The following is a 287,743-nucleotide window of genomic DNA, read 5'->3' as shown; positions in this document are numbered from 1 at the left end:
GGCTTTAATTCACCAGCTGTGGGGCCCCAGGCAAGTAACTTAACCTCTCTGAGCTTGGGTGTCCCGGTGGATAAAGAGGGTATGATTGCACACACATACACACGCCACACTCATGCCCAAGATATAATGGGTGACAGTACTTTGTAATCCGAGGTAGAGTCCAGATACGGCCTTTTGGTTCTATTACTTACCAAAAACAAGTATTTTCACATTTTTGTTCGGGCCTGTGCGGCCTCTGGATTCCTGCCTCCTTAACAACGTCCTTGAGGAGACCAGTGTTACGACCAGTCATGGGAGGCGACAGGCTGCAGCAGTCTCATCTGAGGAACGGCATGTCCCAGGCTCAGAGCGAGGCCTCTCGTCGTGCCCATTTTAGAGCTGAGCACACTGAGGCCCAGAACAGTGGGAGAGCGCACCCAGGATCAGGCCGCTGCTAAGGAACAGGTGAAGGCGAGTTCAAGCTGGGATCTGCAGGGAGCCCGCTGGGAAGCAGGGAGCATGCATGGTACAGAGACTATAAGGTACCATATTTTATGAAAATTAAAAAAAAAAGCAGTTTAAAAAATTCAGCCTTAGAGAAGTCTCTATACCTTTTGGAAGACGTCTAACTTTTTCCCTCTGTGGTTTCCTACGAGGAAACCAACCCCTTCTGGGCTTGAATAGCATGAGTGAGTGAGTAATCGAGGGGACCCTGCTGTCAGTTTCCTCCCCTCCCCCCCCTCCCCCCTTCCTCCACCCCACCAGCCTGTTGAGCCGATGGTGAATCATCCTTTTGCGGATGGCTTTGAACTTGGCCTCTGGGGGGGTGGGGGGGGCGGGCAGCTCGTGTGGGAAAATGAGAGCCTCACTCAGATAGGGCTGCAGTTTTGTTCCTCTGCTGAATTCTTTTCTTATTTTCCTCCTCCCCGGTTCTTTGCCACAAACTACAAGCCTCTTATTTTTCCCCCGTTCTTTGCCTTAGTTGAATTAACTTAATTAGGGCACTTGCTTTTGACAATGCTGGGAGATTTTTAGATACTGAACACTCCTCAGGAGACTGGCAGAAAGTCCGACGCTCTCTGCCTGCAATCATGAGGCTAATCACTGGAAACACACTCACTTCTGCATCTATTCATATCTCGGAACCTAAACCTGCACTTCTACTTCCTTGAGCTCTGCCACGTGTGCCGGGCAGCGAGCTAGTTACCAGGGGCTCAAGACAAGCCCGAGTACTACAGAGCAGCTGGGAACAGAGACAGTAGCAAATAGTAACACGTAGAAACACAGGATTACAGGAGGGCCGAACGCCACCAAGAAACAACAAGATAGCCCCTTGTCTCTGGAGTTCTTTAGAAGACGGTGAATCGGAGCACACCTTAAAACCGGAAGTGATGCTCTTCAAAACAGTCTGTTTGAAATCAAATCCGTTCCCCACCGCGGTCAGTACAGGGCTCAAAGCCTCCTTTCCTTCACAGGCCGATTCCGGTGTTCCCCGACGCCCAGCCCTGAGCCGTCCCAGGACGCTCGGAAGAGGCCTATTCCAGCGAGGTCACTTCCAAAATTCACACCGAAGCCACCGTATCTGAACTCCCCGGGATCAGACATCTTTTCCGGCTTCTCCTCGGGTCACAGATGTGCTACTTTCCCCCTCAACTGATCAAAAAGACAAACCTTTCAGCGTCGGGGGGAAAAGTGCCGAGAGGAGAAAAGAAGAAAAAAGTAATCACAAGGTCAGAGTCTTCATTTTTTTCCCCAAGTTGTGAGAAACAAGCAGCATCCTTCCCAGCAGTGACCGGCAAGCACTCTGAAAACTTCATCAAATGATCACTTTTTCCTTTATTGAAAACAAAAAACAAACAAACAAACAAAAAAACAAGGGCATTTAGTTGTCATTAGTAACAACCGAATTTCTCTAAATATTCCAGTGGTTCTCAAAATACTACGTTGACAAACTGCAGTAATTTAAAAAACAAAAAATATTGTGGGAGTTTTGAAAAAAGTCCAGTTAGGGAAACACTAGGTTCCTTCTGCTGGAGTCCTCCTCGGGGGACGTGTTCATTCGGAAGATAAACTGTGCTGACCTTCAGGAACACTGTCTTCTCCGTCCATCCAGTGCCATCAAAACAGCAGTTCGTGGGGCGCTTGGGTGGCTCAGTGGGTTAAAACCTCTGCCTTCGGCTCAGGTCATGATCTCAGGGTCCTGGGATCGAGCCCCACATCGGGCTCTCTGCTCAGCGGGGAGCCTGCTTTCCTTCCTCTCTCTGCCTGCCTCTCTGCCTACTTGTGATGGCTGTCTGTCAAATGAATAAATAAATTCTTAAAAAAAAAAAAAAAAGCAGTTCTTGGAAGGGGACCGGTCACAAAAGAGAGGTCAGAGATGCTTGGAGAGGGGAAGGCGGCCTCACGCAGCGTGGAAAGGCACTGACAAAGTTACTCCTCTGTAATCCCCCTGATTCGACCAAGGAGCTTCTGCTCTGGGGGCTACCCTACTTTTGACCAATCCCTAAGACTGTCAGCCCTGTTTTTAATAAAGAGAGCCAGCGGCTACACCTTGCACTAGACCTTCACCCCTTGGTGTCTGCCTCTTGTACAACCACTTTCTACACACGGCAAATGGTACCGGTTTTCCATTTATGGCAAGGATTTAAAGTTTCCTTTTTAAATGAATGTATGCTTTTAAAAGTGTGTAAATGTAAAAGAAAAGATTAAGTAAATAATAACAAAGATGTGGGGAGGGGGATGCACATGACAGGTTTGGGGGAAAAGACCATCAACAGGAATAAAATCTAAGTGGGTTCTCCTGCTTTCCTTCTGCTGCAGCTCAGAAGAAAACTAAAATTAATTCCTTTTTTAGGGTGATGAAGAAGAAAGAGCGCCCAAAAGGAAATCCACCAAACCACTGAAAGCGATTCCCCCTGGGGAAGGGGCTTGAGAACCTGCAGGGAGGGGGAGTGAAACATTCACTCTTTACTTTACAAACCCATCTGGATTATTTAAATGTTTGTGTTGCACAGAAATTAACCCTTTGTCTGACATATAAGTTATAAATATTTTCCCTCCCTTAGTCGTGTGTTTACTGTCTTTGTGATATCTTTGGCATGGGAAAGTATTTTTATTTCACAGAGTAAAAAAAAAAACAAAAACAAAAACAAAAAACTTTTCTTTATGGTTTTTGGGTTTGCAATCCTGTTTAGGAAGTTCTCCTCAGCCCCTAGATTGTATGTGCAGTATCATAAATTTCTTGCAAGATTATTGCTATTGTTTTATTACTTTTGAGACTTTAATCCTTCCAGAATTTATTTCCGTATGTGGGGGATGATCGCTTCCATTTTTCTTGCTTTTGTCAATGGGTCCATCCTTCCTTCTCGAAACTAAACTGGTAGTTCATTGGCTGTGTGTAGAGACAGCTCCTGAGTTAAACCAGCACTTACCCCTGTACCCATCAAGGTCCCTACTCCCCCACCAGTACTGACCGGTTAACAGGGCCGTTGGAGCACGTGCCGGCATCTGGAGGGGTAAATCCCCATTGCTGTCCTTATTTTTCACATTTCCCTCGTGATCTTGACGTCATTTCCTCCTCCATATGAACTCTAAGATCATATTCTTATGCACTACTTTAAAAATTTTTCAAAATAAAATTTCTTTCCTTATTAAAATGGGGAAAGGAGACTCATAGTGTCTCCTTCTTATACACACAGAATGAAGATAGGTCAGCATTTGAAAGAGAAAGTGGCTTGGGGCACACCTGGCCCAAGGCCCTTGTCCCCCCCCTCCCCCCCCCTGCAGGGACGTTCCCTGAACTTCCTGCACAGGGAAGGCAGGGAACAGGAGGATGGAGCGCCTGACACCAGAAACCCCACATCTGGCACCCAGTTCCCTCCTGTGAAGTCGCCCTCAACAAGCTAACACATCGTAGGGGAACAGGATTGCGACCCAGAAAGTCCCAACCCCGTTCCTGGCTGGGAGCTGGGGACCCTTGCTAGAAGCCTGGGGACCCAGCCCTGGCTTGAACACAGATCAGCTCCGAGGATGAAGACTGTTCTCTCTCTCTGAGGGTCTGCAGGGGTCGGGAGGGCCCCCAGCCAACAACACGCAGGGACAGCGAGGAAAGCATCCATGCCACAAATAAAAATAGGGGCCAAGGACACTGGGCACTCGCTGGGCCACACAGTGTTCCCCAACAGATGCCACATGCTACCCACATCCCCCATTTCAAGAGAAGCCTCTAGAAAGTTTCATTCTCCTCCATATCCAGGAGGCTCCGGGACACATGGGCTGAACACTGCTCCACACCCGGCCCACGGCTCTGAACAGAACCAAAGCCACCAAGGCAGGCAGCACCCCAGAGGAAAACAATCAGTGTCCCCGGGCTCGCTAACAACGTGCACATTTATGAACAAAGGCAATCGAAGTTAGCTTATATATAAACAAGCCCGGCTGAGCCCAAACAGCCCTCAGAGAGCGAAGGAGATGCAATTGCCTTCATGCCAGGAGCCAGCAGCATTCAACAGACAAAACAGAATAATGAGACTCATTGTCCTGACATGTTCCCGCATCAAACATAGCTTCTGTTCACCCCATGACTATGTGAATTTGCCCAGCCTTAAACCCAAACAATAAACCTAATCCTAAACCCTAACTATAATGGTAACCCTTAATCCCAACCCTAAATCTAATCCCTAACCCTAAAGCCTAACCCTAATCCTAAACCTAAACCCTAACCTTAACTCTTAACCCTAAACTTTACCCTAAACCCAAACACTGACCCTGACTTTTACCCTAACCCCTAACCCTAATCCTAACCCCTGACCCTGACCCTGACCCTAACCGCTAACCCTGACCCTGACCCTACTGATGCACAGTGCGGTAAAGTCTTCATTATTTCTCCTTCCCCTTGTCGAAGCTCAGCGTCCTCGCGAGAGAACACGAAGAACGTGAAATGAATCAAGGGTTCTCTGGCTGCTGCTTTTTCCTGGACTTCTATGAAAGTTTGGTGTCCAAGTGACTCAGCACACCCAGACCCTGGCAACAATATTTTGTGCAGAGTTCTGGGATCAAAATACAATTTCAAAAATAATATATTTTCTGACATTCCCCAAGAAAAAAATTACCGGTTTCTTCCCTCTAAAAGGATTTAGATGGAGTAACATCTGTGTTGAGAATGTTGTGAGTATGTTAAACTGACAGGCAGTCTCCAAGGCTCTCTGCTCATTAATGTTCTGTGCATAAAATTAAAACTTGAAATATATTTTTAAATCCATTTTGAATCATTTAAGCAATTCTCCCGCAAAGAAACTATTGTGCTGAAATAATATATTTGGAGCGAGGAATATGAAAGCTATTAAAATGTCTTAGACCCCCTGCCTTTCACAGGAAGAAGGGGGGAGAATGTTCTCTCTCTTTGATTTGAAACATGCTCTGTATAAAATATATCTACCAAAAAAAAAAAAAAGTGGTTTGAAATTACACTAAGAGTTTGATTTAAACCCAAAGGAGCCAAAGAACTCAAAGTTTCTTCTTTTTACTTCTGCCTGAATGTGCACGGCCCAGCCAGCAGCGTTCAGGGAGGGGGGGCAGGCGGGGAGGGCCCAGCTGGGGGGTGCACATTCCCCCGGCCTTCAGCACATACCCCGGGGAGCAAGAAACCCCAAGGGAGGAAGACAGAGGTGGAAAGACAGTCTTGACCTGTTCCTGCCTTGTCCTGAGTTCTGCAAACACCCCTGCATTCATTCAGCACATGACCAGGAGCCAGTTGGCACGAATGTGTAGGAAGAAAAGCAGGCTGGGGGCACCCGGGGGCTCAGTGGGTGGAGTATCTGCCTTTGACTCACGTCATGATCCCGGGGTCGTGGGATGGAGCCCCACATGGGGCTCCCTGCTCAGCGGGGAGTCTCCTTCTCCACCTCCCTCTGCCCTCCCTCTCTGCTTGTCCTCTCTCTCTCTTTCTCTCGCAAAATAAATAAATAAAATATTTTCTTTTAGCAAAGCAGGCTGACATTCTCTGAACATTGCCTCATCCGTGCATTTAACAACTATTTACTGAGCGCCGACCAAGAGCCATCACTGTCCTGGACTCCTGAGAGTTCAGTGTTGAGCAAAATTCACCTGTGAAAATCCACCATGAAAACACACCATGAGGGAAAGAACATTCTTAGAAGCGCTACGAGACTGTGGGCGGGGCCTCTGGCTTGGTCTGGGAAGCCTTCCTGGAGCAAGTGACAACAGAGTTACTTTCTGAGGGAAGAGGAAGAAAAGCAACACGCATTCCCGGGCATAGAGAAGGCGAGTGCAAAGGCCCAGTGGCAGGAATTTGCCTGAAGTGATTCCTGGATGGAACCCGGCCAGTGTGGCAAGAGCTCAGACTATGGGAGGTTGGAGATGAGTGAGGTCAGGGTGAACAGGTCAGCACGGGCAGGGCCAATGCCGCCACGGGCAGCCGCCCCTTGACCCCAAGAGCGAACACTTTCGCTGGCTTTAACACGTGCCAGGGAGGGAGCTTTCTCATAGGGTAGTAAGTCATTTCACTCATGACAGCCGTCAAGGTGGGTATCACTATGATCCCCATTTTACAGACGAGGAAGGAATCTTCTCAGCTGAGCGTGGCTGGTAAACCAGGAAGGATTCGAACCCGGGGAGCCTGGCCCAGAGGCCCAGCGGCCCAGCATCCTACAGCATCACTCCCGAGAACAGGGAAGGACTGTTGCGGGGCGTTTAGGGAGGATACGCATTCCAGATCGTGACTGCCGAGCCCACCCTGGCCGCCCACGGGGAGCAGTGAACGGGGCTAGATGGGGGCTTATCAGGTGGGACAGGAGGCACACGAGCTCGGGGGCTACAGCAGAGCGTGGTGTCCTGAGTCTTAAGCTTCCGGAATTTATGACGGCAAGGATTTCCGACTCTTTTCTGGTTAAAAGTCAAGATCCTAGGAGACCGCCGAGTTGCGGGAGCCGCCCAAGACCCTCTGAGCCTCCCGCAGACCCATGGGTGTCCTTCTCTGGTCCCGGGTGCATCCGGGGAAGATCCAGAGCTGCTGCACAAACCACGTCACCAACGGCCAAGTCACTGCTGGTCTCGGGGGCAGACACGCTCCGCTGTGGGTGCACGCAAACGCGGCAGCATCTCCCCACAAATCCACGCAGATCAGGCACCGAGTTCCATAACCCCTGCTGGCTCCGAGGAAGGGCTCCCACCTGGGGCTCCTGGGTGGCTTTCGGGCGGTTTTCGTCAGAGCCCAGAGTCCAGGAGCGATGGCATCCGGGCATCCGTCGCTGCTTTTGCACCACAGACAGAAGAGGGAAGCGCTGAGAGCCGGGACTGACCACAAGCACAGGGACCTCGAGGACAAGTGGAGACCCTATGATCTCAAAGGACTGGATGTCATTTTTAAAGGATGAGGACCCTGTGATGGGAAGACACGTTTTTGTTAGAAGAGCCAGCAGAAGGCCGCAGGTGGGTGGGGAGGGCGCCTCACCATTTACCCAAATGACTTGAGCTGCCCCAGCACAACCAAACGCGTCCCTGGGCTCAGGCTCTGACGGTGGGTCCCCCACACAGCAAACTTACCAGCAAAACGTTTGCTTCATTGGGGGAAAAAAAAAGTTGTTTTCCTGTAAAACCCATCCTGATTATCGTCAGTGTGATAAGCCGATTGTCCCAGGAGATAAAAGGTAAAGTTGCTCCGGCTCATCCTTCTCCCCGAACGAGGAGCAGCGATCACACAGCAGTGTGACAAGATCTTACATAAGAGGTAAAGTGGAAATGACAGCTGAGTTATAGGCAAACAAAGGCCAGATCATCACAAATCTATGAATCAGGAACACTGATGGGGGGAGGGGGGCGTGGGGGGCAGAGCCAGACCGTTGTTATTCTGGTTTCATTTTGTCCAAATGTCATCGCCTCACACCCCCTTATAGGCAGGTTTGGCTCATGGCACCCAGCTCCAGTCCCTGGTCACATCCCAGAGTGACACTCAGAGGCACCTGTAATGTCCATTCCTCCCCCATGCCCGCCCCACGAGGTGGATCATTGCCAGGTTTGCCTGCCCACACCTTGACCTTCTCTCCTGAAACTAACACGGCTTCCTATCCACCCAGGTGTTGCAGTGGACACATGGCTCCAGCCCATCAATCAGCTCCTTCTGTCGCTGGCCATGGTGATCCTGTCACAGATGGCACATGACCTGTGACAGCCCAATCTAGTCAGAAAAAAATCCAGAGATTTGAGGGGAGCAATGGAGAAAGAAGACTCCCCATGCAACCTGGAGGCTGGGGCTGCTGCCCCCAGAGAGAATCTGCCTGAAATGGGCCAGCCGGGAGGTGCACAAAGCCAAGGGGCAGAGGACACCAGCCCTGAGGATGTCACTGGAACTCCTGGATACAGCCTTACCTGAAGCCTCAGAGTTTTCCACATACAGGAAATACACATCTCCGTTTTGTTATTCACGCTGATTTGAGGGGCATATCTAACACTTTCAAGGAAGAGTCCTGGCTAATTTCCCCCACACCCCACCATATCTCCTTCTCTCCACCCCAAATGCCACTCCTCTTGGCCCAGGCCCTGTTAACCACCTGTCCGGGAATCATTAACAGCTCCTCAGCTGGTCCCCTGGCTTCCAGTCACTTCGTAGTCCATTCTCCAGGTCAAAGCAACCTAAACAAAACGGGCCTGGTAACCCCACCCCCAGGAGGTCTGGTCACCCCTCTCCCCCAAACTTTCAAAGGTTCCCCAACGAGGACAAAGTGCAAGCTGGCATTTGGGGAGGGGGTCTTCTGGTTGTCAGCGGGACTTTGAAGTTTCCCTTTCTCCCCGGAGCCTCCAAGCTCCTTTCCATGCAGGAGGACCAGCAGCCTCCTGGCCAGTCTGGGAGCCCGGACCTCACCTCCACAGCATCAGCGGCAGGCGGATGTTTCCTGAACACAGCCTCAGCTGTCCCTCTCTTTCCCCCAGTCACGGGAAAGAAATGTGGCTGACCGCAGACAACAGTCCCCTTGGCAGAGTCCCGACAGGGCCCCCGGTGCCCGTCCACCACCCCCCTGGCAAGACTGTCCGACGACTGGGCAGACGGTCCGAGGCTGGGAACCGCTGCAGCCCTTCCTGGCTCTGAGCGGCGCGGCCCAGACGTGGCTCCCCGGTCATGGCAGCGCCGGCAAACCTCTGAAATGACACCCATTCCCCACTTAGCCTCCTGCATTTTGTCGAGCCCCCAAGATTTCATTTAAAATCCACTTGATATGAAGTCATCTGAAAGTGACGATAGGAGCCTCCAAGAGACGTCTCCCCGGACACCAACGCGAGGACACTGGAGATGAAGCCACAGGGTCAATTCGCCTCTTGGAACAAACAGGCAGATCCCAGCGGGTCCTGTCTCCATGTCCGCCACAGGGAGAGGCTTCTGCCTGACCCAGAGGTGGGGACCGTGTTTCTTAGCCCCCCGCGGGGCCGTGTCATGTCCTGGGTGAGGCGTCTAGCCGCAGGATGGCTAGAACAGCCTTCCTTCCATCAGACAAGCGTCTGCAGGGAGCCCACGCGCGCACGGCACCGACCGCTGGCTGGGGCTGGCTGGGGCTGGAGCACGGAAAGCACTTGGCCCCTAGACCACCCACGCCTGGGGCCCCGCACGCAGTCGGTCCTTCACACATACCAACAGATACCCACTCGAGCCTGCTCCCCTTGTAGCCATTCACGGTCACATAGGATTGTTCAGACCGGGACAGGAGACGTGCCATGCTGTGGCCAATTTCCCATCTCAGAGGCTTACGCGGACATCCCGGGGATTCTTCCCTTGCTGCTTGCCTCTCTGATGACTGAGTGCACCTGGAACTTGGCTTTCTAGCTCTAAAGCTGTGTGGCCACGGACCAGGGCCTTGACTTCTGATTCCACATCTGCCTCTGCAGACTAAGAATGTTCATCCCTCCCACATCGTGGGGCTGCTGTGCGGCTGAAAGGTAGCCGAGCTTGGGAAGCGCTTGCTACAGTAAATGCGGAACCCCACCTGGGCTACCAGTACGCACCTCGCATCAGGAGCCCAGCAGAGACAGCGAAACTCCCAAAGGGAACAGCCACAGAGCAGCTCTGGGTGCTGAGTCACGGGGAGCCCCGAGGGTGTCCCCAGAGCTCCGAGATTAACATTCTGTCTCCCCGCCGGGGAGGGGGCCTGGGGGTGTACCTGACCCACGGGGCGTCCCTAGGACCTAACACGGACCCCGGCACGCAGCAAGGGCTTGCTGCCCCAGACCCAGCAGCTGGGGCCACCGGGGGTGGGGGAGGTGCCATTCAGCAATGGAAGACAGAGAGGACGGGTGTTGGGGTACTCAGTTCCTTAGCCACGACTTCCCCCCAGGGCTGGAGAGTTCAGTGAGTTTCCAGAGTGAAACTGTCTGAAATGTGTTTCGTTGTAAGTGGTAGAAACCCATCACAAACACAATTGAAGTGGGCTTTAATTGGTTCAAGTAACTGGGAACCCGGGGAGCCGAGCTGGCCCCAGGGAGCGGCAGACATTCAAACCTTCACTAGATTCCGCCCCCCCCCCCCCCACCTTTCCCTCCCCTCTCCTCTCCACTCTCACTTCCCTGTGGCATTTAGACTTCTTCCGATCAAGCCACATGAGTACGGACGGAAGAGAGGGGATCGGCCATAGACGGCTCTAAACTTTCCAGAACCCAGCCCAGGGACAAAAAGAGACTTTTGTCATCCCAGCCTGGTGTCTGTGCATGAACTCCCAGGGAAAGGCTCCGATTGGCCCTGCTTCAGGCACACGTCCTCCTGTCTGGCCGGGAGAGTAACACATTTGATCCCCAAGCCAGGCTGGCGGACAGCATAATTCGAGGCTATCCCAGAATCACTCCAAGCTTGGAAGGGGATAGTCTTCAAAAGATTTCAGGACACAGCCTTCCTCCTCTCTCTCGTGCGGTCTCCGTCCTGAGCCAACCCTGAAAGCAGCCAGGAGAACCTCAGAGAACATTGTCTGGGGGACCGTGGGGATCCAGGGGGTCCGACACCACACACAAGGCCACAAATGCACTAAGCACCTCCCACCGAACTTGGAATAAAGTCTAAATGCCCCACGCCCACCTGCGAGGCCCACTGGAGGGCCCAGCCCCCACGGGCGTCCTACGCTATTTCCAAGGATGGCCTCCCCACATCGCTTGTGTCCCTGCTCAAATGCCACCTTCCCAAGCAATCCTACTGAGAAAACTCCCTCATCCCACATCACGCCTTATGTGTTTAACACGCATCCCCACTGGAAAGTCTCCCGGTTTATTTGCTTACCAACCTGGAAGGTTCCTGACGCTGGAACCAGTCCCGTCTTGCCCCTGATGGGTCCCCAGGACCTGCCCCGGAGCCCAGCACAGAGAAGAGACTCAGTAACTGTGTTGGTTGAATGAATGAGTGAATGAATGACCACTCAAAGCTGTACACTGCCTTAAGGCGTCAGCCAGTGGAGGACAGGGGAAGTCTGCCAGGTGCCCCCAGGTAACTAAACAGATGACTGCGTTATTCTGACGAAACAGAATATTGAAGACATCACCTGCCGTCCCTCCCCATCCAGTGCTCTAGTTTTCCTTCAAAACCTTCCGTCCAGCCCTCTGTTGGCAGAGCCCAGGGCAGCGGGTCCTCCCCAGACAGCAAAGCCCTCTCCACATTGCAAGACCAGCGGGATGAAATGTCCCTGGGAGAGCAGGTCGCAGGTGATGACCCCACGTGAGCTGAGTCAGTCCCTGGGACGTAAAGTCACTCGCGTGACACCTGAGTTCTCCAAGCAAACGTATCGCTAAGCAGACTCCTCCCGGAGCACACAGGGGCTTGGTGGGAAAGGCCGGGCCACGCTCACTCTCAATTCTGGCGGCCGCCCGAGGAGGACTCTTGGGCAACCTACCACCCTAACTTGCGGACACCATGCGCGTTAGCCACACCTGGGAATCCCAGCTGGCTCTTTCCCCTAGCATTCAAACCGATTTTTCACACAGGGTTTGGGCTTTTCTCACAGCCTAGGAGTTGGCACGAGAGAAGCTGGAAAGGAAGGGGCAGGACGGAGGGAAAGAGGGAAACAAAATGCACCCTCAGCCTGGGGGCGGGGAATGGGGGGAACCCCATAATCAGGCCCAACGCTGAACCAGCCCGTGGGGGAGGTGCGGCCAGTGGGAGGCCTCCAGCTTTGTTCTTCCTCAATAAAGCCCCACGGAATGATGTTAATTGTGACTCTAGGTGTGTGGGGTGTAGACAATCTGCAAGGTAGGCGAAGAGCCCTTTGGCTGTGGCCGGGGCTAACATAATGGGGTGTAAAGACTAGAACTTTTGAGTTCCTTAAACTCTGTGAAGCCATCAAATACCTTCCCAGCAAATTGGCACTTGAGTCTCCTTGTGGTGCAGTGGGGGTGATGATCACCCGTGCTGTGAGCGAGGCACACCAGCTGGCGGGGACACTGGCTGCACAAAGCATTCTTTGGTTAAAAAAAAAAAAAAATTAGGCAATAAAAAAGAAAACTGTTTAAGCTTAAAAACTAAAAAGAAGCAGTTGGCTCCAGTTGTTGGGATGTTTTATGAAGCAACAGCAAGATGAAAAAAAATAAAAAATAAAAAATAAACTATCCCAGAATGCTGAGAGAGGGCCAGAAATATTAATATGCAGGAACATGGCAAACCTTCTGCAAGATGTCAATATTTCCTTTGTCCCCCACGTACAGTCAGCAAGTACGCCAGTCCCTTCCCTCTCTCCACTCTTCCCGTGGGACCTCTATGCCAGATAACACTTTTTCCAGAAGAATAAGACTCAAGTACTAGGTAGAGAAACGGTGTCTGTCAGAGGTCCGTGAATGTCTTGTTTCAAATATCACAGGGAGGGAGGCCTCCAACCCCAGAACCGGGAGCGGAGTTTATATCTATAAAACAAGTTAAAGCCCAACCACCAGAAATAAAAAATACACAGGATCTCCTACATGCAAATGTGTGCATTTGCTGAATATGGTATACGTACCAGCGAAGAAATTCACTGAGGAAAGGATGGTCAGATATGACACAGGATGCCCAGCGAAATTTCATTTCAGATAAGCAACACATAATTCGACGTGTGGTCCGGTGTAAGTGTGCTTGGTGGAAATCAGACCTCACTGGGCCTGCAGTGCTTGCTGACCCGGGAAACCCTACTGACGTGGTGGGCCATGCTGATGGAAGACTGATCGACCACACCCTGGCAGGGTACCGAGCCCAGAAGTCCGGCTGAAGGGGGTCCCGGGCCCTTCAGGAGGGTCCCGGGCCCCTTGGAGGCCCCGAGGCTGGCGGCTGCTCGGGGCCTCACATGATCTGGGCCCTCCGTCGGCTTCGGCCTCCTGCCAGCAGTTTCAGGCTGAGGCACAGCAGGACCTGACTTCCTCACAAGACGCGCCCAAAGGGGATATGGCCCGGTCAGGTCTCACCTCTGAGAAGCCAGAGCTGGGTTCCTGCCTGGCTCTCATTTGCTGCTTAGATTTGGACCCCTACAGCCAAGCTCAGCCGCTGAAAATCATCCAGAGAGAGAAGGGCATCGTGACGGGTCCAAAGAGAGCAGGGGACGCCCCATCCTCCTGCAGGTCCTGTCCCTGGGGAGGAAGAGCTGCCCCCCAAACCCAGAGTTCATGCTCAGACGGGGGGTCGAAGTTTGCTTCAAAACCTTTCCCTCTCCTGACTGTTGGAGCCAATATTCCCTTCCGCAAATGGCCGCAAAGGAATCCCTCCTCCAAGAAACTAGAGGATGCTGGGGAGCACCCCGCCAGGGCCCGGCGAAGGCTGGCATCGTGACAGTTCCGAGGTCTCAGGACGGCCCAAGGAGCTACCGCAGCTGAGTGCTCTCTTGCCTCTCCGGAGAGAAGGAATCCTGCCCTCCAGGCCAGGCCAGCAGCCATCCCCAGCCTCTTCTTCCAAACTGACACCCTCAAGAAGCGAGCCCCAGTTCTGCTCGAAGCCCCGTTTCCATCTCCCCACACCGCCCCCCAAACCCTCTGTGTCTCGGGCTGAGACAACGGCTGACCTGCTCCTCAAGCAACACGTTCCATGTCTGGTGAGTGCCCACAGCTCTGGCACCCCATGGAGCCCTCTACATTTGCTCCCCCCACCCCTCCCCAGCCTCCTAAGATCCCTACAAGTTCATCTGACAGATGAGGACACGGGCTCAGAGACGTTAGCCAACTTGCCCGAGGTCACCCAGTTGGGACACAGCAGAGACAAGTCTTGAGGCCACATCCAGTCCCAAAGCCTGTGTTTTCAACCTCAAGATGCTCCCCATCTCTCCTCCTGACCCCATCCCCCAGGTGTCCCCTGTAGGTATCTCTGAGGGGAGTGCGCAGGACTAGCAAACTCTCACTCATCCTTCCGTGCCTTTCCCCTTGAGCCTCCTTCCTGCCGTCACCTCTGCGGCATGCATCTCTCCCTGACCTGAGTGTGTGTGCCTTTGTCCACTTGCTTCCTTGTCCGTCTTCCCTCCGGAGACATCGGCCCGTCCCCCAGGGCGGGGACAGTGACTTAGCAGGGTCTCGTCTCCTCTGAGATCCCCAGGTACATCAGAGGTGCTCAGCAAACATTTGGAATGAATGAATTCTCAGTGCCCAGCACATAGAGACAGTGGGTAAATGAATTTATTCTTAATTATTTTAACAGAATCATCTTGGAAGCTTCCCAAGGGGGAAGCGGACTTTGACCCTCCTACATGAGGGACCCTCCTCTCCCCGGCCACCCACTAGTCACATCTTTCCAGGTGACCGACCCCCTGTTGGAAGAATGGCAGCCTCACAGAAAAGGCCAGAAAGAAAACCCCAGGCCCACCGGGACATGTGTTCACCTTGTGCCAAACCGGCCGGCCCGCCAGCTTGCTTTGGCCATGGGCATAGCGTGTTACACATTCATGAATCAACCCATCCACTCTCCTCCCAGGCCCTCCCTGTCCCCTCACTATTTTGGCTGAGTGGGCAAAAACGATCACCCCAATTTGGGGCCTCTACCCAGCACCTCCAACAACCAAGAAAAGCATCACATGCCTTGAGTGTGGGGAGCATTGTTATACGAAAATACATCGTCCAAACAGCCCCATAAAGGCGCAAATCTGTTGACAAGGGAGGAAGGAGGTCAGAGAGAGGAAGGTTGTGAGACATGCGAGAGAATCACGGACATCCGTGCCCTCTCCTGGTGGCCGCGGTAATTCTCAGGGAGCGAACCCACAGGTCAGCAGAAGCATGCCGCCTCTGGTCGCTCAGTCCCAGGAGGCTCTGGGCACGAGCGGATCCCGTGCTTGCCCCCTGCCCCGTGCTGTCTGTCCACTCACTGACATTAGACCCATTTTCCAGTTCTAGACCTATGACAACGTGCAATGGTGGAAGCCTTTGGGTCAATAAGTCAGTCAACAAACGATTGAGCACCCCCATTTTGAGGGGTTGGTGTGGATGGGCAGGAAGGGGAGTGTGGCTGTGCGGTGGGCGGCCGTCTTATCTGAGTTTCACCGGGGGGTTGTTCTAAAGAGTGAATGCCGACACACAGGCATGCGTGTGTTCCCCCGAAGCCACGGACAGGGGTACTCAGAACAGCATCGCGGTGGTCAAAACCGCGGGCCCCAGACAGGCTGCGGCAGGATGGAGTCCTCCTCGGGAGTGGAACCGAACGGTGATCATTTCCTAACCCAGGCAGGGGTGGCAGGGGTGGCAGGGGTCGCAGGGGTCGCAGGGGTGTGTTCTCCAGGACAGAATGCAAGAAGCTTGGTACCCTTCGGATCGGTACACTTGTCCGTGTGCATACGTGCCTCACAGGTAGGCCTGAATTTTAAAGGGACCGGGCCGTTAGGTGTGGAGGTTTCCCCAGGGCTTCTCGCGCAGAAGGGAGGCTTCTGCCCCCAGGGCCAGCCAGATGGGCAGGGAGGAGGGCGAGGGGCTCAGAGGCGCAGAGGCTGGCAGCAGGCACGAGGACGCGGCCCCGCCCCGCGCCAGGTGCAGCGGCGCCTCCGCCTCCGCGTCCCGCGTTGCTGGGCAACCGGTCTCCCTGGCGACGAGAGACGCTGAGCCCCAGCCCCAGCCCCCATGGCGCAGAAACCTCTCAGCACCGCTGCGGCCGAGCGCATGAACCTCGTGGCCCAGGACGAGATCTGGTAAATGCCCAGGTGGGCTGGGCCGTTCCCACCTCAAGGGCACATACCTGGCGGCCTCAGTTTCCCCTCCGAGTCCTGGAGGTGGTCGACCTCCGGGCGGGGAGGACAGTGCGCTGGAGGTGGTCGGGGCGATGTTAGGGACGTGAGCGCGACCAGAAAGCCTTTCTCCCTCTTCTCCCAGGCGCACAGCTAAAGATGAAAGATAACTACATCTGGCTTTACAACCATCTGCAAAGCTTTGCTTGTTGAGAGCCGACTAAAATGTTATTTTTAAGATTTACCGAATTTTTTTATAAAAAGGAAAACAAAAATCTTAATATTTGTTCAATGTGAATGAGCGATAAATAAGCCTTTTACATTCTCTTGATTCTCCTGCTTTTTAAACTGGTAAGAAATTTTAACTTAAAAAATCCTTTTTCTAAAAGACTTATATTGAGCAGACATTTGTAATGGATGTTTTTATTTGACATTCTATTGAATTGCTAAATATACCATTTCTTTGAAGTTTTAACCAATATGGGAGGTTACTAATTTGGATGCAAGTAAGTAAAGTTTAGTAGCAGTAAAGCAGAGCTGTTTACTTCTTAAACTTGAGTTCTCTTATTTGCCATCTCTCTGATTTTTGCCATTTCCTTGTAAAACCTGTGTTAACCTCTTCATATTTTTCTTTAAACTGGCTTTGTTTCACTCAAATTTATTTTTGTAGGAAACTTTGTGTCACACTTGTCGATGGAAAGCCAGTATCATTTGGCATAAAATATACAACTATTAATCTTTTTAATCTTTGTCTTTATCCAAGTACCTCCTACTTGGATATGTACAAAATCACCATAGCAGGTATGTTCTGTCAGTGTAAAATGGTCCTTCCGCCCTTCTCCACCAGATGAACTCCTATGCATCCTTCAAGACCCAAAGAAGATGGCCCATCCCCTGTGAAGAGAGCTGGTTCAACCTTTAGACTATTTTTCAGTCCAATGTCCAAAGTGGCTATTGAGTCCTTAAAATGTGACTGGTCCAAATTGGAATGAACTGCAAATGTGAAATACACACTAGATTTCAAAGATTTCACACCCCCAAAAAGTAATAGTAAAAATGAACTTCATCTACTAACCTTCACTTTTTTTTTTTTTTTTGAAGTGTGGCTGCTAGAAAGTTGTTAATTATGTACACAGCTGGTGTTTGCGCTCACGTTACATCTCCGTTAGACTAGACTCTGGTTTAGATGCTCAGTGCCCAGGGCAAAAAGCTCATTGAGGGACCTCCAAAACTTTGAGACACTGGGAGATGGGGGTGGGGGGCAGATCCTGATTTCCGAAATGGGAAAAGAAACTTGACAATGAAAGAGTGAATGTTAAATTAGACGTTTGCAAAATGCGACACACCAGCTCTCAACGAGCAGGTCACTATATAGAAATAATATTGAATGTGGAGCAAAAGCAGGGTCAGGATTAGGGCGGGGCAAGTGGGGCCCCCTGGTGGGCAACATTTAAGGAGGGCTCATTCTCAAGGTCATGCAAGGGCCCGCTCAGCACTTGCAGGACCCTGGGAGGGTGCACCCCCTTAAATTTTACACCCCAGAAACCTCACTCACCCCGCCTCACTCACTTCACCAAAATGAGGAGTCTTGTCCCTAGACGGCCCCTCAGGCAGACCCAGCCCCCAGTGCCATCTTCTCCCCAGTGCGCCACCCAACCAGGACCTCCTCTTGACACCTGTCTCCCTCAAGGGACTCTTGCTCCCTCGCACTCAACTCCCTTCCTGGTGCAGAGTCATCATTCAGTCAATGGGCATTAAAAATACGTAAACTGTTCCCCAGGGGACAGTAGGGTTTGCTACTTTGACCTTTTTCGAATACCGTCCAGCACTTGGGAACTTTCTTTTTCAGGAAATACCGCCTGAAGTCTGAAACTGAAGCACGACAGAACTGGGCCCAGAACTGGGGATTTTTAACAACCCCTCTCGAGGAGGTAAATATAAATTTGATAAGCCCGGGGGTTATTGAATTGATTATTTCAAGGAATAAATGATAAGGAGGCATAGACTTCCCAAGAATAAAGTTAGTGTTGCATATGAAGACCGCGAACTGAAACCTACAGGCTCCGTCCTTTCACTAATTTATTGAGCACCTACTACGTGCCAGGCGTCCTCCCGGTACTTCATCGGAACCAGCTCATTTAATCTGCACGACGACCCTGGCACAGAGGAGGGGGCTGTTTGACGCTCGTTTTGTAGATTGGGAAATTGAGCTCAGAGAGTCGCAAAGTCATATAACTAACAAAGGCAGACACCAAAAGGAGAAGCGAGTCTGTCTGATTCCAGGGCCACTTGGCCTCGGGCTGCCCCATCTGTAAGAGGGATGAGAGTCCTCAGCTGCCTCCCTGGGCGACGGGGAAGTCCAGACCGGATGAGAAGTAGAAGCCAGGCGGATGTGTGAGGGATTCCTGGGAAGATGTTCTTGGTATTTTCCTAAGCCAGCTGGGTAACAAGAGCAGGAAAAAGACCAGGTGAAATGAACAGGGAGCCGTAGGGATGTCCACAAAGAATCCCCCAGCCCCACGCAGGGGGAGCCCCCATCAGCCCAGCCGAGGGCTGAGCTTGCAGAGAGGATAACTCCATATTCCCATTGTTCAAAAGAGTCCAGAAATCCCCATGTTTAAATGAAATCTGAGTCTAGAACAGTGGCTCAGTTGTATAAAACACCATGCAGATACCAAATGCCCATATGGGCTTCAGTGGGACGGCGGCCACCAGACTACAACCTTTCAAACCACCTCCGGGACATGACACCCAGAAGGCACATTTCCTTGGAAGGATGCAGAACACATAAGACTTGCATAATTCAAAACGTTCATGATTCAAGGCAGCATAACCCCATTTGTAATTCAACCCCATCCCCCCAACTTTGAAATTATGCCATTCTTAATGAGGTTTTTTTAATACTTACAGAGTTATACAACTTGAAATGTTATGCATAAAATGAGTCCTTATTAATATAAAATGCATAAAAAGAGTCTATATTAATATTCCTTATATGTAATTAAATTGGGATTTCAAAGAGTTCGAAATTGCTTTCAAAATTAAAAGGGGGGGTGGGAGCTCTCCTCTAATATTTTAAAGATTGGCCCTAAAACCTTGTTGGCAATTATTTATTTGAGTCCGTAACCTGTGAAATTTTCTCCAATTATGACTCAGGAGTGTAAATTAGCAGGTTCCCAAAGGTGGTAGAGGACACAGCGGTGGGTGGCTGTATGGGGAGCCTGAGCGAACCCACCAACCAGTCCCCGCTCAGCCCCTTTCTTACTGTGGGTTGCACCAAGCTACTGAACGTTTCTCAGCGCGGTTTAGGTCACCTGCAAAGTGCCGCGTTCAGGGGGGCGATGCAGGGAAGGCTCCCACGAACCTCAGTCTGACGCTGCCCGTCTCTGGGGTTATGTTGCAGCTGCTCAAAGGTGAAGAAGAACCCCCCACCCCAAAGCCCAAAATCGAGCTTCCGGAGCGGTTCCGCATCCGGCCCGTGACCCCGGTGGAGAAATACATCAAGGTTCGCAAAGTCATTTTGAATCCTTGTTTTCCTAAGTAAGAAATAAGGGTGTTCGCTCCAGGGGCACAAAGCCAACCGCCGAAGGTGAAAACAGAGTGGCAGCCGGCAGGGGGGAGGCCAGTTGGCACAGCCTTTCCGAGCCCTCCAGCGGGGAGCCCGTCGGGTTCCCGGTCTCCATACAGGCAGGAGTCCCGGCGTTCAGCTCTGCAGAAGCGGAAGGAAGCCAGGAGAATGACGGGGTCGGGCCAGTCGTTCAGCAGGTATTACCAGGGGCTGGGCTCTGGCTCAGACTCTCCAGACCCAAATCCTGCTTGGTGGCTCACCTTCCGTGTGGTCTTGCACGTGACTCAATGGCCCCATGTCCCCTTTTCCCGCGTACAGTGGGGGTTCACGAAAGTACCCACTTCGGCAAGTGGTGTCAGGGTTCTGTGGGATAATGCCTGTGAAGGATCTGGAACCATCTCTGGCACTTTTAGGAGCGATGGGGATGGCTGGCTGCTAGCAGGTGCCAGGGACTCGGTGGGGTAAACAGTGGCAAACAAGAAGACAAGACCCCAGCCCACAAGTCTGGGTTGGGGGCGGGGAAGTGGCAGGAGAGGCCACCATGATACAGGAAATTCAACAAAACTGGGGTTTTCTTTTAAGATCTCACTTATTTATTTTAGAGAGAGAGCACGTGCACGTGCACGAGAGAGAGAGCATGAGTGGGGGAGTCAGAGGGAGAGGGAGAAGCGGACTCCTTGCTGAGCAGGGGACCAGACATGGGGCTCAATCCCAGGACCCCAGGATCAGGATCCTGAACTGAAGGCAGACGCTTCACCGACTGAGCCACGAGGACCCCTGCCCCCAACAACAATATTGTCATTTGCTATGTTAGATGCCATGGAGGTGAGAGACAGCTGAGGTTTTGGAGGGCAACAGGGGAAGGGCTGGTGCCCACGGAGCTAGGACTGAAGGATGGTAAGGATCCAGCCCTGGAAAGGCTTTCCAGCCAAAGAGAAGAGCATGTGCAAAGACCCTGAGGCAGAACAGAGCTTGGTATATTTCAGGGGCAGCAAGGGATGCCATGAAGCTGGAGTTCAGTGAGCCGGGGGTGGGTCAGAGTGGGAAGGGAAGGGAGGCGGATGGAGACACGGGCAGGGCCAAATCCCGCTGGACCCTGGGGCCTGAGGAAGGAGTTGAGCCTAGTCTGCAATGGGAAATCAGTGCTGTGACATGGTGAGGACTGCCTTTCTGAAAGATCCCTGTGATTGCCGAGTGAGCGACCAGCAATCCCACAGGGGAGAAGACGTGATGGTCTTCCCACCTCTGACCAGTCAGCCATGGACATGGGTCAGATGTCTCCAGAAACTGCTGAGCTAGGTACATCCCCAGGCCTCCCTTCATGGGCCCGTGATTTTGGTCCTGGATTCTGTCCTCTGACAGGCTACAGACAAAGCAGTTCTGTGTCCTGATGGGAAGAAGGGATGAAAACTCACACCGAAGGTGGCCGGGGTTGGGAGGAGGTAGGCTCTACAAATGTTCTTTTCTTGATGCATTTGGGGTCTGACAGAGTGGCTGGCACACGTGAGTGCTCTGTGGAGAGTGCTTAGTGCTGAGTGCTCGGTGGTGAGTGCTCGGTGGAGAGTGCTCAGTGGGAGTTCTTGGTGGTGAGTGCTCAGTGGTGAGGGCTCAGTGGTGAGGGCTCAGTGGAGAGTTCTCAGTTGAGAGTGCTCGGTGGAGAGTGCTCGGCGGGTGCACGTCTGATGGCTGAATGAACGACTATGCTCCACTGAGATATGCTGAGAGTGTCTCCCCCACCGACTATCCAGCAGTACAGATTCGCTGATATTTTAGAAATACAGCAAAATGATAAATTAAAATAATATATGCCCTGACCGTGGTTAGCATCTTAGGGAGCTCCTTCTGGATGTCTCACAATGCCTCTATCTAGCACCCGCAAAAGATGCTGGTTCTCGTTACGGGGTCGTGGTTGCTCACCGTACTGAGTACTTTACATGGTCATCTTATTTCCACCGTGACCCTAGAAGTAGATGTAATCACCACCAAACCCCCTTTGTCCCAGGAAAACTGAAGCAGAGGGCCTCGGGGACAAGGACCTCGGTCCAGGTACTGAATGTCCTTCCTTCCTAAAGAAATGGTCCCCTTCTTCCTCCTCCCATCCCTTCTTTGGGGGGCTAGAGCCTTTAAAATCGATCTGTTTTAACAGGTGTCCTCTACCCCAAAAGGCATTTTCTGAAGAGCATCCCCCGCCCCACTCTCCGTTTCCAACACCCCCTTCCGGAGACGGGACACGCACAGGCAAGGTGTTGTGTGGACCTTTAGCCCTCTTTCCCTTGTTGCACTAATTATACCATATTTTGTGTATTTTATGCACCTTTTTTCTCTTAGCAGTTTCTGTTCAGCGTGTCCCATCTCAGAACACACTGACCTACCCCGCGTGTTAGACTCAGATACGAGGCTGTCTTAGCACCGGTGCCTGGGAGCTCCATTTCAGGTCAAAGGATGTTTGCATTTTCATTTTTGGTAGATAATTGCTCTAGTCGCCCTTCACAGACAACGAACCAGCCTGTTCTCCCACAAGGCCCTGGTCAACCGCGTGTTTTCCTCTCTCTGCTAACCCGGTGCATGAAAGCCGACATCCCAGGGCCGTTTTCCCCCGCATCTCCCTTACGGGCTGGAGGCAGACTTGGAAGTGAGTCTGTGTCCCAAGGGCCCATCCGGACAGTCAGGGAAGCACCAGCCCCTCCCGCATTTGTTGATGACCTTCCCTGAATGTGGCCTCTCGGGAGATTAATTTTAGCGGTTCATCGAAAACATATGTTTGGGGGCTTTGTGTGCCAGTGGCCGGGACGCCCCCCACGGCCGCCGCCGCTGCTGCCTCGCGCGCAGTCCCCTCGTGCTGAGGTTGTGCTCATAATCCCAAGTATCCGAAACCACCCCGTCTCAGTTCTCCTGTCGGAACAAATATTCCCCCGGTTGTCTTCATTCACATCGCCCTGTGAAAGCAGAACCGAGAACATCGTTTCGAACGGAAGGGGAGAGACAGCCTGAACATTTGCCCTCGTTTTCCAAGTATTTCAAGTCTGTCCAAGGAATTGACAAATGCAACTGTGTTTCTTTCATCTCAGGCAGAACCTCGTTTCCCTTTGGTTTTTAATTAAATTCCATTGCTTTTCATTCCTTGGTCCCTACCGTTTGGGGCGTGCGTGGGTGTGCACGTCCGCCTACCGTGAAGCCTTCCGAGCCAAACCTGCAGAGTCCGAAGCGTCGGGACGCCATCGGACGACGTTGCTCTGGCTTTTATGGAGGGCGGTGTGCACCGTAGTGTTTGATATTTCTACACCTCACTTCTTTCCCCCTTTCTACTCTTCTGTCAAATGTAAATTGTTTCACGGGAGGTCATGAATGAACGTGTTAAGCGTGACCAGATAAAGAAACACATTCGGCGATCGTGACTTTTGCGGGCAGAAGGGAGTCTCGGGATCCAGCTGATCGGAGCGCGCGTACCCTCGGCGCCCCTCAATTCGGGATATTTTCTTTCCTGTCTTTTCCCCATCAGGCCTCCCACGCCGATCCTGAGGCCTCATGGACAACCCTCATGTCACTGTGGCCCCGGGTGGCTAAACCCCCCGCCTTTCCATTCTAGGTGCTTCCGTCCCCCCCAGTCCCGAAGACGACCCAGGGCTTCATCGGCTGGAGATCACGGGTGCCAGGCCTGAACAAGTGTCTAGAGCATGATTATGAGATCAGAAGCTGCAAGGGGGCGTATGCCAGAGAGCTAGGCTGGCCCAAACAAGGCATCCACTGAGTCCAGACGGCCGGCGGGCCCTGGGCAAGAGCGGATCGACCACCAGGCACCCAGTGTCCACCACCAGGAAGAGGGGCTCCCCCCCCCCGGGGTCCCTCTGCAGACGGAGTTGCCCTCCACACTTGCTCAGCGGATGTTGCAAAGAATAGGAAATAACCCTTCAACCCTCCCTTCCAGAACATTCTCGTCATGCACTCATTCTTGGCTTATATAATGAATAAGGCAAAATAAATCTCTGATTTTTTTTATATGCTTTGGGAATTCTAAGTATGGTTTTTCAAAAGAATAACTTGATTTAATTTTAAAAACAAAATTTTGTCTAGGTCTTTTTCTACTTTTGATCCTATACCTCTCACCGCCTGTTTGTAACAAGATTGTTGATGGGGTCTCCGCACCCAGATGGTCCTGGACCTGCTTTTCAGGAGGAACAGAGCACTTGCTTAATGCCTCCATCCTCCTTTCCCAGGATATTTGCAATAAGCCAACAGCTTTAAAGGCAGAAATGAGCCCAAGATTTGCCACCGAGCTTAGATTTCCTGGAAAGGTTGGGTCTCCCGGGCTCTGTTAAAACCTACCCACTCCCCCTTACCTGTCCTGGCCACATTGTCACAGCACAGATGGCCGCTGAGCTGGCCAGCCAGGCCATCTTCCTTCCACCGTAGACATTTAACATTAACCTTGAGGCTTTGATCCAGGTGCTACAAATGAGGGACGGACACAGGGGTGGAAACGGAGGCATCCATTGGTGAGAGGGCCAGGAGGAAAAGCCCGCATGCCTACAGGCCCCTCCACCCAGACCCCAAGGAGCAAGAAAGGAGAGCGTTTGGTAGAAGCTTCTGGAAGCTGGTTTGTGTAGGTTTCTGAGTAGCAGAGCTCGATGCCTTCTTCAGAGCTGGAGTGGGCACAGGGTGGGTTCCTCCCTCTTTACTTCACTGGGGCCCAGGGGCACTTCTGTAGGGTGCAGTCCACCCATAAAACCCACCCACCCAAACTTCTCCTATTGACCTTCCTATCCCGGTGTGGATGGACGTGCTTTACCAACCCAAGAATCCCTCATCTAGAACCTTCCCCCGGCCCCAAGCACTGACCTCTCTAGCCGGTTTCTAGATGGATTCTAGATGGATTCTAGATTTCTAGATGGATTGAGGGCACCAGACAGCAGGGGGACGGAAGTCCTGCTGAATCTGGGCTGTCCCCTGCTAGGGGGGCTCAGAGCCTCTAAGTCCTAGAAGCCCCCGGCCGAAGAGCCTCTCGTGTTCGGAGACGTTTTTCTCTGAAAACCTCCGGAATGGGATTGCAGTGAGCAGCCTTCCTGCTCCACGGCACTGGCTACAGACCCCTTCCAAGCCAGCTACTCGAGTACTAAGAACAGAGCCACACAGCAAGACTTACCCCCAGCCACCTAGTTGGCTCTCTGTCCCCCCACAGCACTCCCCGAACTCAGGTTTCCCCCTGTAAAAGCCAGAAGGCAAGAGAAGCAGCCCCTTCAGGAAGCCTTGTTATCGGAGCGGGGTGCCCACACCAAGCTCCTGCCACGGGGGCCCCCACAGCCCCCAAGAAGTCCCGTAGTCACCATAGCTCACATCCCACCCGCCACCCCAGACCACACATCTGAAGGAGAAATGTCAGAGCTCTTTAAGTGTTGAGAAAAAGAGAAGCAAGGTGTTACAGGTGCAGCTGTGCCCCCTTACGCCCCCTTAAAAAGCTGTCAAAGTCCTAACCTCTCGTACCTGTGAATGTGACCCGAAATAGAAAACAGCGTCGTTGCAGATGTAATTAGTTGAACAGAGAGCGGTCATCCTGGAGGAGGGTAGGCCCTTAATCCGACAGGATGGGCGTCCTCGTAGCAAGAGGAGAAGGACGTGGGAAGAACAGACAGGCAGGGAGGAGGCCACAGGGTGACGGGGCAGGAAGCGGAGCAACGTGCCTACAACCCAAGGAAGGCCAGGGATTGCCAGCAAACCACGAGAAGCCAGGAAGAGACAAGGAAGGGCTCTATCCTGCAGGTGTCGGGCGGAGCACAGTCCCGCTGACCGTGACTGCGGACTTTCAGCCTCTTCCGTTCCTCTAGAGCCCCCAGGTGTGTGTGGGTGGGGGGGTCCTTCAGGGTGCAGACCAGGAGATGAGAACAGCACGGGGCACAGGGTGCCTCCTTCTCTCCTCCCCTGCCCAGAAAACACCCTCCCCCGAGCCCGTGTCTCTCACTGGTCTTGACGCAGGCCGTGTCTCCATGAGAACAGATCGCGCAGCCCATTCAACTCCCAAGATGTTTCCAATCGCCCTGGTGTAGACTAGACACGTGATGCGTGGCCAAGCCTGTCCCCTTGCGGACCTAATGTTTTGGCCTCTTGGTGATCCCTGCAAGCGAGGTCTCTGCTCTTGAAGAAACCCGGTGGGGTTATTGGGATCAGATGTCACCACCGGCCAAGCAGAGCAGCCGGGAAGGACGACGGTGCGGCGCCGATCATCGAGCCCACTAGGATCGCGGCTCCGTCTAACCGCCAGGTGTGGGGCAGCAGACACCTGCGGGCTGGGATGGGCTGCCGGGGGCAGGTGTTGTTTTTTGTTCTAATTCTAATTCCTCCTCATAAAACGAATCGGAGAGCCAGTGTCCATCGCGCGCACGCCCGTAACCGTTTGGCAGCAAAAAAAGACGGGCTCCCTTGACCTGTCTGGACTCCTGCAGGCATCCTGACCAAGCCGGGACAGGGATTCAACACGCCTGGTTCGACTCCTCTGAAACTTGCCGGTGTGACTTTAATTCTGATTTTAACTGACCGGTCTATGTGGACCGGCAGCCTGAGTTTAGCGAGACGGGTCAGTGGATACTGTCGACACAGATGCCCGGGGTGGGGCTGAGCAGGCCACCCCGCCACAAGGACAAGCCTCCAGAAAGACCACAAGCCAGGGCTGTAAAGGTTTTTGAGGCTGTCGTGCCTCTCACGTCTGCTGGGTACTGCTGGAGGCAATGGGCACTTCCAGAGTCGCGCCACGTCTGCTCAACTCTAGTTTCTCGAGAGAAGACACACCTGAGAGATCAGCCCTCGTGCACGGTGGCTGGGAATGCACACTGATCCAGCCGCTGAGGAAAACAGTGTGGAGGTGCTCAAAAAGTTCAGAACAGAACGGCCATGGAACCCAGCAAGCCTGCGTCTGGCTATATAGACCAAGGAAACAAAATCTCCATCTCGAAGAGCTACCTGCTCCCCCATGTCAATTGTAGCATTAATTATGAGAGCCAAGGTACGGAAATATGCTAAGTGGCCATCAAGAGATGAACAGATAAAGAAGATGCGAGCTGTGCTCGCATATGCCACTCACGACAGCGTGGATGGACCTTGAGGGCATCACGCTAAGCGATGGAGGCAGACAGAGAAAGACGAGCACTGTAGCATCTCCCTTCTCTGGAATCTAAAGGAACCACACTCGCTGAAACAGAACAGATTGGTGGTGGTCAGGGAGAGAAGGGGTGAAGGGAGTCAAAACGTATAAACGTCCCGTTAGAAAATAAATACATCACAGGGATGGCATGTACAGCACGGGGGCGGTAAGTTCTAAAAATTTAAAAGAGCGGGAGAGACTCCAGGTCGGACGGCGCACGTACCCTTTGGACAATGAGAACACAAAGACATTTACGTTTCTAGGAAACTATTTAATGCTTTTTGCTACTCCTTAATTTAAATGAAGCTTTACTGCAGGTTTGTGGACACGCGTTCAATCCCCTTAAATGACTCGTACTTAACTTGTGTCCAAGTACAAATTCTTCTTCACCCTTTTCACATGTCAATACGCAGGTTTTATGAACTAACCAACAGCTTGAAAACCTCAGTTGGTGGGGTTTTATCTGCCTCTAATAATTTATCTACCAAGTAACCACACGTGTGTTTTATTTTAAAAGTAAAAAGGAGGCAACACTTTGGTGGACGTCAGACTCCACTGCCCTGACCCTCCTCACGCCCACCGCATCCCCCTGGCCTCTGTCTGCCCGAAGGTGTCAGGGCTGCCCCTGGGGCTCATCGCATAGCCCAGACGTCCAGTCAACAGCCCCAGCTGAGAATCTAAGTGGACGACACTCTGCGATTCAATTACCCTGGATGGTTTCAAACTTGACATTTAATCTATGGAAATCAACCTCTTTGTGGGTGCCCAAATGGGTTCATAAATGTCACCACACACTGTAAAATACCACAACATTTCCAAGGTCGAGGCGAGGCTGGTGAACTTGTGTCCACAATGCTGGAATCCATCACAGCCACGAACGTCCAGATGGGCCTCGGTCTAACTGGGTGGCGTCTGAAACGATGCAAAGCATAATTGGGTTGGGGCCTCCGAATGGGATCTGTCACAAGCGTCTCTCCGTGCAAGACAAATTGGAAACTCCAGCGTTTGAATTACAAGAGAATTGCATGATCGAATGGAACAGGACTACGAGAAAACACAGCTCCTCTCGATGCACGTTCAAGTACTCCCGAGCATCGGGGCCCCAGTGGGCACAAGGTGTCCAGCGTCCAAAGCCTGGGACCACACCTGTTCGAGAATTTAGGACTTCGTGGATTTCAGATAGTGCATATACTCCCTGGCAAGGCCTGGGGCAGCCACACAAAATTAAATCCATTAATATTTTGTAGCCACACGTAAGAATATTCACATGGAGGGGCTCCCGTTGTGGCGCCGGCGGTTAAGCATCTAACTCTTGGTTTTCGGCTCCGGTCGTGCCCTCGGGGTCCTGGGATGGAGCCCCGCGGGCTCCACGCTCTTCGAGGGAGTCTGTTTGTCCCTCTCCCTCCGCTCCTCCCCATGCTCTATCTCTAAAGTACATAAATAAATAAAAATTAAAATTTAAAAAAAAAGGATATTCACATGGAATCAAGACCCTAAGGAGCTCTTTCTCAGTTAGGGTCCGGTTTTTGCCAGCAAGTTTGATAGCTTTGCTATCAAACTGCCACTAACGTTTCTTGTTTGGGGAGTGTTTTGGAGTTCGGGATTGATAAGAGAGTTTGGACTTAAAAGGTTGTCAGCACTCCCCAGGTTAGGTCAAAAGGGCCGTGACTTCCATCTCTCACCGCATTCTCCTCCCATCCCCCAACTTTCTCCCCCACACCGCCACCTCCGCCTCCCTCTCTGACAACGCAGGGGCCACTGCCCTGTGGTGTAATGTTCCCTGGAGGTGCCCACATGACAAGCATCTGAGGGAGACCACCGTCCAGCAGCTTGTGAGCCCCCGAGCGAGGCTCTCCTCCAATGGCCCCAGGAGACCAAATCCCGCCAACATCACTGATCCTTCTCACGAAGCCTTAAGATGGTGACACCATGGGAGAGACCGTGACCCAGATGACCCGACTGAGCTGCACCCGGATTCCTGACCCACAGAAGCTGTGACATCACAAATGATATTTTAAGCCACCAAATTTGTGGAACTGTCACACAGTAATAGATAACAAATACAGGCTATTTCTAAATAACAACACCCCCCCCCATTCCCATTATGTTCAGGAGAGCCCAAGGAATCCCCACAGACTCTGAAGAACTCCAGAATTCTGGAACATTCCCCTGAACCACACAGACTTCCCCTCAGGGAGCAGAGCCCTTCTGTAGAGCATCTCCCTCAGGAAGCCCTTCCTTAAAATCGCAGGAGCTGGCTCAGAATTCCAAGTGACACCTGTCCTTTTAAGTCAGGGGGACAGAGCCAGGAAAATAATTTGCAATCCCTCAACCTCAAGTTGCCGTTTGAAGACTGTCCTTAGCAGTCCACAAGGGCTGGGTATATCGTCTCTTGGGTCAGCGGAAAGGTGAGGACACGGGGCGTGGACTGGGTGAAGAGCAGGGTTCAGATCCAGACCCTCCCCCTTCAGACCACATGGCTTTGGGCAAGTGGTCCGTCTCCCCGAACCCCGCTTCTTCGACTGGGAAATGAGTGCACACAACTCACTCCCGTGGGGTGCTGTGAGCATCCAAGGGATGAGGATAGGAAGGGTTTGGCAGAGGATGTACACCTGCAGAAGACAGTAGTCCCATCCCTCGAAGCCAAGGGATAGGTTCTTTAGAAATGGGCCGAAGATAAAATGCGATGCTGGCGAGAAGGCGTCTGTTAAGATGTCTCGACTGGCCAAGGGATGCGGCCAAGGGTGGCTGGGGCCAAGCCTTTGCTGTCATCGTTGTGAACTACACGGGTCCCGCCTCCACAGAGTTCGGCTGTCCTCGGGTGTTATAAATCGGTGCTCCACATTCATTCACCACGTACCACGTGTAAGACCTGGTTGTTGCTAGGGCTCAAGGGAAATCCAGGTGCTCCTTCCAAAATCCTCAAATAAATTAAGCTCCCCCACACCCCCACGAAAAAATACATTTTAATATCTTTCTGGGCCATTCATTCCAACTTTAAAAGGGAGCCCCGAATCAATGTGGCTTTTACACTTGCTACGTGTAATTGCATTGCCTGCAGGAGACCTGACCGGGCTTTAGTCTGGGGAGTCGACCGTACGGTTAATAAGCTGTGTTCTGCATGGGTGGGTAATGGTTCTGGTTATTCGATGGTAACTCCTGGATAAGCCGTAGCCTTGGAATCCCGGGCCCCCGGAGAGAGCCGCTGGTTCCCCCGGAGAAATCAGGCACGGGAGTAATCACCTGTTGTCTCTGTGCTGGTGCGTGGGCATGATTGATTGATTTGCGGTGCGGGACGCTCTCGTTTAATTAGGAAATAAATCTTGCCTCTCGATGTCTGACTGTAACGTTCCGGCGAGGACACACAGGAATGTTGATCGGGGAACACCGGGCAAAGGAAAACCCGCTCGTGCCGCATGGTGAGCACAGAGCGGTGGAGGGGAGCCAGCCCCGGAGCCGGCGGCTGGGGTGCCGAGGGCCTTGGAGATGGGCTGCACGGGCAGGGCCGAGCCGGCTGCTGCCTCTCACAGGGAAAGGAAGGCTAGGCAGCCGCTGCGTGGGGGTAAAACAAAGCTAATGCTGACTGCATTCACTGGTGTCTGCTAAGTGTCGGTGTGATGATCCGACCTCATTGCCGAAGCTCACTCCTCTGCCCACATCTGGGCACGCTGGGAGGAAAAGGCTGTTTGCTCCATTCAAACAGTGTGGGGACCCTCAGCCCTGCCCCACCCTTGGCCACCACCTCGACCCCAGGAGTCTCCTCCGCCAGCACTCTCGAGCCACTTTAAGACCGGCCTGGGAAGCTGCCCTGCTCTCTCCAGGAATCCTCATGATGTAAGTAATAAACACGTTCCTTGCCTCTTAGTGCGTGCACCGCGACCAGCCTCTGCGTCAGACCGATGGGTGGGGTCCGTCCTGTCTGCCCGCCGATGGGCAGCGCTGAGGTCACTGCCTCTCACGAGCAGCTCTGCGCACTCAGTCCCGACCTGAGCCCCTCGCACAGGTACAGCAATGGGAGCTCCACCCGGCGAAGTGACTAGCCCACGGTCGCGCAGCCATGGGGCCAGATGGCAAGCCCCACTCTGCCTGACCCCAGAGGTGCCACAAAACCACTTGGGGAACATTCCGGGAGCTCACTGAGAGCTAACCACGTGCCGGACGCAGCTGTTCCCTCCACCCAGAGCACACGAGTGGGAGGATTCGAAAACTCCCCTCCCTGCCCCCAGGATTCCAGACGCTTCTCCCCAGAACCTGGCACTCGGAGGAGACAGAGGGGCCCGTTTCATGGCCCACCTTTGACCGGGAGATAGGAGGATTATCTGGGCTACTCTAGGGGGCCCAGCATAATCACCGGAGCCCTTGAAAGTGGAGAGAGTTCTCTGGCTGGAGGCAGAAGGGGAAGTCGGGGGATGTGAAGCACGAGGGAGGTTTAACACATTTTCGGTGCTTTCAGATGGCGGCCACGTGAGCAGGAAGGCAACCGTTCTAGAAGCTGCAAACACCTCCTGGCCAAAAACCAGCAAGAAAATGGGGACCCCAGTCTCCTAGTCACATGGAACAGTATTCTGCCAAAACTCTGAATTAGCTTAGAAGAGGACAGTTCCCCAGGACTCGAGAGAAGAGTTCGGACTGGCCAACACCGCGATGTTGGCCTCGTGAGACCCTGCAGAGAACAACAGTGCCCTTCTGGATTTCTGACCAGAGCTAGGAAACGATAAATGGGTGCTGTTTTAAACCCCTAAATGCGTGATGATTTATTACAGCAGCAATGAAAAGCTAAACGCTAAAAGCACTGGGTGCGCCGAGAACACCAGTCCCCGCGTGCTGTTTGCCAGGCCCTTTGTCTGGTCCCGTCCGCCAGAGAGGGATGCAGGACAGGTCCTGCAGATGCCCTGGCTCCCAAGCTCCATGTGTCCTAGCTGGGAGGGGCACCCACCACACTGGCCCCAGGGGACCCGAGGGCACATCGGCTGGTGTTCCTGCACTGAAACGCTTCATCTCTGACCCCGGAGACCCGAGTCTTCTGCCAGCATCCAGGCATCACAACATGCTAGATTTGTAGCCTCTGTGGAAACTCGAAGGAATCCCAGAGCTGACAAGACTTCCTTCCCCTTGTGCCCGTTGAACCTCAAACCATACTCAGCGATCAGCAGGTGGCCCTGCCTGAGAGCAGCCTTCACTCCGCTCTGTCCTCGACGCTATCGGAGCAACACACACGTACCAGCTCATCACGACACAATTCCCCACGGCTCCAAGCAACATTCCGACTCATATCTTACTCTCCTAATGGTTCGCTATTCCTGGTCAGCCAGGAATCACATCTGGCTTTTCTCCCGTTATACACAGCCTCCAGAGCAATTGGGCACACAGTAGGTGCTTAATACTTGTTGAAAGAAGGAAGGTACTGCTGGTGACCAAGTCAGAGCCACTCAGCCCTTGAGATATTCACAGTCCAATATAGTCTTTACGATGTAGCTTTATAATAAAATACAATCACCTCTGTTGTTCAACGGCAATTCTTTTCAAAAAAACATGCGTGAAAGTTTAGTGTTTAAAATCCTAGCTGTCAGGGGCGCCTGGGTGGCTCAGTTGGTTAAGCATCTACCTTCGGCTCGGGTCATGACCCCAGTGTCCTGGGATCAAACCTCCCCCGCCCCCTCCGCCCCCAGCATCTGGATCCCTGCTTGGCAGGGCGTCTGCTTCTCCCTCTCCCTCTACCTGCCACTCCGCCTGCTTGCGCTCTCTCTCTGTCAGGTAAATAAATAAAATATTTAAAAATAATAATAAAAAAATAAATTAAAAAATAAAATAACATAAAATCCTACCTGCCACTTGACATGGCGTTAGGAAGGTTCTCTTCTCAAAAAGGAAAAACATTTTCACCCCGTTCCTGCTCACGCTCTGCCTTGGGCTGTACCACGCGGCGCCGCAGCTCCAAACACGACTCCTACTGCTGTTGTTTTCAAGACGAGACAGAAGACAGAAAACCATCCAGCTTCCCTCCTGTAAGCACCCGCTTGGCCCAGGGCTGTGCCGTGTGGTCTAACGGCCCCGGGATGGCGGATTTCACGCGTCCAGTCGACCAGGCCACAGAGGTGCCCGGATGAAACATTGTTTCTGGGGGGTTGTGTGGGAGGGTGTTTCTGGATGAGATCAGCGTTGGAACCAGTGGACCCAAGAGAGTAGATTGCCCTCCCTGATCGGGGGGCGGGCTCACCCAATCCAGGGAAGGCAGGAATAGAAAGGAAGGAGAAATTGGTCGCGTCTTCTTCTGTCTGCCTGCTTGAGCGAGAACATCTCCTCTCGGTGTCTTCCTGCCCCTGGACCCGCATTTACACCACCAGCTCCCTGGGCTCCCCCAGGTGCCCAAACTCGGACTGGAGTTACATCACCAGCTTTCCTGAGTCTCCAGCTTGCCGATGCAGATCGTGGGACTTCTTAGCCTCCGTAATTGCGTGAGCCAATTCCTTGTGACAAATGAATATATAATTACTGGAGAGATTGTGCTGGAGAATCCATGCTGGCTGCAATGGCATTAATGTGGGAGACCTTCCCTTCCCATCCCTGGTTTCAGCAATCCCTGTTTCCTGCTCCTCTTTATAAAATAATCACACTGAAACACAGGAGCAAAGTCACACACTTGCACCAACAAACGCCAAGGGAGCTACCAAGACAGCGCAGGGACCCACCTTGAACTTGGGTGTGCAGGCTGCCCACCAGGTGGCAGCTGAAATTCATCTGCTGGCTGACACAGCAAGGGTGACCCTCCAACACATGAGAAAAGGCACCAAGTGTAAGAAAAAGCATATGTCTTCTGAATTTCCTCGAAACATGACTCTCCTGCCCTATTTTGTTTCCCCAGTTTCAGTAGAGATAATGGGTATGGAGAAATACCTAAGCTCCCTCTCCAGCACAGTATCTTGAGTGAGGCAATCCATGGCCAACGGCTTGCAAAATCAAGATCCAGACCCTCCTGGGAAGGGCAGAGACGGTGGCCGACTGTAGGGCTCGGCCCGGTGGGAAGGGGCCACTGCCGCTCAGCTCAGGCAGGTCACCGCCTTGGGGAGCTGGAGCCCAGCACGGCCAGATCTGCCCATTCTTCAGAAGAGTCTTTGGATTTTATAAATGTGAAGTCTTCCAAATGTTTACAGGTTTTAAAATATTTTTGTAATTTTTTTATGTTTAAATTACTGTTAAAGACCCTGCGCCCAAGAAACCAAACATGCCAGCAGTCCTGTTTACAATCTCTAAAATAAACTCGTATTTCCAAGTGCCGTTCTGACACCTGCATTCGGATGTCTAAGAGGCATCTCCAAGTTGACATGTCAAAAATGAAATTCTTGATTCCAGCATTTCCACAGCATCTGCTGCGGCCGGGAGCCCTGGCTTCCTCTTGGCCCTGACAGTAATCCTTGGGCCCTGTCCCTTCTGCCGTCCCCACCCCTCTGTGACCGAACAGGCCTGTGGCACGTGATCACACCGTTTGCAGGGGGTGATGGTGGTGGAGGACAGTGCTGTCCGTGACAAATGTCACTGTGTGCTGCCTGGAGGTGATGCATGTCACTTCTGTTCATGGCTCGTTACCCAACGTCTCCCAACCACCCCTACTGCAAGGCGGGGGTGGGGTGGGGTAGGGAGTCTTCATTAGCCCTAACAGTGTCCACTGTGGGGACTGGCAATTTCTATCATTGCTAAATTTTTATTTTTGCGAGTAAAGAACATTTTTTAAATTATTGAACATTTTTTTAAAGAGTTTATTTATTTTTGCAAGAGAGTTCATGAGAGGCACAGAGGGACAAAGGGAGAGGGAGAAGCAGACTTCCCGCTGAGCGGGGACGGAGCCCCATATGGGACTCGATCCCAGGATCTTGAGATCATGACCTGAGCCAAAGGCAGATGCTTCACCAACTGAGCCACCCAGGAGCCCACAAGTAAAGAATATTTAAAATATATAACCTTTACTGCCATGTATTAAATGAGGGCTGGCCACCTCTTTTTGTCAATGACATTTTACTGGGACACGGCTCATGGATTCACATACTCATGGGTCGGCTTTCTTGTTCCGTGGCCTGGAGGGGCCGTTGTCACCGAGACTGTAGATCCTGCAAAGCTGAAAATATCTACTTTCTGGCCCTTGACAGAAAAGGTCTGCCTGCCCCCAGACAACACCACTTACTATCGCAATCATCTCATAAAAGAACAATTTGACACTGAGAAAGTAAACACAGTCTCTCCGGAGAGACGCCCGTTCTTAAATCAGACCTTGACGGTCGGTCGTTGATCTGCAAAGAGAGAAAGCTCTGTAGAGATGTGCCTGGGGCACAGACGGCCTTCGGGGGCTGCAAAGTCCAAGGCTGGGGCAGGGGGAGCCGCCGAAAAGTGAACTGGGTCGGGTAGGCCTGGGGCAGCCTGCAGAACCAGGCTGGCTGGGGCTGAAGCCCCCCGGGGTGCGTGGCGGCCCCGAGCCCAGTGTGGCCGAGACTTCTGATGCGTCCAAAGAAGCCAAAGTACAGAGCGCAGGTCGTCCATCAATCCCCAGTTTAAAAAGAAAACTGTACAGGGTCCATTTCACGTCTGCAGCTGAAGAACAGGGAACAGACATTCCGTGGGAAAAGAGGACTCTTCCACATTACCAGGAATTTCCATGTTTTTTTTTTTTTAAAGCCTTGAAGCAAAAATGACCAGAAGTCCAAACAAAATGGAGTGTGGAAGCATCGGCGGGTGCTCCCACGTGGGTGAACCTCAGAAACGTGACGGGCAGTGAGAGAAGCCGGGCACGGAAGGCAGACACCCACTGCAGGGGCAACGGTGTGCGAACATAAAAGTAGAATTACCGTTGGACCCAGACACTAACCCAAAAAAAGATGTATGCGCTCCGCTTACTGGAGCATTGTTTTCAGTGGCCGAGACACAGACGCAGCCCAAGGGTCCGTTGGCGGACGAGGATGAAGGAGTTGGGGATACGCCGTGGGATGTTACTCGGCCATCAAAAAGGATGAGATCCTGCCGTTTGCCACAAAAGGGTTGGACCTAGAGGGCAATATGTGTGGTCCCAAAGAGATAAAGGCGAGGAGACAGAAAGCAGGTTGGTGGCTGGGGGCGGCAAGGGAGGGCGGAGACGGCCGGTGGGGAAGGGACTTCCTTCTGGAGGATGACAATGGTTTGGGAGTAGAGAAGAAGATCCCACAACATTATGAATGTACTAAAGCAGCACCAAATTGTAAACTGGTTCTTCTTATGTAATGTGAATTTCACCTCAATAACGACAACAATTTTTTAAGTTGTCGGCTCTGGGCCTTGTGTGTAAAATTATTCTTTTACGGTTTTTCAGCTTGGAGATATACACTAAAGCAGGTACGACGCACCGCACAGGTCCGACGAAACCCGAGGGAGGACACGGCAGGCCCCTGGGCCTCCAGTCTGTCTGCCGCTCTGGATCTTGGTCACCTGGAAGGGACACCCGGGCTCTACTTCCATACTTCCGTAACCCACCACCACCCAGGGGACCTGCTTCGTGGAATCCTTCCCCGCCTTTGGAAAACTGCGCTGGTGGGATCAGAGGTAAAAATAAATCCTAGGCATGCTGGTCCAAAGAAGCCAGACACAAAAGAGAACGTGCTCTGTGATTCCATTTACATAAAGTGCAAAAGTAGGCAAAAAACGTAGGATGCAGAGAGAAGTCAGGGGGGCGGGGTCTTTGCGGGGATGGGAACAGGGGCCCAGAAGGGAGGGGGTAGCAGCGCACGAGCTGTGGCTTCATCTGGGGGATGGGGACCCGGGCGTGTTCAGTTGCGAAACTGCATTAGCGAAACACTTGGGATGTGTGCATTTCAGTTTTAGAGAAGTTTAAATAGAAATCATAAATGCGTGAATCCATCAGACACATCTAATCTCCTGCCAAATCTTCAAAATGCAGGCCTAGGCCCTGGCTTCAGGTTGTAAGTCACCAGATGGGTGAGTCTGTAGATCCAAACCTCCCCGCCCTAGGATGTCAGGACGCCCCTGAAGGAAATCCAACACAGGGGAGGTGGATTGCAAGCACCCGTTCCAGTTTCCGGCTCGTGCATACAGAAAAAGCCTTCGCCCCTGCTCGGGACTCCCTCTGGACACCAAGACCTAAGGCCGCGCAGGCATGCAGGCCGTCACTGCAGACCACCTAGCGCAGGGAGCAGAGGGTCCGCACCTGCTCCTGTGGACACTGAGAGCTTGGGAAGGGAAACAGAGGACGGGGGATGCTACCAACCCGGACCAGACTGTTGTCAGGCTTGGGAGCAGGAAAACAGACACAGGCTCGCCAAAGGCAAACATTTCTCTAATCTTTCTGGAAAGAATCTGAATGCACCGGTCTGTTCCTGAGTCCTTGGGGAAGCTGCTGGCCCCCACCTCCCCTTCCTGGTCTCACAGACACGTAGGAGGGAACCCAGAAAGGCTGGGAAGGCCCAGGACCATGGCCAGACGGCCTTCCGGAGCCCCCAGCCCCCAGTAGAAGCCCAGCACCCCTGGCCCCTTAAATGGGTCCACAATTATCAGCTCGGGAGACCCTGTTTTCAGTGTGTCAGCATCTGCGGCAAGCGGCAGGCGGGGACTTCCATAAGCTGATTACCCCTGCACCTTCCCCTTCAAATAGAAGAGGTCAAGGGCCCATCGTGGGACAGAGCCCAAGTATAGCCCCACCAACCCCCAGAGTTGGGGGAGGGAGCAGAAGGAGAAAGAAAAGGACAAAGAGGGAGAAGCAGAGACAGAAAGAGACTAGGCAGGAGAGAGAGCAAGAGACAGAAGCAGACGAAAAGAGGGAGAGAGACATGCGAAGCACAGGGGGATAGAGGGACAGAGAGAGACAGTGGAGGGAGGGAGGAGGGGAGGGAAGGGGTGGAGAGGGATTGATTGGTTTGCTTCTCTTTTCTTTTCTCCCTTTGGACTTCCAGCAGGAGGGGAGCATCTGATTCCCCAGGAAAGGGGCAGCTCCCCAGAAGCAGCTATGGCGTGCACTGGGCAACGAGCCAGAACCAGACGGGCTCTGTGTCCAGGGAACCACGCAGTCCCAGAGATGAGCTGCCTTCTGGTGACCAGTTGGCCATGTTACCCCCGGAAGTACAGGGAGGGGTGAAGCGAGGGCCACACTGGCCCCACCCCACACTAAGGACAGTCCCCGTGACACTCTTGTCCAGTTTAGCATTTATCTCAGGCAGAATCGCCCCGGGCTAGGCCGCTTGAGCTGTCCCCATTGGTCACGAGCGGGGGCTGCCCTGGCTTCGAGCCGCACCTTCAACACCAGCCTTGGCCTCAGGCTGCAGTGTGCACCTGCTGGCTGGGGACCCTTCGGGGTGACAGTGAGGCTGGCCGAGCTCGGAGCCATCCCAGCACTGAGACCAAGGACGCGCTTACCTGCCCTCATCCCTGACCGGGTGCTTCAGGGACCCGTCTTAAGCAGGGCCCCCCCCCGGAGCACTTGGGAGCAAGAGCTAGTGAGGGAGTCGGGGAGAGAGACCGGCCACGACCGTTCCTATCCCAGTCCTCACCCCCACGGGACTTGCCCGCAGGCCCCGGCGAAGGGGGTGAGCCTGCTTCACAGCACCGTGATTTGGCTGTGGATGTGGCTGTTGATTGACACCGACTTTAGGGGTCCTTTGAGGGCAATGGCCAGATGCGGGGTACAGGGGTCTGGAGACGTGGGGGTTCAGCATCCAGGGTCCAGCTCATGCCAGAGGAGATCCGACCGCACCCAGGGGTTGCAGGGGCTGGGCTTGGGGTCCCCCAGCCCTGAAAACCCCTCCCCAGCTCTCATCACGCAGCCATGGCCTAAAGCACCCCCCCTTCCAAAAATGAAAACCAAAGTGGGGTTGTCATTAAGCAAATTCTGCTCTCCTCCCTTTATCCCAAAATCCTGAAGGAGGATGGGAACAAAGTCCTGCTACCTTCTGGGCAGGATAGAAAGAAAAGAAAACAGCAAGAACACATCGAAAATTAATATTCCAATAAACCAGGAGGCCACAGACTTATTTTCTGAGGACTCTGGAGCCTGTCGGGCCTCAGGCAGCCTGAAACCTGGCGGGATGCACTTCCCGCATCCTGGGTGACAGCGGGGACCTGACATTTCCCACAGAGGATGTCTCTGAACTGAGGCCTCGACAAATAGCAGTCACTCTGAATCCATTCCTCCAAAAGGTCACCAGCCAGACGCCCACAGAAAGCCTGGCAGGTCCCTGCCGTTCCCCATCTTTCTCTACCCCCTCCCACTCTTCTTCTCTGGCCTGCGGAGCCAACACAGGCCCGAGAGCACCAGCCAGACCATCATCCTCCCCTCCCGACGCCTGGCATCCCCTTCTCCTAGCCTAGGAAGGGCCCCACGGGAGAGGCTCACGCCCCTCCCCTCACCAAGGGAGGACCAGGAGGCTCCTGGGCCTAGAACCTTCCCTTGTGGCCTGGGGTCTTTTCCTGCACCCGGAGGAGCCCAAAGTCCCCGCACACCCTGGGGAAGGAAGCGCTCCGAGAAGCAGAGCCCTCGCGGACCCCTCCCCAGCCAGGCTCTACTCCCCGGTCTGCAAGAGAGCAGCTCGCACCTGCCGGTCCTGCCCCTTCCCCCCTCCCCATCCCAGGCACTCCCCCCCCGCCCCCGTCCCCAGGCCCCGCCGCAGTCCAGAACCTCGTCATCCTGACACGGGTGCCTAGTTCTCTGGCCCAGGGCTGGGAGGTCTCCAGGACCCCCAGGGCAGACAGGGCCTCATGGCCCCCCGCCTGCCAGAGGGAGAAAAGCTCTCTTGCCAGGTGCGGGCTGGACAGTCAAGCGGCAAGAGAGTGTCGGCTTTCCCTGGGGAGCAAGAGCCAAGGGCTCCTTCCTTGACCCTCGGGGTTTTCTTCAGTAAGGAAAGGAACGGCAGCCACAGCCAACAACTCTGGGCCCTTTCTCCGGCCACCCTGCTACCCTCCCAGCTGAAGCGCACACCTGCGTCCTCCCCGCCTCCGCCTCCGTTAATGCTGTCGTTCTCATGCCCAGCGCCCGCTGAGCACCTGCTGTGCGCTGGCTTTGGGGCCCTCGGAGTTGACGGCCTTGTGATCAGTGGTCAGTCCACCAGCCACAGCCTCGAAGGGAGAATGCAAGCTTCGACCAGCCCTCTGAGGCAGAGGAGGGGACGGGGCCTAACTCTAGCGTGGGGGTATCTGGGAAGGACCCTGAGAAGGTCATCATTAAGCCAAGAACTTGACCGAGCATTGTGTGGGGTGGTGAAGTGTGGTGGTGGGATGAGCGGCAGGTGGAGACACCCTCGGGGAGAGTGGGGTCAGAGGAGACCAGAGGGGCGGGACGTGTCCCCCTGCACTGCCTCCGACCCCTGCTGGCTGCCACTAGAGGACCTCAAAGCTCAGCTGCTGTCAGCTCACCTGTGGGGCCGGCGGCCGGCACCATCCACAGCAAGGAAATGCAGGAGGGCTGCTCCCTTGCGGCCTGCTGCGGGCAAGGGCTTGGTGTCTCTGTGCCTCATTTTCCCCCTCTGTGCCTGTAATGGCAGGAGTGGAGCTGTGGGGCCTCACACACTCAGGTCTGCTGACCCTGAACACATTCTGTGGAGGACGCCCGACTCTCTGTGCACCTCAAAGGTGCCGACTTGTCAACAGGGACTCTTCACTAGCTCTAGAAACGTCTGCATTTTGCACAGACCATGCTGGAGTCCCATTCAATGCGGGCAGGGGGCAGGGAGTTAGGAGGGGCAGCACCCCTTAGGGGTCAAGAGCTGACTCTGGGGCCAAATTCAAAGTTTAGACTCCTGGCCCACCGTTTTGTGCTGTGTGACCTCTAGCAATTTACTTCACTCCTCTGGACGTCCGTTTTCCCGGGGAAATGGGAATACTAATAAAAATAGTAAGATCCAGCCCCCCACAGGGTTACTGTGAAGACGGCAATGGTCGTCATAACACAAAGTTTAGTAGCAACGGTGTCCCTGAGGGCAGGACTCCCTGGAGGAGTGGCACAGCCTGGCCTTCGGGGGTGGGGGTGGGGGCAGCGGACAGGCCCTCTTCCCCAGCTATCTACTTGTCTCCATCCCAGAAGCCACTTCTGATGAAGCAGCCTGCTAAGAACTCGCTTTAGCTACATTTTCTTGGTTAATTTATGTCTAAATGTGCTTCTATCTAAAAGTCTTAATTTTTTATGGTTTTCTTTTCACATGATGAAAAGCAACGCATAGTGCCTTAGCAGAAAATGAATAAAACATAAAATGCACACCGGGGAACAGAAGACCCCCCAGTGTTGGCCCGGGAAGGAGGTAGAGCCCCCCTCCCTGGGTGCCTCCGAGAGCTGTGATGTGCGCCAGGCTCCCGCAAGCACGCCCCTTGCCCCTCGTGCATGATGTCACCGTCACTAGAGCTGGCCCGAGCACCTGTGCTGGGAGGAAGGGAGGCCTCACCGCTCATTCATCTCCTCCAGCCTCTGTCATTTCTTCACTTGTCACCCAGTCGCCTAGCTCAGGCCAGCAGGTCTGGGTCTAATCCCAGCAGCCCTGTGACCCTGCCCCCTTCTTCATCCATAAAGTGGGGCCAGGATTCCATCAGGATTCAAATGCCACAAAGCCCTTCATGTAGTGCGTGGCACACAGTGAGTGCACTGAGAAGTGCTGCTGCTAGTGGGGCTGACGGTGGGGCAGCGGAGGCTTTGTCAAGGTCAACCATCATCCTGGGCGCCAGAGGCTCCCACTCACCCGGAACAGGCGTGAGGTACTGAACACAACGGGGTCATCTCACCTCTGGGGCAAGGACCTGGGCACTAGCTCCAGGGGACGTTAACTCCCTGGGAAGTTAAGGGAACACCCAGGGAAGAGCCTGTGCGGGCAGAGGCCGCACACACAGTCCATGCTCCCGGTCCCCACGGAGCTCCTCAGACCGCCTTGCTGCCAAGGGCAGACCGACCTGGACCCTGACGCTCATGCACGTGTGAACTTTCTTCAGGTCCGTGCGGAGGAGAAAGCGCTGCTTCCCAAAGCAGAGCTCGGAGGCTCCTCCCTCTCCTCCTCCCTCCCCCGCAGTACGGGCTGTCAGCAAGGGGTTAAAGAGCAGCCTGGTGGGCTGTTCGAGGCAAGTGGGAAAAGCCACACCGGGGGAAGGAACAAGGAACGTGCCCCTGGACGAAGGCTGGGGATGCGCGTGCCCACGCCGCCCCCTGCTGGCCAGGCCGGGAGTTGCAGGCGCAGAGGCTGCGGCCCGCGGGGACCGGGGCGCCCCGGGCTGGCCCAGCGCGCGCATGCGGCCGCGGGAGGAGGTTCCCGCCGAGGGAGGCACCGAGCTGGGGGTTCTCCCTGGCCTGGGGGAAGCGCCTCCTCTGCCAGTTCACGCCTTAAAGGAGAGGGTGTTAGGGCTGCCACCGGCTGGGGAGCGCTGACGGAGGGGATCCCTGCAAAGGACCGCCCCGCCAGCAAGGACAGGCCCAGAGAGGCGGGTGGCGCCCCCGTGCCCCTGCCCGGTGGTCCCTGGAAATGCCCACGCCCACTCCTCCAGAGCCCCCCCACAAGACAGAGAATGGAGTGAAAGGGGGAGTAAAATACAAAGCACACCCACCAAAAAAAGCGTTCAACATAAACCACACTTTAAAATTCAGCATCATTGCAGACATATCCATGATGAACAAAACATCGACATTTTAAATGAAGACAGGATCGGTATTACTGATTTTCCCCTCGCCCGGGGCTCCAATAAGGCTCGGTGCAGACGGGCTACTCACCCATCTTTGTTTAAAGCTTGGATGTTCATGGGTTGTTTTGTTTTGTTTTGCATTAATTTTGATCTTTTAAAAATTGCATTAAAATATCATTTATCTTGATTACTGTTTCTGGCATCCCCTTAAATGTTTGCCCCAGGCGAGTACCTTGCTCGCCTCCCCGCAGTCCGGGAGCAGCCGTGGCCCTCCCCCAGTCCTGTCTTTGGCCCTCCCCCATCTCTGTCTCTGCAGCGGCTCTGCAGCCCGGCCCACCCGCTTCAGGGCCAGCAAGGCTTCTTACTACCATCTATGCCACTCCAGGTAGATGACTCGACCTCTCTGACCCTCGGTTTCTTCGTCTACCAGCTAGGGAGGATCCCAGTTGGTTCTGCCACACGGGTTGTCCGAGGATTAAATGAGCTAATGATGCGTGTGAAGCAATTAGCCTGAAGCCAGCATCTTCCCCAAAAGCCTCCTGACAGCCTTTGTTTTCATAGCACCCAATTCGAAACCCAGCAATGGTTTGGAAGGATGTGTACCTGCAGCCTTTAGCAGGGAAAAAACCCAACATTCTAATCGCGGCGGATATTCAAGAGCCCAAACCCTACAGCACACATCCAGGCCTTTCCATCAAGTCACCGAACATCCAGTGGCTTCTGAATCCTCCTCTACCCCCACCTGGCACGGGGTGGGGAGAGGGGTGGAGGACACACCTGCGTGACACACCTCGCTCCATCCACACTCACTGGGACCCAAAGTGACTCTGGCTCCCTGAACTCCGGCTTCCTCCTGTCCACAGTGGGAGTGTGGCTGTGTCTCCTAAGGTCCCATGTGCAAGTGCTAGAAGGGTCCCCAGCACCAGGAGAGGGCTCAGGAAACGTTAGCCGACATGACCTTTATTAGTAGAATCATAACTGACGCGGCTGGTGGAGAGCACATCTCCGCACCGGGCCTGGCCGGCTCTGTGACCTTGAACGCATGCCCGCATGACCCCAGGCCTCCGTTGCCTGTTTCACATGACCTACCTGTTCAATGGGTTAAGTGAGAACATTCACAGAGAATGTCTAGCTCTCCGCCCGGCCCTTGGGGAGGGATGGCAGAAGGGGCCTCTCTATGCCTCAGAGGCCCGGCTTCCCTGGCCCCCTGCGCTCCAGGGGTGCGTCATTCAGACATGATGTGCGTCCCATTTTTATCTGGTCAGCTGTCATCCTGGGCAGTTTCTGACGACAGGAGCCCACACACACTCTGTGGTTTATGATCCCTACAGATGGAATTACAGCTTTATTATGTATAATTGGCCATGGAGAAGCCCACATTTTATTTTTATTTATCATTATTGCTAATTATGCGGGCAAACCCCTGTCATTTAGGGAAGCATGTAAATTACATCTCAATCAGTTGTACAGAACCGATTTCCAAAGGAAGGAGAGTCAACAGACCCATCTGGTGCTGGAGAGATTTTCATGTGTATATTATATGCGTACATATACGTACCTATCGATAGATCAATGTATTTATATTTCTTTGTCACCACCTCCTGTCTCCCAGGATTTGGGGGGATACTTCCAAAGGAAAGCTGTGATGGACAGACAGTTGGATGTGACTGAAGTCCATAACCAGGGGACTTTACGGAAGGGAAACTGTCTTGGATGCCCTGGGTGGGCCTGCTCCAATCAGTTGAAAGGACTTAAGTGCTGGGCTCAGGCTCTCTGGCGAAGAAGAAATTCCGCCCCAGGACAGTGACCTCGGCCTGTGCCTGAGGGTTCCAGCCCTTCCCGTGGGCTGGCCTCCTGCCCCGGGATACAGGAGGCAAGCCCAGCTAGCTTCCCCAAGGCCAGAGGCAACTTCTTCCCCTAATACCTACTCCCAGCCGGTTTACTCTCTGCCGAGAATTCTCTGACTGAGACAAGGACCCTTGAGAATTGCAACCCACAGAACAGGCTGGGTGTTCATGAGCTGAGCTCTGGCACAAGCAATTTAAACGGAATCATTGAAGTCCTTCAAGCAAGTCACTTTGCCTCTCTGAGTTTGGGAAAATCGTTAAAAAAAAAAATTCTCTTCTAAAAGACAAGTAGCATATTCCAGCATCTTCGAGATCTGTTAGCCCATCTTTTCAGTGGGGAAACTGAGGCTCGGGGAGGGTGCAGACCCCCTTGAGACCACCCAGGAAGGCCAAAGCCCCCAGCCACTCTGAAGCATCAGGGCACCCTCCTGTCCCCAGCCCCTCTCCCTGAACCCCAGCTCAGCGACTTAGTGAGGACTTCCCTGACCCGCAAAACGTCTTCCTGCAGCTGGTGATTATATGGCCTTTACAGGGTCCCTTGTACCTACCCCCTCCCCCCACCGAGTATGCTCACCCTGGTGCCCCTGGATCCCAGCCAGTGAGTGTTCAAAGCACATCTGCTTGCCGAACGGATCGAGAAGTGTCATGGGGCTGGCTGAGCGGGGTTCACCTGTCCTTCCATCACTGGGCAGAGATCTCGGGGTGTAGGACCTGGGCTTTGGGGGGCTGGGCCCATCTAGCTCACTTCTGCACCTGCTCCAGCTCACCTGTGGACCTAGACAAGCCTCCTAGCGGCATCCACACCTCCTTCTCTCACCACGTGCTCTGGGAGACCCCAGGTGCCCCCCAAATGTCCACAGCTGCCCACGTTTGGTAAAGCAAACCTCTTTCTCCAGGTGTCCGACCCACCCTACCAGCAGGTCGATGGCACCTCTTCCTTGGTCCTGGGCCTCTCATCCGTGGCCCTCTCTAAGCTCACCCTGTCCCCACCACCACCAAGACTGTCCCTAAGCCAGGCTGCCTGGGTTTGAATCCCAGCCCCACCCCTCAGGAGCCGTGTGAGCTGCGGCAGATCACTCTACAGACCCCATCTGTAAAGCAGGGGTAACACGAACCCCTTCCTCACAGGTGGTCCTGAGGATTCGGTGGGTCAGAGCGGGTTTGTGGTGAGCTCTTTGCGAATTGTCCCCTCCTTCAGGAAGCCCCTGCCCCTAACCGCCGTAGCTCAGTAGCGTCCCCTGTTCCCCTCACCCCTGCCACCTTGCTCTCCTGCCGTTGCCCCGATCACAGTCTGGACTTTTCTGGTTTCCTTGGTTTGGAGCAAAGGTCCCTCCACTCCTCCCACGTTCCTGTGCTCTTTGCAGGGAGAGATTTCCAGACGTTCAGTGTTGCACAACAAGTCACCGGAAAATTTAGTGGCTTGGAATGATAGGCAAGCTCCTTATGTCTGGGTGTCGGGCAGGGCCCTGCGGGGCAGCTCACTTGCGCTGCAAGTAGGGGGGCGCCATCGCTGGGGCCCTGGGCCTGGCTGGGCCTTTGTCTCTGCCTCCGTCTCTGTCTCTCTCTCTCTGTGGTCTCTCCGTTATTCTCTTTCCGACACAATGTGGATCAATCCACTTGAGAGCCTTGGCTCCCACGTTTCCCTGGACCATCTGGGTCTGTAGACGCACCCCCCTCATCGGAAGACAGAGCAGGCTCTTGCTAGATGGACAGACAGAGGCCCCCAAGGAGACGGCTGACTGCTGCCGCATAAGCCAAGGCCCACCCTCCTTAGAACTGCCCCTAACCGCAGCCTCACCCAGGACCAAAGCCCAACATGGGGACACTGGTCCGCTAAGGGAAGACAGGGGCTATTTGCAGCCGGCGTTCTGGGAATGGGATCGGGGAGGATAAAGCCTACAGCTAGGGGCGCAGGGGTCAGCGATCCCAGCCAGCGTCAGTGGCCTGCTGCCCAGGAGCAGTTTCCGAGGCCTCCCGACGCGGCCATGACCAGACATTCCCTGCGAAGGGAAAGACAAGGCTTTGCACCTTCCCCTTCCAGCTTTAAGAAAGAAGCTCAACTCCAGGAAGGCCTCCGAGGTGGTAGAGACAACAGACTCCACACTAGCGAACTCCGCAGCTCTGCCGCAGGTCCAGGCTGCTGGTCAGGCCTCTTGGCAACGTGGCCCACAGGACCCAGAAGACTCCATAAAGAAAGATGCCGTGGGACCCCTCCGGCGAGCACCAACAGGAAAATCACGACGAAGAAGTCTAGGTTCTAGATCAAGGTTGTGTCTTCTGTGTCCACTCCCGGCCTGCTGCCCACCGCTGGTAGGAAGGGAGCGTCTGACCATGGTACGTGAAGGGACCACGCGGCCAGACCACCGAGTCATAAGGCCAGATGGGTGCAGTGGCCCCCGCTGTAGGCAGGAGGAAGGACCCCCAGTAGCAGGCACAGGCCAGACCGGAGGGCACACAAAGCCTGTGTGAGCAGATGTCCTGACCACGTCCCCCACCAGCACCAGGCCCGCACGGAGGCCATTGGCCACCTTGTTAAATGTGCTGGTCTATACGTGGCGGCAGGGGAACTGCGTCTGGTGCTGCAGGGGTCCGCAGAGCGGCCGTCTGGCTCTCACACCTGCCGGTGGCTGCAGACGGGCAAGGATTGCAGCCCGGGCCTACTAAGGAGCTCAGACACCCACCACCACCCCAGGATGAGCATCTGGGTTGCCCCAAGGGGCCAGCACCTAGACCTGCAGCCATGCCAGCCAAAGGGGGGCGGTATCGAGAGAGTATCTGATGAGGGAGGGAGCGGCGGAGCGGTCGGGCCGCAGGACCCGCTGCTCCTCTCACTCGCCTTCCCCTGAGGGAGCTCCTTCGGCCTCGGACCTGCCCAAGCCGGGCCGCGCCCGCAAAGGAAGCAGCAAACACAGGAGGCAGCCCATTCAGAAAGTCCTCGAATGTCCTCCAGAAGACGAAATCTACCGAACGACGGATCTCTCTGGGTAGAGAGGAACCTTGGGGAACTGAAGCGCGGGAGGTAAGACCGTGCATTCGTTTGATGACACACACGAGGAAACCAAACCAGCAAGGAGAGTGGTTACCCGTACGGAGCCCCAGGAAATCCGTGTCGGACAGAAAAGTGAAAGCCGTCGCAGTTTGCCGTGTGGCGCGGTCCACCTGTAATTCCGTATGGGGGACACTGACTGGGGATCTGTGACTCAAAGGGCGGTGGGAGGGGAAGCAAGCGTGGGTCGGGGGGAACGGGGGCAGGAAGAGAAAATCCTGCTTCCAGCCGGAAGCCTTCGGTAACATCTAGAACTGCGTGATCGGGAAGGAACAAACCAAGCTCACGATTCAGGGACGCAGGAAAACGCTGAAAAGACTGAGGGAGAAGTGTCGGGTAGGGGTTCCCTGATCAGACAGGGGTAATGGATGCCGCCTCCCCCTGCCAACAACCTTTGTGGAAGTATTTGGCTCTCAGCGTAGCAAATTAGTTTGATTAAATATAAATTAAGAAAAAGACTGCCCCTTTCAGTTCCAGATCGCTCGTCCTTAAATGGTCTGTGAACTCCGACACATGCTATGTGTTCAACAGTCTTTGGAAGGAGTCAATGAAGGTTCCGTTCTGAGCCTTCCTCCCAGTGAGGCTCCTGCGGGGGGGGTGGGTGATGGAATGCAGGGGTTCAGCCCCTCTCTCCCACCTCTCCCCACCTCCGCTGGTGTGGGGACCAGGATGGAGAAGAGAAGCAGCCCTGTCCCGTGGGGGTCAGCTCCACATCTTGTGTCCTGATTCCAGCCAGTGCCATCTTACGGAGCCCCCAGCACACATCCGTTGCCCACACGTCAGGGATCTTTGTAGGTGAGATCTCCAATTTCGTTGATAGCCAGCCCCAGAGCGGCATCCCCCTCCCTTACTCTCGGGGGCATGGAACGTGGAGAGGGCACGCTCACACCAGCCCATTTCTGCCCAGCACTCTGCCCTCAGCTAGGACCAGGGCTGAGCGGACCCCCAACCAGGGAGAGAGCGGGGGCCTCCCACTTTGCAGATACTCCCACCTTCCTGCACTTCTCCTGAGCCTCCCTCTTTTGCTTTGAGGAGGACAACCCGCTGAGATTGAGTCCTGGAGGAAAGAGCGACCTGGCCGGCATCAGAGCCTTTTACTACATTTTCCTATAATCGGATGCCCTCACAGATATTTTATGTTTAACAATAATCTGGGCCTGAGAAAGACAATATCTTAAGAAGGAGGAAGTGGGGTTTCGCTGAATGTTACTTTATGTAGGGAAAGGGAAACTTACCTTGATGTTATCAGCAGGAGAGGAGAAAAAAATTAAGACTGTTGATTGGTCAGTTATCAGAAAAGTGTCTTCATAAGGCTATAGTTGGTTCTCATTGTAAAAGCGTACAGTGGACAGGATTCTAAGACGACCCACAATCCTGCCCCTGGGTGTCCACCCCCTGGTGTCATCCCTTCTCGGAAAAGTGGGCAGGACCTGCGACTTGCGTCTACCCTTCAGAATAAGGTAAAGGTGAGGGGTTATCCCCCCCAGGATTATGTTATATGGCAAAGGCGAAAGGTCGTTGCAGGCGTATTTAACATCCCTAACCAGTTGCTTTGAGTTACTCAAAGGCAGATTATCCTTGGTGTGCCCGACATAGTCCAGTGAGCGCTTTAAAAGAAGGTTTAGAGGTCAGAGTCTCTTGTTCTCTCTCTGTCCCTGTTCTTCTGTCTCTGTCTCTCTCTGTCCTGCTGACCTCATAGGACCAAGATCTCATGAATTCCACAACCACAAGGAACTGAGTTCTGCCAACAACCTGACGAAGATGGGAAGCTCCGACCCTACTGGGTCTTCAGATGAGATCGCAGCCCAACCAGCGTTTTATCTCAGCCTCATAAGATCCACAAAAGAGAAGCCAGCTAAGCTGTACCAGACTTCTGACCTGAGAACTGTGGGATAACAAATGGCTGTGGTTTTAAGCCACTAATTTTGTGCTTGTTTGTTACACAGCAATAGAAAGCAAACATAATGAGCCAATTCAGATTGCTTTAAAATGCCATAAAGGAAGTGATTGCATTATGAAGATCACTCACACACCTACGGGACGAATGCGGAAAATGTCCTCACCTCACGCCCACATGCCCTTCAATAACACGCTCAGTGATGGCCTTATGGAGGGAATGTGAAAAGTGCCATGTTTCTCACCACTCGGGTGGGAGTGAAGAGGCTGAGCTCTGGAAAATATCGGACCCTCAAAAGACCTGGTAATGACAAGGACACAGGAGAAGACCCAGGTGAAGAGTTCTGATAAGACTGATGGGTGAAAAAAAAAAAAAAAAAAGACTGATGGGTGAAATGTGAGAAAGGGAATTTGCTGTGTTTCCAGAGTAATGCTTTGTGTATTGTGTGATTTTAAACATGCACGTATTACTAGTTAAATAAACATTAGGCATTTGACTACTTCATCTGCATCTCAGCCAATATGCTGCCTGTTTTATATTCTACTGGGAAAATGGGGAGAATCCTCTTCTGTTTCAGGTCCCCAATATTCAGGAACATATGGTGACTGTTGTCAATGGATTCATGGGTATCTGTTTCCCAAATGGGGGAGGGATTTGTCGCTGGGAAGAGGGGAGCTGAGACACAAAGCAACCACATTCAGCCCAAAGACCATCCTTTCCAGACTACTCTAGACATACATGGAGGGAGGAAAGTTTCCAGGACCACAGGAATCTGCAGATGACCAGGACATCAAGGTGACCCCGGGCCCTTCTGCTGGAATAAACCTCCCAGTTCAGGTGCTAAGACTCGAACCTCCTCCCCAGCTCCTCCCTGAAACTCCTTCACCTCCCAGAGATAACAGCTTGGCTTTCAGCACAATTTCAGTTGTGTTAATGGAAAAAAAATATCCCTGAATGAAGGCTTTTAATAACCAACCATACATTTCTCATTCTCCAGCCCATAGGGATATGGATCTTGTCCATTTACTGTCCCCACTGATATTTGGGGTAATGTGTCCCAGGAACCTAATTCTCAGATCATAATGGCAGAGAGAACCCATTTGGGGGCCACATTTTGAGTTAATGATATATACTCATTTAGGGTATGGACAGCTAAAAGCTAAAATGCACAGCGAGGAAATTACTGCCAAATTCTACTTTTTCACTTTAATTTTGTTTTTTGTTTTAAGCTCCAGAGATCACAAGAGTTGTGAAAAGTTCTCAAAGTTTGATAAAAAGCCACACATCAAGTTCATTTCCCAAACTAGGTCAACTTAGGAAAAGAAAGAGATGTTGTCCCCTTTTTTAAAATTATGAAACAATCTAATGAATAGGAAAATTTATTCTTGGGGTGACTGGGTGACTCAATCCGTTACGTGTCTGCTTCAGCTCAGAAGATCTCAGGGTCCTGGGATTGAGCCCCTCACCGGGCTCCCTTGTTAGCAGGAAGTCTGCTTGTCCTTCTCCTGCTCCTTCTGCCTCTCCCCCAGCTCAAGCTCTCTGTCTTTGTCTCAAATAAATAAATAAAATCTTTAAAAAAAATAATTAAGGGGCACGTGGGTAGCTCAGTTGGTTAAGTGTCTGCCTTTGACTCAGGTCATTATCCCAGGGTCCTGGGATCGAGCCCCATGTCAGGCTCCCTGCTCAGTGGGGAGTCTGCTTCCCTCTCTCCCTCTCCCCCTGCTCATGCTCGCTCTCTTTCTCAAAAAAATAAAGAAAATATTTTTTTTTAATGTATTCTTCCTACTCCACATCCTCTCCTCCAGAAGACCACCTACTGTGCCTCCCCATACTCCTCCCACAACACCTGAAGGGGTGGGCCAAGAGCCAGGCCATCCAATCAGAAGACTCCATCCTGCTGGACATGTGACCCAAGTGGGCCAATCAGGGACTTCTCTGGAACTTGATGTCAGGAGAGTTTCTCTTTCTTGAGCTGTGAAGGTCAGGGAGGCTGGAGCTTCGTGCCACCATTGTCCCCAGTACACGGAGGGATGCGGCTGCAGGAAAAGAGGGCCACGAACATGAAAGCAGAACTTAATGGAGCTGTGAGAGGAAGAGAGAGAACAATGTGTTGACACCACTTGACTTCCCAGAGCCTCTAAACCCAGGGCCACCCCTGAACTCTTCTGTTTCATGAGTCCCCAATGTCCAGTGGGAGCCAAAGCCAGTTTGAGTTGACTTTCTGTCAGTTCCAGCGGAAACGTTTGTCCGAGCGATGCAGGGAACTTCTGTCCCTCGTTCACTCAGACGGCAGAGATGCAGTCCTGCTCCGTGGGGAGCACAGGTGAGAGAGGAAGCAGGTGTCACATGAGGTGGCCCAGGGAGCTGGTCGCTAACAGGGTGATTAGCACCGCGGAGGAGAAGTTGGGGTCCTCAGGGGAATGTGTGGCAGGGGCCCATCCCCCACTGGGGCGCTCCTGGTGTCTTCCACCAGAAATGACCCAGGAGATTCGACAACAGCTCCCGCACTCCCTGCTTCTGTCTTGTAGGATTCTCTTTTTTGCATTCTAAAGTCATCGGGGAATGCTACGCTGGGGGAAAACAAACACGGTCTTTCCTCTCTCTTGAGAGAAACCTCTGCTTGGTCCTATATGGAGATAAACCCTCCTCCCTGCCACAGAAGCCCGGGCATACAAAGAAGCCACCTGAAACCAAGTCTGGAGGGACGTGTGCTCACCTCACCCCACCCCACCCCCAGAATGGACTGCCACACATCCCCCAGGAGGACACATGGGGCCGCTGGCCTCCAGGCACGTGGACAGCTCCCCAGCATAGCCTCAATGTCCCCCCACCCATTTGGGTTCCCACACAGAAAATTCCCCAGAGAAGATTTATTTCCAAAGGAGCCAGTGGCCAGTTTGAGACACAGGCACCGTCCTTGGAGGGTGGCAGTCCCAGGCCAGCACCCCTGTTTTCAGCCAAGTGCACAGGGTTGCCTGCCCACCCCCGAGTGGCTACCTTGCATCTGGTGGGATGGGCTCACTAACAGGGAGCCCCTCCTCCGAGGTCTGCCAAATACCGTGCAGAGCTGGCCCCATGGTCTCTGCCCCACATTCTGGCCACACTCTTGTCCCCCCTTGCTCCAGCCACACCACTGTCTCACCAGTGATCAAAAACACAGACATATCTGCCCACACAAGCAGACACACACATGCACACAGGGACATGAACACACACAGAGACACACACACACGGACACAGGTACCTGTGTGCACACGCACACCATAGTCACATATACACAGTCACATGTATGCATGCACGGACACATATGCAATCACAAGCATGCACATGTACACATATGCAAAGATACATGAGTACACAGACAGGCAGACACACAGAGGGCACCAGCGTGTGAGGGTCTAGGGTGAGAAGGAAGCAGGGAGGAGGCACAGATCGAAGGTGAAGAAGGGACACAATGGCCACTGACACTTGGGGGGTCACTGGGGCTCCCTGTAGTGGGAGAGGGGATCGGGCTTCCGCTTGCAGCAAACTGGGGTACGGCTACCTCTGTTGGACAAACTGGATTTGCACCAGAGCTCATCCCTGAGCTGCCGGAGCCTCAGTGTTTCTTCCTGTAGATGGGGGAGAAGGCAGGAGTGCCCTCAGGGGTGCAGGGAGCACTCCATGCAACTTTGGACCAAGATCTCAGCACATCACCTGTCAGAGAGCAAGCATGCATGGTAGCAACAAATCCTAGTGATTAACACGGAGAAAAAAATACTGCGTCTGAACCAGAGAGAGGAGAACAGGTCAGCGGCATGGTCGTGTCAGAGTGGTGGCCTCCCTACAAACTCTTTAAGACTCTGGGCCCAGTCAGCCCTCCCAGGAACACCCCCAACAGCACGACAGGAGGGTCAGGGTCTTGTCCTCCCCTCCGTGGCTGAGCCCAGGGACACCAGCAGAGGGCAGTGACGGCCAACGGATAGACTAATTCATGAACCCAGGTGTGACAACCCCAAATTCTCCCAAAATGCCTGGGCTTTCCTGGGGCCCTGGGGGACAAAGGCACATCTCAGCAATACTGGGCAATGGATGCAGCCCCACCTGGACCTCCAGGTCGATGAGAGGTGGAAAGCTCAGGCCCCTCAGCAGGATTCATATTCCTATTTGCATAAGAAGGAAAAGGAACTGGGGAGGCATCAGAATGAGAACTCACTCCCTAGAGAGCTACCTCCCGCCAGAGAAGATTTCACCCTCCTCCATGGGGGACAAAGGCAGGAGCCCCAGGCCGGCCGAGGTCTTGGTCCTGCTCCTTCCCCACCTGCCTGAGGGTCCAGCAGGACTTAGGCAAGGGCAATGCAAGGGCAGGCCATGTGCTTCTCCGAGGACCCTGACTCCCCGCACCCACTCTCCGAATGCTTCCTCAGACTCTCACGGGTCCTCTTCCCTCTCTCCAGTTTCCCAGCCCGAGATCTCAGGTGCTCCCGGGAGCTCCCCAGCGCTCCCGCACCCGTGTAGCCACACGCTTCCCAGGCCCAAACCCAGGTTTGCAGCCCAGCCTGGGTGCTGCCTCCTGAAGATCCCGCTGGCCTGAAACTCAGCTGGTCCACACCAGCCCCGTCACCTTCACCCTCACACCCTCCCACCCCATGGCACCCGATTCAGCCCATCTTCCCTCTTAGTTTCTCCCCTGTTGGGTCAGCGCACCCCAGAGGCCTCAGCCAGCCAGGGACCCCTTTCCTCTTGTTTGTTCCGCCCACCAGCCCATCATCATAAATATTTATGGATTAACTCAACTGCTTTTCTGCAGAGAAGTTCCCTTTCCCTTGAAATCCACAAACTCTCACGTATTAAGCCTCTGCTGGATGCCTTAACTACAGCTTTATTGAGATGTAATTCACATACCACAAAGATCACCCATTTACGTATACAAACTTCAATGTATCTCAAGTATACAATTCAGGGGTGTCTGAATGGCTCGGTCAATTGAACTCTGACTCTTGGTTTCGGCCCAGGTTATGATCTCAGGTGGGGCTGTGGGAGCGTGAGGTTGAACCCTGCAGCGAGCTCCACGTTCAGCTGGGAGTCTGCTGGAGATTCTCTCCCTCTGTCCCTCCCTTGCTCACACTCTTCTCTCTCTCTCTTTCTAAAATAGAATAGATAAAATCTTTTAAAAAAATAAAAATAAAGTATGCCATTCAATAGCTTTTGGTGTTTTTACAGAATTACACACCCATTGCCACAGTCTCATGCTGGAACAATTTCATCCCCTCAAAAAGAGGCTCCAATCCCACGAGGGGTCAGGTTCCATTCCCCCTTCCCAAGCAAATACCAACCTACACTCCCTCTCTGTGGATTTGCTTTTACCAGATATTTCATACCGATGAAATGTTACAGTATGTGGCCCTTTGCAACTGGCTCCTTTCCCTTGCTGTCAAGTTTTTGAGGTTTTGCCTTCTAGATACCACTCACCAAGACACCCATGAGGTGTTAAACTGGCTGAGATCTTTGTCCCTTCCTTGGCACAGCTCCACTCTGTGAATGAGCTGGATAAGGAATGAAAACGACGGCAACCCTAGATCATTCGCTTTGACAAGCAGAGGAAGGGGTGCTCTAAGGAACACCCCAGGCCAACGATGAGGAGTGGGCTGGCAGGGCGACCATGAGGCTGGAGAACGGGATGGTAGATGGGGTCAGCCACGTGGGAGAGGCAGGCTGAGCGCCCAGGCAGAGGGAACAGCATGTGCAAAGGGCCCGACGAAGGGAGCAGATAAAGGAAGTCCCAGAGGAAAGGAACGTGGCCCAGAACAAGACCCACAGGAGGTCAGTGGGGCATGAAGAGCCTTGAAGCCTTCAGTCCGGATTCTCGACTTCCTTTGCAGAGCAGTTGGGGGCGGGGGGGGGGGGCGGTGGTCATTGAAAGTTTGCAACAGAGGAGAGATGTCGGCACAGTTTTGCTTTTCAGAGCCCATTCTGAAGGCTGGGCAGAGAAGGGAGGGCCCCCCGGGAGACCGAGACACTGCCCAGCAGGTGAGGCTGGTGGGGAGCGCGGGGCAGCTGTGCCACAGCCATTGGTGACAGGGAGACAAGGGCGTGAGGGACAGGCGGGGCAGTGGGGTTCCACTGGGAGACGGGGCACCGTCTGAACAGTAGTTGGCTTGAGCAGCTGGTGACTACCTCGCGCAGCTTGGCAGTGAGCGCGCATGGGTCCTTCGGCGTGCCCACGCGCACTGCCAGGTCAGTGAGGAAGCACCTGGCCGGCTCCTCCATGCGGCCGCCCCCTCGCCACTCCGTGTCCTCGACACCCTCGCGTGGTGGAAAATGCGGCTCCGCTCCCGGCCAACGTGTGCAACTCAAATGTTTTCTGTAACCGGCGTACCCTGAGCCTGCTCTAACTCCCAGCTGATTCATCTCCCCAGTCTATCCCCAGGCCTCGATTCGGTCAATACTGGCAGAGATTCAGCCGGAAGAGGCATCTGACTGATGTATGCAGACACTCCAGGGGTGACTCAAGATCCCACTCGCGCACCACTGTGGGCCCCCCCCCGGCCCCCCATCTCCCAAACTGATGGGTCGGCCTCGCTGCGGGCAAACCAGCCTCGGCATCCGAACGACTGAGCAGAGATCCGCCATGGGCACGCTTTCCCTTCCCAAAGGGGCCTGAAGTCCTCGTTCCCGGAGTGCCCTGGGCTGGCCCTGACCTCAGGACCCCCTGGGAAAGAAAAGTTTCACAAACTACGAAGTCTCTGCGTTAATCTGAGCAGAAAAAGGCCCTGGGAAGGGGGAAGACCTGCGAGCCCTGTGTGAATTGTGTCTCACTGCCCTAGGATCAGAGTCTAAACCAGATTCTTATCTTTTGCTCTGGAAGTATAAAAACAGGATGTTGGGGTTTCTTGTTCCCAAGGATTTAGCAAAACTTTTTTCTAAAAAAAAAAAAAAAAGAAAGAAAGAAAAGAAAAGAAAAGAAAAAGATGCCAGAAGGATTTTTTTTTTCTTCCAGAAGGAGGGTCATGGGGTCTGAAACCAAATATAAGAGGTCAAGGTCTATCCTCTTGAACTTTCTCTGGCAGAAGTTCAATGGACTCATATCCGCTGGTTCTAATTCTAAACTTCCTGGAGGGGGACAGCAGGAGGGTTCGCTCAATCTATAGCCTTTCTCAAAATAAATCACCAGCAGGTCATGGCTGCCGTAATTACTCAGCTATTACTTGGTATCTCCGTGTTTCCCCCTCCCCTCATGTTTTTAAGCAAACTTGGAAATGCCTTCGGGCAGGGAGAAAAATTTTAAAAGCTTGAACCTTCATCTAGGATGCTTTCAGGGACCCACACTTGTGTAAGTGGGTGGCAAGCCCCGGGGGGAAGAGGCAGTCAGGAGGGGTAGGGCCTGGGGCAAACTTACAAAGGAGGCAGCTGCTCTCTACCCCTTCCAGTCATTGTCTGGGAAAGGGAACTCCGGATATTAGGATCCTTGGTCTTGCCAAAGGCTCCTGTATCCCCCCAAAATAGGAATATGGATCTCTTGCCATCGGGCCATGTGAGGACCCCCGAGTGTCCCGGGACCACTGGGATCTAGTCAATGACTCCAATCCAACCCCCAGAAGGGCAGAGTCCATAAGGAGGAACAAAGTTCCGTCTACAGCAGTCCAATGGGATGACGCTCTCTGAGTCAAAATTCATTTTACATCAAAGTAATAGTTTCCCCTCTGCTTTTTCCCACACGGCCCATCCCCATCCGTGTGGGAAGCAAGAATTTGGTGCCATCGCCCCCAAGAAGAAGGGATACTCTCCAAACTGGAGGAAAACCGGAGCCAGTTCTTGGCCTTTGAGTCTCAGAATCCTCATCCTTAGAGAAGTAGGAAGTCATCAGGGAGATCAGAGCTGGGGCAGTTCTGGACAGGAAAACAAGCTGTGTAGAAAACTCACTCTCCCACCTCATCCATCCCTGAGCTAGGCAAAGTTTCTCTAGGTGGGGGTTGCTAGGAGGAAGAAGCCCCTCGGAAGAGGACAAGACCCCCACAGGAATGTGACTTGCCCAGACTTTCTAAAGCACAGGGCTCAAGAGCCAGTGTCCCAGAGCTGCCGTGGCAAGAAGTGGGGGCTGAGTGGGGACTGAGATGTCCATTTCTAACAAACTCCTAGGAGTGCTGGAGCCCTGCCAGGGGACTCCCAGGATGTCAAATGAGTAACAGCATGAGGTCTTGCGGCTTCCTGGGCCCCCACGTTTCTCCAAATGGAGGGAGCAGCTCCATGATCCCACCGTCCCTGAGAATGGAGGGAAAGTGGCCCAGGGAGAGCAGGACCAGGCAGGACCCCTGCAAGCAGCCAACGGAGGATTTCGCCATCATCTGCACGGAGCAGAGTCTGAAGGTCAGGCAGGATCTCGCGTCTCCGTGGAGGCGGCTGCCCAGCCCCAATGCCTAAGCGCCCCACTAATGCCACAGAGCAGAAATTACTAAAAAAAAAAAAAGTTCCTTCTCCATCTTATCCCGTTGGTGGACTTGGATTAGACACCCACGGGGGCTGATGCTGAGGTCCACTGAGGGCAAGGCTGCCTTGGAGCAAAGTGTGATGGAAACCTCCGGGGGTGGGGCAGCAGGTGCTCCAATGTGGATGCAGGAGCCAGTCGCCTGGGATTTGCTGAAAGGCACACGGATTGAATGGGTCTGGGGTGGGGACTGAGATGTGCATTTCTAACGAACTCCCAGGGGAAGCCAGGCTGCTTGTCCAGGCCACCGGCTGGAGCCACAGGCTCCTGAGAGGTGTCCAGGGAAGACCTAAGACCTAGAACCCATTGGAAAAATCACAGTGATTGGCCTACAAGCCTCACCGCGGGCCAAAAACACACATGGGGACCTTCCGGTATATTCTCTATCTGGGAATTAAAGTGAACTAGAGAAGCATGGAGTCACGATTTTAAACGGAGCCCATGCTCTTAAATTAGATCGTGGCAATGAGTGCGCAAGTCAGGACATTGACTAAAAATCCTTGAATTGTACACCTAAAACAGTTTTAATTGGGGGTTACATAAATCATTTCTCAATAAACCTGTTTTGTTTTTCTAAACGTGCCACACTCCAGTGGCCAAATTTGAGATTATCCGGGCGCCTAGAATACCGTAATAACAACTGTAATTGGTTGAAACACATTGAAGATATAAATATCCGAGCAGGGGCGCCTGTGTGGCTCAGTGGGTTAAAGCCGCTGCCTTCAGCTCGGGTCATGTTCCCAGCGTCCTGGGATCGAGCCCTGCATCGGGCTCTCTGCTCAGCGGGGAGCCTGCTTCCTCCTCTCTCTGCCTGCCTCTCTGCCTACTTGTGATCTCTGTCAAATAAATAAATAAATCTTTTAAAAATAAATAAATAAATAAATAAATAAATAAATATCCGAGCAGCCATAATGATTAAGGACGAAGCATTTTCCCTGCCTCCTCGGTTTGAACTGCCTTTTAGGGAAAAAGCACACAGCTCCAGAGGAGGAAAGAAAGCTCGTTTTTACGGAAGAATGCCGGCCCGGGAAATGCGGAAGGAATGACGGACGGTCACCGCTTTGCCAGCCCCCCGTGGAAGAACCGGCGCGGTCGGGGGTATGAGTTTGCTCAAGGGTGGGTGGAGGCAAACCACAGTGAGGCAGAACCTCACAGCCAGGAGGACGGCTCCGAGCAGGGCAGACAACGGGGAAATCAGACCCTCACATCGTTGGCGGGCACGGAACGCAGCGCAGCTGCTGGGGGACCGTCCAGCAGTTCTCCAGACGGTTGAACCGCGGGTTCTCCTATGTCCCAGCGATCCCCCTCTCGGGTATATATACACCCACGAGAACTGAAAATACTTGTGCACATTGGGCACCTGAGTGGCTCAGTCCGCTAAGTGTCCGACTCCTGATTTAGGCTCAGGTGACGATCTCGGGGTCCTGGGATCGAGCCCTGTGTCGGGCTCTGTGCTCAGCATAGAGTCTGCTTCTCCCTCTCCCTCTGCTTCTCCCCTCCGCACTCCCTCTCTCCGTGTGTGTCTCTCTCTATCTCTAAAATAAATAACAAAATGTGAAACGTCCGGAATAAGTAAACGCCTAACAACGGAAAGATTAGCGGTTGTCTAGGGCTGGCGGGGGTAAGGGGATGAGAAGTAACTGTTTACCAGGTGTAGGGTCTCCTTTGAGAGTGATGAAAATGTTCTGGGACCGGATAAAGGTGAAAGTTGCACAAGTCTGTGGACATACTAAAAACTGAATTGTAGACTTTAAATGGGTGAGTTGTATGCATGTAAAGTGTATTTCAGGAAAGCTACTTTCTAAAAAGGCAAGTAGGAGAACAAACATTGGATGCTCTCCCTTCTATGATGTGCTCAGAGCAGTCAAATTCCCAGATACAGAGAGCAGAAGGGTGGGTGCCAGTCCTGGGGGCAGGGACAGTTCTCGTTTGGGAAGATGAGAAAATTCTGGAGATGGATGGTGGTGAGGGTTGCACAGTAATGTGAATGTACTTAATGCCCCTGAACTATACACTTCAAGATGGTTAAAACGGGGGGTGGGGGCGCGCCTGGGTGGCTCAGTCGGGTAAACATCTGCTTTCGGCTCAGGTCATGATCTTGGGGTCCTGGGATCGAGACCCAAGTCCGGTTCCCTGCTCAGCGGGGAGCCTGCTTCTCCCTCTCCCTCTGCCCCTCCCCCTGCTTGTGCGCTCACTCTCTCTCTCTCTCTCTCTCCCTCCCTCAAATAAATAAATAAAACCTTTAAAATACAGTAAAATGGTTAAAATGTTAATTTTATGTCATATTTGTTTCACCATAATAATAAAAAGGTAGAGAGGGAACAGGGTATTCACAGGGTGGGAAAGATCATCTCCAGAGGAAATGCTGGTCCAAAGGAGGAAACAAAAGTTCTCAACAGAGAGTATCCACCGCCGTCGCTCCCTTAACCCTGGGCTCAGTCTTCTCCCCCGGACAGTGGGACCCCCAGCAGGCATGGCTTGTGATGGCCACGAGGTCAGCCATGAACTAATCTGGCAGAAACGGTCCACCTGGATACGATCCCGCTGGAGGTCCCACGTCCAGCTCGCAGGAAGCGAGGAGAGAGGGGAACGAGCTACAGGACACGACCTGGAAGCCCAGACACACTCAGGACGCAAGACCTTCCACAGGCCACCTGGGCGGGCCCTCGCCATAGGCCAGAGCCCCCAAACCAGATCGTGGGGTTAAAAAGGACTCGAGACAGAACCACCACGTGCAGTGGCTAAATGAAGGGGAGCCAGTGTGGGTGAGCTAGCTGGGCGCCGCTGGGAGCTTTGCACGCAGACTGGCCATGAGATGCCGTGGTCGGCTGGAAAACGGCCCCAACGGTGTCCACATCTGATCGCGGAACCTGTGATGCGTCCTCGAACGCCAAGTCCCTTCGCAGGTGTGAATCCTGAGATGGGAAATTATCCGGGCCCAGTGTAACCCTACAGCTCCTTACGAGGGGAGGCAGGAGGGCCCGTGCACGAGACGAGGGCAGAGAGACGCCATGGGAAAGGCGGCCAGAAGCCAAAGTGTGCAGACACCTCTAGAAGCTGGAAAAGGCTGGGAAGTGGATTCTCCACCAGAGCCACTGGAAGGAACCAGCCCTGCCCACACCTTGATTTGAGCCCAGAAGACCCATTTCGGGCTGCCAGCTTCCAGAATGGCAAGATAATAAGCTGGTGCTGTTTGGAGCCCCTAAGTTATTCTGGTCCTTTATGGCCACTACCGCGGCCGTGGCCAACACAGGGGCTCTCGGGAACATCTGTGCCCTGCTGGGGTTCCTGATGGCACTGCAGGACGACGCCCTCATTCTGAGAGCATGCAGACCACAGGGCTTGGGGTGCACCCCCATGACTTGCAAAACAGCCCTACAGAGGAAGCGGATGGGGCTGAAGTGAGCAGCTCTCCTCCCGTCTGCTTGTCCTAGTCCTTTGTTTTTCGTGCTTAAACTTTCCCATAATAAAAAGGTTTTGAAAGTCTCAATGCAGGAAAGGGTTCGCCAGATTTGGGGATTTGGGCCTGGGTGGAACGGGGGACCTCCGGAAGAGGCTGTGAGCCCCAATCCCATCCCTGGCATACCTTCCGTCGCTGGGCCCCCCCGAAGGCCTTCCCTGGGGCCAGCGCCTCTCCCTGCTACGCTCTGAGTGTCTCCCACTTGGCCCCGATCCTTCCCATGGACACATAAACGGGCTCTACCAGCTCCCATCTTTAAAACAATGTCCCCCCGCCCTGCTACCCCGTGGGGTCAAACTTCCCAAAGGAGTCGTCCACACCCGCAGAACCCCCTCCTTCAGGTTGGCTGCTGGCTCTGCAGCCACCTTGGAAAGGAGCCCAGTCCCCCACGTGCCACGGAAGCCGGCCTCGCCCCGGACACTCGTGGGGCCGCGAGGGATGGTGTCAGCAGCTTTTGACTCTGAAGACCAGGCCCCCCACCCTCCTGAGCACATGCTCTCCTCCTTCTTCGCTGTGCCCCCCCTTACCTGAACTCCAGCGGAGCCCCTCCGCTCGGCCCTGGACTGCTTCTCTGTTCTACCCAAAGCCTTCTCTCTCTTACCTCCACCTGCTTACTCACAACCACCAAGCACGCGCGTCAGCCCCTCTCTAGGAGCCCCAGCCCTAGGCGCCCGACACCCCATGCGGTGTCCCCGTGGGGGAGTGGTAGGCACGCCCAAATGGAACCCCTGGGGTGGGTCAGGGTGGTGGGCCCTCCAAAGATAGGCCCACTTGAAATCTGGGAATGTGAATTTATTTGGAAAAAGGACCTCTGCCGATGTGATGAAGGTCTTGAGATCCTGGACTTGCATGGCCCTAAATCCAATGACAAGTCCTGAGACGAGAAAGGGGGACAGATAGATGCACAGAATGAAGCCAGGCAAAGGCTGGAGGGACACAGCCACAAGCCGAGGGACACCTGGAACCAGCGGATGCTGGAAGGGGCAGCTCCTCCCCTGGAGCTCCCAGAAGGAGCTCGGCCCTGCTGGCGCCCTGATTTGAGACTTCTTGGCCTCCAGAACGCCAAGTCCGCAAGCAGCCACCAAAAACAAATACGCTGGCAGACACCCAAGTGCCGTGGCGTTCATGACACGCCTTCCCCCTCCTCAGGTTTTCCCTTCTCGGAAAATGGTGCCACCACCCACTTGACTGCTCAGTCCTGGGTCCCCGATCCTTGCTTCAGCCCCATTCCCAAGCTCGTGTCTCCAGAATCCACCATCAGCACCCGGTCCGGCCATCAGCCTCTCTCACCGGGACACCAGCAATGGCTTCTAGCCACCTATTGGGTCCCACTCTCACCTCCCACAGACTATTCTCTTAAAGCCACTCAATGGCGCCCATCACCCCCCGCCCCCCAAATCTTCGATCACTTCCCATTGCTCTCGGGACGAAATCCGGATGAGGGCCCCGGGAGGAAGTGCGATATGGGCCCCAATGCTTCCCCTCTCTCAGCCCCCAGCCCCCGCCGTGGCCTCCTTGGAGGTGAGGTTCATTAACGGCTTGCTCCTTGACTTCGAACTTGACTGCTTGACCTGCTTGCTCAGTGACCCATCGCCAGGAGTCACTGCTGGGTGGCCCCGAGCTCGCACCTCCAAGGAGCCTCACCGATTCCACCCGCCGTCCCCTGCCTCTGCGGCGACGAGACCGCGCCCAGCCAGCCTGCTGATCCCCGGAGGCAAAGCCGCTCCAGCCAAGTCCAGGCCCCGCAGTGCCTTCCCGGCTGCCCCACAACACGTGAGCAGGACTCCGTCACCGTCGGCTCCGCCACCGAGGCGGACAACGGCTGACTGCTATAGCCTCGGAGCTCCCGCCGCCCTCCGGCCCCATCTCACTCCTCGTGCCCTCAGTGGTGACGATGCTCCCACGTTAATGGTTTCCGGGAGGTTCTAAGCCTACGCAGACTTAATTCCTTCCCCAAATGTCAGCTTGCGTTCCTCCCACCCCCGCTCCGAACAACCGCACTGGTGCCCTCGGAAGCTGTGCCCACCGTCCCTCCCCAGCACGCCGTTGTGTGGCTCTCCCCCGAGCACAGCCCAGCTGCGCTGACTTCCCTGCGTGCTGGTGGGATCTCTGCCCTCAAAATGGCAGCTTCGTGAGGCCGAGAGGGACTGGACTGCCTCCGTTTCTCAGAATGTTGAATAGGATGTCTCCTGTTTTCTTGGAATTTCAGCTGAAGCCTGTGGCTGAAGACAGTACGTGACACAGCTCACATCTTCCGAAGAGACGTACTTACCGTTCAGCGGACACCGGACTTGCTAAGAGAGAGCCGGAGCCACTTCTGAGGCCCACACGCTACTCCAAAGAAAGTAACCGACCACAATTTTCTAGAAGATTAGAAACTCGGTGCAGGGAGTGAGGACTTTTGAGGGGGGGAGGGGAGCTGTCATCTCATAGCAGGCTCTGGGCATCGCCCCACTCTCCCCACCACTGAAACCACGCGGAGAGAGCATCTAGAGACCCCTTCACAGGGACTGAGGGTGCCCCAAGAGGGCCTGACATCTCACCACCCGCCCAGGGGAACGTTCGCCAAGCCGATTCTAGATCAGGTTCTCGGAAGCAGCACATACTTCAAGAATCCCATAGGAAAAGAACAAGGACTATTTTCCCGTGGGCCAGGTGCGCACACAGGAGGCAGGTAAGGGGGTGGGTCCCATCTGGAAAGCCTCCTCCTACCCAAGAGTATCGCCTGCCCGTGCAACACACAGAGGCCGGGAGGGGAACAGTCAGAGGGAGGAGGGTGGGTTTTACAAGGTCAGCAGGAGATCACCATTGGGGGAGTCCTCAGTGGGGGGTCTCCAAACACGCATTCGGTGCCTGGGAACCCCAACCGAGGGCCCTCGGCAGCCAGGCGGGAACCACGTGCCACCTCTGTCTCCTGGGCCTTGCGTCCCCGCCTGTCCCAAACACAGAAACAGCTAGGGGAGTAGACAGGCGTGGGGTACAGAGAGCAAAAGCACACAGCCCACAGCCACCAGCACCGCCCCTGGAGAGCCCCCAGCAGCCCTGAGCCGGGGACGGGGGATTCACTGGAGGAATGACTGCACTTTCTATTTGGGTCCGGAGGGGCTTTTCAGGATTTGCAAAAGACAGCTGCTGGTTCACAGCAGAAAACGGCCAAACGTCCTACTGGATACCCAAGGCAGGGAGGGGACGTCGACAAGGTAGGTGCACAGGGCATTGTCAGTGAGGCCACAGTGAAACCTCTCCCCGTGACGCCAGTTGTTGTGGCCTAGAGCCCAGGGGAACCTGCTAGCATGTGAGGCTCCGTCAGCAAACCCTTTGAATGCCCAGGCGGGCGACAAGCCCGACCTCTCCTCTCATTGTTAGCACGTGCCTCTGTCTGAAGTCCAGTGCCCCACTCTGCAGGGTACCAATCTGCTTCTTTTCGAAGGAGGCAGCTTTGCTTACCCAAGCCTCTGCCTCCGCGGGGTGGGGTGGCCATAACAGCACCTCCCCGCGTCCCCACGAGAAGCCGGTGAGATCCGTGATAGCCCTGGCAATACCAGATCTGATCCCCGGTTGCTGCATCATTTAAATATAACGGCTACACCTCGTGCGAAATGCACCAGGTATGAAAAACACTGACCGCTGCTTGCTGCCAGGTGGAGATAAATCATAAAGTTCTTTGAAGGGGTCATTTGGTAAAAAGGACTCTGACGTCTCGAGCCCCACCCTTCTCTGCAGGCTTTGGGGTATCTCGGCTCTGGGAGAATAACATTGACAATCCTGAGTTTCAACACGTCTAAGTCGGCAAAGCCCCTCCTTGCCTTTCTCGTTGCAGCCCCTCCTGGGCAATGGAGACGTTATTTAAAATGTTCATTAGAGCGGCAAGGAAGCTCCTGGACTCTTCCCTCCCTTTTGAGGGTTAAAAGAAAAATGGAATTTATCTCTAATGCTGGCTGGCTCTCCCCCCCCCCCGACCCCTAGACCATAATTCGTGAGGCCCTGGAGGAAGAATCTCTGAACGGGAGGACATACTTCTTTCTGAATTCTTGTATTATTAATTATATGTGAGAAGTGCTATCCACATAAAGTTAGGGTTTTTTTTTTTAATATTCTGTACTATACAGAGATCCAAACAGCATGAAGAGGAATGGAAAGTCCCTGGGGCACAATGGTCTCGAGGGAGAAGAGCAAATCAACGAACGCAACAGGATCCACAATTTCTATGGGGCTCCAGAGGGCTGGGTCCGGATCAGAGGTGGTGCCGGCGCCCCGAGTTGATCCGCGGTCTCGGTGCGACACCTGGTGGCCGCCGTGCCCGCCCGCCTGAGGCAGCGGTGCGCAGCAGCGCCACCTGGCGGGAGCTCCTGGCGGCCGGTGGGCAGCCTGGGGAAGATTCAGGATCCCCTGGGGGGGGCCGTCCCGTGGTCGCTGCGACTCCGCAGCCGAGGACAAGTGCCTGTGAGGTTTCATTCCCTGCCCCACCATCTGCATTCTGCACCGCCTGCTTGTGTCCAGCTCCGGGCGAGCCCTTCTGCAATGCTTTCAAAAGGAGGGCCAGCAAACAGGGACAGGGGGTCTTGGGGGAGGTAACCAAAGTCACAGCCACAGGCAGGCTGGCTCACCCCTAGAGAAGCAGCATGGCCTGTGATCTGGCAAACTGATACTGTGAGGTGCTTGTCAAAACCACGCGGTCTCTAAAGTCAGGCGTCTTCACTTTGCCATGTATGTGCTCTGTGACTCTGGGCAGGCTACTGACTTCTCTGAGTCTGTGTCCTCAATGAAAAGTGGACCAGAACGTGCTCGTGCCACTCAGAACCAGCATCTCCGGGTGTTTGTCGGAAATCTTGGGCTCTGCCCCTAACCGAGTGAATCCGGGACTTCTGGGAGGTGAACCCCGGCACCTGCGCCTTCTTCCCAAGCCTTCCCTGTGACGGATGCGTGCTTCCGGCTGAAAACCTCTGACTGTCGGGATCATGCAAAAGACGACACGAGACAATGTATGCAAAACGTCCGGCCTGGGGTGAGTGGTCCATCAATGATTCTTAGAATTCTCCAACTTTGGAGAGCTCGTGGGGGGGCTTCTCTTCCCTTTGTTTCTTTTTTATGTATATTTTTAATTACAAATGTAATGTGTGCTGTTAAACATAGAATTACCGTGTGACCCAGCAGATCCCCTTTCGGATGTGTACCCCGAAGAACTAAAAACAGGTACCCGAGCAAATCCTTGTACGCTCACATTTATGGAGGCAGTATCCACAATGGTCCAAGGGTGGGAACGGCTCCTGGGTGGCGTCTGCCTTCAGCTCCGGTCAGGATCTCAGGGTCGTGGGATGGAGCCCTATGTCAGCCCTACACTGGGCTCCGCACTGGGCGGGGAGTCTGCCTGAAATTCTCTCCCACTCCCCATTTCCCACCATCCGTGCTCTCTCTCTCTAATAAATAAATAAAATCTTAAAAAAAAAAAAAAAAGGTGGGAAAAACCATGTGCCAACTAATGAAGGGATAACGATGGAATGTTATTCAGCCATAAGAAGGAATGAAGTGTGATACACGCTTGGTGTGGATGAACTCCGACAACATGATGCTAAGAAGCCAGATACAGACTGACTTGATTTATCCGAAGTACCTGGAATGGGCAGATCCATAGAGACAGAAAGCAGACCGGTGATTGCCCTGGGCTAGAGAGAACAGGGTGGGGAGAGGGGCAGGCTGCTAATGGGTCAAGTATTCCTTTGTAAGGCGATGGAATGTTCTAGAACTAGATACTGGTGTTGGTTGCACAACACTGCAAATGTGCAAAACATCATTAACGACGAATTTCACATTATGGTATTTTACCATAAGAAGAGAAATGCTGGTCGTGACCACTTGGAGATGTATGAAGCAGAGCGGCCTCAGGCAGACAATGCTAAGAGCCTGAAGACCTTTGACCTCATTATTTTTGCTCAAATACCCTTACATGCACATTTATTGGATTTGCCTCCTTTTCAAAATTGTAACTCAATGATCTCACACACACCTCCTGGGCAACTTGCCATTTTTCACAAACCGGGATGTCAGGACACATCACACTCCTTATGGCTGTCCCTTGGCCTTAGAGCCACAAATCAAGTCATTCCTTAATTGGTGAAAAGGTGCCACCATCAGCCTCACTGGTGGGCACTGGGAGCGTTTCCAGGCATTTGGTTCCCCGGAAAGATCTGTCGTGAACATACACGCACGCGGCGCATAATGTTCCGGGGTTTCGTCTCTGCGGGATGGAAGCACCAAAGTGGGGTCGCTGGGCGGAGTCATGAATTCTCCGAGCTCCCCTGGGAGCTCACGAGCACGCGCACATCGCAGCGTCAGATGGGACCCGTTTTAGCATCCTTCCCATTGCCAACTGACCACACGCACCAACCAGACGGTAGAAGGGGACACCGTGTGGATGCATTGATGGGATTTGACCGTGGGTGTGGTTGGCCTCGTTATGGGGCCCGGGTTTGGGGACCTCTGGGCAGGGGGTCCACAGGTTCTTTGAGGGTGTGATGGGAGCTCGGAAGCTCCCCCCCAGAGCATGCGTGTGCGCCAACAGGTGCGTCATACAATTTTGGGGGTTCAGACAGAGCGGCCCGTCTGCAAGCCCCCCGCCAACGAGCCCTGCTCTTGGGTTTCCGGCGTGGCGCAGACTGCAGCATCCCTGACATTTCCAGCGAACACAAACACCGGCGTTTTTCTAAATGCTAATGGGTTTCTGTGCCCTCTGCTGGATGCTCGCGTCGTCAGGGCTCTGCGGAGGCAGAGCCGAGCGCCTGGAATTTTCCTCTCATCTTAGAGCTTTTTTTTTTTTTTTCCTTCTGCGCAACTGGCCCTGCAGTTCTGGATTCAGAACGACTTTCTAGAAGTTGCTGAGGAAACCCTGTACTTAATACCAAAATCAGCAAGTTTCAGGGAAATTATTTATCTCCCACTTTGGGAATTATTAGTTCTGGATGGAGACTCTTATTGTATAAGGTTTGCTGAAAATTTATGAGGCTATCTGGAAACCAGGAGCGTATTGATTCCTGGTGAGTAAACATTTTAAGCAAATTAAGTGGTGCTAGTAATAATAATAATAATGGGCACTATTTTTCAAGTGTCTGCTCTGTGCCCAGCATTTAATCCCTCCAGCGATGACAGGGGCAGGTTTTATTACCCAAATGTTACAGACCAAGACACTGAGAGATGCGATTGCTTGGCCTCACGCCACACAGCCAGCGGCGAAGGAAAGTTCTCAGCCTCACCTGCCGGCCGGACAGGCCAGCAGGGCTACAACAGCGAGGCTCTGGGCCCCCAGCGCTCTGCCTCATGGGTCGTCTCGTCTCCAAAACATGAGCAGGTTAGAATGGAGACAATGAGGACCCTGACGGACAGAGAAGCCGAGGCCGTCGGAAGGTGACAGTTTGCCCCCAAGGTCACACACTAGTTAGGGACAGAGAAAGGAGTAGAACCCTGGCCCACAGATGCTCTGAGAACAAAACAATGTTTTCCAGTCCCAGCACAGCCCTCTTGTCCGCAGAAGCCTGCTCCGTGGTAGAGGGGAGACTGGTGAGCGGGGAAGGAGGTGACAGCACCCCAGCCCCAAACAGACTTTCCCCTTGTTGGAATCAGGACTCAGAGCAGTCTGCCCAGGGAATAATGTCCCCAGCCTGTGTCGCAGTGTCACTTAAAGCAGTCTCAGGGCCACAGAGAAAGTCCCCCAATTTGCCACCAGGGGGAATGCCATCCCTTCCGGCTCTCTGGGAAGCTCTGGTTGGTGAATAGTCCCGAGGGAGGAAAGCCCCAGGGTCCGAGATGCCTGGGGGATCCGTGGCGAGAGAGAGACCCAGAAGGTAGCCTGAGGTGCAGAGGGGCCGTCAAGGGGCCCACATCCAGGTTCTGGAGGAGACTGGAGACCAGGCCAATAGACAGGATACAGAGGAAAATTCCAGCATCTCTGTCCAGCTGCCTCTGAGACAATGAAGTGGCAGGGGACTCCGGGCTGGGTGGCCAGGAGGCTGGCTCAGCTGAGTGAGACCTGGCCATGATGTCCATGTCGCCCTCTGGACCCCACAGTGTGCATGACCTCTTCCTGATTTGTGCCACATGGCCTTCTAGAAAAGATGTGAGGCCACTTCCAATCAAACATGCGTACAAGAAAGAGCAACACGTTGTACCTCGTTCAAGGGAAGGGCGAGGGGAGGGTAGATGCCCCAGCTGAGCATCCTGGCAGCCAAGGTGAATGGGAGCACGTTGGGGGCAGAGCTGTCACTACCTGCTTGTAATGAGCACCTCCCAATGCTGTTTTCCAGGCGGACCCAGGGAGGACGGGGCTGGGTATTATACCCAGAAGACTAACCCCCATCCAAGAGGCAGCCCATCCATCCATCCTTGCATCCACTACGAGACGCAAGCCCATCCCATCCCGCGCTTGCAGGGACACCCACCTGGGCGATCACGGACCACAGCGATTCCCACTGAAGACCATCCCCAGTGCCTTGGGCCTAGAAGGATTTCAGGGTCCCAGAAAAATGCTTGAATTGACTCCACCAAAAAAATTTTTCTGTTGGCTGTACCAAAAAAAAAAAAAAAAAATGCTTGATGAAATATCTATGGCATGTAACCTGATTGTGACCAATTGCAAACCAACTTCTCTTTGGCTATGGACATATTTTATTCACTCTGTGATGCAAGCTTGTTTGAACATGGCCGAGAGTATGGTCCGACTGCCTCTAAGGAAGCGCCTCCAGGACCTGTAGGAGCGTGTGCACGGCCCTGCCTCGGACTGAGCGGCTCGTCAGCCGCGGAGCTTGGAACTTGCCCCTTTTCCGGCCGAGTGTTGCATTGACCTGGGGCATACGAAGATACGGTGCTTGCCTCCGAAGTTTTGGGGACGAGTATCAGGCAGCTGGCTCTTATAACGGCAGCGACAGCAGAGCAAAGCTGCTGGCAAGCAAATGACTTTGAGTAATGTCACTTGTTAAGTTAAAAGGGTCCCCGAGTCGCCCCGCCAACACACCTCATTAGCTGAATGAATCGACCCAATGGTTGGGGTTATTTAATATCTGTCTACCGACTTTGGAGAACGTCTGCCAAAAACAAGATCTCAGTTTTGACACAGTTGATGCTGAGCTCTATTTTTTTTCAGACTATTATTTGTCAAACAGATTGCTGAGCTGGGTACCACCACATCTACCGAGTGTAAAGCCACATCATCAACACGGATCTTCCTTGTTATGACAGCAGGAAATGCAGCCAATTAATTTAAAAGCCGAATCCAGTTATCGGGATGTGTGTTGGAAAGAAGGGCAGCCGGGATACGGTGCTGTTTTCCATCACTTTGAAAACAAAACTTCCACGGTCGAGAGACCATTGTCGCACAGACAGATCGCAGAAGTCGTGTTAGAATATGGGGCTTTAGAGAAACACACGTCAGCGGGGGGTGGGGGTGGGGGTATGGACGGTACATGTCACCCAGCAAGACCACGGCTTCCGGGCCGCAAATGTCCCAGGAGGCTTGAGTTCCTTCTGCCACTTTCCTCCGTGAACAGGGGTGGAGTCTGGCAGTAGGATGCATCCACACGTGTGGATCTGCTACTCCTTCTGAACCATGCCACCATGTTTTAAAAAATTCAAGTCAACGCTTAAAAATCAGACTATATCCTATCAAAAAGCTCTGGAAAAATCTAGCAGCCTTTAGTTCACGTTTCTGCTGGAGCTGATTCGCGGCTCCAGACAGCAGGATGCGGGTCCACTGCAGGTTCCGCCCTCCCCTCTGGCCCCCACTCCCAGCCCTGATGCATGGCAGACCGGGCCCCTTGAGGGGTCCAGAGCCTGGAACTAAGCATAGGAAGGATGATGGTTGCCACGTGGGGTCCTAGCAAGGAAGGAGAACACTGGAGGGAGGAAGGATTGGGGGGAGAGGTGTGTTTGGACCACTGGGGATGGGACCCGAGAAAAGATGGTGCCAGCTCTGATTCTCTCCTCTTCAAGCTCATCGTCGTCCTTGACACGGTCTCCCCCAAATCCAACAGCAACTTATCACCTTTAACCAAGACTAATGAGGCAGCCCAGTCGAGGACGTGACTGGAGAACTGGAGAACCAAGCTCTCTCTGCTTCACTAGTCCCCTCCCCTCCAAGCCACAATTCAAGCAGCAGACCCCTCAGAGATGGCTCGGAAAACCTTCTGGAACATCACTTGCTGCGGCAGCACGTAGCACACAGTTCCTGAGCGTTACAGACTGAAATTCAGAGCCCGCCCCACGCAGGACCCCCCGACATTTGCCAGCACTTGTGCATGGCAATAGCAACGGTACCGTTCTCATCACTGCTATTACTTCTATTATGCTGATGCATTAGATGGTCTCCAGACACGAGAAGGTAATTGGCTCCCATCACCCCAAGCCGCGTTATTGGATACAATGTACAAATAGCTTAAAATTAACGGCTGGCATCTGAGCCCGCTCGGTCCATAATGGATTACGGAATGAACGCAAACTCACCTACCTCCATCAGCACCCTCCCCGAGTCATTTGCGAACAGGACAGATAATTTAGTATCTGATTCAGATTAATTGCCACGTTTTCTTGGCTTCCTGTTCCCCAAGGGCCACTGTGGATTTGAACTCTGAAAAGTTACCCAGGTCACCCTCGAGGTGCAGACGTTCCCAGAGGGAGTCAAACTTGGCTCTTCTTGGAGCCTGACTTAGACTTTGCCCTGACAAAAACCTTGTTCTCGACCAAGTTCTTTGGGTCTTTTGTCCCTGACTTTGCCACCCAGTAGAAGAGCAACATGCGCTGCTCGCTGTGCCTGCGGTTCAGGCGCCGGGCGAGGGACATGGGGGTCTCCCCCCTGGCATCTTTTTCATTGATGGAGGCTCCGTAGTTCAGCAGGTGGTCGATACAGTCCAGACGGCCCATGGCTGCGGCCACGTGCAGGGCTGTCCTGCCCATGGGGCTTCCGCTGAGACAGCTGGCCCCTGTAAAATAAGAGAGCCGGCTGAGCGAGGCTCACCCTCCTGGCCAGGAGCCTCACCTCCAGAATTACATTCAAGAGGAGAAGCTCGGGAAGGGTGAGGCCGTAGCAAGAATGCTTAGGAGAGTCAATAACGGCCCCCGCCTGACCCCAGCAGGGAGCATAAGGGAGCAGGCGTTGCTGCACCGTCCCAGTGACCAGCACTGCCTTGCCGCCCATCTGCCCACGGCACGCTCCCGCTCAAACCCCATTTCTGGCATCCACTACCTTTGGGGTCATTTTCTAGGTCGTGACCTCTCTGTCCCACCCTGTCACCCTCCCCACACCAGGCCCTTCCACCCCGCTCTCCATGCATGCTCCAATTATACCAGTCTTCTATCTTTACGCAATAAAGACACCCTGTTCCCGCATCCCACCCCAGGCCTTTTGCACGTGCTGTTCCCTCTGCCAACGGCCTGTTACCCATTTCTGCCCCCGCCCCCCACCCCCGCCATCCCTGGCTAACTCCACCCTTCTTTATCCTCCATGCGCTTCCTCAGGAAAGCCTTCCTTACCCCCTCCCATGAGTCCCGCTCCCCTGTATATGCTCAGCTGACATTCCACAGCTTCAGAACATGCCGTGCACGACTGACCATGGAATTAATTATTTGTAATAATTTGCTGACTTCCCTTCATAAACTCCATGAAGGCAGAAAACACACTTGTTTTGATCACTGCTGTTTTCATCCCCAGCACGTAGCGCGGTGCCTGGAGAAGACAGGCGCTCGGGAAATGGCAGACGACGGGCAAGCCCGACCCATGGACAGGTTTCACTTCGACTGAATCCCTCCCCGCCTCCCGCAGATGGATGGGCTAATGACAGGTGTCCAATACGGACTTGTTGAATTGAATCAAATCCTGGGTAACAAATATCATGACACAGAGAACAAGGCAATTCAGTTACAAGCAGCTGACATTTCTGTAGCCAGTTTTTATGAGCTATGGCTGGTCGGTGAGGTAACGTTTTAAATAGGTTCTCCTAACGCCCAGCCTCAGCCTCGGCACGGCTTTGCGGCGGCTGTGTGCAAAGGACAGAAAACTTTGCAAAGCTGGCTGTAATGTTTTAACTGAGGCTTTCAAATACGTCACAGTTCCATCAGAGTGAAAATGACTTTTTATGAGCTTAAAGGACTGCTGGTCTGTGAACAGCCCATATTTCATCCCACAACAGGCGGCATGGAGAAAGCAGCAAAATGGTCAGGAAAGCCTCTACCCAGTCCTCCTGCCCCGGCCTCGAGGATGCTGGCACCTTGCTCGCTGGAGGTGGGGGCAGGGGCGAAGACGAGGTGCGGAGAGCCAGGGTCAAGGCCGCGGGCGGGAAAGGTTCAGATTGGAAAGCAAGTTGATAGGGGAGACCCTCGGATGAGGCCCCTTCTGGGCCTCAAACCCCTGACCAAACAGTACGTCACATGTCCTTCCTGTTCCCGAGGAAGCTGGCGGCCTGGGCCATCTGCGGCCATTGTCTATTGTTCTGGAATGGTCGACACCTCAATCGGCGAGCCTCTTTTCCCAAAAATATCCTACGACCAGGGGAGATAAAGATAAAGCGTGCTCCGGCCGAGTCTCGTGCAAGCCCTCACATTCAGAGACAATGCAGGCCAAGGCTGCTGTTTCTATCGAGACAGAGAGAAGTGACAGCCTGTCCTTGGGGCGGGGGGCGGGGGACGGGGATGGAGACGAGATGAGGAGAGGGTTTGGGGCAAGGGTCTCCTGAAGGAAATCATTCAGAGCCGGCCTGCCAATGCTCCCTCCTCCCCCTCTAAGAGAGTGATGCTGGCTTGGGGCTAGAGCCCTCAGACTGTGGCAGAAACCCAACCTCAGATGGGGCAGAGAGAACACAGGGAGTTCAGGAACATCTCCAGCGGTGTTCTAAGAGGCCAGGAAGCTCTTTGGGCTACTCCTGGGAATTAGTGTCTGGAAGTTTGATCTCCGACGACAGAATCTTCTTGAGACCCGGCCGGGAGAGAGGACAGCAGACTTTACTCAGCATGTCCTAAGACCCCTACAGACAGAGGCTCCCCAGTGGCCCACGGGACCATGACGGGTGGTTGACACAACTTGGGTCCAGGAGGCCATCGCGGAAGGCCCTGGAAGGCAAACACTCTGTCCTCCCTACCCGCAGTAGACCCCACCTTGTGAACGTACTCAGCCATCTCTCAACATTACCGTGTTCTAGAAGGTACTGCACGGCGTCCGAGTGGCCTCTGTGAGAGGCAACGTACAAGGCCACGAACGCTCTGTGAGCGATCCAGGCTTTCCACTGCGTGTGCTCCAAACGCTGCGAATTTGCAGTTTGGTAAAGAGAAGCTTCGTCGACACCGAGGCAGGAGAGCTGGGCAGAATAAAGGGGTCCGCACAGTGAGTCTGAGTTCTTTCGAAAGTGCAAGCCGCACCCGGCCGCTGGGGGCCGGGACCCTCCTGAGAGGAGGGTGGCTCGAAGGCCCAGGGAAGGCTCGGGATGGGAACAGAGAGGGGCGAGCCCTGAAGGAGAAGCGGGAACACACCCAGCGGGGGGACATTGTTGACCGAATTCTATACATGTCCAGGAAATACGCATTTACCATCGGGCAGGCTCGGGAGGCAGGAAGTTCTTCCTGTCGGTGTTTTGAAGAGAGAAAATAGCTTTTCTGGGTGTCCAGAGGGAGGTGGTTGTGGCCATCAAGGAAGACGCCAGACGACACGAAGTGGCCTCCCCAGGGGGAAATGCACTTCTCCGGAGACTGGATGAATTCTGGCCTTCCGATCTATTTTCGGGCCCATTGTCTCCGCTACCTTTTGGAACACTCTGAACTCCACTCACGGATGAAAAATAGCCCCGTAACATAATCATCTCGTGGTGAAGCGAGGCCCTGAGCACGAGAGGAAGGCTGCAGGCTCCGGCAGAGAGGAACTCCGTCCCAGATGCAGGGCATCGGGGGTGGGGGTGGCCGTGCGGGGAGGCAGATTCCCAGAGTGTGGGAGACAGGAGGGAATCCCCAGGTTCAGAGCAAGAGCCAGAAAACCGAGGCAGGACCGAGTCCTCGGTAGCAGAGGGGAGGCAGGGAAAGGCCGGGAGCAGGGCCACCCCAGAGAAGGACCTGGAGGGGGACGCACACCGTCTGGGTCCCCTCCTTCTAAGGCTCCCGCACACAGGCAGGGGGTTGCCACCATCGGTCTTGGCCCTGCCAGCCCCAGAGACCATCCACCTCTCCCAGACCGGATCCCCGATTCCCACAACCCTCCTGCAGCCAGCATTTCCTGACCCCTTTCCTGGCTGAAAGTAAACCCTCTCCTCACACGCTCATACCCTTTCATCCAAATGTACTTTCTAGAAAGAACACACACTTGCTTCCCTCAGTGGCCTCCCGCCGCCCGCTCCTTGCTTCTCTGCTGGGGAGACGGTCTGGTTTCCTCTTCCCTTCTCCCCGCTGCCCACCCCAGAGCTCAGCTGAGAGCCGAGCACAAGGCCTGGCAAAGAGCTTGCACCTGCCGTGTGTGGAGAAGTGGGTGATCTTTCCTCCTTAGGGGAGGGGCAGACCCCCACTCGGATTTTTGCCCCATCACGTGCTCTAGACTGTGCATTTCCCAGTTACCCGGAGCTCTTCGCCCACTGTTAAATCAGGTTTTCAACTTTACAAAATATATGTGTGACTAGAAAATCCATTGCCCGTTGCCCTCCTTCCTTTCTCTTCGGTGGGGGTCGGGGGTCGGGGTCGGGGGTCGGAGGGAGTGGGTTGTAAGGGGACACCGTGAAACAGCAGACCCAAGAGTGAGTGGGAACTCTCGATACAGTGTTTGATTATGACATGGGCCTCTTTTTCTCCTACTCTGAAACTTTTACTCGAATATTCGCATTCAAGACTGAATCCAACCCCACCCCGTACACACACACACACACACACACACACACACACACACACACACAGAGTTTACAGTTGCTCTGTGAAGTCTAATACCCATTTAGAGACACATGAGGGCACCTTACTGCGATCCCCTTCCACAGCCGCCAAAACCAGTTCCGTCCATCCGTCATAATGCCAGACACATAATGAAATAATTCCACCAGGAACAACATCATGGAACTTCAACGTAGTATCATCCATCAAAATTCCTACTGGGAATAATTTTTAATTTAAAAAAATGGGTATTAAAGATAAACTATTACACTGGTTATCTTAAGAGATGATCTGACCTCGGGTATCACAAAGATCATCTGAAAGCCTTGAGCGCTAATCTCCTGTGATGAGCCCACGGGAGTCTGTGTGGGGTCGTTAGTGCTTTTTAGAAACTTAATTTGCTCAGCTCAAACAGAAGCCAAAACAAAACAAAACACGACAAAAAAGGGCAACAGCTTCTAAAATTCTGTAATTATAACTCGTTCTATGGCAAAAAAAAGACACATGAGTCAGTAAAGTCTTTTTATGAGGCAAAGTCTATGAATAGGACCACTCGAAGCGAACGTCACAGACGCAGCACAGTGGACCTACGTGCGTCAGATGTGAAACTAAAACACTAATCTCTGGTTAGTGTTGTCAGCCGTTGGCCGAAGATGCAACAATGGCAAAACTGGGCTGGGTCTTTCCAATGATACTCTACGGCAGGGTTTTTTCCCACTTGGCACTACTGACGTTTTAGACTGGGTTGTTCTCTGGGGCGGGGGGCTGCCCTGGGCACAGCATCCCTGGCCTCTACCCAGCAGATGGCAGTGGTACCCTCACCCAGCCGTAGCCATCCAAAAGGTCTCCAGACGTTGCCACATGGCCCCTGGGGGGACAAAGTTGCCCCCGTTGAGCATTTCTGGTAATGGAAGAATTGTAACGCTCCCACTCAGCATGATTTGGACTTGGGATGTTAGAACTCTGTTGGATCATCACCCAGAACCACCCCGCCACTACTGGAGACAGTGGGGTGAGTGGATCCACTCGCACTCTATAGGCGCAGACCCTTCGGGAAAGACCGTCGGAGTGACAGACTGTAGGACTCTAGAACATTTTCCGCAAAGTTGTCTTTAGTTTGCCTTTTTAAATACACTGCTTCCTCACACAGCCACCTATAATGCTTTTTAAGAATAACATCACAATTTCTTTTTCTATAAGTGACGTCGCCATTACTCCGGGTAGAATTCACGAGTTGTTTGGATTCACGGCTGAGGGATTACTAAGTGCCTGGCCCAAGCACCTACAGGCTTTAACCCTCATGACGAGCCAGGTTTGTCACCTCCGTTTCCCGGTGAGCTGGCTGAGGATCCCGTGGCCAGGAAATGGCAGCCCCAGGACACTCCAACCAGACCCGCCTTCCCTCCCGCGCCACGCACGTGTCGCTCTCGGCTCCGCGGGCCCCTTTGGTGCTTATGAGAAACTTCGGATGGTGGATGAGAACAGGGAATGGCAATTAGCAAATTTGTTAATTAGGGTCTTATTTGTGGTTCTAACACAGAGGATAATCAGTAATTAGTCTTCTGTAAGGCAACTTGACTTCCTAACAACTTTGGAAAAAAAAAAAAAAAACTGGGTCAAGCCGGGTTTCCCAAAGAAAGGCAAGAGTGCGATTCACACATGCTGAACAGTTCTTCGAGAAATCAGAGCACATTCTCTCTTTACACGCAGGCAGCAACTGCCTTTGGCTTAGACAAATACTAATTATCACCAGCCAAATAAATTATTAGAGCTGACAACAGACATGTAAGGTCGCCCCTCGTCCATGAATTTTGCTCACCCCTTTCAGATTTGTGTCTCTCAAGGTTTTCACGTACACGTTAGCTCATGTGAGCCTGCCCGACAACCTTTAGGTGGGTAAAGAGGCATCAGCGGGTTATTTATGGCGGGAACCCAAATTTTCTTTACTCAACGTAGTAGCAACTTCTTTCTCTCCTTTTTGTTTGCCGTTAACAGGAAGGGCTGCGGCCGCAGGAGAGGTCAAGCTTCTCCCAGTTGCTAAGTGCTTGCTGAGTGAGAGGATTGTGACATCAGCACAAGTCACCGGGTGTCCTCCATTGCCTCTTAGCTCTCTCGAATTTATGGTTCAGCATAGCTCATCGGGGAAAATAAATTAGCAGAAGGGGTGCCAGACGTTTGTAGCTCAGGATCCATAATTTCCGAATTACTTGTTTTGGAACACTTACTGTCCTTCAGCAGCTCACCTCATCGTTATTAACGTGTTAAATAGAGACCGGGCTTGAGATACATACTTCTTTCCAGATAAAGCCCCCCAAATGCCCCAGAGCAGCTTCCAAACACCCCTATAGCAAAATAAGGATGTCAACAGAAGGTGCTTAGCCTACCCCAGAGAGAGCAAAGGAAGGTATTCTGGCCTTCAATGTACATTGTGAATTTCCCGAGTCATCCCCGTCTAGAGGGCGACCTGGCACTCAGAATTCCAGATCCCCAAGGCTCTGTGTTCCGGCTTAGGGAACCGAGCCCCGGAAGGGCAGTGTCTGGGGTAACGGAGAGCGGAGCCAGGCTGATCTCGGATATCTGCCTGTCTCCATCGCTTGCTGGCCCTGCATTACAGCCGCAGTGTCTCTGCAAATCGCTCTCCACACCCTCCGGGCTGCAGTCCAGAGCTTTTTATACCTCCATCTCCTTGAAGTATTTTTGCATTGATTTCAACCGGGTGGGGAGATGATGGAGCCCAGGGGCTTTGATCCTGTTCTCATATCCTAAGTATTGTAGGGATCAGGACAGGGACAGCCAGGTCCTCAGGCTGAGGGATGGAGACTGCTGGACAGGGAGATGGGACTCTAGAGTCCTCGCCCCCCACTGGGTGCCAAACACATGGGATCTGTCTGGATAGGGGGCCTTGGCGTCCTGATTTAGCCCCAGCAAGCTTTGGTGCTGGGTTCTGATTCCAATTGGGCTAGTTTTGAGCTCCTGACATGGACAAGGACACGGCTTTGGATTCGGGGTTCTGATACAAACTAGGTTAGTGCCAGTATTTGGGGCTCAAATGTGGGTAGGGTTTGCTTTGAGATTTGGGGTCCTGATGAGGGCAGAGTTTGCTCTGGATGTGGGGTTCTAATGAAGGCAAGATTTGCTTTCTGTGTGGGGGTCCTGGTATGGGAAGGGTCTATTCTGGGATGTGGAGTCCTTGCATGGGCAGGACTTGTTCTGGGATTTGGGGTTCCAATGCAGCCCTGTATACTGTAGCCACCGAGGGTAAGGAATCGGAGAGGTCAGCCTTGGGAATTGGGGGTTTTGGTGGTGGCAGGTAATGCTCTGAAATTCGAGGTCCTGAGATGGGCAAGATTTGATCTAGAGCTTGGGGTTCTGGTGTGGATAAGACTGGCTGAGGGATTTGGGGTACAAATACAAGTAGAGCTTTCTTCGAGTTTTGGGGTCCTTATGGAGGCAAGGCTTACTTTGAACTCTGGCTTCCTTACATGGAGATGGTTGGCTTAAACATGGTTTGCATAAGATTTAGGGTTCAGATATGGGTATGTTTGGTGTGAGTTTTGGGGTCTTATTGTGGGCAGAGATTGTCTCGTGCTTCGGAGACCTCGTGAGGTTATTTTGGTTGGGATTAGTGCTCTGGGATGGTCATGGTGAGCTTGGGAACTGGTTTCCAGGTGTGCGAAGCGTTCATTTTGGGTTCTGGCATCCTCATTTAGACAGAGATGGCCAATGGATTGGGGTTTGGGTGCACAAGTGACTAGTTAGACACTGGGGGCTCAGAATTGGGTTTGTCGGCTCTGGGATTTAGGGTCCTGCTCTGGGTAGAATCTGCTTTGGGATTCAGGTTTCTGTTGCAAGCAGGGGTAGTCTGGGGTATTTATCTTGGGTCCAAACATGGTTGTGGTTGGCACAAAGTCATGGGGTCCTGGGGTGGGCAGTTTGTTTCAGGCATTAGCATCCTTCAGTGCACTTGGCTGCTTGAAGATTCAGGGTTCTGAGGGTTGTATGGTTAGCCTGGGGATTTGGGGTCCACTCTTCGCCACGTTTGTTCTTGGTTTAGGAGTCCCGAAGTGGGCAGAATTTATGAGCTTCGGCATCCTCGTAGGGACACGGCTGCTGGAGGACTCAGGGTTCTGAGGTAGTCATGGTTAGTCTGGAGATTTGGGGTTTTTCTTGGGCAGGTATGTTCTGGGTTTGGGGGTCCTGAGGTGAGCAGCGTCTGTTTCAGAGTGTCCTCTCATGGACATAGTTGCCGGAGAATCTGGAGTTCTGGGATAGTCATTTGGGGTTTAGTCCTAGGTAGCTGTGCTCTGGGCTTGGGGGCCCTGAAGTGGGCATGGTTTGTTCTGAACTTCAGCGTCCCCGTGTAGACCCGTCAGCCAGAGGATTTGAGGTTCTGAGGTAGTTGTAGTTACGCTGGAGATCTGGGGTTCAGTCTTGGGCACAGTTTGCTTCAGGCTTTGGCATCCTTGTGAGGACAGAGCTGGCCGGAGGACTGGGGGGAGCGGTGATGAGTCCAACATGGGGATCTGGAAGTCTTCGTTGAGTTTGGGGTCCTGACGGGAGAAGGTTTGCCCTAGATCGTAGGCTCGCACTGAGGACAGGCTTTGTTTCGGGTTTCCGGTCTTGTGAGGACCCTGTGGGCTTTGGGCTCTGGGTCCCTGAAGAGGACACTGGCAGCTGAAGGGCCGGAGGGGTCTTGTTGAGGTGGCAGCGCCTTTGTGGAGATTTGGGTCGTAGACACCGCCAGCATCTGCTCAGGGTCGGCGGGTCTGACTAGACAGCTTGCTTTGGGACGAGAGTCCTGACTCAGCCGGATTTGTTTGTGGATTAGGGTCTTGCTGCGGACAGGGTCTGCCTTGAGATGTGAGGTCTAACCTGAACCCGGTTTGTCAAGATTGGGAAGTCCTCGCGTGGCCAGGCTGGCTTTCCTATCTGGGGGCTTCCAGGGGGTGGGTTGGGGTTTGTTCTGACACCCGGGAGTGGGGTGGGGGAGTCCTCACGCGGGCAGGCGTCCCTTCAGGGGCCGCAGGGTCGGAAGGGGACCCGGCGCCCTGGCAGAGGCCGTACACGGGGCGAGGGCAGGGGGTGGGCAGGGTCACCTTGGTCCAGGTACTGGAGCCGCTGCAGGTCCAAGGGGATGCCGGCGGTGAGGTCCAGCTCCTCCTTGAGCTCCCGCACCGTCATGTCGCTGCGGCAGTTTGTCACTTGGAACATCTCCCCGGTCTCCTCCAGCAGCACCCGCATGACGAAGGCTTCTGGGGAGGCGTCTGGGGCCAAGTCGAGCGCCGGGCTCACGGCCTCGGGAGCCCCGACGCCGCTCTGGCGGGGGGAGCGGGCCCGGGGCTGCGCGGGGAGGGGCCGCGGGCCCGCCCCCCGCCCGCTCCGCCTGCCCCGCCCGCCCCGCCGGCCGGCCACGGGGACCGAGCCCAGGGCGCCCCCCGGCGGCTCCCCCGCCCGCGCTCCGCCGCCCGCAGCGCCTGCCCGCTGCATGCCCTCCTCTCCCGCCTCCTGCCCCCCACCCCGCCGCACGGGCCCCCTCCCCCCCCCCCGCCCCCGACCGCCCGCGTCACCGCGCCCCCCCCCCGCCCCGCGCGGGACAGAGCCCCGCGGACCGCCCTTGGGGTCCCCGATGGCCCGGGGCTTGGAGGCGCAGCGTGGCAGAGTGATTTGAGATATTCCCCCACAACCCCCGGGGGGCCGGGTCCCCAGGCCCTTCTGGAAGCCTCCAAGCTGCTCGCCAGATCACTCCCTGCCCTGTCACAGGTGACCTCACTCCAGGTCACAGGCCGCCGTGGCCGTGCGCAATAGTCTGCGTAACTCGGGGCCCAGGGCCGGGAGTGGAAACGCCCTAAGTGGTCCTGGCGCGCCTCGTCTACAGGGGTCGGGCCGGGCTGCAGCCGCGCTCAGCAGCCCTATTCCTGGCACGAGTGGAAAACCCCCACGGAGCCAGGCCGGCGCTCAGGCCTTCGTGAGGATCTGCAGAGCCGCATGAAAACCCATCAGTTCTGAAAACGCTCTCGAATTCTCGAAGGGAGAAAGGAGCTGGTGAAAACTCTAGCAGAGGGGAAGCGTCCACTGGGCTCGGGGCTGGGATGGCTCCACTGTGAAGATGCCTTTCAAGGGAGCTCCATCTGCGAGAAACCCATCTCGTGGTTTTCCATTAATTCACCCAAGAGGAGGCCGAGTGTTCAAGTACACAGGAAGCTTACGTGTGATGATCAAATCGCAAACACTCAGTGCCCCACACCTAGGAACGATTAGTGCCCCGAGCTGAAGTGATGGGGGAAGGAGCACAGGAGAGAGGAAGGTGAGGAGGGGAGCAGAGCCGCCTCAGAAAAATCTGTTGTTACAAAACACGAATAAAACGTGAGCCTTAAACATACTTCTTGCAGAGAAATTAGTCATTTAAAAAAAAAAGTTGCATTGGAAAGGCATTCATTAAGTTACAGACCATTTTTTAGTAAACTCAACTTTTTTTAAGGCTGGATTATTTACCGAAGAGTCTACAAATCTCTACAAGCACATCTGTTTCAGCAAATTCTATGCATCGCAACACAAACTGAGGTTGTTTGTTTTTCCTTAGTGGAAAGCGAAGCTCTGCACAGAATACAAAATTCCAGGTGATAATTCTATTTGCTGCCTGGTCAACAGATTTTAACAATACGACAACCTCAATTTCTAAACAATAAAAAAAAAAAACTAAAAATTATCTGTTACTGAAGCGAAAACAGTATCTCCATCTATTTACTTTAGGCAAATATTGAACACAAGGCGGACTGACTGATTTTTGTTTCTCTTAATAGGTAGCCTCCACAGTTTACAAGACCAGTGCTCTAACCCCTGAGCTATGGAGCCAACTGCGCCTCCACAGTTTATAAGCTCATGCTCTGCTGGGGCTGCCCGAATGCCACCCTGGGTTACAATTTGAAATTCTCACACATGTACCTTATTTTCTTTGGCACGGTATAGATTCCTTCCTTTCTTTTTAAAGAATCAGCTCAGTGGAACTTGGGGGAGGGGGACAATATCCTGTATACCAGGAAATTCAATATATAGCTCCAGAAATTTTATTTTTAAGAAAAGGGAGAAAGAAAAGACGGACAAGAAAAAGATCCAAGGAAAGAATGGCAATAGCAACGTGCCCTTTGCAGCCCTTGAACCCCAAATGGGCCACTCCTTCCTTCCTTTGTGCCTGCTTTCAAGATTAAAAATAGAAGCAAGAAAAATAACGTGAGCCTGCACATTATACAGAATTTAATGAAACGTTTATAGAATCTCGAGTTATTCACGAAAACCGTTTAAGTTCTAGAGCATCTTGGTCTAAATTTTAGAAGAATGAAATCTGAAGCACCATAATTTAACCCCCAAATCCCTGGCAAGTGTACGGACTGATCGGGACTGCGGGTTCCTAGTCTCCGCTAAAGATCCTGAAGCATCAGCTGTAAAGTCAACATCCTGCATCTCAGTGATCCATTTCCCTCCTGCATTCTTAAACGTAGGATAATAAATCCACATAAGAATGAAAAATCTTTCTTTCTGCCTCTGTCAAAGGCCCGTGCGGATCTTTATGGATACAGTCACCGCAAGAAGGGGAGGGAGAAGTGCCTGAGGAAAAGTTCCAAGTACAGTTTGCACAAAAGTACAACACTAGACAGGCCGCCGTAAATCATTCTTCAGATTTCCTTAACTCTCACATTTTTCAAAAGTAAACAAACTGGGCTATATTTGCAGCAACTCCAAGTGGAGCATAAATTTAAATGATGTATTTGTTCTGTTCACTGATAGGAGGCTGATATTACATTAGTATATTTTTTCCCTGTCAAGAGTTATTTACATATGTACATTATTTGTTAAAAATAAAATGTAATGCCATAAACTATATTTTACAGGAAAGCATGAGGGAAGCCAAATATGCAAGTCTCTGAAAGACTTAAAAGCTTCTAATAAACTACTTTATTTTGGGAGGAGGGGGCTTTAAATCACAGTCTGTCATGGAGAAGGCGATCTGGACCCCCGTGCCCAGCTGCCACCTGGTCCTACAACCCGGTCGCAGCCAGGGGCACAGAGGGTGGTGCCTGCCCCCGGAGCAGTCCCTGGTGCTGCGCATGGGAAAGGGGTCATTTGAGTGCCTGTCCTCAAAGTTTCAGAGCTCTTTTCTCCCTCGGAAGGTATGACACGGTGAGACCCCTGACAAGCAGGGGTGAGTGGTCTGCGCCCACGTGCGGCGGGCCCGGGGTGCGCAGGAGCCCCGGGCGGTTAACTCCGTTCCTCGAGCAGGGGTGCGTCTGCGGTGCCCCGACGCTTGGGTTCCAGGGTGGCAAAAAAGGACACATCCGGGTCCGGGTCAGACTGCAGGGCCAGGACGGTCTCCTCAACGACTTGAAGATGAGGGTTACCGGCATTTCTCAAGTACGCTGGAGAGAGAACACAGGAGTTTGGCTCACGTGCCCATGCCCCGTGTTCCCAAACATACCTGAGTGCTGGGGGTTCTGCAAACCACACCTCAGGACAAGGAAGCACTTGCATAGCATAACCAGACACGTGAGGCCTTCACAGTGATACCACGATGACTTTTGTCACAGTAACTTCCTAAATTTCAAAGATGGACTCCCGAGAACAGGTATGCGTATTTTTTAAGTTATAATTTAAAAACTTCCACGTCATCTTTCCTTTCCTCCACTAGGCAAGAACTGCACGCGCGCGGAGGGCAGGAAGGGGCACGGGTGGCCGGCGGGGCACAAAGCGGGGAGACAGGCGCTTGCGGGGACAGGCTGGACGCAGTGGGCTCCGCCCGTGCTATAGGCACCACTGTGCCGGCTGAGGGACACAGTCTCCCGCTCCGTCCTGTTCAGGACATGGTGATCGCTTCCAAACCTCCCAGGAATTAAGGCTGACGTTTGCTGCCGCTCGTGCTCTCTGCATCGTTAACATTTACAAAACTCTTCCCCATTTCTAGAAGACTGTGTGAAGTTCTGCATTTTAGCGTGAAGCTCGTTAAATGTGAAAACCCAACCATTTTATAAATAACAAACTATTCTGCATAAAAGTTAATACATGGGTTTATATAGTAAAGTCTGAAGCATGCGTGCAATTTCCTAGAGAGGAAGTCTGGCAGCACACTACCTGGTGAGCTTTAAGATGTGTAAGTTCAGAAAAACAGTCCACATACCCTTTTCCAGCAGCGTCTGCCGCAGAGCTTTGGCCAGCAGAACCCTCACATTCGGCACAGGATCGGAGGCAAGGCTTAGGAGGCTGGGGAGCAAGTGTTCAACAAACTGCTCCACAGGGATGCACTCCTCGTCCACCACCGCCTGCCACGACAGACAGCCACAGCCAGCGAATCGACACTTTTCCACAGTGGTCAGCGGGTTTCTTTTAAACACATACCCTTCCACAATTCCAAAGAAGTAATTTCGGGATCTGCGGGTCTGCGTGTGTGTGTGTGTGTGTGTGTGTGTGTGTGTGTGTGTGTGTATGAATCTTAAAATCTCAACCACTGAATTTGGTTAGAAACACAGTTAACAATTTCTAATTCCTTACCAAAGACTGGGTTCTAGGTGGTGTAAAATCTGATGAAAAAATAAAGGCTTCGGAGTCAGACAGGCCTAGCTTCAAACCTAACTTGGTCACTTACTGGCTTCATGGCCTGGAGTAAGTGGCTTCACCTGTCTGGGCCTCGGTTTCCCCGTCTACATGAGGGGGACGTGGTGGGGACGGCAGAACATTTTGCAAAGAATCTAGCAAAGCGCCCACCAATGAAGGCTGAGCGCCCTCCCCTCTGCTACTCACCAGAACTCGGGTGCCAGGCCTGTCTAGGGCCACCCGACCCCAGACTCCGGTGCAGGCCCGGCCCTCTCTGTGACCCCCTGACAAACACTGTGTCCGTGAGGACAAGCAGCATCTGCACCCTGCGGCCCTGACAGAGCCCTGCGTCTCACCGCAGGCCGTGGAAGCCAGAATGAGCCTAGTTTTACAGGGCAGGGAACTGGGGTCCCGAGAGGAGCCACCCACAGGCTGCCTGGTCCATGAGCACCAGCGGGGGCCGAGTCCCAGCCAGGCCTGTGGATTCAAAGTCCTGCAGACCTTCCTGCCACAGGGTGACAAGAGCACCAGGTGTTCACGAACTATTTCTCACAAGTCGAGGCCACGCAGAGGTAGCAGCTCGTCCCCTCTACAGCACAGACCCTCGCCGGCCCCCAGGTCAGGCTCTCTCCCCAGAGTGCACTGAAATAACCATCAAGTGACCTCCCCTCTCCTTTGGTCTGTCTCATATCGTGGGTTTTCTAAATCCTTAATAATTCGTGAAAGCGCATACACTCTCCTTTTTCCTGAAGAAAATTAGTGGGTATTTTTTGCCTTTTGTCTCATCATGGATTTTCTAAATCTCAGATCAAGAATTAAAAAACAAAAGCAAAGATATTTCGTTTACCCCTTCTCCACAAAACGACTGGATTGGCGTCTTCCTTACACAAGTCTGTGGTGGGAGGCCTGTAGTCTGGGAATCTGGCATTTCACTTGGCCACCCACTGCCCATTCAAAGCAGAGGGCCAAAATACCCTGTGATGCCCTGCCAGCCCGACAGGGGGCCCTGGTGAGTCCTTTGGTGGGGGAAGAGGGTATGAGGGTCAGCTAGAGTCCAGTAACAGCTCTACTGTCATACTGGCAAAGCCCGGTGATGGGTTCATGGGGAGCCCATGCTATTCCCCCCACCTTTGTACATGCTTGAAAATGTGCATGGGAAAACGTTAAAATTTTTTAAATAACACGTTAGCAGAAAAAAAAAATCCTGGCTTTACACTTGCTGTGCACTCTTGATCAAGTTACTTAACCTCTCTGGGCTTCAACTGCTTCACCCGAAACACCTGGTCTGAAAGTACATGCGTGTGACATGTTTGACCCATGGCCGATCTTACCCCTGAGGACCCGGTGTATGACGAGCTACCTGGCATACGGAGGAGTCAAGAAATGGCAGCCATCAGCCCCAGCAAAATTGAACGTGCCCCATTTCCAGGACACTAAGTGGAGAGGGTGACGTGACGTGCTGGACAGGCTGACATGAACTTCACTTCTAGAGGGATTCAGTAGCTCTGCCCTACTGCTCTGCTCCTGGCCCCGCCTTCCCTCCCAGGCAGCTGGCTGAGGGCTGGTGCCGGGATGACCATGGCCCTGGACCGGGCACGGCAGACACGGGGCTCTGGGCCTCGGCCTCACCTCACCAGATGGATGGTACCGGCAGAGCAGGAGCTTCTAGAACATGCCCGGCACACAGGAACCATTCAGCCAGCATCTACAGGACGAAGGCGCAGACGGGTTGGGTAACCCTGGGCCAATCACTGCCTGACTGGGCTGATCACAATCTCCCAGGAGATAAAGGGGTTCGGTCCACTGGTCCCCAAATTCCCAGCTGGCTTTTCAGGGCTGGGATTGTGTGTCTGGTGCATCTGGTATCAGTCCACAGCAACGTAAGCCCAGGGGAGACTCCCCCCAGGCCGTGCTAACCTGACAAATGAAAGCGAAAGCTTGCCTTCCAACCCACTTTGCGCAGTGCCGGAACCTGACGATGAGCTCACTGATGAAACTTAACCCCAGTGCGCTCTCACTGTGGGAGGAAAACTTCTGTAAAATGGCCACAACCTGTGGGAAATATCAGAAGAGCATATTTAAAATGCTGCCATCCATCTGAATCATGAATCCTACTCAACACAGAAACCAGACATGTTTATGCACATTTAAAATGAATTTATAAGCAAGGGAGAAATTTCATTTTTGTCACGGTCATCATTAGAACACAGAGGGGAAAGATGTTAAAGTACATGGCAATGCACATATGCACACTCAGCCACGTGAAACTCTTCTTAGAAATAAAATTTAAAAAGGGCCCAGCATTAGAAAAATACATTCTTAATCTTAAGATTCCAAATTTTAGAAAATGGCCCCTTGCATAATAACTAAATCATTACCTTTCAGAGCATGTCATTTTTGTAAAATCGTAATAGCATCAGAGTACCTTAGTAAATTGGAATTTTCAAGTGACCCCCCCCCACCCCCGCCAAAGTATTCAGCTGGTGTGAGACCACGTAAGACAGGACCAGTTCTCTACATTGGAGCTCTTGCCCACTAACTGCTTTTCTACAAAGCCATGCTGTTGAGTCAAGCCCAGTCTGAGTTTAAAGGGAACACTAAGCCATGGTTTGAAGGGTTTCTCATGTAAAATGATGTATCTTTAATTTCTATCACTGAAGCATACAGCTTAAGAAAAAGAAACTATGCTATGTATTGATAAAACTGTAATACAGTTTACTAATTTCAAAATTTAAAGGCTGGTTTCCTAGGTATCCAGAGAAACCAAGGGCAGAAAACAAAGAAGTTAAAATGTTAAGAACATAAATATTCCTACTTCCAAAAATCACAAACAAACAAACAAAAAAGCCATGATTCCTTACTAGTTTGAAGGAGATCCACCGAACTTCAGAAACTTTATCTGCACACAACTTTAAGGCAATATGCATTAAGTAATCATGAACGTCATTGGGATTATAGAGCTCCAAAATGAGTATCAGCTGTCTGAAATTTTTAAAAAAGAAAGAAAAAAAGAAATTATTGGGGGGGGGGGGACAAAAAAAAAAAAAAAAAAAAAACAACCTCCTTACTAATTTCTCTTTACTCTCATTTGGTCTTACAGAGAAAACTAGCCAGGCTGGGAGATAAGGCAAGTGAAGACCCAGCACGGCTTTCCGTGGGTGAAATGCCAAAAGCAGAAAGCTGAGTGAAATACCGTGCAAAGAAAAGTGGAAAAAAAAAATAAATCTTCATTCCTCATCTCATGCACTCAAACAAATCAAACAAGAAGGAAATAAATTACACTTTGTAAAACAGAGGCCGAGGAATTTGTGAACAGGGATAATATTTCACCGTGAGGTTATCGGCTGGAAAGCACATAAAACTTTGCAGATCAGATAAGGTAAAAATAGGCAGCGCTCGAGTTCCCAGAGACCCGGCACACAGACGGCGGCGGCCAAGCTCGCGCCGGTCCCCGGCCCCGGCCCCGGCCCCGGCCCCGGCCCCGGCGGCGGGCGGCCCCGCGCGAGCCTGCGCTCCCACGCGCCGACGGTCCGCTTGCGGAGAACCGCGCGCCAGCCCCGCGCCCGGGGAGCGCCAGCCCCGCGCCTTCCACTGTCTGTAAACGGGGACGCGGGAGCGGGAGGAAAATAAATGGCATCACCCCCACGCTGGCAACGAAAGGAAATGAAAAAGAGATTGGAAGGAAGTTAGAACCAGAAACCAGGAGTGCCGGTGAATACTTTCATATCGAAAAGCTCTGTTTTCAGAAAAATGATAGCAATATCACGGGCAGGGGGAGCACGGAATTCATATCAGCGGGTCCGGCTTCAATAACCACGGCCGAGATGGAAGATAGCCAGCGCTCCGAGATAACGCTGTCGGCGGCGCGAGCCCTGCCGGCGCGGCCCGGCCCGGCCCCGGCCCCCGGCCCCCGGGAAGCGGGTCGACCCGGCCCCCGTCCCTTGCTCGCGATCCCGGCCCCGGGGAAGCGGGTCAGTCGGGCCCAGCCCCCCACCCCCGGCTCCCACCCCCCGCCCCCCACCCCGGCCTCCACCGCCGGCCCCCCACCCCCGGCCCCCACCCCCGGCCCCCACCGCCGCCCCGGGGAAGCGGGTCCGCCGGCCAGAGACGGACCTGGCCGAGTTCCCGCGCACGGCCGCTAGAGGGCGCGAGGCTTTCATGGAAAACAGGGGCCTGTTTTTGTCTCCGATGTAAGCTGGGAACACGGCATAATGACTAAAAGCTCAATCTCTCAAATTAAGCATAATGATTAAAGATCACAGCAAAGAGAAAATCTTTTAGTTTGCTCCTGGCATCGGCCAAATCATATCCTGAATAGCTGCAAAAGCTTGATGGATTTCTACAGCAAAGACAATGATTGGAGAGATTTCCAGTTGAGGGTAAGAAAAATGAAAACTGAAGCTGGGGGGATACAGCCTGGGCAAGGGGCAAATGGCCACCCGGCCACCCACCACGGCCACCACACCCGCTGGGCACTGTGCAGAGCACGTGGCAAAGCACAGGGCACGCCTGGGGATGGGGACTTATTCAGAGCGTTGGCTGTTAGAGAAGAGGGCCCACCCTTTGCACCCCTCTGGCCAGCACAAGACAGGATTAAATAAGCCCTTCACACACAAAATGACGCACAAAGAGCAGCCACCTTGGGCGACGTTTTTATCTAATAATCGTCTGGTCTCGGTGAGACCTTCCCCTGTCTCTCTCTGTCGCGTCATGTTCTTTAGAAGCTGAAGTGTATACGCCACACTGTGCCCTGCAGAGAGGGCTGCACTCAGAATGTTCAGGAAAGCTCTGGCAAAAACTCTTCCGATTAACAGGAAAATATTGAAGAGTGGGTGATTCATCTTTTATTTGGTTCGAATAAATTGCCTTAGAGAACAGCAGAACACACTAATTCCACAGTGACTCGAGCCCTGTCTGCATCTGAAAATGAATGTCTCCCCGGAGACCGTGGTATTTGTAACTTAGAGCTTCGGAATTCACTTTATCCCTTAATAAAAACATAATCTCTTTATCCGCAAGAACACTATTACTGCTACTTTAGAAATCAATTATAAGGTAGGAAAATTAAGAATTATTCCATCTAATTTGCCTTCTCATATCCCCAAACAGGTTTTACTTACTCTGCTAGTTCATATCGAAACCTCCAATTCCTGCTGTTATCGGTCACTACAAATTCTTGAAGCTGATAAAGATATTCTCTCCTCTTGTCTTCGTGAAGCAACTATTTTTTAAAAATGTATACATAAATAAAAATAGAGAATCCCTCAAAATGACCCCAAATACACGGTCTGATCACCCTTGAAGTTCTGCACTTGTCCCTGGCAAGAACTGGGCATTCCCCTATTGCCCTGAACTCCATCCATCACCCGGGGTGGCTGTGAATTAACGTTGCTGGGAACAGCCCTCACATGGACCCCTGAATGCTTCCAACCTCTCCCCCGGTGAGTGCTTGTGGGTTTCCACATGCCCCCTAGCTCTTCCTTCTCTCATGATTTCCTGCCTGCAAACAACACGTATGTGTGCGTGTTCCGAAGACAACGCCGCTGCTGCTTCCGGGGGAGCTGGCTCTGCTCGCCTATGCCGGCACCACGAGGGGAAAGCTAGCCCAAGCCCAGTGCATCAGGCACCCCCATCCGTCAAGGGCAGCTCGTGGCCATGTAGAGGCAAGTAATTAGTTTCTCCAGGTCATTTTTAAAGTCTTATTTTTACACTCATCATCCCTTTAGGAAAAAAATTAAGAAGGCACGCAGGGAAGCAGCAATGTCTTGCAGAGAGCCCTTCAGGCAGAACTGAGACTGGGTTTCAGCTAGGCTCTTCCCCTGGGTGACTCTCGGCATACCGCGTGTGACCCGGGGGGCCTGGGCTCCTTCCTCCTCACAGAGCCAACGAGGCTACATGTCTACCATACTCCACAGAATTAGGACTCCAAGGGACGGGGAGATTACGAGGAAAGATAAAAAAAATATTTACCCATCACTGTGAGAATACCCAGTGTCAAGACTCCGGACAGTACCCCTGAACCCAAGAAACCCAGACTAGCTGCTCCGGTTGTCCACAGACTCTTTCCACAGCCCGGGCTTTAAGAATTGCTTTGAAGAGGGAAGGTTTGTTTTTCCTTTTTAATCCTTCTTCCTACCTTTAGAAAATCATACAGGTGTTTAAGAATTCCTATTCGTACTTCATCCAGGTCCTTTAAAAATCCATTGAAGACGGGCACCAGGTCAGCAGCCGTGAGCTGGTCCCCGAGAATCACAGCCAGCTCGTGGATGGAGAAGGCCAGGGTCCGACGCACTTTCCACTGACAGTGCGCAGGAGGACAGACAAACCGCAGAAAGCAAGCACAAGGCCACGTTACCAACAGAGTAAGTGGCGCTTCTAGAATAAACCTGATGCTGCCTGGGAATGGGCCGCCAAGGGCTTCACCTCATCGGAGCCCCGTCAATATGCCAACGGCACCCGCAGCCAGTACAGGTAAGCCAGGGAGCACCGCGCGCTCCCCTTTTCCTCCCCAGCAGATGGCCCGCCCCATTTCCGTGGGCGCCTCTGAAAGGGCTCCTTTTACCTGCACATCGGAAGCCAGCGTTTCGTACGTGTCTCTCAGGCAGTGCCAATTTTGCCTGCCCAGGGTGAGCGCCACCCCCGGGAGGCTGTAGGCGCAGTGTTTGGCTATGTCAATATCGACGGTCTGGGCGCGAGCGGGGTCGGTCATCGACACGTACTGATCCAGCAGGGGCTGAGGTATTATGTCCTGGGAAACAGTGGAGAAAGGAAACCATCACGCTTGCAGGGAAGAAAGGAAACCATCATGCTTGCTCAGCAAAAACAAGGAGTCTGGGATTTGGGGCTGAAAACAGCAAAGCAGAGACGTCAGGGGAAGATGAGGCCTTCCGAAAAGCTCGGGGCTCTGGGTGGGTGGCCTTCTTGGTCTGCAGGTGAAATTTTCAACTTGGACCGAACGATGCTAAAGCAAGGCCCTCACTCATCTTTTCTCACTTCATCTAACATTTGACGGCTCAGAGAACAGTCTGGGCACCAAGGCTGGGTTAAGTCTGATGCATACGGCTCTTGAGAATGGAAACGATCTGATCTTTTCTCGTAGCTGCCCAGCACCCAGAGCCCCGGCCGGGACACGCTGACTGTCAATGGCTTTTCCCAGCTGACGGGACAGCACCTTCCTACGACATCACCCACTTACCTTCTCTTCTGTCAGGACAAGGCGATACGATAATTTCAAACATTTAAGAGATCTTACATAGCACAAGAGCCTATCCACAAGATAAAACAAAGCCAAACATAGGTCAATCAAAGAATCCGTCAAAAACTTTTCAGATTACGACAAAACAAAACAAAACCCTGAAATGACTTGTAGAAATAGACACTAAATACGAACGCAATGCACAGATGTCAGATTCTTTCTCCTATTTGACTTGCTTTATTAAAATACTGTTCTAGATTGTTTGAAAGATTTTAGCACTCCTTTAAAATCTGTTTGTTTTTTTTTAATAAGCTAGAGAGGAAATATTAGCAACACAGAGAAGGAGTGAAGCTATGTCATTAATATTGACAGAAGAAAAATATCTGGTTCCCGTGGCCGTTCATAAATTTAACTCCCAGAAAAGGTGACATTTTGAGATGCTTTTCTTTTCAAGGAACAAACCTGTAATTTAGACTTATTCTCCTCAACTGGGGCGGGGAGATGCCTCTGCTCCGTCTCCAGACTGTCAACGGCTCCACCGCAGGGTCGGCCGGGCTCCTGCAGAGTTGATCGGACACATTACCAACTTACCCCAAACACGGAGCCATCCTATCGTTCTCCCTCAAAGAATCCGCTTTCGGTGCTGGAAATGACCTCTGCAGACCAAGACTAGCATTTCCCTGGGAGTCAGAGGTCTCTCTCCAGATGTTAAAAAAGACAACTGCACAGGTATGGAGGGTGTGGTCAGTGATTTTAAGGGCCAAGGCAAACAGATATCATGCATTTTTCATCTCAAGACTGCTTGAGGCCTTTACAGAAGACAGGTGGATGTCTGTGAGAAGCCACCACTTGAGTCTGCACTGACCACTCTTTAAGGCCTAAGGTCCTGGGATGGTTAACCAACCCCCTTGTAAGAGTCACACAATGAAGACACAAACCACCCAGACAGCAGGACAAGCAAGCGCGTCCAGTATTTCTGGGGAGCTGGAGACGTGCGGCAATGCAGACCCGTCGGGGCGGATGGACAGACAAGGGGAAGGCCGGTCTAATTTGGGGGAAGGCATGGCCGATAAAGGAGTATTTACCTGGAAAACTATCCTTGATTTTCACATGTACAAACACTTCTAATGTTTGCTGATGAACCTTTACAGTAGGTTAACAATTAATATGAGCAAGAACACTCAACAGTGACATATTGGTCTCTGATCATTGATTACATTAGTGGAGATGAACCTGACCTTCTCCTCCACCCATCACATGGGTTCGCACGTGTACTTGAAATGTCATCCTGTCTACCAGCTTAATGGATCCTGACAAATCAGCTCAATATATGATCCAGGAAAGTCGATTAATACACCGATAGATGCTTCGTTTGCTCTGAGGCATGCTACCACAGCCTTCAATTCCCACGATTTTCACTGAAATATACTGCTTATTTTAATAGAGGACAGGATAAAACAGAAATATTTGGGCATGATAACCTAAGACCTCAATTTTTCCAAGTTCATAACTTCATAGACGTTAATGTGTAGTAATCACTGTTCTTCTTTCGGGAGTTAATCTGATTTCAGAGTTTTCAGTGCAGTTGGCATTGTGAGGTCATCTCCCCAAAAAGCCACCGGGCAGTCAAGACACCAGTGGGAAGCAACCAATACCCCCCCACCCCCCGCAAAGGGCATCTTGAGACTCGGGTGGTGTGCTAAGAAGGCAGAAAAGCAGCAAGCAGGGTCAATGCCAAAGAGCCGAGTTAACCAGCCACCCGGCCTCAGCCACTCTTCTGTCGTCTCTGCGAGATGACACAATCCTCATCAACTTAAGCTCTGGGAGTCTTTTGGTCCCTTTTCCTTCTTTTGCAACTGGAAGCATCCTGACTGCTCCCAGTGGAACCGAAGAATCAAGCCGCAAATTCAAGAGCCCTGATATCTCACAACATAAACCGAAGGTCGGCTTGCATGAGCCCTTCAAAATCCTTCAAGTAACAGAGCCAACTTGGAGGAATCTACTCGTTTCCCTTCCTCTCACTTCTGCACGTGACGAAGAAGCCCCAGTCCAATCAGGTCTCCACCACAGTGGACATGGCCATGCCTTTCTACCTAACCTGTGATTTCCACATTCTAGGCAACATGGGTAACAACCATTTTCTTGCCTATTTCTGAAAATAAACCAGCAAAATAGGCCACCCCCTCATTTTATACTAATCAAAGACAACCATCACAAACTCCTAAACATTTTATATTCAGGCTTCTAAGTGGGTCTTTTGTTTTGTTTTACTGGCACAGGCCTAGACGGGAAGGGAGGTGATAAGTTCATTCTGTTGCTAGGATCCAATTATCCACTGCATGGATGGTGGAACAATTGGTACTCTGGCCTTAGAGACCACGGGCTTGAAGAGATGATCCACCACGGCACAGGAAATGAGGAGATGCCCACACGCCCAGGACTTGATGATCTTGGACCCCACCCTGATTTTAATTCTATAGTCTCGCCCGGACCTGGGTAGGACCCCAGCTCAAAGCGGTCAGAGCCGGTCACTAGGAGTTTGGAAGGCATCAGAGCCTCCCGCCCTCGTGAGCTGGAAAGCTATGAAGACTGCCGGTGCCAGCGAGCCTCAGGCCCCCTCCCCTTCCTGGATGCCGAGTCCCCGCCTCACGGGACGAGTTCCAGGCTGCAGGATAAAAGCCGCTGAGCTGCTTCTCAAGTCTCTCCTCTAACGGCAGGCCAGTACCTCTGCTGGGGTGACCACGTGCCCAATGAGCGTCTCCGGAGCGAGGGCTGGACGTGGCGGTCCGCCTGCTGAGGCCGAGGCTGGCTTTCAGCTCTAGGGGCCGCAGAACCCCCCTTGGAAAGCAGCAGGGAAACTGGCACATATACGGTCAATCCCCACAAAGACCCGAGACTCGACATCTTTGGAGAAGCGGGAAGGTGCTTGTGGGTCTCCCCACTCTGTTTTGGTGGAGGAGAGTCAGGGTTATCAATCACCTGATTGATTGGTTGTCTAGTTATCCAAAACATGACCTTAAGAATAAAATTAAATTTGCCATTTATCATCTCTGCCAGGATATAGTAATAAAAGAAAATGCAGCTCTGTGATTTCTGTCACGCCCTCCGGGGCAGAGGGACAGGGTAAACACTTACTGTGCTTTGTAATATCCTGGGCTCAGAGGACTCCTTCTGCGCTGAGGAAGCCGACAGAGCTGTGGGATTGTGAGACGCAGGCCTGGGAGCTGAAACGGACCCCTCGTTCCGACCTTCGGTCCCCTGGTGCTCGGGCTCATTCACAGAGTCAAGCTGTGCGGCTCTCAGAGCAGCTGATAAGACCTGGACCTGAGCTGCAGGGAGAGAAGTTTCAAGAATCTTAATAACTTTATTTGGTTTGTAGGGACTCACTTGAGAAGGGTCTTTGCGACAAGCCAGTCTGGAAGCGGGTGCGCCACACAGGCACGCACCCTCAACACATCTGTCCCGGCAGTGGGCGGGCCCTGGAGTCCCAGAATGAGCTCTCGGGGAGGTGGTGATATTTACAGCCATTAACTTTAACTATTCCAACTAAACGCCAGCCATGCACAGAGCATCAAATCTGAACTCGAAACGCCTCAATGAGGACAATCAGAGTTTGCCTCCATCATCTCTCACAGAAAGACAACATACTGTTCCTGAAGGCCAGTGTCTGGGAGGTCCACCCACTCGGTGAGGGGGTCCTGCTCCCCCCCCCCACCAAACACCCACAGAAATCAATCCATCTCCGTGCACAGAGATGAGTACAGATCTCACTGATCAAGCCCCAAGGACTATTCATTTGTCCACAGCATGACTGCCCGAGACCCTCCTAACAGCAGAGATGACATATTTCACACAACTTTCTGTAAAAACAATCTGATGTCCATCTCTAGATACACACACACACACACACACACACACACACAAAATAGTGCCTACATCCTACTTTCTACAAGTTAACTTCAACAGACCTCAAGATTCATTAAAATGTTTAGAGTTCGTAGCTAGCTCCCCACTCAGCCCAGGACAAGATCCCACCTCCCTAGTGCAACCCACCAGGGCCTTCCCGATGGCCCGAGTCATGTCTCCAGCTGTAGCCAGTCCACAAATCCCCAACATGCTGTTTATTTCTGAAACTTCTGGGGTCACGGATCCCTCTGAGCTCTGACGAAAACTATGGAAATGAGGCACGCACATACATGCAAGATTTTACAAATGATTTCAAGGGCCTGAAGGAACCCTCTGAAACTCATCCCTCTCCCTTCTCTGCAGTGCGTTCCTAGCTGTCATCTTTTGGGCCCCACATGAAATGCCTCCCGCTCTGCAAGGTCTTCTCCCGGACATTCCCTCTGGCCCCAGGCATCCTGCCCTGTGCTGGCACAGTGCGTCACACTGCCTCCCGTCCCAGCCCCCGCCACAGCCTGTGCTGGTGGCAGTGTATGGAGCTCCCTCCACAAAACCGTGTGCCTGTCACTGCTGCCTAGCACCCAGCCTGGGGCCCAGGACTGAGATGAACGCCGCTTTAGAAATGCGGTTTCCGGGCGCCTGGGTGGCTCAGTGGGTTAAGTGTCTGCCTTCAGCTCAGGTCATGATCCCGGGGTCCTGGGATCGAGTCCCGCATCGGGCTCCCACCTCCATGGGGAGTCTGCTTCTCCCTCTGACCTTCTCCCCTCTCATGCTCTCTCTCTCTCTCTCTCAAATAAATAAATTAAAAAAAAAATCTTTTAGAAATGCAGTTTCCAAAAACAGACCTTTGTCTATAGCTATTAGAAGTGATATGTTACATGTGCTCATTCCTTCGGCAACCATTGACTTAATTTCCTTTATAAATTTAAAGAGAAAGAATAATCACAGGGCTAACTTGATTTTCACATTTCCTTTCCCGAAAGCTTCACAAATCTTTGCCCGGCAACAGCAGCAAGTGTTGTTTTTCCTGATCGCCCCAACCCAAGGAAGAATACAAATATAGCACTGTTTAGAGCAAGAAGAGGCGTGATAATGGATATGGATCGCGAGGCCTGGCTCCCAGATCAGACGCTCAGTGGGAGCACTAGTCATAACATGAAAAACACCCCAAAGAAGAAGTTGTACTTTCCCTTGCTGTACAAAGACAAAAACCTTAAAGTTTGGCTCAGGGCTGAGTTAATAAGCTCCAAAAGGAGCACCATCCTTAGTTGTTCATACCTAGAAAAAGCCCCATCACATGGGAAATGATGTAAGAGCGTCCGAGGAGCTGATAAAATTTCCAGCGCTACAGATACACCCCCACGCTACCTGCCGCTCTAGCTGAGTGACCTTCAGCCTCGCACAGCTGCCCTGCACAGAGGTCCCCAGGGCTCCGGCGGTGCTGGGGCCGAGAGACCCTCTCCTGGCCATCTGTGCACAGCGGACACGAAGTGAGCACACATACACACACGCACACATACACGCAGGTGCAGTGGCACATAGGCCTAGCCAGCACACGACCCCCAGATACCCTGTTTCCTCCTCCATCACGGCAGACAATGCTTACCTTGAACATCTGGATCATTCATCAGATGCTCCTGCAAACTATCAAGGACTTTCTGAATCTCACTCCTGGCCACGCAGCTGCGCTGCACAGTCTCGGGCCTGCTACAGCCCTTCTCCTGGGGCCCAGCCTCACTCAGAAGCAGCTCTAGGTCCTCGCTTATGTCAGGGAGAGGAGTTCGCCAATAAAATAAATTATTGAATACATCCTCAGGACCCTCTGGGCTGGTGGAGGAGCCTGGTCCAGGGTGGCTGTGGACGGGGAGGTCACTCCCAGCAGGGAGCTTCAAGGAGGCACTGGCCTCCGGGGAAAGCCTGGTCAACTCGGCTCCAGCCAAGGCAGAGTCTTCTACTGAGTCTGCTGTGAGGCCATCAGAGCTAACGACCCGCTGGAAATCACCGGTTCCCGTTGGCGTGCCTCCCGTGGGCAGGTCTGGCTCCGTGTACACTGGCTTCGTGGAACTAAGGGAAGATGGAGGGGAGTACTTTTAGCGCCATGTAATGGACTGGAAGTAAAACGGGAAAACGTGAGCCCCACATCCTCCCAAGCCCTGTCCTCCTCTCTACCTGGCCATCCAACTTCCTAGGGCTAGAAGCTCATAACCTCACAAGAGCATAAAAGGTCCAGTCAGCCCCCGCTGCCCCCCTCCTCGGGAGTATTACGTGTGCTGAAAATGCCATGCAGAAGTTCATCCGATCCCTCCATTCTGTCCAAGGGGTGGATGAGCCCTGGCATCTGCGGTCACGGCCTCAGCGGGCAGAATACAGGCACTCCCTGCCGTCAGCACCTCCACCAGGGGGCAGCCCCTGGGACACGAAAGCCACCAAAACCACTGGGAGAGTCCTGAGGAGGAAGGTGCCGCACACAGGCCAGACACGCAGCAGGAGCTCAGTGAATTTTGGTGGAGATGGACAGAGGGGAGGGAGCACCAATGGTGAAAAGATGTATACTCTCTGAGCTATACATCACTACTCTCCTGCTCCGCTAGGACATTAGCACGGGAGAGCCGCTTAGTGCTGACCTCGGACAGTCTGGCTGGTGTGTACCCGTCGACCTCCGAGGAAAGATGAAGAACTCCAAGATCAATCACTAGAACTTACTAGAAAGGCGGGATAGCAGCCACTAATGGTGGGTCAGGACTGTCACCTGTCTGTGCAGGTAACATCCTGGGTTTATGGGCATGTGACACCAGGGCACAAACAGCCATTTGGGAGACCTCACATCTTGCCTATGTAAATTATCCAAAGAACTTCATTAATCAAAAAGTAAGAGAAAGTTTCCTTTACAGGTTATTTAATCACTACCCTCAATGAATATTTTATCTAAATTTAGGAGACACAGTAGCTTCATTATTTATAACCCAGTAGTCATGTTTCAAAATCATTATTGCAATTACTTTTGCTTCTTTACATAATTAAAGCTCTAATATCCCATCTTGCCCAGAAGGTCACTGTTACTAAAACTCCAGACAAGATAATTGCTAAAATTTTAGGTGGACGCTTGAGGTGCCGTGTGGGCCCTGGTAATTATCCTGCTCGGAGCTCACCAGGCTGAGAAAGTGTTGCCACAACTGCCTGCACGGGGGCCCCCGGAGGGGAGATCAGAGTCCAAATCCTGAGCCGGTGGTCGGATGCTCAGGGTGCCATCTTCTCGAATGTAGAGGCCGGCCCTGGAGGGGTTCGCGAAGGTGGAAATGAAGGGGCCCAGGGATTGGAAGGCAGCCTGACGCACCTGCAAACAGAGAGCACAGTGCAGTGAACGTGGCATTGGCCAGGTCTGACCCCCAACCAGGCAGCTGGCCAACCACCTGGGCAAGTCGCTGTCTGCCGAGTTATGTCCCAACAGATTTATTGCTGTCTAAGCTGTCCTCCAAATCCCAAATCAACTATTTGCAACAGAAAATCAAGAAAAACTTAGTACCATTGTGCAGTTTTTATACTTTTAGAATTTTAATTCCACAACAAATAAGTCCAGACTCCATAAAGCGCCTGAGCAGACCGCTACTGATCGTGACAGGCATGTGTGTGAAAGGAAGAGCAAAGGGAACTCTCCAGTTAGTGTTTCCCTTCTCACTTCTCCGCTCTTTCATGGCGGGTCACTACAAACGTGAGGGTGCATGCCACCTTCTTCACAGGCACCCAGGCTTTGAGATTTCAAGTGCTCCGATCCCCACGAGGTCTAAGTAAGCCAAGTAGGAACCAAAAAGACAAAATACACAGTCCCAAGTCCAGAGGCCAAGCTGAGGCCGGTCGGGGAGCGGCGGCTGGCGGCCAGCACTGCCGAGCCGCCCACACTTACCCATCGGCAGGGGTCGCTGATGAGCTTGATGAATAGGGGTGACAGCTGGGCTCTGCGGACCTCGGGGGACGCGCTGTAGGACACCGCCATGAAGCACTCTGCGCAGGCTTTTCGCATCCCCCAAACACTGTCTGAGCAGAGCTCAAAAAACTTTGGGATCTACCAAAGCAAATAAAATCATGCTACTCAAACTTGGTTACCCTGAGGAAGGGCAGATCTTTTTTAATGATGTAATTAAGGCCAAGCCATAAATATATGGGAAATATATACTAGTCTAAAAGGAATCATTTGAGACAAAGAGAAATGATGGTAAGAAGAATAAAGAAACATTTCCTTTACCTCTGAATTCTAATAAATGACTTGGTTAAAAGGTTAATACTCATATAGCAAGTGCTGTGTGAATTACATAGAGAAAAATTGTGAGATGACTTTGAGATCGAGTAGATACCCAACGAGCTCACCCATCCAGGGAGTACCATCTTTGAGTGGGGTCCTTTAGTGATAGAAGGTATATTGTAAAAAACTGATAGTAAAGCAAATAATTCCTGTTCACAGAAATGCAAATTGCGCCCCACGGAATGCACTTGATTCTCACCCTGGATGTGGAGCAGTTCTGAATCCCCCTGCAAGGTCATCTCAGTATCCCTTGGTCTGACCGCACATGTGTGGTACTCTGAGTTCACCATTAAGCCAGGTGTTGGACCCTACTGTTTCCCTCGTGAATAAATGACTTAAATAAAGTCTTTGGCATGTTCTCTTTCTATCTATACGAAGGTCATGATCATATCGTCTTTTAAAATTTATCCTTTAATGGGGCGCACGCGTGGCTCGCTCAGTTAAGCGTCTGACTCTTGAGTTCAGCTCAGGTCATGATCTCAGGGTCCTGCGATCGAGCCCCACGTCAGGCTCTGCACTGGGCATGCAGCCTGCTTAAGATTCTCTCTCTCTCCCTCTGACCATTCCCCCGCTCCCATGCTCTCTTTCTCTAAAAAAAATTAAATAAATAAATAAAATTTATCCTTTAAAAATGAGGCTCTTTTTTATATCCTAATGTAAAATCATCAGCCAGAATGATCCACAAATGGGAACATATACTCATGGAAATGTCTGCCCACAGGAAGGTTAGTATGTTGGCCACCGCCGTTCTTCCTTCAGCTACGTTAAGTGGAAGACAACGCTCGCTGTACATTCAGAACAACGACAAATTATTTTGGGGTCCTAACTATGTTGACATGGCTTGCACTTGAAATAAAATAAGATGAGCTTCTGAACTTAAATTTAAAAATCAATTTAAAGAGTATGCTTTTTTGAGGTTAAATTCTAACCATACAGGTTAGATGTCCTGACCAATAAAAATCCTGTCCAATAAAAGTCCAATAAAAATACAGGTTGGATATCCTGTCAAATAAAAGTGGTAAGCACTCAGTTAGCATAGCTCTGCGTAGGCACCAGGGAAACAGAGATGAACATGATAAGGTGAAGATCCCACATCAGCAAAACTATAATGAGGTGTGATAAGAGACAAGCACGTACTCTGAGCAAAATGTTATGGGGATGCTGAAAAGGGAGAAATTAATTCTCTCTGGCACAGTGGGTAGATGAGTCTAGACAAGGAGAGGACTTGACAGAGGCATATGCACGTTCAAGCTGGGTTTGAAGTGTGAGTCGGGTCCCACCAGGTGGGGAAGACACTGGAAAGAGAGGGGCAGTAATGAGCAGAGGTGTGGAAGGGGGAAAAGCAGGAGGCCTCAAGGGAGCTGAAGAGCCACCCGCTGGCTAGTGAAATGCTTCTCTGCCCTGCTGTGCATCAGAATCACGAGGGGGTTTTTCAGAAATGCAGACCCCTGGGCTTTACCTGCCTCCCTGCCTCCCCGCCCATCCCATGATTCAGATGCGTGGCCAAAGGCGAGACCTGCCCAGGCCGGCACAGTTGTAGGACCTGAGGAAGGCAGCTGGCGGCAAGGCTGGAAAAGCACTTATGAGGGGACCTGGAAGGCCCAAAAGGGTCTGGATTTTCCCCTGTAACCCAGAAACCCCCACTTGTCTTGATGACCAGGAGTGAGACGGTAGAGCGGTGTTCTAGAAAGAGCAGTGGAAAAGAGACAGATAGAGTGGCTTCGACAGTGAGAAGAAACCAGGGAAAGCGACCAGCTGGGAGGCGACAGCGAAAGCCCACAGGAGAGCGGGCTGGGGTGACGTCCATGTTGTCCACGGACCAGCTGCCTAACGCTTATGAAAAATGTTGGCTTTGGAAGTCAAGAAATTTAGAACTGATGAATGTAAAATTGAGCTGTCATTCCAAAGTAACAGATTCATAAATACAAAACTTCAAACCGATTTTAAAAGTGCCCTAAGAAATGCACTACAGCAATTACGAGTGGCAAAACTTCACATACCAAAAATTTCTCAGTGGCTTCTTGTCCAACGGCATGACAAATATCACCAAAATTCGTAGCACACACCTTAAAAAAGGCAAGAGGCATACCCATTATTCTCTGCTTCCTTTTTGTCTTACCAAATTGTGACAGCTAACAAGAAGCCTTGGGGGCAATGACCCCTCTAGTCAGGCGGCCAGCAGGCACTTACCAAGCCCGCCGCCCACACGGCCTAGCCTAGTGCCTCTGGTGCACTGGAAACCGAAAATTCACAACACAGTACCAAATCCCTGCACTTTCTGGCTCCTAATTGATCTCAATACATAATGCATTTGGTTAGCAATAAAGCGAAAGAGACCCTTAACGTTCTCTGCATGGCAAATTAGGCCTATCTTTCTTGCCGATGCGTCATGAGGAGAGACCAGAGGGAAGAGGACCAGTCACGCAGCACAGAGGAGGAGGACGAGGACGGGGAAGCTGTTGGGGGAGGTGTCTAGTGGCCTTAGAAAGGGTTAGGTAAGAATCTGGTAACCAAATGAACAAGCGACTAAAAGGGAAAAAAGGAGGGCAGGGGCTGGCTTTAGGGGGTACGGCCAAGGTAAGAGGGTCCCGGAGCAAAGCATGCCGGGTATTGAAAGACCAAGCATGTCAGGGCTACGGCATCTCACTGCAACCAGCAAGGTCCCAGAGCTGCTCCTCCCATGTCTAACAGCAACGGGCTTCCTCTCACGGGATCTCGTCTCCAGGTCCCTACATGCGCCCTGGTTTCAGTAAAAATGGGCAACGCTGCTCACACATTTGCCTCACACAGGTCACAGGGGCCACATTTCTCTTCCCGCCTGTATCTACTGAAGAAGTCAGGACACTTCCAAGGAAACGATTTTGAATTGTCTAACTTTCTGAATTTTTCAAGTTTTGAGACTGTATGTTCCAACCTTCCGAACTTGAAAGAACTTCCCGTCACCACACAATTCGCAGAATCGCGGGAGCAGCAGGCGTTCAACGGTGCTCTTACTCAGCACGGAGACCACTTTGCAGATTAGCTATAGATAAGAGAAAAATTAGAGTCACTTGAAATACCAAACACATGTATTGCACGTAACACTAATTAAATTCCAAAAGCTGATATTCAAAATATTGCCAAAACACCCAGGAAGTAAACACAGAGAACACCTTCCTTTGAGTTTTGTCAAGTGATAGGATCAATAGAAGGCTAAGAATTCCTCCAATAAGAGTCCATCTAAGGCTCAAGAGTCACCATTTGCCAGGTGCCCAGCGTACATCTGAAATATCAACGAACACTTTGTGTGTACTGACCATTTTACTTTCCCCAAACTCTATGACCTGGGTATGACTGATCCTCACTTTTGCAGATAAGGACAGTCCAAGAAATTTAAGTAATATGACCAAAACCCAGCAGTGGTGAGGCGGGATGCACAGTGACAGCTGGTCAGAGAGTAAAAATGACTAGTAGGCAAGCCAGCAACTGCCCTACTGGGTATTCACCCCCAAAATACAAAAACAGGGGCACCTGGGTGGCTCAGTGGGTTGGGCCTCTGCCTTCAGCTCGGGTCATGATCTCGGGGTCCTGGGATCAAGCCCTGCATCGGGCTCTCTGCTCAGCAGGGAGCCTGCTTCCCCCTCTCTCTCTGCCTGCCTCTCTGCCTACTTGTGATCTCTCTCTCTCTGTGTCAAATAAATAAATAAAATCTTTAAAAAAAAAATACAAAAACACTAACTCAAGTGGATACATGCACCTACAGACTATGTTTATTGCAGAATTATTTACAGCCAAAGTATGGGAGCAGCCCAAATGTCCACTGACTGTATACTGAATAGATGACTGTATACAGAAGATGTGGGGTGTGTGTGTGTGTGTGCGTGTGTGTGTGTGTGTATCATGTATATACACACATATATACATGAAGGAATATTACACAGCCATCAAAAAGAATGAAATCTTGCCATTTGCAATGACGTGGATGGAGCTAGAGGGTATAATGCTAGGTGAAACAAGTCAGAGAAAGACAAATACCGTATCATTTCACTCACATGTGAAATTTAAGAAACAAATGAGCAAAGGAAAAAAAGAAAGAAGCAAAACCATAAACAGACTCTTCCTAACTATACAGAACAAACTGATGGTCACCAGAGGGGAGCTGGGTGGGAGGATGGGGAAATAGGTGATGGGGTAAAGGAGTACACTCGTCACGATGAACACTGGATGTTGTATGGAAGTGCTGAGTCCCTGGATTGTATGTCTGAAACTAACATTACACTGTATGTTAATATACTGCAACTAAAATAAAATAAATAAAACAAGAAGAAAATGTCTGGTAGGCACTGGAGAGTGACCAAGTGCTGGTGGAAACTACAGGAAAGCAAATCCTTAAGAGAAGGAGCCATGCTGGGGAAAATGTGCATTGCTCCTGCTTTTCTGTCTAAGCACACCCCCTGTTCTGCATGGCTACGCAGTGTGGCTGGACCCCAAGCAGAAGTTACAGCTTTACTGGCCTGAAAAGTCAGAGAACGAAGAGTGAGGTTGCCAAAGCAGCCAAAACATGAGGGTAGAAATCCTGGGAAGGAAGGAAGGAGGGAGATAAAAAAGGGAGAGCCCCAAATCTGTGATTAAATACCACTCTAATCCGTGGCTGAACTCGGAGCCTTGCATACACAGAGGAGATGGTAAGGTTCACAGGAAAAAGCCAATCGCTTGAAGGCAGAAGGAACTTAGTGCTTTCAGCGGCTGGCTATTATAGAAGAAAGAGAATCTGAACTCTTTGCTAGAACAAAGTCAACACTCTTCAGAAGAAAATAACAGAATCCAGAGTTTCTACAGTGTTTCATCAGGAAGCTAATAAGAGGCAATAAAAAACTCATAGACATTACACTTATCATGATGAACACTGAGTAATGTATAGAATTGCTGAATCACTACATTGTTCATCTGAAACTAATATAACTCTGTGTGTTAATTACAGTGGAATTAAAATTTAAAACTTTTAACATTTAAAAAGAAACAGCTATCTAGGAAAAAAAATCCATAGACATGAGAGGAAATAGGAAAATGTGACCCATAGTCAAGAAAAATATGTCAGCAGAAACAAACTCACAGAAGATCCAGACATTAGCATTAACAGACTTTAAAAAGGTTTTAATGCAGCTGTTTTAAGTACACTCAAAGTCCAATAGGAAATAGTCAACTGAATGAACAGAAAGGAAGTCTCATCAAAGAAATGGAAAGTATAAAAAAGAATCAATCAAGCCTGTCGGTAATGATACAGTAACTTGGTCCAACATACCCTCCGGCACATAACAATTACAGAATCTTGGGGAAAAAAATTAAAAACTACCATCTGAGAGCTCTGGAGAGCAACCCAAAGGCAGAAGCTAGAGCAGAGGTCATTCTTCAAAGATGAACTACAGGACACCCGGGGGGCTCGGTGGGTTAAGCCTCTGCCTTCGGCTCAGGTCATAATCTCGGGGTCCTGGAATCGAGCCCCGCATCGGGCTCTCTGCTTGGCGGGGAGCGGGCTTCCCCCTCTCTCTCTGCTACTCTGCCTACTTGTGATCTCTCTCTCTGTGTCAAGTAAATAAATAAAATCTTAAAAAAAAAAAAAAAAGATGAACTACAACGATAAAGATGTGGAAGATAGGTCCAAAATCTGTGTATTCAATTTGCTGAGCTCTCTGGCTGGCTGGCTGGCTGGCTGTTAAATTGTACATGCACGGTCTTCCCAGGGTACCCAGCAAAGGAGCAGTGGCCAGAAACAAAGTAAACTGAGCAGAGATTTCAGCAGCTGCTCACCACCAATGAGATAGCAGGGAGGTGGAGTCCAGACAAGACACATGTCCGCTACATCAAAAATTACTTTAGAGTACTTTATAAAATGAAATAGGCATCTACTACCAAAAAAAAAAAAAATCACTTTAGAGAAATAAAACAGAATCCTGAGTCTCTGCACTGTATCACTTACAATGTCTGGTGTTCATTAAAAATACCTACCTACGTGTTGACAGGAAAAGGTGACCCACAATAAAGAAAAAAAAGCAGTCGATGGAAATCAATACCAAGATGATCCAAATGTCACAACTGTTAGACAAGGACTTTTAAAAAGCTACTGTAAATATTACAAGGATTAAGAGGAAAATGTAAGCATAAAGAACATATAATGACTCTCTATATTACAGAGATACAGACACTAAAAGAAGGTCAGAGTGGAAATTCTAGAGTTGAAAGATACAATAACTGAAATTAAAAACCTAATGGGTAGACCTACCAGGAGGTCAGAGATGACAAGAGTCACTGAACTTAAAGACAGATCAATAAAAATGATCAAATCTGAACATCAGAGAGAAAAATGACTAAAACAACAAAAAGAACCTCAAAGACCTGTGGGGCAAAAGGAAGCACCCCAGCTTTGTGTGATCGGAGCTCCAGGCTGAAAGGAGAAAGAGAATGGTCCAGAAAGAAAGTACTCAGAGGAACACTAGCCCAAAAATTCCGAAATCAGATGAAGAGCATCAACACACAAATCTAACGAGTTTGCTAAATGCAAAGCAGGATGAGTGTTCATTCTGCCAAGATGGAGAGAAAAATCTTAAGAGCAGTTAGATTAAAAAAGGAGGCTATAAATGTAGTACCATATGAATGGCAGCTGACTTCTCCAGAAGATGACAGGACGAGATGTTAAAGGAATGCCAGAAAAATAAAAACAAACCAATCAACCCACAGGTAAAACTGTCAGCCAAAGGTGAAGGCAAAATAAAGGCATTTTTGGATAAAAACAGAAAGCTCATCCTCAGCTAATCAAGCTAAAAAAAGTACTGAAGTTCTTCAGGCTGAAAGTATGACACCAGACAGAAACTCTGATCCAAGAAAGAAAGGAAGAGTACCCAAATGGTAAAAGTGTGAGTATAAAAGGCTATTTTTTTCTCTTTTCTTAATTTCTTCAATTGTTTGAATCAAAACTTATAATACTGTATTACCAGGTCCCTAATGGGAGTATGTGTCATCATGTGTATGAAAACAACAGCAGAGAGGAGGAGAGGGCGTGAGTGGACGACGTTGTTGCAGGGGCTATGGTTTTTGAAAATCCTACAGAGGAATTAAAATCTAGTACTACAAAAATACTCCACTAGTCCAAAAGAAGGCAGGAAAGAATAGAGGAACAAAAACAGAGGAGATAAATGGGGAAAAAATGCCAAAATAAGTCCAAATATAATCAATAATTATATTTAACATAAACAGAATAAAGACTCCAATTAAAAAGCAAAAACTGTCAAACTGGATACAAAAGCAAGGCCCACGTCCATGCTAATGAAAGCAAAACACTTTCAACATAGAAATATGTGCGGATTACTATCAGAGGTAATCCCTTAATAAAAGGGTCAATACAGCACAGAGATATAAACATAAAACCTTTACATGCTTAAAAGGGAAAAGATGCACTTTAAAACACTGTTTCCTCCCTAACAAGCTGGAAAAATATAAGCACACTGAATTGAAGTAAACAGAAGGAAGGAAACAATAAACAGTAGATATAAATGAAAAAGAAAATAATAATGAAATCTACAAAACCAAAAAAAAGAAAGTATCAATAAAATTGATAAAGCCCTAGCAAGACTGAGCAAGAAAGAAAAAGGGGGGGAGAAAACACAAATTACCAATATCATAAATGAAACGGGAAAATACTACAGATCTTTCAGGCATGAAAGGGATAAGGAAGTATCTTCTTAAAGATTTTATATATTTATTTGAGAGAGAGAGAGAGAGAGCGCGCTAAGCAGGGGTTGGGAGGGGCAGAGGGGGATCCCCACTGTGCAGGGAGCCAAATGCAGGGCTCTATCCCAAGATCCCAGGATCATGACCTGAGCCAAAGGTAGACACTTAACTGACTGAGCCACCCAGCTCCCCAAAATGGATAAGGAAATATTATAAGCAACATTAGTCCAATATATTTAACAACTTAGATGAAATTAATAAATTCCTTGGGGGTGCCTGGGTGACTCAGTTGGTTAAGTGTCTACCTTTGGCTCAGATCCTGATACTAGGGTCCTGGGATCAAGCCCTGCATCAAGTTCGTGCTCAGCAGTGACCCTGCTTCTCCCTCTCCCTCTGCCTGCCTCTCTGACTGCTTGTGCTCTCTCTATCTCACTGTCAAATAAATAAATAAAAATTTTTTAAAAAGGAAATTAACAAATTCCTTAAAATACACAACTTACCCAATGACACAGATGAAATAACAAATCTGAATATTGCCATATCTAAATTGGATTTGCTATCAAAAACCATCTCATAAAGAAAACCCTAGGGCCACAGGTTTTACTGGTGAATTTTAACAAATACGTAAGGGAAAAAACAACACCGATTTTGAACAAAATCTTTCAGAAAATAGAAGAGCGGGGAAATGTTTCCCAACTCGTTTTTTAAGGCCCAAATAACCCAGATTCTAAAATCTGACAAAAACGTAATAGGAAAACAAAATTGCCTACAATAGTCCTCTTGAATACAGATATGAAAATCAACAACAAAATGTAAGCAAATAACGGAGAAGGGAGCGCTCTTCACGGGAGAAGATCAACTCAAACAACCAACGGGCACCACACTCGCAGGTGGCAGTCTCATGACAGCACACAGGCTCCAAGTGACTTCCCTCCTCACGGCTGGGGCAAAGGAGGACACGGAAACTGGGCGGACACCACCTCTATCTCCTGGGCACTAGTTAATGACGGCCAAAGGCAGAACACGCTGAAGTCTTGGGCCTCCCGCCGTGATACATGAGAACACGTGTCTTCACCTTTCTTGTCAGAGACGCAGAGCCTGAATCCAATCATGAGGAAACATAGGACAAACCCAAACTGGGAGATATTCTACTCAAGAACTGGCCTGTGCTCTTCCAACATGTTAACCTTACAAAATTCAAAGGCTCAGGATCTGTTCTAGAAACAAGGAGACAGAAGCGTTGCGACAGCTCCGTGCATCATGTGGCCCTGGCCCGGGGCCCGGACAGATGCCAACATCTGCACGTGAACTGTGGAGGCGATGCCAGCCCCGTATCGAAGTCCGATTTCTTGATTCTGATCAATGTGCTATGGTGTTTAAGAGAGTTTGTCCTTGTTTTCTAGGAAACACACACTGGAAAATGCGGGCCTAAAAGGGCATAATGCCTCCAATTTCCTCTCAAGTGGCTCAGAGAAATACGTACACACAGATACGCATGCATCTGCGTGTGCACGCGCACGTGTGTAAGAAGAGACCGTAAGAGACTATGGGAGCGCCTGAGGAGACGGTACACGAGACTTCAAGAGTTTGCTCCTGAACATCTCCTACAAGCTCAGAATTAAAACTAAATGAAAAATCACCCCCCCCCAAATTTTTAAAGACCTCTCCCACTACCCACCCCCCAAAAGAAAAAAAGACAGAAGGAGGAAACGGGGGCAGGACTCCCTGTCTCTGGGTCTGTTCTTCCCGCTGCACCCACGGCCCCAGCAGGACAAGGTCCTGGGTCAGCAGCTCCCCAGGACTCTGCTCGGACTCTGCACACGGCACAGGAGAGGGAGAAGCACCCTGACTGGCGGGGGAGTGTGGGGGGGGCGAGGGGAGGGGACTTTACCCCCACAGCACGGAAAGGCTTGCATCTTCCGAGCTCGGACACCTCTCTGTGACCTGACTCGAGGCAGAGCCGTACCCGGTGGCGACCACAATAAACGAGCTCGCAGCTCCCGTATCCAGGGAAACAGGCAACCGAAGAGCGCCCAGTGTCTCCAGCTGCCCCTCTCCGTCGGCCACACCCACATGACCTTATTACTACCCGCATAAAACAAATCCCGAATCATTAAAAGCCAGCCAGCACACCGAGTGACAAGAAATGACATCCCCGTGGCCCTGGGAACTACTTGCACGAACGACGACCACCTTCCCTCAGTCGCCTGGACTATTCTTTCACAACACATACCCACGACGTTCTTTTTAAATAAATGCACAAATAAAAATGAGCTTAAAAATAGGAATGACGACAAAAAATGAGGAAGCCTTAATGTGAAAACGTGTTGAGAGAGAAAAATAGGCTTCTGACAATTAGTTATAATCTCGGAATGCTAATGGCCTTCCTGCAAGCAAGAGGAATTATAATTGGTCTCTGGTGGCCTGTTTACGGCGTCTAGATACAATTACAGGATGCAGCGCTTCCAGTTTTTCCCGATTCATTCATTCAACAACTAACATTTATTTAGTACTGACTCTGGGCCTGGCACTGTGCTGGGTGCCGATGGCGGAGAGACACCTGTGTTTAGAAGCTCCCGCTTTGGAAGGAGAAATAAACAAGTCAAGTGCACAATTCGATTGCTAAATGACAGAAGACAGATACGAAGCGAGCCTTCCGAATGCACAAAGGAGGGAGTCCCGGACGTTGTCTGCCATCTGCAGAAAGATTTCACAAACTGAAATGCGCATGTCTGTGAGTAAGACACCAGCCTGTAACTTACACGGCATCACTCAATTTAAAAATGCCCAGGCCACGTCTACTTGGATACCTTTGATTTCCCTAATCAAGTATGCACTCGGGGTGCTGGCACCAGAATCAGCTGGCTGGAACCCCTAACAAGAATGCAAAGGTGCGAGCACAGACACACATTCTGCCTAGGAAGGCATGCAGGCTCCTCTGAGTGAGAGGCAATTCCTTTGGAACCGCACTGTTCCGGGCGGGCGCGTTTACGGACAGTCGGCAGGCTGTAGCAACATTCACACCGTGTGGCTGGAAGAGAGCCCAAAACAAGCAGCACGACTGGCTTCTCTCCTCCCCCATCACCCTCCTTGCCGGTACATGGAGGTGCCCGCAGTGTCTGGGGGTCACCCACAGACCAGCTGGAAACCATGCCCTCCTTGGGGAGCTCTCCAAACCACACATGTGGGCTGCTTCTCCTTGAGGATAGAAACCCACCCCCAACCAGCCTGTCATTTCTAGCTAACGCGAACAGCACCCTCTGGGCTCCTCAACACTGGGTACCCAAGGAGTGAGACCCGTCCAGGACTCCTCCCCCTTGGCCTCGGGGCTCCAGGAAAGGAACACAGGACAGCTTCCGAATCTGACCAAAGCACACAGGGGCCTGACAAGGCGCCCCAAAGCCTGCTTCTGACAGGGATCTGTGGGGAGAGAAGTGGCGCTCCTCCAGAAAAACCCTGAAACCTGGGTGTACCGCGACCTGAAGAGGGTTCGAGATTCATGGTTCTTGGCAGCCACACTGGAAAGCTTACACATTCGAGTAATGATATCAGCCACTCACTTAATTTATGTGAACTAATTTGTTCTGTAGGTGATTTGTGAAGATAGCTTTTTGAAGGCTTGCTATATTTTCCAAATATTTTCACCAGAAGAAGAAAAAGAACAGGCAGGAGGAGGAGGAGGAGGAGAGAAGGAATATTGCTGGCAAGAACGGAACGGCTGAAAACAAAACAAAAATCATGCAAAAACATCTTGAGCATTATTTTTCATAGTATTATCGGTCTTGAGGGATAAGATACTTGGTTGTCGGTTGTAACCTTGGAAACTTGCCTAACCAACGCTCCAACAAAGAAGATCTAGCTGGCAAAGTTCACTGCTCGACTGCCAAATATCCCAACTGAATGATATTATCCAGGTTCATTTTGCAAAATAAATTTAATTTCTTATAGGGAAACTTGAAATTTATAAAAGAACCCTGGAGAATTTGAATTTTAATAATCAATTATTCTTCAGCCAGATTCATCTTATAAACATATGGAATATGCAAAAACTTAAATTAGTTTAAAAAGCCAGCCCTGTAACTCATAGTTGAGGAAAACTTTTACATAGATGAAGAGTAATTATCAAAGGCTCTGATGCTATAATACAATTTTCAGCTCCGTGCACTGTTTCCTCACTTTGAAAAAGAATTCCTTTCTCCAACGTCATTCTTTTCCAACCAAGAAAACAATCCTCTCCTAGATCTTATTGTACTCATAATGAAGGCCTATGATTTTTTTTAATCCTTATGTATGATTTTCCTAAAAGGCTGGAATAATCCTGAGTCATTACTGCTGTAAGAGAAACAGAGAAGGCTGTTTTGTGCAGCACCGTCTGCATGGGTCAGTGGAGGGAAGCAGCCACAGAACACAAGACGGCCGAGGATGATCTTCCTTGGGCCACAAAGGAGAAGGCCTGAGGACAAGCGGGGAGTCTGTGTCTGGGCTGATAGGTGAAAGCGCCCACTGGCTCATCAGCAGTTACTTTGTAAATGAGGGTTCTAGAAGTAAGTAGAAAGCCCTTGACTCTACAGTCACTTTATGATGGGTACAGAATCTTACAAACCCAAGGATGCCACAAAACTAACTGTTGAACGAAGAAGAAATTTAGTATCTGTACTAGTCCTTTAACTGGTATGAGCAGACGTTGCCACAGGGCACGTCCTAAACTGCCGTGGACGTTCCGGCCACAGACCTACAAAGCACCACTTTGTCCTGACTTACACACAGTCAGCCATGTCTACTGGACTTTCCTGAACGGCCCAAACACAAGCTAAAATCCTCGCCCACACTAGACTGGGTTCCGTACTTTGGGAAACAAGGTCCATGATCCCAGTGGGTCCAAAGACTGATTTCCCTATAAATCTCTGCATCTTGCCTCACCTTAGCCTCAACTACTCTGATTTTGACAACTTTGCCATCTTAAAACAACTGGTGATCTAAGGATAAGCACGTCCAACACACGCTCAGATCTGAACTGTGAATATTCTCAGACCAAGGCCACACTGCCGGCCGCCTTGTTTAGGGGAAGTGCCGGCCGACATGGAACACCTGTGAGACCTCAAGTCACGCTCACCCCAACCTACAGGACAGTCCACCGAGGTGCGGAGCTGTCACCCCACCCTCAGACAGACTTACGTTCGCAGCTTCTGCCTTATACTCGTCATCACCGTCCGGAGCAGAGAGCGCCAGCAGGACTGGACACACTTTGTTTTCAATATCGTGCTGGGAAATTAGATCTTGTTCCAGAAGAATCAAGAGCACTTCCTGACTTGATTTTCTAACCTAGAAGAGGAAAAGAAGGCAAAAGGTGAAACACCAAACGAGCTGAAGTGCTCTCCGGAGCCAGACGAGCTCCCTGAGGGCAGTGCCAAGCCGGGCCACCTCTGGACACGCGTGAACCACACAGGGCACCCGGCCCTCCGCTTGTACTTCCTCCCCCGAGGCCTCAGAGAACACAGCGCTCTGCTGGGCTGGTTCCTACCATTCCTCTCCTCTCGGGCCGAACGTCCTCTTCCCCAGATCCCCTTTCAGGTCGTGTCCCCCACCTGTCCTCCAACAGCGCCCCCACTTTGCCCTCACGGCCCGAACCCCAGATTTCCGCACAGATGCCTGCACACACGACCACAGAAGGCCGTGGGGCAGGGCCCCGACATGAGGCCCAGTGAGGCCCAGACACGAGGCCCCGTGAGGCGGGCCTCAGAAGCCTCCTCGGTCCAGAGAGGAGGGGTGAGCAAGCACCAGTACTCAGAGGGACACCAAGAATCTGGACAGAGAACCCATCTGGGAGGGGAGAACACGGGAAACGGCCACCCACAGAGCAAGGGGTGGGAGATGACACTGAAGCCGGGAAGAGCCCCGGGGCCCAGGCAGAGCACGCAGAGTGGCAGGTGAGCAGAGGGCAGTTCCAGAAGTAGCCTCAGAGGCACTCGGACAGGGAAGCTTCCAAACAAGCGACAAGATGAAAACGGTATTTTGGAAAGCTCGTTCTGGTAGTGGTGCTCCCAGTCAACTAGAGGCAACGAAAGGCAGGTCAGCCAGGTAGCCACCGCGACAGCCTCGGTGGGAGGGACAGGCAGGGAGAGGTGATACCCCAGTGGCATCACCAGGCTGGGGTCATAGGATGCGGTGCGGTGTCCAACCAAAGTCCCCAATAACTTGGAGATGTCAGACACTTATTGAGCTTTCCGGCACATGCGGGAACAAAAACACGCGAGAAGCAGAGCCTAGGAGGGCCAGACTCATCGGCCACCTTGCTACGTGACCCAGTCCCAGGTGGCAGCTGAGGACACCAGTGGGCGGCAGCACAGGGAGGATGCGACAGGCGGGGGGCAGCGGTCCTCAGCAGAGGATGTGGAGCAGAATGTCAAAGGCAGTCAGAAGCCTGCTGAGGACGGCAGGGTGAAGGGTGGAGCCCAAACGTTATGTGTACCTCCAGTCTTTGGAATCTCTGAATGTGACTTCTGTGGGAAAAGGGTCTCTGTGATGTGACTGGGGTCATGTTAAGGACCTGGAGGTCATCCACGGGATTACCAGGGTGACCCTAAGGACAATCTTCTAAGTGTCCTTCTACGAGAAAGGCAAGGGGAGAGGACAGACAGAAGAGGAAGAGGCCACAGGAAAACAGAGGCAGAGGCTGGGGCATTGCAGCTGGAAGCCAAGGGGGCCCACACCTCCAGAAGCTGGGAGAGGCGGGGAACAGATTCTCCCCTGAAGCCTCCAGAATGAGTGTGACCCAGATGAGACCTTGATCTTGGACTTCCAGCCTCCACATCTGGGAGAGAATAAATGTCTCCTGTTCAAAGCCCCCCAGCTTGTGGTGCTTGGTTATGGCTCTCCCTGGGGACTGTTAGAGCAAGCAAAGAAAGGGGAGAGGACAATGGGCCCAAAGATAGGAGATGAGCCCTGGAGCCCCGGGACAAGTCAGGGGACGTTGCCTCAGCTGAAGGGCCAGCTGGGGTGGGGCAGGGCCAGGGCCTCCGGGGCTTACTCCAGGGCATGGGGGAGCCTCTAGGGTCAGAAAGCGGAGGTGTGACAAAAGCAGACACAGCTTCAGTGAGGGTGACAGTTTAGAAGCCTCAAGTGGCTCTGAAAGCTGCGAGAGCAGGCGAGGGGCTCCTGGGCAGAGAGGCTCTGGCCGAGGCAAGGGTTCCGGGGGGGTGGGGCCCAGTAAGGAGAGTGAAGGCTTGAGCGACGCTGCCAGAGAACTGAGCTCATCACTAGAGACGGTCCTGGAAAACCAAACATGACCCTGGGCTCCTTGACTTAGGTCACCAATCACCAAATGCAAGAAAAGGAGAAGGAAGACTGAAGACCTGGGGTGGGTGTCTGAGCTGGGGGCCCAACATGACGCAAAGGGAGGCCTCTGGAGAGCGGCCAGTGGGCGGGGCCAACTCATGAGCTCCCGGGTCTAGGGACAGCCTTGGGGATGTGGCTCTGCTCAGGCCTCCAGGAGCAGATGAGAAAACGAAAGGAATCCTGGCACTTTAAAAAAAAAGGTTGGCGGGGGGAGGGGGACCAGACCACACCCTGGAGGGCAGGCAAGGACCCGGGCCAGAGCACACCAGCAGGAAGGGAAGGGGCGGGGGGGGGGGGGGGACACTTGGGTCGCCCACAGGAGACCCTGCAGTGGTTTCCAGGATGCACCCCATCTGCGTCCTGCAGTCACTAGCGGGGCCTCCAGGGCCAGCGGCTGAGTGCTGAGGCTTGGCTTCATGTCTATAGATGGGCAAAGTGACAGTCCCACCTGCCAGGGCAGCTGTGGAGTGACACGAACTACAGACATAAAGGGCTCAGAACAGTGTGTGGGGTGGGGGCGCCTGGGGGGCTCAGTCAGTGAAGCATCTGCCTTCAGCTCAGGTCATGATCCCGGGGTCCCGGGATCGAGCCCCATGTCCAGGCTCCCTGCTCAGCGGGGCTCCTGCTCCTCCCTCCCTGTTCTTAAGCTCTTGCGCCTGTGCGCGCTCTCTCTCTCTCCCCCTCTCAAACAAATAAAATCTTAAAAAAAAAAAAAAAAAAACAAGGGGCACCTGGGTGGCTCAGTCGGTTAACCAGCTGCCTTGGGCTCAGGTCATGATCTCAGGGTCCCGGGATCAAGCCCCGTATCTGGCTCTCTGCTCAGCAGAGAGCCTGCTTCCACTTCTCTCTCTGCCTTCCTCTCTGCCTACTTGTGATCTCTCCCTGTCAAATAAATAAATAAAATCTTTAAAAAAAAAAAAAAAAAAAGAACAGTGTGTGGGGTCCCGTCTCCCCCAGATGAATCCTGATTTACCATGACTAAAATCATATGACTAGTTACCAAGAGAGGGGGGACATAAGAGGTAAGACGATCCCAACGCACACGGACCTAATGCTGAGTTCCAGGAGGAACAGAGGACACGTCTCCGGCACCTGTGCATCCCATCAGCAGGGGAGAAACACTAAATGTCTAGGATGCAGCCAAGAAAGGTTTCTTCAAAGACCCAAAAGTCGTTAATGGTGACAAATGGTGCAAAAAAAAATCAAGTAAAGGCAAAAAAGAAGTCACTGGATAGACAAATAAATTGTGGAAAGTGTATAAATGCAATACCATCACACAGTTAAAATGAATGACCACGAGCTCTCAGGATCGATGTAGATAGATCTTAAAAAGAGAGGGATAAAAGCAAGCGGCAGAATGGAAAGTACAGTCTGACGCCATTTATATAAGGTTTTAAAGCACCTAAAACGAGACACTCTTATTCAGGGTCACTTACGCAAGTGGTGGGACTATAAAACTCTGGATGGGAAGGACACCCTGGGGCTCAGGGTAGTGGTTTCCTACAGAAGGGGAGGGAGGAAGAAGAACGGCATGGTAAGGGCATGGCACGGTCTTAACTGGATCTGTAACCCATTCAGAAAAAATTAAACTGGTATATTGCAAAAGTTCAACATTTCTTGAGTGAGTGTAGTAGGTATATGGGGGTTTATTACACAATCCTCCAGTGTGATGAAAACATTTCACGGTTTTCTAAAAATCAAAACTATCTCTGAAGAAAAAAAAAACACCAGATTTCACAGTGAGAAGAGTAGAGCCCACGGCGGGATATCTCTCGGTGGCTGCAGGGGGCCACCGGCTGCTGTGCGGCGAGCTGCCGCCTGGCCGGGATCCTACACCGGGAGCCCACACCTACCAGAAGCTGCAGAGCGTCCTTCTTCAAGAAGCCTAGCAGTAAGGGAAGGGAGTGGCGGGGCGCTCAGGGCAGAGGCCTGGGCACAGAGGGTTGAGGGAGATGGAGGCATGATGAAAATTGAAAGAGAAAAGCCAACGAGAGAGACTAGAAAATAAGCCAGCCTTGAGATAAGAAGATGGGAAAGAAGACGGAAAGGAAGACATTGCCCTGAAGAGAGGCTGGGACCCCCGTGTCCTGGGAGACAGAAGGCAAGTAGCTCAGGACATCTGCAGAAACGTGGTCACGCTGGCAAATGGGACAGATGATGGCTGCCTCGGTTCCACAGTGCGTTCCTAGAACACGAGCAGGTACCAGGCCCCGGGCTCGGTCAAAGAGATCATCAAGTAAGACACAGCTCCTAGGGTCAGTGCTCAGAGTCTAACACGGGAGAGAAAGTACTAGTCATGACATCCAGAAGAGCCTAGGCGGTCCCAACACATTCACCAGATGAGCCTGGGGAAACCGGGGCGGCCTGCCGGGCTCCCGCGTAGCTCATGGTGTCCCAACACGCACACCTGCACCTCGGCCCGCACCTCTCAAACAAAGGGGAACGAACGTGCATGCCCACACTTCACAAGGCACTTAGGGAGAGTAAACAAGATAATCCTCGCTAACCCTGGAGTGGGATAGGTCACACCCTGCGAGCTCCAGCAGCCCAAGCTCTTAGCAGTACCAGCAACCATGGTCATGTTGTCACTATTGTGCCCGATGCTGTGGTTTCTTACCCACCGTGAGTCCCTGCAAGGCGCGCCGGCTCTGAAGAGCACGGATGACAGGCAGAGGGAGGCCTGCGCCGCAGCTGCTCGGCCAACCTGACAGACCCACTCCGACAGGCAAAAGAATCTGAGCCTTGGCCGAATGCGGCATCCGACCTCCTCGGGGACCCTGGGCACCCCCATAGGGAGGAGGTCTGAAAGGGCTGGCCTCGGTCAACGGGAGGAGAGATGGGGAGGAGGAGAGGAGAGGCATCTGGAAGGAGCAAGACTGCCAACATGGGCAGAAGGCACAGATGTGGTGGCCTCATGGCAGGACCGGGACAGGCGGCCCACAAAGGAGTCAGCTATGTCTGAAGGCATTAGAGTCTGAAGGAAATTTCTTTAGGAAGATCGGGCTCTGCCATATTTCTTTGTTTAAAGGTGACAGGAATGGAGAAGAGTTCCGCTTATTATGGAAACAAAGGACACCTGGCAAGGTCCAGCTGGGCGTGGGGGGCAGGAGAAGGGAGGATACGGATGGCCCCCGGCTGGGCTCCAGGGAACAGAAGGGAGTATGTGGCGGATCCACTCGTTGAGAGACTGGATGAAGACAGAAGGCCTCTATTTTCTCACTGAAGCCAAAGGCAAGGTCACTGGTTTGGTGCACGACAGGCCAAGACAGAGAGGCTTGATGACAGTGGCAAAGGTCTGAAAGAGCCGCCTTGGGTAATGTAAGACCGGCTGAGGAGGGACGAGTGGAAGGGTCGGCGGCAGCACTGCGAGTCCAGCTGCAATTAGAATCTGTTAATCTGCGGCGGCGGCAGCCCCCAATCCCCCCCCCCCACCAACCTGGCCTCCGGGACGTGGGAGTCTGTGGGCGGTGAATGGGCCGGCAGGCGGGGCCAGAGTGGCGGAGGCAAAAATCAGGGGTGCCGATGGGGAGGCTGCCAGAAAAGGAAGGCTGAGGGAGAGAGCTGAAGGCAGGAGGACAAGGGTAGGTGGGAGCCACAGGCCTCTGGGACCAGAAGGCTCAGGGTGGTGGCAGAGCAAGGAGAGACAGGAGAGAGCCCAGGGCCCACATCACAGTTCCAGCCTCTCCCCTTCTGGAACCGAATAAATGGCAATGATATATGTAAAAGGTCAAGGAAATGTCAAGTTCTTTGACCCAGTGCAATCTCATCTTCAAGAACATATCCAAAGAAAAAGACCAGCCAGTGGAAAACATAACCGCAACCGTTACAATGCTCAGTGCATCCACTGCCCCGAAAGGCTGAACGAAAGCGGGGCATTCAACACAAGTAAAAATACGAAGATTATGAAGATGTACAACGTCTACTGCATGCCGGTGAGCTTTCTGGGGCAAGAAATCTGTCCTACTCATGTCTTTATCCCCGGCACAAAGCACCACACTTGGCTGGTAACAGGCATTCAGAAGCCGCCGGAATAAATGAATGAATGGGAGAAACTGCATCCCATTATGATTAGACGCACGCAGGACAAAATGGAAGCACCTGAGGAAGGAAATACAAAAATAATCAAAATACTGGCATTAGGAGAGCAGAAACAGAAGGACTTTCCTCCTCATCTGAGCGCTACATTCAATCACGTCACGGGGTAACACTTACAGCATTTGCTCTTTAAAAACACTCAGATTGAGAGAGATAAGCCGAAACTGCAGAACTTCTTGGAAACAATAATGAAAACCTGGCATATCATAAAAAAATTATAAATACCCGGGCCACCCGAGTAGCTCAGTCAAACGTTCAAATCTTGATTTCAGCTCCAGTCGTGACCTTAGGGTCGTGAAATTGAGCCCCACATCCCACTCCACGCTGGCTGTGGAGCCTGCTTGGGATTCTCTCTCTCTCCCTCTCCCTTTTCTCCTCCCCCTGCCTCGTGCTCTCTCCCATTCTCTCTCTCTCTAAAAAAAAAAAAAAAAATCATAAATACAAGGTTTGCCTTTGTGCAAATCCATTCCCGCAGTAACTCACACAAATGGAAAGGCTGCAAAGGTTACTTGTGGCAACGATTTTAAAGTGACAAAGAGTAGAAATAACCCAAATGTCTATGAGTGAGCTACGCTACCTCTCCCCGGCGGAGTACCCTGCTGCTGGGAAAAGGGATGAGGAAGTGTTGCCTTGCCTGCTGTGGACTGATCTGCAGAATACCCTGGACAGCGGGGGAAAGCGAGGGACAGGGCATCATGTGCAGCGCGCCACTTGAACCTGAGAAAGTGACAAGGGGGTGCAGGACACAAGGACATGTGTATACGGCTTCAAGTTATCCGTGCATATTTTTTAAAGGGAAGAATAAACCAAAAGCCAGAAAAAATGGCGATCTATAGGGGAGGGAGGGAACAGACAGGGGAGGCAGGGATGGAAGTCAGATTTTTCTTTTCTTTTCTTTTTTAAAATATTGCATCTATTTATTTTAGGGGAGGGAGAGAGAAAGAGTCTCAAGCACACTCTGCACAGAGCACACGGAGCCCGCCGCGGGGCTCAGTCTCACAGTCCTGAGACCATGACCTGAGCTGAAACCAAGAGCCGGACACTTAACCCGCTGAACCCCCCCGGGCTCCCTGGAAGTCAGATTTTTCTGAATGTACTTTGTTTAACAGTTTTGACTTGGAATTATGTAAAAACATTTTAAATAATTATAAGTCTAAATTAAATTAAAATGTAAAAGCTAAAGCGATTCCTAAAAATAAAAAATAAATGAGTCTCACTGTGGATCAAGTTGGCAGCTTAGGCACAAAGAGAAGGGTTAATACAAGTGACTTTGAAACACAATCTCATTAATATTAATGTTAATATGACTGTGCATCTCTAGTGGGAGACAGCCCAAAAACAGAAAGAACGTCAAAGAAATCCCAAACTATATTCAGTTATCCTACTGTACTCTTAGTAATCATACTGTCAGCAATCATACTGGTATTTTTATTTTGGACACACACACAGAGACACATTAATGCCCTTATGAAGCAAGATTTATACTATGTAAAAATAAAAAGTTATGAATATAAAATCAAATTAAGTAAAAGCTCTACAATCTCAATGTGATTTTGGAAATACCAATACAAACTCTTGGCAAGGAATTCTGTAATGAACAGATAAGGCTGACACAACCCAAACACAACCCAGCCCTCACACAGCTTTTATGCTTCCTGATCTGATGCAGCAAGAAAACACAACAGCACCAAAAAAGGATTCTCACTATACTACACAAAACTCTGAACCTGACCAAGCCTCTAAACTTAACTAGCAGTTCAGAGGAAGTACTGGGAACAGAGGAACATTTCAAACCACACTATGGGGATGTGATCAGCCAGATCCCAAACGCGGGGACTCCTACAGACTAATGACCTAGCTTCCTAGAGCAAGGGAGTAAACAGAAGGATGAACAATTATAAATTAAGACAGATTTAAAAGGTACATCAACCAAATCCAGTATGTGGACCTCATGTGCATTCTGATTTAAAGAGACTGCCTGTAAACAACCAGATTTCTGAGAAAACTGGAAAAATTTCAACGACTCAAGATCAAATGATACTAAGGATCTATTGATAATTTTTATCCATGGGATACTGGGATTGCTATTATGTTTTTTAAAAAGTGTCTGTACTTCTCAGAGAGAAATACTAAAGCATTTACAGCTACAACGACATGGTATCTGGGAGATGCTTTTATCTGGGTTGGATTAGCTCAAGATAAATGAAAACAGACCGGTCGAATGTTAATGACTGTCTACGCTGGGTGTATTCATTCGGACATGGACATTCATTCTAACAGTCTCTCTACTGCCTTGTGTTTGAAAATTTCCATAAGAAAAGGTTAAAAAAATAAAGAAAGAAATCTCTCATGATACTAAGAGTGAATGCTGTCTGTCCGCCTGCGTCACTGAGGAACCCGGCACAAACAGATCTTTTGTTCTCGAATCGCTTAACTCTGAGAAGCTGTTCTCAGAATTATGGATCTCAGTTAAAATAAGACTAAGGGGAATTTGCTGCACAGATATTCAGGTCCCAGTTTTTCACACCTGGTGGTTGGGATCCGTGAGGTACCTCACTACGATCGGAGTGAGATATTCAGAGAGCACCACTGGAAAGTCCGATCTGCTTTCTTGTAGAAAAGCAGCAGTAGGAGGAATCTGCTCCATCAGCTCGGTCCGCACCGTGGGCTCTGCGGCAATGAAAAATCAGAAAAGAATTATACGAGAATAAGCCAAGCACCTTACAGAGTATAGAGGGATAGTTTCTAGCTTTTCTTACTAAAATACTTCATCAAGGAAATTAGACAAATGCAGTTTAAAAATCATTTCCCATTTAGAGTATTTATGCTACAGACAGGCTTAAAAAGCTAATAAGCTATCTGGCAATATAAAAACATAAAAGGAAGAGAGAATGACAACTCTATTATAACAAGCCATATATAAATCGAGGAGGGAGCAAGAAGTCTGCGTGCTGGGCCAGCGTCCAAAAGCCATTACAACTAATGGCATATATGCCAGACCTATGGGTTGTGCTTATTTAAATTCCAGCCAGAATGTATACATTATAAATAATTCTTTCATAAATGCACTCCCCCACAATCCACGCATCCCAATTATTTCTAAGGCAAAGCATTAAACAAAAGAGCGGCTCTAGCTCCAATACACCACATTAAATTTAACACAAATATATAATTGCTTCAGCACTGTAAATGGTGACTCATTTACAAAGAGAATCCATTTAAGGACTCAAAACATCCACTCGGGCCTTCTAAAAGCATTGTGTCATATTCATATGAATATTTTAAATGAATACGGGAGCTATGCGGAAGGCTTATTTTTCTATTTTCAGTTAAAATGATCAAATTCTAAAGCAAGCATAAGATTCCCAAAACTTTCTGAAGCTGTTCACCAATCATTACAAATCAGGGCCAGGGTGGGGGGGGGGCGGGTATGAGGGCAGCAGGCAGCTGTCTGTACAAGCAGCCCCCAAAACGCTCATCTCCCCCCTCTCTCCTACAAGTGTGGGGGAGGAGAGCAGGGGAGGGACATCTTCCTGTCTCCTGCACAGCAGTGCGCTTCTCTCCCAGGACAGCAATCATGGAGAGGTAGAAAGAGAAAGAAAAATCAAGACTAGCCTACAAAGATCATAGGTGAGGGAAACTAATGACTGGGCTTGTTCGAATCCAAAAGACTTCTTTTGATTTGGCATTTCTTAGCAACCAACAGGCTGGCAAAACTCATGAACTACAAAGGCCTTAACTGCCGGCACAGATAGCATTCGTGGCCATTAGTCATTCTAATTTTCTAAAACTAAGGATAATTTGATCCCAAATAAGACACCCATTCTTCATGACAAAAGCCATTCGTGCTTAGACACTGCTTAAAATGTATTGATGAACACCCCAGGTTTTCTTTTTAACTCACTATCATTGGTTATACATAATTTCTTGGAAATACACAAGTAAAAAATAAAAGTATACAACCCTCATACAAACCTGCGTCTTCTGCCAATCTGACCACGATCTCCATTACCGTTAAGAAGTCCTCCTCATTATTACTGAAGTCCCGGAGGACATCGAGCAGCCCTCTGGCAATAATCTGACTGTGAAGACAAGAAATGATCCATAGTTATGTGGGCAACACGGACTGCCACTGTGCTAATTACGAGCATCATGTTAAGAGCAGGTAATAAAATCAGGGAACAAAAGAAAGTCAGCAACTTCCGTCCAGGGGGAGGACAGGCCGTCAGGGAACATCCAGAGATGGTCGGTACAACATCAGTCACCACCCTACAGGAACCAGACTCATACCCTCCAGCCTGATGGTCACTGGAGGTTGAAACTGTCCACTTGGAACTAAAGAAAACCCTTTTTCTCCATTTCTCATTGATTCTTCAGGCCCAGATAGACTCAGAACAGAGGCCCCATGACAGTGGGAGGGGATCAAGTGACCAAAACTGCAGAAGGAAAAGGTCCAAAGAGGCATCCTGATGGCCACTTCAATCTCGAATGGCCTCTACCCACTAGATGTCAGAAAATTCCCCTGTTTGCCCCTCACCCCATGACAGGACAACTAAAAATGTCTCTAGACATTGCCACAGGTCCACTGGGAGCAAAATCAACCCCGATTGGGAACCGTCTCATTAGAAGATTAAAGGTGCAAAGGGAAACCTCTGTATTAGCTTTGCAACTCTTCTATCAATCTAAAATTGCTTCAAAATAAACTTTAAAGACAAAAGAAAACCAAAGGCCAAAAGAATAAATAAGAAGTCAAGAAGAGGTACTACTGTACCCACTAGAAGAACTAAAATTATGGGGCACCTGGCTGGCTCAGTCGGTGGAGCATCTGACTTTTGATCTCAGAGTCATGAGTTCGAGCCCCACGTTGGGCATGGAGCCTAATTAAAATGAAATCTTAGAAAAGAAAAAATAACTAAAATGATATTAATAATACCTATGCTGGCAAAGATATCGGACAACAGGAACCCATAGACATTGTTGGCAGGAATGCAAAATAGCACCGTAATTTAGAAAACAGCTGGCAGTTTCTCAGGAAGCTAAGTATACATTTATCATTCAACCGAGCAATTCCCTCTTAGGTATCTACCCAAGTGGAATGAAAACTTTTGTCTACACACAGACTGGTACACAAATGTTCATATTAGCATGATGCACAACAACCACGAAATGGAAAAGGACTCCATGGACCTCAACTGGGGAGCAAAGACATAGGTCACCAACTATACATACAATGGAATATGACTCAGCACTAAAAGGGAACCCTACGGGTAACAACAGGGATGCATTTCAAATGTATTTTACTAAGAAAAAGAAGCCACAGAGAAAAGACAACATACCAGAGGATTCCATTTATATGAAATTCTAGAAGAGGCAAAACCTTAGCCTCCAGAAACAAATCGATGGTTGCCTGGTCCACAGTGAGGAGGGAGCAAGGGGCTGCTGGCAAAGGGATGAACAAGGAAACAAGGGAACTACAGCAAGTTCAAATGTGACTGTGGCTGAGGGCCGCATGGCTGTTTACATCTACCCAAACTCATCTCACCCGATGCTTTAGATGGGTGAATTTCACCGCATGAAACACATGCCTCAGTAAAGCTGTTTTAAACAAAGACATTAATGAGGGGAAAAATCAGAGCGATCAGCAGTGGCTTAGAGTCGTGGCCTGGAGGCCTCAGGGCACAATGGGGGGGGGGCAGCACTCCTGAAAGGCTTCTTGGAACAAATGGAGAGGAGGCCCTGCCTGCCTCCGTCTGCTCCTCTGAGCCTCTGACAACCCAGGGACAAGACAAATCATTTCTGGCTATGCATCAGAATCGGATGAAGTAAAAAACCCACCTTGATTTGCAGGAAGACTAGAAATGTGGAATTCAGAAAGGTAGTCTTTTCGGCCCAGCACACCACAGGAAGAAATCCATCAACCCAAGCCTGTCCGCGGAGAGACTTATATCACCCCTGGGATGAAAGGTCGAGATGTGGCAGCCAGGAGGTTTGGGAAAGACGAAAACAGACACTATAAAGTCCCTGATTACATTTCACTGGACCACATTCAGGTCGGCCTCCCCTGGGAAATCAAGCAACTAAGATCCCCAATCTGCTGGTAGGGCCATAGAATGGATAGACAGATCTGCATCCAGCCTCAAGTGGTCACCAGGGACCTGCCCTCTTAAAGGAAAGTGAGGAGAGGGGTAAGAGAGGGCCCCTGAAGCAGGGAGGAATGAATCCCCCGCAGTGAATACAGAATGGGAGAGAGCTGAAGACACAAACAAATCGCTGCTTTGGCACCCACACTCTGGAACACCTGGCTGCTTCCTGAAATGTCCTGGAGAGGCCACAGTGGATAGCAGAGCCCAGAAGCATCAGCGTCAGTACTTCTCACTGTCGGCTATGCTAATGAGAAGAAAGGAGGGAGAGCGGCTGCGCGTGATTGAGAAAAGCATTAGAAAGGCCACACGAGATCACGCACAGGAAGCTCATAGCTCGGTCCCTGGCCCACGGTAAGCCCCATGGCATGTCAGCCATCAGCACTACAATATAAGCCAAGAACTGCAATCGAAACGTCTACCCAACAGGGGGCTTCAATAAATTACATCCGTATTACATCTTCTACAGAGAAGCACTTTTAAAGGTACCTGTAGATATGCTCTGACTTAGAAAGATGCTCCTGAAAATTCATGTAAATGAAAAAACATGGTGAAGAATTTTCTATGCGGTATGAGCCCATTTTTTAATGCAAATTATATTGATGCATATATGTGCAATACATGGGGTCGTATATACATACACTCATTCCGGGATAAGTCTGGAAGCACGTATTACCTTAGACTATAGTGCAGGAAGAAGGGAAACTCTCACTATTTTAACTTCTGAAACTGCTAAATGTTTCAAGTATGGGTTATTTTGTGAACTTTTTAAAGTATAAAGAGGATGGCTCAATTTTACATGGCAATGTTCCCTGGAAATCTTACCACGGAAGTTCCCCCCTTGTGTCTTTGTCCCTTCCTTCCCTCACCCACGCGTGCAGTCATTACCACGAGTTTAGCCCAATTAAGTAGTCCTAGACTCAGGGCGAGAGATGAGCAAGTTCCAGAGCCTGCCCGGAAGGGCACAGTTTAGACCGTGACGTAGGCAAGAAAATTGAAGATGATGAACAGTGACAAGAGACTTAAGAAAGAGAAGAACGTGGGGAAGCAAAGTGTGAGGATGAGCAGGAAGCGGGCGGAAGGACAAGGAGGGGGAGGACATCGGACCTAGACACGGGAACGATCAGACAAGTGCTTTAAAATAAGTGTGATTAATACGCTGGAGGTCTCTTGGAAGAGTCGGGCAAGCCTGGGCAGTTAAGGAATACAGGAACGCTCTGTACTTTCTGCTCAATTTTTCTTGAAACTCAAAATCGCTCTCAAAATTAAAGTTTATTAATTAAATTTTAAAAATGAAAGTGAAATAAAGATCGTTTCAGACAAAAGTGTGAAAATTCACAGAGAGCAGTCTTTGCTATCACAAATTGTTAAAGAAGTCCTCACAGCAAAAGGATGCTGGGTGAAAACGGACATTTTGCAAAAAGAAATAAAAAGCACGAAAATGGTATAAATGATGGTAAATATGAAAAACACTTCTGTCATTTTAATCGCTTTAAAAGATAGCTGCATGTCTTCAGGAGATAAAGTAACAAGGTACCGTGGGATGTATAACGTGCGTGGAAGTAAAATGCAGAAAAACAACAGCACAGAAGATGGGGAAGAGGCCACAGAAGTCCACGGAAGCGTGCTCTGCACTCCTGGCACGTTCTCACACTGTACCCTGCGCTGTACGCACAATGGCATCTTCTCATTTGAATATATGTTGTAATAAATTAGAGAAGCATATTGTAATCCCTAGAACAATAACAATTTTTTAAAGGGGACATAACTAATAAGCCATAGTGAAGATACACCGAATCCTAAAAAAGAAAAACAAAGTCCATGGGACAAAAAAAGTGATTCCTTTCTTTCAAATAATGAAATAATGAGTAATATGAATAACAATGAAATAATAATGAAACAATGAATAATATGAATAACAATGAAATAAAAATAGCAAGAAGAGTTGAGTCAATAGAAAACAAACAGCAAGATGGCAGATGCACACCAAACCATATCAACAGTCACTTCAAACATGCATGATATAGACATTAAAATGAAAAGGCAGAGATTGTGCAACTGGGGAAAAAAGCAAGACCCAATTCTATGCCTTCTATAATAACCACATTTTAAATATAAGACATGGGCAGGTTAAAAGTAAAAGTATAGACAGATTACAGTCAGTAATCAAAAGAAAACTGAGTATGTATATTAAATTCAGACAGCAAGCTTCAGAGAAGGAACGGTACTAGGGACAAAGAGGGACATTACACAGATACAGACAGATCAATTCATTCAAGAAAACAGAAAAATACTAAACATGTATGCACCCAAGTTCAAAATACACAAAATAAACTGTTAGAACTGAAAAATAGAAAAATCCAAAATTATAGTTGGAGATTCCAACATTCCTCTCTCAGTAAGTGACAGAACAAGTAGACAAAAAATAAGAAAACAGAAGAGCCGAACAATGTTCTCAGCCAACTTGTCTTAATTGACATTTGTAAGATAACCCATCCAAAAATACCGGATGCACATTCCCTCCAATTGTGCCTGGAACATTCACTTCCATAAAACAATTCCAAAAAATTAAAAAGAAGAGAAATAATACAAAGTATGTTCTCTGACCACAGAAGACTTAAACTCAGATTAAAATAACAGAAAGATACCTGGCAAATGCTTCAATATTTAGAAATTTTAAACTACTTCTAAATAACTCATTGGTCAAAGGAGAAATCATTATAGACATTAATAATACTTTATACTGAAAGGTAATAAAAATATTAATATCAGAATGTGGAGATGCACCTAACATAATACAGAAGTACTCACAGACTTAACAGCAATCTTACAATTTAAAATGCAGATGTTATTTTTAAAAGGCCAAAAAAATAGTTAAACATACCTCAGAAGAAGAAAAAGAACGCAACTGATTTCCCCTCGAAAAAAGGAAATTATACAAATTAAGAGTAGAAATTACTGAACTAGAAAATAAACACAGAACAGAGAATATCAAAGCCAAAACTTGACTCTTTAACAGAACTAATGTACTCGATAATCCTCTGGTAAGAATTATTCAGGGGGAAACAAAAGAAAAGGCACCAATCACCAATAACAGAGTAGAAAATGGGGCGATACTACAGATTGCACAGTCAATAAAAAGAGAATTGCCATTTTCCAAAACATAATGACATAACGGATCTAAGCAATGATGATTTGTGACCACTAAAGTCATGAGAAGAAAGGCTGGTGGGGAATTTTATAATGAAAGAATCCAACACCTGCACCCACTGCTCAGTATGAACATCTCCAAAAGTGGGAGACCCAGACATTGTTTCCTGATGTTTTGTAATGAGAACCATACAAACCAACACAAGAAGTATTGTTTAAAAAAAAAAATTGAAGCCGAATCTAATCAAGTCTCCAAATGTAACTTTCAGTTTACAGAAAATACAAAGAACAAAGGATCATGTTAAATTATGCCATGAGGATAACGGCCACGGAATCCAGAGTGTGGAAAATTCTACAAAACTAGTGACCCCTTCAACAAATAGATGGTATAGAGAGAAGATGAGAGGGAGAATCAATTAGGGATTAAAAGAGATTTAAGATCAAAAGGGAAAAAAAACTATAAACAAAAAGAAGACTTAAGAGACACATATACCTAATGAAATGTGTGGATCTTATTTGGATCATGATTCAAACAAATCAACCAAAAAAAGGCATATGTGAGGCAGTTAGGGAAAATTTAACACAGAGTGGCAGACTGGAAGGCATTATTATTAATTGGGTTGAGTCTGATAATGATACTGCAGTTAGATTTAAGTCTTTAGCTGGATAAAATGATAACCTGTTTTGGATATGCTTTCAAATACACCAGCAAAAAAGCACAAAACTTCTACAGAGAAAATGACCAAATTTTACTGGGATATTAAAGAAAACCTACAAAAATAGAAAGATATACCATGTTTATGGATTGGAAGTCTAAATATTGTAAACAGGGCAATACTCTCCAAACCAACCTATTCATTCAGTGCAAACCCAAGCAAAATCCTAATAGGTGGGAACGTCTGGGTGGCCCAGCTGGTTAAGTGTCAGCCTTCAGCTCAGGGTCGGGATCCCAGGGTCCTGGGATGGAGCCCCACGTAGGGCTCCCTGCTTAGTGGGGAGCCTGCTTCTCCCTCTCCTGCTCCCCCTCCTTGTGTTTGTTCTCTCTCTAGGGCTCTCTCTCTCAAATAAATAAAATCCTGAAAGAAAGAAAGAAAGAGGCTGTTTTTAAAAATCCTAATAGTTGTTTTGGTTTGTTTTACTAGAATCTGATGAAGAGATTTTAAAATTTATATGAAAAAACAAAGGACCAAGAATAATAAATCACATCAAAGAAGAAAAACAAAGGGCAAATCTTGCTCACTCAGTTAACAAGACTACCACAAATCCATAGTAAACAAGACAGTGTCGTAGTGGCTAAGGGGGAGACAGACTATTGGACGAAGAGACAGTCCAGACAAAGAGTATTATAGACTGGGTTAGAACAGAGGTGGTACCCCAGAGCAATGGGGAAAAGACATAGTTTAGGTAAGTGGTATTGTGACAATTGAGAAAATGAAGCTGGACCCCTTGCTTTCTTACAATGAACAAAAATTACTTTCAGATGGATTGTAGACCTAAATGTGAAAGAAAAAAAAAAAGATAAAGTTTTTAAAGCAATATAAAACAGTATACTTATGATCTTGGGGTAGAGGAAAACATTTTAGAGAAGTTCCAAAGTGCACGAAGGATAAAGTAAAATGTTGATAAATTTACATCAAAATGAACAGCTTCCAGTCACCAAAGAACACCGTAAAGAGAGATGAAACACAGGCCACAGGACGAGGGATGATGTTTGCCATACGTAATTCACCCAGGTTTGAAAGCCAGAATATGCAAAGAGTTCCTACAAGTCAACAATAAAAAAGAGAATCCAACTTCCCCATACCTACCAAAGAAAGATTTAAATGGGCATTTCACAAAAAAAAGAAAAAAAGGAAATACAAAGAAGAAATACAGATGCCCGGGGCGCCTGGGTGGCTCAGTGGGTTAAGCCTCTGCCTTCAGCTCAGGTCACTATCTCAGGGTCCTGGGATCGAGCCCCACATCGGGCTCTCTGCTCAGCAGGGAGTCTGCTTCCCCCTCTCTCTGCCTGCCTCTCTGCCTACTTGTGATATTTCTCTCTGTCAAATAAATAAAATCTTAAAAAAAAAAAAGAAAGAAATACAGATGCCCAACAAACATATGAGGTGTTCAAATTCATAAAGATGTGAATTAAAATCACAAAGCAGTACCGTTATATACACTAGCACACAACCAGACTGGCTAGTATCTTAAAATCTGACAATACCAATTGGTAGATAAAATGTCTGGCAAAGGTGGGAGTGCACCAGTGTGCACCAGTGCGATCACTTTGGAAACTGGCACTGTCTCCCGAAGTAGAAGACAAGCATGTCTCATCACACAGGAACGCTCACCTGGCTACATGCCCGGCAGACATGTGGACTGATGTGCGCCCAGATACATGTACTGGATTGTTCATAGCAAAGTTTTTAATAAGAGTGAGAAAACTTGAGTTACTCTAACAACAGAGAAAATGTCAGTATATTCAAACAACAGAACACTGTTACAAAATGAACAAACTCAAAAATACCCCATATGGTTTCACATATTTCAAGTTCAGAAACTCGAACTTATTATTAACTTATTCTGTTTGGAAGTAGATCCTTAGGTGCTAAGACCAGAAACAAAATTAAGGATGTGATGAACATCAACATCCAAAGGCAGTCACCACGAGGCAGGGAGGGAGTGGTGGTCAGGAGGGTGGGGAGGGCACACGTCCGGAATGACCTCAGTAACGGCTGTGTGGGCAAGTGCTTCACAAAAACTCCTTTACACTTGGCACACCTGAGTGGCACAGATGGCTAAGCATCTGACTTCAGCTCAGGTCATGATCCCAGGGTCCTGGGATCGGACTCCCAGCTCAGCAGGGAGCCTGCTTCTCCCTCTCCTTCTACTGTTCCCCTGCGTGTGCTCTCTCACTCTGACAAATACATAAATAAAATCTGAAAAGGAAACAAAACAAAACAACCCTCCTTACACGTTACCTCCAGTTATCTGTATGGGGTATATTTTACAATAAAAAAAGTTTTAAAGTTGAAAAAAAGAGACAGTAAAGGAGAAAAGGCATCTAATAATCTCAATAGATGTACAACCAGCATTATATAAAATTTAGACCTCACTGAGGATTTTTAAAAACTCTTAGTTTATTCTATGTAATAAATCACTTGTACTCTTCAAAACTGTCAAGAATATCATGAGAGGCAAAGAAAGGCTAAGAAACTGTTAGAGATTAAATGAGCCTAAAGAAACATAATAATCAAATCCAGTCCATGATGCTGGGTTAATTCTGCACCTAAAAACCAACCAACCAAACAAAAACCCTGACTTAGAGGACCTCTTGGGACCACTGGACAATCTGATTAAAACCTATATATTAGAGGGGCACCTGGGTGGCTCAGTCAGTTAAGCATCTGACTCTTGGCTTCAGCTCAGGTCACGATCTCAGGGCCCTGGGATCAAGCTCGGCATCGGGCTCCAGTGCAGGGTCAGCTTGGGATTCTTGCCCTTTGCCCCTCCCCCGACTCACATGCTCTCTCGTGCTATCAAATGGAATAAATAAAATCTTTATTAAAATTCTAGATATTAGGTAACAGTATTGAATCAAAGTTCAATTTCCTGACTCTGATCACTATACTGTGATTCTATAAGTGAACGGCAATGTCCCCGTTAGACAAACGCACACGAGAGTCACCATAGAGAAAGCAATGTGATAGCTACACTTACTCTCAAATGGCTCAGAAAAAAATGTGAAAATAGAGAGAGAGTAAATGTTAACTCGAACATGGCAAAAGGTTGACAACGGCTGAATCTGAGTAAAAAATAGACAGGAATTCTACTATTCTTGAAACTTTTAAGTGTGAAGTTATTTTTAAAAGTTTAAAAACAGGGGCCGCTGACTGGCTAAGTTGGTAGAGCATGAGACCCTGGATCTTGGGGTTGTGAGTTCAAGCCCCACACTGGGCATAGAGATTACTTAAAAATTTTTTTTAAATTGTTTTAAATTAAGGGGCACCTGGGTGGCTCAGTCGGGTAAGTATCTGACTTCAGCTAAGGTCACGATCTCGGGTCCTGGGATCGAGCCCCGCATCTGCTGCTAGGCCCTCTGCCCCTGCCCTTGCTTATGTGTACTCTCTCATTCCCTCTCTCTCAAATGAATAAATGGAATCTTTGAAAAAATTAAAACTTTAATTAAAAAGATATAAAAATAATCTCTTAACAAATTAGAAATATAACTCTTCCTAAGCTGATAAGATGTAGCTACTAAAAATATAAAACAAGATAGGAAAAGAAGAAACCAAATTACTGAATTTTACACACAACATCATACAGTATGCAGAAAACCCAAGAACCGGGGAAGTTATTAAAATTAATAAGTGAACTCAGCATAATCAATGGAGACAAAGTCAAAATATAAAAATCAATTCCATTTTCATGTTATTAGCAGCAATTAGAATTTAAATTTTTAAGAAATGATACCATTTACATTCATGTGGAAGATCAAATACCTAGAGCGAAACTGAAAAAGGTACAGAAGATCTCTACACCAGGAAACACACACACACACAGGCACAGAGAAACTGAAGAAAATCTTTTAAGAAACGGAAGGATTAGAAAACTAAATATTGTAAAGGTGTCTGTCAATACTTTACAAATTGATTTATAGATGCAATGCGATTCCAATGAAAATCCAGCAGGTTTTTTTCCCCTAGAAATTGAAGAACTGGTGCTAAAATGCATTTCGAAATGCAGAGAGTCAAGAACAGCCAAGATACTCTTGAAGAAGAACAAAGTGGGGGGACTCACTCTAGCCGGTACCTAGATTTTGATGATAAAGTTACAGTAATGAGGACAGGGTGGGCCAGACACAACGACAGATAAGAAGACCCAGGAAGCAGACTAGGATGTCCAGATATGGACACTTGCTTTAAGACCAAGGTGGCAAGGGCGCCTGGGTGGCTCAGTGGGTTAAAGCCGCTGCCTTCGGCTCGGGTCATGATCCCAACGTCCTGGGATTGAGCCCCGCATCGGGCTCTCTGCTCAGCGGGGAGCCTGCTTCCTCCCTTCTCTCTCTGCCTGCCTCTCTGCCTACTTGTGATCTGTCTGTCAAACAAATAAATAAAAATAAATAAATAAAAATAAATAAATAAAAAGACCAAGGTGGCAAAGCAGAGCACAGACAAAAGGTAGTATTTTCAATAAATGGCACTGGGTCAAGTGCACACCACATGGAAGGAAACGAAATTTGACCCCTACCTCACATCATACACAAAGAAAGCAGTTCCAGGGGGACTGCAGATCCAAATGTGAAAGGTGAAACAATAAAACTTCCAGAAGACAATATAAGGAAATACCTTTTTTCTTTCCTTTTCTTTTTAGGTAGGCTCATGCCCAGCATGGAGACCAATCGGGGTTTGAACTCAGGACCCTGAGATCAAGACCTGAGCTGAGATCAAGACTCAGATGCTTGACCGACTAAGCCCGCCAGATGCCCCATAAGGAACTATCTTGATGGTCTTAGGGGAAGAGAACGTTCCTTATACATGAGGAGAAAGCACTAAGCATGAAAGAAAAAGTTGAGAGACTGTGAACCACATTTAAATTAAGAACTGCTCGTCAAAAGACATCACTCAGAGCACCGTGATTTCCCAGTCTGTAACACTGGCACAGTAAGCAGACTCACTCAGCAGCAGTGCCCGTGAGCCTTCTACAGTTCAAGAGACACAGACAGTACATAGATATGGAGTAGAGACTCAGCGAGCATCGCCCAGTTTTCATAGAACGGTGTAGTACGTAAGGAAAGATGCGAGGGAGGGCTGCAGGCGGGGAAGTCCGGAGGACAGCTCAGGACGAGAAACACACCAGGGCTTGTGCGTGGATGGAAAGAGAGTGCGTCACAGGCAAGACGGAAGAGGCAGAAGACAGAAGGCATATCTGACGGAGGAATGGAGACCAGAAGAGACATACCTCCCCCTCTGAGGCGGGAGGGAAGAATGCCCTCAGACTGAGGTCAGGGCGAGCTGTCAGTGGAAAGAGATGTCTTAGCGTCTGCTTTCTTCATGACGGAAGAGTCAAGGTCACCCGTTGAAGAGGCACGGTCTGAGGCTAGAGTAGAATCCTGCCAGCCCCATGAGAAGTGACAATACAACACAGCAGGACGGCTGCACCGGAGTCCCGGAGCACAGGACAGTCAAGAAACAGAATGAGTGAGCAATGCTCTAACTGAGGTTTGTCAATTAGGCGACACATTTTCCTCTTCTGAGGACAGCACATGCGAAAGAAACCCAGTTAGCAATCCTATTTATTTAAACCCCATTAACTCTCATCAGCATTTTATTCCTGGCTCACCAGGTGATCAGTAAGACAGTAACAAGAGTAATGGGAAAACCTAATCAAAGGGTGCCGTTCAGACAGAATCCCAGCCACCTGGAAACAGCCCCCATTCCACCTCACCCACGAGGGCCCTCAAAGCTGTCACAGAGAAGTGGTGACCACTGTCAGCTTAAATCAGACTCTGCTGAGGGCTGTAAGTATGGGAAGGGCTGAGGCGCTCACCGATTGAAGATGTTCTCACTGAAAGCATACTTCTCCAGGCGAGCGAGTGGAGGCAGGTTATCCTGGCCTGGAATGTCCAGAAAGGCCGTTACCCTCATGCTGTCACGACCTGGGCCATAGTCTTCAAATCCATCTAAAGGGGAAGAGGGGGAAAAACTGCATTCATCGGGTCACAATTGAACAAAGGGCAGGCCCTCACAGCACGATTTCTACCCTCATGGCCCTGTCCCGTAGGAGCCTCTGGGTCCCCAAACTTGACAACTCATCTAAAATGAAGTGGGTAGGTTTAGAACCCAAGAGAAGGGTGACAAGACCAGAGTCATAAAGAAAACCTAAGTGTCCTTTCAGTGCCACCAATCTGGCCTGAGTCACCTCTGGTCAACATGGATGGTCTGGAACCTCTCCTCTACCCCGGAAGTCAGGACCCTGTGAGAAACCTCCATGGCGTGCTATGCAAACAGGTGAAAGAAGGGCAAAAGCAAAACAGGAGTATGGTCTCATAAGCAAGAATATGCTAGAAAGTCGATCCCTTATTTTGTCTTGTCCTGAATGTGCCAGTCATATAGCTTCCTGAACATATGACGTTGACGCCCATCAAACCACATGAGAACACCCGACCAGACCCCGCCCCCCACAATGTGGATGTCCAACGGCTTCCTCCAACCCCCCGCTCTGGCCAAAAATGAGCCTGTGGTCATACTGGACATAGCACCCCGAAGCCTGCTCCTCCCCTCATCCCCAGCTGAGGGCAGGCAGACCCTCCCTCCAGTGCAGTGGAGTGGCATGGCTGAGCTCATGGGCAGTGGAGTCAAACATCCCTACAATAAGATGACTCCCCCAACCACAACTTACTGGCTCTGTGACCACAGTAAGTGATTTAACCTGTCTACACTTCCATGTTCTTTTATCAGGGATGATACAGAATGCTCCATCAGGACGTTGAAACAAGGGAGTCTGGGCATGTCAAGATCTGCGGGATTTAGCCCCTCATAATCCGTCCAACCTTGACCATGGCCACCACCCTTTACCCACCCACGCTTCAGGGGCATAAACGCTTCCCTACTATCACCTGCACTGAAATAACTGGGTAAGGAGCACTAGTCATGCAAAAAAAGCAGAGGATTCCTACCTGGCAGAGAAAAACCAGTTAATTTAGGCAGTAACTGATAAGAGTTTAAAATAAGAAATGACACTTTTGTGCCGAGGTATTTACTTTGAAACACTAACCACATTTTTTTCTCCACAAATTCTTCTACGCTAGTAATTAGAGCTTATTAAAAATTTACACTGTGTAACAGTTACCCAGAGAATTTTAATAAAGAAGTATACATTTGTAGAAAATACATGTGTGATGCAATCAAATACATCATTTCTTGCAGGATTCTTGCCAGGGAGGAATGGGTCCCCACTGAGTCACAGCCAAGTCCCACTAACCATAGTCACTTTGTATGAGCTATTTTCGGTGCATTTCAGGGTCCAGGAGGAACACGCAGCCTCCATCCCACAGATATTTACAAACAGTGTGGACCTAGACTGCAGTGGACTTTAAAACATTAAGTTTAAAGCAGAGTTCATAGGGTGCCTGGGTGTCTCAGTCAGTTGAGTGTCTCAGTCAGCTAAGTGTCTCCCTTTGGCTCAGGTCATGATCTCAGGGTCCTGGGATCAAGCCTCACGTCAGACTCCCCACTCAGCAAAGAGTCTGCTTATCCCTCTCCCTCTCCTTCTGCCCCTCCCACTACTTGTGTTCACTCTCACTCTCTCTCTCCCTCTCTCCACTCTCTCAAATAAATAAATAAATAAAATCTTTTAAAAAATAAACAAAGCAGTTTGCTAAACTTTTGGGAATCACAGATAGTTTTGGAACATGACGATGGCCACAGATATGCATACTCAAAACTTTTCATAAAGAATCTGGGGTTTCGGGCGCCTGGGTGGCTCAGTGGGTTAAGCCACTGCCTTTGGCTCAGGACATGATCTCAAGGTCCTGGGATCGAGCCCCACATCAGGCTCTCTGCTCAACAGGGAGCCTGCTTCTCTCTCTCTCTCTCTCTCTCTCTGCCTACTTGTGATCTCTCTCTGTCAAATAAATAAATAAAATCTTTAAAAAAAAAAAAAAGAATCTGGGGTTTCAAAAGATCCTCCGAGGTCCACCTGTGTACTTCATGGGTTAAGAACTGCTGTTTTAAAGTAACAAAAAATATGCAGGCATTCTTCAAAAAACCTGCTGGAGAACTAAAGAACTTTGCAATTAGTTTCACAGAAGAATAACTGTTAATAGAGAATATTAATGATTCTACTATGCTAACTATAAAACATTATACTAACTGTGTACATGGAAATAAGAGCCATAAACCACTTGATACCGGTAATAACTGATGCTCATTGGTTACTTCCAGGAACTGTGCTCAAAGCTTTGTGTATAGCAGCGGTTCATTAAATTCTGACAACAACCACATCATCCCCATTTCTGGTGAAAGAGCTGAGGCTGAGAGAAGCCAAGAAAGCTGCGAAGGGCACAGGGCTAGAGAGGAGCAGGTCAGAACCTCAACTCCAACAGCCAGACTCGAGACACCGCCATGCTGTATCGCCCGAGGAAACCTGCATTCTCATTTTCAAAGAAAGCCCGCCCACCTGCCCACCTGAGCCGCAGGCATGGTGACCTTCCCTTAGTTCAGCAAATGCACCAAAATCCTTCATCTCAATGATCTTCTACATGTCCCTGCCACTGCCTGGGACACTCTCACATCCTACCACCCCCACCCCCGCTCCTGCCCTAAGGAGAAGGCTTCTCTCCGGTTACAGCCTCTCCCAGAGCTGTGGGCCCTTCTGTCCTAACGCTTCCCGCAAAAGCAGCAGCACCGGGTTTGTGACTATTTCGTGCGTGTCTCCCAGTGGCTCTGGGAGCTCCGTGAAGGCGCTGTCACCCTCACGCGCCCAGTGTAGGACCTGACAAGTAGTAGGTGCTCCATAAAAAGTAGCAAAATGAGGGGCACCTGGGTGGCTCAGTGGGCGAAAGCCTCTGCTTTCAGCTCAGGTCATGATCTCAGGGTTCTGGGATCGAGTCCCGCGTCAGGCTCTCTGCTCAGTGGGGAGCCTGCTTCCTCCTTTCTCTCTCTGCCTGCCTCTCTGCCTACTTGTGATCTCTGTCTATCAAATAAATGAATAAAATCTTTAAAAAAAAAGTAGCAAAATGAGGAAAGACGTCACCAAAAGAAACCTGAATGAAAACAAATACCAGAGTGTCTGGGTGGCTCAGTTGTTAAGTGTCTGCCTTCAGCTCAGGTCATGATCCTGGGGTCCTGGAATCAAGCCCCTCATCAGGCTCTATGCTCAGTGGGGAGCCTGCTTCTCCCTCTTCCACTCCCCCTGCTTGTATTCTCTCTCTCTCTCCCACTCTGTGTCAAATAAATAAATAAAATCTTTTTAAAAAGTCAAAGAAAAAGATTGCTATAATACAGAATTATAAAATCTTTTTTAAAAAATCAAAGAAAAAGGCTGTTATAATACAGAATTAAAAAGAAGGAGCCTTGATAAATTCCCTCATTTTGTGGACGGCTAAACAGACGTGTCCCCAAAGACAGCAGCAGACCTAGGATTCTTAGCGCCCAAATGTTCTGCATTCCAGGCAGTGCTCTTTCCAACGTGCAGAAAAGTCTACTAAGATGAAGGCTAAAGGAATCGAAGAACACCAAACCCAAAGGGAAGGGCTAAGGTCTTGGAGCAACTGAAGGAAGGCGAAAGACTTCGGTTTCCAGCCGACATGGTAACGGACCCTCACATTTTACGCATCTAGAAGACCAGAAAACCATCCATGAAACAAGTTTTCAGGCACTAGACAACAGGCAGCACAGACGAGGGCCCTCAGAGAAGGGACACAAACAAGGGGCCCTGAGACAGCCGCCTCTGACCACCCAGAGAGACTCTAGAGTTCCAGAGAAGGAAGCGCGAGGGGGCCAAAGTCATTGGAGTTTGCAAAGGAGGGAGCAGCACATGCCGACAGAGTGGCCCCTGGAAGCTTCCAGCAAGTACTGATCGGCGCACACGCGAGAAGATACTACGGAGCCTTGGGAGGAACCACCAGAAAGGAGTCAGCAGGTCCTTCCTGGCACTCACGTGCATGGGGCAGCAGTCTGTTCCTACCTGTGACACATGGCACTCTTGTAGTAGTGGCTAAATTAGCCTAGACTAAAGCCTGCTCTAGACCCCCTGATGGAACTAACATCAAGCCTCCAGAATCCAGTCCAATCTAAAAAAGTTAACTACATATCATAACAAGATCCAACATTAGCAGATTTATACAATTTGTACTGTGAAATCTAACACCCCCCAAATTCTTAATGTCTGGCATCCAGTCAAATATTACCATGCATGAAAAGCAGCAAAATAATATGACCTTAATCAGGGAAAATGAATAAACTGAGAAAGTACCCAAAATATCAGCGATGATAGAATAGAAAATGATCTTTAACAACAATTACGGGGTGCCCGGATAGCTCAGTCAGTTAAGCGTCTAAGGCTTGGTTTTGGCTCAGGTCATATGCTCTCGGGGTGGTGAGATCAAGCCCCACACTGGGCTCCATGCTCAGGATAGAGTCGGCTTAAGATTTTCTCTCTCCCTCTCCCCTGCCCCTCCCCACCCACACTCCTACAAGGATGCACACACACAAGTGCACACTCTCTAATAAGTAAATCAATCCAAAAAAAAAAAAAAAGAATGCTCCATATGTTCCAGAAATTCATGGGCATGTTGATGAAAGAAATGGAAATATAAAAGAGACCCAAATGTAAATTCAAGAGATGAAAAACATAATGACTGACTCAAAACATAAACTAAAAGAAATGGCAGATTCGAGAACTGAAAAAAATCAAAGAACTTCAAGGTACAGCAATAGAAACGATCTAAAATGAGGCACAAAGAGGAAAAATAAAAGAATAGAGCATCAGTTATTTGGAGACATTATCAAGCACCATAACATATACAGAACTCGAGTCCCAGAAGAAAAGAAGAGGACAAAAAGAGAGATGGAGAAAGCATCAAACATTTTAGAAGAAGAGCTAAACATTTTTAAATTTGAGATAAACTATAAGCCTACAGATTCCAGAAACTCGACAAACCCCGAGCAGAATACACATAATGAAATATCACATTGAAGTACAACACAATCTATTGCTAAAAATCAGTGATCAAGAAAAAAATTTAAAAAGTGGTCAGGAAAAAAAATACATTATATTTTAAAAAGAGATTAATAATAGACTTCATGTCAAAATCATTAAGGAAAAAGATAATGACATCTTCAGAGTGCTGCAAGAAAAACACTAACCAGCGTTCTTTACATGAAGAAATCGTTTTCAATTGTAAAGGGAAATCGACTTATTCAAACAAACAAACGCGGAAAGAATTCACTGCCAGCACACATGTACTATGAGAAATGTGAAAGGAAGTTCCATAAGCAGGAGCAAATGATGCCCAGACAGAAACCTGAAACTACTCGAATAAAAGAAGAGGCTCAGGAATGGTCAATATAAACGACGACTTTTTTCTCATTTTATAAAATCTCTTTAAAAAATGCCTGACTGATGGGGGCACCTGGGTGGTTCAGTGGGTTAAAGCCTCTGCCTTCAGCTCAGGTCATGGTCTCAAGGTCCTGGGATCGAGCCCCGCATCGGGCTCTCAGCAGGGAGCCTGCTTCTCTCTCTCTCTCTCTCTCTCTCTCTCTCGGCCTGCCCTCTGCCTACTTGTGATTTCTCTCTGTCAAATAAATAAATAAAATCTTTTTAAAAATTAAACAAATAAGATTTTTAAAATTAAAAAAAAAAAAAAAAAAGTAAAATTGCCTGACTGCTAGGGTGCCTGGGTGCTGGGTCAGTTGAGCATCTGACTCTTGATCTCAGAGTCATGAGATCAAGCCCCAAACCGGGCTCTGCGCTCAGCACCGAGTCTGCCTGAGATTCTTTCCCCCTCTCTCTCCTTCCCTCTCTGCTCCTCCCCCCATCCCACCTCAAATAAAAAAATAATAAAATCTTCAAATAGATCCACAAATCTAAGCCCAGTGCATTTTTCACAAAGGTGCCAAGGGAATTTAATTCAGCAAACAGAGCTAGAATAACTGAATACAAAGGTGAGGGGGAAGTGTCCTTTGTCCTTAATTAACTCAAAATAGATAATAGACATAAAAACCATAAAATGATAAAACTTCTAGAAGAAAACATAGGAGAAAAATCTTTTGTGTTCTTTAGTTAGGCAAAGATTTCTTAGAGGGGGTACAAAAAGCATGGGCCACAAAAGGAAATACTCATGAATTCAACTTGAACAAAACTGAGAACTTTTGCTCTTCAAAAGACATTGGTAGGAAACAGAACACCAACTGGGGTGCGTGGCTGGCTTAGTCAGTGGGGTGTGTGGCTCTTGTTCTCGGGGTTGTGGGTTCAAGTCCCATGTTCGGTGTAGAGATTACTTAAAAATAAAATCTAAAAAAAAAAAAGGAAATGGAATACCAAGCCATAGACTGGAAGAAAATACTTACAAAACATATCTGATATCCAGAATATAGAAAGAACTTTTAAAGTTCAATCTTTAAAATAGGAAAACAAAAACTTGAATAGATATGTCATCACAGAAGATACACAAATGACAGCTAAGCAGAAGGAAAGATGTTCAACATCATCAGTCATCATTAGTTACCAGGGAAATGTGAATTAAAACCACAGAGAGATAATACTACCCACCCACTAGGAAGGCTAAGAAAATTTTTTAAACTGACTCTATTAAATGTGTTGGCAAGGAGCAACTAGATCTCTCATACACTGCTGGTAAAAATGCAACATGGTACAGCTCTTAAAATGGTTTGGCAGTTACTTAAAAAAAATAAATATACACTTACCATCTGAGCCAGCAATCCCACTCCTAGGCATTTACAGAGGGGAAGTGAAAATATGTGTGTTTATGCTAAGACTTGTGTTTGTATGTTCAGAGCAGCTTTATTCATAAATAGCCAAAAACTGGAAATAATCAAAATATCTATCAACTAAGCGGCTAAACAAATTGTAGCCTATCCATACAAAGGAATACTTCTCAATAATAAAAGGGAATGAACTACTAATATGCAACCATACAGAGGCACCTCAAGAGCATTGTATCACCTGAAAGAAGCTGGACACATAAGATTTCATTCTGCATAATTCTGACAACATGAAATTCTAGAAAAGACAAAAACATACTAATATACAGCAGATCAGTGGTTGTCTGGATCCGGGGTGGGAAAGGTATGACGGCAAATGGTCAAGACATGACTTCCGGTAGGTGCAGGAAATGTTTCATTTCCTGGTTGTGGGTGTGTGGTTGTGGTCACACAACAGAACATACTTGTTAAGACTCATTTTAACAAACTGCCCTTCAGTGAATATTATTACATATAAATTATACTTTAGTACAGGTGAAAGAAAGGAAAAAGAAAAAAGGAAGGGAGGGAGAGAGGAAGAAAGGACAGATGGGAGGGAGGGAGGGAGGGAAGATGAGCAGAAGGCTGGCTATTCTGTTCTTCCCAAGCCCACCTTACAAAGGCTAGAATGAAAATACCTGACAAGTTGCTGGCACCACTGATTAAAAGAATTTTTAAGAGTACCTAATGTCCTTTGCTCTGATTCTGTATTTATAAAGTGAGCTTGAGATCTTAGTCTCCTTGAGAACTCCGACTCAGAGCCAGAGAATGCACAGTACTTATGAGACCACAGGGACTCGTGTGTGGTCTTCAGGTAAAGCCTCAATTCATTTTAAAGGCATGCAGGAATGTATCTTAAAATTGTTGGGCTATTCATATTTGTCAGAATGGTGCTATCTGCCCCTGGATGGTGTTAAAAAAGGGCTGTCAAGTTCTTACTCTAGACGTTGTCCAGCGGGGAAGTGCTGATCTATCAACCTGAATACCTTAGCCTTCTAGGCAAATATTCAACTCATTTTAGTAAGCAAAAAAACTAACATTCTGATTTCTATTCTAAAATAAGTCCCCTTTTCCTATCCCCATCATTACTCCTTTAACCCAGCACAGACGACCATAGGAGCATGGGCTTTGACAACTACATTAAAACCCCAGTTACTGTGATTTCCAAAAACTTATGGTAGAGGTGAAGAGAAAGGAACCCCTTTCCACCACAAACACAGAAAAAATAAAAAATACGAAATTTAGATAAAATGTTTTAAAATGCAGGAAGGCAGGAAAGGCAGAAAGGACATCCTCAATGCCAGTAAGGAAAACGGTAATCAAAGTGAGAACAGTTAGCATAAGACAACACCCTATGATCAACATTTAAGACCTACATATAGGTCCTAGCCACTAAGATCTCTAAAGGCCACATGGGGATAAATGGCACTGGTGAATTTGAAACCAAGCCCCCAAAAACAGATGAGAAAAGGGGACTACAGTTAGAGTGGGAGTGGGGGGAGGGGAAGTCAATCCTGAGAAATCGAACCACAGGCCTACATGACCTATGAGCGCTGAATCAACTTACACCACCGGCAAACACAGGAGCCCCACTATGAGCTCTCGGGAGGACCAGCGTCCAGAGGTACTGCAATTCCAGGCATCCTAGCACAAGCAAACAAGAGCCTTTCACAATCCAATAAGCATGCAATTTCGCAAAACAACCCCTGCGGAAGATAAATTCCAAACACATACCATTACAAACCGTCAACAGAAAGAACTGACACAACAAATGAGAATTTACATCCCTAAGATTAGAAATATTAGAAAAATCTAAAATAGATTATCAAATAATTATGCATAGAATGAGTAGGATTTAAAATGTAGATATCAAAATGAAAGAAAAAGAAAAATATGAGTGGGAAGAAAGGGCACATTTGAAAAAGAGCCACGTAGAAATGAAAAAGAGAGACAATTTAATTAAAAATTCAGTAGCTGGCTTAAATAGCAGTTTAGACACAGCTCAAGAGAGAGTTAGTGAGCTGGAAGACTGATCTGACAAATCACCCAGAACACTGCACAGAGGAAAAAGGAACTGGAAAATATGGGGACAGCAGTTAAGGCACAGGAAGAATGGAAGGCTAACGTCTGAGATAAGTCCAGTGAGAATTCCGGAAAGTGGGATTAATGAAAATAGGAAGAGGCAATATTCAAACAGATAATGGCTAACAATTTTCCAGAATGGGGAAAAAATGCATATTCAATTTGAAGAAGTACAAACCCTGAATGAGGGATTAAAAACAAATCCATCCTTGGGTGCACCGTAGAATACCCATGGCAAAGAAAAGCATCAAAAAACCCACAAAAAAAAAAAAAAAAAAGCAGAGAAAGATTATAAATTAAATCCCGGATCTTTTCCTTAAAAGATGTTAGCGGCGTATTACTTATAACCAATAGGTGTGGGGTCTTGAGTCAAAAGACCTAGTTCTGCAATCCCACCTGCTTCTTCTTTTTTTTTTTTAAGATTATTTATTTATTTATTTGACAGACAGAGATTACAAGTAGGCAGAGAGGCAGGCAGAGAGAGAGGAGGAAGCAGGCTCCCTGCTGAGCAGAGAGCCCGATGCAGGGCTCGATCCCAGGACCCTGGGATCATGACCTGAGCCGAAGGCAGAGGCTTTAACCCACTGAGCCACCCAGGTGCCCCCCCACCTGCTTCTTAACCAGGTATGGGACTCTGGGTAGACATCCCACCTCTCTGATTCTCAGTTCCCTCCCCCGAAAAATGGACACCTGCCTCAGATGACGGCTGCCTGTAGAAAAAAGGACATTAGATAGTCAGATAAAGTTACACAGCATCTGAAACACCAGAACTTTGAAAAGATCAGCTGCTGTTATGATTATGATTAAGTCGCTGAGCACATTATATTACTAATACTGCTGATGTTTCTGTTCCTAGGCTTCAGAAAGGCAACGATAGCCACTACAAACTGTGTGTGGTGTGTGGGCGGTAGGGGGGTTCTAGAAAGAGAAACAACAGAGGGTGAAGCCTCTGTGTTAAACTTGGCCTGAAATTGAGCTTGACTCCTAAGCCATGCACGTTTGTGGCAAACTCTACAGCTCAGCCAAGGCTAAGAGAACTGAGCTGAGATTTGGTAGACTACCTGTCACAGGACAGAGTTAATGGTGGCAACTTGTTTAAGTGCTACTGAAACAGGGGGCACGTGGGTGACTCAGTCCATTAAGCATCCACCTTCGGCTCAGGTCGTGACCCTGGTGTCCCTGGAGGAAACGTCACACTGGGCTCCTGGCTCAGCAAGGAGGCTGCTTCTCCCTCTCCCTGTGCTCCTCCCCCGACTAGTTCTCTCTCTTAAGTAAATAAAATCTTTAAAAAAAAAAATACCCTATTGAAACAAAACAAAGAAATAAACACTCTTTGGAGGCATGTAACAGAATACAGAGACTGTACAGTGCATCATAGTCACAATATTCAGGTTATAATCCAAAATTACTCAATAAACAAAGAAAGCTAAAAAAGAGACGAAAATCACAGAATGACTCTGAAGGGACCCAAATGCTAGAAACACAGACAAGGATGTAAAAACAGCGCTTAGAAAGCGCTCATGTGGGAACCTGGGTAGCTCAGTCGGTTAAGTATCTGCCTTTGGCTCAGGTCATGATCCTGGGGTCCTGGGATGGAGCCCCACGTCAGGTTCCCTGCTTGGTAGGAAGCCTGCTTCTCCCTCTGCCTCTGTCTGCCGCTCCCCCTACTTGTGCTCTCTCTCTGCCAAATGAATAAATAAAATCTTTAAAAAAAAGAAAAGAAAAAAGAGAGTGCTCATAGACATGAAGGAAGTGCACCTGGCATGACATGCTACCTACTAAAACACCTGAATAAAAACTCAGAAGCTGAAACAGTATCTGCGATTTAGAAATTCAAGGGACGGACTTAACTGAGGAATCAAATAACGGCAAATTTCCCGAATTTGGTGATAGAAACAAGTGTACCTTATCAAGGATCTTAGCAAACCTCCAGAAGAAACACATGCAGAAAACCACACCTAGGCACACCCAAGCCAAACTGCCCACGACCTTGAAAACAGCAGAGAAGAGCAACCACCGCCACCGCGCACAAAGAAGGAAGATTTGAACGCCCGGCAGTGAGCGAGCGGCACACCAGGAGCAGCCAAGGCGGCAGACAGGGAGGCCTCACCTGGGAAGGACAGCAGGGAAACTGGCAATCGAGGACGAGACACCCAGTGAGCCACCCTCGGGAAGAATGATGAAATAAAGACAATGCCGGGTCACCACGACGAGGAACAAAGAGTTTGTTTGTCGCACACCCTTTCAAGCAGAGCCAGCCGACACAGACTCTGAGAAAAGGTGGGAGAAGAGGTCCGCAGGCTAAGGACAAAGGATCCCACTTGGAAACTGGATCTTCCAAAGGACTCTCCACCACTGGAAATGGTAAATATGTGGGTAAATTTTTAAACAACTGTATCTCCTCTTAATTTCTCCAAAAATAGGTCTGATAGTCTGGAGTGATGCAAAGCAAAAATGATAATTTAGTACTGCGGAGTTTTTAGCATATGCAGATATACCACATAATGAAAACAATAACATAAAGCAGTAGGGTAATAAATGGAACTCTACAGTGGTCAGGTTTCACCGTTTTACATAAAGTGCTGCATTATTAACTCTAAGTAGATGGTTTCTGTCTCCACAGCCAGACGTGGGGACCCTTTAAAACCCTGGGACCGTGTCATATAATGCCTGGCACACAGCAGACACTTAATAAATATTGGCTTCTGTAGAAGTCAGTCTCCCGAGACTTTGATTACCAGGATTCAATTCAGGAGTCCAGCAGCCCCTGAGAAAGCAGAGAAAATCTAGTTTCCACAACAACGAACGTGAGACGTGGCGTCCAGCCACCCCCACAACCTGAGTTACAAAGCAACCAGGACATTCAATCTCTCCTGCTTGCAAAAGTGAGAGATCTGAGTTTCAAAAAGGAAGAAAGCAGGTCAAAAACTACCCTACAATAGGTAAATAAAAGGAGGGAAGGAGGGAAGGAAGGAGGGAAGGAAGGAACTGGAGTATTCAATATAAAATGCATGAGTTAATCGAAAAATACCCAATCATCCTAACAATGAGTATAGTAGAAGGAAACTTGGGGGATTCATAGTAAATATGTAAGGAAGGGCAGAGGGAGTGAGGCTGTGTAAAGCACATCTGAACCAGTAAGAGATCTCAGTTGCAGGGATTTCTGTTTTGTTTCCTTTTAAGAACTGGAGCTATGTATTTCCTCTTATACAGAACAAAGACCCATGTTATGTAAATGTGGCCGGTCCTGGGGTCTGCGGGCAGTTTGCATGAATATGCTGCTGGTGGCCACTCAGAGCCAGAGAACGAGCCTCTCTAGCGCCCCAAGGTGGTCCCACACTCTCTGACTGCAGCTCTGACCCGGGCCATGCTGCTACCTGATCTCAGAGTACAGACAGCTTGGGACATCATGTCCCCCTATGTGGCACAGGGAAGGTACATTAAGTATCACTAAGTCACAAAGTGGGCAAGTTCTTCCCACCCAATTCTCTAATGACATCAACAAAGTTGCCTTCTGGTGCTATTAAGTCAGTAAAACTGGCTCATCTTCCTTTTTAACACAATGCAGACCTCACGCTCTGAAGCTTGGGCAGGCAGCTGTGTCTATCTAGAATTTAAGGTTATTTTATTATCTTATGATATTTTGGTTACGTTTCATGTTGAGCGACTGATACAAGTTTTCCAAACCTGAAGTTTTCCAAAAAAGAAGTTATTGATACAAAGAAAAATATAGATGATAAACAGATAAAGCAAAAACAGAAAAACTGACCTCAGAGATGACTGACTTCTGAAAATAATGGATTGGTGTAATCCAAGGAAAATATTCCCACTAATGACATCACATTCGTGTGCAAATAATAATGCCTTTTATTTCAAGTACTGAAAAATCTTTTTTTTTTCTTTTTTTGGTATAGGTAAACATTTTCTCGTGTGGATCAATATCCTGGCCCCTTTCAAAATTAGAAGATCCTACCTGAGGCTAAATTAATGAGATTATCATTGAGATTATTACTATTAACCTATAAATGATACATTAGATTTTTTTAAACTATTTCATGAAAGCATCAGTTTATTAAAATGTACATGCAAGCAAGGATTGGCTCCCCTTTCCACAAAGTGAATGAAAGTAGCCAGCAATATCTTCAATGTCACTTGTGAAGGCGTTGGACCAGGTACTGTGGTTAATAACCTCTTCCCATGATGTTTTAATGCTTTTTTCATTAAGTCTTCCAAGACAAACTAAATCAAGCAACAGCTGATAAACTATATAGTAACAGAGCAAGAGTTCTCAGCCCCAGCACGACTGACATGCTCATTCTGGGGCAGAAGCTGCGCATCATGAGATGTTTAGTGACAGTCCTGGCCTCATCTCGCTAGTTGCCAGGAGCTTCTTTTCCCACAGTTCTGACAATCAAAAACATCTCCAGACACTGCCACAAGTCCCCACTTGAGAACCACTGTAAAAGAGAAAGACTATCAGGAGTTACCACCTGAACAGCCTGTGGCAAATCGCTGGTCCCAGGAGGGGATGGGTCTGGGGTCAGTAGGAAAGATCTGGCCCACTTTTGCCTCTCTAAGCTCTCCCACTACTCCTTCTCCCCCTCACCGCCCTCTCCTCCAGCCACATGGCTCCTTGCTACTTCCCAAACACTCCAAGGGCCTTTGTACTGCAGGGTGATTCCCTCTGCCTGGAACTCTCCTCCCCAGGATGTCCTCTCTGAGAACCTCCTTTTCTTCTTCTTCTTCTTTTTTTTTTTTTTAAGATTTTGTTTATTTATTTATTTATCAGAGAAAGAGCAAGCACAAGCAGGGGGAGCAGCAGGCAGAGGGAAAAGCAGGCTGAGCAGGGAGCCTGATGCAGTACCCTGGGATCACGACCTGAGCCGAAGGCAGATGCTTAACCAAGTGAGCCCCCCAGGCGTCCCCTCCTTCTCCTCTTTAAGATCTGCTCATTCATCTGCTCCTTGAGTTCCTCCCTGACCACTGATTTTGAAACTAGCCTCCCACCTATACCTCACCCTGCCATGATCTACTTTTCTATTGTTCCAGAGAAATTATCCCCTTATAACACATAAAGTGTTTACTTCCTATGTTGACTGTTTATCAGCTGGGTTCACTCTCCCATCCAACCCCCCCACCAAAAATCTTTAACTCATTGATATGCCTGGCACACAGTAGGCACTCAGCTGAAGTTGCTGAATGACTAAATGAATGAATGGTAAAGATCCGCCAAGCAAGCTTGCTGTGCCTGACAGTGGCAGCAGCACATAAAATGACTCCTGCTCTGATAAAGAATTTTCTAGAATTTACATTTCTAGCCACTGCTAAGAGGACATGTTGTCTGGTGAACTGTTCACAGGAACAAGAACTGAGGTCTACATGGTGATATCATGAGCAGTTGATTATTCTCAGACCCAACAAGTCCAGATCACCCACAAACATCAGGAATCTCAAGCTTTCAAGTTAGAAATGAAATATGAAGTAGCAAATAAATAATTCCTTGTTCGATTTTTTTCTCTGTGTTTTCTTATATTTAAATAAATAGTTGCCCACTCCATTCATGAAAGCCTAATGCAGAAAAGCGAAGTGTTCTTAAGAAAACAGCTTCTAACAGTAACTTCAAGCCTTCTTGGCTCAATTTAAAATCTAAAAACCAAGACTGACCCCGACTGCCTTGATCTGCCATCTCTGCCGCGATAGACTTCTGAGCCGTGGCCACTCTCTGGGTTTCTGCCACACATCAGCTTCACAGGCAAGTTTACACAGGACATCACTGACCCTTTACCAAAAATGAGTGAGAATTTAAAGCTAACAAAGACCAGTAGGGGAATGGCTTGGAAGGACGGCTAGTTTGCTACATCCGGGTGGGCGGCCTCTCCCATCATCTTATGCTCAGCACCCTGCCCCCAAGCCGTACACCCACGTGCCGCCATGCCTCCACGTGCCGCCACGCCTCCCTGAACTGTATGGCCAGTATCCCAGAGGCTCTGCTACAACCCAGGCAGCGGCTGTGGCTACCACCTGCCCTGCGGAGGGACAGGCCAAGTTTAATAACCCAGCTAATTAGCTAAAAGATATGCAGCTTACCTCCACCATCCAACCAAAACCAAAGTGGTTCTGCAGCAGTAGCCCTGAGCCCATATAACCCAGGATGAGATTAGTTGCTCTTCGACGAGGTCCTGATCAATTAACAAAGAATCACATAATCTAGAATCCTTTAACCTGAGGATAGGTAACTAAGTAAAAATTTTAAAAAATAAAATAAAACCCTATTCCTTGATTTAAAGTTCCACCAGAAAAACATATTTCTAGAACCTACGACTCTGAGGAAAAAAAGGATTTATCCTCTTTTATGCTAACTCAAGGGTCATCTACTAAAAATAATGAACACTGCCAGTATATTCATCATTTAAAACAGTCTGGGGCATGAGATAAATGAGATGAGGAGGCTCTAGCGGTAACACAATGGATCCTCGAGCACTCGCCTGTGCGTTGATGCTTTTCACAAGACACCAATCTGTCTTAAAACAGGCTAAGCACGAATTAATGTTTCAAGTATAATTGTTATGTGAATGTGCTTTACAGGTTCAAAGTACAGTACATATAATCTAAGAAAAACAAAGAAAAGAAATGTTGCAGTCCGTTTTGCATTAAGAAAAAGATCAAATGATCTAGTACCAAAACAGAAAGTATGTTAACAGCAAACCCACCTCAAACATATTTTCCTCCCATTGTGGTTAACTTCAAGTGACAAGAGTAAACTATAATTCAATATTCGACAGAGTATTCGTGATTCAGAGACAAGAAAAACATGGTCCCAGACTCTAAAAGCTCCCCAGAGAACAAAGATCGTCACACACATAACAACCCACAATACTCAGGTGGCAAGAGCCATAGGATACAGGTATAAACAAACCGGGGAAAAACCAGCTCTGTCTGGAAGAGGGAGGGGGAGACGGGAGATGCTTCCCTCCAACAACGATATTTGAGCTGGGCCTTGAACAGTAGGTAGGAATTCACCACAAGTGAAGAGAGAAAGAATCTGGGAAAGGGAAAAAGAACATTCCAGAAGAAGGGAGGGGAAAAGCAGAGGAAAGTACACTGAGTGCTGCCTTTGAGCAGTTCAGGGAAGTCAGAGATTTCACACAAAGCCACCAACCCCTGACTGAAAAGCCATACTCGAACTGTTTTTAAGTGGAAAAGTGAGAAAAAATAAACACAATAAAACATACCCAATGAGCTACCGTTATTGGCCCAGACGTGAACAGAGGTAGAGATGGAGGCAGGACGTTAGAGCATGTCTATCCCAGCAAGCATTTTCATTAAGAATCCGTTCTCCAGGCATACCCAATATTTACGACTCCCCATTCAACATGTCATCCTGTCACTATAAGTCTATGTGAGATATGCCACCCTGGGCCAGCCCACTTATCCATACAATCCAATATTCTGCCTCTGACACAGCACTAGGGGACCCTGGTGGGGGGAACATGATAGATGTGGCCTGCTCTATGTCCATCTCAAAACATCAGAATATTGGTTGGTGGTGACCAAGAAGGAGTTTAGCCTTATTTGCAAAATTTGTACTTTATAAAAACCCAGAAGGATGTAGCAATATAGAACTCACATAATTAATAATTTCATAGAGCTGCTCATTAGCCACCCTTCAATGAACAATTACTAAGTCTTTGTAAGGTCTTACACGATTTTGGGGGGAACTACAGTAACCCATCCATTAGTGTGTTATTTCAAGTGGCTTCATTCCTCTTGCTAATGGGCTTATAAGTATGAATGCAGATTCCTATATTGGGATTATTTCTAATAGCTAGACTAGACAAGGCTAGCCAATCTAAAAGATAAAGAATGCTCTTGATTCCTCACTGGCTTTTGGGGGGAATCTGATCCCCGCACACTGCAGGTCCTTGTTGACTTAACTAAATTTCAACAGCAAGTTGCACGAGCTAACTTTCTCTATATAAATGCCATTCTCTAACAAGACCCATGCTGATTTATTAGCTCTTGTATAAGCAGATCCGTCCAATGCATAATGTTTTATATTGCAAATCTTTGAGGGCTACTGATGGTTATTACCAGCACTACGCAATGGGCTGGCTCTAAAGACCAATTTAATTCACGAGCAGCCGTCCTTTCTACACCATGCATACATGGAAATTCCTCTTTGATTTGTGGCTTTAATCATGGCTTCCAAAACCTGTCATTATTTATGACTCTGACTTTTACACTGATGGTCAACGGGAAACATTTACTCGGTTACCTGATAGGAAAGAACTCTGCAGCTCAAAGCGGTTCGTGTGCTCCATTTTGATATAACACATCTCAATTTTCCTGCCAACTCACCAGGTTGGGGACAGAGCTGAAGGAGGTGGGAGTGACAGTGCTAGAGTCTACACAGTATTAATGAATGCAAAGATAATACTTAAATATGCATTGACTTCTCTAGCCAGACTTGAGGCAGATCTGAAAGGGAAAAAAAGGCTGTAAAAGAAAACCAGCAATCTTTGGGGTAAGTGTGTGTGCACATGGGTCTCCATTTTCCTACTGTTCAAAGTATTTGAAACCATCAAGTGACAATGACCAACATAAAGTCCCTTCTTTATTGACCACCTTGCCCAAACTGCTAGGAGGGTTGCCCTCCTCCCTCATTTATTTTTTTAAAAGATTTTATTTATTTATTGGAGAGAAAGAGGTAGAGAGAGAGAGAGAACATGGGTGCGAGCAGGGGAGGAAGAGAGGGAGAGACTCTCAAGCCGACTCCACTCTGAGCATAGGGCCTGACACGGGACTCGATCTCACAACACTGAGGTCATGACCTGAGCTGAAACCAAGAGTCTGAAGCTGAAACCAAGAGTCTGAAGAGTCTGAAGAGTCTGAAGCCCCCCTTCCCTCCTCCTTCTGGAAAGCAGCAAACTCTTCCATGGGTGCATCCTGCTCCAACCCAGTCTCATACAATCCAACCCCCACTGCCTTCTGCCCTCTCTTTCTGCTGTCATCTTTCCCTTTAGGGGGCACCTGGCTGACTCAGTCGGGAGAACATGAGACTCTCGATCTTGCAGTCAGGAGTTTCAGCCCCAGGTTGGGTGCAGAGGTTACTTAAATTAATTAATTAAAAGCTTTAAAAAATAAAGTCAGTATGTCATCTTTCCCTTTTCACTAACTCCCTTCCCTCAGTCCATGGTTATGTTCTCCTCTGTAACTTGATTTTTAAAAAATCAGTACCTTTCAGGGCACCTGGGTGGCTCAGTGGGTTAAGCCACTGCCTTCGGCTCAGGTCATGATCTCGGGGTCCTGGGATCGAGTCCCGCATCGGGCTCTCTGCTCGGCAGGGAGCCTGCTTCCCTTCCTCTCTCTCTGCCTGCCTCTCTGCCTACTTGTGATCTTTGCCTGTCAAATAAATAAATAAAATCTTAAAAAAAAAAAAAAAATCAGTACCTTTCAGAAAATCAAAGCATAACACTGTTCAGAAAAGTGTATAGATAACAATTGTCCCACCTGACAGATTTTCACAAACTGAACACACTGTTGTAGCCAGCATTCGGCTCAATAAAGAGAATTTTACCAGCATGTCCAAAAGCCCTTCAAGATCCCTTCTGCTCACTATCCTACCCCAAGGGTGACCTTCAAACAGCCTGGATGACACCAGCTTTGTTTGTTCTTCTATCTCATATAAACAGAATCACTCAGTATGTACCCTTTTGTGTCTGGCATCTTTCACTCATCATTACATTTGTGAAGTTCATCCACATTATTGGGTAGACTTGCAAATCATTCACCATTACAGCTGCACAGTTTTCCATTGTGTGAATGGAACCACAATTCATAATCCATTGTACTCACAATGGACATGTGGTTAGGCTCCAGTTTTCAACTACAAAGAATAGTACTATCATTTGATGGGTGAAACAGATAAAGGGGATTAAGAATACAATTATCATGAAAAGCAGTGAGTAATGTATAGAATTGTTGAATCGTTGTATCATACAACTAAAACTAATATAACACTGTATGTTAATTATACTTCAATTAAAAAATTAAAAATAAATAGCAAATATAATAAAGATAAATACATATACACGTGATATATATGTGATATATATGTATATACATATGTGTATATACATGTATCTATATCTATGTTGATATAGATATAGATAGCATTTGGAGACAAAAAAGATTAACTACAGAAGTACTAAGAGAATACCCTGAGCCCATAATACAATGTCAGGTAATAGTCAATACATAATTATTACTTGATTTTTTCCCCCTAACTACTCAATATGTCTGAAGTTTTCATCTATGGATAAAGTTAACAAAGCTCTGAGACCATAAAAGGTGCTCAAAGATTAAAAACAAACAAACAGGGGTGCCTGGGTGGGCTCAGTTGCTTGAGCATCTGCCTTCGGCTCAGTCATGAGGCCAGAGTCCTGAGATCAAGTCCCGCATTGGGCTCCTTGCTCAGCAGGGAGTCTGCTGTTCCCTCCGCCTGCCGCTCCCCCTGCCTGTGCTCTCTCATGCTCTCTCTGTCTCTCTGACAAATAAATAAATAAATATTTTTTTTTAAAAATAAAAAATAGAAACAAACAAACAAAAAAGAATGGTGCTATTATGACCATGCCTTTTCGAGAATAGTATGTTCACATCTTGTTGGACATATAACCATGAAGAGAATTACTGAGCCATTCAAATCTTTTTTTTTTTTTTAAGGTTTCCAGAGTTGATAAATATAAATAATGCAAATGTGTTCTGGGCTCTTCTATCCAAGAAAAAGCAATTGACCTCAATCCTTCCAGCTGCTTCTCCTTGAAAAGGTCTGCTTTCCTCTGCTGTGGGCTCGCATGAAGTGACCATTCCCAAAAGTATCCAATTACCAGCCAGTGCCCGGAATACAGGAGGTACTCAATAAACAAGCCCTGAGCTCGTGGACTGTGAGTGACACTGTAGTCCACGTAACTCCTAATGCCTTCCCAGCTAATCCTGGTCCAGCTCCTGCTCCTCGGCGGCCGCGGAATAGCCCTCACAAGCTCACTGCAGACCTCCCAACTACCAAAGCCCGTGGCCTGTCTTGAGGACTCATTCTCCCCGACCCTTCAGTGGCAAGTGGCAGGAAAAATCACCCCAAACAAAACCTTGGCTTCAAGGGTCCCCTGGCTTCTCACCTCTGGGATGTTTGTTCTCCAGGCCTCACTACTAGAAGCTTCTGCTGCCGGGGGCTCCAGCCTTCACCTTCTTCTCTGGCAACACCCCCCATGCTGCTCTTATCCATTCCCCTGGCTTCGGCTTTCATCCACCACTAATGACTCCCTCCAGTCCTAACTCTGCTCCAGAGCCCTACAAGGGGGCTTTTCGGAGGCCTCCTGGACTGTGCCCCCAGGATCTCCTAAACACGCCGCAAAAGCAACTGTCTCAGATGGAAAGCATGACCTCCTCGCATACTGCCTGGCTTAGTCAGTGCGCACTTCTGCGTGTCTGTGACGTGCCGCTCAGCAGGCTAGACCCCGGTGGTCCAAGATGGGGAAGACCGGGTCTGATGGACCAGAGCAGGCCTCTGGCCACGCCTGGCTTAAATGCTGCCACAGGGCTCGGGGAGGATGAAGAGAGGAACCTGGCCTAGCCTGAGTGGCGGGAAGCAGAAGTGGCTGCCACGGGGTCTGTCTCTGAGCAGACTCTTCCCCGCCGGAACTAGCTCTAGGCCCCACTCGCTGCTCTGACACCCACCTCCTCCACTGCGATCCCACTGCCCTTGCCTGGGTCCCTGGCACACAACACTTTTTCTATCCCTGGCTTGTTTCTCCACAGTCGGCCCTTTACAATGTAACTCAGCTCCAGTACTCCCCTGATTAGAATCCTGCAGTGGTACCCCATGGGCTCCCTGAACAAAAGGCAAACCCCTTATCCTGTGAGGGGCTGAAGGCCACATGGTAGCCGGTCCCCACCCCCCACTGCTCTAACTTCTGTGTCCAGCGCTCACTGCTCCCGACGCACGGGTCCTGGACAACCACGAGCCCCTCCAGCCTCAGAGCCTGTGCCCCTTACTGTCTGCTGGGCCCAGAGGCTTTCTGCAGCCTCTGGAGGAACATCTCTATCTTGCCAAACCTCAGAGCGCTCCTCAGAGCTCCAGAGAAGCCTTCTCTGGCCACAGGGCAGAACAGCAACTCCATCCCGCCAACAGCCCTGCCTGGCCCTTCTGATCACACTCACCGGTCACACATCCCGCACCACACCCACCACTCCTGAACTTAGCTCACTCATTTGTGTTGGCTTCTTAATGGCCGTCTCTGCCACTGGACTGACAGCTCCGTGAGAGTCGAAATCAGATTTGTTTCATTCCCCTCTGCGTCCATAAGGCCCAGTGTAGTGCCTGGGACTTAGTAGGTCCTGAATAATTTGTTACTCATGGAGGAAATGAATGCCAAGTCCGCCAAGGCACAGTGGCGAAGTACAAATTCTGCAGCCAGACTCCCTGGCTTGACTTTCACAAGCTGCGTTGTTCGGGGCAAGTTCCTTAGACTTTCTGTGCCCCTTGGGAGCCTTGCCTGGCAACGAATAAAGTTAAAAATACCTGCTGCATAAGGTATTTGTAGTTAAATACTAGAAGCGCTCACAGCAGAGCTTGGCACAGTATCATCCCTAACTAAATGGCAGTTCTTGTACCACTGCCTGGGTTACCTAAAACCTAAGTCCCAGCAAGACATCGAGGGACTCCCTCCCACCTCTCGGGGGAAGTCTAAACCCTGTGATGGGAAGACAGGTGCTTACTCTTCACGGGTGGGCCCCCCATCTACCTGCACGGTCTCTTCCACTCCTTGGCCCTGCACACCCCTGGCTCCCAAGTCCCCAACCTTCTCATCACATAACCACTTTTGCACACGTGGGCCCTCTCCCTGGCACGCCCCCCGCCTTCCTTGGCCTGACCCAACTCAAAGGCCACCTCCCCTCCTAACCCTGGTAGCCACGTGCCGCTCTGCCCGCCGGAGCCCTGAGTGGGCTGCCTTCTGCACCACCTCTAGCATGCGCCTCCCCACCAGGCAGGAGCATTCTGGGGTGGAGCCCGGGGCTTCTTCAGCCGCCTGTCCTCAGCACCTCCTGCAGGCCAGCCTCTGGAAGGGACTGGAGAGACACCTGTTACCGGATGAATGACTTTCCAAACATGGAAAGCAACCACTTGCCCTAATCTTACTTTTTTCCCATCAGGGTTCAAATTAAGTGTATTGAGTGTCAAAACCACTTTCTTTTATTACCTAGGTTTTGTTGCAAATTTTCTGTTTAAAAGATCTTACTTTGGGGCACCTGGGTGGCTCAGCCAGTTAAGTGACTACCTTCAGCTCAGGTCGGGGTCCTGGGATCGAGCCCCACATCAGGCTCCCTGCTCAGTGGGCAATCCGCTTCTCCCTCTCCCTCTGCCCCAGCCCGGTTGTGTGTGGTCTCTCTCTCTCTCAAATAAATAAAATCTTTAAAAAATCATAAGTAGATAAATAAATATCTTATTTATTTGTCGGGCGCCTGGCTGGCTCAGTCAATAGAGCAGGCAGCTCAATCTCAGGGTCATGAGTTCAAGCCCCACATTGGGCGTGGAGCCTACCTAAGATAATTAATTAATTAAAAATAAAAATAAAATAAAAAGATCTTAATTTGTGATGTAGAAAGCCATTTAAAACCCTCTTTTTAAACAGAGACAATTTCAGGGAATCTCTGATGTTCATCTGTTTTGTCTCACAGGAAATGGAAAATACAGAGCAACAAAAGTAAAATACATTATAATGATCGGAGAAGGGAAGCAAAGTTGCTTCTGCGTCCACCACTCTGACTCTTTCATTCCTTGCCACCTCACCCTGCTGGGAGGACAGAAGTACATGTTTTCATCCCCAACATACTACAGGATAAATGAGACACAAACTTTGACCAATATGTCAAGGGTTACTTAACAAAACAGAGGTGATGCTAGTAAAAAGCTCAGGCCTTCAAACTGAACCCGGTGGGAAAGATGGCCTATAAGGTTGGCTCAGCTAATAGACAAACTTAGAGGCTCTGACAGAATGAAGTCAAGTTTGATTTAGAACAGGGGTTGGCTAACTATGGCCCGTGGACCAAATTCAGCCTACTGCCTATGCTTGTAAATAAAGTTTTATTAGAAAACAGCCATACCCATTCATTTATGTACGTCTGTGGGTGCTTCCAGGCTACAACAGCAGACTTGACTGGCTGCATCAGCCCTTCCAGCCCATGAAGCCTAAAATATTTATTATCTGATCCTTCATAGGGGAAAAAAAAAAAAAAAAGAATGTGCCCTTCTCTGATTTAGAGAATAATGCGATATCGGGATTTTTTTTCCATTTCCCAAGTATTAGCATACTCAAGCTCCTGTTCCTATTCAAGCTAGTTCACTTAAGGGGGGAGAGAGACTGTTGTTGTTGTTCTTAATTGACAATCTTTGACTCAAGTTTATCTTATAGTTCAGAGAAAAAGTTCAATGGTTTGGTTATGGGCTCAAATTAATATAGCTTCTCCACTTTGGGGGCACACAGCCTGGCTGTGGTCCATGAACAGAACATTTTTAGAAACTTGGAACAAAGCAGGCAGGTGAAATGGAACGCTTTCTGCTCGGGAGGGTGTCTTTCATTCCAGCTTAACTGTATACCCTGCCCCTTCCAGCTCAAGGTGCGAAGAGTCTGTATTCCTCCACCCCAGCTAATCCTATTTTCTACGGAAGTTCAGATATCACTGGCTGGCAGCTAGGCTTTCTTATCAATAGAAGCATGCTCTCTTCCAACTTCTTTCATAGATACCTCTTAAAAACGAAACATTCGAAAACGATTTATTCCCTAAATGCTAACATATTCTAGCTGTCTGTCTTCGGAAGCTAGATGCACCCTCCAGTAATGCTGCAGGGACTTCGGAAGTGGGATCCAGCTCTCCAACTCTTTGTACAGATGTTGGATCACATAAGAAACTTTTACCTCCTTTTTCAAACACTCTGTATTACGGAAATTTCCAAGTACATGCAAAAATAGAGAGAACGGTATTGTAAATCCCCATGTCCCCAACAGCCAGCTTCAATAAGTCTCAATATTCTGCCTTTTTCCCCCATTCATCCTTCTTCCCAACTTTGTGCTTGTTTATTGTTCGTTGCAAAATGTGAAAGCAGATCTCACTCGCCAAATCACTTCACCCATAAATGCTTGTTTGTTCCTGTTAGATGAGGCCCCTCCCCTTTGAACAAAGCTGTGTTACCACTGTCACATCTGACAAAGTGCCTAAGAATTCTTTTTTTTTTTTTAGTTCCTAAGAATTCTTAACATTTAACTTAACATCTACTACCCAGGCCAAGCTCAATTTCCCCCACTGTTTCCATCACGTCTTATTAAAGCTGGTTTGTTCAGCTAAGAGCCCAAGTATGACCACATAGTATTTGGTGATCGGTCATTTAGGTGTCTTCGCATCCACGATAGATCACCCTCATTCTTGTTTTCAACTACCACTGGCATATGCTTAGATGTTAACTGGCCAAGCAAACCTCACCAAGGGCAGCATCTCTTCGGGCCGCATATAAGCAAACGCATAGGCCCCATAAGCACAGATTCACACAGCTCTACTTTCCAGCGCAATCCACCACAGGGACCAATACGCCAGGCTACCCCACACGCTTTCTGCTCTCAAGAGAAGGAATTTAGCAATCTAATTCTCGAAAATTAAATCTTTTCTGTGCTGCGATGGCCTGAAGACTCTGAATGGTTTAAAAAAAAACAAGGCATACATTCATTAAGGCGTTTTTTTTAAGTCAGCCAAATTTAATCAAGAATCACAAAGTAAATCAGACAAGCCTTGTAATCCATTATTGTTACGAGTAACAACATTAATTAAACACCTAGCTCAAACAGGACATTGGGTTATAAAAAGGATGACCTGTGTCCCTGCCCAAAGCGACTTAACAGCCTAAATGAAGCAGTTATCACATCACTTACACAAAACACCCACAGAAGATGACAGACCTAAAATCACCCAAACTGACATCCGTGCCCCCACCATTAGGTTAAGAATATTGGTGAGGCTGATCTGGGTGGCAGACAAGAAAACAAGAGTCAAAAGGAAGAGTGTGACTGCTGGTTCGATAATTTCTGAGCCACACTAGGTAAGTTACTGAACCTCTCTGATTCTCAGTTTTATCATTTGTAAAATAGGAATAATCTCACCTACCTCACAGAGCAGTCATAAACACTGAATCAGAAAATCCTACATGAAAGCCCATACTAGTAATGATGATGAAAATAATAATAATAAACTCAATTGACTCTAAGATTCTTTATGCCAGGCACTAAGCTAAAATGTTGTATGTGTACTGTCTCATCTAATCCTATCAGTTTTATGAGGCATCTCTTATTCTTATTTCCAGACAAAGAAACTGAACAGAATGAGTGGGGGATGGATCTGCTTGTCTAATAAGATACAGCTAAAGGCAGGAAGTGGGTCACAGGACCTCAGGGTTCTTGCTGTCAATCATGGCATAATAATGCCTCCCAAATGCCACCACAGTAAGGAGTAAAGGTGGGACCCAGGAAGTCTGGGGGGGGGGGCAGCCCCTCCTCCTATAGCTATTAAATCAATTATATTATAAAGTCATTATTTGTATTACATTGTAAAGTACAGCACCTCGTAGCTCCCACCCCTGCTCAAACAGGAAGCCCCACAAGACTCCCAAAGATGCAATCCCAAGGCATGGGTATAGTCCCAACCATAATGGTGGTCTCCTTCCTTGTTGGGGCAAGTCTTCAGCCATCTGCTACAGATTATTTAATGCCTTCTCTATTATGAGAAGATACCCAATACTTGGGTATCAAATACCCAATACTTGTTCAAATAAGGCCAAAGTAAAATCAATTATTTTTACCTATAGAATCTCTTACTTTCTTTTAGTACATACATACAAAAAAGACTGAAGAAAGCTAGCCACCAGGAAAAAGGTCCAATTGCCATGACAGTTTGAGAAGCCGAACCAAGCCAAGTAGAAAAGGTATGTGGAAAGAACTGAGGTCCTGGCCAACAGTCCCATCAGATCTCCTGTGCATGAAGCCATCTTGGACCTTCTCACCTTCCCAGAGTTCAAATGCGAACACATGAAGCTTCTCTATCACCCAGGCAACCCACAGAATTGTTAGCAATAAAATGCTGTTCGTTTGGGGGCACCTCAGTGGCTCAGTCGGTTAAGCGTCCGACTCTTGATTTTGGCTCGGGTCATGATCTCAGAGTCGTGAGATCGAGCCCTCCTCCGACGCCATGCTCTCTGCCAGTCGGCTTGAGATTCTCTCTCTTCCTTTCCCTCTGCCCCTCTTCCCACTCATCCTCTCTCTCTCTCTAAATAAATGAATAACATCTTTAAAAAATAAAAAATAATAATAATAAAATTTATTATAATAATTAAAATAATAATAAATATTAATTATATTATATAATGATATAATAATAAATAAAAAATAAATAATAATAATAAAATATAAAAATAATAAAATGGTTTAAGCCACTAAGTTTTGGGGTAATGTGTTAAATAATTAAAACAGCCAGCAATCTGCCTTTCCCACCAGGCCAAATATCAAATCTATGCATAGAAGTTCACTGATGTTTACAAATGGAAATGCTACATTGCTTCCATTCAAGGATGTCCATTGGCTGAAACACTTATCTCTGTAAACCCAGGGTCATACAGGACCTGGCTCAACAGGGTTACATAAATATGAATAATGATCACACTGATAACAACAGCAATGGCAGCTAATGTTTACCGAGTGTTTACATACAGAGGGCCTCACACTAAACCTTTCATTCACTTAACCTTCACTAAAACCTTTGAGGTGGAACACTATTGTGCCCATTTTGCAGATAAGGCCACCAAGGCTCAAAGTGGTACAGTGACTGATCCAAGATCACACGGCCAGTAAAGAGCCACACAGGACCTCCTTGACCTTCTGGCCACCTGGCTCCTAACCACTGGCTTTACTACCCCTTCAAGTGCCATCCTACTTTAATAATGTTGCTTCCTTCTAAAGCAGACAGTGTCTACAAAGAGTTTAAAACTGTGCCTGACCCACGGCAAGTTTTCGATAAACATCAGCTCTTATGATGAGGAACCTGCAGACGGGGAAGGAAAGAGGAGAGCGAGCCTTCATCAAGGTAGCTGTTCTGATGGTTGTACAGGCCTCCTTCACAAGCAACCATCCCAGGGTTTGGTCATCTTCTGTGAACAAGTCTGCTCTCTGCCCGACCGTGAACCTCTAGAAAGCTGCCCCTGTTTCTGGTTCGTCTTTGTAGGTCTAGGGCGCTGTGCGTGACCTGGCCCAGAACAAGTAGGTGCTCAAGAAACGAATGGAAAGGAAATGCTTCATTTACCACAAATGCAAATTTGCACTTACAGGATGACACCTCCCCGAGCCAGCAGTCCTTAAAGTGAACCCAAAGAAAAGGAGAAGGCTGGAAGGGACAAGTGAAGGAGAACCACCCAAGGAATGCCGGCCCCAAAGGGTTCCTTGGGATGAGAGATAGAGCTGGGCTTGTGGCCAGAACACGTGAGGAGTCCACAAGGAGGGCCGTACCTCCCAAACTCCAAAACTCCCCTCACTCTGAAAAGTCCCATGGAAAAAGTGGAGACCCCAGGTCCAAGTCCCCCCAACCCCGCGGGGGCCGTGCCTCTTCCCGCCCTGAATCACCACAACTCGGGATGAGCCCTCCTACCCCTCCCCGGCCACCGCGGGAGCAGGAGGAGGAAGAGAAAGAAAGTGACCGGAAGTCAGAAGTTTCCTAACAACGACCAAAATCCGCCCCCAGGAGGGGAGGGCTCCCGGTCCTTGGCCCGCCCCGCCCAGTGAGGAGGGACTGCCACAAGTGCATCCAGGCAGTTGGGGGCCCCGCTCTTCTGTCCCAGCAAGGAGGGCCTGGCCTGTAGCTCCCCCCGGGCGTCCCCTGCACCCCGAATTCTGTGAGAGCTTCCCAGGGAGGGGCAAGGGCGCCCCAACTGTTACTTACAATCGTCTAAGTCATCATGCAAGTCCACAAAGTACAGAGGGATTTCTGAAAACCAAGAAACACACAAGAGTTACACGCAAGGACAGGACCGCGGCAGGCGGGCTCAGGGGCGGTCGGGGGTCCCCGGGCCTTGAGGAGTGGTCTCGGCCCGGGGCGGGGGGGGGAAGGGTCCGCCTCTGCGCCCAGGGAGCCAACCCCACTCACCCGCCATCTTGGGATGGGCCAGGAGGCGGGGTCCGCGCGGGAGGGCGGGGCCGGTGGGTGTGAGGCGGGACCTCAGGCTCCTAGCCCCGCCCCCTGGGCCGGCCCCTCCCCGCCACCCTCGCGGCGCCGGCCGGGCCCCGCCTTCGCGGCGAAGGTGGCTGCCGAGGTGGGCGGGGAGGTCAGGTGACCCGGCCGGCGTCCCAAGATGGCGGCGGTATCGGCGCCCGAGAGGCCGAGGCACCGTTCCGGCTGCTGAGGCGGGCCCCGCGCAGCTGGCAGCGGACGGGCCGGGCCGAGGGCTGGCGAGCGGACGGCCGCCGCCTCTGCGCGCTCCGCGGCCGGGGCTGAGCCGTGCGGCGGCGGCGCCGGGGGATGCTCGAGCTGGGCCCGGCCTCTCCCTCAACTTAGGGCGGCGGCGGGCCCGCGCCCCTGGCTCCCGGGCCATGGCGCTGAGGGAGCTCAAAGTGTGCCTGCTGGGGGTGAGTGGCGGTGGGTCGGCCGCGGGGGGGCCGCGGGGGGCCGGGTAGGCCGGGGACCCAAGCGTGCCCAAGTCCTCTGCGCCCCTTCCCCCAGCCTTGGTGCGGGACCTGACCTGGGACCCTCCCTCCGGCCCCCGGGCCGTCCTGCCCACCTTTCCGCCCTCTCCTGAGGGTCTTGCTGCTAGGAGGGACCCTTCCCCCGCCCCTTGCTGGTGTCCAGGGACTCTTCCCGCCCCCAGAGCGTAAAGCGCCTTCCCTGCTTCGCCATTGCATCTAGGTTGAGGGAGTTCCTAGTTTCCTCCTAAGGTCCTGGCTAGAAGTTGGCCAGGTCTTCCGAAGTAAAACCAATGGCAGGTCTTAAGGTTTCACAAGCAGAGTTTGTCTCCTTTCTCATTTGTTTGGAGTTTTGAACTTGTGGGATACCCGTGGTACTTCTCGTAGAGTTAACTTTCTTGGGGGGATGTTCAAATCAGGAAGCCCCCAAAAGTAGTTGGAAGCCGCTGCTTCCTGTCTTGTCAGGGCAACTTTGCTTCTTCAGATCATGCCTTCTCAAGTTGGTGCTCTTTTGCCTGAGTTGCTTCTTTAAAGACTGAGAAAGATTCCAATAACTAGTCTTCCCTGTGCCCAAATAGGGCGGGGTCGTGATTTATCAGGGATTACTCAGAAATAATTCAAGAGTTCATAGTTTACTTACACATATTAAAAAGCCAGTGTGTCACTTTTCACACTAAGCAGAAACTTTGGGTTTTTCAAAGGGTTCATGTTCTTAAAAACTGCAAAACCCCCGTCCTGTAGTACATTATGAAATCTAATTACTCCCACCGAATGTTTATGAAAACCTTCTTTGGGTCCCTTAACTTCTAAAAATTAGCATAGGAGATGATTTTTCTAAAATCCTGAGTTTCAGGCCCAAAGTAGTTTTCTTTGTCTGCATCCAGGTAAACTTAATTTGTATTCACCCGTCTCCTTCTTTTTCAGGATACAGGTGTAGGTAAATCGAGTATCGTGTGGCGGTTTGTGGAAGACAGTTTTGATCCAAACATCAACCCAACCATAGGGTAAGAGATTGTTTATTGAACGTATATCTAAAGATGTATTGGAAGTCCTTCCAGATTAAAAGGTTTGTTATGGGGGCGCCTGTGTGGCTCTGTGGGTTAAGCCTCTGCCTTCCGCTCAGGTCATGAGCCCAGGGTCCTGGGATCGAGCCCCATGTAGGGCTCTCTGCTCAGCAGGGGGCCTGCTTCCCCCTGCCTCTCTGCCTACTTGTGACCTCCCTCTCTCCGTCAAATAAATAAATAAAATATTTTTTTTTAATGTTTAAAAAAAAAGGTTTGTCATGGGAGTGGGGAGGCGTCGCCATTTTACATTCCAGTGCATTCACAGATGGTGGTTTCCATCATCTCTGGAATAACTTGAAAGCGTGCAGTGAGGATTGGTTGTGTCTTAGGAAAGTTATTTTTTGATGTGTGAGGGGGAAACCTCAAAATATGAAAGAAGGTTTTACTTAGTAGAGCATATTACAGTCTATAAATATGAACAGCAATGACACCTTGAAATAAAGCAGAAGAGAACAAGTCCTGATACTCTTCTTTCAGGCATTCAGCTAAAAGTTAGATGGTTTTCGTTTCTCCTGAAAAGTAGGAGGTATCTGTCACACTGGGAGGGCCGGCAAATGGAGATGTGGACGCCCAGGACAGGGCTGTGGAGCCCATCACCACTGCTAGGTAGTGTCTGAACCCTTCTCATACGTTCCTGCACGAGTAGTAATAATGAATTAATACATTAATGTTGAAGTTGACACTTTTTCCGGGTGTCTGGTTCTTGGGATAAATGAAATTGGTTATAGGTTTTTGACTATGAGAAAGTTTTTCAGGGTATTTAAATATTGTAATATTAGCACTTGCTCTGTGAGAAGTTGTGTTTTATAGGTTTCAGTACTGTGTTAGGCTTGGAAAATTAAATAGCTGCTGTGCTATTGTTACTGCGCACCCCCCATCAAACGGTTTCTTCTGTTGAAAGAAAAATCCAGTTCTGCCCAGTAGTTTACAACATACACACTCAAAAGCATGGGGATGAAACCACCACTAACTTTCTGAAATTGAAATGCCTTTTGATAGCCTTCAAGAAAGAACTGGGTATGTGCACATTGTTAATACATGACCTCATGTGCCTCAGGCCCTGCCTACTGCCACCTGCCTGGGAAAGAGAAGTGACAGGAAGGGACAGCAAGTAGTGCTGGTGACTCAGTGAATGACACCTTTCACACCAGGTCAGAGCTGCCAACAGCTCAGAAAGACGAAAACACCACCTTGGTTAAAAGTGCTCCCCGAGAGACAGCCAGAGAGGGAGGGGTATGGCTCCAGCAGCAGTGACGGTGACAGCCCACAGCCATATCCGGGGTGTCCACAAACCTGTTGCCAGCCCTCCCAATCTGACAGATGCTGCAGTCCCTCACCTGGAGTCCCGCCCTCTTCACCAGGTGGTCTTGGCTCACAGTTCACAGGAAAGAGGAAGATGAGGCTTTCCCCAGTTTCCTTCCACTTTTCCTTGTTTCTTTTTTCTCAGCCTCAGCGGGTATGTTCCTCTGTGACCACATCCTCTCACGCCTGAGCTTTGAAGGACCCTCCTCAGCAGTTCTCCTCCTCTCCCCCTGCCCTGCCTTCTTGTCACAGCCTGCAGACTTGCTCCTCTTCTCCCTGCTCTGCTAAGACAGTACCATTCCCCATGCCAGCCGTGCCAGTGGTGGCACTCTTGGAAGAGCAGTCACTCCTTCCTCAACCCACTGTTGCCTCCGTTCCAGCCCCACCATTCCGCTGAGACCACCCTCCCTGTGTACCAGTTTCCATCTCATTACCAAAACCAAGGGCTTTATCTTCTTTCTCTATCCTTTGAGTGCCTTCTGTATGTCAGATACTAGACTGGGTGCTGGTGATTTAGACCACGGGTCAGCAAACTCTGGACCTTTGGCCCACCTCCTGTTTTAATAAATAAAACTTCATAAAATCATAGTCACACTCGTTTATTCACATACTGTCTCCACTGCTCTCCACCTACAATGGCAGAGTTGAATAGTTGTGATGAAGGCCCTATGGCCCAGAAAGCTGAAAATACATTCTATTTGGCCCTTTTCAGAAAAAGTTGGCCAACCCCTAACTTAGATAAACTTGGTTCCTGCCCTCATGGACCTTACCTACAATGAGGAAAGAAAAACATTCTAAAACTAATGTACCGGAAATTATTTACTTGGCCTTTTTCTGTGCTGCAAAGAAGCATGAGTGCTCTAAGAACATGTAGCAGGCTCCAGGCCGAGGCCTAAAGGAATGGCTGATGCCTAAGGGAGACAGTGGAAGTGTAAAGCACTTAGAAGCCGTGACATTTAAATATTGAAAGATGAGTGGATTATACAGTCTATAATTTTAGCTATGTTGGAAGGTGCATGGTAGTACCTCATTCTGGTTTTAATTTCCATGTCCCAAAGATGGAGGGAGGGCAGATGTGCAGAGGGAGGCTGGAGGGACAGAATGACTAAATTTCCATTGTCCAAAGAAAGCTCCAATTTAAGTCCAGGCCAGATGACTCTTAGGGCCCATGCTTCGCTCCACCCTGCCCAGTGTGACGTAGTTGGCCATTAGGGAAGACCATGAATATGGGAGGAGTGGCGAACTTAGGACAGGAGAAGGAATGGACACCAAGTTCTGCAGGGGACAAGGTCCAAATCGTAGATTGGAAATAAGGGCCTGGCCCTAAGGAGAAAGGCTGGAGAAGTTTACTTGAGACTACATTGCGCAGGTGAAGCTGAGTTGTAGGAGGGGATGAGAGCACTGATGGGAAACATGGCGAGCAGAGCACAGCTGAGGAGGATATGCAAGATGAGCTTTGTGGGGGGTGGGGGAGGCTGGCAGCAGGAGGGGACAGTAACGGAGGAAGAGAACTAGAGAAGACAAGAGTTTTGTCCCAACTCACCCTGTGGTAAATGATGTTGGAGCCTCCCCTGACCTCCAGGACCTGGCCCCTGTTGATTCACCAGCCTCCTGGTCACCCCTCCAACATAATCCTTTTCTACTGCCTCATAGTTCCTGCTGTCTGCTGTGCTACTCACTGCCCTCACCACCACCAACTAGTTAACTTCCACTCTTGAAAAACTTTCCATTACAGTATTTTTCGAAGAGCAAAGATGTTTAATTTTGATAAAGTTCAATTTATCAGTTTTTTTGTAGTTCATGTTTTTTGTGTCCTATACATCCAAAATCACAGATTTCTCCTGTGCTTTCTTTTAGAATTTTAATAGCTTTATGTTTTAAATTTTACTTTATGACCTATTTCTACTAGCTTTAGTTTACCGTGAGAGGGAATTCAGGGATCATTTTTTCCATGTGTCAGTCTAGTCATTATAGCAACATTTGTTAATTCTGCATTTATTTAATTACCTTGATGCCCTTGTCAAAAATAAACTGATAAGTATTGTGGGTTTATTTCCGTTCCATTGATCTGTTTGTGTCTCCTTGTGCTGGTACGATAAACAGTCCTGATTCTTGTAGATTTATAGAAAGTTTAAAATCAGGCAATATGTAGCCTCCCATTGTATGTATATTTTTCAAATCTGTTTGGCTTTTCTCAGTCCTTTGTATTTATTTAAATCTTAGAATCACAATGTCCCATTTCTGAAAAAAAGACAACTGAAATTTTGATCAGGAACGTAGCAAATCTATTGATTAATTTGGGGAGAATTGGCAATATTGCATCTTATCCATAAACATGGTATACTTCTGTACTAATTTAGTTCTGATTTCTGTCAACAAAGTTTTTCGGTTGTCCCTGTGCAGGCTTTTCACATACTTTGTTAAATTTATCCCAAAGTATTTCATGTTACTTTATGATTCATAGATGGAATTTTTTCATTTTAACTTTTAATTGTTGCTAATGTATGGAATAAATTTGATTTTTACGTATTGGCCTTGTGACTTTCTAAATTCAGTTAGTTCAGGCACCTTTCTCATAGATTCCTTGGGATTTCCTTAGGTGTACGATCATGTCCTATGTAATAAAGAGTTTTACATCTTCCTTTCCAATGTATATGTCTTTTACTTCTTTTACTTGCCTGGTTATATTAGCTGGGACCTCCAGTACTTTGTTGTGAAATGGTAGGAGCAGATGTCCTTACTTTATTCCCTGTCTTTGAGTGGGAAGGATTAGGTCTTTTACCGAGGATTTTTCTAGGTGCCCACTATCAGGTTGAGAATATTCTCTTCTATCTCTAAGTCAGTGAGATCTTTCAACAAGAATCATGTTGAATTCTGTAAGGTGGTTTTCATTTTGGTTTTGTTTTTACGTCTTGTGAACTGTTCTTAAGATTTTTCTTTTTAATCTTGAAAGAGTGAGTTACAGCAATTTATACTAAAATATTAAATGTGCTCCTAGGATAAATTTCACTTGGTTATTATGCATTATTTCATACATTATTGGGTTTGATTTATTAAAATTTTGCTAAGGATATTTGCCTCCGTGAAGTGGATAATTGTAGTTTTTTGTAACATCTTTCTCTAGTTTTGGTATCAGGGCTTTATAAAATAAGTCGGGAAGTGTTTTCTCATCTTTTTGGAAGAGTTTATGTGGAATTGGTATTACTTCTTAGAGGTTTGGTATGATTCACAAATGAAGCCATCTGAGCAAGGAGTTTTCTTTGTCAGAAAAATTTTAACTACAGATTCAATTTCTTAAATAGATACAGACATATTCCCAAGTAAGCTTTGGCAGGTAGTGTCTTTCGATGAAATTGTCTATCGTATCTATTTTTTTTAATTTATTGGCAGAAAATTCATTAAATTTTTAATTATCCTTTTAATATCTTTAGGATATGTCCAGCTACATACGTTTATTAATTTTAATGATCTTCTCAAAGGACCAGTTTATTTCATTAATATTTTTCTATTTTCTGTTTCATTGTTTTTTACTTTTATCTTTGTTTTCTTCTGCCCTCATTTGGTTTTTTTGGCTTAATTTGTTCTTTCTTTTAAACTTATTAACCTGGAAGTTTAGAATAGTGATTTTTAGGGCCTTTTTTTTTCCTTATATAAGCATTTAGAACTATAAATTTCCCTGTTAAGTACTGGTTTAAGTAAATCCCACAAGATTTTAATACAGCATATTTTCATTTTCATTTAGTTCAGAGTATTTATTTCCCTTGTGACTTGTTTGACCTGTTGGTTGTTGAAAAATATTCTCTAACCTCCAATTATTCAGGGATTTTCCAGAAATTTTTTGATTATTGATTTCTACTTTAAATCTATTCTGGTCAGAAAATATACTCACTATTATTTCAGACCTTTTACATTTGACATTTGTTTCGTGGCCTCGAATATGGTCTTCATGAATGTCCCATGTATATGAGAAAAGAACGTGTTCTATAAATGTTAAATTAGTCAGTTTGGTTATTAGCACTGTTCGTGTCTTCTGTACCTTTACTGATTTTTCCCCTCTCATTTGCAGTGACAGGAATGTTTGAAATCACCCTAATTGAGAATTTGTCTATTTCTCTTTTGTAGTTTGATCAATTTTTGTTCGTGTATCTTGAAGCTCTTATTATTGAGTGTTTCTACATGTAGCATTGTTATTTTTCTTGATAACCTGACCCCCTCACCATCACGAAATGCTTTTTTCCCTGGTAACAGCCCTGATTCTGAAATTCTACTTTGTCTCATGTTAATACAGGCTCTTCAGCTCTCTGTTGATTAGTGTTTGCATATCTTTTCCCGTCCATTTCCATTTAACCTATTTGTATCTATGTATTTGAAGGAGGTTTCTTGTAGACAGCATTATGGGTCCTGCTTTTACATTTAATCTGACAGTCCCTGCTTTTAAATTGGAGTGTGGAGACCTTTACTGTCCAGCACAGTTGCCAAAGCCACATGTGGCTATTCGAATTTAAGTTAAAATTAAAAATTCAGTTCCTCAGTCACAGTAGCTATCTTTCAGTCCTCCTCGCAGAAAGCTATGTTACATGATACTGATTTAAACCATTTTTATTTATTACAAGTATCAATATGGTTTGGCTTAAATCTACCATCTTGCTATATTTTCGTATTTGGCCCATGTTAATGATTCCATTTCGTCTTCACTGTTGGCTTGTTAGCTCCATTTCTTTGTTTTATTATTGTAGTGGTTGCACTAGGATTTACAGTATACTTCTTTTTCAGTCTACTTTCAAATAATACACAATTTCACATATGGTATAAGAACCTTATGAGAGCATAGTTTCATTTTCCCTCTCGTCCTTTGTGCTATTAATGTCATGTTTTACTCCTGCATCTTATAAGATTCATAATACACTTTTTTTTGGCTTTAGCCATTGATCCTTTAAAGAGACTATTGGTCTTTTTTTCTGGGTCCTTGTGCCAGTATCACAGTTTCTTTACTTCTGTATCTTTGTAATAAGTCTTAATGTCCAATGATGTGTCTTCTGTGCTGTTAAGAATGTCTTGGCTTACATTTCCATATAAACTTTAAAAATCATCTTGTCCATTTTCACATACACCAACACACCAATTTCTACTGATTTTGATTGGCATTCCACTGAATTTATAGATTGGTTTGGAAAGAAATGTCATCTTTATGATATTGAATTTTCTAATATATGACCTTTGATTATGCTTCCGTTTATTAGACAAGCTTCTTTATTTTCTCTCAGTATTTTTTTCTACTTCTCTTTATAGTGGATTTACACATTTTTCCTTCGATTTATACTAAGGGGTTTGATGTTTCAAAGCAATTTTATGCTATTAAAATACTGCGTGGTATTGTTTTGAAATGTATTTATTTTTCATCCTAAACTATTTCTTTTCTTATTGAATCGAGTAGGAGCTCCTTTACAGTATTGAATAGAAATGTGGCACTGGGTATTCTTATCTTACTCTAATCTTAGTGGGAAAGCTTTCACTGTCATACCATTAAATTAAATGTTTACTGTAGGTTTTTTGAACATATCCCTTATCACATTACAGGGTGTCCTTCTTTTCATCATTTGCTGGGATTTTTTTTTTTCTTACATGAATAAGGGTAGGATTTATCAAAAGATTTTTCTACATCTACTCAGTTAGTCATACAATTATTCTCTTTTATGCTGTTAATATGGTATATTACACTGTTGAATTTTCATGGAATAAACCCACTTCCATTGTGACGTATTCTTTTGGTAATCACTGTTTTTAGTTTGCTGGTTTCTAGGATTTTTGTGTCTGTTTATAAGTAAGATTGTCATGTAATAATCCCTTTTGTAATGTATATGCAAGTTTGGTGTCAAGTTTTGCTTCCCTTGTAAATGAGTTGGGAAACTCTTCAGTGCAAAAGTTTGTATAAAATTGCTCTTATTTCTTAAGTGATTAGTAAAAGTCATCAGTGATGCTATCTGAGCTTCGCATTGTCCTTGTGGGATGGAGCTTAGGAGTCCATTTCTTTTCATAGTTATAAGATTATTCATTTACAGATTTTCTATTTCTTCTAATACTGATTTTGATAGATTGTAGGCTTTTGTGGGGGTTTTTTTTTAAGGTTTTTGACTCTTTCATATGCGTTTTCCAATTGGTGTAAAGAAAAGATTCTAAACTGATACCCCTTTTGCATTTCTGACATTAGTTTTGCCTTTAATCAGCTCTACAGTATGTCTACTTTCCAATTCATTAATTTCTGCTCCTATCTTGATTGTTTCTGTCCTGTTCAATGTGCTGTTCTTTCTTAAGATAGATGATTATATCACTGATTTCCAGTCTCTATTATTTTCACTTGTATTCCTTATATTTTTAAAACCTTAACCATGGCTCTTGCTGATTCCAACAAATTTTTGTATGTCATAATTTCATTATCATTCATTTCAGAATATTTTCCACTTCCTATTAAGATAACATCCTTGACCCAGCTGTCATTGAGATGTGTGTTTCTCAGTTTTCAAGTACAAGGAGGCTCCCAGTTAACTCTGTTACTGATTGCTGACACAATTATATTGAGGTGACAGAGCATATTTTGCATGATTTAAATCCTTTAAAACATGGTACAGTTTACTGTGTGGCACAGCATATGTCAATTTTGGTAAATATTCAGTATGTGTCTGAAAAGTTTTTGTATACTCTGCACCTGTTCTATGAATGGAGTTCCGTCAAGTTTATTGATCACGTTGTTCATTCTTCCTGTTCCTTCTTAGTTTTCATCTGCCTGAACCCATCAGTTACTGAGAGAAGTGGGCTAGAATCCCTGCCATGGCTATGTATTTGTTTACCCTTTGCGTTCGGCTTCATTTTATCAATGCTGCAGCTCCATGAAGTGCCTACAAATTTAGAATTTTATATCTTATGATGATGCAAACTTTCTAGCATCCTGAAATGTACTCTTTTAAGTTCTAGGGTACATTTTGCCTTGAAATCTGATTTGTCTGTTATCAATATAACAGCATTATTTCCTTCGGTTGGTATTTGCATGGTGTGTATTTTCTCATCCTTTTGTTTTTCAACCCTTCTGTATCTTTATATTCTTTTATATTCAGAGTGGGGCTCTTATAAGCAGCCTATGATTTGATTCTATTGAAGTATGCTACATATAACCCAACACCCTAATTAAAATCCAGAAATTTCCATCACCTCAGAAAGTTCTTCCAATGAGTCCCACTCCCCATAAGCAATCACCATGTTGATCTCATTCACTATAGCTTACTTGGCCTGTTCTTGAATTTCACATAAATGACATAAATGCTATCTAGTTTCTTCTCCGTAAAACAATGTTTTGGAGTTTCAGCCATGTTGTTGCATGTACTATAGTCGTCCCCCCACCCACCCCAGTTTTTTAATTGGTGAATAATGTTCTCTTGTGTGAGTAGATCACAATTTATCTCTTCTGATTATGGACATCCAGGTCATTTTCAGGTTTTGGCTATTGTGAATATAGGTACTGTGAACTTTCTTTTATAAGTCTTTGTATGGACATAGGTCTTCATTTCCTTTTGGGTAAATAACTAGGTTTAGAATTTCTAATTTGTAGGATAAGTGGACGTATAATTTCAGAAGTTTCCAGACAGCTGTCCAGAGTCGTATCATCTCACCCTCCTGCTGGGATGGGTAGAATTCCAGTTGCTCCACATTCTCACCAGTATTTGTCTTTTAACTTTACTTGTTCTACTGGGTACAAACTGGTACCTCATTGTGCTTTTAGTCTGTATTTCCCAGATGACTGATAATGTTAAGAACCTTTGAGTATTCTTTTTTACACTCATACCTTTCATGAAGTCCCTCTTCAAGTCTTTTGTCCATTTTCATCTGGACTTTGTCTTATTTTTTAAACGATTTGTGGGGATTCTTTATATACCGCCATACAACAAATACAGCTCTTTTGTCAGATATATTTACCCCGTATATTTTCTTCCATTCTGTGGTTTGCCTTTTCATTTCCTTAATGATGTCTTCTGACAAAAAGAAGTTTTAATTTTATTGAAGTCCATGCCGTCAATTTTGTCTTTTCTGATTCATGCTTTTTGGGTCCTCTCTGAGAAAGCTCTCCCTGTCGCAAAGTCTCGTGACATTCTTCTATGTTTTCTTCATAGTTTTAGCTTTACACTTAGTTCTTCAATCTGTCTCAAATTAATTTGTATTGTGAGGCAGAGGTAAGATGCAGTATGTTCCCATGTGATTATGCAGTTGTCCCAACATCATTTGTTGAAAAGACTTTCTTTTCTGCATTGAAAAGCCTTGGCACCTTAGTCAAAAATTATAACATTGAAAAAAAAATGTAATTTTGAGTCTTCTGGGGTGTGCACTAGAATGGTTTCTGCTTCCATTAGCAGCTCTCTTCATTGTTTCATGGGTTTAGGTGGGGGAGTCTTAAAAGTATTTTTGTCAAAATTTTTTAATATTAATGCTTTTTAAACTAGTGTTAATGGAATTGTATTTTTTCATTTTGTTTACAACTGTGTGGTACCTGTCTATGGAAGTACTGCTGATTTTTGTGTATCGACCTTACACACTGTAATCCTATTTAAATTCATTTATTCTTGGAGTTGTCTTGTAGATTCCTTGGGATTTTCTATGTACATCATTATGTTGTCTGAAAGTAAAGACAGTGTGCATCCTCTCCTTTCAGCTTTTTTCCATACCTTGCTGAACAGGCTAGGATTTCCAGTACCGTATTGAATAAAGTAGTGACCAACACCCTTACCTTTTCACAATCTTATCGGAGAGTCATTCAACATCATACTGTTAAGTTTGGTATTAGTTGTAGGTTGTCAATTATTAAGATGAGGAAGTTTCCTTCTATTTACAGTTTGCTGAATGTTTTTATTAAGAATGGGTCTTGAGGGATGCCTGGGTGGCTCAGTCGTTAAGCGTCCGCCTTCAGCTCAAGTCGTGACCCAGAGTCCTGGGATCGATCAAGCCGTGCATGGGTCTCCTTGCTCAGCAGGGAGCCTGCTTTTTTCTCTCCCACTCCCCCTGCTGTATTCCCTCTCTTGCTGTCTCTCTCTCTCTCAAATAAATAAAATCTTAAAAAAAAAAAAAAAAAAGAATAGGTCTTGAGTTTTACCTTAACTTTTTTCTACATCTTTTTTTTTTTAAGATTTTATTTATTTTAGAGAAAGAGCATGGGTGGGGGGTGGTTTCAGGGCCAGAGGGAGAGAGAAGCTCAAGCAGACTCCAAGGTTAGCACAGAGCCCAACACAGTGCTCGATCTCACGACCCTGAGATTATGATCTGAGCCAAAACCATGAGTCAGACACTCAACCAACTACAACACCCAGGTGCCCCATTCTGCATATTTAGGTAATAACCTGGTTTTCTCCTTTTTTTCTATTAATATGATGGATAATTGTATTAGTTATATATTATTAAGTAAGAAATCATCCCAGTGCTTAGCCTCTGGCAGCAACAAACATTATCTAGTCTTTCTGTGACCAGGAACCTGAGTGGCTTAGCTGATGATGGTTCTCGCTCTGGCTCTCATGGTATTGGGAGTCAGGATGTCAGTTGGGGACGCTGTCAAGTGGAGGCTTGGCTGGGGCTGAAGGATCTGCTTCCAGGATGGTTCACTCACAAGGCTGCTGGCTGGAGGCCCCAATTCCTCCAACCTTTACCACGTGAGCGTCTCGGTCCTCACAGGGCAGCCAACTTGCAGGGCAGGCGGTCCGAGAGCGAGAGCAGGGAGGAGTCTGCGGTGTCTTCTGTGGTCTATTTGGGAGCAGCCACCATGGCTTTTGTTGAGTAGGGGGGTAACTGAGACACCCATCCCAGACGCACACCGTGCAGAGTACAGCAGCACTCCTGAAGAGAGGCACATCGGAAGAAGAAAGTTCGCAGATCTCGTAGCCACCACAGACGCGCTAAGTGAACTTCACAAGTGCAGTCATCCTTGATGGATCCATTCATGAGTCAACATCAGAGAAACTGAAACTGAGAATACCATTTTACAACACAGCAGGCTGGCCATCTTCAAAAGTCGAAAAAGTCGAGGAAAGACTAAGAAACTGATCCGGATTAACGGAGACTAAAGAGTCATGACAACTAAATACAGCATGTGATTTTGAACTGAATGTTTTACCAAAAAGCCTATCACTGGAACAACTGGCGAAACTCAGATGGGTTCTGAGAAATAAATGGTAGTAACGTGTCAGTGTTAATTTCATGATTTTTATGGTCTTGTTCTGCTCATGTAGGAGCGTGTTCTGGCTGTTAGGAAATGTCCACTAACCTTCAGAGCTAATGAGGCAGCTTATTGTCCCATGGTTCAGGATAAATTAATTCTGTGCTTAGAAGTTTTCTCTAAATTGGAGGCTGTTTAAAAAAAATTTTTTTAATGGTGGTTATTATACTGCATTACAAGAAAGCATTACAAAACAACTGGCTTTTTTCCCTGATGTTATTACAAGACAACTGGCTATTTGATGTAAAACTTGGTAACATTGTATTGTTGGTGCCATCTTCACCTTCCACTGGCTCTGAGAGCCCAGGCCACCTTACTCTCCCTAAACATGGGAGCCTCACTTTGGCCAGCCTTCGATACCTCCCTCTGGGCCATTCTGCCTCTCCACCTGAATGGCCCACCGAGTAGCAACTTTGAGATTAAGGAGTTATTCACCACAGGAAAACAAGGAGGAAGAGCAAAAATAATTTCTTTTTATTTCACACACATAGTACTGTTCCCATGGCTCTTCATTCCCTCTTGTAGAAGTGAGTTTTCACTGGATGTCATTCATTTCCCTTTGGCCTAAAGAACTTTTGTAGTATTTCATGTGTTCCGAGCTACTGGTGACAATTCCCACAGTTTTTGTTTGTCAGAAAGTGTCATGTCTGTACTGCATTCTCACATCTGAAGACTGTTTTTGCTAGAGAACAGATTTCTGGGCTGATTGTTGTCATCGTATACCATAATGATTCGATATTTGTGCGTATCGTGAAATGATCACCGCAATAGGTTTAGTTAACACCTATTACCACACATAGCTACAAAAGCTTTTTTTCTTGAGATGCGAACTTTTAAGTTACTTGCTGAGCAACCTTCCGATACGCAGGAGAGTGTTAGTGACTGTAATACCGTGCTGCTCATTGCCTTGTCAAGATGGGTAAAGGTGGTCAGAAGGTACAGACTCCCAGCTGTAAGTCCTGGGGATTTCATGTACAGGTTTTTCTACCCAAAATATGATGCATCTTTTTATTTGGCTGCTTTTAAGATCTGCTATCTTTTGAGGCACCTGGATGGTGCAGTCAGTTAGGCGTCCAGCTCTCGGTTCCCGCTGGAGTCATGATCTTGGAGTCATGAGATCAAGCCCCCCATCAGGCTCTGTGCTCAGCAGGGAGTCTGCCTGAGATTATTCCCCCCCCCCTTCTCCCTCCACCTCTGCTCCTCCTTCCACTTGCACGTGCTCCCTCTTCCTTCCTCCCTCCTTCTCTCTCTCTCTCTTTCTCTCTCTCTCTAAAATAAATAAATAAAATCTTAAAAAAAAATCTGCAGTTTTTCATTTTCAGTTTACTCTAATAGTAGGTGCATAATATACTCTAGGTTCAATGGACTAGAGTTTCTTGGATCAAAAATCTGATTTTCTGGGACCTATGTTTCATCTCCCCCGTTCTTGCACTCTGCCGGTGGGATTCCAGTTTACAGATGGAAAGTTGTTCGGTCTAACAGATGGCCGAGTCCTGGGGTTTCTGGGCAGAGGGCATTTCTATCCTTTCCCCCGTCTCATCTGTCTTTAAGTTCAGTTGCTCCTTTCTTCTGTCTCTTAAGTACATCTAGTATATTTTTTTCCACTCAGATGCTATCCTTCCTTCTAGAATTTCATGTGATTCCTTCTTTATATTTTACATGCTTCGATTTCCCATCTGTTCACTCAATATGACTCTTTTCCTTTAAGTCATATTTATATTTGTAGTAGCTTCTTTAAACTATGTGTCTGCTGATGCCAACATCTGGATCTGCTCAGGGTCTGTTGCTCTTTACTCTTTTTCTCTTGACCTTGGGTCTCATTTCTTGGCCTGTGTAGCATTTCTTCCTGTGTACTGGACACTGCAGAAGGCAGGTTGCAGAGATTTTAGACTCTCTTCTCTTTGGCCGAGGAGTGCTGAGTTTTGTTTAGCAGAAAGTTAAATTAGGAAGCTTGCTTTCACACTTTGTTAAGATGGTTCTGTCGGAGTGTCGCCGTTAGCCTCGTGGCACATGCTTATTCCCAGGACATTGTCTTTACGTCTAAGGTCTTGTCTCTGGATTTTCTTTCAGGGTGTTCCTGGACCCCTTTTAAGTTGGTAGGATTCAAACTTCCCACTCTCGCCTGAACCTAGCAGCAGCTGAAATCTGTGCCCAGCTTTTTCTTCCAGCCTTCCGGTTGTTGCTCTCCTTGGCATCTCCCCGCGTGTGTGAAGTTTAGGTGTCAGCTGTGGGTTCGAGGTGAGTGTACGGATAGACGGAAGGCTCTCTCCCCTGCGGCTCCTTCCTGCCCAGGCTTCCCCTGGCTTTCCAGCCACACTGGCAGCCTTGCCTGTCGACCCTCAGCCAGGACCGCCAGCTTTCCTCTGGACCAGGTTACCAGGGTGACTCCGGCACAGGTGGCCACCGCCGCAGCTGGGCTCACAGCTCCCCAGCTAGACTTTTAATTGGAGTATTTATTTGACTTTTCTTATTTTACTTTTCTTAGTCTTTATGTCTAAACCTACAGTTTTACGCCTTGTTTTTTATTTACCCTGTCCTGTGTTCTTTTAGATTGAATGTTGTTTGTAGTGGTGTGTTTCTGCACGTTGTTATCTTGGTAATTATAGATTCTTTGGTTATTCTTTAAGCGTTTACTCTAGAAATTACCTTATGCATCCTCGACTTACTTGAGTCTAATATAAATTACTTTTACCCCATTCCAACAATGCAAGGTTCTCAAATCTAATTCTCTGCTTCCTGCCTTTTATGCTCCTACAGTATATTTTAATTCTAGATCTCACAGGACATTCATTATTGTTACACAGTGAACATTCCTGTCGATTTCCTGCATACGTTTACTCTCTGCGGTGCCTTACATTCCTGCCTGCATTTCTCACCTTCTGTCGGGGATAATTTACTTGGTTCTGAAGAACAACACCATTTTGTATTTCCTTTAGTACACGCTTCTGGCGCAGGGTTGTCTATCTGAAAATGTCTGAATTTTATCTTATTATTGAGCTTTTATTTACATGAGATCAGATGTGTAGCTCTGTGAATATTTACCTTGTGCTTGTTTATGTGCACCAAGACCCAGAACCCCTCGGTTCCCTCAGACAGCTGCCTCACCAGCCCAGCCTACGTTCTGACTTCTGTCCCCAGAGTGCCAACGTGTGTTCAGACTTCTTACGCACGGGTCTCGTTATATGTACTCATGCGTGCTGCCTTCTTTTGCTCAAAACAGTTAATGAGATTTATCCTTGTTTTCGCTTTTATCAGGAGTTTGTTCTTAGTGTTGACTAGCATTCTGTTGTGAGACTACGCCACGGTTTGCTTTTCCGGTCCGTCTCCCGTGGGTGGACTTTACATGGAGTCCAGTTCTGAGCTCTGCCAAGTAAAGACGCTCTGAATAGTCCCACACAGTTCTTTCTGTGGGTGTATCGCTGTGTTACTGTCGAGCACATGCCTGAGATAGAATTTCTGGTTAATAGGCATATTTGTTACCTATCTTGGTGTCACAGATTACCCCTTAGATTATCAGCTTAAAAACACAATGAACACGTATTACATCTCACGGTTTTCAGGCGTCAGGAATTCAGGAGCAGCTTAGTGGGGTGACTCTGGCTCTTGCCATCCAGAGCTCTCCACAGGACTGCTTGAGTGTCCCCGCAACATGAGAGCCGTCATCCTCAGAATGAGGAGTCCGCAAGAGCCCAAGATAGAAGCCACTGTGTCTTTATGACCTCACCTGTCATTTCCATCATGTCCTCTTGGTTACCCAGATCAGCCCTGTTCACTGTGGGAGTGGACTGCACAAAGATATCAGTGCCAGGAGTCAGGACCCTTGGGACTGTCTTGGATGCTGGCTACCACGATAGGTTTAAAGGCATGTTTAGGGGTGCCTAGGTGGCTCAATTGATGAAGCATCTGCCTTCGGCTCAGGTCATGATCCAGGAGTCCTGGGGTCAAGCCCCACATTGAGCTCCCTGCTCAGCGGGCAATCTGCCTCTCCCTTTCCCTCTCCCTCTGCTCCTCCCCCGGCTCACACCCTCCTGTGTGTGTGTGTGTGCACGTGCGCTCTTTCTCTCTCTCTCATATTCACTTTCTCTCTCTACCTCAAATAAAGAAAATCTTCTTGAGAACTAAATAAATGAAAGCATGTTTAACTGTTGAAGAGATCACTGTCCTAACCTAAGCGTTTGCACCTGCTCCCCATTCCCCACCAGTACGAGAGGTTCCCGCACTGCACACCTTCCCTGATGGTTGTTTTTAATTCTAGCATATCGTAATCATGTGTGAGGTTGGTTTTCACCAAATATAGAATTCTTGGTTTTCAGTTACTGTCTTTTAGACTTTGGAAAATCTTCACCCATGTTCTTAGAGCCCCTCTGCTTTCATTGACATGGGTCAGTTCTGTTCCTCTCTTGATGCGAATGAGTCATTTTCCTCCTCCGAGTGCCTTCAAAGTTTCCTTTCGTCTTTGGATTTCAGCAGTCTTCCTTTGATGTTCCAGGTGAAGTTGTCATTCTTGGGTTCATAGTGTTTCTGGAACCTGTGGTTTGATGTCTTTCAAGTTGGAAAATTCTCTGCCATTATCTCTTCAATATTGCTTTTGTTCCATTTTCCCCTGGTGCTCCCAGCCTGCTGTGACTGCAGTGCAGAAGGGGTTCATCTCTGTGTCTCCCCTGCTCCTCTGTATTTCCCATCATTTTTTGGCTCATGCTTCAGTCTAGGTATTTTTCCTAGCCCCTCATCCAGTTCATTAATCATTTTCTTCATCTAATTTTAACCTGATTTTAAACCTACTTAAAGAACCATTAAGTTCTTGATTTCTGTTATTATTTTCCCAGAGTTCTAGTGTATTCATTAAGTTTTGTTTTAGTTTCCTTTTCTCTGCTGCAGTTGTTAATCTGGGTTTTGGTTTTTGTTTTTAATTTAATTTAATTGTTTTAAGTCATCTCTACACCCAACATGGGACTCAGACTCACCACCCTGAGATCAAGAGTATCGTGCTCTACCGACTGAACCAGCCAGGTGCCACTGGGTTTTTGTTTTCTTAAATGTATTAGGCATAGTTATTTTCAAGTCCCTTTTTTTATCCCCTTCCCAACCCCCAAGTCCATTTTTAATGACAAAAACACAGTGGAAAGTGGATGATTGTTGGAGTTGGGTAATGGATTCTGCTTTTGTGAGTGAAAATTTTCATGACAAAAGTTAAAAATAAAGATGTCTGATAGCCAATCCATTCTCCAGATGACCTGTGTTTCCCTTCATTGTCTGTCTTTTGTCTTCGTTATTGATCACCCTGACTTATCCCCTTGTATGCATAGCATTTTTCTGTAATTTTATCTGTTTATTTGTGAGAAACAGAAAGAGAGGGGGGCAGAGGCAGAGGGAGAAGCAGGCTCCCTGCAGCGCAGGAACCCCAGTGCAAGGCTCGATCCCAGGACCCTGAGATCATGACACAAGCCAAAGTCAGAGGCTTAACCGACTGAGACACCCAGGCGCCCCTGCATAACATCTTTTAAATTGCATTCCAGCTATTGTTTGATTAAAGTTTTAGGAATAATTTGAGGCTCTAGATCCAGGTCAGCAAACTTACGACCCAGGAGCCAAATCCAGTCATGCCGGTCCTTTAAATACTGTTTCTGGCTGCTTTCATGCTACAGCAGCAAAACTGACAACAGACCATGGCATGCAGAACTGAAGACATCTGCTGTGTGCCCCTTATACAGGAAGAATTTACCAGCTCCTGCTTTGCATGTTTTCCTCCAGAGACCCGAATCCAATCCCCACTACCGCTCTGCTTTCTTATCACTTGTGGGACAAATCCAAATGGTCGTTTTTAGTTTTGGTCTGCCTCCACGCCCGCAGTCCCTGCTATGGCCTTCTGTGGCCTTCACCCCCAGCCTGAGGCTCTGGGCCCGGGTGATGGCTTACTCTCTCAAAGCCTCTGCCCTCGTCCATTGTCTTCTGTTTTCATGCACGATTCCAGCTGCCTGAGCATGCTTACTGCAGAATACACCTGCTGACTTCGGGCTCATCGCGTAAGATGTCAGTCGTATTGTTCTCTCCTTATGGGAGCTTTTTCAAAGTTACAGAGGACATAACTTTGTCCTCTGTTTTGCCAGCTTGCCACCTGGAACTGTGCTCTGTCCTCCGTCCTGCTCGATTTGACAGGTGTTTGCCGGGGCCCTTCCCTAGCATGAGTTCTCTACGGCTTTGTTTCTCAGGCCTCACATGGATTGGCCCTCTGGGTATGTTTTTGAGGGGATGACAGGAAAGATGTCTTACACCGTTCGTCCAAGGGTGTTTCTTCGCTCTAGAGTTCATCGATTCCTGTTGTTGGTGGAACCTGGCTGTCTGATTTGAGCCTTTCTTTGACTCTCTGTCTAAAGTCTTGATCTACTCTGGTTCCTTCCATTCATCCTAGACACATGACTTTCAACTGAAAAGCCTTCTGACATTGCGTCTGTGTTCATTTGTTAGCCTTTAGGAAACAGTACCTGTCATTTTCCCTTCCACTGTCCATCCCACCAGACCTCAAATGAGGAGGCATCCCTGAGTCCTCCCTCATCTGCACACTTCTCTTTCAATCTATATGCAAGTCTTGTGTGTTCCCATTCTTAAAAAAAATCTCATATCCTTCCACTACTCTCTAAATAGTCTGATTTTGAGAATATCAGTTGGATCATGTTGTTTTTTTTTTTAATCTTTAATGGCTTCCTGTTGACCTAAGAATAATAACCAGAAACTTCACTGTGATTTTTATCACTTTTTCCTCTCTCACTACACTGCAGCCACGGCCCTTTCCAAACACCTGATCTCTCCTACCTTGGGGCCTTTGCACTTCCTGTTTCCTCTTTTTGAAATGTTTTCTTCTTTCCCAGTATTCAAATGGTCGGATCTTCTCACCTGTTAAGATTTATCTGAGAGGTTTTTCCTACCACCCTATCTCAAATGACCGCTTCAGTCATTATCAGCACACAATAGTTTGACGTCTCCACAGTAGGTATTAAAATCTATAATCATGTGTCTGTTTACCTATTTATTGTCTGCTCCCACCGCTGCAGGAACCTCATCTGAAAATACCACCAAGTGATAGCCTCCGTGCCCAACCCATAGTACTCGCGCAATGTAAAGTTGTTCTTTAATTACAAGACTGCTGTAATGGTGCATACTCACCGGCTCTGCTTACCCATCTCACGTGCACTTCAGATGCTCTTATTAGCTTCCGCCCCATCATTCCACTGAAACCACTACTGCAGAGTTTCACATCAACTTGTGAATAGCCAATATAATCCACAAGTTGCTTTTTATTGTATTTGTCCTCTCTAGAAGTATCTGGCATTATCTTGATATCCTCTTTTGCTGCAAAGCCTCTGGTTACCTGGGATACATTTCTGATTCTTCTCCTTCCCACCTCCTGGGGCAGTCCTTCTTGTTCTGCTTTTCGGCCTCAGGGTCCACCCCTAAAATGCTGAAGCAGTGAGGATTTCTTCCATAGCCCTGTGTCTTCCCGCATGATTTCATTCACACTCACAGCCCTGAGGGCCACCTTTCTCCAGATGGTGGCCCTCAGATGACTGCTTTGTCACTGCAGAGACACCTGGGACTCCATGTGTCTGCCACTGAACTCCTCTTTCCACCCTCTCAGCCCCAAAGACCGCATCCGACTTTGTCAATAAGTCCACTGCTGGGTGTGAATGGTACAACCGCTGTGACATGCGAGTGGTAGTGATAATCATGTTTATATGTTATAGACTTTAAACAGACTAACTCAGCCACTAAACAACCCTGTGTGCTTTTGGATTCAGTTATAAAGAGAGATAAGATTCTCATCTGAAAAAAAAACAAAACAAGCCAGGTAAGATTTTAAAAGCCCATTAGAGGGGTGCCTGGCTGGCTCAGTTGGGAGAGCATGTAACTCTCGATCTTGGGGTCATGAGTTCAAGCCCCACATTGGGTGTAGAGATTACTTAAATAAGTTTAAAAACTAAAAAATAATAATAATAAAACCCCGTTAGGTATCTGAGCTCACAGAGAAACCAATGTGAAATAAACTTGAGAAGGTGACAAACCACTCCTAAGAGAGAAGTGATTCTTGGCGGGTTTCGATCCCAACAGAAACAGAGACAGGGACAGTCTGCTGTGGGCGGGAGCACTTGAACTGTCCACTGGGGAGACTTGAGGTGGGGCAGAAGAGCTCAGAGAAACCTGTCCAAGGGGGCCTCTGCCTTCATAGGGCAACAGTGGCCAAGACACGGGGACCCAGGTGGGGAACTGGAACGCCAAGAGAATTCCTCAGAATCTTGATCAGTTTACTGATCTTTGCTATGTCCAGTCTGAGCTCCTCTCCTAAAATGTGTACCTAAAGTCAGGTCAGTAGAAAATATCCAGACCGAAATACGAAGGGAAGAAGAGTTAACAGCGATGGAAGAATTGGAGATCTGTAGCTCGCTGTCAGTCTCATCGTGAACTGTTTTTACTGGTCACACTTCTTCTCCCAAATACATATTTTATTTCCGCACCAACAACCAATTCTCCAGCTCTCCAGACAACTCCTGGGTACTCTTCACTTCCGTTCTGTTCTGACGGGAGCTCCCTGGAGTCACGTCAGCCTCCCCAGGCTGAAGGGCTCCGTCCCATGGGACTGATGGCATGTCAGATGCCAGCCGCGAGCACTGAGAACCCGCACTCGTGTCTGACGTGGCCATAAAGTGGGGTTCCCACAGGTGCCCCCGCCCTCAGGTTGGGTAATTCACCAGAACAGCTCCTAGAATGCAAGAACACAGTTTCCTTACCTTTACTGCTTTATTGTAAAGAACACACATGAACAGCCAGATGAAGAGGTACATAGAGCTGGAAGGGCCCCAAGCCTGGGAGCTTCTCGTCCCATGGAGCCAAGCTGTGCCACCAACCCAGCGGCTCTTCAAACCCCATGGTTAAGGGATTTTTTATGGAGGTCTGGTTACTAGGTGTGACGGATCAAATCACCGGCGGTTGGTGATGAGCTCCATCGCCAGCCCCTCACCACTCCCTGTGCCTTGCAGGAGAGGGCTGAACATTCCAACCTTCTAGTCAATATTTGGTCTTTCTAGCACCCAGCACCTCCCTCCCCTGTCCGAGGGCTGTCTGAGAGTCCACCAGGAGTCACCTCGTTAGAATGAAAGACATTCCTTGCACTCTAGAAATTCTAAGAGATTTTGGACCTCTCTGTCAGAACCTGGTGACAAAGACCAAATATGTATTTCTTATACCACATTCATGTACACCTAATTGGCATCCCAGAAAGAAAGAAAAAGAATGGGCCAAAAGAAATGATTCAAAAGATAAAGGGCAATAACTTTCCAAAATTGATTAAAGTGATCGATCTATAAATCCAAAAATCTCTAAACTGTAACCAGGATAAATATGAAACAAGCCATAGCCCAGATATGCGATAGTCAAACTGCTCAAAACCAAAGAGCAGATCTTAAGAGCACCTGGGCGGGGAGGGGATATTTTAAAAAAAAACAAAAAAACCAAACCCGTGATATGTGGGAGAACAGTGATAAGAATTATCACTGACTTCTCGGCAGAAACACCGGAGGCCAGAACTGTGAGTGATATAGCATCCTCAGTTTGGGGGTAGGGGGGAGACCTGCCAAGCAAACATTCTGTACCCGGCAAAAATTGTCAGTAGGGATGCCTGGGTGGCTTATTCGGTTAAGCATCTGCCTTCAGCTCGGGTCATGATCCCCGGGTCCTGGGATCGAGTCTCACATCGTGCTGCTTGCTCAACGGGGCGGCCCCTCTTCCTCTGCCCCTCCCCCTGCTTTGTGCTTGTGTTCTCTCTGATAAATAAATAAATAAAATCTTTTTAAAACATTTTTTCTCTTCAATAGTAAAGGTGAAATAAAGACATTCTTAGGCAAAAGCTGAGAGAATCTGCCAGATCCATATCATAAGACATGCTGAAAGAAATTTTAAAAAGACTACTGGCCTTTAAAGTAAAAATAATAAATATTGTGTTTATAGCATATGAAGATGTTAAATATAAGGCAACAAGAGTACAGTGGGTGGGAAGGGGATACACAGAATTAGATTGTCCTGTATCACAAGTTGTTCATGAAATAGCATATTATGTGGAAATAGACCAAAATTTATAGGTTCATATTATAATCTCTAGAGAAGCCATTAATAAAGGTCACACAAAAAGATGTACAGCTAAAAATTCAATACAAAAGAAAAAAATAGAATAAAAGAAAAAAAGTGATTTATCCAAAGGAGGCAGAAAAGGAGGAGCAGAGAAACAAATGCCAAGACAGGAAACTTAACACCGGCCGTATAAATGATGACATCACATGTCATTACTTCTAGTAGTTAACATGTTTTATGGACTCCATAGAGCATAGTACATTTCTGCATATGCTATCGCGTGTGACCTGTGACGTTTTGCAGTTTTTACCGTCTTAGTGCCTTGTTTCCTTTTTGTATCAGCTAGACACTCCAGTACAATGTTGAGTAGTAGTGGTAAGAGTGGACATCCAGGCCTTGTCCTTAACGCACGGCTAAAGTTCAAGAGTAACAACCAAAATGTCAGCGGGGCTGTGGTACAACTGGAATTGGATGTGTTTCTGATGGGAGCATAAGTGCTGTGGCTGCTTGGAAGGGCTCTTCTCTGTTTTCAGATAAGTTACACATGCATCTGCCCTGTGACTTAGTGTGCCCTCTTAGGTGTTTATCCAAGAAACATTAAAATACGTCCTTATGGAAAGACTCATGCAATATGTCTTATTTATAATAGCCAGAACTGGAAACAATCCTCAGCATGAGAATGGGCAGAGTAAAATATGTGTACAATGGAATACCATACAGAAGAAATAACTACCAAATAATATAGATTGATTTCAAAAGCTTTGTTAAATGATAGAAGCCTGGACACAATAGAGGGTTGAAGTCCAAGGACAATCCAAACTAAGCTGGGAAGGAGAAGTCACAAATGGTTTGCCTGGGATGGGTACAAGAGTGAAGTGGAAATGGGCGTGAGGGAACTTTCTGGGGTTATGGAAGCGTTCTGTGTCTGGTTTGGGGCCATAGGTCAATAGTTAGAAGAGATCATGAACTGTCGAAACTCATTGAACTGAAAATCTATACTCAGCACTTTATTGTAAGATAATTATACTTTAGTAAAATATGTTAATTTTTTTAATATTTCTCAAGCCCTGTGTTGTAGGTACTGAAGTTATTCCTAGCTTCCAAATGAGAGAACTGAGGCAGAGCGAGGTCTGTTGACTTGCCCAGTGCAGCACAGTTCTTCGCCAAAGCAGGGTGGTCTGGCTGAACAGCCTGCCCTCTTGCTCCCTGTGCTCATCCCGCACCCTGGCCCAGCGGTTCATTCCCTGTCGTGGACTTTATTCTTCAGATAAGCTCATATATGTACCAAACCCCAAGGTTAATAATTGTACAAGGCCAGTCACCACAGCACTGCTGGTGAGTAGGGCTCTGGCTGTGTTATTTATAGTGCACTCTCTCAGGATGATACAGTAAAGGGAAGGAGCCAGCTTGTGAAAACCTTGTGTATTTCTGTTGGATGATTTCCTAGGTATAGGGTAGAGTGAAAAGAATCAGCGATATGGACTGTATGCCACTATCTCTGTCAAAAATAAACGAAGGGGCCAGGGGACACTGTATATACCTGCACTCGTGTAAACCTAGAGCATTTCTGAAACGAGACCTGAGGAGCTGGTGAGGTTAGTTTCCAGGGAGAGGAATTGAAGATCTGGGCAGAAGGGACATTCTGGAGTGCTCCTGTTCGGTACATCTTGGGTAATGAGGCATAAGAGTCTATATTACCTATTCAAAAAATGAATGAGTACAGTTCCAATTTGGAAATGATTGAAATAGCTCATCGCACATATAGTGGCCTGAGCTGACAGCAGCCAGCTTCAGACTCCTCCCCCCTGTCCCTCTTCCTCCTGTCAGTCAAAACCCTGTGGCTTTTGCGTGTCCACCTCAGAGTCGAGCCTACCCCACCTTTCTCTGGGATCATTTCCCTTCCTTGTTTGCCTTGTCTGCCCATTTCCCTCCGTCGATCCGCGCTCTCACGCCTTGTGTTTCCCGGGTTTTGCCTACAAAGCCACATCGCTTCCACTGTGCAAGATCCCTAAAAACAGAGCCGGCAGACTCCTCCGTGGCTTGTTAAGGGGCTGGTAGCTGACAGAGGCACCCCAAAGGTCTGTTGCCTGCTTCTAGAATTCACCTCTGCAACAGAGCAGATAACACCATCTCTTTCCCTTCAGTGGCTCCCCTTGACTTGTAGCTGCCTTTCCCAAAACACCATCTGTGAATGACTTGAGATGCTGCACAGATGAACGTTTTAAATTTATATCGAGAGTTTTATTGTCTGTTAGGCAAAATAAAACTAGTCCATGAAACCGGTGGGGTTTTAATTTTACTGATATTATTGCCTACACAAGGCAAAGTTAAGAAATTGGGGAGCCATTTTTTTTACAGTAAGACAGACAGATGGAACTCAGATAGGGCAGAAATGGTAAGGATGGTGGCGCCCTGGCCTGGGGAGCTGCTAACTTGCAGGAAACGGGGCCTCACGCAGAGCAGTCGCGCATCAGTGTTGAGTGCAGTAGCTTGCCGACCTTCACCAGCTGCCTGTCACCACCCTGCCCAGAGCCTTTTCTGTGGTTACTGAACTGCACTCCCCACCCCGCCCTGCCCAGTCTAACCGTGGAGAGCCACGGGAATCTCCTTGTACATTCACAATTTTGTGCTTCAGTTCCTGCTGTTTATCTTTACAGACTGCGACCCCCTCCTCCCTTGGGTCCTGTCCCTATCAGCCAGGCAAACTCCCTCCTTCTGGGTTTCTTCCCCGAAGCCCTCCCTAGTGTATTAGTTTATTGTTCTGGAAGTCAGAAGTCCAATTCGCTTGCTCAGAGTTGAGGTGTTGGCAGAACCGCTTCTTTCCAGAACCTCTGAGGGGAGAATCTGTTCCCTTACCTTTTTCCATTTCTAGCGGCTGCCTTGGCTTCATCAGTCTTCAGGACACATTGTTCTGGTCTTCACTTCCATCTTCATGTCACCTTCTTCCCTGGCTCCAACTCCTCCACCTGTTATAAGGACCCTCGTGATTTCACGGGGCCCACCTGGGTCACCCGGGATCTTCCCCGCATCTCAAGATTCTTCACCTAACCACATCTGCAAAGTCCCCTTTGCCCTAAAAGGTAACATAATCACAGCTTCTCGGATTGGGGTGTGGACATTCTTTGGGGCAGGAACATGATTCAGCCTCCCACACCTGGCGTCACCACTTTCCTGGGTACTTGGACTTGGCTTTCCCTCGGTGCTCCCACAGCTCTTTCCATCCTTCAGGAGCTCACTGAGTATCTGCTTTTTAATTGTCTGTTCACCCAACCAGTCCCCCCACTGTGAGGCGCCCGGGGGCACAGACAGAGTTAGACTCCTGTTGCTTGTGAGCCCCATTCCTGCCCTGCAGTAGAAGGGAGTACACCGCCCAGGATGAGATGGCCCCGCAGTGCTGCCGCTCCAAGTGTCCTAGCTGCGCCACTCACTGGCTCTGTCCCCACCGTGTCTTGTCTGCAAAATGGCGATGAATAGTCAAACCCAACCCAAGAGACTCACAGTAAGGACTGAAAGGGTCACATGTAAAAGTATGAGAAAAACTCACAATAATGAGCACTTTGTCAGGGCACCTAGCTAGCTTCATTGTTGTAGGTTTTACTTAGGACCTGAAAGCTTTTATATTACTCTAAGTTATTCTTGACAAACTTAGGAAAGGGGGAGCTAACCTGTTAAGTTTAGTTATTTTTACATTTAAAGTAATGTTTTCCTTGATTTTAAATATTTTTTCAAAAGTTGTTAGAATGGCAAAAGCGTAGAAGGTCCTAAGGGATCTGCCTAGGGTGACCATGAACCTGTGGAACAAACCAGCTGCTGTGCAGTGACTGCCGAGAAGGAAGCGCTCTACGGTGTGATCGTGAATCCTCAGACCTGGTTACCCTAAGAGATAGATGCTCGTGGTTGAAGGAAGGGTTAAAGATAGACGTGACTGCAGAGCCCACATGGCTTATGTGGAATTTATGGAGACTCAAAGACTTGTGGCTCTTTGAACTACTCTAACAGAAGCCACGTGTGCCCTGAAATCCACTTAATTCTCCCTGAGCACCTGTCAAGTTCCTGGCACTGTCCTAAACTCTTCTGAAGACCCCTGGATATGTCCTCTAGAGGAATGACCAGATTTCACATACTTGTGGTCTTCTTACGTCTCAATCTTGGTGCATCCAGTGGCATTTCTGTCCCTCTATATCACCTAGAGAGACAAGCATTGTTTGCGTGAGATTTAGAGTTGGCTAGAGTTGGCTAGAGGTTAATTTTAAAATACGTTGAGTTTTCAACCTTAAAAGGCACCACGTAGCATTGTAGGGATGATAGCATCCCCTGTGCCGTTCCAAGGAAAGGACGTGCAGTCAAGTGAGGTGCTGGAATATGGTGGCAGGGCACACCTGTGTTCCGAGAGTTCACCAAGTCCGCTACGGTTAAAGAAAAGACACTTTTAAAACACCTTGTGGCAAGTATTTTCATTGAGAACACGTAGTCTGACCGAGGATCATGACTACTTGGTGTGCATGGAAGTCATATTTTTAGAATGTCGTGAAAAATGGAGAAGTATATGAAAGGCATTCTAGCTTTAGGAAATAATGCTAGTGGGGATTTTAGATTAAAGAGGTAATAAGATCTGCCTAGCAGAGTGAAGAGAGATGGTTTAGTAGTGAAAAATAAGGTTATCAGACAAGTAAATGGCAGGCTGGAAAATAAAAATGTATCATTTGGATGGCAGGAAGCCATTGCCTGTTTTTCAAAAAGCAAGATATTGAAGTTATCATACCCTCCGCATCATTTAACTTGAATGTTAAAGGAGCGATCCTGGAGCTCGAGTGACGATGGGAGGGACAAATCGTAGTAGTCCTGCTCAAAGATTAGGGTCCAATTTATGAATTTATCTCAGGGGTTGAGGTTCAAGTGTAGATCAAATATAAAATGAAGAACCAGACAGTTCTACAAAACTGGATGCAAGTAACAAAGGACAAAGTAGTTGCAGACCAGCCTGTGTTCTGTGGAGAGCAGACATAATGTTCTGATTTGAGAATGTGGAGTTTACAACCACTGTTGGGGGGCGTGGAAAAGCCCTGTCTTCGCCACGGTTAAGTGTGAGATGGTGACAGAGTATCTGGAGTCTGTATAGTTCAGCTGAAGTCAAAAGTGCTGTCCTTACAGACAAAAATGTGAATCTAGGGAAGGGATTCATCCCGGTGAGTCCTGCAGGAGACCTGCCGCACGCCCCCATAGTGGTCCCCTGGGCGACACACCCCCTCCTATGTCTGGCCCTAAAGCCAGGTGTTACCACTACGTAGACTAACCAAAGCAAACACTGAAAAGGAGGAATTAGTTCTTACAGGTGTGATAGGCCAAGATTTCTGGCTCTCAAAAGTCAACGGAGATGCTCGTTGCAATAAAGAGGCATTTGTAGGGCTCAGGGGAGGCGAGGCAGGTACAGTCATCTCCCATAGCCACTGTAGCTGGGGCCTCCGGTGGGAAGGCGCTCCTGACTCAGCACATGAGCCAGCAGCCAGGAGAGCCCATAAAGTGCCACAGGTGCTTCCTAAACAGAATTCCAGAGGTCTGAGTGATGGAGGGACATGGTGGTTCGCAGCAGCTGCCCAGTGTTGCCTCGTTCCCTTTGACTAGCAGAGAGCTTAGAGCTGGTGGCTAGGCAGGAGTGGGCAGGAAGGCCCCCCACCCCAGTTGCTGAACCCACATCCCTCACATCCAAGAGGCTGCTCACCTGGCTGCAGGTGGAGAGCGAGGGTCACCTGCGATTTCAACTCTGCCTGTGTTTCAGATGCCCGAGCACTTTATGCAGTGCTTGGCCAAGATGCCGCGCACTGTTGAAGTACTGGAAAGCGGAGTAGTCAATGGGAACATGGTAAAATGTTTTGTCAGGAATCTAGGGTAGCATGGAGAAGGTAGATGAGGAAGATACCCCAGTTGCAGAGGAAGAAGGACAGCAAGATCACTGCCTTCATGGAGCTGACATTTTCCCTGGCTTAGACGGGTAGATTAAGACACTCAAAGAAGCCAGTCAGACGTCGAGTACCAGTACGGTAGTAGGCATCCCGAAGCTGAAACAGGACAGGGTGCGACGTGCAGAGTGGAGTCGGAGCGGGAAGCTGCCTGGTTTGGGGGTGCTGCGCAGGCTTCTGCCATCACTGACATTTTGAACTCAGACCAGAAGAATGAGGAGCACGTAGCCACGGGTGAGCTGGTGGGGGAGGGCATTCCAGGCAAGGGAACTGTCAGTGTAAAGACAGAAGGAGGCACAGGTGGAAAGATTTGAGACTGGGAGCAGAAAACCATGGCTGACTCTGGTGGCCCAGACAGAACATGCTGGTCATGATCGGGCAGCACGATGGAAAAGACCTCTCTGACTCCGCTGAAGTCAGAAGGGCGGAAATCACAGCCAGTGTGAATGGCGGTGTGTGGATTCTCAAGTTGAAAGGGTTGACTGGGAAACACGTTGGGGGATTGAGGGCTTATGATCTCTGTTGTCCATGAGAAGGCTGCTGCCCTGAGAAGGAGGGTAGTGGGAAGTGATAAGGGGCCGGCAAGAAGTCATAGGAAGAATGAGGAGTAATTGCTGTGTGGAGCGAGAGCCCGAAGAGGTGGCCTAGCTTAAAAAGGACAGTCTTCCCACTGGTCCACACAGCTTTGTGGCTTTCCTCCAGCAAGACAGCCACCCCACCCGTAGAGGAGAAGCAGGTACAGAGGTGCGTGGGTCCCTTCTGGGTGGTTAAGACAGGACAGACAAGATTCTTAAGGAACTGGCAGTGTGGACAAGTGATGCTGGGATAAAGGACAAGAAGCCAACAGCTCTGGACCCAAGAAGACCCAAGTAGAGAGCTTTGGGCTCACCAGAACTCAGTGTAGACAAGAAGGAGGCGTGTTGAGTGACGATGCCAGGGAGGCTAGAAGGATGGTCTGCAGTCAGACAGAAGGTTGGCTTTAATCTTTAAGATACTTTCATTGCATTACAGCTGCCATTTTGTGTGTCTTTCTCCTGAGTAATGAATCCGTGTGTTCATTAAAGGAGAAATGGTTGGCAGGTATCTTGAACTTCAGTGAATTCTGATCCTGAAATGAAACATTTCCTTTTAATTGTTGCATTTATCGTTCTCAGCTTTTTGTCTGCTTGAAGCCTGTTTCTTCTCTTGCTCTTTGAGCAGCCAAAATGGTTGTGTTGGATGCATTGGCTGTGTTAACAGGCCTCTATTGGACGCCTGTTGTCACTCCTAAATGTAACACCACAGCCATAATTGATGGAGAGTTGAGTTGTAAGCTTTTACGACTAATTGCAAAGTCTAAACTAAACCATTTCCTGGAGCTGCCTTTAAATACTAATAATAATACCTTGTATAGGTTTAGTGCTTTACAATTTACAGAGCACTTCCGCATATATCATATCATTTAATCCTCACAATAAACAAGGCTTTTTGAATGTTTAGATCTTTCCTAAGTGAGAAATCATGTTGCACATCCTGATTTAATCCTGGTGGGTCGCTGAAGTTCTTGATACAGTAACCACTTACCGAGCACCTTCTATGCAGAAAGCACTTTACTAAGGATACCAAGGGGTAAATTTCCAGTAAATAAATATCCAGTAAATGGTACCTCTCCAATAAATGTGATCTTGCTTCCCAGTCTGTTTTCCCTTCCTCATCATAGTCAACATTTCGGAGGCTGCTTGCTAACCCATAAATTGATATAAATATTGCTGGGAATTCATTGTATCAGAGTTAAAGTTTTTACAACTAAGGATTCTGATACTTGTCTAAGCTCAGTGATTCTTCAGAAGGTCATTCTATGGATTCCAGTTTGCACTTTCTTTAAGAACTTACACAATTAGTTGACTCTCAAAAAATACTTCAGACATCCAGCATATTTGAAAATGCCTAGCCATTGCGTTCATGTCCTGATGAAGATGATTAGGGTATGATTCCAAGAGCACAACTCGGCCCTTGGCCCCCGAAGGCTCATTAGGGAGTACAAAAGAAGGCATAATCACCTCCGGGTTCTGCGAGGAGCCTGGAGGACAGAGAACTTCCCAGGAGGGAGCTCTGTAAGGTGAGGGTGGAAGATGGCACTGGAGCCGAGCCAACCCTGAGACTTTAAACCTGTGTCCAGGAGTCCTTTCATTCCAGGCACATGCTCTGGGCCCCTGTGGCTCCTCACACGTTCTCCAAAACGTAGAAGACCCCCAAATGATAGGAACCTTCAAAGGCCCGCGGGCAGAGCGGCCCTTCCGAGTAAGCAGGGTGACCTACATACCATCATTCCAGACCCGAAGGGCTGATGTGGCCTGGCAGGTTAGCCCAGAGGCTGTTCTGGTCTCGAGACTCAGAAGTGGTCCCTGGGGGCTTCGCCGCTCCGGCCATCTTCCCCCTCCTGGTTTGGCATCTTAATTTTATTAACTCTGGTGTTACATTACCTCTTATTCATGTGGTTTGGGACTGGGGTGGACAAACCCCAATGGCCCAGTGTGTTTTACTAGTGCACTCATTTCCCGGACACACAGGTTTTTCCAGAAGTTTTCCCATGATACCATCTCTTTAAATAACCGCTTCTGTGTATTTTACAAGGGAGGCTGATGTCTGGATTGCCAAATTATCTCTTGGTTCTTTTGATAACGGAGCTTAGGCGATCACAAACCAAAGACCTCTTCTGAGCAGATGTACCTAATGCTTTATTTTGACCCAGAATATGCAGCCAGCCTCTGAGCATCCCCTAAACACTGCCGAGAGGACCGCAGTGAGGGGCGAGGGCGGAGCGGGAGTTTGAGCATTAAGTCTAAGCGTCATGTCCAACTGGGGCTGCGGCATCGTGCTTTCAATAACTGTGTTCTGATCATTTAGGTCTCTCTTTGTAGGGCATCTTTTATGACCAAGACTGTCCAGTACCAAAATGAGCTACATAAATTCCTAATCTGGGATACAGCTGGACAAGAACGAGTAAGTCGCCCTTTAATTTACTATGTGTTTTTCTGAGGCCCACATTAAAGCTCCGACCCAACCGTCAATGTCCTTGTCATCTCACGTTACTCAGTTCTCTTCCGTGCGCCAGAGACACATTTATTTCCATTTGAGTCGGCCAGCCTTTTTCTTTTCAATTAGAGCCACAAAGTCCACTGATGGAAAAAGTGATAACGAGCACTGAGGGCATTTTTAGACTTTTTAGTGTCTTAAAGTAAATGCTGACTAACAGGCCTGATAAAATCCCGCTCAAAGCATTGTGTATAATTTGGGGCTCCATCCGCTAGCAGAGATATAAAAGAATTAGTGGTAGAAAGGGAGAGTTAAGCACATCTCATTTATAGCTGCCTTTTAAAAGCTAAAGAGGGAACTTTACAGCATATAAAGTTTGAGATTTAAGTGAAATGAATGAGCTAACACAGAGCCGAGCGATAGGTACTTAATAAATGCCTGATGATAAAATTGTCCCAGATGGTTATCTGCTTCCGGAACGGCCGGGACCAGAGGTGGGGCCTGGGCAGTGACCTCCCCGTGCAGGTGGGACCTGCTGAGGCCGGTCCGCATCAGACCAGGGCAGGGGAGGCCAGGCCGGGAACAGACACACTTCCTGCTGCCTCATTTTCCCTCTGGGCCCGACGTCTGCTTTCCCTGTCGAGGTGTGTCTGGCAGCCACCCCATTATTCAGCTGCTGTTTAATTTTGTTTTCAAACAGTACTATCAAAACAGAACATCTGATGGATGCACAGTGCTATCCGTAAGCTCTTAAAAGTATACCAGAAGTAATCAGGAGAAATAGTCTGTCATCACGGTCTTATCTAAGACAGCGTAGATACTGTGTGTGGTATAAAATCTGACAAGAATCATCACAGACAAATGGGGGAAGACAAAACAAGCCATTACTGTTGTCCTAGATGTAGACACCATACATTTGTACAGATTGAACGTCTTAAGTTTGCTCTGTTTGGTTTCTTCTGGGGTTTTTTTGTTTGTTTGAACACCGGATGTCATGCCCTGTGCCCAATTACTCATCTGAGATACATCTGCTTAATTTCCCAGTCCGCACTCCTACTTTGTTTGTGTTGTGCCTCTAGAATGGAGTGTTTAGGACAGCTAGACCCTTGCTAACCATCACTCTTCCATCCTTCACAAGTGTTGCTTCCCGTAGTCTCCGTGAATATATCTGTAGACACAGCCCGGGTGTCTGTCCCATTAGCCAAGAATGCCTGTGTCTCTTCGTACCAGTAATATATGTACCTTTCATTGAATCCCAAGTTTCAATTACCCCCTCCCATATATTCGATGATACAGCAAAACCCTCATCATAAAGAATCATGCCATAACGGAGGCTCCATTACACTCGGAATCAGAGCCTATCCCAGTGTACGTGGTGATACAGAGCATCTCTTTTCTCCAGAACATAAAGAATAACACAAGGCTTTACGCCTCTTCCTTACTGCTACCGGAGTAGCAGGCTTCTTTTAAGTTTTGTCATTAGCTGGTTTGCCTGCCTCTTGTTTCCCCACTTCTCATTGATTCTGCACCAGGGGTAGTTGCTCTGAGATGCAAATCTGCCTCACGCCTACCTGCAGCGGGTCATTGAGCCAGGCTGGCCTGGGGACTGGCAGGCAGGCAGGCAGGGGTCAGGAGGGCTGCCCAGGGGAACCCTGTGCTGCGGAGAGTGTCAGGAGAGGAGCACCCACTGGGGAGCTTGCACTCCAGCCGGGTGTTACAGGGCAGGAGTTCACGTGCAGGCTGGCCAGGTCACAGGGCTGAAGAAAAGCAGAACATCTGACAGCTAACCACACGTGGTCGGAAACGCCGGGAGCCTCATCCCAGACACAGCTGACTGCCAGTTGACGCTGCTGGGCAAGGTCTTGAAGACCGGACTCGGCTGGACCCATTTTCACTTCCCGCCAGTTTATCTTTTTGGACCAAACTGCTTGTAGTCCTCCAGCCTGCCGTACGGCCTCACGCTCCCAGCCAAGCCCTGTTCCTTCTGTTCAGAATATCCTCCCTCCCACGTCAGCCGAGAAAACACATACACAGCTTTCAAAACTCGCCTCTGTGGTTACCTCAGGGGTCCCTTTCCTAACCGTCCCTGCTGTGTTCTGACAAGTCACGGCTTTGCCATTTGCCCCCGCTGCTCAGATCTGCGTCTGGAGGTCACCTCTGAGTCCTCCCTCCTCATCTGCCCCGCAAACCGTTCTCAGCGCGCCTCCCAGCTGTGTCTTCTATTGTACATCGTCCCGTTCGCCTCTCTCCGCCTCCACTGCCAGCCCTCCGCGCTCAGCCGCCTGTGACTCCCCAGAAGGTCCCTGTAGCCTTTGAACTCGTCCCCACCTTCCCCCTTCCCAGCCTTCCACCTGCATCACTTCTCCTCGCAGGACCTGGAAGGATCTTCTGAAAACAGAAATCAGATGCTATTGTCTTCCTGCTTGATGCCCTGCAATGACTTCTGCTGCGCTCAGAATCGCCAGAGGTCCAGACTGCGGCCTGCAAAGCCCTGCACGGCCTGCTCTGCCTTCTCGCCTCCGTTTGACCTCCTAGCTCATCCTCCCTCCCGCCCACTGAGTTCCCGCCCCCTCGCCTCCATTCAGTGCCTCCAGCGCCCTGAGGTCCTTGCCACTCGAGCGTTCACGTACATTGTTTCTTCTCCTGGAACTCTCTCTTCCCTCTGCTCAGAGCGTGGCCAGCTGGCTCCTTCCCAGCCTTTTAGTCTTGGGCTCAGTGACACACCCTCAGAGTTCTCCCTAACCACCGCACCCCCCAGCCCTAAGCAGGTCCCCAGTGCATTGTCCATCACTGCCTCCCATTCATTTTCCTCAGGACCCGTATTACAAACTGTAATCAGATGATCTGTCGACTGAACTTGATTGGCAAGAGTTGGAGCCAGTGTCTTGTTCACGGCCATATTCCCACTGCCTGGCCAGAGCACTGATGCTCAGATCCCGATCAAACCAGTCAGTGAAGGAACACTTGAGAGGATTTCCTTGTGTCCTACACAGTCTTTGATTGCCCCCATCCATGGGATTGTCTCCTATGTCCGTCCTTGTCTGTCTTCTGATAGACTGTGAGCTCCTTGTGGGCAGGGACTGTATTCATGTCTGTGCTCTCAGTCCTTGGCACACAGTATTAATGTCCGTGGATTTCTGTTAGTTGATTGCCAGCCCTACTTTTGCACAGATAAAGAAGGACAGATCCTCTACTGTTGCCATGTGAGTACTGCATGCCTCAAATTATAAATTTCTGGGATGTGTATATGTGTTGTTCCCTACAGTAGTAAGACTCATCATGGAACCAAGAAGTATCATAAAATGAGAATTCTTTCTGAAGAGATGACGGTTCAAACATCCTCCCTATTGGACTCTCATGTGGGTTGCTGTCTATGGTTTTGGCAGCTGGATTGTCTTTCTGATGGTCCAGTTGCAATTGATTTGCAAATTGATTTCATTAAGTCAATGAAAGTGATTTTGGAGAACTTCACAAATGTCATGCAAAGCCTGCCAGTGGTAGCAGTCTTGTTAAATGAAGGGGAAAATACTGATCAGGATGATGATACGAGTATTTCAGAAGATAATGATTTGTGGGCCAAAGAGTTAAGCAGCCTAGGAAAAACTGATGGAGTCCTCGGATATTTTTGTAAAAATTCCCTTTTTGTGATCAGATAGGAGAGTCAAGCATGAAATGAAAGATAGACATCGTATTGTGCTAGCGTATAGTTTCATCAGAAGAATCACAGTCAGGTCCTCAATCAACTTCGATTCAGTGTTCATTCAGAAAAGTACCTCCAGGTTGAAGTAATAAACCTGATATTTTTTCCTAGCATCAGATGAAACGCAACTTGTTCGGATAATTTCAATTTATTTTCTCAAGAGAGTGCCTTTGTCAGATCTTTCTGTCCCTATTTGCTATACTAAACAAATTCATTCATTCCCCAATCATCCTTCACCAACAAGGACTCCCACAGTCTCATGAAGACAAGACCCATCACCAAGCACAGATGAGCACCACAGATACCATAGATAAACCATAAATGGAGCAGGAACATTTCAGATACTTGGCCAAGAAAGCTTAACAACTCAAATCGACTAGATACTGTATCCAGCCCTTAGAGGCACATGAATCTTCACATGGTCTTTCCTGATGATCACCTGCAGAGGTCAGAGCACCAGGAGGCACAAACTCAGTTATTGTTAAGTGAACAAGGAATCGTTCTCCTGTTTAAAATCAGGAAAACGGGGCACCTGGGTGGCTCAGTTGATTAGGCGTCTGCCTTCGGCTCAGGTCATGATCCCAGGGTCCGGGGATTGAGCCCTTCATCAGGCTCCCCACACAGTGGGGGTCTGCTTCTCCCTCTCCCTGTGCCTGCCACTCCTGCTCATTTGCGCGCGTGCGCTCGCGCGCTCTCTCTCTCTCTCTCTCTCTCTAGCAAAAATAAATACATAAAATCTTTTTTAAAAATGTTTTTAAATAAAGTCAGGAAAACGTGTGGTAGCTGAGTATCTTCTGAGCTGGGGTTGACACTTTGGCCTGTTGACCAAATGCAGCCTGCTCCCTGCTTTTATAAAGTTTTGTTGGAACACAGCCACGCTTGTTTGTTTACGCACTGTCTGGAGAAACTTTCACTCTTCTGTAGTAGAATTGAATAATTGTGACAGAGATCACATGACCCACAAAGTCTAAAATACTTACTACGTGGCCCTTCCCAGCAAGGGTTTTGCTGACCTTGATCCACTGGAGCAGAGATGTGCTCACATCCTTTGAGTCTGTGTTTTAAGCTGCCACTTTTTTTTCTTTACGCCAAAAGATCATGGAAAGAGTTTCAGTGTCCATAAGGGCAGGGTGGCTTGTAAGGGACTAGCCCTTCCGGAGAGAACACTTATACACAAACTCTGGACAGAACATCAAAAACAACTTTCCGAAGGCAGTGCCAGATGTAGTCAGAGAGTGGGTGAGGCTCGTGTTTGTATAGCTTTTCCCCAGAGGGTGCGCTCTCGTCTCTGCCACACAGCATAGCTAGGACTCAGGCAGAAAGCCCTGGTTTTTAGCGTGTGGTATTTGAGGACAGAGTTCAATGCTGCTAGAGTTGCTGGGGGGAAGGGGACAAGTCCCAGAAAAGATGGATCCAGCAGGGAAGGAAACTCCAAAATCTGCTTATAAATTCCCTCAGGCCTTTGCTTGACTCCCCACGGCAAGTGCACAGGGGAGACGTCGAGGAAGCCAACCAAAGAAAAACAGCTAGAGCAGCAGCAATACTGAGCAGAGAGACAGCTTGGGGCTTCCCCTGGAACTTCGGAAGGGCCAGGCTTTACCGGGAGAGACCGTGCCCCAGAAGGACAAGCAGACCCAAGCAGGCCGACCCTCATCATGCATAAAACCAATCTCAGGGTGATTGTCCAGGTTTTAACACTTCAGAGAAGATCATAGAAGCCAGATAGTTTAAATACACTCACAGACTTCAAGGAGAAGTAGTCTTAGCAACGTCACTGCAGATGGGGACCCTCACACAAAAGGGAAACTAACGATGGAACAAATGGAAATGCTAAAGCTGGAGACCCCGGGACCTCCAACGAAAAACCCCCTGCGTGGCTGGCAGAACAAACCAGCCCGTTGGGGGAGCAGAGAGTGGGGAACACGAACGGTCTCAGCACTGTGGGGACACATCCCTCAACCTGATGCCTGTGAGTAGAGACCCGGAAGTTGTGAAGAGAGGGGGAAAACAATAAAAAGATACTTGAAAAAATTTCCCAAGTATGGTAAAACCTATCACTTCACAAATCCGAGAAGTTCTAACCAATCTCTTAAGTACAAAGAAAAGCACACAGATCGCTGGAATCCAGAGCAAAAGAGGAAAACCGTGAAAGCAACAGAGAGAGCAGACACCCTGCACAGGCAACAGCAGCATACATGGTCTCCAGCTTCTCGCAGAGATGGCGCGGGCCCCGAGACAGTGGGACACAAGCCTCGTGAAAGTGCTTGAAAGCATAAAGATGTCAATCTGCCAGAACTGGCTTTCAAATACGAAGTCCGAGGAATGACCTTTTTGGAGGAACAAAAGCTGAGAGGGTTCAGCAGCAGCCCCAGGAAGTTTTTCAAGCCTGAAGGAAACACCACCAGGCAGTCACTCAAATCCACAGGAAGAATAAGAACTGCTAGAAGTGGTAAATAGGAAAATCTATCTTTCTTTCTTCTTCTTCTTTTTTAAAGATTTTATTTATTTATTTATTTGACAGACAGGAATCACAGGTAGGTAGAGAGGCAGGCAGAGAGAGAGGGGGAAGCAGGCTCCCCGCTAAGCAGAGAGCCCGATTCGGGGCTCAATCCCAGAACCCTGAGATCATGACCTGAGCCGAAGGCAGAGGCTTTAACCCACTGAGCCACCCAGGCACCCCTATCTTTTGTTCTTCTTAACTTAGTTACTGGCTGTTAATGTAAAAATTATAACATTGGATTATGTGGCTTACAGTGTATGCAGATTTTAAATATTTGACAGCAGCACAGAGGATGGTAGGGGGAAAATTAGGCTCTTGCAACATTGTGATATTTTATGTGAGGTGGTACATTTTAAATTCTAAGTAGACAGTGAGAAAAATGTGTATTATAGTTACAAGAGCAACCACTTAAAAATACCAGAAGGTATAGCTAAAAATCTAGTGAGCAAATTAATATATAAAAGTTGAATACTAAAAAACAGTTGATGCAAAAGAGGAGGAGGAAAGGAAAAATAGATTTTTTTTTTTTTTTTTTTTTAATGGCTCAGTCAGTTAAACATCTGCCTTTGGCTCAGGTCATGATCCTGGGGTCCTGGGATCAAGTCCCGCATGGGGCTCCCTGCTCAGCAGGGAGTCTGCTTCTCCCTCTGCCCCCCGTGTTTGTCTCCCCTTGCTTCTTCTCTCTTTCTCTCTCACTCTTGTTCTATCTCAAATAAATAAAATCTTTTAAAAATATAAAAATAAAATAAATGGAACAAATATAAAATAAATAGTGAAATGGTAGACCTTATAACCAGCATATAGTTGAGCCTGGTTTTTTATCCAATCTGACAACCTCTGCCTTTTAAAAGTAGAATATTCATTTCCTTTACATTTAATGTATTTCTTCATGTAAGAGGATTAACTTCACTATTAAAACATAACCTAAAAATAAGGGAATGGGAAAGGATATCCTATGCAAATCATAAGCAAATGGAAATTATTGCAGTTACATCAGTATCAACAAATCAGTATCAGTAAGGTAGACTTGAAGACAAGAGTGATTATCAGGAATAAAGAAGGCATGATAACACAGGCGTTAAGGAACTTTCTATACTGATAGAAATATTTTATATATTGGTAGGATGGTATTTACATGAATGTACATACACATTAGTCATTTTATCAAAACTTAAGATCTTTTATCTTATTTAACTGACTGAGCCACCCAGGTGCCCCAAGATCTTTTATCTAACTTAAGATCTTTGCATTTCTTTACATGAATTTTACCTTACAAATTTAAATGCTAAAGAAAACCAAAAACCCAGCAACCTTGTAAAGGATGTTGTCAGTGTAATAACATCAAAAATGAAAACCAAAAATTATATATCTGATAAGGGGTTAATACCCAAAATAAACAAAGAACTAACACAACTCCACACCCAAAAAAGCAACAACAACAAATAATCTGATTTTTTTTAAAAAATTTTTTTAATTTATTTATTTGAGAGAGAGGCAGTGAGAGAGAGCATGAGCGAGGAGAAGGTCAGAGGGAGAAGCACACTCCCTGTGGAGCTGGGAGCCCGATGCGGCACTCGATCCCGGGACTCCGGGATCATGACCTGAGCCGAAGGCAGTCGTCCAACTAACTGAGCCACCCAGGCGTCCCATAATCTGATTTTTAAATAGGCAGAGGAACTGAAGAGACATTTTTCCAAAAAAGACATACAGATGGTTAACAGATATATGGAAAGATGCTCAACATCACCAGTCACTAGGAAAACACAAATCAAAACCATGAGGAAATATCACCTCCCACCTATCAGAATGGCAAGTATCAAAAAGACAAAGAGGGGCGTGTGGGCGGCTCAGTCGGTTAGGCATCCGACTCTCAATCCCAGCTCAGGGTTTGACCCTCAGGGTCATGAGTTCAAGACCTACACTGGGCTCCACGCTGGGTGTGGAGCCTACTTTTAAAAAAAAAAACAGCAAGTGTTGGCGAGGATGCAGAGAAAAAGGACCCCTCCTGCACGGTTGGTGGGAATGTAAAATGGTGCAGCCACTGTGGAAAACAGCATGGAAGTTCCTCAAGAAATGAAAAATAGAACTACAGTATGATCCAGTGATTAATTCCGCTGCTGGGTATTTACCCAGAGAAAATGGAAACGCTAATTCAGCATTATTTACAATAGCCGAGAATATGGAAGCTGCCCACGTGTCCATCGAACGACGAATGAATAAAGAGGTGTGCTGTGTGTGTGTACGAAATGGAGTATTTCTCAGCCATTTAAAAAAAAAAAATGAGATCTTGCCATCCGCAGCAACATAGATGGAGCTAGAGGATATAATGTTAAGTGAAATAAGTCAGAGAAAGACAAATACTGTATGATTTCACTCATATCTGCAATCCAGGGGGAAAAAAAGCAGAAACAGACCCATAGCTACAGAGAACGAAGTAGTGCTTGCCGGGAGGAAGGGGGTGGGGAGGTGGGCAAGAATGGGTAAAAGGGAGAGGGAGGTGCGGGCTCCTAGGTATGGAGTGAACTAGTCACGAGGGTGGAAGGTGCAGCACGAGGAGTGGAGTCCGTGATTGTGATGAATGGGGGCGGATTGGTAGCTCTGTGGGTCCCCACCGGGACCACAGCGTAGCACATAGACCTGTCCAGTCACCATGTGGTACACTCGAATCTAACATAACGTGGTACGTCCACTCTACGTAAAATGAATGGACGGAGTGAAGGGAGTGAAAGGGAAGCTGACAGCATCACCGTTGTGCTCTCTGCGTGCTCCTGCTAACCCTCAGCCCGTGAAAGTCAGTCCAGAGTCTTCTCCATCTAATAATGTTTCCTATGCTGCAGTGCTTTTTTGCTTACAGTCCTTAGTTTTGTTATATTCTCTCTCCAACTTAATATATTTTATTGGAAGTTATCTGGCTTTCATCCCAGTGGCAGAGTTTTCTCCTAGAGAGTAGGAAAGCTTCACACGTGTGGACACCTGGTCTGGCATGTTAGTTTCACGTCACCTCATACTTAAACAGCTCTTACTTACTCACCAGTTCCTGCTACCTACAGTGCACCAGGCATCAGGCTCTGGAGCTAAAATGGTATATGCTAAGCAGACATGCTCTCTTTCCTCCTGGAGTTTACAGTCATAATTTCACTCTCTTTTGCAAAACTAAATTAACTTAAAAGTTGAGAAGCCAAAGGTTAAGCTCATTGGATAAGAAGTTGCAGAATCTGTCACTCTGTGTGCGACTTGTACAGTGCCCCAGATGCCTCCCTCTGACGACAGTTCCTGCCTATACTCGGGGGTCAGCCGCCGGACCAGAGAAGCAGGATGAGAGTGCAGGGCTATCTCATCAGCCAACAGGGGTCAGGTTTCAAAGTCAGGGTCTGAGACAAAGATCTGGTATAGGTAAACTGCTTTTCTGCAAGCCGGCATTGCAGCCACTAAGCAGGATGCCCAGGATCAGCACTGACTGGGTTAAAGAGCTGCACATTTTCCACTTTCCATCTCGCACTCATCAGGAGATGTGGCCTGTTGACTGAGCCCTGCGGTTATCCCTCTGCCTCCCCTTCCAGTCCCTTCCCTCCCTGTCATCAGGTAGGGGTGGGGGGCGGTTTGTAGGAAGGGGCCACATGCAGAGTGAAATTCGTGTAAATGAAATGAGAGCTGTACCCACATTTGGGAATTGCCACGTGTGCGGATACCAAACAAGCGAGTTACAAACTCATCCAAGGAGTGAATGTAAATGTGTACTCATTTCGGTAGTACAATCAGCATTTAGATTACAGGCTTATCTTTACGGCACCCAAATGCAGCCACTTCTCTGGAGAACTATTTACAGCATTATTTTTATCTCCTTGATAGTTTGGGAAGCCAAAGTTTAAAGGACTATTGAACAAATGAATTCGGGAATTATAACACTGAGTTCAATTAAAAAGCCTTTTTAGCTGAAACAGTTGTTTATAGCCCCATATTTAATTCCTATAAAACTGTATTGTAAACCATCTTCTGAGAGACGGCGTTATGGGAAGAGTTTCTTGCCCTTGGTAATTGCTGCTGCGTGTGCCGTAGGCGCAGTGTCATCTGCTTGGGCTTAAGAGAAAGATTACCTTCATGCAGGGCCGCTGGGCCTCAAAGTCTGGTGAGAGACATCTTTAACCCGCTTTCCCAATTTTGTTGTTTCTCTTTCCCCCTTCTCTGCAGTTTCGTGCCTTAGCACCAATGTACTATCGGGGCTCGGCTGCGGCCATCATTGTTTACGACATCACGAAAGAAGTAAGCCTTTCTGTTTGCCTTAGACTGTTTTGAAAGCTCCCCCTCGGCTGCTTCGGCCTCCAGTCGCTATTCCTGTTCTGTGTTCCAGGAGACGTTCTCCACGCTGAAGAACTGGGTGAAGGAGCTCCGGCAGCACGGCCCGCCCAATATCGTCGTTGCTATTGCTGGGAATAAGTGTGATCTTATCGATGTCAGGTACGTTACGAGACCAGGAGATGACAGTGCTGATGATGAGCACTTTCTTCCTGAGCAATGTCCAGTATGAGAATCCTGCTTTTATTTGATCTCTGACATTGAAAAATTCCCTTTTGTTTAGTTGGAGTCCTAAAGTTTCAAACAAAAATTAAGAGTTCAGACATTTGGGGCTGATTAGATGGGGAGGGGCACAGGTGTGTGGTTTATGTGAACTGTGGTTACATCATACTTGACATTATAAGAGATGAGTGTAGCCCCCCAGTTCCCAGGACATCAGGGGCTTAAATGGGGAAAACATACATTCTTTAAAGGAAACACATTCACTGGCAATTTCTCTGGACCACTTCCATGATTCCCAAAGCAAGGACTTGACTTTGGTGGGGAAAAAGAAACCCTTGCCGTTCTGTAGTCGTTCCATCACACGGATGCATTGCTAGTAGTGCTGAGTTCGGGTTTGTGCTGAGTAACCACAGAAATGGTGTTCTCAGGGCTCGGTCACTAGCTGTTCATGACATCCTTTGTCATCACGAGTCTGGTTAATTACTGGGTAGGTGGGGATAACGTAAAGCTCCTGACGGGTAGAATTTCTGATTGGCGGTTGTTGCTTTCCAGAGAAGTCATGGAGAGAGATGCTAAGGACTATGCCGACTCCATCCATGCGATTTTTGTGGAGACCAGCGCGAAAAATGCGATAAACATAAATGAACTCTTTATAGAAATTAGTGAGTATCTCTGTGCCCTCTGGGTTTTCTCTTTGCCAAGCGCCTGCATGCAGAATTACACAGCTGGGGAGAACTCCCTCCGCACCTCGAGTGGTCTGGTCTCTGCCATTGTTCTCAGCGGAATGAGGTGGGAGAAGGTAGGAGTGGCGGTCGGGTCTCAAATTATGTTGTAATTGCTGGGGAGCTGCTGCCCGGACTGCCGCCCTGAAGAGTGTTGCTACCGAGCAAACAGAGCGCGGGGCCTCGAGCTCCTGGAAGCCGCCGCCTCTCCCTCAGTGTCTCTTTAAATGTGTCTCAGTTAGTCATCAAAGATGAACAAGACAATAAAGGGAAATGAAATGCAAATGTGACTTCACTGTAAGGAATCCCTCAAAAATGAACACCAGGCAAGGAGAAGGTAGGGCCTCCCTGGCCACCCTTCCGCCTTCCCTTTCCAGAAGCGTTACCATGATGCCGCTAGATGCAAGGAGGCTGCCGCATCCCTTTGGGATCCTCTTCAGATCGTATCTGTGTTTATTCATTTCATTCAAATTCATCAAAATATTTATTGAGAACGGTTCCAGGCTCCAGGGAGACCGTGGTGAACAAGACAGGCACAGCCCCGTCTCCCGAAGCTCGTGTTCTGCTGCAGGAGCCAGGCAGTGAGCACGGAAGCCAGTAAGATCCCTTCGAATGATGCACAGCGACGTGAAAAACGTAATGTGGGGTGAAGTGAAGGAGCGTCTGTAGGTGGCCAGGGAAGGCCTCTTGGAGCAGGCGGTGTGGGAGCTGAGATGGGACAGAGCAGGCTCTGCAGAGATCTGGGGTTCGTGCTGACCTGACGTAGCAGACTTCCAGGTGGAGAACAGGAGAAAGCCGGCAGGGCATGGTGAACTTCCTGGGTGAGGTCAGAGGTGACCGAGGCTGGGAGCTCACTTGGCCGTCATGTAGAGGAGGGAGTGCAAAATCCAGCACCTCCCAGGGCCAGGTGGGGACAGGCCACCAGCACTGGGACATGGGAGCAGCAGAAGGCCCCAGTGATCCCAAAAGCGGGCACAGGTGGGTCCTGCTGCAGCAGGTGGGGTCACCATGGAATGGAGGCTCCTGGTTGTCCAATTAATTACTGAGGTTATTTTTATCTTTTTGGATGATTTTAATTTGTTCAGAGGTCTGGATTTTATGTAACGTCCCACTGTTTAGACTTGGCCATTCAGATATTTTCAAAGCCCTGTGCAGGCCCACCAAGCCCATCTGGCACCATCGGGGGCCACTGCCTACTGGCCCACAGCCTCTCGTCCAGGCCCTTCCCTTCAGCATTTGAAGTCATGATGTCTGTTGTCTTCCTCGACCAAAAAAAACAGCCACCCAGATGCAGGCTTGAAAGGCAGCATGAGGCCGAACCGAAATTTTTCAGTTCAAGCTAAAATATCTTAAATGCATGGTGTTGTGAGTGTGCCAGACTTACTGCTGCTTCCTAAGTAAGTGTCCTTTACTCCAGCAGTATTAAAAACAGGAAGGTGGCGAGTTATGCCAACAATGAAAATTCTTATATAAAAACTAGCGTGTACATATTCATTTTAACTGCGAAAAATAAAAAAAAAATATGTTCACAAAGATTAGAAAAATTTAGAGAGAAGTAAATTGAGTTTATTGTTTACTGGGTGTTGTAAAACTGCATTAGCACAGTGCCTGCCATGCTTACTTTTTATTGAAGTGTAATATACGTGCCGAAGGACACTTAGAACGATGAAACACAAGGAATTTCCACAGAGCCCACTCCTGCAGTTGGCGCTTAGATCCAGACCCAGACGTACCTCAGAAGCCTCCCCATGCCGTTCTGGTTCCTCCCTGTCCCCCTGCCCCCAAGGGAAGCACAATCCTGATGGCTAGCTCTTCGGATTTGTTTTGCCTGTTTTTATACTTTATGGGTTTTTTTTTTTTTTTTTTAAACATACTGTCTGTCCTCTGTGCTGTCTGGCTTCTTTAGCTCTACGGTACATGTATCAGCTCTGTCCATATCACCACATGACTCATCCTCATTACTGTGGTGTGTGCGTGAGAAGTGGGCCAGAATCTCCGCTGTAGGTATCCGTCCTGTTCATAGCTCCATGCATAGCTGCTTGTAGTCCAGAGCTGTGGCGCCCAGTACTTCTGAGCGCTCACGTGAGACCCGGTGTGCACACTCTGCGGTCACACGTTTGTCAGGTCTATTTATACCCCGAAGATGAGTCACTGAGTCACTGGGTGCGCAGGTGTTCAGTAGGAGGTCTTCAGAGTGGTTACACGAGGGGCGCCTGGGGGCTCAGTCCTTAAGCGGCTGCCTTTGGCTAAGGTCATAATCCCAGGGTCCTGGGATCAAGACCCCACATCGGTCTCGCTGCTCAGCGGGAAGCCTGCTTCTCCCTCTCCCACTCCCTCTGCTTGTGTTCCCTCTCTCGCTGTCTCTCTCTCTGTCAAATAAATCAATACATAAAATCTTACCCCCCCCCAACAAAAAAACAAAGTGGGTACTCCAGCAGACACTCACACCAATGGCAGATCGTAAACTGCATTTATGATCGACGGTTAATAAAGTTGAGCCCCTTCCTGGGTATTTATTTATTTTTATGTGAAAATACCTACATATCCTCTTTTGTGAACTTTTGCCCATTTTCCTTTTAGGCTGCCTGCCTTTTTCTTAATTATGTGTATAGTTTCTTTTGGATACGAGTCCATCGTTGATTGCGTGTGTTGGAACGACCCGCTGTGCGACTCGAGCTGCATTTGTGAGTCAGCTGTCTCGTAGAGCTGCGACTCTTAGTCTCGATGTGATCCTCCTTTCCCTTCTCAGTCAGCACTTCCGGGCTCTAGGTTAAGAGGTCATGGTCTGTTCTGCCCGTCATCGAGGTGTTCTCCTCTGCTTTCTTCCAAGATTATTGCAGCGGTGACACTGTAATACCAGCTGGATTTCCATGATCTGTTTATTAGAAATATGTAACAACAAGAAGCTTCAGTAAAGCTTTTGTGTGTGTTTTTTTTTTAAGAATTTTTATTTTTACTTGACGCAGAGAGAGCACAAGTAGTTGGAGTAGCAGGGAGAGGGAGAGGGAGAAACAGGCTCCCTGCTGAGCAGGGAGCCTGATGTAGGGCTGGATCCAGGATCCTGAGATCATGACCTGAGCCGAAGGCAGACGCTTCACTGACTGAGCCACCCAGGCTCCTTCAGTAAAGCTGCTAAATAAATTCACAGTTTATTCACGGTATCTACAGATACTTGAAAAGTAGCTGTAGGACATTCTGGGGGACATCAAGTGTAGACACATGCTGTGTACTACCCTTCTGGATTTGCAGGCTGCCCCAACGTGTTAGAGGCCCCAGGCTTGGTGGCCAAGGACCTAAGAATTGGCAGATTCCATCTCAGCCTTGGTAGTGCCATAGGACACATGTGTCCATTCATTCCTTGCTTTCAAAATACCTTAGTGCCTGGTACTGTGCTAGGCAGCTACCAGAAACAGAGGACCTTTTCCCTCAAAGAGCTTGGGGTCTAACCCTAATTCTTAGGGTCTAGCTCTGTAGGCAAATAAGTAACGTGCTTCTGGCCTCTGGCTGAATTTAGTATGGGAGGTATTGGAGAGATGTAGGAAGTGAGAGGGCATCTGGAAGGCCTTTGTGCTTGGACACAACCCTTGCTTGATGGGCTGGGTAGGTGGATGGTGATTTGAGGTTTCTCCTGAAATTGACATTATGCTTCACGGAGCAGTAAAGTGAAACCTGTTCATTCTCATGCGTTGTTGGTAGGAGAATAAAGTGGCACAGCCTCTTCAGAGAGCAGTTTGGCAGCATCTGTCAAACTCTAAATTGCATGTCCTTCTTGCATTTGTGCTAGAACACCCTGGGAATACAGTGTATGTGCCAGATGCACACCCAGGAGTAGAATAGCGTGATCCGGTTCTTCCGCTCCTGTGTATCGTACGCGTCGGCTCCCAGAGATACTTTTTGCATTGTCGTTAATACCAGCACACTGTTGGAAGCAAACTGAACATCCGTCAACGTGAATGGTTCAGTAAATGGCGGGACATCGTGCGGCGTGGCAGCACAGAGCTTCAGGAATAGGGCGGCAGTGGAAGAAGCCCCGGAGTGTGTTCCGTGGAAGCAGCGAGGCGGACGGCTGTGCACCTGTGTGTGCCTCTGGGGCTTAGGGAGGAGCCGGCTAAGGGTGTGTGTGTGTCCTGTACGCGTCTGTGCACGCCTGTCTCTGGATGGTGGCTCTGCCCCAAGGCCGGGGGACAAGCATGTCCCAGTGGAATTTTGTTGACAAAAGTGCATGTACTCTCTACTCAGAATGTCTTCTTGATATGTAATTTCTTTTTTTTTTTTTTAAGATTTTATTTATTTATTTGACAGAGAAATCACAAGTAGGCAGAGCAGCAGGCAGAGAGAGAGGGGGAAGCAGGCTCCCCGCCGAGCAGAGAGCCTGATGTGGGGCTCGATCCCAGGACCCTGGGATCATGACCTGAGCCTAAGGCAGAGGCTTAACCCACTGAGCTACCCAGGCGCGCCTGTAATTTCTTTTTATTTAAAAAATTTTTACTACATGCAATATGATATCCTCATTCAGACCCTTGACCAGAAGAGGGACATTAGTAGAAAAATTGACCTTGCCTGAGCAAAGTCGGGACCTTAGTGATGTGCCAGGGCAGAGTTCCTCGTGCCCACAGATGTCCCATGCGAGCACAGGATGCCGACACGCCCTGGGTGAGGGCCGCATCACAGCTCTCTGGTTATCTTAGCAACTTTTCCACAGATTGAAAATGATTCCCAGATTGAAAATTTGTTCAGCTCTTTATTTTCGTGCGACCTGTCAAAGTGCATCTGCCCAGTTGTTGCGTCAGAGAATGAACAGATTTGGAAAGTTAAAGCTCTTTCCCTTCCTCCTCCCCTCCCCATCCAGGTCGAAGAATTCCTTCCGCCGACGCCAACCCACCATCTGGCGGCAAGGGCTTCAAGCTCCGGAGACAGCCTTCCGAACCCCAGCGGAGCTGCTGCTGACCGGGCCTCAGCCTCCCAGACTTGCTGATGAAGTAGGTGGTCCCGAAAGTTAAGAGGAGGCCTGGGGTCCCTGCCGGCAGGTTTCGCCTCTCCGGTTTGGGTCTTCTTCATGCAAACAGGACTCGGAGAAATTGGCCAGTTCTGCTTCCTCTCTGGAGGCCGCGGCACTAATGTTTCAGTGTGCGGACCTCCGGCCTGTCACGAGTCTGGTGTGCACCGGGACCGCATCATGGGCTTTTGACCTTGCTGAAGAGGAACATGTAATTGTATGGACGGTAGGGTTAAATTGTTGAGTAGTTTTGTAATCAAGATTTTATGTAACATTTGTAAAGGGAAAATTAGCACTTTTGTGGTTCTTGAGGGAAAAAAGACCTTGCAGAGATGGTAATTTCCTTGGTTTCCCGTTACCACTGTTAGAAGGAATCGTATCATTTAAAATGTGGTTGGTGATTGTAAGTGGAGGGCTGGCAATCATTATTGGGAGCTGAACTGGATTATTTATAGGACTGAAGGAAACGACTCTGTCCCCACCATCTCTAAAGCACTTGTCATTGAATACTTCAGCCCCTGATACATACAGTAAATTAACAACGGTAACAGCAGAGGCATAGCTCACCCGAGGTTTGCATTCCGACCTCGTCCTGTATGTGTCAAAAAAACACATTACTGGCCCCTTTTTAAATAAGCTCTCGTGATGAAGGTGGTGGTGGTAGCGAAGCTGCCTGGGAGAAATCGGGCTGCATACATTTGAGCTGACTAGCAGTGGTTTAACAAAGAGGAAGAAGAGAGAGAGTAAAGAAAGTGGTGTAAATGCTGTCAATTTTTTATTTAACCCAGATATTTTGGTGGGGAAAACAGTTATCTGTTGCTTAGCATATGTAAAGTTGTAGTCTATATTTATGAGACCATGGCTTAAAGATTATAAATTATGTAAATACATGAATAAATTCTATGTTTCACCCAACACTCCATTTAATCTCGCAGCCAGTGTCTTGGTGTGCCCACCCACCTCTCAGCCTGTCCGCGGGGGGCTCTGCCGCACGTTTCTGTCGGGCGAGAGCACAGAGCACTTGGCTTACAGTCTTTAAAGAGGTCTCTGCCTCGCCTTGCACACGCCCCTCCCTCCCGCATCCCATCTGGAAATCATAATAAAGACATATGCCACTTTGACAAGCCTGACTAGCCCTTCCTAGCCTGGGGTTAAAAGATGACGCTCCAAGTTCAAGTCATTTCACCTGGTCTTGGCAATGAGTTTCTTGTAGCATTTACAGCGACCCCGGACTAGTGTTTCCACGAGCTCTCCTTGTTACCGATTCAGCTTATCTTGGACTAGTGTTTCCACGAGCTCTCCTTGTTACCGATTCAGCTTATCTTTCCGTTTCCTTTATTCCCCTGCCTCTGTTAGTGGTTAACACTCTTTCCCTCAGGGAGCCTAATGAGGTTTTTAATATAATCTAAAAATAAAGCGCTGAAGTGAAGTTGGTGACAATTTGCTCCTGGTCTAATTTGGCGCCCTTCCAACCGGAGTGTTGTAAGGGAAGGAAATTTACAAGATTGAATAGGAAATGAAACAGCTTGAATTTCCAACTCAATTGTGTTTTCAGAGCTCTCGCAGACTGAAGAGCTGGGACTTCGAAAAACAATGGTTATTTCCCTGTGCCCCCCACTTGATATGGGTAGATTTTAATGGGAAAATTATAACTCAGATTAAGTAAAAAGCGATTCCCTTTTCCCTGGCGTATATCTTGAGCATTTGAAATTATTTATTCTCTTACTGAAATCGTATGGAAGGAATGTAGTTAGGGAAAATTCTAACATTTTGTTTAAAATACAGGCAGACTCTATACCCTCCTAGCATCTTGCTCCCTTCCCACCATGAAATGAGCAAGCAGTGAGAGAAAACAAGTGGTTCTAAGGGTGGGCTCTCAACACCTGAAGGGGGTCGCATCTCCTTTCCCATACATGCAGATGGGTCAGGGCATCTGGCCTCGGCCCTGGTGTGTCCCTAACATTCCCACTGCTGGGCCTCCATCTCCACGACAGCAAACAAAATAAAAACAAAGAGTGCTTGACTCACCACCGATCAGGCGGTGCATGGGGGCCCTTTCTGTCTTATTTCACCGAAAGATGACGCACATCTGTGACCTTCGCAGTTTTCCCACCAAACCTGTCAGCCACTGTCGCTGATTCCCTGCGATCTGGGCACCTGGGGAAGGCCGTGCGCTTCCGTGCCTCGTCTTACTGGTGAGGTGTCAGCCTGCCTCTCACCGTGTCCCCACGGTCCCTGCATTCAGCCCAGAACAGGGCTGGCTCTTCAGGCCCTCCTTGGCTATCCTTCCTTCACGACTTCTCACGCTCCTCCCCATTTGTAGAGAGGGCTTCTGTTCGGTTCTGGCCACGCGTTTTAGTCCCAGAACGAGTGACAGGTGGGTGGCTCCTGCCGCAGCGCTGTCTTCCCGCGTTCTGGGGCCTCTTCTCATCTGCCCTTGTTCTCATCAGACTGTCTCAGGAACCCACGAGACCCTCTGCTCACGCAGTGCTTCTCCCCACTGGCGGCAGCAGCCCGTTGTCTCGGATCCGTGTAACCCGTACCCCATGAAAACAGGGAAACCCTCCCATTTGCTCGGTCCGCTGGTGGGACGCAGAGCTGGAGGTGAAAGGCAGAACCAGTGTTTTATTTTGAGCTTGCTTTGGATTAATAACCTCACCAAGCAGTGGTCTAATACACATTTCATACGTTCTCAAGTTACTCCTTATGGGAAAAAGCTAGATTTCAGAGGAATTGGGACAGAGCCCATCTATAAAAATCTCTTTTTGGTTCCCTTCTGACAAAGGGCCATTTTGAAAAAACTTTGGGGACTGAAAAGAGAAAAATCATTAATTAGCTGCGAGTGTGTATTGATTCCTCTCAGAGAAATTGAAGTGAGCTCTTAGCAGGTGCCCAGTCCTAGGAACCATCCGTCTCCAGAACTCTCCCTTCACACAAGTGTTTCTCCGATTCTGTGATAACTAATTAACCATCATTTGGTGATTAAAAGAACATAAAGTAAGAGTATGATTAAGTGTCCTTCATTTTAAACTCTCTTTAAGAAGTGATTAGGGAGAAGTACCTATCGCAAGCCCTTCTGGTTCCAAATGAAACCTCCATCACCTGCTTTTCAGCCACAGGCAGGCTAAGTGCTGCGCAGAGCAGCTGAGAGGGTTGGTTCCTTTAAAATAACACGCTGTTGCCCGTTGTGATTTTGGTTGAAGCGGATGCCTCCGGTATCCGAAGGTCGGAGCCTTTTGTATTCGAGGCCTGACCTCCTCCCTGGAGTGGGCTGGTGCCTTTCTCAAGGCGATCATTTTTCATTATTTTTTAAGTATATAAAAAAGGAAGGAAGGCCACCTGTAATTTTAGACTGTCTCTTTAAGTCTTGTATTTTTTGTTTTGTTTTCCCTCAAGAAGGGAATCAGGCCTAGGAGACATTCTAAATTAAACTCTGGGAGCTAGAGTCATGAAAATGTCCTTTGGAGAACGGCTCCATGGCTTTCCTGGAGATGTCAAACCAGAGTCTCGGCACCTTCTCGGCCGCGTGTCACAACAGACAGGTTCGACTCCGATCACGGTGCGCTGATTGGCACGTCGGCCCCGGGGCTTGAAAAGGCATTTGTTCACCGTTAGATGCATCCTTTCTATCCTGTGGGTGACTTGCAAAAGAGGTTATATAAATGTGTACAAGCATTTTTTTCTACTTGTTTTTTTCAGAACACACTGAGAACATGAGTCATGGTCCCATGGTTGTATAAGATGGAGGTGCAAAGTGTATTACATATGACAGCTAAGCCCCTGCACATTCAGATGTCTTTGCAAGAACCTGTCTGTAAAAGTCATGAGGGACTCCTTCAGCCCCTCAAATCTGACACTTACTAGGTACCAGCGTCAGAACACCGCCGGGCACTGAGGGGAGGAGAACAGCCCCCACGCTCCAGCTGGCTCTCTTCTGTAAACTCCGCAATCTGTACATGTTCTTCCTGACCCTTTAATGAAAGGTGAAGACCACGCTAAGCTAGATGGTGTGAACTCGTGGAAAAATCTTCCTTGTTTAAATCTGTTGTAAAGGAACTGGCAGCCTGACTTCGGTTTACTGTTTGACTTGCAGAGAGAGTCTGCCTTGTGGCGGTTAAAGTATTTTTAAAAAGGGAGAAGTGGAACGTACTTTTAAGGGTCAGACCATCACTATCTACCTGCCTTCGGTCAGCTTGGTGCTTGAAAAGTTAACGATTCAAGGTGATGTTTAGGAGACTTACCTTAACTCTCCAGCACGGTCATAAAAAAACAGTCCAAGTAACAGATGTGTCCAGGAGATACACCTTATATGCATAGTTTTAGAAAAGGGAGGTCCAGTGGAATTCTAGCCTAGGCGTGGAAGAAACGACCTCTGCCAGTTTCTCTTGACAGCAGAGTTACTTGTCTTGACTTCCAGTAATAGAAATCCAGGCAATTTGATTATCTGATTTGCAAGAAACATTAATGGAATTCTGGGGCATTTGTCCTGTTTTATGTGCAAATGAAAATCTAAAAAATATTAGAAGGGTATTGCATTTTTCAGGAGCCTCCACTTTTTCAATCTAAGAGAATGATAAGAGAGACCTGGCGTGATGAAGTTTCATTAGACATAACGAAGAAAGTGAATAAATAAAACCAAGAATCCCCATATTTCTTGGTTTGTCCTTCAGGATGCTCTGAATATATAGCAAAATGATTTACTTTCCAAATCTAGAAGGACTTCCAGTAGCATAGATCAACTTTAATTTGATGGTCTGCACCATCAGAAATAACTAATATCTGTGTTCTCGCCTTTTAGAGTATAATCAATTATAGATGCTAGAGTGTTTTTGGCTTCGAAACAAAAGGATTCAGAAGTTTAATAAAAAGAAAAATTTTAAACCCTCCATCTTCTCCTCTTACCACATTGAACATTTTAGGTAGTAAGACGAGGACGTGTCATCCGTAGATACTGGAATTAAAACCACGGAGTCTTAACAAATTTTAGGGAAAAACTATTTAATTTATTACTAGCTCATTTTCAAATCTGTGTGGTGCCCATACCTCATCAAAACACTTCGTAAATGAAGCAAACCAAATTCTGGATAGCTTTCCATGAACAGGATTTCAAGGGCCCAGTTATTCAGCTAATAAATGGGAAAGCCTAAGACAGTAATGATTTTTTGAAAAATCCTTCTTTAATTGGTATTTTTAAACTGCAGTTTCTTAATGTTCCTCTTAATCATGCAACAGAAGCAAAACATGCTGGTTTTGATGCCACTTCTAGATTCAGGAACGTTTCACCGTTTCTGGAAGCAGATTGTTTAATGCAGTACTGGGAAGGAGATCATCTTCAGTACAGCATATCGCACGGAAGGCCGATAGTCTTTACGCAGAACTGAAATTGCCCAGGAAACTCCCAAGACGTCTTAAGTCAGGGTGTAGAGAGTGGCGCGTGACTGCACCTCGGGGCCTCGTTCTCACATCGTTTTTCCTTTATCAATTTTTTCATCACATTTGTGCTTGAGTAGTGAGTTGTACCCGCCCTGGAAAATGTTGAAAGCAAGGCTGAAGTGTGTGTACCTCTGCTGACTTCGCGTGTGAGGTTATTACAGAGTTTATGGAACTTTTTCTTAATAGGGGTCATGCACGTGATGTCAGAGTGACCGGTCGGTTCAGCGCGGGCGGAGGGAATTAGCAGCAGCTGGCTAGTCGGAGCCACTGATTGGTGGCTCTATTTTTAAACCATTTGTTGTCTTGTGTAGACAGAGCTGTATTGGCCTGGAAAAGATTTTTCTTTTTTTCCTCTCATGCAGCTCAGTCTTCGCATCATCTCACCTTATGAGTCATTCGCATCGTTGTCAGTCGCGCCTCTGACCTTCTTGAGGGGGGATGTCTTGCCTTCTCTGTGATCGAAGCAGACTCCTTGCCTTCTTTCTCTCATTCTGCGGCGGGCTCTCCCGTAAAGACGCACGGCACCAGCCACCTCCTCAGTGCATGCGACATTCCTTCCCGGGCCGCCATCCGTGGTGGCGGCCTTCCGTGGTGGCGGCAGTGGGCTCCGGTCCCCCAGGCCCAGCGAGCGCCGAGCGCCATGGGCAGACGCAAAGGCTGATTTTGGGTGAGGAGCTCCCGTCTTTCCAGAGAGGGAGCGGGCAGCACTGGCTGACGGTGGCAACAGGACTGAGTGACAAAATGGGCTTTTGAGTCGGTGATGAGGTGCACTAAGTGTCAGAACTTAGTCTGTAACGGAGCACCTGGTAAAAGGATGTAAAGATACAAACCTAAAGTCTTAAAGAGAAACAGCTGCGGAGATGAGCCTAGACCTTTAAAAATACATAAATGCAAGCAAAGCTGTCTTACCAGCAACTCTCACTTCTCCTAAGAATGTCATGCCTTTTCAAGACCCGATACAAGGAGTAAGATACTTGTGCCTTTTTATAATAGCATCTGTTATGGGGAGGGGGGCCCGTTAAGTTGCTTACCGTTTAGGCTGCTCTGTAGCATTGTAAACAGCCCAAACTGACCCGGCCGTCGCTTCGCTGCACAGGACGCGTCGCCGGACCCCCTGCGAAGGATGCTGTCGTGGGGCCGGCCAGGTGCGTGCGCATGTCGAGGACTTTCCTTTTGCAGTCTTTACCTTGGGCTGGACCTAAGTCTACATGTAAACTGTACGATGTCTGTACTGTCTGTAGATGCCGACAAAAGAAAACTAGATCTTTTGATTTTTGTTACCAGACTTTTCTTTTTATACTTCGGCCGGTAGTGGGTCGTTTGCAGACGGTGGGAGATTTGGCATACTTTTAAACTCTCGTTTTAGCTTCAGTATTCTCTGATGAACTTTTATGGAGCATTAATGTGCTGAATCACTACAAAATTTGTTGTATTGTAAGAAGGATGTAAACATTTTGTTAATAAAATGCTATGTTTACAAATACATGTATTTGCCTTCCGAGCGGTTTGGTTTCTCTCTGTGGTAGGGTTCGTCCCGTGCTTTTCTCAACCAAATACTCTGAAGTAAGTGTAAAACTGATGGAGCCACCCAGGCGTCCCTCACCTATAATTGCTTTCATAGGCCATCTCCCTGACCATCTTTACCTGATTAGGTTTTTAAAACTATTTGTCATTAACATGGTGTTTTTTGCGTTCTTTTTGTCCTAAGGTATAACATGTATGGAGAATGCCGTAAATAACGGTGTACACCTCAATAAATTTTCAAAAAGGAGACACCCTTATAGCTACTCCTCGGGTGGCAAAAAGACATCATCCACAGTCCAGACGCCCACCTGGCGCCTCCTTCCGGTCCTATCCTGTTTTCTAACATCACAGCTCAGTTTCGCCTGGGTCTGAACCTCACATACACACCCTGTGTATTCCGCATGGCGTGTAGGACTCACATTCGTTCCCAGCCGTACAGGATTCCGCCGTGTGGAGAGGGTACCACTGATTTATCCCTCCTGCGCTCGTAGGCACTGGATTTTTGCTGTTACGACCGTACTGCCACAGACATGCTCACACGTCTCTGGTGCCCTGTGCAGGCTTCAGCTAGACATACACCTGGGGCTGGAACAATTGGGTCATGAGAGAGAAATGTATTTGTGGCTCTGTTTATTTTTCCTTCAGTGGATATAGTTTTCTATCCAGTTGCCCAGCATTTCAGCCATCCTGGCGGGTGGGTGGCAGGGTCTGGCGGCGGCATTTGCATTTCCCTCTTCACTGTATGCTTTGTAGGGCTTTTTTAATTGTTGCTAAAAGGGTGTATACTTTTTAACACCTACCGTCCAGTATTTGAGACAACACGTCCCCCCACAGTAGGAGCTGCATGTGGGGGACGATGGAGGAGGATGGTGCCACGTGTGGATATCCACAAGCCCATGGCCCACTTTCAGGTCCTCTGCCTGGTTCAGTGATAAGACAGAGCAGGAAAGGCCTTATCTAAAGTTGAAAGGTGAACCAAAAACTGGGGGAAATGTTCACTATATATATAAAAGAACGGATTACTGTCTTTAGTCCATTAACAGTGCCCACAAAGCCAAAAGAACAAGCCTCAAACACGTCACCCCACCGCCACACACACACACACACACACACACACACACACAGGTCCCATACAAGAATTACTAAGTCAACAAGAACAGCACTGCAGCCTTGTTTAGAACTTCTGGAGAAAGAACATAAAAGAAGCAAACTTTCACGTACAAATTAGTGGAGAGTTGCCCAATATATAGTTGAATGGAAAAAAAAAGATAACATGAGTATGTGTGTGCAATCTGTTTACATAAAACAACTTTCACACACGCATGTACCTTCGCAATGTGTGCGTGCTTCTAAAATCCGGAAATATATGCTCCAAGCCATTAGCAGTCATCATCTCCGAAGAGAAAGTCTCCAATGACAAATGCTACCTTTCAGTCACTTTCTGCTTTATATATACTTGCATGCTTTTTTACATTATTTTACTGTGCATATGAGTGGGTTTTTTCTTATTAAAAACGAACGGGTGCCGGGCTGGCTGAGTCGGTAGAGCCTGCTGCTCTTGATCTCAGGGTCGTGAGTTCAAGCCCCATGTTGGGTGGAGAGTTTATTTATAACGACAACACCAAAATTGAAAATAAACAAAAATTCGGGAATTCCCGCACCCTAATCCCCTCTCAGATCCTTAATGGAAACTGGCTGAATAGACAGAAGTAACATTCATCTTGATTCTCCTTTTTAGAACACACCTTCCCTTGGAGCCCTCGTACACTGTTGGTGGGAATGCAGACTAGTACAGCCCCTCAGGAACACAGTATGGAGGGTCCTCAGGAAGTTAAAAGTAGAGCTCTCCTACGGTCCAGCAACTGCATTACTCAGTATTTACCCAAAATACAAAAATACTAATTTGAAAGGATACATGCACCCGATGTTCCTTACAGCATTATCCACAATAGCAAGATGATGAGAACAGCCCATCGTCAATTGCGCTCCAACAGTTGATGAATAGATACGGAAGATGTGGTATAAATACACAAAGGAACATTACTTGGCCATAAGAAGAATGAAATCTTGCCATTTGTAACAACACGGATGGAGCTAGAGAGTATAACGCCTGGTGAAATAGGAGAAAGACAAACACACCGTGTGATTCCACGCCTATGTGGAACTGAAGAAGCAAATGAGCAAAGGGGGAAAAAAGGAAAACCAAGAAACAGACCCTTTTTTAAACTTTTTTATTTTATTTTATCATTTATTTGACAGATTACAAGTAGGCAGAGAGGTAGGGGGGAAGCAGGTTCCCTGCTGAGCAGAGAGTCCGATCCGGGGCTCAATCCCAGGACCCCGAGATCATGACCTGAGCTGAAGGCAGAGGCTTTAACCCACTGAGCCACCCAGGCGCCCCTAAGAAACAGACTCTTTAAAAAAAAAAAAGATTTATTTATTTATTTGACAGAGAGAGAGAGATCACATTTAGGCAGAGAGGCAGGCAGAGAGAGAGAGAGGGGGAAGCAGGCTCCCTGCTGAGCAGAGAGCCCGATATGGGGCTCGATCCCAGGACCCTGAGATCATGACCTGAGCCAAAGGCAGAGGCTTTAACCCACTGAGCCACCCAAGCACCCCGAAACAGACTGTTAACTATAGAGAATACACTGACGGTCCCCAGAGGGGATGGGGGCAGTGAGGTGGGGATGAGGGCGCGCACCTGTGACGAGCCTGGGTGAGCGATGCAAGGGCTAAATCTCTGGACACCTGAAACCGAGGCCATGGCCGACAAACCGGGATTTCAATGAGAACTTCAGGGGTGCCTGGGGGGCTCAGCTGGTTAAGCGACTGCCTTCGGCTCAGGTCGTGATCCCAGCGTCCTGGGATTGAGTCCCACATCGGGCTCCTTGCTCGGCGGGGAGCCTGCTTCTCCCTCTGCCTCTGCCTGCCACTCTGCCTGTGCTCGCTCTCTCACTCTCTCGCTCTCTCTCTGACAAATAAATAAATAAAGTCTTTAAAAAAAAAAAAAAAAAGAACTTCAGAAAACACACACACACACACCCCTCCCCTTCAGTGTGGTCAGTAAAAAACTTAGAGCCACATTTGGAGCAAGTGTGTAGAACTTCACACATTGTTTTATTTTGATATGTGATATACATCTTTTCAAGCTGCCCTAAATCCTCTTAGAGGGGATATAAATAAACATATGTTAAGAAGAAGAATATTAGTCTATAGCTTGTCAAATAGTACTGTTGGGAAAGTCAGTCTCATTTGTAGATGCCAAGAAAAAGAGAATGACTATGCCAAAAAGGAAGAAACCAATTAGCACACCCCCGAAACAAACAGGGATGTTTCAAATGCATACACAAAACAAATTTGCTTTGTTTTTCCACAAGCAACTGGCCGCCTGCCTTAGAGCATATAAGAACCAAATCCCGGACAGGGGTTTCTAAGCAATCTTAATGTTTATTGCAGACTTTTTTTTTTTTTTTCCATTAAAAGTTAAGAACTAGGTTGCTTTTAAAGTGGTGAATTATAGATTAAGCCACAAAGCCTTTTAATATTTTCAGTTGTTTGACATATTAATACTAGCCACAAACCTGATTCTCTACTGAAAAACATCAGTGTTGGTTGGGAAGTCAGGCATCTCGGCTTTCTAGAATTTACCCCCTCCAGGAGAGTCAGATGATCGCTTCCCTTTATAACCTCTGCAAGGGACCACTGCTGGAGCTTACAAGAGAGAGGAAAGGAAAACAGATTTGAGAGCTAAAACCTCGTCAGAATGAATCACCTTGTTAATCACGATTTTAACCTGACCTCTGGTCACTTCAATTTTTTGTCTTCAGTGCATTCTTTCAGCAACTTCCGGGAAACAAAGTAAGCCTGCAAAGATCACCTATTTAAAGTTGACATAATCACAAATACCCCTGTTTAAGGAGTAGGAAACAGGACAAGAGGACCAGAATTCTCATTAGTACTCAGCAGAGAATGTTACCTTCAGGCCTCTGTTAAAATAAAATAGATTGAAAACATAATGAGACCATTATGTCTCCGTTCCATTAAAGACAGGGCATTTTTAAGAAGAAAATTGTAGGGCTGTGAACAGAAACGGGAGGTTATTGCGCAGTCCGGGGGCACTAGAAGCCACGCAGTGGTATACCATCATCAACGTTCCCATTTCAATCCGTGGCTCTGGCGACGGGGTCCAGTGTCTTCTTTGCATGTAAACGAGAACACACCATAGTTTGCGCAGATTCTACAGCCGGAACCTGAGGTTCTTTATCAACGGAGTCAGACCTGCCGTCTGACTCGGTCAGTTATTACCATCTGGCCCTCCAAATCATAAAATACCCCACCAAGCATGTTTTGCTTGAATTCGTTTCTCTACTTCCTATTTCCGACGTGATAGCCTTATGTTAAAGAAGTAGGATCCCCGTGGGCTTTCTTGCCCTGCTCTTAAATTACTTCTCCCAAAACAAATCTTCTGAATGTAATAAGAGATGGGAACATGGGTGGCCAAGTGGCAGCTTTAATAAATGGCCTGTTAACAGCCTTGCGGGTGCTGAAGTTTTGAAGCCTCTTAGCGTCCGTATAAGGAGATGATCATTGAGTAGATCAGATTACTGCCCCCCCGCCCCCCGCCGAGCACAGCCACCTTGAACGGAAGAAGAAGAATCCTGCCAGCCTGGAAAAGCTCTGTGGCCTGAGCTAGATTAAAATGATGTACAGATTTACGTGATCCAGAAAGCTTGATAGAGCATTTCAAGAAGTAGGATAAAATGGCATTTACTTGGAAAATGGGCTCTGCGATGAATGACTCAGGGCTCCCGTTTCAAAGAGGGCTCCAAGGCCAGCCAGAAGACACTGAGTATTTTGCTGACTCAGGCCCTGTGCTGAAGCTTTGGCTGCCTCCTCTGTGAGTCCGAGTGTGATTTTATTTGCAAAATGGTAACGATGCATCTTCACGGGGAGACTGCAAATAGCTAACAATGGCAAACAGTCAAGCCGCATAAGCCAATATTACTGATCGCGCCAATAATGGACATATAAATTGCATTACTAGCCCTAGCATCTGACTGTCTATTATGTTACCAAACCGCACACATTCAGTGCCTGCTTTTTTTTTTTCACCATGAATTCATTGGGGACTTCTTTATTGTTTCTCTAATACATCCTAAAACACAGAAAAATGTGTCTTTACTTTTCATAATGCCGGAGTTTAAAAAAAGATAACACACAACCACACATGCCCATGCGTACGTACACCAAGGCAAAGTGAAGAAAATACGAGTGACTTCAATTGCAAAGTAAAAGGAGAGAAAGACACAAGATGGCTTGTGGCCCCAGCTGCAAGAGAACAGCGCGATCCTGGGGGGCTGAGCAGGAGGAAGGCGAGGCTGGGGGCCTGGAGCAAAGACGAGGGAGAGGGCCCTGGCAGCTGATGAGTGGGCATCTGTAAACAGTGTCATGGGCATCGCAGCTGACACTTGTCACCCCCTCCCCAGGGACCCGCCTCCAGAGGCTGACCCAGCGTCATTTACTATCCAAATGAAATGTTAAGACTCTGGCCACGGGAAAGCCCTACATCTCCGCTCGGAGTAAATCAATGGGAACTCGGGTCGGCTACCACACCCTGTGCACTGTCGCAGCCCAAATCCCTGAGGACCCCAGTAGGGAGTTCGTCCGTTGAGAGGGTTCTTTGGCGACACCTTTCCCATAGGGGGACCTAACAGAAGGTCTTTACTACGCGGTTCCTTTTCTAATTGCTAAAGTTAAGAATCGGTTACCGTTAGTCTAGTAACACTGAAAGATTCGGGGAGAGGGGAGAGCTTCCCGGAGTTACAAATCAGTGATGAAGAACCAGTTTGGGGGAGTGTTTTAAGTAATCTCCACGCCCAATGTGGTTCTGAAACTCACCCTGAAATCGACAGTCTCGTGCTCCACCCCCTGAGTCAGCAGGGACCCAAACAACGAGTTTGTAATGCCTTGTTTCCGGGATGTGGGGCGGGGGGTGCGGGGGACACAGGGATTTTCGTATGTGATGAGCTCATTTCCTCCCCAAGTACCAAGAGACACAAACCTGCCCAGCCATGTCCTCCGTCCCCAGGAACATAGCCGCTCACGAGCTCACACACCCCGCAAGCCCCCCAGGTGTCCCACAGGAGTCCCGGGGAGCTCTTTGAAATGCGCCCCGTGTTACTAGCGAGTATCTTATCAAGGGCTGACCGTGTGCTAGCCACGTGGCGTTAAAAACCTCATCTGTATTTGCTCGTGGAATCCCCCCCAAACCTGGGAGGCAGAAACTGTCCTTATTCCCTGCCTTACACACAGGGGACAGACACAGGCGGCCAGAAGGAGAACCCAGCTCCTGGCACCCGGGCTTGGTGCTCTCCCGCCCGGCCCAGTCCTGCAGCACATCACACCAGGCCACTCGTGACCACCGTGGCTCGAGACAAGACATGAGACCCATCCGTGAGCTTTCCTTTTTTTTTTTTTTTTAAAGATTTTTTTCTAAATTTATTGACTTGCCCCAGAGAGAGAGCACAGGTAAGCAGAGCGACAGAGGGAGACGGAGAAACGGGCTCCCCGCTGAGCAGAGAGCCTGATGCGGGGCTTGAGCCGCTTGGATCATGACCAGAGCCGAAGGCAGACGCTTAACCCACTGAGCCACCCAGGCGCCCCGTCCATGATCTTTCTGAGCCCCAACAGGAGCAAGACCATTGTCTAAACCTAAGTGAGTCGAACGTCCCCTCTCACAGCGACGGTGCCGGCTGCGGCTGTGCTGGATAGCTGCTAGCCATCTCCGGTCGGCCAGGCCCCGCACCCGCCTGACTGTAGGAACGGCCGTCCTGGCTGCACCCAAACCCGGGGCCAAGCCCCACTTCCTCCAACCGCCCAATCACCTCCTGCGGGTGCAGGACTGCTTCTCTCCCCTCTCCTTCGATGGCACGTGTGTCCATGGGGGCTTTGGCTGGAGGACATTGCCAACAGCTTAGTAGCTTCTAGTAAACCACACAGCTGCTGGGGCTGGTTGGGAGCAGGCACCAGGGCTCTGGGCACCAAGGAGCAGCAGGTCTTTCCCTGGGGGAAATGATGGGCCTTTGCAAAGATCTGGATTCCATGGGATCCCGTGCATCATTTTACACACTGTGATGCCTGGTTTTGTTTTTCCTCCACGTAGAAATGCCAAGTTGTAACTGTCGCTTGAGAATCCATACCCCTACGCATCCCTGGGAGAGGAGCACGGGAAAATGAAGCCAGACTCTCAACACCTCCACCTCCCTCCCTCCCTCCTCCCCACCTCCACCTTCTATCTTTCTGTCTCTCTTCTCTGCCTCTTCCTCCTCCTCCCTTCCTTCTCTCCCTCCCTCTCCATTCCTCCCCCGTCTCTACCCTATCCCTCCTCCTCTCCCTTCCCTTTCCCTCCCTCCTCTTCCCACCTCCCCCCACCCCTCTCCCCCCTCTATCCCTCTCTCTGACTCTCTCCCCTCCCTCCCTCTCCTCCCTCCATTTTTCTCTCCGTGTCTCTCCATCCCTCCCTCCTTCTCACTCTTTCCCCATCTCTCCCCCTCCCTCTCTCTCTCTCCCTCCATTCCCCCTTCCCTCTGTTCCTCAGCCCCTAGCCCCCTGCCCCAGAAGGACTCTGTGCCACTTCTGTGCCGGGGGTAAGGCGTTCAGGGGATCCTTCCTTCTCTGACACTGCCAGCCAGGCTGTCGTACAATTTCCGTTCTGGGAGGGCCCTCGGCGTGGCCCGTGGGTCCACAGGACGTGGCAGGGAGGGGCGCTTGGCACTGCTGTCACAGAACAAAGCTGCAGTCTTACTCAGATCAATGAAAGCAGCAACACTTTCTAAGGCCTTCCTGTTGCTTATAGGTAGGTGGAGAAAGGTAAATGTCTATACCTATAGCTACAGATTTTTTTTACATGCTATTGTCATTTATTTGGGGTGACTTGGGAGAGGCAAACAGAGATGATGGGAAGAAGTGTAACACTCCCAGCGCTGGTCACTGTCTGGAGGGGCCACTGGAGACTCTGTCTTGCTTGGCTTTGTCTCCCATCTGGACAGAGCAGGAGGGTCCCAGCGCCTAGCCCCAGCGCCCCTCCGAGAACGAAGGCCACACGGTGAGCAATCACCAGGGCTTGGGGAAAAAAGAGAGCTATGCAAATTTTACATACACACGAACACACAGACACACATGGATGCATTTCCTGTTCCCCCAACCCCCAACACACTGGAAATAATCTGTGGGGACCCTATAAACCCTTCCCACAATAAGACCACGCCGACTCCCTGCCTCATCAAACATTTATCACGTAGCTCTTCTGCCTCCCACTGCCCTGGGGGAACAATGAGGTAAATATGCCTTCCTCACCCATAAGGAGCATGGAATCTAATTATCTTCTAGAGATCCTTTGAGGATCTGCTTAATAAATCAATACAAATGATTTGTAATTAGAATATCAATTATTTGTATGCAAATGTGGCCTTCTGGGTGCTCGGGGACAAGTCCCAAGGATTAAAAAGACTCTCTTCCCCATCCCCCCTCAAATTCTTAATTACATTATTTCGTTCATTCATCAAACATTTATTGAGCACCTTTTACGTGCAGGAGCCGAGACGGGGACCAAGAACCCACCCTCAGTTGCTCACAGGGAGAAATGAAGACCCAAGGGAGTTCTGGGCAACAGGAGAGCTTGCTTCTTGGGGGGCGGGGGGGGGGAGGGAGGGCAGCGCGGTGGAGAGAAGGGTGAACGCAATGATCTTCCTCTGCCCCCAAACCTCTCAGCATCCACCTTGTTCACGGAGACCCTCAACTGAGCAGGCAGCGGCTCCCAAGCACTCCAGCCTGAGGCTGGAGGGGCACGGTCCTGGGGGGAGGGTCAGGCCCCCCGACTGCACCCCCCTCCCCCATCTGCAGAGCTGTGGGGCGGCTCTGACTCGGGGACCCCCCCAGCCTCCACCGAGGCCAGTGCTGAGGTTCCAGGTCTGCACGGGTTTCAACAAATCCTGTGCACAAGCCGGCCCTGACGCGTCAATGCCTTGTGGCCCCAGATCGTCATTCATTCATTCCATTCATTTCTTCACCAGTTCCTCTGTTGATTGCGAGGCTCCATGCCCCTGCCAAGCGCTGGAGGCAGAACGTCAAATCAGGGATGCATCCTCCCTCGTGGGAGACACACCGCAGAAGGGCTGGGAGGGGAAAGTGTGGCTGTCATAGGAGCTGGGTTCGGAGAGCCCTGTCGGGAAAACCCTCGGGACCAGCATCCAGGACAGTCCACACCCACCCTCTGTCACCTTTTCCCACTCCATCGCCCTGCCTGCCTGCTTTTCTTCAGACGACTCCCTTCCCAAGGTTCATTTCCACTTGAGTACGTCTGTCTCTTGTGCCCAGCCATCTGAGAGAGGGCTCCCCGCGTCTCCAGCACCCGGCAAGACGCCCAACACGCAGGTGTATGCAAGAAGTTGTGTGATGACCATGACAATATACAGGCTGCCATGGGAAGTCCAATGCCAGAAAGGACAGCGAGTGCAAAGGGCCTGTGGCAGAGACCACTGGGAATCCTGGGCTTGACCTCACTCCTGCATCAGGGCCCCTGGTTGTGAAAAGTGTGCCTCTCACCCCCCTCCCTGGTCCCCTTCATTGAAGCCCTCTTCTCTAGCCTCTCACTTCTCCCGGGCATGAGGCTAAACCTCTGTGCCTTGGCGTCCTCATCTGCAAACCAGGGAAAACAACATGACTGCATCGTGAGAATGTGTGAGACGCATGACGCTGTGGGCCCAGTGCCCAGCACGTGGCACTCGGTCCACCGTGGCTGCGCATGCTGGTTTCACATCAGGCCATCGTCCGGCCAGCTTCTGGAGGAGCTCTGTGAAGAATAAGCTTGCTGAATGTGATGTGGGATTTGTGGGGGGAGTGGAGCTGGAGGACCTTAGCGGAAAAACTGGTGACCTCCCAAAATCGTCTGGAGTTTAGTTGATAGCAATGTTCCAGCAACAACAATGTTGCTACCATCGTCATGTAAAATGATGTTAAAATGTAACACTGGTGATACTGATGGAGGGGTAGGCAGATCGCTCTGTACACCCATTGCAACTTCTCTGGAAAGCTAAAGTTACTGCCAAAAACAGAAAAAAAGAGTGTATTTAAAAACTATATTTTTTTAAAGCACAAATTGAAAAAAGAAGCAAAATAGAAAAGAAAAAAAATTTTTACAAATAATACAATGAAACAATGTAATAGGTCAGTTACTCCTCCGTATAAAAACCTTGATATAGGCAAGGATACCCAAGGATAAAATCTCACCTCTCGAACGTTACAGAAGATCCCGCCTCCCCCGGCCCTTGTGGGCTATGCTTCTCAGTGTCTTGGTCTCCTCATCCGTACAGTGGGGATAAATGATCCCTCTTGAAGCTGGGTTGAGTAAGTTAACATAGGCAAAACACTTAGCATAGTATCTGCCCACAGTGACATACTCAGTACAAAGGAAGCAGAAGTCCAAGAGAGAAGAAGGCACTGCTGGCTTTCAAGATGAAGGGAGAGCCTCAAGTCAAGGAATGCGGCCAACCTCCAGAAGCTGAGCAAGGCAAGGGGCCTCCAGACGGACCACATGTGGATTGTAGCCTCTTCAGACCCAATTTTGGACCTGTGACGTCCAGAACTGTAAGATAACAAATCTGAGTTGTTTTAAGCCACAATTTTGGGGTAATTTTTTACAGCACCATAGGAATGAATACTTATGCTGATATACCACCTGACACAGGACAGGAACTAGATACATTGAAGAACCATTACTACTCCCTGCCTTTCCCTAAGCAGGTCCTGGCAGGCCATGTACCCCAGGGCCTTTGCATGTGCTATTCCTCCATTTTTTTTTTCTTTCCTGTATGGCAAGTTCTTTCTTACAGTCTTTCCAAGACAATTCTCTAAATACTCTCTGAGCACTGACATTTCCCTCCTAGACCCCAGAGTAAAGTTCATTGTCTCTTCATAACTTCCTTCTCCTGTAGTTTAGTATTTATCACAGAGTGTCATTATTCTGATGTGGTATTTCTCCCCCAGCTCCCCTCACTAGAACATGAGATCCTTTGTAGCCAAGGCCAAATGCACCACCGCAGGATGCATACATGGGGGATTCTGAGGAAGACCCAGAGACAGGCACAAGGGGTGGAGAGGATTGTTCTTCCCATCGGCAGCCGAGTTCCGCCAGCCCTCGGCTTTCCTACGGTAATCGCAGGAGTAGACACATTGTGTCCTCTCAGAGGCCTCCAGCACGGGCCAGTCCACACTCCCTCCTCAGAAGTCCGCTCCCACCTCCATGAAGGCTCTCCTCCGAGCTCCTGGGGTCCAATGACCCGGTGCTGTCTGCTGCTCCATCTGCTGTAGGTGGAAAGTCCAAGACCAACGCGCTGGCAGACTCCATGTCTGGTGAGACCCTACTTCCTTTTTTTTTTTTTTTTTTTTTTTAAGGATTTTATTTCTTTATTTGAGAGAGAGAGAGAGACAGCAGGAGTATGAGGGGCAGAGGGAGACAGAGAGAGAGAGAAAATCTCAAGCAGACTCCATGCTGAGCACAGAGCTTGACACGGGGCTCAATCCCAGGACCCCCGGATCATGACCTGAGCCAAAACCATGAGTCAGAGGCTCAACCGACTGAGCCACCCAGGCGTCCCCTCGAGACCCTACTTCCTGGTTCACAGTCTGCTTTTCTCTTGTGCTCTGGGGCTTCTCTCTAAGGGCACTAGTCCTCTTCACGAGGGCTTCACCCTCATGACCGAAGTTCCTCCTACGCGCCCCACCTCCCAACACCATCCACTGGGGCAATGAGGTTTCCATATAGGAATGGGGGTTGGATATAAACCTTCAGTCTATAGTCTACATAGCCCTTATCCTGCTTGAATTCTCAGGGTGTTCTGCATTTGTTGTTCGGTGTCTTTCATCCTTCTGGAAAATTCTCAGACCACATTAAACATTGTTCTTTATTGTTGTAAGATACACAGAACATATACTTGACCAGCTTACCTAGTAATAGAGGTAACCTTACCCAGTGTGGTATGGAATACATTCACACTGTTGGGCAACCCTCCCCACCATCCATGTCCAGACGTCTTCCTCTTGCAAAACTGGAACTCCACACCCAGTAAACAATAGCTCCCCATTCACTTCACCAGCCTTGTGATACTTCAGTCTCTTCTCTGGCTTTTACAGCTTTCCATTACCTGATTAACCATTTCCTTATGCTAAATTATCTTTGTCAAAATAACTGTCATGGGGCCCCTGGTGGCTCAGTTGGTGAAGTGTCTGCCTTCAGCTCAGGTCATGATCCTGGGATCCTGGGATCGAGCCCCAAGTTGGCTCCCTACGCAGCGGTGAGTCTGCTTCTCCCTCTCCTTCTGCCCCTCCCTCTGCTTGTTCTCTCTCTCTCTCCCTCTCTCTCTCTCTCTCACATAAATAGATAAAATCTTAAAAAAAAAAAAAAACTTAGACAAACCATAAAAGACTCAATCTCAAGAAACAGACTGAGGGTTGCGGGGGGGAGGGGGGACGGGAGAGGGTGGTGGGGAAATGGACATTGGGGAGGGTATGGGCTATGATGAGTGCTGTGAAATGTGTAAACCTGACGATTCACAGACCTGTACCCCTGGGGATAAAAATACATTATATGTTTATTAAAATAAAAAAATTTAAAAAAAAAACTTGTAATTTCTGCTTTCTTGGCTGGAACTTGACTGACACCACTTGGTACTGAGAGTTGTCCCAGGACACAGACCCCTGAAGAAGGTATCCTAGGACTGATATGGCCACATCCTCCTACCTCATGACAGTGCCAGGGGGACGGGATCCCAGCAGGGCTGGGCTGGACTGGGCTCCCTCCAGCGAGCGAGAGCCAACGGTGCACATCACTTCTCAACTATGTCCAGTGACATCCCATAAGCAGCTTAAAATCAGTCATGGTAGGAGTGTTTGTACCACAGAAATCTGAAACAAGTACAAATCAGAGTTCATCTTTTCTCCGGAGGGCTAGTTTAGCACAGCAAAGTTTCCAAGGGGTCTCTAAGTAATACATGGGGGCATCACTACTCGTTACGTTGTCATTCGCATTGGATGGTGACACAGCGCCCACGGAAGGGCCTTGAAGAGCTGAGTGGCTGCTACGCTTTCTTAGTTTCGAGGACAGAGGATTGTGGCTGGGGGCAGGGGCTGCGTCCGAATTCACTGGACTACCACAGAAAGAAAGGGACAAGTTCTTTAAACATGTAGCTTAACTCACCGTCAGAAAACCAGGGAGATTCTATGGAGCCCGGAAATAATCTTTGATTTCTAGCAGCTTTGGTTTTCACCCTTGCTGGAAATCATACCCCAGATTTAATTAGGCAGGTTGCAGAATTACAACCCGAATGCACTTCATAGATTTTCCCAAATCTCAAGCGGTACATTTGGATGTCTACTTCGTCTGGCTGAGCTGTGACCTGAGAGCACAAACGTACCTTCACCGGCAGCTGGGGGCCAGGGACACACATGGCGGAACTGGGCCGGGGGAGAAGGAGGTATGGGAGGGAGGGATGCGGATGCTTCTCAGTGAGATGATACCTGCGTCCCATGTGAACGCCTACTCCAGCACGTCTGCGGAAGCAGCGACTCTCAGTGCTCAAATGGACCAGGTGACACAGTTTGCAGATGACAGTCCTTTTCCCCAGCTGCGCCACTGCTCGCTCACCGGGTTTATTTATGAAGTGGCCATGGTGTCAGATGTGGTTCTCGGCGTGGGCCTGAGAACACGGACTTCCCTCATCCAGCAGACCTGGCCACCGCCATTGCTGAGTGCCCCAGGTGACGACAGTGGAGACCAGCCCTCACACCTCAAATGGCACCATTTCCTGGGGGAGGGACGGAAGCTAAAACCAGCGTTAGAAACTGCCAACGTGACCACTGAGTTATGCTAAAAAAACAAAAAACAAAAACAAAAACAAAACACCCAGAACAAAACAAAACAGGACTAATAGACTTACAAAAAACAAACAAACAAAAAACTGAAATGAAAAATTCCTGGAACAGGTTCATCAGGAGCCTAAAGGAAAATGAGTGACTGGAGGGGAGGTCTGAAGAAATATCCGTGGTACGGGATATAAAAATGAGAGATTCAGCTATGACAGAGAAGTAAAGAGATACGGAGAATGATATGTTTTACAGACTTCTCTGTTTCTCTTTCTCTCTCTCTTTACCACAGCCCACGGTAATAAATGCGCTTTATTTGTGACTCGCTATGCAGATATATGTATAAGTATGTTAATAAATACAACTGAAACAAAAGTTTCATGAAATAATACAACACGGTCTGATGTCTGCTATTTATTTTCTTTCTCAGTGCTGGTAACAACCTACTAAATTGATTTTATAAGTCACTCTTGGGAAACAACCTAGAGTTTGAATAACACGGGTTGAATAAAGTACTAGTCAGACTTCCAGAAGAAAAGAGAAAGAACGAGGCTGGGGCAATATTTAAAAAAGATGTTGTCACACATACTCCAGTATGGATGAACCTGGAGGACGTTATGTTAAGTGAAATTCGGCAGATACAAAAGGACAAATAAATACGGTATGATTCCACTTCTGTGAGGTTTCTAGAGTACTCAAATTCACAAAGACAGAAGGCAGAGTAACCCCTGGTTACTAGGGGTTGCGGGAAGGTGGAATGGGGAGCTATTGTTTACTGGGTGTGGAGTTCCAGTTTTGCAAGAGGAAGACGTCTGGACATGGATGGTGGGGAGGGTTGCCCAACAGTGTGAATGTATTCCATACCACACTGGGTAAGGTTACCTCTATTACTAGGTAAGCTGGTCAAGTATATGTTCTGTGTATCTTACAACAATAAAGAACAATGTTTAATGTGGTCTGAGAATTTTCCAGAAGGATGAAAGACACCGAACAACAAATGCAGAACACCCTGAGAATTCAAGCAGGATAAGGGCTATGTAGACTATAGACTGAAGGTTTATATCCAACCCCCATTCCTATATGGAAACCTCATTGCCCCAGTGGATGGTGTTGGGAGGTGGGGCGCGTAGGAGGAACTTCGGTCATGAGGGTGAAGCCCTCGTGAAGAGGACTAGTGCCCTTAGAGAGAAGCCCCAGAGCACAGGAGAATGGCAGGCTGTGAACCAGGATGTAGGGTCTCACCAGACATGGAGGCTGCCAGTGCTTTGGTCTTGGACTTCCTAGTCTCCCGAACTGTGAGAAATAAATGCTGTTACTTAAGCTATCCATTCCATGGCATTTTGTTACAGCAGCCTGAATGGGCTAAGACAATAAGTAAAAGCACACATCATGGTAAAACGGCAGAACCCCAGGATAGGTGGGAAAACAGACCATCCTTGAAGGGATGATGGGGAGATCGTCGTCTGAAATCTCCAGTAACAACGGTAGCTGGAAATGAATGAATGGTATCTTTGGGGTGTTGAGAGAGACCTGTCGGCTTTAGTAAACTAGCCAAAATATCTTCCAAGAACAAGGGCAAAAGAAAGTCATTTTCAGATTAACAAAAACTGAGAGAGTTTGGCCCAGCAAACCCTCGATGAAACAGAATTTAAAGAATGTACACATTCTTCAGGCACATGGAATGTAATCCCAGTTGTTAAGTTCTGAGATGCAAGGAGAAAAGATGGGCAAAGAAATGGGTAACTGTGTGGTTACATCTAAACTAACATCAATCATATAAATCAATACAATAATGACTCATGAGATGAAAAGATTAAACCTGAAATACACCGTAATTAAGGCATATAGTTTGGGGGATGGGTGTTTAGAGGTAAAGAGTCCCAAAGCCCTTGTATTTTAAGGAAGCATGGTAAAGACATTTTAAAAATTGGACTTTCATAAGTACATCGCAATTTCTATGGTAATCATGAAAACAACAGAGATGGTGTATAAGAGGAAGAAAAGAGAACGAGGGAAAAAAAAATCAGCCCTAAGGAAGAAAGGAGAGGAGAAAGAAAAAAAAAAAGGCATGGCAAATAGCACAAAATAAGGTGGTAGAAATAAATGCAGACATATTAGTAAATATAATAAGTGTAAATGTACCAAATGCTCTAGCTAAAAGACAAAGATTATCTTTAAAAAACATTTATTATGAATAAAATCAAGTATACTGAAAAGTAGAAAGAATAGGACAAAGAATACCCAGATGCCAACCACAGTAGAGTCAACATTAACTACCCACTGTTTGTTTTCTCTCTATAGATGTGTAGGAGATGATTAGAGCACATGTATTTTTAAAAATATTTATTTATTTATTTGAAGGAAAGAGAGAGAGAGCAAAGGAGAACGCGCAAACACGCAAACACACACTAGATGGGGGGAGGTGCAAGGGAGCGGGGGCTCCGCGTCATGAATCTGAGATACCACCTGAGCTGAAATCAAGAGTTGGTCACTTCACCGCTGAGCCACCCAGACTCCCCTTAAGAATACACACTTTGTGTAGCAAACATTACATAATGACATAATATTTAAGCAGCAATAATGATGTAATGTTCACTTTGGAGGCCAGGCAGATTTGGATTCCCAGCAATTTTTAATTACAGTTTATTTGTGTGGTTATTTTTTCAGAGGCTGGATCTCCAGCAGGCTCTAGTGAGAGGATGGGAACCAGGTCATTTCTCTGATCATTGTATTTGTAAATGTTTGTTGCGTGGATGGGTAAAGGATGCAGCATAGTGCTTGCTACATAGTAAACATTTGATAGAGAGTAGCTTTCATTACATTCGATGGTACTATTACTGAAAGCGTCCAGCAGAGTGGCACAAAAGCAGCAAGAAATAATTGGTAGCTTCCTGTGTATTTATTGTTTATCACACGTCACATTGCCTAGCACACACCATTCACTTATAAACATGCTTATGATAAAACTTTATCATTCACAGTCTCTGCCAGTGCCTGGCACTACATAAGCAAGGGCAACGTGGAATTTTCTTCTTTTTATTATTATTGACTAAAGCACTTTAACAATGGCTGGCCCCCACGGTCCCTGAGTAAACAACCTTTGCGACGACTGTCCTCGCTTCTGAGCATCCCGGACGGCCCCGCCTCCAGACCGGCACGACGCCCCGCCCCCTGCCACCCGGTAGCCCCGCCCTTCGGCCCGCGCCGCGCCTGCGCAGAGCTCCGGGAGGGAGCTCCGCGCGCGCAGCTTCCCGCCGCCCGAACGCGCGCAGGGCCGAGCCGGCCAGCCCGCTGCGTGCGTGCGTGCGTGCGTCGCTGCGTGCGTGCGTGCGTGCCGTGCGCTCGCCGGGCACCGCGGCCTCGCCCTCGCCCTCCGCCCCTGCGCCTGCACCGCGTAGGCCGTCCCCCCCCCCCGCGCGCACCCCGTAGACGACCCCCGCCCGCGTCCCGGCCGGCCCCCCCTTTCCAGATTTAAAGGGGGCGCAGCATTAACGCCTCCTGCCTCAGGTGACCTCTCAGGGGGTCCCCCCGGCAGAGGTGCCCCGCCGCTGAGGAACATGGCGAAGGTGGAGCAGGTCCTGAGCCTCGAGCCGCAGCACGAGCTCAAATTCCGAGGTAAGCCGGAGGCCCGCCATGTTCGGCCGCGGGCCCGGCCCGGTCGCCCCGCGCCCCCGCCCGCGCTCTCAGGCACCGGCGGCGCGGCGGTGACGTGGGTGCCCGCCCGGCCCGCGGTCCCCGCCCCGCCCGACGGCGCGCCCGCCCCGCGCTCCGAGCCCGTCGGGCCGCCGGGCGTCCTGGGCCCGCGCCTCGCCCCGAGGCTCCCCGCGCGCGCCCGGCCCTCGAGGCCCTGGGCGCGGTCACCGTCCAGCCCGGGGTGGGGGGGCGTCCTCGGGCCGAGCTCACGCCGCCCTCCGCGGGGCCGCCCCGGAGCCGCCTCCTCCGGGCGGCCGGGCGGCGGACACCTGCAGTCGTCCCCCGTCACACCTGTGTTCCGCGGCGGCGGGGCACTCACGCCACTCAAAGGACCGTTTTACGCACTTGTTTACTGCGTTCCTGCAGGAGAAGGGAAACTCCATGAGGACAGGACCTGGCCGTTGGTCTGCCGGGTGCCCAGCACACTTCAGGAGCCCAGTGAACGTCTGCTGCACAAGCGAATGGAAGCGCTCCCGCAGCTGTGATGGGACAGGGCTTTGCTTGCCTTCTGCTGGCCTCCTGGTGCCCGTGGCCCACTTTTGTGCGGCTGGGACATGCGGGGGGCCGCCGGGGCGGAGGTCCTTCCCCCTGCCAGAGCAGCCTGGACCCAGGCCCGGCCCAGTGCGCCACGTGTGCTGGTGGCAAGCCAGGGCCCTCCGGGAAGTGCGGTTTTATACTTTTTATGGGTTTTCTCCCCTGCCTTCCCCACTGAAGTAAGTGCAAGCGTCAAGGGGCAGTGGGGACCACGTCAGACTTTCCCAGTCCTTTAAAAACGTCTTGAGTAACCGTGTAGTAGGTATGTGCTTGGCACTGGAGAGACAAGGAATGACCAAGAGACAAGTCCCCTGGCATCACAGAGTTTACCTTCTCATGGGGGAGGCTGCGTAGGGGGCAGATCAGCAAAAGAGAACATTTCAGGTAGTGGTAAGTTTAGTGAAGGAAATACAACAGGTGATGCGATGAGAGTATTCCTAATGTGGGATGGCCAGGTCTCCCGGGACCACCAGCACTTGGCCCTCAGCAGGTGCTCGGTAGATGTCTGTGGGATGAGTGCTGGCCAGAGTTTATATGTATTGGCAGGAAGTAGTATAGGGTAACTTACCCAAAGTTACCCAGTTGGGAACGTGGCACATTTGAACTCAAACTTTAGGGCTCACACTCTAACAGTTATGCTGTCTGACCCCTGGGACATAATCCAGACCTGTGGCTGTCACTTTGCCTCCTGAAGTAACAATGTGAAATGCCTCCAAATGGTATAAAGAACTAAAGGTTTTCCAGTTAAAATAAAACAAACAAAAAACCCCCACAGACCTAACCAGATTGTAGTTCTATGACAGTACTTTGGCTTGGGTGATGTTCTCATGGCCTTCTGGTAGAGCAGCCAGCCTGGAAAAGGAATCCAGGTAGCGAAAGTGAGGGTAGAGGGCGACGGTTTCCATTTGAATTGCCCGATGTTCTCTATCCCAGAAGCATGGTTGAGCTACTCCTGAGTACTGGCAACTTTCATTCATTTAGTTCACAAACATTTACTGAGTGCCTGTTTCACATGTCCGATACTAGGGAAGACGGATTACATTCTCCCTCTACCCCCCACCCCAGAACTTAAGTCTCGGGAAGGAGGCACATGACAGAATCATCCAGGACAGTGCAATGATAGAGGGTAATCAGAATGCTTGGAGAGCAGTAAGAAGGTCAGTTCCTAAAAAGGTGTCATTTGAGCTGAGTTTAAAAGTCAAAGGAAACAGACTAAAAGAAGAAATGGTGGGGAGTATGTCAGGCAAAGGAAATCCCACGGATAGAGGCAAGAAGACTGAGATGACTGGGCCCCTTTGGGATGCCACTAGTAGTTCTGAACGACAGCAGCAAAGAGCGTTTGTTGGGGTTGCAAGGCAAGGTAGGAGATGAGGCCAGCCAGCAGATAGGAGTAAGATCCAAGGCCTTCTGTGCACAGACACAACCAATATCCAAGTTCAGATTGTGTTGCTTTTCCTTAGCTAGTCTTTCCTTGATTGATACCCACTCCCCCACTCACTCCCCAGTACATACACTCCTCTAATATTATTTTATGGGAAGAGGTACTGATTTGAGAAAACTAAAGTTTTTGTATCAGTTCTTTCACATAAGGATGTTTGACTTAGGGCTGACAGCTTCACTCCTCAAGGTCGTGTCATTCTTCAGTCCGTGGGGATGGAACTTGAATCTGCTTTGCCTCCTGTAGGAAGTTTTGTAGGAGTGATACTGTGGCTGTTCAGCAGCTTTGTAAGTGCACATTATTATACAGAAATTGGTGGTTGTATTTAGACAGCTGGTTTCATCATTTCAGCTCCTTTGCCTGAGGAGTAAAGCAGAGAACTGTGATCTTGCTGTCCCTGGGTTGGCCAAAGTAATGATGGCCAAAGTCACTGGATATTTTGGTAGGAAGGTGGTCCAAGAGAAGTCACGATGTCAAATTGTTGAAAGCTGTTGGCTCCTGACTTGAGAAGAGGCCTCTGCAGGCATATGTAAATTGCTTTATGAGATTGGTTTATTTGTTTCAAACTGAGCACTAAGACAAAGCAGAATAGAGGCTCAGTACTCTGGCTTGCAGTGTAGAGTTCATTCATTTTAGGATGAGAGAAGCCACGTTTAACTGATCTCTTCCAAGTTACTCAGGGTGATGACTCTGACTTCAGGTGGTTCACTTAGATGAACCAAACCTGCGAGCTAACTTGGTAAGAAGGCAATAATTAAAACGTCTAAAATAACGCAACTTACCATCCAAAGGAAAAAACTTAATTATCTTTTAAAAGGAAAAAAAGAAACATCTTTTAAATGCAGCTAAAGATGATATGGGATTATATATGTTGGATTCTTTTTCATCTTGGGCATTTTGTGTGCTTATGTTGAAGTTAAGGATGTCATGGAGGGAAAGTGAACGCAGACTTATGTGACTTTGTTCAGACTGCTAGAAGGTGCCAGGCTGTATTGTGTTAAGTATCAGAAAAGAAGCATGACCCCGTGACATTTGGCCTGGTGAAATAGTACTAGCTCTTCGGGGGGCGGGGGGCTTCTGAAAGAGTTAAAGGTCTTTGGAAACCTTTGGAAAGTTGGTTTGTCGGCGTTACTGTTTCTGTTGCTCTCACGGCTTCCGAGGCCTAGCCCGTCCCTTCCCTCGCGCCTTCCGACCCCGAGGTTCTACTTGTTGCCCAGCTCAAAGACAGCGCTCTGAGTGAGTCACTTTCAGCGCATTTTGTGTCTGTTCTTTTCTTTCTCCTCTCTGTCCGCTCCTGTCAGATTCCATCTGTGGTAAATAGTATGTCTTATGTTTTTTTGGTCATTGTCCAGGACTCAATCCTTCACGTTCTAGCACCCCCTCCTGCCCATGAAGCAGTCACGTGACGGCTCGTCACGTGAGAGTGGGCTGTCAATGTCCTCATGAGCTGATTAGTTGAGGTTTAAACCCACTGTGGACCTTTGCTTTATTCTGAGACGAACCCAGTGGCCTTCAGGACGTCTTACTGTTGGTCAGTAGGGATAGCACCAATAGACTGGTGTGGTTGATGACCACTTTGGGGAGAAAATAGGAACTCGGGGGCTGGAGACGGAGGTCAGGTTAGTGACACTCTTGTGTGTGAGGAAAGCGTGCTTGGAATCATTAGTTCACTCCCTTAAGTTAATGTGTAATTTAATATTGTTTAGGAAGCTAAAAAATATAAAACCCTACAGATAGAGTCCGTTCTGTGCAGTAATTATCTTTCAGATGCTAAGTACAGCATTAATTCCTTAGCTTTAGTGTAGCACTGATTTCCTTAACATTTCATGATCACATAGAACAGACTGTGTTTTACAGCACAACAAAATGTCAGCAGTGTGCTTAAGATTCTTTATGGTAGTGGTTTAAATCCATCCTGAATAGATTATCTTCATTTATTTAATTATTAACCAGCTTGCTCATCAAAAGCAAGTGGCATTAAACTTACTAAGCTTTAATCAAACTTAAATCTTAGATTGTACTGTTTACTTCTGAGTTTATGTTCCTGGGAGAAAAATGTGAATCAGAAGTTAACTTTCTTTTATTCACTTGTTTACTTCTCTTCTTCACAGTTAACTCCATAGGGGGAGAAATGGGTCAGTGTGGTCCTTGACAAGTATGATTGTGACATGTACCATAGTTCTCTTCATGATTGCCTGGTAGCTTTGAATTTGTGTATGATTGTGACATGTACCATAGTTCTCTTCATGATTGCCTGGTAGCTTTGAATTTGTGTGTGGCTTTATTAAAATAAGTCTGAATGGATGCTCATCAAAGGGGTGAATTCTTAAATATTATTAACACTGTTCTTTATTAAAATTATATAGCATTCTTTTTTCCAGTGCTGAGGATAAAATACTGAGAACTTCGATCCTGCGGTATTACCACTTGGTAGTTGAAAATTAGGGGAGAAGTCAAGGGAGTAAACTCTTCTGGTTATCACTTAAGTACTACCCTTGGACTCAAATTTTAAGACCTGAAACTTGAATTTTTACATAAGGGATTATCTCCAAGATTGGTTCATCCATCCCCCGTTTGTATTTGAAAAATTTGCCGTCTGGAGGATGACCATGATTTGGAACAAACGAGCACAGCTTTCAGCAAGATGATAAGAGAGACGAACACAGGGAGCGCTGAGTTCCATTAGTCAAGACAAGGTTGCCATAGAGTGTCTTTAATAAAATAAAATAAAAGCCTTCTGCACAGTTATTTTGCAGCAGGGATTGTGTTAAAAACAAAGTCACATTATGGTTTCCAGGCTTGCTTCCTCGTTTTCTGTCATTTTCGGCCCCTTTCAGGCTGTCATCAGCTTAGCACATCTAGGATTGCTTTGGCCCTTGCTCAGTGGATCTGTGCTGCCTTTGAAGTTTTTACCTGAGACCTGGGCTGCTGGCTTTACAAAAACAAGAGTTATTTAAAGAGCTTTGTTTATGGAAACAAAGTTACTGAACTTGACAGACATTTTAAGATTATTTAAAAAAAAAATCAATGTGGCAAAAAAGTATCCCTAGACCATCTCTTTTTCAGAATGTTAAATGTGTTAGCAGAAGCTGTTGATGTCTAGATACAGTGCCTTAAAGTGCTTTAGCATTTTCTGCCTTACATGGAAAAGAAAAATCATTGAGAAAATGCCATAGTTCCATGGGAAACAGTCTTGAAGTGCTTTCTTTTAATAACATTTTAGCATTAATTGCACAAAACTGTGGAAACCCCTGCTTAGAATTTTCCTTTGTCCTTTCAGAGGGTTGTCGTCAGGTTTTGACTGGTGGCTTAGTATTTCTTTTCATTAGTGTTCGATAATGTCTGCAGTTAGACCTTTGGCTTGTGTGTTTGTGTACACGGCCACCTGGGTACCTCAAGTATGGCCCGTGGGTACGCATTCCTACCCACAACTCATTGTGTGTTTGAATTAGTATGCGTGGGCAATTCGATTAGCTCCTACAACATTAGCCTATCTGTGAAGGGTGGTTAGGGAAATAAATATTTTGGAGGAGAGAGAGAGACTGTTGTTTCTGTCTTTTGGATTGCACTTTAAGGCAGTGGAGTGGACCGACCCCTGGACCATTTGCCTAGATTTGAATTGCTTGTGGTGTGGCTTGGGACCTTTAGAGCTGAGCTGCTCGGATTGTCTCTACAGGCTGGAGGGTGTGCAGAGAATGGAGTGGAATAGAAGCTGAACCGAGGGAGTGGGAGCAGAGGGCTTAGTTGTAAGCGGCCAAGTGGTAGACTCCCTCTGGGTTGGATCTGGAGTTCAGAGCAGCAGCTGTGGTGGTGTGTTGAGATTCATTTGGAAAGAAAAGGTAGGGGAAGAATGAATATTTCTAGAAGACAGATGTTTAATTTCCAGAAGGTAGTCCACAAAGTATAGGGACTGTTGTAGATGCTTTTTGTTCTTTATCTTGTTTAACCTGTGGCATAATCCTTTAAGGTCAGTTACTCAGTTGTTAGACAACTGGCCCCTGAATGAGGTTATAGTGGTACATGGGGGTGCATGGATTTAACCCTGGTGTCTAGCACCAAAGCCCATTTCTTTCCGGTATATCACTGTCATTTCTTTAGTGTAAACTTACAAAGGGGTTCATTCTTGGAGGACGAAGGCAGAGAATTCATAACCATTAAGAAAGTATTAGTTGCTGTCATTAGTTAATTAATTTAAAATTAATTTAAAAGATTTTATTTATTTGAGAGAGAGCACGTGCATGCATGCGCTGTGGGGAGGGGCAGAGGGAGAGGGAGAAGCAGACTCCCCACTGAGCAGGGAGCCTGATGTAGGGCTTGATCCCAGGACCCTGAGATAATGACCTGAGCTGAAGGTAGACGCTTAACTGACCAAGCCACCCACGCGCTCCTCTTTGTGGATTTTTTTTATGAGGGATTTTGTACCATACTCTTTTTTTTTTTTTTTTTTTTAAGATTTATTTATTTATTTGACAGACAGAGATCACAAGTAGGCAGAGAGGCAGGCAGAGAGAGAAGAGAAAGCAGGCTCTCCACGGAGCAGAAAGCCTGATGCGGGGCTCGATCCCAGGACCCTGGGATCATGACCTGAGCGGAAGGCAGAGGCTTTAACCCACTGAGCCACCCAGGTGCCCCTTGTACCATACTCTTAAAAAAGTTCATATTGATGACAAATGCTTTGGAAGCATTCTTTGGTTTACCTTGTGAATATTCACTTTTTATATCAGGTTTTGATGGTGTTTCATGATTCTGTATATTTAGAAAACATTAGCTTTCAAGTAATTTGCAGTTCTGTTATTGAGTCTTTGGATGGTGGTGTGAAATGTACGTGTGATAGGGATGTCACAGGTTTGCAGGTTTGTGAAGGGGGAATTAGAGAAGTTCAAAGGGTGTTTATGAAGGTAGGAGTATCTAACATAAATGACCTTTACGGATACCACCTTAAACTTTACAGGTAGGGCTGCAAAGCCCTTAGTCCAGAGTTTTTCCGATAGGCCCCTCTCTTCAGCAGGAAGCAAACGGCGTAAGTTAATATATTACTAGGGATTTCTCAAGTGTTGGAAGAGACTAACCCAAGATGTGTAACAAAAAGTGCTCTTTTATTCTGTATGAGGTACTCTGGACGTCCTCGTTAACCCAGGGGATAACCTGCAAACTTACGAATCCGACTGGAGGGGGTTTAGAGACAGGCATAGACGTGATGATTGTGTGCGTAACAGAAGGTCATCCAGTTGTGAATATTTTGGGTTCCTTCTTCCTTTTCCACAACTCATCCTTTGAGGTTTTCTTAATGGACAGACAACCCCTTCCTGTCCGGTGGAATAAACATGACTGATTCTGGGTTGGTCCTGTTACCGCCTACTGAAAGTTTCCTCTGGGCCAGGCATTGGGTTAGGGACTGGGGCGGAGTCCTTGCTGTTAAAGCACCCAGCTGCTAGGTGGTAGAGGGGAAGGAGACAGTGGGGACAGGACACTTATATGTTGTCCCCAGTTGGGGGCCTAGAAAAAGCTGTGTTCTTTGGGATTTCAATCTCACGGAAAGGAGACATGTGAGATGTATGACTCAGTGGGCTTATACTGTGTGCTAGGCATTTTTCTAAACTTGCTCATTTATTTAATTCTAACGACAGGCCTAGGGAGTAGACAGTTAGATTCAGGTTCATGAACCTGCATTAGAGGTGGACCTGGGTTTGGAACCAAGGTCTGTCTGACTGCAAAGCCCATGTCCTTTATCACCGTGTTGGCACCATTCTTCCCTTAAACCATGAGTGGGGGCGTGGCTGACTGGGAAGGCCCTAGATTTTCTGGTTTATTATATTGTTAGGAAGATGAAAGAAGGACTGGAAATAGGACAGTGGGTATCCAGAATAAGTGAAAGAGAAATGAGGGAAAAAGAAAGGAACGGTGCTGGACCGTAATTGTAATCCAGTAATGGTTTCTGTGGCGTCTCTGGTAGTGCTGCCACAGAGTACAGGGTTGTTCTGTAACTTGAGAGTGACTGGCTTTCCTGACTCTTTCCACCACTTCTTTTTTCCCTTAAAAACTTCTGTTCTAACTTGATGATTTCTGATTGTGTCATTAATTTATTAGCGTTGAAAATTACATGCTAATGTTGTCACTGTACCTTCCCTTTTGCCTACTGGAAGTCCTTTATTTTTCTTAGTGCTTGAGACCCCAGATGATGTCACTTGACTGGGGACGAGTGTAGCCTTTAGTTTCACCATTCAGCAGTAGAGAGGAGGTAAGGAAAGGAATGGTACTTATCTCAGAAATCCTATTATCCCCCTCCCCGGTTTATTTTTTATTATTTTTTTAAAGATTTATTTATTCATTGTTGGGGGAGGGAGGAGGGTCAGAGGCTTATTTGAGGGAGAGAAAGAGAATCTCAGAGTCCACACTAGCACAGAACCAGAAGGTCTCAATCCCACAACTCTGAGATCATGTCCTGAGCTGAAACCAAGAGTCAGACACTTAACTGACTGCCCCACCTAGGCGCCCCACCATCTCCGGTTTAGAATTGAGAGAACGTAGGCCCCAGACTTGGTGAAGGGTGTAATTTGTACTGAAGTCTTTCAGCCTGCAAAGCGTGTGTGCCCGTTATTACAAAGGGAGACTTGGTGCCTGCCCTTGCTGTCACTTGGAGACACTCAGCTGGGATCACTGGCTTTGATTTCGTCTTCTGTTGGGGGAGGACGCTTGAACTGAACATCGCTTGGTGTTTCTTCCAGCTCTAGCCTTGAGAATGTGAGATTAAAGTTTATTTTAGCTGAAGAAGAGAGTTGGAAAGCTCCTTGAAGGCAGAAACTGGGGCTTTTATTTCCCATAGAATCCACCAGTGCTTTGTACAGGCAGGCACCTGAATATTTAATTAACAAACCCTCTTTTCCTGTTTAAAAGCTCATTCCATTGACCTTTCCTGAGTATTCTTGGAGATAGTCTCATCTAGTTTTTTCTGCTCTCCTCAAATTGTGTATCATTTGCATATTTTGTTTATGCCTTACTCTTGGGTGCTTCATTTTTAAACTGCTTTATTTTTTCTTCTAGAATGCAAACGCCTTTAGGTTCTGTTTCTTTAGTTTTTCCCAGTAGTGACTAACAGAATATATCTTCTTTTTTCCAGGTACTTTTTAAGGACCCCCCCCCAGTTTTGGGGAGCAGTTTTAGATTCACAGTAAAATAAACAGTAAGGTAGAGATTTTGTCTATACCCTTTGTTCCCACGTGCATAGCCTCCCCAGTTGTCAGTGTCCCCTAGCAGAATGGCACATCTGTTATGACTGATGACCCATCACTGTCACCCACAGCACGCCGTGGTCAGTAGGGTTCGCTCTCAGTGTCAGCTGCCTTTGGGTTTGGACACGTGCATGGTGACGCGTGTCCACCATCATAATATCATACAGAGTATTTTTGCTGCCCTAAAAATCCTATTCTCCACCTAGTCAGCCCTCTCTCCTCTACAACCCCTGGCAACTACTGATCTTTTTACTGTCCCCATAGTTTTTTCTTCTTCAGAACGCCATAGAGTTGGAATTGGGCAGACTGTAGCCTTTTCAGATGAATATATTTCACTTAGTAATGAATGTATTCTTTTCTTATCCTTTTCTTCTGCTAACTCCAAAGAAGGGATACAACCGTGGACATGGTCATCTTTTAGTGTTTGGTATGACCATTTGAAATAAAAGCATACGTAAGAATAAAAAGAGCGATTTGCTAAAAAAAAACCAGAGGTTTGTCCTTGTGGAGGCTTATTTGAATTCTCATTCTGCTGGTTGAATTGATTTGTCGTCGTATAAATGTATCCTGATGGACTGCTCTGAAGATCTAAATCCGTGCTTTTTGACCTTTTTAAAGTCAGACACTGCTTTACTAATTGGATGAAGGAAAGCCATGAATCACTCCTTAGAGAATCTGCAGGTGTCCTCATTCAGAACTTCCTCCTGTGATTTGGGGACAGAAGGATCACAGTTACCGTGGGTGTCTAGCTGACCTCTAATCTCACTCAGAACAGCAGAGGTGGAAGGAACATGAGAGGTCATTTAGAGAAGTCCTGAGAAAACTTCCAATGTTCATTGGAGTTGTCTTATTTTACATTATCGTCAGTTGTTAAATGAATGCCTTTGCTGCCTTTTTCCTTCAGAGCAAGATGATTTCTTTTTTTTCTGTACATAATCCCGCTCGCTGGCCCTGAGCGCAGAGCCCGGCCAGTCAGTGGTCGTCAGTAAGCCTCTGAGTGTGGGCTCTTTGACCTTAAACTGCTTTCTGAGTCCTGTTTGCCCTCTCTCACTACTCCCTTCACGTTCCCTTGGTCCTGGCAGGCTTCTGCAGATAGCACTCTTACTGCTTCTTCTGAACCAGCCCTGGCTCCTGCTGCTGGTGCCCAGGACCCTCCTTACCACTGAGCTCCCACGCCTGTCGCCTGTCTCAGTGTCCCTGGCTTCCGGGTGCCCTGTGGCGCTTATTGGTGCTGTCCTGCCTCTGATGCTTTTCCTTCCCATCCCTCGTCCTTGGTGGCTTTTTCCGCCCCGCTGGCCCCTTTCGCCCACTCCTCATGGAGTCCTTTGGTAGTGCGGAGGGCTACAGGGTTTCCTTCTCTGCCTTTTCTCACTTTTCTTTCTCAGGTTTCCCCCCCTCTGTCTTCGCTTTTCCCCGTTGGGGGTCTCTTCTCCTGGCATTCACAGATGACCCCAGGCCTGGCCCAAGCCCATACACAGGGCTGTGGGGACCTCAAATGGGGCAGGCCCCATACCGCCCTCCTCTCTCCCTTAGCTTTTTCTCTTCCCATCTCCTCTTCTGCAGCGATCTTTGTGAGCGGTGCCCATGTCCACACAGTTGACCGGTTCAGTGACTCAGAGAGCCCATGACTCAAGTCTGCCCCTTCTTCCCTGTCCCCTCTGTGGCTGCCTCATTTCCCCCTGGATGACTGTAATAGCCTCTTGACTGGCCTTCCTGTGTGAGTCCTCTCTCTTCTCTCCGTAACAATGACAATTTCAAATATGCAAATCTGAGCTCAGCCCTTGCTTGCTTAAAATCCTTAAATGTCTCTCCGTTGTCAAAAGAAGTTTAAAATTTTTAAAAGATTTATGTATTTATTAGAGAGAGGGGAGGGGAGAGAAGAAGTGGAGGAAGGGTAGATGGAGAGAGAGAAGCAGACTGCCCGCCGAGCACAGAGCCCAATGCCAGGGCTGGATCCCACGACCTTGTGATCATGAGCTGAGCTGAAACCAGCCAGATGCTCAACCAACTGAGCCACCCAGGCGCCCCTAAAATTTTTTTTTTTTAAGATTTTATTTTTAAGTAAACCCTACACTCAACGTGGGGCTGGGACCTACAATCCTGAGGTCAAGAGTTGTGTACTCCACTGACTGAGCCGGCCAGGTGCCCCTGAAGTTCAAATTTTTTTTTAAATTTTATTTATTTATTTGAGAGAGAGAGAGATGACAAGTAGGCAGAGAGGCAGGCAGAGAGAGGGGGGGAAGCAGGCTCCCCGCTGAGCAGAGTGCCCGATGTGGGGCTCGATCCCAGGATCCTGAGATCATGACCTGGGCCGAAGGCAGAGGCTTAACCCACTGAGCCAGCCAGGCGCCCCTGAAGTTTGAATTTTTAAACAAGACCTGGAAAATCACTTGTGCCTGTTGCCCTTGATCACCAGCATCGTCTTTGCTTCGCCTGTGTTCCAGCCTTTCTTCCTTCCTGGTCCTAGGGCTGCGCAGATGTGTCTGCCACGTAGAATGAGTGTGTTCCTCCTCCTGTCTGCTGCCCCTCCCATTTCCCTTCAGGGCTCAACACGGCTTCAGTTCTTGAGGTCATTGTCCTGTCACTCTCTCCACTCTCATGTGTCTGGGTCCATCCCGCCTCACTTTTCTTAGCAAGGTGTGGTTGGTTTTTCGACTCCCTTCCTCATTAATCCAGAAGAACTTTGCCTTTTTTGGACCATGTCTTTTGTCCCCAGATTCCCGTGCCTTGCACTGTGCATGGCACACGACAGGGTCTCCGGTCATTCACGGTGTCTGGGTATAAGAGGACTGAGTGAGGAGGGAGGCGGAAATGAGAGGAGGGGACTTTGGGTGGTGAGGAACAGTGAACCCCACCAGGACAGTCAGCGGGAACAGTTGACCCGTGTGGATGCAGCGCCTTCCACTTGGAAATATGTAAGGGTTTTCTGCCCGGTGCGGGCCCTCTTCTCTCTCCTGCAGACTTCTCTTCTCACCCATCCTTGCCTCCTGTTTCCGGGCCAGAACCGGCTTCTCACCCTGTGTTCTTCACCCATCCCTTCCCCGTCACCTGTGGTATCTTCCTCCATTAGTCAGCCTGCTGTGGTGTCTCGGATTTCTCTTCTGCTCAAGTCCCGCCCCGTGCCTACAGATAGGCTGGTTTCCCCTTCCTGAAAAGAAACCGCATGCCCCCAGACCTTCCCCCACTGAAGGGAATGCCCAGTCTTCCATCACAACTGAGTTTCTGGAAACAGTGAATCTCACTTGCTGGTTTACGTCTTCACTGTCCTCGCAGTTCTCAGGCCTTACCCCTCGGCTGGCACCACTCGTGGTTCAGCAGGTTTCTGGCTGCGGCACTTACTTTTGACTTTCCTGGTGAACTGCCCACCTCTTTATCCTTTATTTTACTGGGTGTGGACATTTCCTAGGCTCTGTCCTCTGTCTTCTCCGTTTAAGTGCCATTCTCTTTATGTTTTCTCATTAACAGTGCCTTCAGCTGTCACTTCTGCAGAGAAAATTTCCAAGTCTGTCTCTCCGAGCAGGTCTTTTGATCCCTGCCTATCTGGTTGTCATGAAAGCACCTCAGACTCAGCGTTGTCTGTGCTGCTCCAGGAGTCATCCGAGGTTCCCACCGAGTGTGCCTTTCCTATCTTGGGAATGGCCCTTGCTCTGTGCTCGATTATCCGGAAGACCCGGACTCATCTTTCACTCCCCCTTCTCCTCCACCTCAGCACCCTCTGCACCCCTGTGCTGCTTTTATCCCCACTGCCCTATCCTGAAGGTAGGCCCTGTCCTGTCACGATCACTGCCCTGTCCTGTCACGATCACTGCCCCGTCTCCCAACCTGTTTCTGCTCCTGCCTTCTTCCCCCACCTTTCAAGCTCTCCTGTGTACAATATTCAGAGCTGTTTTTCTAAAATAGAAATTTGATCATGTCATTTCTTTATTTTAAAGCATCCATTGGCTTCCTAGATCTTACAGGTTAGCGTTCAGAATTCCTAGGCCAGGATCAAAGCCTTTCAAAATTGGGCCACACTTTTTCTTTTTTAAGCAGTGTCAGCTTTCGTTTTCCATCTTAAACGACTACAGTATTTATAAGCTGTTTAGAGTAAGAAAGGCATGTGCAAAATGTCTTATTTCTGGTTTTTACTACGTGTGGTCAGTGCTGCGGAGGCAATGGCTGTTTTCAGAACCCACGTCAGAAAAGAGAGACCTGTTGTTTTTTTTTTTATCTCGCACCGATCTTCCTAGAATTATTTTTAATATTCTTCCTTTCATTTCCTCATGCTTCTGTGCATTTCTCAGCTTCATTCACTTCCCTCGTATCCCTCTGTGCCCCTGTGATGTCCCCTGTGAAGGCCCTGCTTTGATCACACCACACACGCCACATGAAGCTCTCAGCGGGCCTTCCCGGCAGCTCAAAAGGTGTGTTCCTTCATCTTTTCAGACTCCAGGACTTCCCTCAGTGTTCAGGCCCCACCCTCCCTGCCCTCCGGTTTGACACAAAGCGTTCGGTATTAATTTTAATGCAGCATTCAGTACAATGAGAGGTAGCGTGCAGCCCACCAGTTCAGAGCTGAGCTCTGGGGTCAGACTGCTTGGATGTGAATCCTGAAAGGATGGGACCTGAAAGTCACGTGACCTTGGATAAAGTCTGAAACTTCTCTGTGCCTCACAGTCTTCACTATGGGACATGTTAGCGTTAAATGAGTTAACACATGTGAAGTGCTTAGAATAGATCTGGCACAATTTTTTAAAAGATTTTGTTTTTCACTTTCTTTTCTATAGTCTCTACCCACAACATGAGGCTCAAACTCATGTCCCAGAGATCAGGAGTCGTATGCTGCACTGACTGAGCCAGCCAGGCGTCCCAGACCTGGCACAGCTCAATGTTAGCTAATGTCACTATCTTTGGTAATTTCTCTCTCTCTCTTTTCTTTTTCTTCCCAAAGTATATCATCTTAGAGCCTCAATCCCAGATCCTTATTTCTTAATTCTGGATGGGTCCTGGAGTCATCTCTGTAGCTGGAGGGCTTAGCACAGCACCTGGACAGTTCATTCATCAGTTGCTTATGGAATGCCCGCAGCGTGCTAAGTCCTCTTCTGGATCCTTGAGAGACCAAGGTGAAAAAACCGAAAAAACCTTTGCCTTAGTGAGCTCATCTCCTGGGGGGGAAGATGGCACTAAATAAAAAACCAGGAAATATATATAACATGGTGCCAGCCAGCGGGACAGTGGAAGGGGAGGGTGTGGGGCATAGCGTAGAGGGGTTTGGCATTATATTAAAGGGGTTCTGTATTAAAGAGGGTGATTAGAGAAGGCCATGTCCCTGAGAAGGTGATATTTGCACTGAGACCTGTATCAAATGAGTGTGCAAGCCATACACACATTTGGGGGAAGAGCCTTCCAGGCAGAGAGGGGCAAGTGCCAGGCCCCAAGGTGGCACTGAGTTGGTGTGTTCAGGGACCCGCAAGATGGTTGCGCCTGTGGAGGAGTGATGGAGTAGCTCAGGAGATGGACTCGGAGAGAGAGAGAAGGAACCTTCCTGGTGGGCCCGCCACAGGGCAGGCTTGGGATTTTGTTGTGGGATAAGCTGTGGGGGATTCGGAGCAGGAGTCCCGTTTAGAAAGGTGCGGGTTTATGGAGAGCGGGCTCTCAGAGGCGTGGGATGCGTGGGTAATGGTATGTGTGGTATGTGTGCAAGCCGTAAGGCTACTGCGAGAGTCTAGGCCCACAGTGTGCGAGAGCCTGTGGCGGTGGAGAAAATGTGGTGAGAAGTGCTCTGATTCCAGATCGCTTCTGAAGGTAGGTGTGGGGTGGGGAAGGAAGAGAGGAGTCTAGGGTAACTGCTTTTGGCCCAAGCACCTTAGTGAGTGGTGGTTCCTTTTCCTGAGATGGGAAGTGTGGGTTTGGGGAAGGGGAGTGGGATCTAAGAGCGTTGTTGGGGCTTCAGATGTTTAATACACCTGCAAGCCATGATCAAGGAAGAGGAAGGACCGGGTGCGGATATATATTTGGTTACCATTAGCCGGTTAGGATATGGTATTAGAAGGAATACTTTTTTTAATTGAGAGATTAGGTAAGCCTTTCCAAAAAAGGTGTTTGAGCAGAACTTTGGAGAATGAGTATGATTTCTAAAGGCAGAAAAAGGGGGAAATGTAAGATATCTTTCATCCAGGTCTCACAGCCTTTCTCCTTGGTCCCTGGTTGAACTTGTTCAAGCCGCTGACCTGGTTGAGACTCTTTTCACTGATAGAGCCACTTAGGTTCTCTATTGAAAAGGAAACCAGAGCAGATTACATACTGACTGATCAGCCACATTCTGCTCTTCTTCCTCACTGTTCACGAATTGAAAATGTAGGGTGAACCATAGAGGAGCAGAATGCGAAATGCGTTCTGCTTCACTCCGTGTGTCTGCTGTGAATCGGGGTGTGTAGATTTCGATGTGGAAGCTCTTCATGCGCCTTCATCTTCACTAAAGATTGAACATTTGGGGGCAGTTTTTATTTCTACTGACCTTGTGTCCTTGACTTGTAACTCAGTCAAGTTAAAACCGCAGCTACAACCATGAGGAACCGGGACCCCTTGCTGTGTTACTGCTCGTACCCCTCACTTGGGCATAATGTCTGTCTTGACTCTTGCTTTGTGTGGAAAAAAATGAGTCCTGTCTCGCCACTTTCCTGTTTAGGTGGGATTTTATTTGGAGTGGAATATCGCTTATCTTTTTATTTTCATGATCACTATAATCTTGCGATTATTTTGGTCTTCTAAAGAGAGAAAAATTATTAGATGTTTGTTACAATGGGATAAAGATTGTGCATTGAAGGGCGCCTGGGTGGCTCAGTGGGTTAAAGCTTCTGCCTTCAGCTTGGGTCATGATCTCAGGGTCCTGGGATCGAGTCCCACGTCGGTCTCTCTGCTCAGCGGGGAGCCTGCTTCCCCTCTCTCTCTGCCTGCCTCTCTGCCTACTTGTGATCTTTCTCTGTGTGTCAAATAAATAAATAAAATCTTACAAAAAAAAAGATTGTGCATTGAAAAAATTTAGGTTATTAAATGGTCTAAGATGCTTTTAGAACTGAAAGATGAAATTCATACTAGTCAGGTATACTGTTACCTTAAAATAATCTTCAGCTGTTGACTCTGTCTAGTTCCGAGTATAGATAGGGTTATGTAGTTTTAGCCCTTCCGTAGTACTTGTAGCTATTTTTCTATTTAGAAAAAAACGTATTGCATTAAAGAGACGTAGCCATAGTGTTTCTAGAGGGGTAAAGGCTTCTAGTCTTCACAGTTCTAAAATAGACTTTGTCAAAAATTTTAGTTTTGGGTTTTTGTCTTAAATTAGTGAGACCACTTTTACTTTAAACATGTTTTTGAATGATAACCTTGGTTTTTATAAGTTACACAAGAATGGCTGTTGATGTAGCTGTACTGGTTTTAACACTCCACAATTCAGGATTCCAGTATTCTAATATGTAAACAGGGTATTCTGGTTAAGAAAATGATCTCAGACATTGCCTGGGTCTGACATCAGCTACTGGTAGCTTTCTTTATGTGGGAAAACACTTAAGTGCAGAAAAATACAGATAATATAATAAATACCTAAATACAGAATAACTAAATGTTAATAATTTGTTAAACTTGTTTTAAATCTTTCTTTAATAAGTACATTTTACTAAGAATGTGAAGGCATGTCTGCCCATTTACCCTCCCCTCTTTTCTTCACTCCCCAGAGGGTTCAGTGTGACCTGCTTCCACTGTTGTTAGACTTCATGCGCTGTTACAGCCTCCGTGTCCCGTAACATGCGTTTGAGACCCATCTCCTGTAGAAACAAAGGTCTGGCTAATTCTTTCCAATTGTATAGTATTCCTTTGTAAGAATATGGCATATTTGTTATTAACAATAATTTCTTTGTATAGTCCGAATAAGTGCTTATCTGTTAACATAAGCTACAAAGAGCTTTCAGTTCTAAGCCCTTCCTTGTTTCCAGCTGTGTCTTTTTCCGGTAGCTTTCCTGAGTTTGACCTTAGGCCGTGCACAGTACTGCTGTCTATTGAATTCTCACAGTACAGTAGAGTGCTTTGTGGTCTAGCTTTCCCACCCATGGAGTTGGTGGCTGACTGACTTTTATTTCTTTCTGCTCCAAAGGAGCTAGAAGACTCAAGAGTTGAATAAACAGCCTGAAAGCTTGGTAGAGTCTGTGTCGGTTGCGCTGGCTTCTGGTGCGCCTTTGGGATCACCAGTGAGTATTCCTGGTGTTGATTTCTCCTGCTCCAGTAATGGGTATGATGTGTCTGTCTCCTGTGGATATTTTATTTACTTTATTAATTTAGAGATTATTTTATTAATTGAGAGCACTTTGCATTCTAAGATTTCTTCGGGAACAGGATGTGTCTACGTAGGGTTCTTTATGTGTGGTTATTTCAAAATAGAGGTACGCAGTTAGGCTTTCTGTTGAAATACTGGAATCCAATGTCTGCCATTAAAAACACATTGGTTGCAAAGGCTTATTTTTGTTTCTAAAGCATTGATTTAATGTGTGAGCCAACAATTCAATCAAGAAAATAGATTAAAAACAAACAAACAAACAACTCCCAGTGTCCTTACTCTTGAATTCATAGTTATTTAAGAGCTCACCCTCTTTGACTGTCTGTTACTGAGATACATTTTTTTCATTTTTTTAGAGGGGGGCAACTTTAAACAAAATTATCATAGAATAGTAATGATGAAAGTATTATTGACTCAAGTGAACATTTTTAATACCTTCAACCTGTATGTGAACAGCATGAATTTATCACGACTTCAGATCCCAGTAATGGAGTAAGCATCTGTTTACAGGAAATGTGCCAGAATCAGAGTTGAGTTGCCTCTAAGGAAGTCTGGCATTCATTGATGCTGTACACACTTACTGAGCCCCTTTACTGCTTAGGGTTGAGTGTTGTGAGCTCAGGGCCTCCAGTGATGAACAGGACAGGCATGTCCTGCATGTCACATGCAGGTTTACTCTAAGGGGGCAGCAGGAGAGGAACCTGTGAGGTGTCAGGTGACAGAAGTCCTGTGCTGAAGGTAGAAAGGGTGGTAGTGCTGGAGGGGGGCGGGGTGCGGCAGCAGCCTCAGGCCTCCATTCACCTGGAGCCCTGGTTGTTCATACAGGGGAGGCATGCATGAAGAGTAAAACCTTTGCTTGAAATAGCTAGGATCATGCTGTGGCCATTCATTCATTCATTCAGAAAATTCACTGAGTATTTTGCTTCATGTCTGGAAGTATTCTAGATGCTGATGATTAGTAGTGAACAAGAGGGACAGAAATGTGTCTGTTTTCGTGGAGTTTCAGTTTTGGAAGGGGAACACTTACATAAACAAGGAAAAAAAATGTGAGGATTGGTGCATTGCAGATGGTTCGGGAAAGCAGGAGGCAGTAGGATACTGTAATGGAAATAGACTGCCAAAGGATAAATTTTAAAGATATCTGTAAGATATCCAACAGAGTTTACTTCATGGTGTCCGTTTCTCCTCTTTCCTATATACTTTTCCCATGCACAGAGTCTATTGTATTGACACCTCAAGCATGATTTTATTGTCTTAACAAAATCCATCATTAGTCCTAGGGTGCTAGAGACAGATTATTACTTTCCCAGAAGGTAATCTTTTCAGAATTAAAGTGAAATATGGTAAGTTATTTTTTGGAAGTGTTGAAGAAAGGAGAGATGCTGTACCTAAATTGTGTTTGCAAAAATATAAAGGAATGCAGCTCTTTTTTATGCAGAGGGAGAAAAGCTGTTATGGAGCTAATAACTTGAAGTTTATATCTGGAAACCTGAGACGTGATAGATTATATATCAATTTGGTATATAAGTTATTTGGTAACACATATAGTTTGAGTTTCAGAGTATTGTAGCTATGTGAAGAACATATTACAAATGAAGGATGTGTATTTCTAACACCAGAATTTCATGAACTCCAGATAAAGGAAAAAAAGCAATTTCTTTGCAAAGCAAAGCATCTTTCTTCATGTATATGTGTGTGTGTGTGTGTGTGTGTGTGTGTGTATTATGTTTACATGTATAAAATACATAAATATTCCAGAATTAATGTTTAGTATCAGAAATGTTGGGGGTGCTACCAGAACTTATTAATACAAAGTCCAAATACTTTTTTCCTCCTCTTTTTGGAAAAAAAAAAAAAAAAAAAAAAAAGCTCTGTCTTTTAAAGCAGTTTCACGTTCACAGCAAAATTAAGCAGAAGGTACAGATCCCATATACCCCAGCCTCCACAGGGGCCCAGCCTTCCCCACTGTCAGCATTCAGCAGCAGAGAGGTGCATCTGTTAAAACTGGTAAACCTGTGTAAATAACATCATTATCACCCGAAGTCCGTAGTCTGCCTTAGGTCCAGTCTTGGTGTTGTACGTCCTATGGGTTTTGACAAATAGATACAGGGACATGTGTCTGCCATTGTAGTATCCTGCGGAAGAGTTTCACCGTCCAGACAGTCCCCCCGTACTCCGCCCATTCAGTCCTTTTTCTCCTCTCAAGTCTGGGCAACCACTGGTCTTTTTCAGTTTCCATAGTTTTGCCTATTCTGGAATGTTATATAATTGAAATCATACGGAATATAGCCTTTTCAGATTAGCTTCTTTCACTTAGTAATATGCATTTAAGATTCCTCCATATCTGAATTATGGTATGATAGCTCATTTTAACACAGAATAATATTCCATTGTCTAGATGGACAAATTTATCCACTCACTTACTGAAGGACATCTTCGTTTCTTCCAAGTTTGACAAGTATGAATAAAGCTGCTATGAACACTGATGTGCAGGCTTTTGTGTGCACATGAGCTTTTGACTCGTTTTAGTGAATACCAAGGCGTTCAATTGCTGGATTGTGTGGCAGGAGTACGTGTAGTTTTTTTTTTGTTTTGTTTTGTTTTTTTTTTTAAGAAACAGACAGACTGTTCCAAAGTGGCTGTGCCATTTTGTATTCCCACCAGGAAGGAATGAGAACTCCTGCTGCCCCACACCCTGGCCAGTGTTTGAGGGTATCAGTGCTGTAGATTTTGGCCCTCTTGGTGTGTGTTGGTATCTCACTGTTTCATTATTACTTTAATTTGCAGTTTCCTAATGACATATGTTGAACATCTTTTCATTTGTATTTTTTTCCCGTTTGTTTATCTTATTTTCCATCTATATATCTTCTTTGGTGAGGTACCTATTCAGATCTTCTGCCTGTTTTTTGTGGTGTTCATTTTCTTACCGAGTTTCAAGAGTTCTCTGTATATTTGGATCACAGTCCTTTATCAGGTACATCTTCTGCAGATATTTCCTCCAGTCTGTGGCCTGCTTGTCTGCTTGTTCCCTTGACAGTGCCCATTGCAAAGCAGATGTTCATTTTAATGAAGTCCAGCTTGGGGTTACTGCTTTCGTGGGTGGTACCTTTGGTGTCGTCTCTGAAAAGTCACCACCAAACCCAAGGCCGAGTAGCTTTCTTTTGTGTTATCTTCTGGGAGTCTTACAGTTCCTTGTTTGTGTGAGTGTGTGTGTGTTTATGTTCATTCTAGTTAAATTGAATTGCTGAGTAAAAATGAAATGATGTATTTGCCCCATAAAAACTTCTGTCCTGCTTTCTGCGATGAGGTGATAAGATGTGCTTGAGGCCGCACAGATGAGCAAGGCTAAGATGGAATTTTGAGCTCACTTGGCGGTTTTCCCTCTTACCTTGTACAGTCACTGGGACCTGAGCTCTTAACTTCCTCTTTTGTAAAAATGGTATTTGCATTTCCTGAAAGGAAGACTGTTGTTGGTCGTCTTCTCTCTGGGTCTCTGAATGAACTAATGAACGACTACAGAAAAGACGTGCGGTACTTGCATTGTGCATAGATTGGTAAAATGCTTAAAGATTTAATGGAATACTTTTTTCTACAAAGCGCTCTTGTGTTTCCTGCCTGATAACTTTATCCAGCCATTTTTGATGACATTTACAGTACTTGGAACCTGACCTCTTACCGTTGAGAAGTTTGCTGGATTGTGACCTTCTTCCCTTGGCCTTTAAACCAGCACTTTATGATTCCAAGGCTCCATGTTTGTTAAGACTGAACAATTAACTGTTCCTCCTTTCACCTTTAGAGCAATGTATACTTCTGCTGGCTCTGTAGTCTCTGTATTCTTTGCTTTCTAAGACAGGTGAGTTCCAGATCTTACTGTCTGAAAATACACACTTCAGAATGACAGTAAGTCACGCCATGGTGGAGAAAATAGTTTATACTGTGCTTAGCTTTATCTAAATTCCATTTAGAGCATGTCAGGGAGACCATACCCAAGTTAGTCATCGCTATTTGTGAGCAGCTACAAACTCAAGAATTTTCACAGATGAGTATGCATAGTATAGGGCATAAAGAATATTACTCAAATTGTTAAGGCAAAAATTTAAAATGTTAAGGACTATTCTCAATTTCTCCCAAGTTGATATTGCTTCATTTTTTTGGCCTTCATTTCACAGTTGAGATCCTTAGTTCCTAGTTTTGTAAAAAAAATTATCTGAAATAAGGAACAGAAAATTGGAAAGAAAAATGATTAAAAGTATGTGCTGTGGTTCTAGAGGTTCCAAATCATTTTTTCATTTCTTGGAGGGAAAAAGTCTAACTTTTGAAGGAGATTTCATTTATAAAATTGACTCTGTACTTTATAAGCAATGTTTAAATTCATTGGTGATAAATATGCATGTTGGTATAGTAAAATCCCATTTTTTACATAATGCTTTAATGGAAATGGCAGTTTTATGAAATGAAAGTGACTAGTAAAAATCTGAATGATGCTCATAAGCTCTTACATCATTTTTATTGAGGTTTTTGTATATTCTAATTCATTAATACAGGGGAAAAGGAGATCACTAACATGGTTTATTTCCTATAATTACTCAAATCGAATATAATTTATTTTCAATAAAATTCTTAGAGTACATTGCCCAGGGTGGGGAGAAGAGGGCTGGCCTATTTTTACAAAATGTCTACATTTTTACTCATGAGACTTTGCTATTTTAACATTGTAGTTCACTTGCATGTATTTTCAGTATAGTTCCCTCTAGATTTTTACAAGTAAAACTCTGTGTAAGTGTAAGAAATCCCAAACACTTAAAGGCCCAGGATTGAGTATTAAGGGAGAAATCTGGGTTATTTATTTATCCTGCTTATTACTACAAATATTGTTTGTCTTTTAATAATTTAGACTACTTTTTTATGATTCAAAATGTCAAACATTATTAAAATTATTGTGTAATAAATTAACTGGGGGGGGATTTCCAAAATCCACTTAGTATTTACAGTTAAATTTGGCTTATTTTTGTGGAATACCTAGAAGAACAGGTCAATGTAAGGGGTAAACAAATACCTAATTTTGGTGCGCCCCTACCCCCAACTTCTTAAGGTAGGGCAAGGAGGAGGAGACACTACAAACTGAGTTGGAAACAAGTAAATATTTTCAATTTCATCACAGTGAAATCTTGCCAACAACCCTATTTTCTGCTCAGTATACTTCAGACCACCTTAGGAAAATCTGTATTTTTTTGGATGTGGTTGTGGACTATTACGAATTCCTGGCATTCCGATCTGAAGATGCTTCCATGTTCTTGAGACAGAATTTTGTTGAAACTAATAACTTTAAGTTTATATCTGGAAAACGTAAAGGCCTGATAGTTTTATAAATCTCCATCAAATGGTAAGTACCTGTTCTCCCAGGCCCCACCCCCAGGCTTTATATTTGGAAGCCCACCCCTTTTCAGGTGTCTCTGTGTAAACACATGGTTTGTCTGTTTTCTTCTCTTTTGTCCCAGCATTGTAGAGTTATTTGAGCTGGAGTTGTGCGTAGGTGGAGTTCTTGTGATTGGTAGTTGTTCTGTAAAGGCCAGGGAATGTGTACATGTGTGGTGTGTGTGCCTTTGTGCATGCGTGTGGGTGTGGGTGTGGGTGTTTGCTGTCTTTGACCCCAGAAAATCAGAGTTGTGTTTAGCTGTTCTTTTTTCCTTTTACCACTGCTGAAGTGATCTCCACTCTTCAGCAAGCGAAGAGTCTTACTGGGGGGTACGTCAGACTGTATGCTTTATGGAGAGTGGGAAAGGGTAGAGTCACAGAGAGCTGCTGCCTGCATAATCCCCCAAACACCATTTTAGCACCAAGGATACTGTTTCTCCCTTGATGCCAAAAACCTGGTACAAGGATGGAGCGTTGTCAGCATGTGGCTCGCCCTCATCTTAGCTGAAACTCTTCTTAGGCCACAGAGTACCTGCCCTCTTGGGTAAGCTTTTGGTTCTCAGTAAGGAGATGACTTCAAGTGTAGTGAGAGGGTCGTTTGTGATGGGCGTCAGTAGGTGAGATGCTCTGTCCAAGATGCTTTTACCCACATCTGGCTACAACTGCACCTACAAAATGCCTGATCCCAGAGGGCCAGAGGCAGGACTTACTAGAAAGATAACCAAATGGAAACACTCTCTTTAGGCATGTCATTCTTGAAGGTGCCATTGCCTGTGGAATGAGAAGAAATTCTAGTGTAAGTAACTTCATAGAATAGATGACTCAGTGGTACCGTTGATTGTGCTATAATGCAACAACATATGCTTTCCTAAAAATCACCAGGCCACATAAAATAGCGTGATAAACACTGTGGGACTTGCAAGAGGAAGGTGAACTTATAAGTGCACAACGTTCATAAACTTTGTTCATAAACTTTGTTGGTCATCTGCACACACAGACAGGAACCTAATCATGGTTTTACACACATTAAATGGGTGGGAAACACAGTGTGTATTTCAGTAAACATGGCACTTCACCTTGACGTTTGCCTATGGAGGTGTAGTTCGTGGGTCACTGTACAGTGGGGGAAGGAGGGCAGGTGGTGACACTGGGTATGGGTGGGTGTGGCTGCCGACCCATAGGGGAGCTGAGGTAGCTGATAGGGGTTGAGGTGTGTGTAGAGGGTGTAATTTGTGTATTTCTAGGCAGCTTGGTTCAGCTGCATGCACTTTTCTGTGTTCACCTAGCATTTCTTGCAGATGAAATCATGCATAAGCAAATGTGAAATTTGTTTTATGCTCAGATTTTCCCCCTAATATGCACATCAATCACATTGGAACAAATTCACGAATTCAGACTCAGCTTTGTGTCAGAACTGGTTATAGTTTATTTGATTTTGGAACTGAGTCCCTTTTCCTTTCTTCCTTTCCATCATTATTGATTTCTTAATTTATATTTAAGTTGAGCCCATATCAGATTGATTTTTTATATTCAGAGCACTTCTGAAGGCAAGAAAGTAGCGTGAGATTTTAATTTTGCTAGGGCTTATCCACCAGGTAGTTTCCTCCCTGCCTGTCTGTCTGTCTGTCATCTGTCATCTAGATACACACATTGAGACCTTTACTAGATGCCAGGCACAGTGCCTGGAGAGACAATGTATTCTGTATTCTGGAGATACAAAAACTGGTAAGGTATCATCTTTATCTTAAGAAGCTTAGAGTCTCATTGAAAAACTTTCAAGGCACAGATTTGAATGTCTTTGTTGGGTTTCCTTAGGGAACGGATGAACCAACATTATGTATTTCTTGGTTTGTGAACATAGCAGCAGCACAGACCTTCCCACCCCGCCACCTATTTCTTTGTAAATGTAGAGAGAGTAGTAAAGAGCTTGTGTGGAGGAAACACAGAGATACCACTGATTTACATGGTGAAAAGATGTCAGTTTGAAAAGAGGTTGAAAAGGACCTAGGAGGTCTTATAGTCAACCCTCCCACTGACTTCTTAATAAACCTAGTGGTCAGGTATCCACATAGAGTGGTAAGTGGAAAAAAAGCAGGTTTCAGAGTAACCTGAATAGTATGGTCCCATTTGTTGTCTCCCTCCCCGTGTGTGTGTATGTGCTGTTTGTATAAGCATAGATGATGTGAGAAGATCTCCCCTGTTAGACCTCAGGGGACAAGGGAAAGCTTATTAACTTCCTCTTTATACATCTCTTATTGTTTGGCTTGTTTTAAGAAGCATGTTTTACTTTTTTAATTAAAAAATCTAATAAAGTAGAAAATGAATAAATAATAATAATAAAAAATACCCTTAGGGCACTGAGCTTTGTTTCAGTCTTTCCAGTTGCCTGCGTAGTTATAAAACCGAATGTGACGTTTCAGGTGTGGGCTGCCTAGCAGGACTCTGAACTTGCTCTGGTTAACGTCACGGCAGCAATACCATAGTGTGTGTGTGTGGCGGGGGGCGGGGGGGGGGCTTCTGTGTTTATAGACCATTAACACCTCAGAGTCTTCATTACATCTGCTACTCTTGGCACACTCTGCCCTTGATAATTGTGGGACCTGAGTTTAATCCTTCAGATTCTCCCTGGTAGAGTTCATCTTATTGTGGAAATCAGTATTTAATGTAGGTTAAAAACTGGTCTTAGATTCAGGCTGCCTGGTTCAGATCCTAACTACCCAACACTAACTAGCATGAGTACTTAGACAAGAAACACATATTCCTGAGGCTCCGTTTTCTTTTATGTTTTCTTTCTTCTTTTTCTTCTTCTTCTTCTTCTTCTTTTTTTTTTCTTTGGTGGGCAACAAAGCAAAGTTTATTGAGCAATAGTTTAAAGCTCCCGAAGAGGGAGGGGACCTGAAAGGGTTGCCCAAGCCTCCATTTTCTTATTGGTAAAATGACAATAACCATGAGGTTGTGAGGTTGCAGGGAAAGGCCGGGCATTAGAGCGCTGACCTAGGTTGCCTGGTGCTGTGGTGAGAGCACGGTGCACTTCAGATGCTGCTGTTCGTGCGTTCACGTCAGTGCCTTTCTCCCGTCCGGGATAGCGAGCAACCTCCCCCTAACCACATACCGTATCCCTCCCCACCCCGGGACATAAATCAGTCAGTCTTCTAAACTTTCCTCACAAGGTGTCCAGTCAGTCTCTGCCTCATTCCACAGGTCCCTTCACCGATGTCGTCACCACCAACCTAAAGCTCGGCAACCCAACAGACCGAAACGTGTGTTTTAAAGTGAAGACCACAGCGCCACGTAGGTACTGCGTGAGGCCCAACAGTGGGATCATCGATGCAGGGGCCTCGATTAATGTATCTGGTAAGTCCTGGAGCTGGAGGCCAATAAAGCCAGTAAGATTTCTTAAAATTTGCATTTGGTATAACAAAATAAGACAGTAGACGTCTCCCTCGTCCCTCCACCCTCTGATTGAAAAGCTTAGTGGGTCCCACTCCTCTGTCGGTTTTCCATAATTAATGCCTCTTTGGTTTAATGCTTACAGCCTTCTGCGCCTCGATAGTTAAAGCAAAAGTAAAGTGGTAACTTCAGACTTTGTTTCAGAATGAGTTTGGTTTTCACTCCCTTGGAATTAAATCTGCCCTTTGGCAATAAATAAAAAAAGGCTAAACAAACTTAATTTTACTTTGTGGGAGAACGCTAAATGGAGTTATTTTCTTATTTAAGCTAAATGGTTTCTGACATTAGGCTCGTGTCATTCCCAATGATTGGTAACTGCACTTTACTGATGGTGAAAAGCTCGGGGAGGTGAGGACTGAGGAGACTGGAATATATCCAAGGGTGAAAGTCCTGTGAGTGTCTGATGGGTTTTTTCCCTTTCTGTCTGAGAATGCATATATTTTCCAAAGTCCAGCTTTTGAAAAGATGCTGGTAAAGTGCCCAGATTGAGAATTGGATTTTAGAATTAAGGAGATGTAAGTGATGGGTTTGAGTTTAAATGTTTTTTTAGAAATGGAATAAACTTTCAGCTCATTAGAACTTCTGGATCCAAGATGCCTTTTGTATTTGTGGAGGAGCTGTGGGGGAGTGTGTGTTTATCCTGTAAAAATCAGGAGACTGTGTGTCACAGAGGGTTCTGCATCATTAGAAGCTACTACTCATTGAAATGGGTACCTGACTGGCTTTTTCCATGACAGATTTTGATTGTGATGCATTTGGCTATTCATTTGACACGTAAGAGAAAATGATTCACCTCTTTGGAAGGATATAAGGTGTTTCATTATCTGATCATTTCTGCAAACTCTTACTCCCCACATCCATTGGTTTCTCTCATTATGGTGCTCCCACACCAGTATCCCCCCCGTGTGCTTCTCTCGGAGGCTGTGAGAGCTGATCCGGACTCTCGAATTGGGTTGTTATTCAGGAAGTCAGGAGGATGAGAGCCAGATTCCATCGAGGGTGTCCTTTACACTGGACCAGCACATGCATTATCTCCTGTCGTTTCTGTCGTTTGGCCTGTGAGGATGCATCGTTACCTGCCCCGCACTAAGGAGGAGACCGGTGGCTGTGGGCTTACGGAGCCAGCAAGTGACACCGCCTGGAAGGGGGTCGCTGGGTCTGGCTCCAAAGCCCGGGCTAAAGTCAGTGCGCTGGTTCGGGGAACCAGTGCGCTGGTTTCTGTGCCCTTTGGATCCATATGGTTTCCATTTTTCTATTGTAATCAAGGGCACCTGAAATCTTTATTCCCTTCTTTTACTGACTTTGGTTTTCCTCTTGATTTCTTTGCCCATATCAGATTTGAGCAAGATTGTCAGTAGATGAGAATTACCAATTTTCATGGTAAATAAGAGGGCAGCAACATCATTTCTGAATAAAATGGCCTCAACAGGCAGTTGTACAGTGTAGGTATGCTTTCCTGTATGAAATATAAATGTGTGTGTCTCTTTCAGAAAGATTCATCCCTCCCCCCATCATAGGAATTTTTTTTAAGATTTTATTTATTCATTTCTTTGAGAGAGAGAGAATGTGAAGTAGACTCCGTGTTGAGCACGGAGCCTGATGTGGGGCTCGATCTCATGACCCCAAGATCATGACGTGAGCTGAAACCAAGACTCAGATGCTTCACTGATGGAGCTACCCAGGTGCCCCTATTTCAATTTCTTTTAATTAAAAAATTTTTTTTTGGAATTTTTTTGAAGTAACGACCCTGGGCATTTGGTTTGATTTATAATTCCCAACTTAAGGAAGACAAAGATTGTGTGGCTGCGGCGCTTCTTCTGCAGATAAGAACGGGGGCACAGAGAGTGGGTGTCGTCATCTCAAGTTGCATGGGTGATTAGTGGCAGAGCTGGTACTTGAAGCCAGTTCTGCTCCTCCCTCAGTGGCTCTTTGGTGATATGAAGCTGCCTCACCAGTGTTAAGGGTGGCCCTACTTACAAATGAATGTAAAATATAAAGTAGCGTGGTTCTCAAAATGTTATGTACTTGGGGGAAAGTAATTGAATAGTAGAATGCCCATGTGTCTACAGGCCTTCCTCCTACATGTTTGCACATGAGACAGGGCTCCCTTGTTTCTATTTGGTGTGTACTTATCTCACTGCATGAGGTGCACTGGGTGCATTTCTGGGACGGCATCTCCAGCTGGCAAAGGAAGCTGCCACGCATTTTTGTAGTTTTCTGTGCAGAGGGACCGTTGTATCATTGATTAGACATTCATATCTTGAGGTGGAAAGTGCTGGGTTTTTCAGGGTCCTCTTCAAATGCAGCGGTATGATGACATCTTGGTGAGTACGTAGTTTCTAGGTTCCTTTGGGAGAGAAGCCTCAGGGAGCCTCAGGACATGAAAGACACCAGCAGACAGGCAGTGCCTGTTGTGCAAAGGCCAGGTGTATACACGGCCACATTTGGTGTCACCGACTCTCCTCAGAGATCACTAGATGGGAGGTCTGGGAGCCTGAACGGGAAGCTTAGTTGTGCTGTTTAACCTGCTGGGTGATCTTGGGCCAATCCATTAATGTCTCTAGGTTCTAGTTTGCTCATCTGTCGAATGGAAGGAGTAGTATCTGCCTCACGGAGTACTTTCCAGTGCCGTGTTAACTGAACGCATGGCATAGGACGGGATTGTGTTGTTTTCCCACTGGCTTTGACAAAAACTGGCTAGTTTTTGTTGAATGTGGATTGTACAGATTTGAATTGCCTTTTTAGAAATAAATTAATTCCATACATATTATTAGTTGACTTTTTCTAATTTCAAGAAGAAATATGTATCTTTTTCTTTCTAGGATATGCATTTCTTTTCTAGTGAAAAGCCACTAGTGAATTTTCAAATGTAATTTACAAAAAGGTGGCCATCAGATCAACTTAAAATACTACCAGCATTGCCCTGTCTACCACACAGAATGTCACGGCATACTCGCAAAGGACATGCCTAGTACATTATTTCTCTCCCATTTCTGAAAACCCTTGGGATGTGCTGGCTATTAGGGAAGGTTATAAATCATCCTTTGAGAGAGGGGGGCAGGGAGGGAAGGAAAGAGAAGGAGGAGGAGGAGATCCGCCCACATAGCTGGCCGGGGGACTGAGGTTTTGAAGGCGCACAAATCAGGGTTGTATGGTTGGGGACTCGGTTGGGGACTCGGGGAGGCTTTGCAGCTGTCAGATGCCTTTCTGACACACCCTGTGAGACTCTTCTTAGCTTTCAAGGGAGCTTACGTTGTGCGTCAGAAGTCCAGACACTGGCCTATCGTGTTATTTTCTCCAGAAGGTGGCAAATTACTTATTGAGTCCTTAAAAAATAACAGCTCCGTTTTAAAAACTCAGGTGGTAAAGCAATGGTTGGAAACAGGCATAACCTAAACTTTTTGTGTCTGTAGGTGAAAATGTGTGGGTTTCCCAAAGGGATGGTTTGGGGTCCAGTCACCTGGGTCTAGGATGGGAGTCCTTTTCTTTGTCCTTTATGTAGGTGCTCATCTCATCTCATCTCCTCTCATTCTTTGAGTAGCTCTCTCTGTGGTCGGTACCTATTGGATGAGGCATTGTAGTAGGTGAGGGGGTGCAGAGTGCTTTTTCTTTGCATTAATTGGCCCAGAATGCCATGGTTTTGGCCTTTGCTCCTTGATACACACCATCTACTAGAGATGGTTTTGAATTATTCAAATCTGGACCTCAGCAAAATAGCTACACTTAAATGGAGATTGGAGAAGAGGAGATTGGATTTTTCGCCCCCTGAGATTTTAAATGCAAGGAAAATAGAACTTTTTGAATTAATGAATTGTTTGAAGCAGTGGAGGGGGGCTCCCCATTTGTTCTACCTTTACAAAATTAAATCTGTTTTCTGAACTGTCTGGTGGGAAAATATTTTTAAGGTAGATAATTTCTGAAAATGTCTTTGTGGTAAGCTGTTAGTGGTTGTAGGTTTTTTGTTTTTTTTTTTTTAATACTGCAGTTTAATAATGAGGGAGTTTTCCATTAATATTCCAAACCATGTTTGCCAGCGGATACAGCAGGTGAAGTGGTAAAATTATGGGCCCATCAAAAATACTTATGCTTCCTGTAATATGATATTAAGTTTAATATTTTTATAACCTTCACTGAATTCTAATTTCACTAAAGTAGCAAGCATGCTTCCATTTGCAGTTCAATTATGCACATTGGTTGCCTTTGTACCAGGCAAATTAGAAATGCAAAATATCTGTGTGGGGGGGCATTGGAAAGAGTCATTAAAGATACCAATATTTAGGTACAGATACACTTTACTAAGTGAACCCTGGGAATTGAAAATGGATGAAAGACAAACAAACACAAATATGCTAGTGTCTGAATCAGTATTTTAAATTAAAATTCAGAGAATTAAGGAGCAGTGTTCACTTCTGACGCACAACCCTTTCCAGCACTCCTTTCAATCACATGTTAAAGCATAAAGTTCTTCCAGTAAAATCCTGAGGACAGAGAATGCATATCAGCAGCTCTTCTTGGATGGAAACATTGGTCAATTAATGTAATTGGGTAGTATTGCAATTGATAATTAATCCTTTTAAGATTTTGCTGACTCAGTTTAATGGAGCTGCTTGCCTGCCCTGGATCAGTCAACCTTGGGCTGAGCTTTTAGGTGATTAGCACCAGCAGTAAGTGCACTGCCTATAGAGAAAGAAGCCAGGCATTCGTCTGTCAAGTGCTGATAGCAGGAGCTCAATTTGGGGGGTTTGGGCATTTTAACAGCAACATTCTTCTTTGTTTGATCATTTGCTTTGAAAGTCTCTGATAAGGGAAACCTTTTTATAAATGATTTTCATGAACCAAGTTTAGTCTTCTCAGATAAGAACAACTTACATTCATACCTAAAAGATGTCTTTAGTCTTTATTACCACTTAAATGAGAAATTCTGGTTTTTTACAAAAGGAAATTAATTAAAATTCAGGCTAATTATGCTTTTTAAAGATTTTTTTAAAAGTTTACTGTGATATTCAAGTTTCTTACGACTCCCGTGTTTCACTTTTTAGGAGTATGACACTATTTATTTATTCTTCACATTTTTCTTTCTTTCTTTCTTTCTTTTTTAAAGATTTTATTTATTTGGGGCACCGGGGTGGCTCAGTTGGTAGTTGGTTAAGTGGCTGCCTTCTGCTCAGGTCATGATCCCAGGGTCCTGGGATAGAGCCCCGAATCCAAGTCCGGCTTCCTGTTCAGTGGGGAGTCAGCTTCTCACTCTCAGTAAATAAGAGAGCAGAAGCATGGGGAGCAATAGAGGGAGAGGGAGAAGCAGACTTCCCCACTGAGCAGGAAGCCCCTCCTGGGGATCGAGTCCTGGGATCGTGACCCAAGCCAAAGGCAGATGCTTAACCAACTAAGCCACCCAGGCACCCCTATTCTTTATATTTTCAAAGATCATGATCATGAGGACTTATCAGGTACACTGAACATCTCACTTAGTGAATGGTAACTTCAGCTTTCTGCAGAAATTAAGCTCAAATTTGGAGCAGCCAAGAGTTACATTCTTTTCTCTCATTATAGCTTCTTGCATATTTATTTATATTGTTTGAGAGAGAGAGAGAAGACACAGAGGGAGAGTGAGTGGGAGAAGCAGACTCCCAGCTGAGCAGAGAACCTGACGTGGGGCTCGATACCAGGACCCTGAGATAATGACCTGAACTGTAGACAAAGACTTAACTGACTGAGCCACCCAGGTGCCCCAGTTTCTTGCATATTTAAACACTTGAGCTCCTCATCTTGACTCTCTTGTTTACTTTTGCTTTATTTTTGAAATTTTTAAAATTTTTTTTAAGGAGTTTATTTATTTTTGAGAAAGAGCACATGAGCACACTGGGGGAGGGGCAGAAGGAGAAGCGGGCTCCCCGCTGAGTAGGGAGCCCAGTGTGGGACTCGATCCCAGAATTCAGGGATCATGACCTGAGCCGAAGGCAGATGCTTAACTGTCTGAACTACCCAGGGGCCCTATTTTTTTAAAGGTTTTATTTTTTTTAGTAATCTTTACACTGAATGTGGGGCTTGAACTTAAACTCTGAGATCAGGAGTCACATGTTCCCCCAACTGAGTCAGCCAGGTACCCCTTCTCTTACTTTAGCCTCACTGTTAGCCTTGTCCTGGTGTTCTGCCCATCACAGGTCAGGATGAAGTGAGAGGCTTTGGGAGATAGCCGCAGTGAGGGGCTGGACAGGAACATCAAGAAGGGCGAGTAGGGAGAATGTTCAGAAGTAACAGAGGGACCTGGAGTTACGTAAGTCTCAGGGCAGCCTGTTCTCGGTATTCCGGTTTGTCAGTCCCAAGAGCCATGGCTTGTAGGTCTTTCTAAGAGAGAATGTAATGTGTGTTCATAATCCCAAGAGTTAATCAGAAAAAGGCTATATCGTGTTCCATTATAAAGTATTATAGGAAACAGGAAAGAGTGTTGGAATTTTTAAAAAGATGTATGCTTTAAATACATTTATAAAAAAGAGTGAGTGAGGCCTCTTCTTTGGTCATTGCTTTGCATCTGGCACATCTCATCTTCCAGTGACACCGAGGTACGTTTGCACTGGTCTCTGCACAAGTAAGTCAGGTGGACGAGGAGAAGTTCGTCATCTAAAATGGGCTGTACTGAATTGGAAAATCCTGTAGAGAACACAGAGATCATTCAGCGTTAACTTACTTATAAGTAGATACAGTCATTTGCCTGCTAGACTCGTAGTTTCATCCGTAGGCATCTGTAGGCAGAGTCCCAGGAAGCAGTTGTATTTTCAGCATTTTGAGAATCCTAAAAGAAGTACTGAGTTTACTCATGATGAGGGTACACAGCCCACAGTGCTGAGTTGCTTTGCTTTCATCTAGAATTACTTCACCTCAGTGTGCTAATAACATTGGTCTTTTAAGCTGATCAAGTTCTGGCTTGTTTCTGGTCACCTTAAAAAACTAGAGCAGGAACTACATTACTCTGCCCTGAATGCAGTTTGGTAGAGAATAGCCTTTTGGTTATTATATATAGAGATTATATAGAGGGGACAGTTATGATGGGAAGACTGGAAAGCACTGTCTGAACCTACGGGTAGGAGAGCGTGGCTCCGGGGGAGAGGACAGAAGGGAAGCCAGATGGTTGAGGGTAAAAGAAGGCCTCCTCTCTTTGTGCTGCCCCAAGGAGTTTTTTAGAGGGAGCGTGCTTCAAGAGTTCTTTGAACGTTGGGAGGGAAGAAGGTACCCATCTGCCAAGCAGTTAACAACTAGTACCCAGAATGTGAGCTATCAAAACATGAAGTTCTGGTCTCAGTCAGATTGGGTAGAAGGGCGGACATGTGGAAAGGAGCTTAGGCATCTTAGTGTCAGCAGCGTCCACTAGTAGAGTAAGGTAGGTGCCCAAAGAAGAACGAGGGTGTGAGGTAGCATTCTGGTGGCGGCCGCAGTGTTCGGTGATATATTGAATGTGCCTTCTCCGGGAGTGGTCCCTGGGCTGGCAACATCAGTATGGGGTTAGAAATACATGTTCTCAGCCCCACCCCACCCCAGATCTGTTTGAATCAGAAACTCTGGAGGTGGGATCCCATCACCTGTGTTTTAACAAGAACTCCAGGTGATTCTGATGCGCGCCGAACTTTGAGACGCCCCTCGTTACCAAGTCGGATTAGCGGGTGAAGTTCTGAAATGTTGGTATATTGAGACGTGAGTAGGGCGGGAAGACCGGGAGAGATGTGCCAACACGACCAGGACCAACATGGTAAGAAGAGACTTTGGTAATACCAGAGCACCCTGGGAGTGAGGGTATGGCCAGCGTGTGTGTACCTGTTCTGGGGCCGTACCAGGGAAGCTGAGGAGACTGGGAAGAGTTGACTGATCGTCTTTTACTTGGGAAATAGGATTTTTTTTTTTTTTTTTTTTTGAGGGGGCTTTTGGTCAGGAATGTGGTGAAGGTCAGTAGGGTGTGCAGGGGAGAGTAGACTGACAGGGTCTATATTGGAGCTGTGCAGGGTCATCTGATGGGAGAGTCACTGGGAGGAAGGAGGAAGAGCGCCTGGTTGGAGAAATCTAGGTGTCAGTGGGGGCCTGAGCTGTGATTGCGGCCATGGAAAACGAGGAGAGGGACATCCTGAAGGTAAGATTCTGAGATTAAAACATAATAAAGCGCGTGCCGCGCTGCTTGCTGGGCTTGTACTCCTTTGCTCCGCTCGCACTGCCGCACGTGAAAGGGAGGGGGCCTGCCTGGGTTCCCGTGCGGAGCCGCGGTGCCGCGCTGAGGTCATCATTTCTCTGAGGGGAGCTGTTTAGGAACATCTATTCTGCATTTCCTCTCTTTTGAAGAAAGTCTGATCTTATTGACCCACTGTTTTATTACCCCCCAAAGACCCTTTCCTAACAGGACCCCACTTTTGCAGTCTGATACGGCAGACACTGACTCACAAGGCATTAACGCTGGTGAATGGTGAGCGGTCTCCTGGTAACCGGCTTCTTTTCAATGTAGTATCAGCAGATATGTTTTAAAAGTAGGATAGATGGTTTGTTTAAGAGGGTTTTATCATCAGTGTCTCTGATATTCAAGTGAAATAAATTAAGTTAATGGGAAGCTCTTTTATAGCCTGTCACGGAAAAAAGTACATAATTTCTGTCACAATTTGCATGTGTGGAGCTGCAAGAACAAACGATGAACAACATTTTTTCTGTCATGTTCTCGTAAAGTTCTAGCCAATCAGGTATAGCAAATTGAATTGGACGTGAGATGACAGTAGCTAAGAAACACAAACTTTCGACCCGAGTTGGGGGCAGAGGAGGATGTGGATACTGAGGCACAGTGAGGGTTTATGAAGGCTCTCGGGGTCTGGGTGGCCACTTGACTTCCTCACTCTTGCTTGCCGATGGGGAGCCCCCAAGGAGCGGAGAGCTGATGGGTGGCAAACACCTTCTTTTTCCACTTGCTGCTGCAGGTGGGGGAAGGGCCGAGGCCACCCCAGACCCTGAGGGAGCTTCCTGGAGGTTCACCAGCAGGCCACAATTGTCACTCCCAGTTTCACATGTTCAGCTCGCCAGCCTCATGCTTGTTTATATTTCACAAGACCCTGCCTCTGGCTGTGTCCAGTGTTCTCGTAAGGTGGTCTGATGGCTGCCAGTACCCACTGCTTTGTGTTTCCGCATTCTTGTCGAACTCAAAAGTCCACATGTAAGTGATAAACTTGCAGCTGTCCTTCCAGATCTACACCTGGCAGCGTGGTAGGTGGGCTGCTCTCTTAGGCCCGCAGTTGTGCGGATGACACCTGCGACATCCAGCGGCGCCTGTGGATCTCCGCACCCATCTGCAGAGGTGGAGCAGGCCTCTGCCAGGTGGTTGGTTAGAGGAGCACAGGGAACCCTAGACCCCTTCCTGTAGCAGATGCGCATGCGTGCCTGCGCGTGTGCTTTTGTCTCTGCCCGAGGCCTGGATGCGTGCCATCCACGCAGACTCAGGGCTTGGTTTGTATGAAGTTGCTTTCTCTTTTATTTATTTATCTATTCGTTTAAAGATTTTGTTTTTAAGTGATCTCTATACACAACACGGGGCTCGAACTTACAACCCGGAGATCAAGAGTTGCAGGCCCTGTCCACCGACTAAGCAAGCCGGGTGCCCGGTTGCTTTCTCTCTTTTAAACTGTGCTTTCTCCCAAGAGGCACTACACAAAGCTGATGCCTTAACTTGAATTATTTAACCAGGTTATTTTCCTCCTGGAGGGGCAGGTGAGGCAACTTGTTTAGAATAACAGGGCTCAGGCTTTTGGTCTCAAGACCCACTTTATACTTGAAATTGTAGACCCAAAGAGCCTTTTCATTTGTGGATTATATCAATATTTATCGTGTTATAAGTTAAACTGGGAAATTTAAAGAGTATTAGTTCACTTAATAACATTAGTAAGTCAATTACATGCTAACAGTGACATTTTTAATGAAAAATAACTTCAAAAATTCATTGAGAAGACTGGCATTATTTGACATGTTTTGCAAATCTCTTTTATCGTGTGGCTTAGAAGATAGGTTGGATTCTCGTGTTCTGCTTTTACATTTATTCAGTCTGTTACAAGGTGTTATTTTGATGAATGTATGTGAAGAGAAACCATTTTTGCCTCACACATGTAGTTGGGAAAGGGGAGAGTTTTCAGTAGCCTTTTCAGATAATTGTGGACATTATACCTTGATAACACACCAAAACTTGACAAGTGGCACTTTTCTTAAAGTTTAGTACAATGTGGAATCTTGAAACCATGACGGTGAACTGTTTGAGCTTTGTTTCACTGAAATGCACTGGGCTCCCTTGCACTCTGAATGGGTTTTGTGATACTGTATGTTAGTGGAGATATGTAGATCTGCCAAATGTTGACACATTTCATGACACAATATCCAAAACATCACTGATCTCATCAGAAAAGTCTTCAAGTATTTGGGAAACTGAGCTCTTGATGTCAGATAGATGTTTTTCAAGGGTCTCCTTTTGGTAGAAAGCTTGGATTTTATCACTGGCAACAACTACTCTAAGTTGTTTCCCTTGAAATAGAGGTGCGGTTCAGTCCTTTTTGAGCAGATACCTGCCATCTGCCCAGCTCTGCATAACCATTGTTTCTCTGTCCATTGTTCTTTCTAGTAACTGGTGTTCCAGGAGAAGCCTTCTAGTTTGGCTCACAGTCTAAACGTGGGGGAGCCGCCTTTCCCAAGACAGCGGAGCGCTTCACGTGTGTCTGCATTTCCTCATACAGAGTGATAAGATGTGTTGTCAAGGGTTGAAGTTTGGCAGAATGAATCCTTTTTGTTGCTTCCTCCAGGATATTAAAAGTGAAAATGGTCTTTTAAAAAAAGCTGCAAGTGTGTGGCGATGCCTGACATGGAGACCCTGCCTCGCCTGTGCTGAGGCACAGAGTTTTACTTTGGCTCTGCACCAGCCGTCACCACAGAGCTCGGCACTGGCAGAGGGACAGAATGTCTTGGTGTTCTCATGTCCACGCTGTTGACTTTATGGATCACCTCATGGGGGGACCCTTGGGGTCTGCGGGTAGTGCTTTGAGAACTTGGGTGTGGAATCCCACTCTGGAAGCGAAGCCAGTGTGGAGCTCTAGCTCTGTCTTCTAATGTGTTGGCTGTGGGGTCTGAGTGAGACTGGGCTGCTTTGGTGGATTGTTGGGAGGACTGGACGGGAGGTGCAGTGAGAGCGCGCCTTCTCTGGTGCCTGTACGTAGTCGGCTCTGGTGAGGTCCTGTTCCTTCCCTTCCTGGGGTGCTGTGAAGATGCTGCGGATTGGGAGACTTGGGTGGGGTGGAGAGGTGGAAAGGGTCAGTTTTGCCTTAGTGCATGCCTGGTATCCACAGGAAGGTCTCTTGGCTCCTTTTTCTCACGTGCACTGCAGGGATTTACAGGGGGAACAGCAGGTCTTTCTGAGGCTGTTTGCGGGTGGAGGGGACTTTGGTTCCCTGGACCTGTCGGTTGTCTGTGTGTGTCCCGATGTAGTTTGAGTTACAGAGCCCACTCTGAAAATTAGCAACAACTTCTGATTACTGTCCTCTCCTGTGCACTGGGTGCTCTTTACAGATAATTCTGGTTCAGCCTAAGAGCTCTCCATGGTGGCAGACCCTAGGGGGCCTTTCACGGCTGGAAAAGTAAACTCAAGGATGAGGTGGTTGTGCTCCTAGAGCTTTTGCGCTGCTGGGGGTCTGAGTGTCGTCTAAGGCAGAGTTCTCTTTTTTCCCGTACTAAATAAATACCAGGGCAGGATTTTATCACAGCCAAGTGAAATCTGAAACTCTCAAAACCTAATTCACATTAATTTTTAAAAAACTAACATTAATCCAGGATGGCTTGGTTGGTTGGCGACTGCCTTCGGCTCAGGTGTGATCCTGGGGTCCTGGGATTGGGCCCTCTGTCTGTCTCCCTGCTTGGTGGGAGTCTGCTTCTCCTTCTTACTCCCCTCCCTGCCACCCACTCATGCTTGCTCTCTCACTCTCTCAAATAAATAAAATTTAAAAAAAAAACCAGGAACATTAATCAGACAGTAGTTTGAACACCATGACCCAACTTCAAAAAAGGTTGACAGTCCCTGTCCAAGAAAGACCACAGTACATGCGAAGCCATTGGCCCTCTAGTTTATTATGTGCATTTTCCCGGTTGCATTATTCCTGGAGGTGGACAAAGCGCGATGGCAGTTTAGCTTTCAGAAGAAGAGTCTGTGGGGCTGACCTGCTCGTCCGCTCATTTGTTCCCAGGGTTAAGTGTTCAGCCCACGTGTGTAACAATGCCCCAGGTCCGCCCACAGGAGAGCTCTTGCTCAGTTGCTGGTGCCAGAAAGGGCAGTAGTTGTGTTCCGGGTTCAAAGCCACCAGCAAGAACTGCTTTTTGGGGAGGGAACTGTGCCTCTGTACCTGCAAGAGTGGAATTCCAGGTGGCGTGGTCTTGGGTTTTAAATGACCTTTTGTTCTCTCTGCTGATGGTTTCGCTTTGGATTTGGGGTACTCAGAATATCTCTGTTGCTATCTAGACTTGATGTCTTATGTGTATAAGCCCTGAATTTTTTCTTTTAAAGATTTATTTATTTTAGAGAGCTCACGCCTGGTGGGAGGAGGTACAAAGGGAGGGAGAAGCCGACTTCGCTGTGAGTGTGGAGCCCGACGCAGGGCTCGATCTGATGACCCTGAGATCATGATCTGAGCTGAATCAGGAGTTGGATGCGCAACTGACTGACCTACCGGGGTGCCCCGTATAAAGCCCAAATTTAAGAAAGGTTGTAACCTGGGGCGACTGATTTTTACTGATTTTTTACTGATTTTTGTCCTGGTCTCCCAGTAGAGTGCCCTGTAGCTGAGAGCACATCAGACGGATGGTGTGGGCGGCAGAACTGCCCCGGGGACTGCGCATACCGAAACACCGAAATCCGGTGTGGTGTGGGATTGCGGTAGACTTTCTCTGTCAAGGTTGAGGGGACACTCGCATTTCTGTGCCGTGTCATGTTTACTTTTATAAGATGTGATGGGGAATGTGAATTTACAGAATGTGCCTCTGTCTCCTGTTGGAGTGACCAGTGTGTGGTGGAAGGGTGCTGGGCTGCCCTTGGCTCTTTCTTGAAGTTGTGCTGCTTGAGCAAGTCACGTCACTTCGTTTAGCCTCAGGTTCTTCGTTTGTGAACTGGCGTTCAGGACAAACTGAGGTTTAGGACACGTGCCCTTTACCTCCCGCAGAGGGTAGTTGATGGTGAAGCTTTAGGGGAAGCCGTGAGATGGGGCTCAGAGGCCAGAGAACCCTGGCTGGGTGCCCTGCACGAAAGGTGCCGGAGAAGGACAGCACTAGGACTGGTAGAGCACAGGGAAGTCCCTCATGGCGGGCCACCCGCAGGTGAGCATCCCCCCCTTCATGGTGTGACCTGGGGCAACTTAGTTAACCGTCCCGCGCTCCGGTTTGCTCGCCTGAAAACAAACAGGCGTTAAAATAACCTCCACGGCAGTACCTAGCTCTTCAAGTTTAGATGTGGTCCTAATCGACCTGCCGTCCGTAGCCAGGTTTCTGGCTCACGGGGGATGCTGAATCCGTGTTAGCGCTTTTCATGGTCGGGGGACGATAGGAGGCTTTTCCTGTGTGAGAAAAAGGTGTGTGTCAGGGAGCTTAACCAGATGTGTGGTTTAGCCTGCGCCTTGCAGCAGATTGCGTATCTTAAAGCAGCCGCCGTGTAACAAGGGTGATGGTGTCTAAGGAAGCCAGTAGGAGTGGGGAGGCGCCTCAGTGCAGTGGGCGTGACTTGTCCGCGGGAGCCTTTCTGTGCCATTCCTCTAGGTTCTTGGGGAGAAAAGGTGGGGTGTACGCTGGTGGTGTTTTTCCTATGCTGTGAGTGTGCTGGTTGTGAAAATTTCCCAACATTGCATGGGCAAAATTGTATTTGAAGCAGTACTTGAATACTTTGATACAGGAAATGGACAAAGAAAACTAAAATGATACCGTCACATGTCTTGGATTATTCTAGTTCACTTCTGAAGAGATCATTTCGCTCTGTTGTCTTGAGTAAAAAGGCATGTGATGTTTACATCTGGTTTACCTGGTCTGTAGGGCCTGTAGGTGGCCGGTTGTGAAAGATCCAGGGGCTAGGAATCAGAAGACCTGAATTCCAAACCCAAGTCCCAGCTCTGCCACTACCTGCTGTTTGACTTTTGGCAAGTCCCCCGACTTCCCAGGATCTCAGGTTTGAGACCTGAAAAGCGGAGAAGATGCCGGGCACCTTGCCCTGCTGGCCTCACCTGGGTCGTCGTAAGGCTCAGATGAGAATCCTGGTAAACTGCTGTACAACCGAGTTTTACAAGTTTTAACATAAATGGCTGCTGGTAACCAAGCTCTGACCCACCTAATGAAATATTTTCTTTCTCAGTGATGTTACAGCCTTTCGATTATGACCCCAATGAGAAAAGTAAACACAAGTTTATGGTTCAGTCTATGTTTGCTCCGACTGACACTTCTGATATGGAAGCAGTAGTAAGTACTGAATGCTTCTTACTTTTCTTTAGTAATTAAAATGATTAGGTACAGAATTTTGGGTGCATGCATTTCAAGATGTGTCAAAATTGTTTTAAAAGGGGAATGGTGTTTTCAAGGAGGTTTGTACTTTGACTACCTTTATGGTTTTTCTCAAACTTTGATTTTAACATTATATGTAACTTTTCAGAACACTCCTCTTTTCTGACATTTTCCTCTCAGTTTGCTTCAGCAGCTGCTTGTTCGGTTGGGTTATGTCTTGAATAGTTTGAGGATTCCTTTCTTTCCTTTATACCCCCCTTCCATCTCCCATAGAAAAGGGTGTTTCTTAGTCTAGGGAATGTCTTTTACCATGTCTCCCCGCACCTGCCCCCATCCCTAAGAGCCCAGAGGGGTGTGAGGGAGCGGGATGCTCAGATGTCCTTTAGCGCTTGAGCGTTTGCTTTTCACTTGGTTCTGGTAAGCATGATTCCCCCCCCCCCCCCCAGTTTCCCTCCCATCCCCCCCCGCTTAAATACATGTTTAACTCTGTCTCTAATTTTGGTAAAAATAAGATAACTTCGTTTTTATAAAATACGATATTATATTATTGTTTTTCTGGGAAAAGATTATAATGGAAATTCTCCGTAAAGTGAGCTCTTTTTTTTAAACGTTTGAATAAATCAGCTGGCATTCTGGTGTCTGCGGGAATCACAGTGTACAGATAAACCTTATCGTGCACAGTCCCAGCTAGGACAGAGTGGCCAGTCCTCAAGCTTACAGATGGGAAAAAGAAGGCGGGGCTCCCTCAACACCCACATCACTTTCCAGCTTGCCAGCCCAAGCTAGGAGACTGGTCCCCCGAGGAGCACCTACAGAGGGAGTCAGCCTTGGCTCACAAAGCACGATGGTTTTTCTCTTTGAAAAGTTTTATGCGAAGGGCTTTCTGTGCACAGCTTCCCTCCACATCCCAGTGTCACCACTCAGCCTTTTCTGTTAGGCTTAGAAAAGCATAAATGACCATCTTTGTGGATGTTCAAGTTTGGGGCAGGAGGTGAGGGTGAGCTGGATACTTGGAGATTTGAGAGAGATGAGTGACAATAGGTGGTCTTCCCCTTCCGTAAGAATGACTATTGAGGCATTTACTACTTTCTCTTTTGTTGCCCAGAACATGAGTGTCACTTCATGTTAATTTGTGTGAGCAAGGACATGCATGGCAAATACAAAATTTGGAACATCCAAAGTTGTGTTCTGCTTGGCTTTTGCTGCATGGCTTAGTGACAAGAGCATGGGCTTGGCGTCTCGGGCGCGGGGCTGAGCTCTGCCTTGTACTAATGTTGTGGCCTTGGGCAGTTTTCATTAACTCTCTGTAGGGTTGGTCACCTGTAAAAGGGGGGTAAAAACCTGATTCACACGTTGTTGTGGGAATTAGTGTGCTCTGTGTGTTGAGCACCTGGCACGGTGTCTGGAGCCGTTGCATCTGAGTGCTGCTGCGGTCCAGGCCTCTGTATACAATAAAGATGAATTTCACTCCTTTTATGATAATTTGTGTAACAGTTAAAATTTTTTATATAAATGTACATTGGAGGAGATTTTGGAGATATACAAATAAGCAAAAATAAAACTAAAAGTGACCTATAATTTGTTTATACGAGACCTAACCACTGTCGTTAGAGCCTCATGCTATTTCTTTATTTTAAACTATTTTTTGGTATTTTGATATACAGAAAGCAGAAAAAATTATACAGTGACTATTCCTATAACCTTTACCTAGATTCACCATTGAACACTTTGCCACATTTGCTTCATTTCTGTCATAAACTTTCTTTTTTTTGCCGAACCACTTAACACAGACTTTGTGACACTCACTCCTACACCCTTCGGAACAAGGACAGTGTCTTACGGTAGTCCCAGCACCGTCCTCATAGCTGGGAAAGTTGACATTCATCCAATCATACTATCTAACAGAGAAACCTATATGCAGCATTTTCCAGTTGCTTCAAAATGACCATTAGTTGTTATTCTTTTGGAGTACAATACCCTCAACCCTTGTGTTTTTCATGACTTTGAATTTTTTGGGTCCAGGCCAGTTCTGGGATTGTCTGGTTATTTCTTCATGATTAAATTCAGGTTAAATGTTTTTGGCAAGAACATTCCATAAGTAATGTCATTGTATGCATCACATCAGAAGGCACTTAGTACTGGGTTGTCCCTCTATTGATGATGCTAAGTTGGATTACTTGGTTAAGATGGTGACTGCCAACTTTCCGGTGTCGAGGCGCAATTGTCCCTTGTGGTTAATAGGTCATCTGTGATACTCCGGAGTGATTGGATGCTTGGAGAGCACGTGAATGTCCTGCTCACCAGCAGTCGCACCTGGTGGTTTTAGTCCGGTGATGAGCCTTGCTTAATACTCTTCCGACACACGCACACAGGCACACGTATGCTCGTGTGTGTGTCCATAGAACAGACTAAAATATTGTCTGTGGCTTCCTTCCTTAACGGTCTGTGCATTTTCCCCGTGTACTGTTCCCTGTCATTTGAGCGGCACGCTAGTCCCCTGAGGCGGCCTGCCGGGGCTCATTCGGCACTTCCCGTTCGCCACGCAGATGGTCTCCGGTTTCGGCTCTTGGCACCTGTGTGGCGCTGGCTGCCTCCTGCATGGTCCTGGGGCAAGGGTGCAAGAGTTTGTTCTTGTTTTCAGGATTGTAACCTTCCTGCTGTGCTGGTCTGCAGTTCTCGGCATACCCTGGGATTCCTGCCCTCCACTGCCCAAAGGAGGAGGATTGAGCCAGGAGTACGTGCTCCCGGAGCCTGGGTTTAGCCAGGAAGGTGTTCCCACTAGCAGGCTGGAGGGATTGGGGGTCAGCCCAGACAGCGGCCTGCTCCTAAATGCGCCCCGTTAGTAGTTGGCAGGGAAGTTCTCCAACCACTCCTCCGTGGTATACGCTTACTCTGAGAGGGGTGCACCCTGCAGAGTAAGTTTTATTTTCCTAAGGAGAGCCGGAGTGACCTCTGACCGCTCAGACGTAACTTAGAAAATGCCTCTTCCTTCAGCGGTGGTTGTCTCTGTTCCGTGTGCTTCCCACAGACTAGCAGCAGGAGCGGCACTGGTTGACTTGGAGGAATCAGGCAGCAGGGCTGGGGTTCGTGAAGTGTAATAAATATTCAGGAAAGCTACTGTATTTCATCTTGTCCTGTTAAAAATATTGAAATCTCGGCAGACGTAAGTTCTTTATTTGATATACACCCGGGCTTTCTCATTAAGAATATTTTTTTGAAATTGTCAGTTATAGGAAGAAAATTATTCTTCCAGCAGCTTTATAATATCCTGATTATTAAATTTAAATTGTTTTAGTGGAAGGAGGCAAAACCAGAAGACCTTATGGATTCAAAACTTAGATGTGTGTTTGAATTGCCAGCAGAAAATGATAAACCAGTAAGTATGTTTATCGTTAACAATAATTGAATGTTGCAAGCTGATACTCATTTGCATACCATCTCCTGCAAAACCAAGATTTAAGTTGGCAAATTATTTTCCTACTTCTGATGTCTGATGAAAAAAATAAGCTGAAGTCAACAAATAAGGGGCCTTCATGAAATCAGCTTCTGAGAGACTGGTGGAAAGACAACTAATTGAAACAATTTTTTTTCTTGGGAAGTGCAACCTGTTGGCTGGTGAAATGTCATAAATCCTAAAGAGCTTCTCTGACTTGGCAAAGTTATAGGTTGCTGTAAAGAGTGGGTAAGTCCACAGCAGGGAGTGATTTGCCGTTTATCACAGGGCGTGACGGGCAGGTGGTAAGCTCTCGGGTTCTCTGGTTTCACAGACTGCTGTCCTAGGTCTCCTGTCTGCTCTCTCCCCTAACGCCACCTCGCCACCCCCTTAACCCTCCTGCCTCTTTCGTTAAACCTGCTTTTAGATTAGGGTTTCTCAACCTCAGCACTGTTAACACTGGGGCCGTCTCGGGCCGTGTGGGATGTTGAGCAGCGCCCCTGGCCTCTCCTCACCGGATAACCGGTCATCACCCATCTTGCGTGACAACCAAAACTGTCCCCAGACGTTGCCCGGGGTGCGCTGGTGGGGGCAGAATCGCCTCCTGCTGGGAGGCCCCCCACCCCCGTGCTGCCGGAGGGGGCGAAGGCAAGAACTAGCTGCCCCCGAGCTGTCCACTCGCTTTTCTCTGTGTAGCCAGGGGGCAGACCTCTCATGGCCCTTGCTCGTGACCTGTTGAGAGAGCAGACTGTATCTGAAATGCTGATTTGGACCTTCCTTCAGCCTAGTCAGAAGAGCTTAAATTGTTTTAAAAAACCACCCTGCAGAAAATCCCACTCCCCTGGCCGTTAGTCACTGGAGTTGGGAAATCGAAACGCTCACGTTCGGTGAGCATCGTCCATAGCGGTCTGCAGGAACGCTGCTGGCGGGCACCTCTGCTATTCAGTGTTTCCTTCCTGCTCGGCAACTGACCGCCGTCCCGATCCGGCCTCTTTGAATGGGTAATGGGGGTTTTTTGTTGTCGATTTTGTCTCTTCCCATTGCACATTTTGTCCCGGGAAGGTCATTTTGGGAACCTGTGAGACGTGTGCTCTGTTCCTGGCTCTGTGCGGTACCAGCTCTGTAGATGGGGGCCTCACCCTCTGCGGGGCTCGCTTCTTCTCACCTGGAAGAGGAAGGGTCGAGCCCAAGAGTGCGATAGGGAGAGCCGGTCGTTTTCTGTGAGCTGCGTGGAACCCCCAGGCCAGTGATCCCCAGCACACCTGACCACCCCCATGCCCTCCCGGGTACCGGCTCCTCCCCGCTCACTCTCCAGAGACTGTCATAACTGTCTTGGAAGCGAAGTGGGGGATGTGCGGCTCCCCTCAATTGAAATATTGCAGACACGGAGCTAGTTTCACCTTCAGCCCAGCTTCAAGTTCTGACTTTGTGAAATAAATCGCCCTCTGTGTAATGTCCTCCCTGGCTTCCCACCTCCCCCGTCCGGGCCCATCCTGGGGATGTTGAGGTCTTCCTGGTGACAGTAATTTGTGGCTAATAACTCCTGAGCTTGCACGATTACGATATGCTAATTTTTGCATGGCAGGAATTTGATAGTGCAGTATGCACAGCCCTTTTTCTCTTCCTTTGAAGTATTAGTCTCAGCCGAACTTCATTATTTGCCCTTATCCATAATTTCTGGGGCCCAGTTGCTTTAGATTATTAAGATACTAGATAAAGTGATCCATTTTTAAAATAAATGTGACATGTTACAGTGTGGATGAAACGCTACCATGTGTGGTGTTTGCTGAGAACTACTTTACTTTGCATAAAAAAGTCCTTTATTACATAGTTGGTGACACTTGGGCTTTCATTTATTTCTGAACAGCATGATGTAGAAATAAATAAAATTATACCCACAACTGCATCAAAGACAGAAACACCAACGGTGTCTAAAGCTCTGAGCTCTTCTTTGGATGACACTGAAGTGAAGAAGGTGATGGAGGAGTGTAAGAGGCTGCAGGGGGAGGTGCAGAGGCTCCGGGAGGAGAACAAGCAGTTCAAGGTAATGGCATCTTTTCTTTTCTTCAAGAATTTTATTATTTTAAGTAACCTCCACGCCGAACTCGGGGCTTGAACTCACAAGCCCGATGGCAAGAGTCACATGCTCTACAGACCTGGCCAGCCGGCCCCGCGGTGGCGTTCCATTTCCTGCTGGTCTACAGAAAACAGGCACTTTTCCGCTGTGATCTTGGGTGGGGAAGTTGACCCATCCCTGGTTTTGTAGAATTGTTTTGTATTTACACATTCTTTCCCTAGGGAGAAATTTCTGTGGCTTTCATCAAGTTCTGAAAGAGCTCTGACACCCCCCACCCCGACCCCGTCCCCTAATTGACAACCATTGTCCCTGAGCAGAAGTTTCTCAACTATTCAAATTCTTGTTCCCTGGTACTTGACATGTTATAGTTCACTTAATCTTCTAAACCCTTCTATGAGGTAGGGATTCTTACCATCCCCAGGTTCCAGATGAAGAGACTGAGGAACAGAGAGGTTAAGTGACAGGCAGGTCACACTTGCAGTGGAAATTGAACCCAGGCTTTGTGCCTCAGACTCCACGTCTATCCCATTCTCCTCCGCAGTGTGCAGACTCTCGTCCTCTTGTAAGGAAACAAAGCCCCTCTTGCCCTCCCGTGAGTGTGAACTGAAGACAAAGTCTGAGATTAAACACAGAATAGCAGTGGTTACCCTGAATTCATAGTGTCAAACCCTGCTCCGTCCCAGGTGGGTGAGGATCTTTCCTCAGTAGAGGAAATAGGTAAATACGGACATGTACTCCTTTAAACACAGGCATAATTTTGGTCTTTGAAGATTCTAGGTGGGTCTGGGCAGTAGGGTCTCCTCAGACTGTTCACATGATGATGAGATTGGAGATGGGAAGTCGTCACAGTCGACAGGTGGAGATTATAGAAGGGGAAATGCGAGTCTCCAGCTTGTGGATGTTGACGAGGTGGTCGGCATTGGTGTTAGAAGGTCAGGTTGCGCTGGGTGGTGAAGGCAAGCGCGCTGCACTTCATTTGGCCTTGGCGGCCTGAGATGTTGTGCCAGTGACTGCCCACACTTGACTGGCTTTGAGTCTGTGGTGGTCACAGCATCTCCCGGGCCTCTGCTCGCAAAACATGTTGAAGGCCCCTTCCAGCTTTAAAAGTATGTTTCAGACAAGGTCTTGAAGAGAATGTTTCCGAACATCTAGTCATAGGAACTTCCGTTGCAGCTTAACTCTGAGGCTGGTCCTTCTTCTCGATCATGCCACTCACCCATGCCCTAGGCCTTTGCTCTTTAACCACCAAAGCACCAGACACATGTAATAAATACATCCTGTTCAGGTGACTTCTTTTATTCTGACAGTGCTATCGATACAGGAGAATCAACAGTGTCTGGAGAATGGCATCATCTTCTTTCTTTGCAGTAATCTTTATTTGCCTCCTTCAGTAACTTCTTTTAGTATGGAGTAAATTATGAAGCTGACACTTTACTTTTTGCCTAAAAATCCAAGATATGCCTAAAGCTTCTCCTTGAGTGTATTTCTCTTCAGAATCAGAGTCCTGTGCTGTTTAAAGTGATAAATAGGTAGAAATAGCTTCTATATAAACCCAATAAAATAAATGCTGTATTTTGCTCTGCCCATTTTTTTTTGGAAGTTAATCGAATAACATCGGTCGTTTATCACTATGCAGCGATATTGGCCATGCCCCATGAGCAGAATATCTTTAAAATATTATCAGACTGGTCTTGACAATAGAAGATTCTTTATCCTGCCAAACACTGATTTCTTGTTTCGTGTTGTTTCATTCTTTCATTTGGCCAACACATTTCCCGAGGCCCTCCCATGTTCCCGGCGCTGTGAGCGCGAACACGAGTGGTCCCTGCCGCTGAGGAGCTCTTTGTTGACTAGGGTCACTGGGGACGCAAATACTGATGACCCGAGTGATGAGTGGCCCCACAGAGATGGCCACAAGTGCCATGGAGACTCAGCTGGACGGGCTGGCTGCCTGTTGTTTCCAGGACTGACGAGTGTGGGGACGAGTAGATGGGGTAGTTAGCCAGAGATGCCCCTGAGCCCGAGCAGAGAGGCCTTGCTGCGCGCCATGTTGAGGAGTGTGGACTTGGCCTTGGGAGCAGTAAAGGAGGAAGAAGTTTCTATTCCACGCATTAAGTAGGCAATGTCCGAGATGCATAGATCAGCTTCAGTCACATTTTAATATTCCACATATCATGTCTTCTGCACAGCAGTCTGCACGTAACTCATCGATACAGAGCTCTGCGTTTGAAAGCTTCTGGACCTCCCACTCTGTAGCTTCTTGTGATTTTTATGTTTGTGCTTTGGGAAGTGCCTGTCATTTCAAAACCTTTGACTTGGTTAGGGAGGCCTGCTCAGGAGAGGAAAGGAAGACAGAGAGGGTTGGAGTCTGATGTAGGAGAGGGGCCGGGAGGCATGGCCAGAGAGGTGGGTGGTCCCAGGGTGCCAAGGACCTGGCTGACCCTTTCCAGGGCTTTTTTTCTGAAAGTGGTGGGGAACCAGGGCGTGCCTGTTTAGATGCATGGTGTAAAAAGGTGCCTGGCGGCGTCGTGTGGGTGGGTGGTAGGGAAGAGGGGCTTCTGGCAACGTTTTCTCAGTGGCCTCAAGCCAGTGCCTTCTCTGTGGGATTCCGTTTCTCCCTTTGAAAACTGAGGAGGCTGGCCCACACCGTGAGGTTCAGGTCTGCTTCCAAGCACACCCTGTGAAGCTGGACGGTTGCCTGCTGCTCCTGGTGTCCTGGGTTGTCTTTGAAATGTGCCTTTGCTCCCGTAGGAAGAAGATGGACTTCGGATGAGGAAGACGGCGCAGAGCAACAGCCCTGTTCCTGTGTTAGCTGCGGCTGGAAAGGAGGAGGGCCTCAGTGCCCGGCTCCTGGCGCTCGTGGTGTTGTTCTTCATCGTTGGCGTGATCATAGGGAAGATCGCCTTGTAGAGGCGGCAGGCGAAGGGTGGCTTCCTGGATTGATGGCTCGCCATACCATGGGGTTTGAATTGATCATAACCATGTGTAAAAAGAAGTTAACGTGTGATGACATCTCACAGGTCTTGCCTTTAAATTACCCCCTCCCTGCGCGTGCGCACGCGTGCACATACACACACACAATTATAACGTAACAATCTTTTAGAAAGTGAAAAATGTATAGTAAATGATTGGGGGGAAAGAATGGTCTTTATTAATGACAAGGGAAACCGTGATTAAATCATAATGGCATGTTGTAAGTGTCACTTTAAACATTTGTAGCCTTGGTACCTGTGGCTGGGTTGATTACCTCTCTCAGAACAAGACACTCTTCCTGCCTGTTGGTGCTGGCCCTTGGGGAGCGGGAGCCCAGTGCGGTGGGAGGGCCGTCCCCTCCACGTAGCAACCCCCACCTGCTCACTCACCCCCGGGCTGCTGCTCCACCCCTGGCTGCTGGTTCCCTGGGACTGATGAACGGGGTCAGAAGCCAATGGCGTTGTGCTGTGGCAGTGTTGGATCTGCCCGTCGGGAGCGGGAGGCGGATGCTGACCGACTAGCCCAACACTTTGGAAATCAAAGTCAATGCTTTGTTCTCTTAAAGGGACCAAGCTAAATTACTGTCGGTTCATGTAGCGAGATTGACTTGTTATTCAGAGATGTTTAATGCATATTTAACTTATTTCATGTATCTCATCTCATGTTTCCTTATTGCCACAAGATTGTAAGTAATGCTGTGGGCTCCACATCACCTGTGCCACCTGGTGCCGGTGGGAGCTGCTGGCATTGCGGCTGGAGAGCTGTGGGCTCCTCTCGGGAGGTTCTCTGGGCGCTGCGTACACGTGGAGGGGTGGTGTGTCTGACTGTGGGAGAAGAGCTGCCAGGAAGGTTTGTCTGTGTGAATAGATGACAGCCGTCCAAGGGGGGGTTTCTTAGTGGCCACAGTCAGCTCTATTCCCCTGTCGAATGGAGAAG

The 287,743-nt window shown here is 48.0% G+C and overlaps 5 protein-coding genes across 6 annotated transcripts; 3 read left to right on the top strand and 2 right to left on the bottom strand.

Moving 5' to 3' along the window:
* Positions 1–16,014: 16,014 nt before the first annotated feature.
* Positions 16,015–23,434, top strand: CIMIP1 (ciliary microtubule inner protein 1; the record flags this gene model as incomplete). 2 transcript variants are annotated; one of them, XM_080814104.1, is made up of 4 exons in its annotated part: positions 16,015–16,082; positions 17,968–18,049; positions 19,522–19,623; positions 23,273–23,434. In XM_080814104.1, 4 exons carry the CDS (start codon positions 16,015–16,017, stop codon positions 23,432–23,434), a joined length of 414 nt encoding a protein of 137 aa, XP_080670230.1. The 2 variants fall into 2 exon arrangements, with proteins under 2 accessions (XP_080670230.1, XP_080670229.1); XM_080814103.1 differs by having other exon boundaries at positions 19,522–19,632.
* Positions 23,435–71,806: 48,372 nt separating this feature from the next.
* ANKRD60 (ankyrin repeat domain 60) lies at positions 71,807–81,505 on the bottom strand (the record flags this gene model as incomplete). Its single annotated transcript, XM_080814722.1, has 4 exons — positions 71,807–72,108; positions 74,310–74,475; positions 76,103–76,233; positions 81,115–81,505. 4 exons carry the CDS (start codon positions 81,503–81,505, stop codon positions 71,807–71,809), a joined length of 990 nt encoding a protein of 329 aa, XP_080670848.1.
* A 1,564-nt stretch (positions 81,506–83,069) lies between these two features.
* LOC308349897 (serine/threonine-protein phosphatase 4 regulatory subunit 1-like) lies at positions 83,070–164,642 on the bottom strand (the record flags this gene model as incomplete). Its single annotated transcript, XM_080814748.1, is given in 22 exon segments — positions 83,070–84,429; positions 85,185–85,326; positions 87,515–87,649; positions 88,459–88,579; positions 90,718–90,818; positions 91,734–91,895; positions 92,160–92,345; positions 93,255–93,350; positions 95,928–96,121; positions 98,302–98,759; positions 99,845–100,029; positions 100,597–100,755; positions 102,993–103,058; positions 103,907–104,014; positions 113,872–114,018; positions 122,654–122,796; positions 124,102–124,208; positions 135,948–136,080; positions 163,994–164,038; positions 164,198–164,299; positions 164,302–164,386; positions 164,388–164,642. Coding segments are annotated over 22 exon segments (3,288 nt in total). The 3' UTR covers positions 83,070–84,271.
* RAB22A (RAB22A, member RAS oncogene family) lies at positions 164,389–213,778 on the top strand. Its single transcript, XM_080814747.1, has 7 exons — positions 164,389–164,676; positions 165,655–165,734; positions 196,316–196,397; positions 206,819–206,890; positions 206,979–207,085; positions 207,698–207,807; positions 212,717–213,778. Exons 1-7 carry the CDS (start codon positions 164,641–164,643, stop codon positions 212,812–212,814), a joined length of 585 nt encoding a protein of 194 aa, XP_080670873.1. The 5' UTR covers positions 164,389–164,640; the 3' UTR covers positions 212,815–213,778.
* Positions 213,779–236,953: 23,175 nt separating this feature from the next.
* VAPB (VAMP associated protein B and C) lies at positions 236,954–286,844 on the top strand. The gene is made up of 6 exons (XM_080812586.1): positions 236,954–237,352; positions 263,553–263,705; positions 278,179–278,282; positions 281,620–281,700; positions 283,625–283,801; positions 286,586–286,844. The coding sequence occupies exons 1-6, from the start codon at positions 237,295–237,297 to the stop codon at positions 286,742–286,744; spliced, it is 732 nt and encodes a 243-aa protein (XP_080668712.1). The 5' UTR covers positions 236,954–237,294; the 3' UTR covers positions 286,745–286,844.
* The last annotated feature ends 899 nt before the right edge of the window (positions 286,845–287,743 follow it).

This window comes from Martes martes (assembly GCF_963455335.1).
Source record: "Martes martes genome assembly, chromosome: 9".
Taxonomy (NCBI): Eukaryota; Metazoa; Chordata; class Mammalia; order Carnivora; family Mustelidae; genus Martes; species Martes martes.
This window is presented reverse-complemented; position numbering and strand designations above follow the sequence as displayed.

What these genes read in the sequence shown, in the direction of transcription:
- RAB22A (XM_080814747.1), top strand. Translation starts at nt 164,641, where the DNA reads ATGGCGCTGAGGGAGCTCAAAGTGTGCCTGCTGGGG. An exon ending in ATACAGCTGGACAAGAACGA is followed by an intron (nt 196,398 to 206,818) that starts GTAAGTCGCCCT and finishes CCTTCTCTGCAG; the next exon opens with TTTCGTGCCTTAGCACCAAT. An exon ending in TTTACGACATCACGAAAGAA is followed by an intron (nt 206,891 to 206,978) that starts GTAAGCCTTTCT and finishes TCTGTGTTCCAG; the next exon opens with GAGACGTTCTCCACGCTGAA.
- VAPB (XM_080812586.1), top strand. Translation starts at nt 237,295, where the DNA reads ATGGCGAAGGTGGAGCAGGTCCTGAGCCTCGAGCCGCAGCACGAGCTC. An exon ending in CAGCAGAAAATGATAAACCA is followed by an intron (nt 281,701 to 283,624) that starts GTAAGTATGTTT and finishes ATTTCTGAACAG; the next exon opens with CATGATGTAGAAATAAATAA. An exon ending in AGGAGAACAAGCAGTTCAAG is followed by an intron (nt 283,802 to 286,585) that starts GTAATGGCATCT and finishes TTGCTCCCGTAG; the next exon opens with GAAGAAGATGGACTTCGGAT.